Source organism: Rutilus rutilus, assembly GCF_951802725.1.
Source record: "Rutilus rutilus genome assembly, chromosome: 8".
NCBI classification, from domain to species: Eukaryota; Metazoa; Chordata; class Actinopteri; order Cypriniformes; family Leuciscidae; genus Rutilus; species Rutilus rutilus.
In genome coordinates this window covers 15,488,383-15,733,073 of record NC_140222.1, presented here as the reverse complement: position 1 = coordinate 15,733,073, position 244,691 = coordinate 15,488,383, and the positions used below count along the sequence as shown (strand labels likewise).

Below are 244,691 nucleotides of genomic sequence, written 5' to 3'. Positions count from 1 at the left end.
TTGATTCTGACAGATTCAGATTCTCTATTGACCTCAAAGACCAGCCAGCAACACGCCGTGGCATACTATCCACAGTTGCATCACTGTATGATCCACTGGGCTTTATTGCTCCTTTCTTGCTCAGTGGAAAATTAGTGCTACAGGAGATGTGCAGAAAAGGAACAGGCTGGGATGACCCCCTTATTAAAGAATTGCAGCCAAGGTGGGAAAATTGGAAAGCTGATCTTGAGAACTTGGAGAGGATCAACATACCCCGCTGCTATGTGCCTGCAAACTTTGGAAAAGTCATCAAAAGAGAACTTCATCACTTCTCTGATGCCAGCAACAGCGGATATGGCCAGTGTTCCTATTTGAGACTTACCAACGAAGAAGGAAACATCCATTGTGCACTTGTTGCAGGTAAATCTAGAGTTGCTCCCATTAAGGTTCAGACTATTCCCAGACTTGAACTCACAGCTGCTGTCGTCTCAGTTGCCATGAGCAATATGCTTAAACAGGAGCTGGAATATCTAGACATAGAAGAGCACTTCTGGACTGACTCCCAAGTGGTTTTGGGATACATTAACAACGAAGCACGCCGCTTTCACACGTTCGTAGCGAACAGAGTGCAGAAGATACACCTCAGCACTACTTCTCAACAGTGGAGATATGTTCCCACCAATGAAAACCCTGCTGACCATGCGTCAAGAGGTTTAAATGCTGGTGAGATTCTTACATCCAATTGGTTGACAGGGCCAAAATTCTTATGGAACAAGTATATACCTCCTGTTGCGGATATTGACACAGCACTAACAATTGGAGATCCGGAAGTAAGACAGGCTCAGACACTGAGTGCCGAAACAACAGAACTCAAGCATCAGTGCCTCTCAGACCACTTGGCAAAGCTGTCTTCATTTTCTGGAGCTGTGCAAGCTGTGGCTCGCCTCGTCCGCCGAGCCAAAGGAGATAAGTCCAGAAATCACAGTACAGTAGCTGAACGACAAGATGCTGAACGCATCATCATTAAGGACTTGCAGAGAAACACCTATTCAGAGGAGATCAAGTTCTTGAGAAAGGGGGCCCAGCTGTCACCTCGTAGCAAGCTGTATCATCTTGATGCCTTCCTTGATCAAGAAGGAGTACTCAAGGTGGGAGGAAGACTTTGCGATGCGCTCCTACCCAGTTCAGTCAAACACCCAGTTGTCATTCCTAAAGATCACCACATAACAAAGATGATAATCTCTCAATGTCATGAGAATGTCAAGCACCAAGGAAAAGGCCTCACAATAAATGAGATCAGATCACAAGGCTACTGGATTCCAGGAATGAGCAGAGCAGTAGCATCCCATGTGCATCACTGTGTGACATGTCGTAAGCTCAGGAGACCAACAGAAGAACAAAGAATGGCAGACCTCCCCTCAGAACGTACAAATCCATCCCCGCCATTTACATACTGCGGTATGGACTGCTTTGGTCCCTTTGCCACTAGACAGGGTCGGAAGGAACATAAAAGGTACGGCCTCATCTTCACATGTTTCAGCTCCAGAGCTATTCATATAGAAATGCTAAATGACATGTCTACAGATGCCTTCATCAATGGCCTGCGCTGTTTTGTTGCATTACGGGGAGCAGTGCGCCAAATCAAATGCGACCAAGGCACCAACTTTGTAGGAGCAAAGAATGAACTGAGAAATGCTCTAAAGGAAATTGACACTAATCGTCTGACAGTGTTCTTAGCTGAGAAGCAGTGTGACTTTGTCCTAAATGCACCCCATTCAAGTCATGCAGGTGGGGTATGGGAGAGACAAATCAGAACAGTGAGAAATGTTCTTCGCTCAACTCTCTCACAGTCCTCTGACAGACTGGACGATGCATCACTGCGGACATTCTTCTATGAAGCTATGGCGATTGTTAACAGTAGACCACTCTCAGTTGACAACTTAAACGACCCCAAGAGCCTTGCACCTCTCACCCCAAATAACCTGCTCACTATGAAATCCATTCCAGCACTACCACCTCCAGGCAGGTTCGTCAGAGAAGACATTTATGCAAGGAAAAGGTGGCGTCATGTTCAGTACCTTGCAGAGCAGTTTTGGAGTCGTTGGCGTAAGGAGTATCTATCCAACATTGCCACCAGGCAGCGCTGGCACACAGCAAAGAGAAACCTGCAAGTGGGAGATATTGTCATGGAAAAGGCTGAAGATCTGCCCAGAAATGAGTGGCGGCTGGCTAGAGTTACAGAAACTACTACAGATAAAGACGGGCTTGTGAGACGAGTCAAGGTATGCCTTGGTGACCGGAATCTGGGGAAGGATGGTCGTCGACTCCACAAGCTGTCTGTCATTGAACGCCCAGTACAGAAGCTGATCCTGTTGCTAGAGACCATCTAGCTGCTTCTAAAAACAACCACGTGTATCCTTTTTATCATATTACTTAAATGCTGATATACATTCACCATAGTATGGACACTTTGTCCGTTTCTGAGTTAAAGGTAACATTTTTATTTGAAAATCATTCGTAATTTATAGTCCTTGACGTTATACAAATCACTCATGATTTGGTGGGAGTGTAAAGGACCATTAAATCTCCCTATCTCTGAAGTGGGCCGTCTCCTTTATCTCCAGCCATAGAGGGCGGTGTGGTCATGGAATACCTTACTAAAAGGGACTCTTACTAAACCTGAGCCAAATGTTAAACCTGAGCTAAAAAACAAAACAAAAAAATCTTTATTTGTTTGTTTTGGTTTATTAATGTTTTTCGCTGAATGCTTATTGTGACATTGTATTTTTATTGTTGTCTTACAAGAGCGTCAGTTACTTACCTCACATGCTCTTATTTTGAAGTCCGTGAAAGGAAGTTCAGCGGGCGCGCGCGCTGTGTGTATGTTGGCGCACTTTCTATGTGACGCGTCATTCTGATTAAAGCTACCAGGGAAGTGAGATGAGAGTTCTCCAATCACCGAAAAGATAGCTTCAAAAAGGGTTTCTTTCTACTTCGTTCTTAGCTCCTGGCTGATGAAGGGCACAAGGTATTGTTTTAATTTTATGTTGTTTGCTAAATTTTGAGAGACTAAAGTGTTTGTTTCGTTTTCGTTGAAGATGTCAGTGGGTCATTAGCATGTGTAAATCAGTGATATGATATGTAGAGTGTGTGTGTTTGATTGTTACTGTCACAAGCAGATCACAGTGTAATATTGCTTCGTTTCTCTTGATTTGAACGTCTGATAGATTGTTTACAGGAAATTAGGCCTTTATTTGGTCATTTCATATATTTTAGGTTGTTCTCTCTGAATTGAGATCGTCAGCTGTACATAAATAATTTATAGTTAATTCAGTTGTCACTTAGTCCATATAGCACTTTAAAAGGAGATTGTTGTAATTAAAACAATTTATAATTCATATTCAGTTTTATTACAGTACATTAAGGCAAGGTTATTACATTAGCCCCTGCTCACTAAAAACTTGAGTTTTCTCACTATTTAGGCTACCAAAGCCAATTAGATTGTTAATGTGTATTCTCATGTGTTTATGGACATGTATCATTTGCAGTGAGATGTCTAATGTCTGTTTGTTTGTTTGTTTACTTTCATTTAGCTCTTACGGTGTTTTGGAAGGTGTTTTTTTTTGGGAATAAAATTCTTCTTTAACATCAGTTCTTGAGAGTGAATCGCATCTGTTCAGCCGGGAATGCTACACTCAGTGTTTTAAGGTGTTCTTGAACATTCCTGTCCTTGTATTTCTGCTTCAGCCAAATTAATTGTGAGTGTCCTAAACATTTGAAATAATATAAACAATATGATGTTCAAACTTTTGACTGTTTTCTTTAATAACTTCATAACACAATACTTGTACTTTTACTTTCAGTACTTGAGTAGTAAATTTTAAAATAAACTACTTGCAATACTTAAGTACAAAAAATGTTGAATACTTTAGTACTTCTACTTAAGTGTTTTTCTTAAAGAACACTTCAACTTCTACTCAAGTCACTTTTTTGATAGAGCACTTGTACTTTTACTCAAGTCTGGGTCTCTAGTACTTTATACATCTCTGCCAATCACATAACGTTTGGTTATGGCGTGTGTTATGCTATGCGCATGCTCAGCTGCATCTAACTTCCACTGTAAACACATGTATGATGCGAAAACAAAACCATCGAGCGAAATACCGGAGTGAACATGGCTGTGAACGACTTTTGCAGATTATGTGAAGTAAATCTATGCATCCACGGTCCAATCAGTGTCTACGTCACGGCTCTCAGCCTGCCCTCTGTTCGTTGATTGGCCGGCTGTTTTCAGGCCGAAGAAAACGGAAAGCTATTACGCTTTCTCAGACTGAATACAGAAGCGAAATGAAATTGAGCGGAAGTAGGAAGTCTGACGTAGTCAGGCTAGCAAAACTTCACAAGTGAAAAAGAAGAAAAGAAATTAACCACAGATTAACTAAAATAACATGGTCTTGATACCTGCCAATACAATAGTTTATATATTTTAGATGTGCTGGTGAATGTGGAATTTTAACTTCAAAATTAAGTCACAATAAGTCACAAAATAATTTGTGTCTGCCATTTTAACATCCAAATTCTTCCTGAATATTGGGATTTATTTAAATCAATTTGAAGAGAAACATTCCAACATTAAAGGCATTTTGTTAAATTGTTAAACACCATAAATTCACAATCAATTTTTGTGTTTCTGTAACTCAAACATCAATCCTGTTAATTTCGTTTACCTTCTGTGAATCTGTTTTCTTACAGATTACCGAGTTCGCCATACTCCCTGACAATGAAACGTCCACTAATCAGACTGAGACTGCCAATCAGACATCACAGTAACATCATTCATTATTGTGATACTTTCATTGAATGAAAACTTGAACAGAAGATCATGTCATGATACCAAGATCATTATTTAACATTATTATATATACATATATATATATATATATATATATATATATATATTTATTTTTTTACTTGTGTAACATTGCTTCAGGAAAGATAAATGGTAAATTATATAGCAATAAAGTAAGAAACAGAAAAAAATGACCTCCAATAGCACAAAGAGTGATTGAGTTTTTTCAGTATATAAAGGTTTACTAAAGCTGCTGAACTGATTCAGACAGGAACAGTGAGCTGTTTCTGTTTCTTTTCAGTATTGCTGTTTCTATAATCATTCATAACATCAGCAATTACACTGCAAGACCTGCAAGTTTTTTATTCGTCCACTTTATTCATATGACTGTGAATATGAATACTGCATCAAGATGAACATTTTGAACAAATAATGTCGTACTGCAAGACAAATGCTTTTCAGAGAGAAGCTATCAGTCAACATTTGTGAGAAAGATTTGTGACTAAAGGTTCAAATCCAGCAAGGGTTAATCCATGAAATATCACCATTGTGTCCTTGATCAAACTCTCAATTTCAGGAACTGAACCTGTAAAAACTGCACTGAAAGACACGGTGGAGAAAAGCAGCAATAAAATGCCAAATATGTGTTTTTTAATATATTTTTATATGTTCCATAACTGTTACTGACTGTTGCATTTTCAAGCCTTAAACTGGTATTAAGCATCTGAAGTGTTCGATCACATTTCACAGATACGTGAACAATATGCATTTTGTATTATAAAGTACAAATGTTTTGTCTTTATTAAATGTGCAAAAGTGAATTGATTTGTTTTTTAGTTGTTTTTTTTTTTTTGTAAATGTTTTCAGAAAAGTAATTTCAAAGTCATGGCTTAAGTATTATAATAGGCCAAACTTCTCACGAAAACCCCACGACCTCAGTAGCATCAAACTAGGAAAACGTGCTTTTACGTTTAGCCCAAATGAACTGTATTATTTTTTGGAAAATGGAAAAGAAATTGAAAGATATTTGTATGTTCATGTGATAAAGTGCTATTAAAAAAGATCTTATTCACTCGTAATGGCTGAAGTCTTTTTTTATAATCTTTTGTATTTTCAAAAAACCTAATTTTAGGAAGCTGTTATGCAAAACATTTAGGCAGTTCGTTAGTAAAAAACGTTTTAGCTGTATATTTTGGAAAATCTTGCAGTGGATCAAAAATAACATTTTAATAAATATTTTGAAATAAGATTTTTGCTGTATCAATAAGACAATGAAGAATGAGTTTAATAGTAATTTAATAACATTTATAATTGATGTTTTAAAAAAATATATATAAAAAAAAGTTTTATAATGTAAAGCTGTATATGTCAAGAAGTCCTCACTGCAGCATGTAGCGCAATGACGTCATTGATATAAAATACGTTGTTGACGTTTTAACAGGCATGCGCTGTAGTAGGTTTCGATTATATCATGAAAGTTTAAACATGCACGAGCGCAATTACCTATTTCAATATCCACAAATTATATTATTTTATAAAAATCTGTATGACGTCTATGGCATATTCCATAATGGCTATTGTGGATGAATTTAAAGATTAAAGCTTTTACATTATGGACCATAACATGTTTTTCTCTCTATACTGGCAGCTTCAAAGATTTGCAATACTGGATATGCATTTTGTAGCCTATTGACACTGCCCAAATTAGTGCTATTATCATCCATTATAGTATTATTGTAATCCATAAGTTTATGTAACAGGCACAGACAATTTCCTGTTAAAAGCATATTGTTTATTAGAATTCACACAAAATTGTTCGTTTTCACACAAAAAGAAGAGCTGCTGCTGCTGGCTAACAGCAGTCTTTCAAATCGGCTTTGGCCGCGACTCTGGAAGACTTGCAGTTAAGCTTTTCTTTGAGAAAAGAACAAAGAACGGCACTGAAGTCATTCTTAAAAAAGGAAGATGTGTTCGGAGTTTTGCCGACCGGATACGGCAAAAGTTGAATCTATCAACTAGCTCCGCTGGTGGTTGGTTGTAGCGCTATCCTATTGCGTGCAGAGGGAATTTAAAAGACAACCGTTTATCCCGCCCCTCGGATTGAGCCGTGCCAATGGTGTGTTCCCAGACCCAACATCTTGATGTGGGTCTGGCTTGTCAGGCTAGAGATACTTGGGATCATGGCGAAGATTAATCCACAATGGTCCACAAAATTGGGGAACATTGTGGACTCGGTACATCGTATGGGAAAAAAAGAGGAGGGACGAAACTGACAGGTGGTTATGCAGTTCACAATGAGGCATTACAGAGATGAGTTCTGGCATCAAAACAAAGAATTCTTCAATTCGCAGATTACACAGGCGAGAGAAGCAGGTGATCGAGCTTACTTCAGAGGTCCACATGGCTACATCAACGGGAAGAGAATTACCGCTACTTAAATGGCATGGGGAGCCTACATTCGTTCAAGGGCTAAATGGATAGAGGAAGGGGAGGGAAATTCAGCGTACTTCTGTAGATTGGAAAAGAGCAGACAGGAGAAAAATAATATAGCCTACGATCTTTAATTATTGATGGCAGTGAGTCTTCCAATGCTAAAGATATTGCACAAAATATGTTTCTTTCGAATTTATATAAGTCATCAGCCTTTTTTGACAGTATAAGATCACTTGTTCCCCAAATTAATGTGGAGTTAAGGAGATTTGTGATTCAAAAATATCTTTACAAGAATTAGAAGGCTCTGCAATCCTTGTCTTCTGACAAATCCCCTGGCCCTGACGGTTTAACATCCAACTTTTATAATTTTTTCCATTATTCCATAAAGTCTTTTATTTAAGGCGTTGACCGAAGTTAAAGAATACATCACTCAACCCACTTTGCTTATGTTAACAAAACAATATTTATAAATTTGGAACATAATCAGTTCTGTTTGATGCAATCCATGCTGACATTCTGCAAAAGGAAAATTTTAAGTTATGCGCTGCGTAGGTGTGGCACTGTTTCTTTCTGCCACAATAATGACCCAGGCCAGGATAGTTAGCCAAATTCATCCATAGCCATTATTTTATTGGGCACATTCTGCCCTGTATCAAAAGTCTGCATGATCTGTAGAGAAAAACAAATGTCGAGGTTATTGTCAGACAATAAAGTACACTTAGTTTCTTTTGTCTGCTGTGTCTGAACATTACGTCTGTTCATTATTCATTTGATTTTAGAAAAGTCAGCTGGGTTGTTTTAGTTCATTATCATTATTTTGCTTCAGCTTGCTTTGGCAGGTGTCGTGGAAATTTTAAACTGTATATTAAACTAACCATGTTTCTAACATCTAACCTTATTTAACATCTAACATTGGAACAGGATGTACTGTATGAAACCAATGGAAAACTTGTGTCTTTGACCGTGTGCGTATGTATGTAAAAATAACTTAGTTTTGGGAAATGAAACTAGACAGTCTGTTAGAATCTTGTGATTACAGATGAAGTCATCGCAAGATCAGAGTTTGCTTTACCTAGTAACATAGGGGTTTGCATATGAAGAACCAATCAAATAGTGGGGAAATTATGTAATGCAGCCTGACATTTTGTCATACCTCTATACTATAAAAACTGTTGTATATGTGTTTTACGGTGGGATGTCTCAATGGAATTTGTCTGAGATCCTCCGGCCTTGATTCTTCTTGGGAGAGTTCTCTGAGAACTGCTCGAAGACTCTCCCGGCCGTTATTAAAGCATTTAGAGGACATTTGCTGAAAGTCTGTCTGTTAATTTCTGCTGCGCAGCAGGTCAGTTTAGGGAATCAAGTAGGTTAGGTTAGTAGACTCGGCCAGTTGTCGACTGAAGACGCAAGAGCTAGAGTATAAAGGTTATTAAGTGTCGATTTGTAGACGCTCTGTGTCGACAGTAGACGCAACAGTTTTATTTTAGATAGTCAGGTTAAAGGAAAATTCCTTTACACAGGCCAATAACAGAAAGACAGGAAGAGTACCATCCCTTCCTCCACTCAAGCAGTCTCTCTCACTATAAACAAATAACTTTTCAACAGCCTCCTAAGACTGTAACTTAGACAAAATATAATAATAAATTCATTACAATAACCTTTGACCATTCTCCTTTGTTATCCAGACTTTTCTAAAATCTACAAAAGCTCCAGAACCTTTGGACATAGCTGTCTTTACATGTCTTACACAGCTGTCATTCATATTGGCTAATTTGGTTTTATCATCAACTTAACTCACCACAAAACAAGTACGGGCTAAATAAGCAAGCACTGTTGCTGTATTCCTAACATGGGCTAGACCCACAGTCACTACTCAGATCCTAAATACAGACATTGTCTATAATCATAAATACCATATAGGTTTCTATACATTTTCCTTGTCCATAAGGCAACTAACATCATATAAAGGTTTTGTTACTGTCTCCACAACAAATAATTACATTCACCTCATGGTCTCACCTGGCTCTTGAAAGCCCATTCCCATTAGCTCTTAATCTATAATTTTGTTCTCTTCAGGGTGTTGTCCCCTGGCATAGTTGCAGACACTTGTCACAAAGTTTTGCAGTTATCATTGTAAATCATCTGTGGGATTAGTCTCTCTATATCATCTAAACCCTTTTTAAAGTGTTCCATTAAAACACAATCATCCTTCTAGTTACTTTCATATATTTTTTCACTCATATTTTAGTCATTATCTATAATTTAATATCAACCGGTACTTATCCATTCTTTAAAACAACCGGTACTTATTATAGATCTTTCCTTTAAAAGGAATTCCTGAAGTCTTCAATCATTTGACCTTATTTTTTATCTCCTCTTTCTTAGACGAAACCTTTCATTTCATCATATTAACACTGATCTACTTTCTAACCGACATTAACACCAGAATTTTCTTTACCTCTAGTTGATATTTGGATCATTTCGGCTCTTTCTTTGTTTTGAGCAAGTCAAGTTGTTGTTAATCTTTCCAATCAGAATCAAAACTCTTTCTAAACATATTCTTAATTTCTGCAAATCTCTTTAAAGTGAGAGCTTCAGAGCACAGCTGCTTACAGCGTTTGCTCTCTTCTGTCTCACTATTTGTATCAGGACTCTTCATAAAGTATAAAATTTGTACTATATGTCACCAATTTCATTAAAACTGGTTTGAAACAGTATTCCTCTATCAAATGGTTAGTCTGCAGATTCAACTTTATATTATCATTATTGTCCCAGTCCCACTTATCTCTACTGTTTCACAAAAATCAAAAGGTTGTATTACTCTGTTACAACACAGAAGGGGCAGACACACGGATGAGGTAATGAGAGTTTATTGTAAACAACCAGATGAGTGAACGGAGTGCAGACGAAGGTGAGTAGATCTGAATACAGTCCCGGTGATGATGACTTGAATGATTAAGGATGTCTTTCTTGTAGATGGAGAGCGGAGAGGGATTACCGGAACCGGAGGAGACACTGGAGAACACAGGAGACGAAGACCCACGAGGTGAACAGGGAGACTGGGAGAGGAAGCCACGGAACAGGTAAGTGGTGTGAGGAGTCCTGGAGGTAAGCATACAGCGAAGCGTCTAGATGCAAACGATACCGGACAATGAGTGAGAGTGAGAACGGGGTTTAAATGCTGAAGGTGATTGATGAATAGATGACGTGCAGGTGTGTGTGATCAGTATTCAGGAGAGGAGGTGCGCTGTGATTGGGTGAAGGTGGAGTCTGGCGTGATTGTAACATACTCATATCGCAATCCCTAAATTGCACAGACAGCCATTATAGCTGCTTGCTCCTTCAACTCTTGTTATGAAAATTCTCTAGACATCATTATTTTACCACTAAAATATAGAATTGTTCCCCATTCTGCTTAATAAAACTTTTGTTCATTCCTCATCTTTATATCACGTTAATCCCTGTTAATCATACTCAATGCCTTATTTTTTTTATCTGAAACCCACTTTTCATTAGCCTGGCTCCGCCCTCCTGTGTACTTCCGCTCAATTTTATTTCCCTTCAGTTACTACGTCTGGGATTGTGGTGTATTCTTTGGTTTTCTCCGATTATTTTTTGGGCGGTCCAATCAGCGAACAGAGGGAGTGGCAGAGAACGATGACGTTGAGGTTGTGCGCTGGTTTGAGTTGTAGGGTTACGTCACGACCAAACGTTAGCGACTGGTTATGGCAGATCCAGAGTGACTCTGGGCAGATCCAATAGTTTTAAACTTCAGCAGAGTACCCGCCTACAAGGAAGTTAACGCTTGTCAATGGAGAGAGTTGGGTTAGAGTTGGGAGGGGGTTAGAAGGGCCACTGTCTTCAGAAAAGGCAGAGGGGTTATCTAGCCTTTTGACCTCACAGGTGTAAGGACAGTAAAGCCCAGGGGGTAGAAGGACTGGTTTACTGGGGGAGCGGAAAATTACAAGAGAAGAGACTATAGGTATAAAAGGTCTGTTTTCTGTGTGATGGGGTTTTTGCTCCTCTCACTGGGTAGCTGCGGTGATTTTGTGACCAAGCCTCTTTTAAAAGAATAAATATCTTTTAAAATACAATTTGAATCCTGATGTCTCTTATGCCGTGATGCTGTTTGTTTAATTATTATTGTTTTTGCCACAAAACGAGTCTCTCACCGCTGTCCGCCTAGTGACACTTAAAGTTCCCTCCCTGGGAAAATCATGGTATTTGATCAACTTCTTGCATGCATTTTGCCCTTAATTCTTTCTCATTTGACAGAAAACCGGTGTACCAAATTTCGCAAGCTTGCTTTGAGATGACCCCATAGTGGCTGTTTTCTCTATCTATCTCTGTGGATTTCCCAATTCGGCGCACACCTAGTAATCTGTCGGACGTCTCCAACAGATCTGATCTCTTCACCCAAAATCGGACAGGGGTAAATAATTATGGTTTACTCAGAATCTCAATTGATTTTAGTTCACCAAATTAATTTGGTACGGTTCTTTTGAAACCACTTTGCGAGCACTCGGTCCCAGGCTAGAACTTCTTGCACCCGCACCACAGATATAGCCTCAATCTTAGCCACCATGGTTCACTCACTTTTATACCAAAAGAAAAGAAATGTACCTGTCTATTACCAGAGATACTTCTGTTGCCACCCGGGTTCGTTTTCACTTAATTCCAGTGGTTGCTTCCTCCGGACCCTGGCGGAACGGTCCCTCAAAACTGTTCGGGGTAGGGCTGTGACTCTGAGTCCAGGAGGCCAATTCACCGTCCGCTCCCGGGTCCGCAGGGCACATCCAAGGAATCCCACTCTTCTGACACCAAATTGTTGTGGCGAAAATTCTATTAAATCATCATCACTGCGTAAGAGACACTCTGAGTCTAACAGTCTTTTAAAAAGTATGTATTCTTGCAAGAATAGGCCCAGTCAATCACTCAGAAGTTACGCTGTGGAGTGAATGAGACACCGACAGGAAGAGATGGGCAGCCTTTATACCCTTTTCCCAAGGTCTTTCTTCAGCAGGCTTCTTCCCTGCATTCCACAGATAAGAGACTTATTGTTAAATAAGTTTCTATTTATCACTTAGCTGATCACTTAGTTGATTATTGACTTTTGGTGTCAACTAAATGATCAGCTAAGTGATAAATAGAAACTTATATAACAATGGGTTCAAACATATTACAGATTTTGATTTTGGAGACTAATTCATCATCCCCTCCCATGTCTCTTTCCACACCCGTATTGTTTGTTGTCTCTATTTTGCTAATGTAAGAAAAAAAAAAGTCTCTCCTTCACCACCTCACGTCACTTGCGCAGTAATACGTGACAAGATGGAAATGGGACGTAATATTTGACGTTTGGCACGTTCTTTGGCAAAGTATACTTGAATTTGAAATATTCAATATTTACGATATGTGCAAATTTTACATTGTCTTCAAAATTATTGTGATATTATCACTAATATTCGATATATCGCCTAGCCCTAGCTGTATGTGTTTTTATCCCCCTCCAGAGGTAGAGAGAGACTGATGCTGAGATCACACACACTGATGCTGGACAATACACTGATTCATTTGTACCAGGAGAGAGTCGCATCACTCACATTCAACACTGATGAACAATTTGATGATGAAGAACATTGTGAAGAGTTACTGATGATGACAGGAACAGGCAGACGAGCTGGGGAACATGAGAGAATAAGGACAAATACTAAGTTATGTTATGAAACTCTAGATTGGTCCTAAACTCAATCTGTTTGTAATCACATGATTCTCTATGGGCACAGATGATTGGTTCCAACTGTATCTGCTCAAACTTCAAACACTTGGTCAGCATTTGCAGTAGCAGTACAGTGCGCTTTCAGAAGCCCTCCACCTTCCCCAGCTCCACCTGTATAGATCTGCTGCAGGTAACTCATGTATGCTATATACAGCAGCAGCAGCAGCAGCAGCATGTCTTGCTTACAGCACACGACACGTGTGTGTATTGACAGTAACAAGTCCCGTACTTGCTCTGCAGCAGCAGAAATAACTAATTTTCACCAATACTGTATTACATAGTACTAAAACAGAAGCAACTGAAGCCTTAAAAACACATTTGAAACTCACCATCCAGACGCCATCACAAACAGAACAAAACTAATTTGAGAAACATATTCTTCATCGGTTCACTGAAAACCCTACAATAGTGAGCCTTAAAATATCTGATAACACTCCGACTGATCGGAAACATGTCTGAACTGTGATATTCTCAACAGGTTTCAACCTCCGTCACAGTTTCCTTTATCAGAGGAAGTCATAAAAATAAAGCTGTTGCTGATCTTATATTTTCAACTGAATTCTGGCCCTGTATTAGTTGAGTAAAACGTTGCATGAGTGTTGGATTAGATCCATATCTACTGGTGTTTTATTTTATGTTGTGAGCCAATTCTGTTTGACCTCTGACCCTTATTTGACAGCACTTTATTTCAGTGCAAAGATGTTTTGTATGGAGTAGAAGGTTAAAAGGTTCATATAGCAGCAAAAAAGATAGAGAAACGCTTCACAAACTAGTGACACACAGAGACGACACACATCCAGCAGAAGCTGTTTATCCACCCAACAGATAAAACCACATTTCTGTACAGATAAAGCAAAGAGGAAACCCATTGCAGCGTCCAATTAGGTTTGAGTTTGTGTTTGAGATCTCAGGCTTTTGATTGCAGACTTTGTTATCTTGGTGAATCTGAGCAAAATAACTCTTGAAGCATATGTGAGTTTACCTTGGTCTTTTCTTCTGGAGGAATGGAGAAGTGTAGAGGCCTGGATCAATGTTTTCTCAAATTCATGTTAAGTTATGATGGGAAAACTGAACAAAGGAATTCACAAGCTGCCTGTGATGATGACATGTTATTAACATCATACATCTATCAAAAATTTACATTTATAACACAATATTACCTTGGCATTAAATTAGCCAACATAAGTAAAAACTGCTGCTAGTGCATACAGCTGGTGAGGGAGTAATGGAGAATTTGAAATCTTTCTCTCTTCAAGTTTCTTGAAAACAAGTTTCTTTGTTCATGTAAGTGCCATGAAGACAGCTTTCATTCACTCATGGTGTATGCACTACATGTTCAACATTTTAGAAGTTCAACCTGTCAACTTTTGGCTAATGTTTGTAAAAGAGAGAGCTTCACTGCAAAACACATCTATTAAAAGCAACAGATACTAGAGACAAAGTTTGATGACTAACAAGGACCATATCAAATCCAAAGCATCTATTTAAAGCTCAGTGTATAAATAGCACTATTCATATAGGCGATTTTCTGCTTTAAACACTAGAAAGCAATGATATGCCCAAATATGAAGAGAAAAACAAGTCCATCTACAAATGTGTCCAAATGTCTTGGAAGCAGATTTCCTTAGACAAATCCAGATCTCCTATATGGTCTGGTATCCAAGAACCACACACACACACACACACACACACACACACACACATACACGGGAAGTACATTGGATAAAAATATATTTGTGAAGGAACAAGAACAACTCCTCCCTTGTACAAGGTCAGCTTGTTTACACAGAAAAGTTGTTTGCAACTTCCGGTTCACGCAGACTTTAAGGGACAGAACCAAAAACGGTGCGTTTTTGCTCAACCTCAAAAAGTGACAACTTTAACATGCTATATAAAAATATCTGTGGGGTATTTTGAGCTAAAACTTCACATACACACTCAATTAACTAACCATTCAGAAATTCAAAACAGCATCACAGCAAACATGGCACACTCTGCAAAACAGTTGTTTTCAGTAAAGTCAGTGTGATCTACGAAGTGCAATCTGCAGTACCATTAAATAACATCAATTAAAAATCATCAGTATATCTTCCATACTTTTCCATGCGCACGAAAAGGTGTGAAAGTGGAACGGTCACCATGTAACGAAGGACACCTGCTTGTGCACACCAATGGAAATTGTGGGTATGGGTATATATAAATATATAAATATGGGTATATATGGGTATATATGTGCCAACACATATTTTGCGGATGCGTCTAGGATATTTGATGTGCAGGTTCATCTGGAAGATATCAATAGCCTACAGAAATCACCTTTAAAATATTGCTGATTACTTACAAAGCACTAAATGGTTTAGCTCCGCAGTACTTGAGCGAGCTCTTAATGCATTATAGTCCTTCTCAAAATTCTGGCCAGTTACAGTAATAATACCTAGAATATCAAAATCGACTGCTGGCGGTAGATCCTTTTCCTATTTAGCACCAAAACTTTGGAACAGTCTTCCTAACATTGTCCGGGAAGCAGACACACTCTGTCAGTTCAAAGCTAGACTAAAAACACATCTCTTTGACCTAGCATACACCTAGCAGGACTGCGCCTGGACGTGACGACAGCGCAGTCCTGAAGTGTCAACTAGTCTTTCCCCTGTGAAGGCCTCCCTTTACCTCTCTACAGATAAGGCGTTGTCGGGATAATTCCGGTTCACGTGTCTACGAGACAGAACTCGTAATGTGCATGTGCATGTGCATGTGCATGTGCATGTGCGCCATCTGCGTTCTCACTGGTTCGCGTTTTTGAAGTTTGCGCAGAAAGAACTTAAGAGTTTTCTGTTAAAACGGTGTCGTGTTAGCGACAAGTTAATAACTAATGATCGTTGCGACGGAAGTGAATCAATCTAAAACTAACTTTAGCTGGACAATAAATTTATTCTAGAGCTGCTGTAAAGCCAAAACAATCTCTGTAACTTTAATTTCCTATTATCAAACTAAAGCCTAAGCCGCTTTGGAACAATCTACATTGTTAAAAGCACTATATAAATGAAGACTTGACTTGACTTGACAAATGAATAAAAGACTATCTAGTATGGAAGCCCGTCTCATATACTGATAATTTGTCATTAATGTTAATCACTGCAGAGAGTGCCATGTTTGCTGTGATGCATTTACACGACTTTGACCAGCGGATGTCGCTACCGTGGCACTCCCTTCTGCTCCGCTGCTTTGCGCATGCGTAGAAGTGCGAGAAAATAAGTTATTATTAAGAAATCAGAAATCAGAATCAGAAATCAGAAAGAGCTTTATTGCCAAGTATGCTTGCGCATACGAGGAATTTGTCTTGGTGACAGTAGCTTCCAGTACACATACAATATAAAGTGACAAGACAAGTAACATAGGTATAAATAAAAAATAGAAAAAATAAAAATAAAATAAAAATAAAAAGATTATAAATTATAAATATATATAAAGTTATAAGGTGCTATAATGAAATGTCTGAGGGAAGTATTGCACATGTTTGTTCCACAGTAGCGGAACATTTAAGTGTTCATGAGGTAGATGGCCTGGGGAAAGAAACTTTTCCTGTGTCTGGTTGTTTTTGTGCTCGGTGCTCTGTAGCGTCGACCAGACGGTAACAGTTCAAACAGAAAGTGTGCTGGGTGTGACGGGTCCAGAGTGATTTTGCGAGCCCTTTTACTCACTCTGGATGAGTGCAGTACTTTGACTGTGGGAAGGGTAGTGCCAGTGATTCGCTCAGCAGTCCGAACTATCCGCTGTAGTCTACGGAGGTCGGTTTTGGTAGCAGAGGATGGACTGGATGACAGCTGAGTAGAACTGTACGAGCAGCTCCTGTGGCAGGTTGAATTTCCTCAGCTGACGCAGGAAGTACAGTCTCTGTTGGGCTTTCTTCACAATAGAGTCTATGTGAGTGTCCCACTTCAGATCCTGAGAGATGGTGGTGCCCAGGAACCTGAATGACTCTACTGCAGTCACAGTGCTGTCCATGATGGTGAGTGAAGGGAGTGCAGGGGGGTTTCTCCTGAAGTCCACGATCATCTCCACTGTTTTGAGCGTGTTCAGCTCCAGGTTGTTATAACTGCACCAAAGAGCCAGCTGCTCCACCTCCTGTCTGTACGCAGACTCGTCACCGTTCCGGATGAGTCCGATAACAGTAGTGTCGTCCGCAAACTTCAGGAGCTTGACAGAGGGGTCTTTAGAGGTGCAGTCATTTGTGTACAGGGAGAAGAGCAGTGGTGAGAGAACACATCCCTGTGGAGCACCGGTGCTGATGGTGCGGCTGTCGGACGTGATTTTGCCCATTCTGACTAGCTGTTGTCTGTCTGTCAGAAAGCTGGTGATCCATTGACAGATGGAGCTAGGGACAGAGAGCTGGGTCAGTTTGGTCTGGAGCAGTGATGGGACGATGGTGTTGAAGGCAGAACTAAAGTCCACGAACAGAATCCTTGCATAGGTCCCTGGTTTGTCCAGATGTTGTAGGGTGTAATGCAGTCCCATATTGACCACATCATCCACAGACCGGTTTGCTCTGTAGGCAAACTGCAGGGGGTCCAGCAAGGGTCCAGTGATGTCCTTCAGATATGCTAACACCAGTCTTTCGAATGACTTCATGGCCACAGATGTTAAGGCAACAGGTCTGTAGTCATTGAGTCCTGTGATCTTTGGTTTCTTCGGGATTGGGATGATGGTGGAGCGTTTAAAGCAGAAAGGGACTTTGCACTGCTCCAGTGATCTGTTGAAGATCAGTGAGAAGATAGAGGCCAGCTGGTCAGCGCAGGTTTTCAGACAGGCTGGTGAGACACCGTCTGGGCCTGGTGCTTTCCTTCTCTTCTGTTTCCTGAAGATCTGACGCACATTATCCTCACTGATCTGAAGTGCAGGGGGGGAGGGGAGGGGGATGGCTGGAGGTGTTGATGGCTGTGTAGAGAGATGGTCAGGGCGGGTATGGGGTGTCTGATCGGGGGTCTCAAATCTACAGTAAAAGACATTCAGCTCGTTCGCAAGATGCTTATTGCTGTCGATGCTGGGGGATGGTGTCTTGTAGTTGGTAATGTCTTTCAGGCCTTTCCACACTGATGCAGGGTCGTTGGAGGAAAACTGGTTTTCCAGCTTTTTGGCATAGCTCTTCTTAGCCACTTCAATCTCCTTTGTCAATGTGTTCCTGGCCTGATTATACAAGATCCTATCCCCACTCCTGTAGGCATCTTCTTTGACCTGACGAAGCTGTCTGAGTTTTGGTGTGAACCATGGTTTATCATTGTTGAATGATAAGTAAGTCCTGGTAGGGATGCATAAATCCTCACAGAAACTGATGTATGATGTTACAGTCTCTGTGAGCTCGTCCAGATCGCTGGCAGCAGCTTCAAAAACACTCCAGTCAGTGCATTCAAAACAGGCTTGTAAGACCTGCACTGTGTCGTTGGTCCATCTCTTTACAGTCCTTATTACTGGCTTAGCAGTTTTAAGTTTTTGCCTGTAAGTTGGTAGAAGATGAACCAGGCAGTGATCGGAAAGTCCTAGAGCTGCTCTGGCGACGGAGCGATATGCATCCTTTGTTGTGGTGTAGCAATGGTCCAAAATATTATTGTCTCTGGTGGGGCATGTAATGTGCTGTTTGAATTTAGGCAGTTCACGTGTGAGTTTTGCCTGATTAAAGTCTCCGAGAATGATAAGAACAGAGTCCGGGTGTTGTTGTTCTGTTTCTGTGATCAGATCAGCCAGCTGTTGCAGCGCCGTACTCACGTGTGCTTGCGGTGGAATGTAAACACTGATGAGAACGAGCGAGGAAAACTCCCGCGGCGAGTAGAACGGCTTACAGTTAATGAAAAGCACTTCCACATCAGGACAGCACATCTTCCTTAACACAGTTACATCAGTACACCACCTTCTGTTGATGTAAAAGCATGTCCCACCACCGCGCGTTTTCCCCGTTGACTCCATATCGCGATCCGCTCTGAACAGCTGAAAGTCCGGTAGATGTAACGCGCTGTCCGGAATGGCTTCGTTCAGCCAGGTTTCCGTGAAACACAGAGCAGCAGAGTTGGTAAAGTCCTTGTTTTTGCGTGAGAGCAGAAGTAGTTCGTCCATTTTGTTAGGGAGAGAGCGGACATTCGCCAGATGGATGCTAGGCAGCGCCGTTCTGAATCCGCGCTGCCTGAGCTTAACGAGTGTGCCGGCTCGCTTCCCACGCCTGCGCGTCTTATACTGTTTCCACAGTGCAGCGGCACAACCGACGACAATGTTCCGCAAAACGCCAGAAGAATCAAAAACTGGTTGGTGATCAGTTGGTGTGCACTGCCGAATGTTCAGCAGTTCGTCCCTGGTATAACTGATAGCGAATGACAAACATAAAACAGGACAAACTAACAAAAACAGTGTAACAACTGGAGAGCTCAACACCGAGGCAGCCATCCGCGGCGCCATCTTGGAAGCTGGCCGCGCCATCTTGGAAGCTGGCCAAGCGATATGAGATAAGAGAAAGTTTCTCATTTTTATGAGATGTTAAGTCATTATTACGAGAAAGTTTCTCATTATTACGAGGTGTTAAGTCATAATTACAAGAAAGTTTCTCATTATTATGAGATGTTAAGTCATTTTTTTTTTTTTTTACTCAACCGTGGCGGAAACAGGCTTCCATACTACTCACCATAGACAGAAACATTTAATGTTTTTTATGACCATTTTGCTCCGATTATTTTTACTTCATAACGTCCAGCATGTTCAGTTGTGGTATTTGTGATGGTCAGAGATCCAGTTTGATCGTCCAGCTTCAGTCTGTCTCTGAATCTCCCATCAGTGCCGTTATATGTGGAGTAAATTTGTCTCTCTCTATTGACTTTAGCTATGAGAGAGTTTTCAGCTCCAAATTTCCATAGTATATTGTTGTCGTCTTGTATTTCAGTAACATCACTGTTTAGAGTAACAGGATCTCCCTCCATCACTGACACTGAATCACCAAACACACCTGGAAAATAAACAGATTTTACACAGATTAATGCTTCTGATGGAAACTAAATGTAAATTTCTTTTTGACCAATGAACTTATATTACTTTTGCTATAATTCATGATCATTTTAAGAGATAGCTGGGCAGGATTTCCATTTGTCCGTTTACAATCCTCGAAATTAAAATATTTAAAAATAAATATGAAAAAATAAATACAAATATGTCTAAAATATGAAAGTGGCCCAATTGATGATTCACTTTCTGAGCCTCCACTGTTTGAGTTTATTTAAAAAAACAATTTTATCATAGACATTTCCATTATTCTCCATGACTTTTTAATACATTTTCATTCATAAAAATGCCAATTAAAAATTCCCCGACAACCAGAGACCTGAATCCAAAGTATCTCAAGATATATCTCACTTTGATTTGATATGAGATAACATCAAGTGTAAATAGTTTAATCTAAACAGTAGTTTGTCACTTTGTTCGGAAACAGATATGAGGTTTTATAACTTACCAATCAGACTCCACCAGCACAAACAGAACAAAACAAACATGTGACACATTTTCTTCAGCATTTCACTGTCTGATCTAATAAAACTGTCAGATGAAAACACTGCATGAATCACCCCTCAACAGCGTTTGACCCTCCTAGTGCTGCACACGCACGCACACACAGACGCACACACACACACACACACAGGCACACACATATACACACGAACACACAGACGCACACACATAGGCACACACACAGGCACACACACACATAACGCACACACACACATTTACACACACAGGCACACACTCACAGACAGACACACAAAGGCAGGCGCGCACACACACACACACACACACACACACACCCAGGCAGGCAGGCACACACACTGTACACATGTTAGATATGTTAGATATAAATGTTCTTCTGCCTCTTATTAAGAATTATTAAGAGATTAATAATAGAAAACAATCTTTATCTTAATCATTTAACATATCTATATATATATATATAATGTTATATATTGTTATGTACTACTCCGAGACACGAGGGTAGAAGATCCAAATGCAGTTTTATTTAAAGGGTTAAACAGAATCATAATCAAAATCCAGGCAAATGTCATACACAGGCAGGCAATCAAACAAACAGACAAATCCAGAGGGTGAGGCAGAAACAGGAAAACCAGGACACGGGCAGAGATCAAGAACCAGGAATAACAACGACAACAAAGGAAATGCTCAGAAATGCAGTGGAATAACGTACAAGACTTCGCAGGGAATGATGAGGTGAACCAGGCTTATATGGGGTGAACTAAACAATATAATGAGACACAGGTGAATGTGATAATCAGGAATGATGAGTCCGGGCAGTGAATTATGGGAATTGTAGTAGTGAGTGAATAATGATAGTCTGATGTGGAGTGCCCTCAGGTGGCTCTCAAGGGCACTCTAGCTGATGACCGTTACATATATGATGTTCGAAATGTGCAGGTGTCTGACTATATTAATTCCGTAATGGTGAAGAGTTTCTTCCTGTCCTGCTGTTATGAACCTCACAGTCTGACTTTACCTCTAAATACAACTGTTTCCATTTGTAGCAAGTGGCTCAATTGTAATGACTATGCCACCCCGGATTAACGGGGAAAAACAACCCAAATAAAGCACACAAGTACATTCCACCTAGAAAGGCGAGAGGCATGGGCTTCCGTACAAAAGTATTTTATTAAAGCTTAAGAAAGTTGGCCAACAATTATTTAAAACCAAAAATAAACAAGTGTCATTGGTCAAAAAAAAGAAAAAGAAAAAAAGAATTCACAGTAAACCTTACAGGGGCTGAGGCTTCCTATAGGGTGCAGGCTAGTGTGACAGCAGCAGGTCTACAATAGAAACCACGCCACTCCGAATCACACCCACCAAATTCACTGAAAATGACACAAAAGTAGTGACACGGCAATAGGGACACCCTTGGTGAAGCAAAGCCAGTTATGCAGCAGACAACCAGCCCGCTCCAAGAAGCCCTTAGCTCCTAAACGAATTAAAAGAGTCAGATAATTAATAAATTAAACACATTTAAATAAACAAAAGCAAATAAAGAAAACACTTTCAAAGTCAATTTACTAAATTAAACGTAACCAATATGAAAAAAAAAAGTAATTTACAACATACTCAAAATTAACAAAGTATGAATTAATGTGACATTCAGCGCCTAGAGTGCCCGAGTGAGCCACTGGAGGGCGCCCCTTCCTAGTTTATGGTTTCTTTTTATATTGTTATCCTGGACTCATTATGCTTTATGTCATGCACCTGTTTATGTCTTGCACCTGTTTGATGATTATGCTTGTTAGTATCCTTATTTAAACCTGTATGTTTCCTTTGTTCAGTGCTCAGGATTGTACGTGTCACACTGCATTATCTAGCCTTGTTTCTAGTTTCTAAGTTATCCAGTATTTTAGTCTCCGTGTTTCTGACCTCTTGCCTGCCTGTCTTGATTATCCGACTGCCTGTTCCCTGTTTGTACTGCTGCTGATTTGGACTGCTTATCTGGACTCTGATTACTGCCTGTTTCCCCGTTTGTGCTCTTTGGATTATCCTTCAATAAAAGCCTGCATTTGGATCACCTGTCTGTTTCCCGGTGCAGTTCGTGACAATTAAATACTGCAAACACACATTAAAGAAAAAAATAAACAAATGCAGAAACTCACACCAAACACCAAGCTAACTGCAATACACCCGGAGATAATTTCAGTCAGACCCAGTCAGAATCAAATAATAACTACAAAACAAGTCTACGAAAACAAAAATAAAGAAATACAAACAGCAAAAATAGATAAACCTTCAAGCCTGCTTAGGCATGTTTAACACAGACGTAACTGGACGCAAAGGAACAGCAGCATGGCTTAAAGAATGGCTCACTCAGCCCGCCTCAACGTTCAAAAAGGACCTGATGATGCAATGAAGTAATACTTCGATGGCATATACCAAAAATCATTCAACAGCCTTGTTGACCGCAACAGCTGGTGTTCCGACCAGGGGTGCTTCTCAATATCCCTCCTCATCTCCTCTCTCCTCCGTCCTCCATCCTATGACCCGGAAACCGATCGAGCTCAGCCATCTTGAAGGACATCTCAATTCTCTAATTGCACCGCGAGGAGGCGAGGATCGAGGAGTGAGGATCGAGGAGTGAGGAGGCTTCCTAAGGAGTCACAGGCGAGGATACACGGGTGTATCCTTTGCGGAAGAGTTTTATCGACTAAAACGTGACGCGCGTATAAATTGGGCTACGTTAAGCTGCAAAACCACACCGATGGAAGCCCTGAAGGCACACCGTACTGGGAGTAAGCAGCACCCCACACGCACACGGATTCTCAGTAACCCAACGTCACACTCGTACAGAGTACAGTACATGTAGTCCATGGCAATGACGCAAAAGGGCGGGCTTTTGATAATGGCGCACTCCAAGAGGCATGAACAACAAGTTTATATACTCCAATGGGCGATAGCTCATTGGCCACGTATCACATGATAGTGACGTGTTGAGAACGTCACGTGACCTCACTACACATTGAATAAAGTACTGAATCAATCCATCATCAAAACTGATGTTTGAAAAAAGCAACAGGTCAGAGGTCAAATTGGATTCTTACCCATCAAAATGAAATAATACACCAAGGGGCCTGTGCCATGCTGGTAGTTGAACAAACTAAGTTTTGAATCGACAAAACCAAACCAATCCAACCAGGCTTTGTTGCCATGACACTGGTCATCAAATTTCTTTGATCCTGAGTTTAGGAGTGACATCAGTAGCAAACAGCCAATCACATGCTGTGGAACAGTGAAACTGCAATTCACTTTCATGGTGCCTAAAACCCAGGGTTGGCGCAAACTATAGCTCCCATTTTAAACCATTTATCATGCAATGTACTAAAAATAAAAATCAGAGTAAATGAAGATTTAAAAGTAGGCTACCAAACAGTGGGTTGGGTTAACTGTGATTGGACAGGGTGTGTGTCCCTTTACTGGAAATCATCTGGCAACCCATATAGGGAGGATCTCAGTCTCTATTACAGCAGAGATAACTTTTATTAAATGGAAAATGCATTATTAGCCTTTTTTTAAGGCCTGGGAATGAATCTTCTCTTCATTTTGGTCTTGATTTTGCTCTGTTAAGGGTTAACAGTTTAGGACCCAAGGACCAGATGTTTGAAAGAAGACCCGGAGTCAGAATTATAATAAATTGAAGAAAAGTTTTACTGAAGATAGTTTGCAGTTTCATCAGCAGAAGTCAGCTTCAAGACTCACGCAGGAGTTCGTAGGACACCCCACTTACAGTTACAAAGATCACATTAATTATACCCTACACCAAGGTCTAAGCTACGTCCTTGCTTCAGGTTGCAGTTTCTGATTGGCTAAGAAATAGATAAACATAGTAATTTTCCACACATACAGATAGACTGAAGCATATCTCCATTGATTATGCAGCTGACACTCGGACACTGAAGTTAGGCACGTCGTGACTTTCTAGTTCTCAAATTTGGGTTGTTGGGCGCCAGCATGTCTCAAACAACAACTCAGTCAATCTCCACTAATGCCAGTGGTTCCTTTACCTGTAACCAAGAAGACTAACACACACACCGACACACAGCTTTTCCAAGGATGGATTTGGCTAGGCTCTAACTGGAGCGTTGTCTCAAAACATTTCTGTTCGAATGAGAACCAGCGATGCCCATTTCATCTCTCATCTACACTGTTAGACTTTTCTGTAATTTCTACAGTTATTTACTTTAAATCCCCCAGTATTATACTGCTATTTCTCTTTACAGTTAATAACTGTGATTCCAATTACATCATGGGAATTTTCTGTGACGTCTAACACCACATACAGAGACTTACTGTATTTTTTTTAATTTGCTGTAGGCCCTATACTACTGTATTTGACGTAACTGCCTCTCTGGCTGGCACCATTCCACCATGCTTTTTATTTCCTAATTTTTGCCTTACACCGCGTGTCTACAACGCTATAATAGCCAGAGGCTGTCTTTTACCTTTAAATGCAAACCTGTTTATCCCTTGTAAGAACTAGCGCGAGCGCTTGGACTCGTATCGGACTACGTCTGAAATATAACGGCCGCGGCGCATCACTACACTGTCTGGGATTTGTCGTGTCGCGTCAGACAGACATCCAGTAGGTAATGGGGTCTGTCTTTTGTTGGATCGCGTCGTTCGTGTCTGGCCCGGGGAAGAGACGGAATTCACTTCACCGAGAGAGAGATCAGCAAGCAAGGTAAAAAAAAAAAAAAAAAACATTCTGTGTATGTTGACCATCGACTGGCTGTTGACAGGATTGTGCCCAGTTTAACGTATGTTATAACATGTTGACATGTCAACATGACGGTAACGAACTTTACCATGGTAAACTGAGCTAAAGTTTCATTTTACACACCTTGTTAGATTATTGAATTGTCGAGTTAAAATATGCCAACGAGCAACGCGTTTACATTAACAATAAATGTGAATAAACTAATGTGAAATTCTGTTTATAGCCTAATGTTGGCCTACTGATGAGAACCTTTATAGTTTTAGCATTAGTTTGCAAACTATACCTTATAGTTTTTTTTTTTTAATGGAATTTAATATTTACTTCCATTTTTGTGTTTAAAGGCAACTGCAACAAAGCGCCAATTCGCGCCAGTGACTTAGCAAGATTCCAGAGGTAGGCCAGCCCATTTGTGATATATTTTGAGATAAGTTTGCTGAAATTATTAGCATACGCTATGTGAAAATTGCTTTGGAGCCACTGGTGCAGACTAGGTAGCTTACAATATCTTATAAAATCTCTATAAAATTGGCTAACTTTATATCAAATAAGTGACCTTTGTATTATGTCTAACTTTATTACACAGCAAATGAACCAATCAGAAGATGGACCATTGTCTTTGTTCAGTCTCACCAGATTAAATGTATCCAGGTAAGCACTGCAGTAAAACTCTCACTAGGCTAATTCATTCAGACCAAATCTAGCATTCTAAACAACTTAAGTTTATATTTTTGCATTATTTTTATATTTTATTAGCCAGAAGACTCTACCATTGCAGTTCCACCTGACTAGGAAGGTCCTAATATCAGCGCACAGGTGGGTTAACTACTGTAGGAAGGAGAACGATCATCACACAGTGATTTCTTGCATGTATCTTACTGTGTATTTGTCTCAAACAGGTACTCCTTCACTGCAAACAAGCTGAAATGGGCTAAAATCATCGATTTCAGTCGTTCTTTCTATGGTTCTCAGCATTTTTGGAGAGAATTTAGGATTTGTAAGTATTAAAATTTAATCTGGCATAATTTAATTTAGTTCTTTTGTATGCTATTTATTGACAAAAGCTGTTTACAAATATATATTCTTAAGTTTTTGTGAAAATAATAATAAAAATTAACAAAAAAGGAGGTTAAAAATAATGTGACACTAATATTCTCTCTCTCTCTCTCTCTCTCTCTCTCTCTCTCTCTCTCTCTCTCTCTCTCTCATATAGTGTTGGAACCGGGATCTCCTCTGAAGGACTGAGTACATTTGTGTTTGTGGACACGCATGCAGACCAGGGAACACTCTGATGTTGTCAATCAATTTCTGAACAGGAACCAATCTTTGGAGAAGTTCATTTATTCACAAAGGTGGACAAAAACATTGTGTTGGCTTTTTAAAGATTATTTTGATGATGACTTTTACTCCTATGCTGTAGAAAAGATGGAGTAGACAGTCAGACATTGATAATAATAAGAAATGTTTCTTGAGCATCAAAGAGACTTCTTTCAAAAACATTAAGAAACTTAAATACTTATTTTGGCCTCCAGTGTACATGAATCCAACAAATTTTTGGAAATAAGTGAAATTATTTTTAAGGTGGGGTAATGTGTCATGTATTGTAAAAAGAACTGTGTTTTGTCCTGTTTTGGACATTTCCTTTTTGAATGCTTAAAAATTTATTTATATTCTGCAGTTTTGTGAATGTAATGGTTGATATTTCATTATAATACTTGTATAAGCTAAACAACCAATGACTCTACATTCATTTAGTCAAATGCTAATGTTTTGTTTATGGTTTTATGTATGTTTTCAAAAATGTGTGCAGTGAAGGACAGCACATAATGTGTTAATTTAACACGTTTAAACATCTTTGTGCTAACCTCTCTGACATATTTACTTTGTTAAAATCATTAACACAATGAATGAGTTAAAATTAACACAAAAAATGTTGTCTCTAAACTCACCCATTAATGTGTAAAAATTTCACACATCATTTCCAGCATTGGCATGTTTATTTTGTGATATATATAATATGAAATGTTTTAAATAAAAATATTGTATTTTGTGATAACTTTGTCTAATTGGTTTGTATGAAAGTAGTACTTATGTAGGATAAAAATAAAATTAATCATATATCAAAATTATCAAATCTAATTTATATTTAGTACAAATAAAAATAATTACAGTAGTGTACTGATTAGCTTAGTTTTTACAGTAATGCACTGTACTGATTAGCTTCGTTTTTACAGTAATGCACTGTATTACACAAAACTGAAATACGGTTTGGTACTGTAACTCTTAATTACAGTAACTTACTGGCAACAGTGTTGCCAGTAAGTTACTGTAAAAAACCCTTGAAAAGTCTAACAGTGTATGTAGTCGTGCTGTAGCTTGCATGCAAACAGATGTTGTGCCGAATTTCGACCCCCTGCCAAATTATTACCCCCCTTGTTGAAGTCAGTACATGTTGCCTAATCCTAACCCACCCCTAATCCTAACCCCTCCCCTACAACTAATCCTAAACCTACCAGTACTAGGGGGGTAATAATTTGGCGGGGTCGAAATTCGGCACAACACCTGTTGGAGTGGGTGGGGAAGTATCCATTGACTATATATCATATATAGATTCATATAGCCTAAAAGGTCTGATTTATGCACTGTTACAACAGTGTTTTTTTTTTTCTTTTCACAATCACATTTGTTTTAATGTTGTTTTTTTGTGGCAGACTAAAGATTAATAACAGACTGTTGATCTTTGAATAAAAATGTAGGCCTATATGTATATATATGTATAAAATATGTATATGTATATATATGTATAAAATGTATATATAAAATATAATATAGGCTAAGCTAAAAAAAAAACTATAATATAAATCATGTCAACTCGTCTCTCAACTTTCACAGCTTTAAGCGACACCGGATTTAGCCTGACTGACTCCGGTGGCCAACTAACGTTATATAATGACCAAATACAACCAGAAACAAATTTTCAGTCTTGCTTTCAGTCTCAGCACACGAAACAGGCTTTTTTTTTTCTTTTTTTTATTATTATTTCCGTTATGAGAGTTATGGGAAAGTTGCTACATAACGTGCCTCCCATTGTTTTTATTTTTAAGCCTACACTTTCAGTTTCCTTAGTGACGCCAGCGTTAATGCAAATTAACGGAACTATTTAATGGATTAAAATCTACACTTATTTTAAGGAAAACCAGTGAAAATGCTTCTCTTTATTTTTCCCTCATTGCTTTGGTGTTTACGTGACCGTGGTAAGACATTTAGACCTTTCTGTTTCTCTTACGGCTCTCATGATAAAGCGTTAGTGTTGTGTTTTGTTGTTGTTTATGGTGTGGCTGCGTTTACACTTGGCGAACATGCGATCACCGTGATCTGATCACGCATATCGGACCATCAAGCCAATTCACGGCGTTTATATTTGTATACAAACCAATAGAATAAACCTATTTAAATTATTTTGGCATTCATCATGCAAGCGTTCGAAAAGAGGAAGCTTCAAATAGCCTAGTGGAAAAACACTGGCAGTTCCCATATCAACACGGGACTTTGATTTATTTATGTAGCCTGCATTCGAAGACACTTAAACTAGTGATGCAAGAAACGAAGCTTCGCAAAATTGTTCACTTTTTTTAAGCGTTCGCAACGCAAACACACTGGTGAGTGGTGACCCCTGCTGATCAGAACAGTATAGGCTTCTGTAAATGCACCAAGAACTCTAGCCTACTTTAAATTTTCCGATTGAAAGTAAAATCTATCAAATATTAACTAATCATCTTATAAGATTAAATATCAAGTGTCTGTAATATGTGTTCTTTTTTAAATTGTCAGGGCTTGTTTTGATTGTTCCATGGATGGCGCAGCTTGTAGCCTAGGCTAATATATATTACAAAACGAAAGTGCGTCACGAAGCTCAGTGTAAGTAGCAGTCCATTACCTCGTATCCGGTGTTATAATGAAAGAACGTACACAACTAGATATATCATCATATTCAGATCATATTTTTTTGACTATTTCCAAAAAGAAAAATGTTAATGGTTGTTGGAAAAATACAGATTCTGGGAAATATAAAACTAAATATCATACGCAGCTTCTGAAAGGTAAATGGAAAATGGAAGAACCACACCTAAATTACAGTAAGGAGCCACTACTGGATAGTTAGCACTAAAAATAAAATAAATAATAATAATAATAATTATTATTATAATAATTATATATATATATATATATATATATATATATATACATATGTATATATATATGAAGAGTTCAGATACAAAAGCCTCTAAGTGCCACCTGAAATTTACTTCTAGAATGATAATTTTTATCAAGTATGTTTAAGTTCAGTAATTTCACTTAAATGACAATGAAAATGACCTATTAATTGTCATTTAAGTGAAATTACTGAACTTAAATATACAAGCTTGATAAAAATTATTCTAGAAGAAAATTTCAGATGGCACTTAGAGAGGCTTTTGCATCTGAACTCTTCATATATACAGTGAGGAAAATAAGTATTTGAACACCCTGCTATTTTGCAAGTTCTCCCACTTGGAAATCATGGAGGGGTCTGAAATTGTCATCGTAGGTGCATGTCCACTGTGAGAGACATAAATTAAAAAAAAAAAAAAAAAATCCAGAAATCACAATATATGATTTTTTAACAATTTATTTGTATGACACAGCTGCAAATAAGTATTTGACCACCTGTCTATCAGCTAGAATTCTGACCCTCAAAGACCTGTTAGTCTGCCTTTAAAATGTCCACCTCCACTCCATTTATTATCCTAAATTAGATACACCTGTTTGAGGTCGTTAGCTGCATAAAGACACCTGTCCACCCCATACAATCAGTAAGAATCCAACTACTAACATGGCCAAGAACAAAGAACTGTCCAAAGACACTAGAGACAAAATTGTACACCTCCACAAGGCTGGAAAGGGCTACGGGGAAATTGCCAAGTAGCTTGGTGAAAAAAGGTCCACTGTTGGATCAATCATTAGAAAATGGAAGAAGCTAAACATGACTGTCAATCTCCCTCGGACTGGGGCTCCATGCAAGATCTCACCTCGTGGGGTCTCAATGATCCTAAGAAAGGTGAGAAATCAGCCCAGAACTACACGGGAGGAGCTGGTCAATGACCTGAAAAGAGCTGGGACCACCGTTTCCAAGGTACTGTTGGTAATACACTAAGACGTCATGGTTTGAAATCATGCATGACACGGAAGGTTCCCCTGCTTAAACCAGCACATGTCAAGGCCCGTCTTAAGTTTGCCAATGACCATTTGGATGATCCAGAGGAGTCATGGGAGAAAGTCATGTGGTCAGATGAGACCAAAATAGAACTTTTTGCTCATAATTCCACTAAACGTGTTTGGAGGAAGAAGAATGATGAGTACCGTGCCAAGAACACCATCCCTACTGTGAAGCATGGGAGTGGTAGCATCATGCTTTGGGGGTGTTTTTCTGCACATGGGACAGGGCGACTGCACTGTATTAAGGAGAGGATGACCGGGGCCATGTATTGCGAGATTTTGGGGAACAACCTCCTTCCCTCAGTTAGAGCATTGAAGATGGGTCGAGGCTGGGTCTTCCAACATGACAATGACCCGAAGCACACAGCCAGGATAACCAAGGAGTGGCTCTGTAAGCATATCAAGGTTCTGGCGTGGCCTAGCCAGTCTCCAGACCTAAACCCAATAGAGAATCTTTGGAGGGAGCTCAAACTCTGTGTTTCTCAGCGACAGCCCAGAAACCTGACTGATCTAGAGAAGATCTGTGTGGAGGAGTGGGCCAAAATCCCTCCTGCAGTGTGTGCAAACCTGGTGAAAAACTACAGGAAACGTTTGACCTCTGTAATTGCAAACAAAGGCTACTGTACCAAATTAACATTGATTTTCTCAGGTGTTCAAATACTTATTTGCAGCTGTATCATACAAATAAATAGTTAAAAAAAATCATACATTGTGATTTCTGGATTTTTTATTTTTTTTAGATTATTTCTCTCACAGTGGACATGCACCTACGATGACAATTTCAGACCCCTCTAAGTGGGAGAACTTGCAAAATAGCAGGGTGTTCAAATACTTATTTTCCTCACTGTATATATATACATATACTAGGCCTACACCTATTCAAGTCAACTGGTGGCCATTTTGTTTTGTTTAAAATAACTGTTCATTTATTTTCCAGGTGCGTCTGGTGTTGGTACAGAGAGATTGTCAGAGATGGAGGGAGAATCAATCACTCTAAACACTGATGTTGAAACAAACCGACAAGAAGATATTAGGTGGTATTTCACATTGGTGAAATACATTCTCATCGCTGAAATCAATAGAGATCAGAGTAAGATCTGTACAGATGTTCAGTGTAAAGAGAGATTCAGAAACAGACTGAAGCTGGATCATCAGACTGGATCTCTGACCATCAAAGACCCCAGACCCACAGACTCTGGAGTTTATAAACTAAAGCTCAACAGCAGCGGCAGCAGTACAAAGATCTTCATTGTTACTGTTCATAGTGAGTCATTATGTTTAAAAGCAAGTACATCACGTCACATCTTTAATGTTAGTGATGTTTTTGAACACATTCAGAGGTGTTGTTCCCTTTACCTGCATTCTAATTCACATTCAGCACATATATAATAAAAAAAAAAAAAAATGTTGCTGCATATTTGTTGTTTGGCAGCTATTCCTGAAGAACTAAGTTCCTTGGCAAATAAATTGTTATTTGTTATTGCTATAAATTTATCATTCATTTATTAAATTTGTTTTGCTGTGTACTTGTTTTAAAGGGCAGCTATTATGCAAAATTCGCTTTTACATGGTGTTTGAACATAAATGTGTGTTGGCAGTGTGTGTACACAACCACCCTATAATGATAAAAATCCACCCAGTGCTTTTTTAAAAATCCCCTTAAATCATTAGCTCTGTCTCAGAACGAGCTGTTCGCAGATTTAGGGCAATGTGACGTCACTTTGCACAGGCCCCTCCCACAACTGTTGATTGACACTACAGTTTGAGCCTAGACCCGCCCTGAGTGAGCTGGACACAGTCCGCCATTGTTTCGACGCTGGAGCAACTGTAGACAAGAATGTCTTCTAAGCGATTGAGGTGTTTTGTTGTTGGATGTCAGAATGATCATATCAGTCTTCATTTACTCTGGTTGTTACTCGAGGATGGATCTCACCTACTGTTCGTGATCAAGCTTACACTCTCCTGAGCGACAGGCCTAACGTTACTGATCACGGCAGAAATTAAAGTGAGAGTGAGCACTTTTGCACAGTTGTTTTACGGATGTACAGTTTACCTGTTTATTAAGCACCCACTGAAAAGGTGTGTATATATTTATTTACTGTTAGTTGTAATGAGTGTTTTGTGTACTTCGTAGTGTATGTTCCATGCTAATGAGAGAGAGAGAGTTTATGGATAAGACTTAAATGTGCACTTTTTATACTGTGTTTATTCAGCTCTACAGTGATTTTCTGGAGTAAAACTAAAGCTTCTTTTGCAATCTTTTGTGTGATGTACAATAAACTTCATTGAACACTCATCAGTATTGGTCATCATTCGGACGGGGTCTACTACAGCAGGCTTGTAATAGCCTAGTGGATAAAAGCAGGTGACAAATACGTTATAACCGTAATTAAACTAAACTATACCTGTTCTACCTCCATACATACAGTATTCTCTGGCTCTGTGGGAATTATTGTCTGACTCCGGGTCGAAATGAACACTGCAACTGAGAGTTTCTGTTCTGATATTATCAGATGAGATTGTCCTGGCTCTGAGCACGAGCTCGTGAGGCTCCGCCCTCTGTGCCGGCAGCAGCAGTTAATTTGCATTTAAAGGGATACACACTAAAACGGCACGTTTTTCTGAGCACCAAAAAATGACGATTTAATCATGCTGTAAAAAAATACCTGTTGGGTATTTTGAGCTAAAACTTCACATACACACTCCGGGGACATCAGAGACTTAGGGCCCTATTTTAACGATCTGAAACGCAAGTGTCAAAGCGCAAAGCGCAAGTAACTTTGTGGGCGGGTCTCGGCGCTGTTGCTATTTTCCCGGCGGGATAAATGACTCTTGCGCCCGACGCAAATCTAAAAGGGGTTGGTCTGAAGTAGCTTCATTATTCATAGGTGTGGTTTGGGCGTAACGTGAAATAAACCAATCAGAGCGACATCTCACATTACCTTTAAGAGCAGGCGCGCTTTTTCTAAGCGGATTCCTATTATAATGGCGGATTTGCCAGGCGCGCGCCAGGAGCGGTTCACAGCCGAGGAGACCGACGTCCTCGTCACGGCCGTAAAACACAGAGAAGTGACATTGGGGATGGAGAAACAAACACACACAAATTAGCTTCGGTTAAACAGGCGTATGATAATTTGGGCGTATGATTAAATGTGTAAGCTAGATTTATGCCTATTTTATTTTCACATCTTCATGGACACAACAATGATTTCCCTCGTGTATTAATATGAATAAATGAATGAAATCTTTATTTCGAACAATTAAAAAATTAATTAAACCAAAGACAGCAACACATTACATATCCATCAATAAAAATAAAACAAAATCAAGAAAAACAAAACCTTCTTTTTTTTTTTTTTTGCATAATAATCACACTGTTCGAAAAGGGATACGTAGAAGCCCTAGGCTTATCAAGACCTACAAGACCTAATATTTTTCCTAGTAATAATGTATGATTTGCAAAAATGAAAACGGCTGCTTCTGTGTAGATGAGAGCATCAAATTGTAATGCGCGTTGTGCACACGCTACATTGATTATGGCCAAGCATGCGCCCTTAAAATAGCATGAATAACATGCGCAACCGCCACTGACTTTAGACTAGGTTTTTCCTGGTCACTGGCGGAATTGTTTTCTAAACCTGCAAAATAGCATGAGGGAACGTTTGCGCCGGAACACGCCTCCTCTTTGCGCTGAACCGCCCCGGGGAGCGCAAGTGTATTTGCTAGTTAACCGACGTGCGTCTGTGGAAGGAAAAGTCCGCTTTGCACGGGTGCAAAATAGGAATGATACATGCGTCAGTGTACAAAGTCAATTGCGCTGGGTGCAAGATAGGGCCCTTATTCTACATCTTGTGAAAAGGGGTATAATAGGTGCTTTAACAGCTTTAAATCATGGTGTAAATCAAAGATATTGGTAAAATCGATTATCAGTAATAATGACTTTTTAGTGATCACAGATTCAGGTCTGGTTATCTATTGAAGCGATAGGCTTGTTTGAGATAAGCATAATCTGCGCAGAAACGATTACCCGTTAACAACTACACAACTTTCAAGATGAAGCATTCTGCATTTTCACAGTATTTTCCTGTAGTTTAATTTTGTTTGGCTTATATTTATTCGTTCATTTCTTCTCCAGGTTTTTTCAGCGTTGATATAAATGAAGAGTCAGCTTTTGTGATGGAGGGAGATTCAGTCATTCTTCACACTGGTGTTGAAACAAACCAACAAGAAAAGATTAGATGGTATTTTAATGGCATTCGCATCGCTCAAATCACTGGAGATCTGAGTAATATCTGTACAGATGTTCAGTGTAATGAAGATACTGAGAGATTCAGAGACAGACTGAAGCTGGATCATCAGACTGGATCTCTGACCATCACAAAAATAAGAAACACAGACTCTGGAGTTTATCAACTACGGATTATCACCAGCAGCAAAGGGTTTCATTCTTGCTGTATATGGTGAGTTGTTTTAGAGCAACTCTAAGTTTAGTGATATTTTTTTTTCTTCTGACATTTAGAGGTATTTAATATCTATACCTGCATATTAATCCACATACAGATCATTTCTTCACAAACACATTTCCTGTGGAATTTGTAGATTTAAATATACAGTATAGTATAATTAAAAACTTTTTGTTCTATTTGTTAGTTTTGTTCTGATGAAGATAAAAAGTGTGCTTCTGATTTAATAAAAAGTATGTTTATTAGCTCAAAATGTGGATAAATGTTGCTTTTTAGACTAAAAGTAAAGAATGTTCCAGTTTTCTCATGGTATGTAAAAAAAGTGGTTTGTGTTTGGTTTGTGTTTCAGATTTTCTTGTTGTTGAAGTAGATGAGATAAAGAGAAAGTCAGTGAAGAAGGGAGAATCTGTTACTTTTGACACTCGTGTAATAAAAAGCCCAAATGATGTGATGACATGGTATTTTAATGACACTCTCATCGCTGAAATCACTGGAGATCCCAATAAAACCTGTACAGATGAACAGTGTAAAGAGAGATTCAGAGACAAACTGAAACTGGATCATCAGACTGGATCTCTGACCATCACAAACACCAGAAACACAGACTCTGGACTCTATAAACTACAGATCAACAGCAGCAGAATCAGCATCAGAAGGAGCTTCAGTGTTTCTGTAAGCATTAAGAGTTTCGGTGGTAATGTCACTGGTGAGTATAATGTTGTCATTCAGTGCATTTTCCTTTGGAGTTTTAGGGAACCGTTTTAAATATATACTGTAAATAAACCCTGTACATGTTTATTGGTGGCTGTTAGAAAAAGAGATTTGACTCAATATTAAAATATACCTGAGACCATTTCTGTTATCATCTTGTTACATTGAGTTTTGTTTACATTATGAATTTTGCAATTGTTAAGTATTGTTAATAAGAAAAATGCACAATATTCATCAGTTTTCCTGTAAAACACGCTGTTTCTTGACAAAAAGAAATTCACTAGATGGCGCCATTTAATTACCATCACACTGATGACCAAATTAGACGGGTATAAATTATCAGTCAAAAGTTTATTGTTAAAGTTGATTTTTAGTCAAGCTCTGGTAATAATGACTGTGTGTTTATCTGTTCCAGATTCAGGTGTGTCTTCAGGAGCTGTAGCAGGAATATGTGCTGTTGTTGTTCTGCTAATCTTGACTGCAGCTGTTGGTGTGATTAACTATCGCCACAGGAAATCTTCACAAGCAGGACAATATGGCAAGTATTTTATACAGCTGATTTGACAGGATGGAGGTATGAGATTTTGTTGAGCAAATTAACCAAAGTAATCTGAGTTAATCGAGTTTGTTGTTACTGTTGTTTATACAGGCGTCACAAGGCAGAACAATCCTGATAAGGTAAGATGTGCACTGAATCTGTCTGTCTGCAAAAAAACTGATTTTACAACAGATTCTGATTTGTGAGAACTGCAATTCTCACTAGTGCAAGACTACGTTCACACTGTCAGTTCAAATCCGATTTTTTTCCGATTGGAAACTGTCGTGGAAATTCTTAATACGAATAAAACCTACTTAATCTGACTTCTTCACCACGGACAATTTAAACAACTTGCAGTTGTTAAAAATAATAACTATCTCAAGGTAATTCCCTGAATTCCATGAATACCTACAATACAATACAAAACTTCCCTGAAGTAAGGTGACCGCGTCCCATCAAGAAGCTACTATCACTACCTCAATCACACACAAGCTGTTTCTTTTGTTGTCTTTTGAGCAATTCTGTCTGTCTGACATTGCATTGGTAGGCATGTGCCAAAAATAACAGCAGCAACATGGAATGGTTGCAATTCAGATACAGACGCAGTAATCCAGCGCAGCGGCTACATATTGTCAGTGGTAAATACTGTCTATATGTGTATCTGCCGGGCAGGGCAACAGCATCTTCTACGGCAGTGGCAGAATTTACGGCCGAATTTACTTCTACGGCCGTCTCTGCCGGTTTTAGAGCATAGCTGTGTGTAAAATCACATACTAAGTAAGTAGGTACTACATTTGAATTTAAACTTACTTTGCGACTTTTCCGGATGTACTGCATCCGCCATGTTGTCATTGTCATGTGTCCTACCAGCGTCAGTTACGTCCCTTCACCTCAATTCCCAAACCCGTTCCTGTGGCCTCATAGTAAAGTGGGATAGTAAAGGGTCCATCGTAGGCACACTTCAGAATCTCACCGGAAGTAGTAGTTCATCCGGGTACTTTACGCCTACTGTTTTTGGAATACTATGAATTCAGACATACTGCTATGTTGGCGTACTTTTTTTCGCATACTATATAGTAGATAACTATTGGATTGCAGACGCAGTGCATGTCTCCGTTTATATTGTCATTTTCTGCTCGTCCGGCATTGTGCAACAACACAACTTTGTTTCAGCAGCGACTTCCAGCATGTTTTATAAAACAATGTCTGACATTTACGGTTTATGTGGCGTGCGGAAGTGACATAAACCACGCGAAATCTGATCAGAGCGGTCAGACTGAAACGGATTTCCAGAAATGTGGTGTGAATAGGATTTCAGACTGTCAGTCCAAATCTGATTCTTGAGCACATCCAATTAAGATCCAGTAAAGTCAGTGAATTTATTTTTTTTAATCCGTTTTTAGCTACGTTTATATATGTGGTTTGAAAAACTAAAAAATTTCTGGAAATCCATTTCAGTCTGACTGCTCTAATGGATTTTGCGTGGTTAATCACACCATGTAAAATTAAACATCATCGTTGTTTTAGGAAACTTTCTGCCACTGCCTCAGAAGACACAGTAGTGCAGCGCAATGGATACACTTTGTCATGTAAATAAGACAATGTCTCTATTGCAAACCACAGTGTGAACGTTGCCCATGTAGCTCAAAACGGATTCTCAAAAATCATATTTCCTGTGATTTATTTTTTTGCCTTTCACACTTGATAAATATGATTGGATTTCAATCGGTTGTGCACAGAAATCTGATTTGGACTGACAGTCTGAACGAGGCTTTAAGGGATAGTTAACTCAAATATGAAAATAACTCACCCTAACAACCTTAAGTTGTTCCAAACCTGTGTGAATTTCTTCTTTTGAATAAAAGAATATATTAAAGAATCACAAACGAGTTACCAGGAGTGCTGCTTGGGTATTAAGAGGTGTATTCCTCTGGTGCTCTTCAGTTTGGAGATCCAAAAATGTTTCCCAAATAAACAATAGGTCTGAGGCACTCAAAAGGAATATAGGTTTAAAAAGCCCAAATTTGCCCTGAAGAAGGCCACAGAGGCCGAAACATGTTGGCATGTTTTTTAATGGATAGCCAAGTTTAAATAAAAGCTTTTTAAACCTATATTCCTTTTGAGTGCCTCAGAACTATTGTTTATTTGGGAATATATTAAAGAATGTTGGTAACCACACAATTGACTGTAGCCATTGACTTCCACTGTATTTTTTCCTACTATGGAAGTCAGTGGCTGCTGTCTGGTTACCAACATTCTTCAAATATCTTTTGTGTTCAACAGAAGAAAGAAATTCATACAGATTTGGAACAACTTGAGGGTGAGTAAATGATGACAGAATTTTCATATTTGGGTGATCTATCCCTTTAAGTGTTCAGCAACTGCATTCAGAAATCATTGCATAGAAACACCAATAATGTATCTTGACTTAAGAGAGTGCTGCTCTCTTGTGATGTTTTACTTTAGAATAAAGAGCATTCAGCAAACCAATGAAAAAACCCATTTGTTTTAACATTCTGTAAATGTGTGTTTTCTTACAGAGGAATGGTGTGGAAGTCTCAATTCCCTTATCAAAAAAGTTTTCCACTGATCCCTGCTGATCACGGGACTTCAATAGGATTTCCAGTTTGTAATAATGGAGGGGATTATTAGAGCTACTAAAGGAATCCCAACCGGAACAGTGCAGGATTATCTCTATTTATCTCTATAACTCTATTTACCATTAGCAGCAGCATTTGTTCTACAAGATATAATAACGCACTGATCTATTTTGATCAGATTCATAATCATTAATATTGCAAGATGCAAGCGCTTTTCACATCATGTGTGCAAATGCCACAACAAGGCAACTGTCAGTTAAACAACACACAAGTCTTAAATTAAGTCTGTGCTACAGATACTGTAAAAAAAACTGTTAATGTTACATTGTTACCATTTTAGTATTGACATCTTGACAGTGCCAGTATGTCGGAGAAACATACGGAGAGCATCAGCTTTCTTTTCTGCTCTGACAGACGCAAGACCAGCCGAACGCTGTGAGTGTGTGTTAGAAATCAAGAATTGTGAGAGAACATTGCGCTTGGTATGTTTTTTCATCTTCAAACCAAAATGAAGTCTTCTGCAGACAAAGGTTAAATCTCGTCTGGCTAGAGCTCTTCCCATAATGTTTAAGCATTAGGTCAGTAGCCGGAGAATAGACGTATTTTGTGGCTGTTTGAACATATTCGACCACATGAGTATTTACACTACAAAAGCAATCCGGTTGAATATGTTTTTCAACTACCTCTGGAAGTGGTCCAAAGTGGACAAGCTCAACAGTTTTTAGACCCCGTTTACACCTGTGTTTAGCGTTGTCCACTTGTGATCCGATTGAACAACATCTTAATGTATAAATGGGGCCTAAAGTGGTGTTTTCAACAGGAATCCTTGAGAAATGAAACATTTTCCTGTCCTGTTTTGGGTTTTGTTTGTTTGTTTGTTTGGGATGTCAAAGCTTTATGGTTGTGCTTGAAGGTTCAAGTCCAGCAAGGGCTGTTGCATTAGTTTTTCACATTTTATAAATGTGTGTTTATTGATAAAATATGAATATTACTTTAAAACTTTTTTTCAAATGTCCACTTTACTAAATGCCTTCACTGTTGAAATGTGCAAAAATTAATGGTTCTTGTAAGAGCCATTTCTTATTTCTTATATGAAATAAATAATTGTGTGCATTAAGCAGTCAGTAAATAATTAGGAGTAAATCATTTTTATATGTGTAATATAATATTTTGTATTGGCAATGATGTCACTTCCGGCGATGATGGTTTGTTTTTCTTGTGATGCAATATTAGAGCGATAAAGTTTTTTGACCGTGTAACATTTTCCAGTTAATTTTGTTATTAAACTTTACTAAAAAGAAGTTGCTGGACTACGGTGTGTTAATCGAGTTCAAATCACGCTCACCTAAAGATGAAGAAGCAACAAAGATGAAAGTCTAGATGAATTGCTATCAGAGTTCTTCTTTGTATTTAGTTTTAACATGCATGTTTTAAATGGTAATATTCTGCCTTTAAGCATTTGAGATGTTGATCAGTTTTGTTAGGAAGATGGAGACCTGTGGGGCGAAGGTAAAGATTCACAACTTCACTTTATTTGTACTTTTTCTCGAAGCGATGGCGGATTCTGTGGGTGTGGGTCCGGCGGCTCGAATTTTTAGCCGCCCGCGTTTAAAACCAGATATATATAGAACTATGGATGGCAAGATCATTGTTGAGGATGAGTTGCTTAACTTTCTTGCTGTTAAAATGAAGACAATGAATCAAGATGAGATTGTTTTGCTGGCTACAAACACATTTGACTCAGAGTGGATAGAGTCTTCCAAGAAAGTTTTGTTTGATCTCTGCACTACCACGCAGCGCAATGTTGCCCATAAAGGATCGCAGAAGGATATTAACAACATAAAAAGCTGCCTCAAAGTGTTGAATGAGTGTGGTGAGAATATACCCAGATTTGTTTCCCACTATTTGGAAGAGCTACCTCCGGTAACTTTTTCCAACATGGATGTCTCGTGTCTACTCGGGAAAGTGGAGCAACTGGCATCTGAGGTATGCGCCCTGAAGCGGGTAATGCAGCTGCAGGTGAACGTGTCTGAGGATCTGCAGGAAGTTACTAAGGATATTAACCAGCGAGTGGGTGCTTTGGAAGCATCTGACCTGGCTCCTGGGGGTGGCCTGGAGGTGTCCATGGCTTTGGGTGGAGGTGCCGCCGGCCCGGACGACTTGGCGCTCAGACGTGTCTCAACAGATGGACCGGCGTTGCGTGAAGGAATGGGGGCTGTGTCTGGGGATCCTGCTCATGGCCTGGAGGGGTCTACACCCACGGGAATCCCGGCATTGCCGGCAAGCTTAACTACTTTACCTGGCTCGCCTAAGTGGAGCCAGATTGTTAAAAAGGGAGGACAACACGGCCCAGCGCACGCTGGTGCCAAACCCGGGGCGCGTACAGCCATCTCGGGGCCGAAGAAGAAATCAGGCACGTCTGTTGTTGGGACTGGAGCTGCAGGTAACATCAGAACTGTCAAGACCAAGCTGGTGAGTGTGTTTGCTTCTAAGTTCGCACCTGATCTGGATGCGGAAGCTCTCTCCGGTTATCTTGGTGAAAAGCTTGGACGTGTGGTGTCATGCAACCGGATCGGTAATGGCAACGGCAGATATAGCTCTTTTAAAGTTTCTGCTGAGTGTCATGAGGTCAGAGAAATGTACAATCCGGAGCTCTGGCCGGACGGGGCATTTGTCCGCCGATACTATGAGCCGCGCCGGGTGGGTGCTACCGGGGTTAAGGCTGTCTTGACTAAAGCTGTTTTGTCTGCTGAGCTGAGAAGTGGGTCTACTGGTGCTGCGAGCACTTACTAGTTCACTCATATGACTGGTCCTCTTCGTGTTTTGTCCTACAACTGTCGAGGCCTGCGTCTGGGCCAGGGCGCAGGTGACAGGGCTCGCCGTTTGGTTGTTGACAATCTCTTGGAAAATTGTGACATTTTGTGCTTACAAGAGACTTTTCTGGCAAAGCAAGACTTGGCAAAATTAAACATTCTTGATGTCAATTTTCATGGTGCAGGGGAATCAACAACTGATCTTAGTTCGAGAATAATTAGGGGTAGAATACCTGGGGGTGTGGCCATCCTGTGGAACAAGAGACTTGACTTACTTGTTAATGTGCTTAGGCTTGATGTAGACTGGTGTATTGGTGTTCAGCTCAGTTACAGTGGCAGGGAGTTCATCATACTTAATGTTTATACACCATATGAATGTATTCAGAATGAAGCTGAATATCTTAATAGGCTTGCTTTTATTTATTCTTTTATTCAGTGCAGCAATACTTCTTGTATTTATGTAATTGGGGATATGAATGCTGACATTGCAGACAGAAATTCACTGTTTGCTAATCACATGATCCAGTTTTGTCAGGATAACAGTTTAATGCTATCAAGTCAAGAGTTTCTACCCTCAAATACTTATACTTATATAAGTGAGGCTTGGCATACTGCCTCGTGGTTGGATCACTGTATCAGCACAGCTGATGCACACTCATCTATAGTGGGTATGGACATTTTGTATGGGGCAGCCACCTCTGATCACATGCCTGTACTTATATTGATAAATGTTGAGGATATTCCAATGCTCTCTTGTGATAGTTATGATTGTAATACTGATTTTTTGGACTGGTCTACCCTTTCAAGGGAGGATATTGCTGGCTACTATGCTAATACAGATAGACTATTGAGTAAAATCAGTCTTCCTAGTGATGCAATCAGGTGTAGTGATCCTACCTGTAATGACTGGAAGCACAGGGAGGAAATCTCCTCTCTATATGATCATGTTGTGAGAACCCTTTATGAAAGCAGTAGACCCTATTTTAAACGGAAAAACAAAAGGGGTAAAATGAGGCCTGGCTGGAATAAGTATGTGGCCGGATATCATGAGGAAGCTAAGTTAGCGTTTAAATCCTGGGTGTTGGCTGGTAGACCAAGGCAAGGGCCGCTGTTTGAACAAAAGAAAAATGCTAATGCAGCGTATAAATATGCTGTCAGATTTATCTGTAAAAATGAGCAAGCTATGAGGGCAGAATCTATGGCCGAGAAGGTAATGGATAACAACACTACTGAATTTTGGAAGGAGGTAAAGGGTCTTAACAAATGTAGTATACCACCCCCGTGCACTGTAGATGGTATCTCAGGTGTTGAGAATATTGCTGAGATGTGGAGACAGCACTACAGGACCTTGTTTAATTGTGTTCAAAGTGATATTTATATGTCTGACAATGTTAAGTGTGTTGATTTTAAGGCAATTTTTTCAAATGAGGTATCAGGCACTATAAATAAGTTAGCAAATAATAAAGCAAGCGGGTTGGATCACATCACTGCTGAGCACATTAAATATGCCAGCATGAGGTTAGCCCCCCTTCTTGGTATCTGTTTTAATTCCTTTTTAATTCATGGTTTTCTGCCGGATACAATGATATCTGTCTTGCTTGTGCCGGTGATCAAGGATAAGTCTGGTAAGGTTGGTTGCTCTGATAACTACAGACCAATAGCCCTTGCCAGTGTATTGTCTAAAGTTTTTGAAAGCATCCTGTTGAGCAGAATTGTGGACATTATCCCCTCTACTGACAACCAATTTGGTTTTAAACCTAAACATGGCACAGATATGGCCATATATTCCTTAAAGGAAATTGTTAATACGTATAGAGATAAGAACTCCTCAGTTTTAATGAGTTTTATTGATGCCTCAAAAGCTTTTGACCGTGTCAATCACTACAAGTTATTTGACAAAATGAGTAAGAGAGGTGTATCTAAATGTATTGTGAGAATTCTGTCCTACTGGTATGCCAACCAGTCTATGTTTATAAAATGGGGCCACTGTGTTTCTGCCCCTTTTGGGGTCAGGAACGGGGTCAGACAAGGTGGAATCCTCTCCCCTATTCTTTTTAACATGTATGTTGATGAGCTCTCTGTCTGCCTGAATTTGTGTAACACTGGGTGTATGATAGGCAACACTATAGTGAATCATATTATGTATGCAGATGACCTTGTGGTCTTCAGTCCTAGCAGTGCTGGTCTTCAACAGCTTCTTAATGTTTGCTCTGACTATGGAACTGTTCATGATATGAAATTTAATACAGACAAGAGTGCGGTGATGATTTGCAGAACAAAGGAAGATAAATGTCTAATGTTTCCTCCTTTTAAATTGGCAGGTAATATCTTGAGAGTTTTGAGCAAATACAAGTATCTTGGGCATCTCATTACAGACCAGTTGAAGGATGACCTTGACGTTTACAGGCAATGCCGTTCTTTATATGCTCAGGCGAATAGTTTGACTCGCAAGTTTGGTGGGTGCACAGATAGAGTGAAAGTTGCTTTGTTCAGAGCATACTGCACTCCTCTCTACACTGCACACTTGTGGTCTAGTTTCAGCAAAGCTAGCTTGCATAAACTCCAGGTAGCTTACAATGATGCACTGAGAATTCTGCTGAGAAGACCACGCTGGTGTAGTGCCAGTGAGATGTTTGTGGCTGCAGGTGTTAATACACTGCAAGCCACATTGAGAAATGTTATGTACAAATTTATATGTCGGCTAAATAACTCCGAGAATTACATAATTATGGCATTGACCAGCATCAAGTTTAGCACTACACGGTATAAGTCCAAGTTATGGAAGCATTGGTATAGTTGTCTCCTCTGAAGTTTTTATTGTATTGTGTGTACTGTCTTGTTTTTTATTTGGACCTGTGAGTCTGCAATAAAGTAATTATTATTATTATTATTTTAGATTGTAGTTTGTTTTGTCCATCTCTATTTCTTTCAGTTCTGTTCATGAACCATGTTCGGCTGTTATATTTGTTCAAAGTGCTTGTTATATCATGTAATTTGTTTTTTATTCGTTAGCATTCTAAAAAAAATAACACTGTGTGATTTTTTTGCACATTTTCTGCATTATCAGTCCAGTGTCTACCACCACATTCCAGGAAAATGAACAGGAAATAATGGAATAAAAAAGTATGTTTGACCCCAGTTTTAAACATAATCTATTTGTTAGGGTTATGTTCTGTTGGTTCATTTGTGTTTTAGTTTGGTTTTGTTCTGTCCTGTTTCCCCATGTTCACTGCCGTTGTTAGCTATCTTGGTTGCTGATTTGAGTTTCACACCTGTTCGCCGTTTCATTGATTACTAAATGTGTATTTAAGGCTACGTCTACCGGATACATTTGAAAACAGTGTTTTCAGTTCAAAACGCTCTCTGTTCACACTAGCATTTTCCAAAGGTTTCTCATTATGTGGGTAGCTTCCAGCCCATGTGGGAATTAAAGGGAATGAAGAAGCAGATAAACAAGCAAAGCAAGCAGTAGATGACGAAATAGTAGAAACTGAGCTACCACATAAAGAGAAATAAAATCAGTAATAAAAGAGAAAGTGATTAAAAAGTGGTAACCGTATTGGGATAATGAGGCTAAAGGGAGACATTTATATGCAATAAAAAGAAAGTGGCAAAAGGTAGAAAGTGGGGCAAATAGGATGGACGAAAATATAATTACAAGATTAAGGATGGGATAGACAGGTTTGAAAACAACATTACATCTAATCTAAAAATCCAACGGGAATGTGTGAGAAATGTGGACAGAGTGAAACTGTAGAACGTGATTATAAATTGTAAGGATTATGATGAAGAAAAAGTGCTAAGAGAAGAAATATGGAAGAATGAAGGAAAAGTGTTAACATTAAAGAATTAGACTCAGATATAGGAAATAGTACGGTAAAGGTGTTGTTTCAGTTTCTGAATAACACAGGATTAATTAAGAGAATGTATAAGAGAAGTGTATAAGAGAGATAGAGGGTGCTGATGGGATGGTGATAGCCTACTGTGGGTAAAGGAAAAAATATCTGAAGGAAAACAAGGATATAGTGAATTATTTGGAGTTAAATTGGTGGAAACTGGAGGAGCTGAACACTCAGCCAGTGGGTGGGTTTTTTATTTATTATTATTTTAATTATTATACATGCATGTAGTGGGGATGGTTGGAAAGTGTTAAGAGGAATAGGAAAATGTTTCTAGCCAAGCTACCTGATCATGGCAGTAATGCACTGTTTAGTGCAGTTGCCAAGACAGAAGAAGAAGAAGGAGGAGGAGGAGGAGGAAGAAGAAGAAGAAGAAGAAGCGGAAGAAAAACAATAACATTCTGTTTTTCTGTTTGTTTTACACACGTCGAATGTCACATCACTGGCTAAAACGACACAAGCTTTGTCGTGTTGTTAATGTTTTCGACGCTGCTTCTTCAAATCTCTACTAGGCGCACGTTTTCCCTTTCATGTTTAAAAACTAAATGGCATCGAAACATTCGACGGAATCTGGACTTGGCAAAAGTGGGGAATATAATGCTCGGCATTTTTATCACACTGTGTGTTTTGCTCCATGGTAAGTACTTTTTTTATAAGACAGATGTATTATGATTATGAAGGTGCAGACTGAGGAAGGCCTTTAACAGATGATCCACTCACACGCAATGAATCCTGTTTTAAACGGTGAATATATTTATGTAAAGCTTCAAGTGTAGGTCTATATTATTTAATGTTTTGACGCAGTTTGATTTGGGAGAGGGTCAAAAACGGATCAGGCCGAGTCGTTGGCCTACGCTTAAAACTACAATATTTATTTTTTCGCTGCCAGAGGTCGCATTTTCAAAACAATAGGCTTGTTTGAGATGCGCCTTGCCTCGCCTGAAATGTAATGGAGAGTAGGCGGTTGCAGTGAGGGGAGGAGTGAAAAAAGCGCAGGCAAGCCGGACAGTTCTCTCTTCACGCAGTGGATCTGACACCTCCCAGACAGCAACATATTGTCGGCCCAGATCCGGCCCACATCTGGACCGTGTGAAATCCACACGAACCAGATTTGGGCCAGATCTGGGCTGATACTATGTTGCTGTCTGGGCTGTGAGATCAAAGATGGATATCGCGGGATTCACGGGATTCACGCTCGTGTTGCCAATAAACTGGATGGAATTTAAGTTCTGTACGTTGCTTCTATATGAAAATAAATAAAATGAACAAGACACCTAAAGTACTTGTTATTTAATTCCATTCCAAATACATGTTTATCAATATTTTTTTCTTTAATACAGACATATGTTTTTTTTATTTTTTTTTATTTTTTTTTTTATAAAAAATTAAATTGCATAACCCAAAGAGATCGCACTGTCAGATAGTTTGGGAATATTCACACATAGCATAGGCTATACACATAAAACATGATATTAGAGTTTTAAAATCAAACATTTTAAAAGACAACAATACATCACAGTTGTTTAAACCAATGAGCATTAAGCTGTGTCGTCAGCAAGTCGTTTCCCATCATGCTTTTGATCAGCGCAGTCGGTGGAGAGCAACTGCGCTCGACTGCAGAATCCGACACGTGCGCCTTGCGCTCGCGAGAGATTTTTGACATACGTCAGCATGACATCAGAGCAAGGCGGACCGCACTCGGACACATTTCTAACCGGCATGCATCTCGCGGTGATCACCGGTGATCGATTCTGCGCATATTTTGCTCATCTCAAACAAGCCTATTAACAAAGACGAAGCTTGATGACGCTATGAAGGAGAGTGGAACGATGACGAGGCTGAATTCAGCTTCTTATTCGCAGCTTCTTATTGACGCTATAGAGCTGATAAGTCCCGCCCCCTTCGCTAACCCCACTGGACCTCTAGGTTGAAAAATCGTCAATGCAAGTGAATGGGAGAAAATAATTATTTTCTGGTCCCGTTTGAATTGTGCCATGAATGTGAACATATGTTGTCTGTGAATTTTTTATATAATCTTTCGTGTGAAGAATGCTACAATTTAGCGGGTAGAAGTTTGATACGGTTAGACTTTGTGTGAGAGCACTTTGTGGACTACAACTCTTCACTCTCATTTCGACGCGTTTGAAACGTCACCACCACTAGCACACGGCTCTAGCTCACGGATCCCGCTAAACATGACTGTGTCTTTGGTGCACTTCACCGCCTTCTTTCAGGGAGAGGACAAAATCGTTGAGGTTGGCGAAAACCACGGGTAAGTCAACTTTATGGGGTGACGTCACATAGGCGACATGTAGTCTTTCTCGTTATGTCTTTTCCACAAACTGCTAGACTACATGTCGCCTATGTGACGTCACCCTATAACACATTTTCCCTCCACTTGTCAAATCACGGTGCTAATGCTGCGATAATCTATGGAGACAGATCGAGATGCCAGTGTGTTTTGTACCCAAATGTCACCATTCAAACCAAATGGGCTGTTCTTTCTTTCAAACGCGTCGAAAGCAGCGAAGAGTTGTAGTCCACAAAGTGCTCTCACACAAAGTCTAACCGTATCAAATTTCTACCTGCTAAATTGTAGCATTCTTCACACGAAAAATTATATAAATTCACAGACAACATAATTATGTTCACATTCATGGCAAAATTCAAACGGGACCAGAAAATAATTATTTTCTCCCATTCACTTGCATTGACGATTTTTCAACCTAGAGGTCCAGTGGGGTTAGCGGAAGGTGCGGGACTTACCAGCTCTATATGTTCCACCCATAGACAGTATATAAACTGGACACAGCGACCCCATTGGATTCAACGAAGACAAGTGAAGTCAAATAGAAGCTCTTACTTCCTGGGGGTCGAGCGTACTGCGCAGACTCAAACTGAGCTTGACGACGTAGATGTGACGTGATCAACCCGTCTGTCTTCTAGTAGCTGTGCCAAGAGAAATCTAAATCATTCCCTTCCGAAACTTGCAGAGACGGAGAGTGTGAGTAGGAGCTGTCCATGAGCTAGCAGCAGGAGAAACTTTTGCTATGTATTCTGATTAATTATTTTGTCACTTTGCCTCCACGTCCCCCCGATTGCCCGCGAGCTTCTCCTCCTGTCCATACGGTAATTCTCTACTGTGCGACAGAGAGTCGCGTGGTTCGGACGCAATCGTTAGCCTAATTTTACAAAATCTGCTTCTACGGGGCCATAACGTAAGCTACAAGGTAATGGAGCCTTTTATACATTTTCGTGTTTCTTTAGAAATAAATAATGGACAAATGGAGTCTTTAAACGCCTCAAATGTGAAGTTATTCGCTGTCAAAGTGATGCCAAAATGAATGGGAGTCAATGGGATGCTAACAGCAGGTGGGGGTCCGCTAGCCAATGGCGGCACCCGGGGGTACCTTCAAAATAATAGAAAACCCTGCCCCCTGGTTCCACCTTAAATGACGCGAACTTCCGCGTTTGCTGGATACTTATTGACGCTCGACTTAGGGACCGTGTGCTTTTCTCTCTTTTTTGCGTTTTTAAAGGTATTGTGTTAGGCCTACTTTTGTGTCTATTTTCAGATTAAACGAATAATAAAAAAAGTTTAAATGCAAATAACACTGATATATCAGCGAAAATGGACTGTAAAAATATAAAGGCACATAAGGCTACAGTATTCTTTAATTAATGTACATGTCATTAGCTCAATTTAAGGACCATGTGGGTTTTCACTTATTCACACTTTTTAGAGACCCTGTTTGTATTGTTTATATTTTCAGAAAATAATATAATAACATAATTTGAAGGTATTTAAATACATTCAATACATGTATTTTTTTTTATTTTTATTTTTTTATTACAAATTAGAATTTAACAAGGTAAACAGATATTATGCTCCAGCTTGGATCCAGCCTCTTATGAAGATTTCAGATTACCCAGCACCTTTGAATAGATGATGAAACCTACCCCTGCAAGGACTCCAGAATCAAACGTGGATGATTGTACAAAAATTATCATTTTATAATTATAATTAGAAATTGCATTTGCATTTTCTTCCCATTTCGCGGCGCTGTTTCTCGGCCGCCTCAGAGGGTGCGTTAAATTGGACATTGTCCCATTATATTAGAGCTACTCCTCTAACGAAATCCACGTTTTGAGCAGTTTCAACTGTAGAATTTTGCATTTTATATGCAAATAAACGCTATTTTCCATATAGCTGCAGTAAAACCATGTAAAGGAGCATAGAATTGCCTTCTGGCTACAATGTGAATCACAAATGCATTAACCATGAAAATGATTTCCTCACAGCAGGACTCAGTAACTCTGAACTTTACACTTAATCATGCTCTTTTACAAAACATTGATGTGGAAAGATTTTGAGCCAGATCACACCTCATACTCATATTCTCATGGAGGCTCCCTGTTACAAAAACAGAACCACATTTGCATCACAATAGTAAACCTCCTCACCTTTGTTTGGGGCATGATTGCATTTACACATAGCCTCAGCTGAATGCAGCCATATAGATGACACCAGTTGATCTTCACACAAAGTCAAATCTGCATCTGTCTGATTCTGCCTCACACATTTAATGTATACAATCTTAAGTCTTTACATCTAGACTGAATTATAACTGTGAATTTTATCCAGTACACCTCTTCTTTTGTGTTATTGCCTCATTCAATAAAGAGTCTTTCATTCTCTCTACCTACAGTCAACAAGACAAAACTAAATCTACAATTTATTTGCCTTCTGGGAAATCTAAATCTAAATATTTTACACAGCTTCTGAATGGCAGTGCTAAATGAAAACTGAAAAACCCGACCTAAATTACAGTCAGGGGCCACTACTGGATACTAGCGCTAAAAACATAACATTAAATATAGATATTCTTTCCAAATACAGCTATTCAAGTCATCTGGTGAACATTTTATTTTGCTTAAAATAACTGTTCATTTCTTTTCCAGGTGTGTCTGGTGTTGGTACGGAGAAATTGTCTGTGATGGAGGGAGAATCAATCACTCTTCACACTGATGTTGAAACAAACCAACAAGAGGATATTAGGTGGTATTTCACATTGGTGAAAGACATTCTCATCGCTGAAATCAATAGAGATCAGAGTAAGATCTGTACAGATGTTCAGTGTAAAGAGAGATTCAGAGACAGACTGAAGCTGGATCATCAGACTGGATCTCTGACCATCAAAGGCACCAGAACCACAGACTCTGGAGTTTATAAACTAAAGCTCAACAGCGGCAGAAGCAGTACAAAGATCTTCATTGTTACTGTTCATAGTGAGTCGTTATGTTTAACCCTCTGATGCTCTTTATTTATGTCTACACTCGTGTTTTTTGGGGTCTCCAGAGACCCCAGACAATAACATTTAATTTTGTAACAAGATAATAGTTTTTTTTTTTACAAATGTAATTTTATTCTGTTTGTTAATGTTTTTACTCAACATTTGTGCAGTTTTTGGAGAATTTATGATATCTTTTAAATTTCTATAAATAAATAAATAAATATTTATTTAAATAAGCTTTTTACAAAAAAACAGCATTTGATGTAAAATTCACTTTATAAAAGACCCAGATTTCTAACTTTCATTCATGGGGATAACATGGATCATTTTAAATGGTTTAATGTAACATTTTTGGAAAATGCAGTAAAAATAAAAAATAAAAATCACTTTAACCACTAGATGGCCATAGAGCTCCACTATATGCTATTTGCTATTTGACTACCTGAAAGATATCTTTTCACAAGTTGGATTCAGTTGGATTCATATCTAAATATTATAAAATCACAATTATAACAAAAATAAAATATTTTTGTCAAAGTTTAGCATTTTTTTGTACTGAACCCTCACCCCCCCCCCCCCCCCATAATTTTGACAAATTATAGCCCTACAAATGTTCCTGTGTGTGCATGTGTGTGTGTGTGTGTGTGTGTGTGTGCGTGTGTGTGTGAGTGTGCACATTTTCAATGTGTCAGTGTCACCAATTTATTTTTGTGGTGGTACTGCATTTTGGATGATTTTATTTGACAAATGATAAGAGAACAGTTTTTATAGTCTCAAAAATGTATTCCTCTATATGTGTGTGTGTGTGTGTGTGTGTGTGTGTGTACGCGTGTTGTGAGCAAAATAATTTAGCATTGTGGATGTTTTTTGCATTGGTGGAAGTGTGCCACTTTATTTGTGCCATTTCTGTCGATGTGTTCTGCGTTGTTTCTGATTTTGATGATGAATTTTGTCTATTTTGATTGCGGGGTCTCCAGAGACCCCGAAGACCACGAGTGTCACAATTTTTGTCACGCTAACATAAAAACAGATATCATTCCAATTTAATTTTTTTTTTGTAGATCTAGAAAGTGTGAAGAGCCGTAGAAGGTTTCATACCATTTGGACAAAGGGAACATTTTTTTTAATTTGAGCAAAAGTCATTTGGGGTCAAAAAGACCCCGTAAACCACCTGAGGGTTAAAAGAAAGTACATCACGTTGTCACGATCACCTTCACCGTCACTGCTTACATCATCTTCTACGTCGCTGTCACCATCACTGTTTCTGTCACTGTCTTCTGTTAGTCTCTGTCCGCACTACAGTTCCCAGCATCTTCCTTGACCCACACCTGCACCTCCTCTGCCATTACCTGCACCTGTCAGCGATCATCATTATCTCTAGTCATCATCTAAAGAACTGCATTGCTTGCCAAAGAAATGATTTGCTATAAATTCATCATTAATTTATTAAATTTGTGTTGCTGTGTGGTTATTTAAACCACAGTTCAGTATGATTTAAAAATAATAATTTGTTTTAGTCTCAGGAGTTAGTTTTGGTTCATAAAAAGTTGCAATTGTGTTCCAAAGATATTGGTAAAATCGATTATCAGTAATAATGACTTTTTAGCGGTTACAGATTCAGGTCTGTTTATCTTTTGAAACGATAGGCTTGTTTGAGATGAGCAAAAATCTGTTTGATCACCCGTAAACAGCTACACAACTTTCAAGATGAAGCATTCTGCATTTTCACATTACTTTACTGTCATTTAATATTGTATCTGTTCATTTCTTCTCCAGGTTTTTTCAGTGTTGATACAAATGAAGAGTCATCTTTTGTGATGGAGGGAGATTCAGTCATTCTTCACACTGGTGTTGAAACAAACCAACAAGAAAAGATTAGATGGTATTTTAAGGACACTCGCATCGCTCAAATCACTGGAGATCTCAGTAAGATCTGTACAGATGTTCAGTGTAATGAAGGCACTGAGAGATTCAGAGACAGACTGAAGCTGGATCATCAGACTGGATCTCTGACCATCACAAACATCACAAACACAGACTCTGGAGTTTATAAACTACAGATCATCACCAGCAGCAAAATCAGAACAAAGAGCTTCATTCTTGCTGTATATGGTGAGTCATTATGTTTAAGAGCAAGTCTTGTACAGTTAAGCTTAGTGATATTTTTTTCTCTGACATTTAGAGGCATTTTATCTCTATACCTGCATATTAATCCACATACAGATGATTTCTTCACAAACACATTTCTTGTGGAATTTGTACATTTAAATATATAATATAATTTAAAACTTTTTGTTGTATCAGTTTTTTTTTTCTGACGAAGATGACAATGTAGCCTTTGTTTATATTACACCATACTTGGTATTTTTAGTTCATCACCAGGAATCCAAAGTGCAGTGGATTTGATCAAAAGTGTGCTTATTATTAGCTCAACATGTGGATAAATGTTGCTTTTTAGACTATAAAAGTAAAGAATGCTCCACAGTTTTCTCATGATATGTAGCTTCCCCCTAAAAAGGTGGTTTGTGTTTGGTTTGTGTTTCAGATTTTCCTGTTGTTGAAGTAGATGAGATAAAGAGAAAGTCAGTGAAGGAGGGAGAATCTGTTACTTTAGATACACATGTAATAAAAAGCCCAAATGATTTGATGATGTGGTATTTTAATGACACTCTCATCGCTGAAATCACTGGAGATCAGAGTAAGATCTGTACAGATGAACAGTGTGAAGAGAGATTCAGAGACAGACTGAAGCTGGATCATCAGACTGGATCTCTGACCATCACAAACACCAGAAACACAGACTCTGGACTCTATAAACTACGGATCAACAGCAGCAGAATCAGCATCAGAAGGAGCTTCAGTGTTGCTGTCAACATTAAGAGTTTCGGTGGTAATGTCACTGGTGAGTATAATTTAGCCATTCAGTGCATTTTCCTTTGGAGTTTTAGGAAACCGACTGAAATGTTCACTGTAAAACAAGTTAATCAACCCTGTACATGTTTATTGGTGGCTCTTAGAAAAAAGTGAGATTTGACTCAACATTAAAATATAACTGGTAATAATAAGAGACTATTTCTATTATCTTATCGTTACATTGAATTTCGTGTACATTATGCATTTTGTGTGTTTTTAAGTATTGTTAATAAGAAAAATGCATAATATTCGTCAGTTTTCCTGTAAACACGCTGTTTCTTCACCAGATGGCGCCATTTATAAAATTAATTGCCATCACACTGATGACCAAATTAGACGGGTATAATATCAGTCAAAAGCATATTGTTAAAGTTGATTATTTGTAGTCAAGCTCTGGTAATAATGACTGTGTGTTTATCTGTTCCAGATTCAGGTGTGTCTTCAGGAGCTGTAGCAGGAATATGTGCTCTTGTTGTTCTGCTGGTCTGGATTGCTGCTGTATCTGCCGCTGTGATTAACTATCGCCACAGGAAATCTACACAAGCAGGACAAGGTGGCAAGTATTTTGTACAGCTTATTTGACAGGATGGAAGTATGAGATTTATTGAACAAAAAAAATCTTAAAAAATATGTGTATTTTTATTTAAAATAACTAAAGTAATCTGAGTTAATCTCATTTGTTGTTACTGTTGTTTATACAGGCATCACGAGGCAGAACAATCCTGATAAGGTAAGATGTGCACTGAATCTGTCTGCAAAAAAAAAAAAAACTGATTTTACAACCGATTCTGATTTGTGAGAACTGCTGTCAGTTCAAATCTGAGTATATTCCGATTGGAATTGCTTTGGCCCAAAACAACAACCGCAACATGGAATGGTTGCAATTCAGATACAGACGCAGTAGTCCAGCACAGCCGCTACATATTGTCAGTGGTAAATACTGTCTATATGTGTATCTGCCGGGCTGGGCAACAGCATCTTCTACAGCAGTGGCAGAACCGTAGGAGGGGCTGGAATGTGCGGCTTTATTCCATGCTGTCGTCTCCGCGGGTTTTAGAAAATGTGCCCTACCAGCGTCAATTTCATCCCTTCACCTCCATTCACAAATCCTCTCTCCGTGGCCTCGTATTAAACTGGGATAGTAAGGGGTCCACCGTACTTCTGAATCTCGCCGAAGTAGTAGTTCATCCGGGTACTTTGACTACTGTTTTTCGAATACTATGAATTTGGACATTGTTGATAAAACTCTTCTGCAAAGGATACACCTAGTGTATCCTCGCTTATGACTCCTCAGGAAGCTCCTGACTCCTCAGGAAGCTCCTGACTCCTCAGGAAGCTCCTCACTCCTCGATCCTCACTCCTCGATCCTCGCCTCCTCGCAGTGCAATTAGAGAATTGAGATGTCCTTCAAGATGGCTGAGCTCGATCGGTTTCCGGGTCATAGGATGGAGGAGAGAGGAGGTAAGGAGGGATATTGAGAAGCACCCTATTACGTCCGCTAGAGGTAAGACGCAATAAAAAAAAATAAAAAAAAAGGGTATAAAGGCTTCCAGCACGCCGTCAGATCAAAAGAACCGAATGGTGAATACAAAATAAGGTGAATAAAATAAATTATAATATGAATGTATTGTGAATCACAAAAGTAAATAACAATAACTCAGTTAGGGTTCGTTAGAAGGACCCACGGCCCAAACGAAAATGATATAACAATAAAGTAGAATTCATTTGAACAAAAATGAATGGAGAAATAAATCAAGTAAGTTGTATTCTCGTCAGAGTTAAATCTAACAAAATTAAACGGCAACGTAAATAACCTAACACAAAGAAAAGAAAACGAACTACAATAAAGCTTACCTAACTACACTCCTCAAAAACTTAGGATAAATTAGTTCCAAACAAAAGGGGCAGGTCTCTCCTACATTACCACATTCTAAATAAAACACACAACCAAAGGAAACACGAAAATAATATTTTGATCTGGTGGCTGGCAGGAAGTCTGAGCCATTGCGACCGACCCGAGGCCGCAACAGTCCCCTCTGGGTGCTTATCAATATCCCTCCTCATCTCCTGGCTCCTCCATCCTATGACCCGGAAACCGATCCATGATTTCTTCCGCTTGACAGAGGGCACTGATGAGTCATGTCTGTCAAGCGGAGACAAGAGAGTTTTTAAAAGGACCGCCAGGCACCAGCTGATCATCCAATTACCGCTGGCAGGCGGCAGCACTGTTAGCAAATCAGCGATGATCTGAAACTCAAGCATACACAGATATTATAAAGACACAAGGAAAAATAAACATACCGTAACAGACATACTGCTATGTTGGCGTACTGTTTTTTGCATACTATATAGTAGAGAACTATTGGATTTCAGATGCAGCGCATGTCTCTGTATATTGTCATTTTCTGCTCGTCCGACATTTTGCAACAACACAACCTTGTTTCAGCAGCGACTTCCAGCATGTTTTCTAAAACAACGTCTGACGTTTACGTTTTACGTGACGTGCAAAGGTGACACAAACCATGTGAAATCCGATCAGAGCAGTCACACTGAAACGGATTCTCAGAAATGTACTTTGAATAGGATTTCAGACTGTCAGTCCAAATCTGATTTTTGTGCATATCTGATTAAAATCGATCAACAACAACAACAAAAAATCACATGAAATACTATTTAAAAAAATTCGTTTTGAGGTACGTTTATATGTGGTTTGAAATCCTATTCAAATCATATTTCTAGAAATCCGTTTCAGTCTGACTGCTCTAATAGATTTTGCATGGTTTATGTACGAGTTGCAGAAAGAAAAAGAGTGAGGAAAGAGTGAGGTTTAAGGGTAAGAGGAAGAAATCCCAAATTTCTATATGCACTTAAGACATGACCTGAACGAACCATCAACCATTAGTTTAACCCTTTTATCGTTTCTTAGGTTATTAAATCTGTATCGAATACACCAGTTTAGCTTAAGAGTCTGGAGGCAGTACTTGCTTGTCTCTGCTTTTTGGGGATTCCCTTTGTTGCGTGAAAGGGGTTTTCCCGGTCCGTTGGCTGGTGTCCTTGTGCTGGGATGGATGTCTAGGGCGGCCAATCACGTGATGTGTTGGCGGATGGATGAATGTCTTTGTTGAAGCTGGCTTTGCAGAAGAAACGTGGACCGAAATCTTGCCGCAAAACTTAACTTAGAACCGAGACTCACAACGGAAAATAAGAGAACTAAGAAAGAAAGAAAATTGAGACGAGAGTAGTTAGATGGCTCGATTGAAGCTGTTGAACCCATTCTTCTGATCTTGATTTGGGTTCTTTTGTCTCTGCGCGTCTACATGGTTAGTCTGTCTGGTCTCTTCTCCCATCGCGCACTTTTTCAACCTTGTTGAGAATTCTTTTCGAGAGAGCGCGCGCAAACTTTGTTCGGGTCTAAGATTTTAAACTCGCATGTTTGTCCGGCCTCCTGGATCAGTTCTGACCAATTAGACACTGTCTTAATTTAGGAGGTGGCGTTCTTTTCGCTTCTGATCGTAAATCATGCGTTATCTGTGATCTCCTTGCTCTCCAGCACTAGCAGAGCGAACAAGAGGCCACAGTTTAGACATCATTACTATTATAAGAATACGAAACATTTTACACAGATTTCAATCAAGCCATCTTTTGAATTAAGAACATGCGATCATGCTGACAGGAAGCACGACACACTTTCATTCAAACACCTAATAGTTATACCAATTACATGAATTATATGGTATCTAAGCATATTAAACACACATAAGTTGCAGACACAATATAGAGTTGTGTAGTTGCATGATGTTTGATTATAAGTCCATCAATAATTGTTTTGGGATGATTTTATGTATTTTCGTAGTCAAAGTCTCAGTCTCTTTGGTTTGAAGTGATTTCAAAACTCTGGGTCATTCAGAGCTCCTAAGGAGACTAAGGTCTGTTTTGTGTCTGTGTGGAGTCCAGCAGCTTCTCTGCTGTTATCTTGATCGAGCACCGAGCTTTGCCATCTCTGAGCCAATCATTCTTTTCCAAGCTATCTCACATTGACAAGTTCTTCCTTTAGTTTGGCCATAAAGGCCTGGTTTCACAGACAGGGCTTAGACTAAGCCAGGATTAGACCATAGATCAATTAGGACATTTAAGTAATTTTTATAAACATGCTTAGAAAAAAAACATTACCGATGTGCATCTTGAAACTAAAAAGGCACTGATATATTTTTAAGATCAGTCAGTGCAAGTTTATTTCAGTGGAAACAGCTCAGACTTACATTTTAGTCTAGGACTAGTCTTAAGCCCTGTCTGTGAAACCAGGGGAAAAAGTTCTTAGTGTAGCCTGGCTGGAGCCGGGATGGGTGATTTGGGCTCTGGAATGTTGAGTTCTGTGTGGAATTACGTTTGAACAAATCACCTGGAAGATTCATTTGTGTTTGGTTCGCACTCAGTCGTTACACATAAAATGTAAATGTCAGACGTTGTTTTAGGAAACTTTCTGCCACTGCCTCAGAAGACACAGTAGTCCAGCACAGTGGATACACATTTACATGTAAATACGTCAACATCTTTATTGCAAACCAAAGTGTGAATGTTGCACATGTAGCCCAAAACAGATTCGTAAAAATCATATTTCATGTGTTTTTTTTTTTTGTGTTTTTTTGCCTTCACACTAAATATGATCGGATTTCAATCAGATATGCACAAAAATCTGATTTGGACTGACAGTCTGAACTAGGCTTTAAGGGATAGTTAACTCAAATATGAAAATTTCTCACCCTAAAGTTGTTCCAAACCTGTGTGAATTTCTTCTTTTGAACAAAAGAATATATTAAAGAATGTTGGTAACCACACAATTGACTGTAGCCATTGACTTCCACTGTATTTTTTTCCTACTATGGAAGTCAGTGGCTGCTGTCTGGTTACCAACGCTCTTCAAATATCTTTTATGTTCAACAGAAGAAAGAAATTCATACAGGTTTGGAACAACTTGAGGGTGAGTAAATGATGACAGAATTTTCATATTTGTATAAACTATCTAAGTGTTCAGCATGTGTTTCTGCATTCAGAAATCACTTGTCATAGGTAAAAACATTTGTTTTAACCTCCTGTAAATGTGTGTTTTCTTTCAGAGTTATCGTTTGGAAGTCTCAATTCCCTTATCAGAAAGAGATGCCGTTGATCCCTGCTGATAATAGGTTCTTCTCCAGTTTGTAAAGGTAATGAAAATTATTAGAGCTACTAAAGAAATACTGATAGGAACAGTGCATGAGTATCTCTATATCTCTGTTTACCATTAGCAGCAGCATTTTTTCTGCAAGAAATAATAATGCACTGATCTTTTTTTTTTATCAGATTCATAATCATTAATATTGCAAGATGCAAGCGCTCTTCACAGATCATGTGTGCACATGCCACAACAAGGCAATTGTCAGTTAAACAACACATGGGTCCTGACTGTTAATGTTACATCTTTACCATTTAAGTATTGGCATCTTGACAGTGCCAGTATGTTACATTTTGGATGCTGGTGTCCCTACATCTATTTTAACCAGAAAGTCTCCCTTTCTCAACCAGATTGGTCAACTTTAAGGACCTGTTAACACCTGGCTTTAAGATGTGTTTTGGTCGATTGGATCACAAGTAGACGAGGGAGACACATTCCCATTTACATCCCTCTCATTTGTCCACTTTCAGTCACTTCTGTCCTGATTTCTTCAAGGGAGGGTTTTTTTCAGATCGTTTGATCTAATGGACAAATTAAGCTCACGCAATTTAAACATGAACCCGCCTGGAAACGACGGAAAACAACTAGAAAATTTATTTTCTGCTCTGACATTTTATAAATGTGTGTTTAATGATACAACATGATGTTTACTTTACTAAATGCCTTCACTGCCTTCACTGTGGAAATGTGCAAAAATGAATTGTTCATCTTTGTATTTAGTTTTAACATGCATTTTGTAAATTGTAATATTCTGCCTTTAAGCATTTGAGATGTTGATCAGTTTTGTTACTGCCAAGTTCTTGCAAAAGGAAGATGGAGACCTGTGTGGTGTTCAAGGTAAAGATTCACAACTTTTCATTATTTGTCCATTATAGATGTTTGTTCATTATAGATCTCCATTTCTTTCAGTTCTTTTCATGAAGCTTGTTTGGCTGTGTTATATTTGTTCAAAGTGCATGTTATATCATGTAATGGTTGTTTTTGTGTGTGTGTTTTTTTTGCATTCATAATGCATTCTAAAAAATGATCACTGTGTGATTGAAATGATCACATGCACATGCATTTTCTGCATTATCAGTCCAGTCTCTGCCACCACATTCCAGGAACATGAACAGGAAATAATCAAATAAAAAAGTATGTTTGACCCCATCTTTGTCATTTCAAAGATGTTCAGTTATTGTGTTTTTAAATGTTATGCCATCTATATGTATCTTCCTGACAAAAGAAAAATACACCTTTTATGTTTATTGTTTTGAATATAGGTTGATACAGTAATATCCGTTGATGTAGCTATATATTGAAAATGGGTAAAATTCAACAATTTGAACATGGAGCCACATCATATCTATGGGATTGAGCAATATAGGGCCTTTAAAATGAAGTTTATTAAGAATGAGAATATAGAAGGATATTAAGATATCTTTATTACTTCTATAGTTACAGGCACACAAACTTTGGAAAAATACTATTTATGGCACTCAGTAATTTTCAATTGTGTTGATATATAAAAAAAAAGATACATTTCTAGTTTCAACAGTATTTGTTCTTCAGAAAATGTGCCACCATTGAAAACGTGTACTTATTTACTCATAGAGCCACATTAACATCCCTACTGGGACTTAAAATGAACCATGTTCGGCCTGAAAAATTAAGAAACCAAAAGAAAACTTTAAGAGTTATAATCTAAAAGGATATTAAGATATTTTTAATATGAGTTGCAGGCATGCAAACTTTGGGCAAAAAAACAAAAGTATAGCTTTTTCCCATTTTTAAAATGTCACAGTTGGCATACAGTAGCTATAATAAAACAAAGATGGCTTAAGTCAACCGATTTAGCTAAATAGACCTAAAGTAAAATAATGATGCAGTTCTAAAGTCATTTTAACTCCCCTGTAATCTGACTCCAAATCTCAGGTGAAAATTGTCATATTGACCCATTTTACAAAACTGTAATTTATCAGTAAATATACTTCCATCACATGTAGCCTAATATTTTGGCTTTCTTCATTTACGTGTGTCTTCTGTCTTCAGAATATTGTTTTTAACAAAATCAAAAATTTGAGCCGGGAAAGTTTCTGAAATTTGTTAAATTTTTCCACAAAATGACCCAAATGTGTTTGTCTGAGAACCTTTTATACATCTTTTGTACACATATTTAACTGCAGATGCTAAAATGATATGCACTGTGTGGTACAGTACACATATTTTGAGTGTCCCTTATTCTGTCCCTTATTTTCCTATAAAGAACCACAATTGCCCATTATTTTCCTTTCCATAAGTTGGCAACCCTAGTGACTGGTGTCTTGTGTTGTCAGATCGTTGTGGTGTTTCCGGTGTTTGTTCCTGTTCCCGTTTGGCATTCTCTCATGGTCTTCATCTTCACTCTCTGGAACTGGACTCGTCATTCATCCACCATCCACCTTCAGCCCGGTTGCCCGTCGAAGTCCCTGCGTCACTCTCTCACCCCAGTGTGTTGTATTTTGTGAGGAACTGACTCTCTGTTTATTCTCTAATAAACATGATTTTACCTGCTTTTGCCTTCTCTTTCGTTCATGACAATCTCGCCATTCACTGATGTGTCCATGCTGATCTTAGTCACCATTATATGCCGTATTGTTTTGCCATAGGTAAACATTTGTGAGCACAGTTTCTACCATATTTGTAGGATTGTGTGGAATAACAAATTTATTAAATGTTTAATTTAGGTTACTGATTTTAGCATGTGAGGCATAGATGATGATATTTCAAAGAAGATTAAGTCAAGCAACCCAGGTGTCGGACATTAACCTTTTTATCTGTATGGACCTCCTGAACAGTGTCATGGTCCAAGTTAAGCTATGATCATGTGAAGGTATGGGTGATACTGTCAGGCTGATTGGATCATTTGAATAATAGTGTTATGCTGACTCTTGATTGAATCAAATCATCCCTCTGGTTTGTTTTGAGTTGTCTCCACCTCCAAAAGTCCCTCCTCCTTGTAAATGTATAAAAACTATACTCTAGAGAACTCAGTTAGACTTGGTGACTGCAGCTACCGACAGCTCGTGTTCTCAATAAAGAATCCTGCTGAAGAAAGAACCAAGTCTCCTGGTCTTTGATTCTGAGTTTCCAACAGTTTTGATATGAAGAGTGTGCAAAGTAACATATCTTTAGCAACAGTGAAAAAGTGAATTGCACATAACAGGCAATGAAAACTTTCCAATGAAAACACATTAGTGTGGACATGGCCTAAGCCTTCTGTTTTCTCAGTTATTTATTAGTGTTGTTTGCGTTTTAGGAGGTTGTTTTGCTAAACTAATTCCAGTGAACTCCTGTGTGTTCATTGTTTGGATTAAAGGTGCAGTGAGTAATTTTTAGCGGCATCTAGTGGTGAGGTTTGCGAATTGCAAACAGCCAGTCACTCACTGCATATCCCTCCCTTTGCAAACTCGAAGGAGAAGCTACGGTGGCCGACGTAGGATCGGAAGATGTCGTTGTCTGAGTCAGCAGAGAGTAGCAAGTCAAGCAATGAGGTTTATTTATATTATATTTTATATTAAATTATATTTACTTAATTATTCAGTCAAACCACATGTTATTGCATTTGTTATTTTTACTTGTTCATCATTGTGTTAGTCTTTTATTCACTGACTTTACCATAGCTTGTTTCCATGCTAGTTAGTATAAGATAAGAGCTATGGATAAGAGCATCTAGACAAGGGGAAATAGCTAACGTTACAATGTCCGAGGCGTCGTTCAGACAGCATGTTTTTCTCCACGTTTGCAGAGTCAGGGACAACCTGAGTATTCTGCTGTGTCTTTTTATGCTGTATAGTTTTTCATTTGTATGGTTGAGCCAATATAAAATCTATTTTCTTAAATTAATTTGATGTTTGTTTGCAATTATTTTTGAGTTTGTTATTAGAAATAACTGAACTGTGCAAATAGTGAATCATTTATAGAGTGATCATCTTCTAAACAGATGACGACAGCGCTGTGACGTCGAAGTCATTAGTAAACATTGCAAGATAGCTATGGATGAACACCAGTTGTTTGAAACGGCTTTGGCCACTACAATGAACGAGTTAGACTTGGCTTTTTATCTAAAAGAGGAACAGTAGACGGCACTTGAATCCTTCCTTTGCAAGAAGGCCGTTTTTGCTGGTTTACCGATTGGGTACGGTAAGAGTCTAATCTACCAGTTAGCTCCGCTGGTATTTAAGCGTATGGGGCTTGTTGTGATTGGTCGTAGTGTTATCCAATTGAGTGCAGTAATATTTTCAAATGCATGCTTGGTGCCGCCCCTCGAGCTGGCCGATTTTCATTAGTCAATGCCAGACCATTAATCTTTCAGATTTGGGTCTGGATTTCCAGGCTATAGTGTATGGTAGGGATGCGGAAATGAAGCCTCATAAAGCAATTCATAACCACATACTACTCTTACTATTTCTGTCATAGAAAGATAGTAAAACTAGTACGAGTAGTATGCAGTTCTGAACTCAGCATGAGGGTTTCCCCTGACTGTTCCGTTAAAGATTTAAAGCTTTGAGAGTGAAAATAAAGCAGCTAAAAACTTGTGGAAAAACCTCCGTAAGAACCCTTACGAAAATGAACCATGGTTTTGACATAAAAAAAAAAAAAAAAAAAAATTCTTCATATTACTTGTATGACTCGTCAAGGTCTGGTTCAAACTTCGAACATTCCGACGCAAAGTGAATCGCCCACTTGATTAGACAGAAACTTCGCTGCGTCCAAAAACTTAGGCAGTGACTTGTTGCCTCGCTGCCTTATCAGGCAATGACTTTGCAGGCAGCGTCTGCACACAAACTAAGGCAACTCACAAAACTGATTTCGGACAGACTTCTGAGGCAGCATAACGGTTTAATGATCAGAAAAATAAAGCAAGCTTAGGAGAAAACTAAGATAATATTTAATGACTACAATAGTAATATCTTGCTAGAAATCATAATTGAAAAGTTAACGTTGATCAAAAATGTACATTTACACACAAACTGACGACCAGCCACAACTTTCACATTTTTTCTTGCTCAACTGTCACAGAATGGAAAGCACAGGATTGTGGGATAACAAAGGCAGTGAAGGATACATCTATGCTGCCTTCAAAAATCAGTAAAATGAAGGTCTCTCAGACTGGAAGTGAAACTAACATTGGATTCTGACGTGCCTTGAAATGCGTCCTCCGAAGGCAGCCTATATGTTTTTCATCGATTATGACTGTGTCCCAATGTGAAGGCTTTGGAATTAAAATAGCCCCACATCATCACATAGCCTTCACCATACCTAGAGATTGGCATGGACTACTTTCCATAAGATCATCTCTCAATGCAAATCAAACCAGCTATTAGGCTAACTGAAATAAAACCATGCCAATCTCTAGGTATGGTGAAGGCTATGTGATGATGTGGGGCTATTTTAATTCCAAAGGCCAAGGGAACTTTATTAGGATGCATAGTATCCTGGACCCATGAAGTAACTGGCCTTTAAAAATAAAAATCTGCCTGCCTCTATGGGAATTTAACATAGGGGTGTCCAGACTTATGCACCCTGTATTTTAAGGAAGAACATTTATTTATTTACGATACATTATTCATTCACAAAGAAAATTGGTGTCCTTAAAGGTTGGATTTTTCCTATTTTTTTTTTTAATTAAGGCATTAAGTTCAATTTCCAAAAGATGATTTTTTATTCCTCTTTTTAGTCAACTTTAGCATGGGTGTTGTTGTATTACATATTTATTAAATGTTTAATTTAGTTTTTCCACTGCAATAGTATATAAACTGATAAAGTTTATAGACTGATTTATTGAGTCTCCAGCAAGAGTCTCCTTTTCTGCCAGATCTGTTTTCTCTATTGTGTTTTAAATTAGTCAGATCACTTGATTCTCACCTTTCGGAGCCCAGATGTTGAATCGTTAGGTTGATTTACTTTCACCTTTTCTCTTTAATGGCTCTGGGATGGCCCTTGGAATTGGAGCTCCTGGCCAGTATCAGCATGTGAATAGTTATGCTGATTCAATTGGACTCAGAGTAGGGTGTGTTCCTACTTCATTTGCATGCTTTGTTCAGAGTCTCCACCTCTATGTAATCCCTCCCCCTTGGAATGTATATAACTATAATGCATACTGTATTAGAGTTAGATTACGTTGGAAGTACTGCAGCCACGTACAGCGGAGTTCTCAATAAAGAATAACTTCTGTTGAACGTGATCCCCAACTGTCTTCTGGTCTCTGCTTTGAAGAAAGAAAAACTTTACAACAGTGTCTAAACTTATGCATAGCACTGTATGTGTGGAAAATTATGTTAATCTTTTTCTTAGCCAGTGAGAATCATTCAACATGAAGTAATGACGTAGCTTAGACCTTTGAAATGGTATAACTGCTGTGATCTTTGTAACTAAGCGGGGCGGCCTACGAACTCCTGTGTGAGTCTTGAAGCTGACTTCTGCTGATGAAACTGCAAACTATCTTCAATAAAACTTTTCTTCAATTTATTATAATTCTGACTCCTGGTCTTCTCTCAAACATCTGGTCCTTGGGTCCTAAACTGTTAACCCCTAACACTATCTATTCAAAAATAAAGAATAAAGGTGATGACGTTATATTTATGTGGGTCCCGGCACATATGGGTATTATAGGATATGAAAAGGTAGACAAAATCGCTAAGAAAGCACTGCAATAAGAGAGTATAGAAGCAGTCATCAGCCTTTCAAGATCAGAGGGAAAGAGTATAGTGTGGGGAAAATATACTAAAGAACAACAAAGGTGGGACCAAGAATTAAAAGGAATACATTTTTACTCAATTAAAAAAAAAAGAGTCGGCACTGTGGAAAATAAGAGAGGAAACAGGAGAGAAGAGACTATTGTAACCAGAATTAAAATTTGAAATTAAATAGCACTCGTCATATAATGGGTAAATATCCAACTGGGTTTTGTGATCAGTGCCAAATACCTGAGACTGAACATGTGCTTATTAATTGTTCAAAATATGAATTACAGAGGATAGATATGATAAAAGACATGGAAAAAATAGGACTAATAGGAAATGGAGTAAAGAGTATAATGGACTGCAGTAAGGAATGAACAAGGAATGAAATATTTGATTTGTTTTCTGACTAAAACGGGACTAATGACAAGAATATGATGAATGAAGTACAGTGTGTACGGAAAGTATTCATACCCCCGGTAAATATGATCAGAAATGGCTGTAAAAAATAAATCTTTCATTCAAAAAATTTGATCTTTCGTTCAAAAAATTGGCAAAATTCTAACCTTTCATTGAAGTAAAAGAATTCAAATTGGGGGGGGGATCACATTATGAAATAAATGTTTTTCTCCAAAACACGTTGGCCACAATTATTCATACCATTTTAGTAAATACCTTTGCAATCTCCTTTTGCCAAGATAACTGCTCTGAGTCTTCTCCTATAATGCCTGATGAGTTTGGAGAACACCTGACAAGAGATCAGCGATCATTCCTTCATACAGAATCTCTCCAGATCCTTCAGATTCCCAGATCCATGTTGGTGCTTCTTCTCTTCAGTTCACTCCACTCATCAGGTCAGGGGACTGGGACGGTCATGGCAGAAGCTTCATTTTGTGCTCCCTAACACATTTTTGTGTTGATTTTGATGTTTGTTTTGGATCGTTGTCCTGATGGAAGATCCAACCACGGCCCATTATAAGATTTCTAGCAGAGGCCGTCAGGTTTGGATTTTTTTATCCGTTGATATTTGATAGAATCCACGATGCCATGTATCTGAACAAGAAGTCCAGGACCTCCAGCAGAAAAATATGCCCACAACATTAAAGATCCAGTGGTATATTAAATTGTACACATGGGAGTACTTTTTATCCTTGTGTGCACCAAACCCATCTAGCGTGTTTGCTGCCAAAAAGCTCTTTTTTTAGTTTCATCTGACCATATAACCCTGTGGCGTTTGAAGTTCCAGTCGTGTCTGACCACTGAATATGCTGGAGTTTGTTTTTGGATGAGTGAGGAGCATTTTTCTTGAAACCCTCCCAAACAACATGTGGGGATGTAGGGATTGTTTGATTTTTTTTTATAGGCTTTCTGATCCCCAAGACTCAAGTAATCTCTGCAATTCTCCATCTGTGATCCTTGAAGAGTCTTTGGCCACTCAAACCATCCTCCTCACCGTGCATTAAGACAGTATAGACACACGTCCTCTTCCTGGCAGATTCGTAACATCTTTAGTTGATTATAACTTCTTAATTATTGCCCTGATGGTCAAAATGGGTATTTTCAATTCTTTAGCTATTTTCTTACAGCCACTTTCTATTTTGTGACTCTCAACAATCTTTTGCTGCAAATCAGAACTGTATTATTTGGTTTTACTCATTGTGATGGATGATTAAGGGAATTTGGCCTTTGTGTTTCCTCATATTTAAAATCCTGTGAAACAAGAATGTCCATGAATGTCCATGGCTGGACAATTTCATGTTCCTAGTCACCCTGGTGTGCTGAAAAAGGTCAATATTAATGGGAATATACTTCAGAGATGTTTTATTCATAAAACATTCTAGGGGTATGAATAATTGTGGCCAACGTGTTTTGGAGAAAAACATTTATTTCATAATGTTATTTCCCCCCCAATTTGAATTATTTTACTTCAATGAAAGGTTAGATTTGGCCAGTTTTTTTAACCCATTTGTGCCCAAATTTTTCCGAATGGTTTCATACATATAATCCTGTTAATAGTGTCCTATGTGAACATGTTCTGCATTTATTTTCCCCAGGTTTTTTTTTTCTTTCTTGAAAATCATATTTGAATGTGCGGCAACTATAGTTGCCGGTGGGCAAATATGTTGTATGCACCCCTTCAATGTAAAATATGAATAAAAAATAGAACATTTGGCATTTATCTCAAAATAACTGCTTTCAACAGATCAATCTTTATTCATAAACAAATTTATTATGTATAAAAGTCGAAAAACATTTGATGCAGACCCCCAAAAAAACTGCATCTAGCTTATAATCTCTTGAATATGAAAACACAACAAACAACAAATCCATTTGCCTTAACCATTGTGCGCTGTTCAGGTTTTTTTTACCCACATTTCTGACTTTCATTCATGGGGATAACATGGATAATTTGACATGATTAAGTGTTTTTAAAAGATTTTTGCCCATCTTTTGGAAAATGCTGTTCTAAAAGTAACAAATTATCACTTTAACCAGTAGATGGCTGCAGAGCACCACTATTTACTATTTGCTTTTTGACTAACTGAAAGACATCTTTTCACAAGTTTTTCCAGTTGTACTCATATCTACATATAATGAAATCACAATTATAATAATAAAAATAACTTTTTGTCAAAGTTTAGGCACTCTTTGTACTGAAAAAAAAAATCTGTTTTTCAGTAATGTTATATTATGATTAGAATCAAATTAATTTGATCAATGGACAAAATTCATCCTCAAAATCAGAAACAACACAGAACACACAGACAGAAATGAAGTGGCACACTTTAAATTTGTAGAATTATATGAAAAACAGATGTTTGAAATAAATGATAAACTCTAAAATCTCCAACTTTTCTCTTTGTAACATCCTGATCAGGTTTGATTCTAATCATAATGGAACATTATTGAAAAACTGATTTTTTTTTTCAGTACAAAAACTGCCAAACTTTGACAGAAAGTAACTTTTATTGTTATAATTGTGATTTCATTATATGTAGATATTAATCTAACTGGAAAAACTTGTGAAAAGATGTCTTTTAGTTTGAAACTTTTAGTACTTTTAGAGCTCTGCAGCTAAAAGCTAAATGATCTACTGGTTAAAGGGATTTTTTTTTTTTTACTTTTAAAACTGCATTTTCCAAGATTTGGCCAAAAATCTTACACTAAACCATGTCAAATTATCCATGTTATCCCCATGAATGAAAGTTAGAAATGTGGGTATTTTATAAGGCAAATTTTTGGAGAATTTTTCTTTTCTTTTTTTGAACATTTTGTGGAGTAAAAATGTCCAAATGTAGAGTAAAAACATTAATAAACTGAGTAAAATTACATTTTTTTTTAAATATATATATTGTTACAAAATAACATTTTGTTGCCTGGGCTCTCTCAGATCCCAAACAGCCTGACTGTAAACCGCAAACGAACAGCGCACAAGGGTTAAAGTTGTGGAACAGTGCAGAACAAAGTGCAGCCATAACAGGGCATTGTGTATCAAAAAGTTAAATGAAAATAAATAAATACATATAAACAGAATGAAGAAAAATATCTATATAGAGATGTCATTTAAAGGGTTAAGTTATGTTTATGCACTAAACAAGACCAATAAACTTGATTTATTAACCTATTAACACAGTATACCCCATTTTCCCATGATATATGTACTTACAAGGCATTTGCCCACCGGCAACTATAGTTGCCGCTTGGACTTTTGACTAAGTATTCAAAAAACTATAGATCTCTTGTAAGATTTGTTTTGTTTGGCTGATTCTAGAGACCTTCATGATTATGTAGATATATATATGTCAACAAAAAATACTTATTAGTAACATGAAAATGACCTTTCTTTGGGAGGATTTGCCTTCGCCCTGCTTCCTGGAAATAGGGGTAGGAAGTTGACAGGCTCATGTGACAGGGAGGAAGTGAATACCTTTTTTTTTTTCTTGAAATCCTTTATTTGGTTGTTTGCTTGCATTTCATTGAGAAATAAAACATGGACAACATCTAGAAAAATATTTACAAAAGGAAAATGACAACCATGTACTGCGGCAACTATAGTTGCCGGTGGGGTAATGAAAGATCAAATTTTTTGAATGAAAGATTTATTTTTTACAGCCATTTTTGATCATATTTACCGGGGGTATGAATACTTTCCATACCCACTGTATATGGGAAATAACTAGAACCAAAAGATGGCAGTAATGCAACGTCAAGGATGCAAGCTGCCGTTAACAACCAAAGAAGAAGAAGAAGCTCTATTTTGTTGCAGCATTTTGGAGATGTGTGACATTTCACTTCAACAAACACCTACAGATTGGTGACTTCTTGTAGGTGTCATATAACTCATAAAAACCATGTAAGGGGTGTCATCGATTTGTCGTCAAAGTTTTTATCATTGGGTGTTAATATCTGAAGGAGTTTTAGGAGTGACCAGTTATGACTTCGATGTCATGCTACAAGCGGATAATCAGAACTAAAAATATAGATTAATTAATTAAAATACAAATAAATATTGGAGCATTTTCCATATTTCATATTTCACATTCACACAGTAACATCTCTCTTTAGTTTGAGATTTTTTTAAGTAGGATTTAGTATTTTGTAGTAAAGCGGTTTTGTCTAAAGCAAGTCAAACAGGTTCATGTGAGCAGTAATGAAAAAAAAAAACATTTAACCACACATTGACACCTCATACACACTCTCACACCGACATTAACACAAACACATAGCAGTTACAAGCTCATGCATAACCTGTTTTTCCAACAGATCAAACCACATTTCTGTACAGATGTGAATACATGAGACCACAGCAGTCTCCACTCCTCATGGTGATTATTTCGCATTTACATTTTGCACTTAAAAAAAAAGAGTGAGAGAGATTTACACACATGGTCTCTTTAAGACCAAAAAATAAAAAATAAAAAAATAACTTTAAGAGTCGAACGTGAAAATGCTGCAATGTGCCATATGATTTAGATAATTTGTTATCTAAAAAAGTCCTTGTCTTAAAAGAAAAAATCCTGTGAAAAAGTTTTTAGGAGTCCATCTTAAAGTAGCACACTTTAAGAATGATCCTAATGCATGTCCGCTGGTGAAACGTGTAGTGGTTGTCAGTTTGATCATTGTATGGCAATAGGTGCATACTCAACATGGTCTTCCTCTTAAACAATCTGTAAAATAATACATAACAAAAGATTATAATACTAAAAACAAACATCAGAAGTGTGAGCCTTACAGCAGACAGAGAGATCTTAGACAGATTATTTTGTTGTGACATATGTGACTTTCTGACTTCAATGATTCACAAATGTATTGAAGTAAATACAAAGTGGACACTAAAAATCTGATCTGATATGAGATTTTGCTGTAACAAGATCCAATCTGCCAGATATGCAAAAAACAACAACAACAAAAAACCTTGGTCAATGTACATGCAGTTATGGTGTTATAAAAGTAAGTTTGACTGATTTTAAAAAATGCATTTGCTCATGGACTGTCGTGCAAATGCATCTCTCATGTGCATCATTGTTGCATCATTTCCTGAAGGTTTTAGTTTCCTGTTAGACTGTTTAAGATTTAAAATTTAAAGTAAATATATTTTTGTAATATCATGCACTCTTTCAATGTTTCTCAGTTGCTTTAAAAATGTATTTAAAAAATAAATAAAAAAAATCTAAATTCTTACTCAAAGCAGATTTTTTTTAGTGTTTCTGGCATTGAATAATGATCTTGTCACGGTTAACAGCTGGAGTGCCCTTGATAGCCACCAGAGGGCACTCTACCCCGGACTACATTACCCATAACCCACTACCCAGACTAATCAACCATGATTGTCATCAGCTGTTCCTCATAGCCTTGTTAACTCTGTGTAGAAAAGCTGTTTGATTGTTTGGACTGCCTTCCTGTGCTTGACCCTTTGCCCGTGTTTAGATTACGATTCTAGATTGCTCAATAAAAGTTGAATTTAGATCTCAACCTTTGTGTCTCGGAGCAGTACGTAACAGAGCTCATGGCTTTTATACATATCGGTTAAGCTGCTGTTGTGTGTGATGGATCCTTATACAAAAACACAATCACACACATCTAATCTGACTCACTGCTAAATGTATTCATAGACACAGAACATAAATTAGGAATATATTCTCTTACCAATTTATGTGCTTTCCTTTTGTGGAATGTGGGAATAGCATATGTCATCTCTTCTTCACGAGTCTGACCTGTTTGGGCAACAACAACAATAGATGCATTAAAACAACAGAACTAAATCTCATCTGTGAGTTAAAGCATTAATGTATGCAATTAAATATTGAATGCTGCAGTTTTTGAAAACAGCATTAACAAATTTCACATGCACAAAGTTCCTAGCACAGTATGAGTTTATCTTTCAATTTACAGATTATCTATAAATCAAACGCAGACAGGGGGCCCTATTTTAACAATCTGAAATGCAAGTATCAAGCGCGAAACGAAGTAACTTTGTGGGCGGGTCTTGGACACTTGCTATTATACCGGCGGGATAAATGACTCTTGCGCCCGACGCATATCTAAAATGGGTTGGTCTGAAGTAGCTACATTACTCATAGGTGTGGTTTGGGTGTAACGTGAAATAAACCAATCAGAGTGACATCTCACATTCCCTTTAAGAGCAGGCGCGCATATTCCATGGCGGATTGCTATTATAACGGCGGATTTGACAGGCGCACACCAGGAACGGTTCACAGCCGAGGAGACCGACGTTCTCGTCAGGGCCGTAAAACACAATCTATCTATTGTAATAATGTATGATTTGCAAAAATGAAAACTGCAAATCAAAGTGTATGATGCACACGCAACATTGATTATGGCCAAGCATGCGCCCTTAAAATAGCATTTGAATAGCATGCGCAACGCACCACTGACTTTAAACTATTTTTTTTGGTCAGTGGCGGAATTGTTTTCTAAACCCGCAAAATAGCATGAGGGAACGTTTGCGCCGGAACACGCCTCCTCTTTTCGCTGAACCGCCCCCGGGAGCGCAAGTTCATTTGCTAGTCTACCGACGTGCGTCTGTGGAGGGAAAAGTCCGCTGTGCGCGGGTGCAAAATAGGAATGATACATGCGTCGGTGTACAAAGTCAATTGCGCTGGGTGCAAGATAGGGCCCAGGATGTTTAAAGCATCTGCATTCTTCATATGGTGAAATTAAATTATCATTAAACTCAAAGTGAAACAGCGTCATTCATATCAATGTTCATCTGTACACCAGCAGAATGCTGCATCTTTACACATAAGTTGTTTTATTATTGAAATAATGTAGATTTGCATTTCTATGTTCATATTTCGGTAACACTTTAGAATACTGTATCTTACTTACTGCATAACTAACAAGTAATTATTGAAGAACTAATAGGTAATTATTCATTAACTACTTCTTCACTACTGTTAACTACTAAGGAAGATGTGTTAACTAATCAGTATGTAATATATTTTTATGATTGCGTTAAGTAACAGTTAGTTAATCAATAAATAATGATTTCTGTCATAACTCTTGAAGAACTACTACTAATTATCTACTAATTAAGGTTCAAGAAAAATAACTAAGAAGTAACTACTGTCATGGATTTCTTTCCCTAAACCTAACTATCTGGGGCGTCTGCACTCGACACCCTACTGATCTTAATATCTGTGGCGTCTCCACTCGACACCAATACCTTAAACTCTCTCTGGCGTCTGCTCTCGACACCAATACCTTAAACTCTCTGGCTCTTGCGTCTTCAGTCAACAACTGGCCGAGTTTCTAACTAACTTGCTTCCCTAAACTAGCTTCCTGCGCAGGAATAAATCGACAAACAGATCTGCAAATGTCCTTTAAATGCTTTAATCACGGCCAGGAGATCTTCCCGAGCAGTTCTCAGGGAATCTCTCCCAAGAAGCAGGGCCGGAGGATCTCAGACAAATTCCATTGAGAATCCCACCGAAAAACACATATACAACAGTTTTTATAGTATAGAGGTATGACATAAATGTCAGGCTGCATTACATAATATCCCCACTATTTGATTGGTTCTTCATATGCAAACCCCTCTGTTACTAGGTAAAGCAAACTCTGCCCTTGTGATTACTTATCACAAGGTTTTGATGACTTAATTTGTTCTATCACAAGATACTTGTGACACATTCTATGCCTGCTGTTTCCATCCTATCACCACTAGAGGTCACCTGTTCACGATTAAGACTTTTTCACTGCACACACAGTTACAGGTTACTTTGGACTACATTTCCCATACTTCATTGCTTCATTGATTATTTCCACACCTGTAGTCAATATCAGGGACTATAAATTACTGATACATGAGCTCACTGGTTGCTGAGTATTGGTTAACTATTGTGAACTTTACTGAGTGTTCATTTCTGTGTCTGCCTGCCCGTCCGTTTTGTGACCTGTCTGTTTTGGATATCTCCCTGTCTGCTGCCTGCCTCTGATACCTCTGCTTTGTCCTTCGACTCTGAGTGTTTGCTGCCTGTCCTGATCATCTGCCTGGTTTTGTACTACTCTCTGCCTGTTTTGAACGCATCTCGCTGATTAAAAGCTTTGCACATGGATCCGCACGCCTCTTGCCTCTGTCCCATCGTAACAGAATACTCAGCCAAACAAGGATCCAGCGGCTTTTCTGAAGAACACTGGTCAGGTTTGAACCTTGCAAAACAATTACTAGCTCTAAAACAGGGCATGAGACTGTTAGAGGAATATATTCAGGAGTTTTTGGATTTAGCATATTTTTCTGATCTGCCTGATTGTGTTCTTATTGACTTTTTTTGTGACGGCATAAATCAACCCTTAAGATCTCGATTAATCCATGAGGGTCCTCGAACATCGCTCTGTCATTTTTTGGATTATGCTCTATTGTTAACTGGCTCGTCTTTCACTGTGGGGGTCGCAGAGGAATGCACTGGTACTTCCGTGCCTATAATGGCAGCCGCACCAGAGCCCTGTTACATCTCAACAGATCTTACAGAGCCAGTCGTCTGCCCAGTTGAGCCAGAGTCTGTGAGTGTCGTTTCCCTCGAGCCAGAGTTCACAGAGCCTTCTTCACCGCTGGTCCTGCCCAGCTCAGAGCCCTCTTCGCCGCTGGTCCTGCCCAGCTCAGAGCCCTCTTCGCCGCTGGTCCTGCCCAGCTCAGAGCCCTCTTCGCCGCTGGTCCTGCCCAGCTCAGAGCCCTCTTCGCCGCTGGTCCTGCCCAGCTCAGAGCCCTCTTCGCCGCTGGTCCTGCCCAGCTCAGAGCCCTCTTCGCCGCTGGTCCTGCCCAGCTCAGAGCCCTCTTCGCCGCTGGTCCTGCCCAGCTCAGAGCTCTCTTTGCCGCTGGTCCTGCCCAGCTCAGAGCCCTCTTCGCCGCTGGTTCTGTCCAGCCCTGAGCTGCCTTCGCCGCTGGTCTTATCCAGTCTGGACCCATCTTTGCCGCTGACTGCCTTCAACCCTGAGTCAGTCTTCACCTATTTCCCCAAGAACATTTTGGGGAGGGAAACATTTATCCATCGTCCGAAGTTTGCATCCAGCGTGGAGGATCCACCACTGGTGTCAGTACGCACAGCTGGGATTCCCAAACCAACTCATTCTAGCCCTTCTACTCCCGAGGTTATCCCGTCGGCCGTTCTACCCGTAATGGGGCTCGCTTTATGGTGTTTCTGGGCCACGTACACCACCGCTGAATATCCAGAGGTGGTGGCACTCATTTCAGCTCCTGGCGCGGTGATTACGTTTAGGGATGAACTTTGGTCCAGTTTTGAATTGGCCAGGGAGGCCGATTATGAACTCTTGCCTTGTCCTAAACCAGCCATGAAGATCATCTCTGAACCCTTGTTTTCCTGCCCTGAAATTGTCTCAGAGGCCGTTAATGAACTTTCCTCCTGTGTTGACCTGGCTACGGAGGCAATCTTTCAACTACCATCTTGTTCAGAACCAGCCAAGCAGACCAACAATGAATTATGGTACCGTCCTGAACTAGCCAGAAAGGACAATTATGGACTTTGGCCCTGTTCTGACCCAATTGTAGAAGCCAGTCCTGAATATTCATGTGATCATCTTCCTGTCAATGAACTCTCGCCCTGTTCTAAACCGACCGAGGAGACTATTTGTGAACTCTCGCTCAGTCCTGATCCGACCACAGAGATCATAAAGGAACTTTGTCTTTGCCCTGTTAGCCCTGTCATGACCCAAGACACTATGGAAGAATTTCCTGACGGCTCTAGTAGCCTTGTCATGACTAAAGTGGCCACAAATGAATTGCCTGACTATTCCGTGTCTATCCCTGAATTTTCTGAACTGCCTATTTGCCTAGTTTCCATTCATGAACCTGATTTTGAGCTTTATGCTGATTCAGACAGTTCCACAGAGATTCTGATTGAACCCGTTGTATTTCCGGCCTCGACCCGACGGGCTGTGAATACACTGTCTATGTTTTATTTCCCAGTTTTTCTTAGGTTTCAGTCTTTGCCATGGGTTCCTGATCCATCTGGGCCTCCGTGGTGGTCTGCTGACGAGCTCTGGTGGACCAAAGTACCGCCCAAGCCGCCTGCTCTGCCCGAGGGGTCGCCTCCGCAGCCTGCTCCGCCCTGGTCGCCTCCGCCCTGGTCGCCTCCCCAGCCTGCTCCGCCCTGGTCGCCTCCCCAGCCTGCTCCGCCCTGGTCGCCTCCCCAGCCTGCTCCGCCCTGGTCGCCTCCCCAGCCTGCTCCGCCTTGGCCCTCCCCCCCACCCCCGGATCCGCCTCCGCTCCACCTCCCACCTGGATTATATTGTTTTAGGAGCGTCTGGAAGCCGCTCCTAGGAGGGGGGCTCTGTGACACATTCTATGCCTGCTGTTTCCATCCTATCACCACTAGAGGTCACCTGTTCACGATTAAGACTTTTTCACTGCACACACAGTTACAGGTTACTTTGGACTACATTTCCCATACTTCATTGCTTCATTGATTATTTCCACACCTGTAGTCAATATCAGGGACTATAAATTACTGATACATGAGCTCACTGGTTGCTGAGTATTGGTTAACTATTGTGAACTTTACTGAGTGTTCATTTCTGTGTCTGCCTGCCCGTCCGTTTTGTGACCTGTCTGTTTTGGATATCTCCCTGTCTGCTGCCTGCCTCTGATACCTCTGCTTTGTCCTTCGACTCTGAGTGTTTGCTGCCTGTCCTGATCATCTGCCTGGTTTTGTACTACTCTCTGCCTGTTTTGAACGCATCTCGCTGATTAAAAGCTTTGCACATGGATCCGCACGCCTCTTGCCTCTGTCCCATCGTAACAATACTAACAGACTAGTCTAGTTTCATTTCCCAAATGTGTTATTTATACACAGGACAGAATGTTTTAGTACATTGTGTTTCAAAGTGTTATCATGTTAGGCCTGAAAAGAGAAGTAAGGTTAGATGTTAGAGACATGGTTAGTTTAATATACAGTTTACTATTTTATCTATTAAAAATCCACCACACTACTAATGAACAGTCATACAAAACTAACCTCAGATTAGTTTTTATATTTTATATACAGTACTGTGTGTGTCTGTTTTCCTCAGCATAGAATGCCATTGAGTAAATTCATGTTTGAGGCAATGACTGAGGGAAACTGAAAATATAGGGAACTTATTTGTAATTCATAAATAATTATCAAATAATTATGCAGGAATTACTTAGAACCTGGAACAGTATTCTAAAGTGAGAATATAGGGAACTCATTAGTAATTAATAAATAATTATCAAATAATTATCCAGGAATTAGGCTACTTATAACCTGAAACAGTATTCTAAAGTGAACATATAAGGAAATGAATTGGTAATTAACAAATAATTATTAGATAATTCTTCAGGAATTACTTGGAACCTGGAACAGTATTCTAAAGTGAGAATATAGGGAACTCATTAGTAATTAATACAGAATTACCACATACTTCTGACTCAAATCAAACTTACTGTAAAAAACACATTATTAACGGTATTATCTAAACCTTTGTAAAATAGATAAGTTATCATACATTATGATACATTTTGCTAATTAAATAAAAAGTTTGCTTATTTGCAGATCAATATATAGCCTAGTAAATGTCTGCACTTATCTTTCTTATTAGTGCTGAAGAATGATTAAAACTGGCTAGAAAATAAAATAAAAAACATTGATCAGTGCTTTTTACTTTTCAAGTAATTACCTTTGTACATTTACTAAGGTAATTTTGAAAATGAATAGGCCAATAGTTTATTATTTTACTGGAGTAATATTTTATTGGGTTATCTGTACTTTTACTCAAGTACTTGATTTGTGTACTTCATCCACCACTCCACTGCTAAAATAAAACGGTTTATTGTAGTAACCACTGTGTATGACTGTTCATTAGTAGTTACTTCTTAGTTATTTTTCTTGCACATTAATTAATAGATAATTAATAATAGTTCTTCAAGAGTTATGACATAATTCATTAGTTATTGATTAACTAACTGAAACTTAACACAATCATACAATTCTATTACATACTAATTAGTTAACACATCTTCCATAGTAGTTAACAGTAGTGACTTAAGTGTTAATAAATAATTATCTATTTGTTCCTCAATAATTCCTTATTAGTTATGCAGTAAGTAAGATACAGTATTCTAAAGTGTAACCCATATTTCCAGTGTGATTTGTAAAGAGTTCAGTGTCATTATATAGATATAGACATGCATAATGTAATATACAGAAACTGCTAAACAAAATAACTATACATTTAGTTCTATCTATAATATAGGGATATCAAAAACAATTCAAATATGTATTAGTATTTGTTATCATACTTATTTGTTTATTATAATCATTGTTGAATGTTATAATACTTTAGGCATTAGGTAACTCTTGCCTTCTTGATCAGTTTTTCTGCGTCTCCTGCAGATCCCGAAAATCACGACTGTAGAGACAATCATCAGAGATCCAGCAGCAGCAGCAGAGATCAACACTATCAGAGACACTGGAGGATGGACGAAGTGAAGGAGAGTGTGATGAGATGATTAAGATTATCATTAAGTGAATGAGTGCATAAACAGTAATATCATCAGTGCTGTGGTACCTGCACATGTGTAACAGAGTGTGTTGATGTCCAGATGTGTGGTCTGGTTGCTGATGGGATTGTTCAGCACACAGCTGTAGGTGTTTTTATCCTGATATTCCACCTCCAGAGGTAGAGAGAGACTGATGCTGAGATCACACACACTGATGCTGGACAATACACTGATTCCTTTGTACCAGGAGAGAGTCGCATCACACACATTCAACACTGATGAACACACCAATGAACATGATGATGAAGAACATTGTGAAGAGTTACTGATGATGACAGGAACAGGCAGACGAGCTGGAAAATATGACAATAAAGAGAAATATTGAAAAATCGAATAATATAATTTTCAGTTCAGTGTGTTGAATGAGGGTTTATTCGGTGCCTGTTTATGCCTATTTCGAACCTCTCTTTTCTCTCTAAAATATTAGAAATGTTGTTGCCTCCCAGTTACAGGCCTATTTAACAGCACATGACCTCTATGAGCCTTTCCAGTCTGGCTTTCTCCCTTTACACAGAACTGAAACAGTCCTGGTCCCTCAACGCTTCTGATTCTGGCACTCTCCTTCTGTTAAACCTCAGCTCAGCTTTTGAGCTGTTTTTGAGTGTTTGGCTCGAAGTCATGGTGCAAAGGACCCTAAGTTGATTTTACTCCAAACCACCCCTTTAACTTCCACTGTTATGCTGATGACATTCAGATTTATTTTCAGCATTTTTAGCCTCAGTGTTTCCTCCACCTACATTAACAGCTTGCATCAAGGGACTAAATCTGTTGTATCTATTTTCCGGTCAACTGATAGATTTGGATGGAGACTTGATAATTCCCCCTATACCACAGTTTGACATCTAACTGATCTCATTGATTCCACTCTTTCATTTAATGATTGCATTGGTAAAGTGGTAAAAACAGCTTTATGTCTCATATTCGATCTTCCGTAATACTTTGTCACAGCTCAACTAGATTACTGTAACTCACTTCTTTATGGCCTTTCAACTAAAAATATTAAACGATGACAATATGTTCAAAACTGCAGCCCGCTTGATCATTCACACAAGAAAGAAAGAGCACATTACTTCACTTGCCTCCTTCATTGGCTTCCGGTTTCCTTGCGTATAAACTTCCAAGGCACTAATCCTCTCTTACAAAGCTCTCCATAACCTTACTTATCTGACTTCAGCCTTATGTTCCTGTTAGTTTCTAACGCTCTTGAAGTACAGTCAGTGTCAGTGATGGAGGGAGATTTACAGACTGAGAGCTAAGAGTAAAATATCACTCTTCAGCTCTCAGTCTGTAAATTGTACCTTGTTATGGATATGTTATTTGTTTAAATCTCTCTTTGTTTGTATCTCTTGCTTTGCGTATTGTGCTTTGATGTTGATATTTATTTTGTTCTGTTCCTTAACCTGTCTTTGTGAAGCGACCTTGGGTGTCGGAAAGGTGCTATATAATTACAAATTACTATTATTTTATTTTATTTTTTAATTATAATATAAAATAATTAAAAAATCAATATGCTAATAGTTTAAAGGTCAAGGTACTGTTTATAAAATAATAATAGGACAGAACAAATGATCATTGCTCACCATAGACAGAAACACTGAATGTTTTTGATGTCAGTTTCGCTCCATGTATCTCTAGTTGATAAACTCCAGTATGTTCAGTTGTGGTGTTTGTGATGATCAGAGATCCAGTTTGATCGTCCAGCTTCAGTCTGTCTCTGAATCTCCCATCAGGAACATTATATGTGGAGATGCTTTGCTTCTCAACGCTGAGTTTAGCTATAAGAGACTTTTTATCTCTAAATTTCCACTGTATGTCATCGTCTTTATGTATTTTAGTATCAGTTTGTAGAAGGACAGAATCTCCCTCCGTCACTGACACTGACTGTATGTCATTTATCTCTGCACCAAACACACCTGAAGAACGTGAACATGTTTAAAACAGATTAAGACTCTCATTGGTTTACAAAGCCTGAAATCAGCTGTAGTTATTGTCATTTACATATGAACTGAAATACATTCACAACAGCAGTAATGTGAGATATATGAACAGACAGATGTTGTTATAGATGAACCAATAATTTGGTCTCTGTTTTAAAGTTATCTACAGTTGAGCAAAATCATTGCTTAAAATTACATAATGTCCCGAAAACAAATACATGATAACTTCAGCATGAAGCTACAAGTCTAATTATGCTGGATATTTTCTAGAATTATTTTTAAATAAATAAGACGGTTAGATCAATAAATAAAACAGGCTCACTGATTCTCTGATGCTCTCAGGGTTCATGCGCATTTTGACAAATGAATTTCCATGACATTTGTCTGTTTATGAAAACTGCAGAAGTATTAAAAAATTAATCATGGAACCCGATTTCAAAGTTAGTAGATCTCGCCATAATTATTCATCTGGTAAAGATAGCAGCAGATGAAAATAATCTAATCTGAACAGTAGTAGCAGCTTTATTGCTCCGGAAAGGAAAGAAATTAAACCATTAAAATGTTTGTATAACTTACCAGTTAGACTCCAGCAGCAGAAACAGAACAAAACAAGCGTGTGAAACATTTCCTTTTCAGTGCTTGATCTAATAACACTGTTCACCAAAACACTCAGTTTGTGTGAATCCTGTAAAAATACAGAGTTAAAAGCAACTGGCATCTCACAGTACCGGCTGCACTGACGTTCATCTTCCAAGTCAAACTGAAAGTAGCTGTGGTCGGTTTTCAGAGATGTGGTTTGATCTGTTGGGTGGACAAACATCTTGTAGGTGAGAGTGTGTATTCAGAGCAGGTGTGTTAAACATGTAGGTGAAATGTTTCTTCATGTCCTGCAAACAGATTTTTAAGACTCTTAAAAAAAAACATGACGGGAAACTGTTTCTGACACAGAGGGAGAGAAACGATAACTCTCATCTGTTGTAAGTACGGGACTGTGTGAAGTTTCCACTCACTGTGCAAAAAAAAAAAAAAAAAAAAAAAAAAAAAAAACTCATTGGCCTTTAACCCTTTGATTTACTGTTTTTATGCTATAGAAATCGTCTAATGGCTTTAGTAGGTTCCCAAAGCAAATGTATAAAGAAGAAGGGTATATATGAATCAGGATGTTGGTTGTATGATGTTCATTAAATTGATCAAGATCATCCATGAGACACTGTAGTTATATAACAAATAATATAACTGATGAGATCATCTCGATCACCTTCACATGCAATGACGCAATTTTCACACTGAGTCCAAGTTCGAGGCAACGTAAAGTTTCTGAGGAGAATGTAAAGGATTTGAAAACATTTTTTTTTCTTCCATCCCAAATTTTTTCCACCACCATGTCCCTTTATGGGCTTCATTAGATACCAAAGGAGAGAGACGACAAAAACACATTGCTGAAAAGGCTACATGTGTTGCATGTAGGTGTTAAATGTGTTGCATTTAGCAAGTTGTTGCATTGTCTTTATAGTTCACAGACATCATTTCTATTTTTGAGGTGCTGCCATCTGTCTGATGTTTCCTGTTGAGCTGGCAGTGCTGTGATGCTGCTTTAGCTGCTGTTTCTCAGAAACCCACTAGATGATGCTATTTATCAGTTAAAGCTGTGTCATACAACTGAAAAGTCACTGCAGATTCAAATGACGTCCAGCTCCTCCTCTCTGGTTAGGGTGTGGTTAGACATCTAGCTCCACCCATTAGGCCCAAATTAAATTTACTAATACATTTTATTGGAGGATTTCAAAGGTTGTGCTCATGAAAACTTGGTGGTTCTTGCTGATGAGTTTATAAACTGTTTTTTTCTCCAGTGGGAGGTTTGATTAAAGGTTGCTGTCCGTGGTTCTGAAATGCAGATGGAGGACAGGATGCTAATACCAGATTTAGCCGAGGTGGGGCGTATGGAGGGGGCAGATCCACAAAAACTCGGTCTAGTGAGCGGCGGGTTTGTTTCTACTATAAAGATGCAGGATCTGATCGTTGATTGTGAAGAAAAAATATGTCAAGCAAGCCTAAAACTGTAGGTTTTGTGAATTCTGTTTCACTCATTTCTCCCTCGTCTGGTTATAGTAGTGAGGAGGATGATTATGGAAGCAAATAAGAGACAGAACTATTTGAAATTTAACAGCTACTGAATACTTAGTTTTGAAATATTTTATTTTGAAAAACATTTATCTGAATTTATTTGCTCTGAATTCACCCCTTTGAAATTATTTTACATTTGGAAACCATGTAATGAATTTATTTGTTTCGAATTTACCTCTCAAAACCTGAATTTCGATGAATATTTTTCAATGCTCACAAATTCAGATAAAAAAAAAAAAAAAAAATCAACGTACAGAATTTCAGATAAAATAGATTCAAGTTGATCAAATTTGATTGCTCAAATTCAGATCTCAAATTTCAAGTTAATATTTTTCAAAGAAAACATCAGTCTAATTCGACTGCTCAAATTCAGATCAAAAAATTCAAGTTAAATATTCGCATGGTAACATCCGGGCTACCCAGGATAGGAAAAACAGTTGAGCGCCGATCAGAGCACGACGATCATGCGCGCAAGGTATAGGCCTACAGTAGGTGGCGGTAATACTCCTAAGGAGTGAACGGCCATGAAACGGAAAGAAGAAGAAGAGCACGACCACCTGTCTGTCGTGAACTCTATGGTCGTGAATGATCCAAGCAGTCGATCGGCACGGAGGATGTTGTAAAGATGACTTCCAGAAGTTCCAGGGAAAACGAAGGCGCCCCGGTAAGTTTGCCGTTTATGTACAATCGGACTCAGGGCTCGACAGAACATAAGTATGTTGTTGCTAATTATGTTTGGAACACAGCTATGGTTTGTGTGACTCGTCTCTCTATGTAGGTAAGTCAGCCAGCTAGGCAACGGTACTGCTACATGTATTCGTATTGAACCGAAACGGTACGGGCGTCACGGTTCGGTGCATGAATTTACACGGAGAATACACGGTATAAAAATAAATAAAACTCGCGTGCAAATTAATTAATGTAGTGCGAAACTACTGTTAGATACGCGGGTTCTTTAGGGACGCCTAAGCTGTCTTATCTCTGCCTTATCTCTGAAGCTCTGTGGCTATAATGAACAGACTGTGATGTCAAGATTGCAATGCTGGAATTTGTTATGTGTGTGTGTGTGTGTGTGTGTGTGAGAGGGAGAGGGAGGGAGAGAGAGGCAGGGAGAGGCAGGGAGAGGCGCGGGCGCGATCGAACAGTGGAAACATAAAAACATACTGCGTCATTTTGTTCATACAGGACATCATGCAAACTGCATAAGTATGTTTACTTATAATTGTGTACACTCGCGATAAAATACAACATTGTGCTTTTGTCAAAATATAAACTCTTGTCAAACTGTAACCTACAACTGTCACCAAACCAAAATCACTCACTCACTCACTCACTCACTCACTCACTCACTCACTCACTCACTCACTCACACACACACACACACACACACACACACACACACACACACACACACACACACACGTCTGGTTCACTATCTTTGTGGGGACTCTCCATAGACTTAATGGTTTTTATACTGTACAAACTGTATATTCTATCTCCTTACACTAAACCTACCCATCACACACAACTTTCTGCATTTTTACATTTCCCAAAAAAACTCATTCTGTATGATTTATAAGCTTTTGTACCCATGGGGACATCAATTTAGGTCCCCACGGTGACACGAGTCCCCATGAGTCTGTGTGCATTCAGGTTTAAGTCCCCACCGGTGTAGAAAAACATGTCCACACACACACACACACACACACACACACACACACACACACACGCGCACACACATACTGTTTAAAAGCAAAAAATATTTATCCAACCCCATTTAAAAACAGTCTGTTGGTGCCATCTTTTAGACATTCATCATATTGCATTGGTTTTCATTTCTTGTCCTCAAACAGAGCACAAATCTGTTTATTTTTAAGTTACTCATTCTACATTGAAAGAAAATCAAATGTGTTTTTAATGGTAGTATTATTTTATACAGAAATAAATGATTTATGATTAAGATGAGAATAAAGTTAGTGTTAATTAAAATTTTAAGGAAAACAAATATATTGATCAGAAATGTAGCAAATTAATTTTAAATTCATTCAGGTACAATTACCAAACATATCTCAAGGTCTTTTTGTCTTTTTATTAATTTAATGAATAAACTAATTATATAAAACAATTGTCAATGCACTACAAATAAACTGGGTCTATGCCTTTACTTTATTAATAAAACCTATTTAAAAAATACAAGGCTTAAGACATTTATTTTCCTTTGGTGGTACAGCCTGAGACATGCACAATAAAAAAAAAAAATTGCCTTCTGCATTTTTGTTTTGCTTTTTCCTCCATTGTACCGAACTCGTACCGAACCGTGATGTCTGAACCAAACCGTGACTTCTGTGTACCGTTCCACCCCTACAACACGTTATAGCTAGCAAGATAACCTTAGAGCTCAACGGTGGCCGCCCACTTTTTGGCTGAAAGCTACATTAACGTTTATAAAAAGGTTTAAGCCTGGAACCAAGCCAACAGCTCTGAGATGAATCTTGACAATAAAACATTTGATTTGGCGCCGATTTTATTTTTAAACGGCCAAAAAAAAAAAAAGATTTCAATGGTAGAAGCTCACAGACAGACTGGGAGCCATTAATGTAGATGGATACGGTTAAAAGAGTCAACACATACAGTATAACGTAACGTTACAGCGGGGTATTTGTGTGAAATAAATAGTATATTACCTATACTGACCATACCTGTAGGCTGGTCAATGATATCCCACATAAAACGCTTTTCAGAGTAGGATAAAGATACATCACGCCAGACTTGGAGTGAATATATTAGCTTTAGGGAATCGGTTGGATAATGGATAAGTCATGGTAATGAATAAGCTAAAGTTGGGGATTCATCCATTGTGTGTGAGTTTTCAGTGATTTACTACTAGCCTACTAAGTTACTAATACACTCTTATCATAGTTCTAAGATAATAACCATTGCTTTAAACATATTGCTGAATATTGAGCCCTGAGACTGTATTTAAATTATTGGGAGAATGTTAGGGTGCAGCTGATTTTTCGGACTTCCATTTTTTTGTTTCTAAGGAACGGCTGCTTGACCACATTTTGGAACGACTCCGCTCTCGTTTAGATCATATTCTTGGACAATTGCCTCTGGATTTGGACTACTTAGAGTTCATTAGCACACAAGAATTTGTGTTTTTAAATGCCATATCCAGTCATGTAGCTGTTTCACAGCCTATTCTAGATGCCTTGACAGAGCTACATAGCCTTGTAAATGTAGAAAAAGAAAAAAGTAAGCAACACTATAAAACTGTGCAATTTGAGCAAGGACCAGTTGGACGACCGAGAATGGTTCTGTCTTTGGAGTACATTTCCAGCCTTTTGGACCTTAATCTGTCCGTCCCATGCATAGCTGCACTTTTGGGGGTGTCAAGACGAACAGTCCATCGACGCATGGCCGAGTCTGATCTCTCAGTTAGGGCACTGTACAGCACTCTGACAGATGAAGAATTGGACCAGTGTGTGATAGACATAAAATCCAGGCAGCCTCATTCTGGATATCGAATGGTGAAAGGACTTCTTCAAGCTCAAGGACTGCGGGTGCAGTATGAACAGGTCAGAGCTTCCATGCACCGTGTTGATACCATCGGAGTCATATCCCGAATTACCAACTTAGGTTGCATTGTTCGAAGAACCTACTCCGTTCCTAGCCCCCAGTCCTTGATGCACATTGATACAAATCATAAACTAATCCGGTAAGTTTTTAAAGTCCTTTTATTGACAAAGGACAGATTAATTAAAAACAGTAAGATAATATTGTAATGAAATAATTATACTTTTGTATAGGCCTATTCATCATACCATCTTTATTTAATAGTGCTGCTTTCATGCTACTTCTTCATCAAACATGATAACCGTGTTGTTCACACATTCACTTTTGACATACTAAATTACTTTTTGATTGCTTCTAAAAATGACAGTAATAATCTAGGGTTTTAGAAATTGCTGTATTTCATTTTGCAGTTGTTAAAAACATTTTTTAACTTGTTCACAAGTATAAGTTCACAATTCAGATGCTTTTTCAAAAGCTTACCTGTGAAAAAGCAAACAACTAACATTTTCTCTAAGTTATATTTATCTTTTTTGTATGTGTGTTTTCCTACAGCTACAACATTGTCATCTTTGGTGGCATAGATGGCTTTTCACGGAAGGTAAGCACAATATTCAGTGATAAATACACAGTACACGTTTGTCATTCTTATATACATTTGTGTTGTATATAAGTGTACTGCATTGTACTGCAGATTATGTATCTTGGTGCAGCTTCCAACAACCTTGCCACAACATCCCTGGCATTCTTCCAAGAATCTGTGGAGAAGTTTGGTTTCCCTCTTAGGTAAGTATTTTACTTTGGAATGTTTAAGTTTTACAGTCATGCTTGAATGGTTTTAAACCTCTTTGAAATAACCAAATGTACACTTTTGTGTGGTATTTGCCTAAAACACTGTTTCGATATTTGTATGAATTGGATAAAGATCATGCTGTATTTCTGGAGCCATTTATACAGGTTCTCTTACGAGAGGACTCTTGTGTTCTTACGCTACGGGAAAACCTCCTTTTCTCGAGAATACTGAAGCCAAAAATTATCCATAATTTTGCATTTCTTGTCAGTGCATTGCAGCAGCAAGCAGACCTAGGCGAGCTAGCTTGCGCACCCATTGGCTGCTTTGCAGCAAACTGCAGCAGCCTATAGAGAGCCTAAGTCCCTCCCCTCCGCTTCCGGTTCATGGGACCTTATTTCGGAAAAAATATGTATGGTAGTCAATGGCGAGAGACAACTTATCTTTTTATTCCGTCTGAACTGTGCCCTGAATTACACACATGATGTTTGTCAATTTAAAAGATAATTATGAAAGTCAAGAAAGTCGCAGTTTGTCATAAAACAGAAGAGTAACATTTAGTTTTATGTGAAAATCGCTCAATGAACTACAACTCGCGTCTCGCACTATGTACATCACCAACATGGCAAGATCCGTTGCTCGTATGTGTGCAGTCTGGTACAAAACACTCAGGCATGACAGCGTTACGGCACGATTATAACGTAAGACTATAGAAAACATGACAGACGTTAGCTTCAGTAAAGTTAGCTTCATTCATTGAGAGAAAAGGTATGACATCACATGTGCGCCTTTTGGGTTTGTAGTTTTTGTAATTACGTATTTTCACGTCTTATACCTCAACAGTTTTACATCAAACTGCGACTTTCTTGACTTTAAAATGTATCTTTTAAATTGACAAACATCATATGTGTAATTCAGGGCACAATTCAAACAAGATCAAAATATTTGGTGTCTCTCGCCATTGACTACCATACAATATTTTTCCAAAATAAGGTCCCATGGTGGTCGACCGGAAGGGGAGGGACTTAGGCTCTTTATCGACGAGCCGCCAGTGACGTCAGCGCCAGTGAGGGCGATCGCGCCTTAGCACGTCATGTCCTGCTGAAATAGGCGTGGCTTATGGCTATAAATACCGGGCTCGGATAAGCTAGCTTATGCAACACTCGTTCCCTCTTTAAGAGAGAACTGAGGTTACGTTAGTAACAGAGACGATTTCAGTTATTTTTGCATGACTGTATAGATCTGTTTTTGTTAAAGCAAAGTCTATATAGATATAATGGGGTACCCTTTATAACTAAGTTAAAAGCATGCATCATGTTCCACATCAATGTTTTGTTGAGATATCTATAAAAAAATAACTCTTGTAAATGTTACTCTGTTTTAAGGGTACGGGCTGATCAGGGCGTGGAAAATGTAGACATTGCACGCCTCATGTTTACAGTCCGTGGCACTGGAAGGGGCAGCTTCATATCCGGCAAGAGTGTTCACAATCAACGGTCAGTCCAAAACTTCAGATAATGCTAGCTGAAAGATACCACCTCACTGCTGCCATGCAAGAACATTATTATTTGCTACAAATACAGTATATCAGCTTGCAGCAGGACTACTATTTGAGGAGTGTGAGCTGAAAGTCCTATCTCCAGTGGAAGCTGCTGTCAGTTAAAGGGTACTGAATAGCAACCTCCTTAGCATGCAAATTCAACAACCTTAAAAAAGTTAGTTTTTTGCTGGGCAATGGGTCTGGAATTACATCTGTATGTCACTTCTGTTTTGATAGTATGCAGTGACATTATATTCCATTACACATTGTTTCTTCTAAACAAATAAAGTAGATAAAGAAAAACACAACTATGCATTGAACAATCTGATGAATTTTCCCTGTACATTAAGTTTAAAGGTTCCTATTGAACTTCACTGTTTTCCAGAATCGAGAGGCTTTGGAGAGACCTGTGGGTAGCTGTCACAAACATCTACTATGATGTTCTCCACTACCTTGAAGAAGAGGGCTTCCTCAACATCGCCAATGCTACACACCTCCTCTGTTGCCATTATGTGTTCCTGCCACGGCTGCAAGATTCCCTGGACACTTTCCGCAGTGGCTGGGACAATCATCCAATAAGAACAGAAGGCCATATGACCCCTAATCAGCTGTGGGAGCTGGGCCGAATCCATCACCCAATTCAAGGCCCAGAAAATTTGGAGGTATGTACCAAATGTACAACTTGAATACTTTCAATAGTATAAATCCCTACATTTGTGCTTGCAAACATTAGTTATGAAGATATTGCATGTATGTCAATACTCCCTTACCAAAGGCTGGCCTTAAAGGAATACTTCACTGATCAGCATTAAGCTTTGTATCCGTAGTATGCCGGTAGTATTTTCGAACGAAAGTGCATCGGTCCCTCATATCCCACTGCGATGAGAAATCTCTGTTTTGTGTGTGGGAAAAATGCCTCCCTCCGATGATGCGAAAAAAAGAAATGGATATGAGGGAATGACGCACGTTCGTTTGAAAATACTACCGAGATACTACGGATACAAAGCCTAACGCTAATCGGTGAAGTATTCCTTTAAGTTAATAAATATTTAGCAAAGTGGTTTACAAAAGTGTAAGGCAAGGCAAGGCAAGGCAAGGCAAGTTTATTTATATAGCACATTTCATACACAATGGCAATTCAAAGTGCTTTACATAGAAGAAATTAAAATAATAAAAAGAAATAAGAATAATTAAAACAGTTTAGAAAAATACAAAATAAAATACAGTACAAACAGTCGGACGAACATTGGCACAGTGCTCATTCATTAAATGCATAGTTAAACAGATGTGTTTTGAGTCTGGATTTGAATGTGACTACAGTAGGAGCACATCTGATCTCTGATCTGGCTGGCATAATAGCTAAAAGCGGACTCGCCATGCTTAGAGTGAACCCTTGGTATTTCTAGCTGATATGATCCTAATGATCTGAGTGATCTGTTGGGTTTATATTCAGTGAGCATATCTGCAATGTATTGAGGTCCTAGGCCATTGAATGATTTATATACCAGTAATAATACTTTAAAATCAATCCTACATTTAACTGGGAGCCAGTGTAAAGACCTGAGGACTGGTGTGATATGTTCATATTTTCTGGTTCTGCTCAGAATCCTGGCGGCAGCGTTCTGTATGAGCTGCAACTGTCTTATGGTCTTTTTGGGAAGGCCAGTGAGGAGTCCATTACAATAATCCACCCTGCTGGTGATGAAAGCATGAACAAGTTTCTCTAAGTCTTGTCTGGAAACAAAGCATCTAATTCTTGCAATATTTTTCAGATGATAGTATGCTGATTTAGTTATTGCTTTGACATGACTACTGAAACAAAGGTCTGACTCTAGTGTCACACCAATATTCCTGACTTGATGTTTAGTTGTTTGACCCCTAGAGTGAAGGTATGCGTTCACCTTGAGAACTTCATCTTTGTTTCCAAACGCAATGACTTCAGTTTTGTCTTTGTTTAACTGAAGAAAGTTTTGACACATCCAACTGTTGACTTCATCAATGCATTGGCACAGGGAGTCAATGGGGCTGTAATCGTTAGGCGATAGGGCTAAGTAGAGCTGTGTGTCGTCTGCATAGCTGTGGTAAGCAATTTGGTTCTTTCTCATTATTTGGCTCATTGGGAGCATATACAGGTTGAACAGGAGTGGTGCAAGAATTGAGCCTTGAGGGACTCCACATGTCATGGATGTCCACTCAGACTTATGGTCTCCTATACTCACATAATAACCTCTCCCATCTAAGTATGACCTGAACCATTTTAGGACTATCCCAGAAAGCCCCACCCAGTTTTCCAGCCTGTCCAGAAGTATGTTGTGATCGACAGTGTCAAATGCAGCACTGAGGTCGAGTAGTACCAGCACTGATAATTTGCCTGAATCAGTATTTAAGCGAATATCGTTTATTATCTTTATGAGCGCTGTCTCTGTGCTGTGGTGCGGTCGGAAACCAGATTGAAAATTGTCAAAGTATCCATTCGAGCATAAGAATTTGTTCAGCTGATTGAAGACAACTTTTTCAATGATCTTACCTATGAAAGGAAGATTTGAGATCGGTCTATAGTTGCTTAATATGGTCTTATCCAGATTGCTCTTTTTCAGGAGGGGCTTGACAACTGCAGTTTTCAGGGAGTTTGGAAAACTCCCAGAGAGAAGTGAAGCATTTACCACTTCTAGAAGATCTGCTTCTAAACTGTTTAACACACTTTTGAAAAACGATGTGGGAAGTGTGTCAAGAGCGCAGGTTGATGTTTTAAGGTGCTGTACGGTTTCTTCCAAAATTTTCCCATCAATTTCTTTGAAATCAGACATAGTAACTACTTTCTCAGGTGGTTTGATCTGTCTGACCCCAGCGCAAGTCAAGGATGTGCTGATCACCTTTCTGATATTATTGATTTTCTCAGAGAAGAAAGAAGCAAACTCACTGCACTTGTTGTCTGAGAGCATTTCACTGGGAATCTGGTTTGGCGGGTTTGTCAGTCTCTCTACAGTAGCAAAAAGAGTGCGTGTGTTGTTTAAATTGCTGTTTATAATATTTGAGAAGAAAGTCTGTCTAGCTTTGCCTAGTTCCATATTGAAAGCATGAAGGCTGTCTTTGTAGATGTTATAATGGACTACAAGTTTTGTCTTCCGCCACATGCGCTCTGCTTTTCTGCATTGTCTTTTCATATTTTGCACTGCTGTTGAGTTTCTCCAAGGTGCTTTTTGTCTGCCACTCTTCTTCCTGACTTTAACAGGAGCAATATCATCAATTACACCTTTAACTTTTGAGTTAAAAGAATCAAGGAGAAAATCAACAGAGTCAGCAGATATGCTTGGTGTTAAGGATATAGCCTTCATAAATAGTACACTAGTGTTCTCATTTAAGCATCTCTTCTTGACAGACACAGATCTAGCTTCAGTGGCAGGAGAGATCAATATATCAAAGAAAATACAGAAATGATCAGACAGTGCTACATCCTTAATAACAATCGATGAAATGTTTAGACCCTTACTGATAAGTAAATCTAGAGTGTGTCCACGATTGTGTGTGGGTCCATGTACATGCTGAGTCAGATCAAAAGTTTTTAAAACAGTTTTGATTTCTTTTGCCATATTGTTTTCTGCATTATCTATATGGATGTTAAAATCTCCAGTAATGGCAAAACAGTCAAACTCTGAGGTAATTGTTGATAACAGTTCTGTAAAGTCCTCAGCAAAGGCTGGAGAGTATTTTGGAGGCCTGTAAATAATGATGAGTAAAATGCGTGGAGCACCTTTTAACACAATACCCAGATATTCGAAAGACAAGTAATTCCCAAATGATATTTGCTTACATTGATAGATATCTTTAAAAAGAGCAGCTAGACCCCCACCTCTCTTAACAGCTCTGCAGACACTCATAAAAGTAAAGTTAGGAGGGGCTGCTTCATTGAGGACTGTTGCACTGCAGTTGTCTTCTAGCCAGGTTTCATTTAGAAGCATAAAATCCAGGTTGTTTGTGGTTATTAAGTCGTTGACTAGAAGTGATTTATTTTTAAGTGAGCGAATGTTTAAAATAGCTAACTTAACAGACTTACTTTTCCTCACAGCAATATTAGTTTGACGTGTAATAGGCACCAGATTAGTTGGGTTTGCTGTACGGCTATTGAAGGCCTTAGACTTTCTATCATGTAATAGAACAGCAATAGAGAAAGATACAGGCACACTGGGTTCCCGCTTGTTTTGTAAACATTTGAGAAAGTTACTGTTATCAAAACGGGGACCCGACACATATCACTGAGAGCTGGTATCAGTTGTTTTTGGTTCACCTCGAGCAGAAGGAGGAGGGTGTGGGCCCTGGCGTTGTGGCAGAGGCCGAAGAGCTCTCACAGGAGGAGGGGGAGGGCGAGCTGGGCCCGCAGGCTTTGGTGGTAGTGGTGCCTGTCTTTTTTTAGTTGGTATCTGGGGGCTTGCAGCAAAAGAGTGGGATAGTCTGGTTCCAGCATGCACCAGTTCTTCCATTTTCTGTGAGAAGCACAGTAGTGGCGTTGCAGGGGAGAGGGAGAATGTCTGGTGAGAGGGGCTGTTGCTCTGGTGTTATAGGAGGCTGTAATATGCTGTCCTGGCTTCCCTGGCTGTTTTCCAGGAAGTCGTCCTTGGGTGCTGAATCTTCAAGCAGTTCTGATATGGCTGTCTGTGGTGAGCTCTGTGTGCAGGGCTCAGCTGAGATTGTGTCCGTGAGCAGAGGTTGTTGTGGCGGAGTGGTGTTATCATGTCCATTTTGCTGCTGAAGTGAAGTCCCGTGGTCATTCATACTGTGTCCAGGTGTGTGTGTGCCGTTCAGATTGAGTGGATTGGCACAAACCGCAGAAGGATGATTTAGGGAGAAGTAGATATTGTCCTTTAACACCCTTGAACCAAGTTTGTTTGGGTGATGGCCATCCCGATGAAAAAGTTATCTCTGACTACAGAAAAGATTGAAATTGTCAATGAAGTTTACTCCTTTTATATTGCAGGTTTTTTGCAGCCATGTATTTAGCCCAAGCAACCGTGAAAACCTGTTTGTTCCTCTTGCTGGTAGTGGTCCACTGATGAATGTTTGAACTTTCAGTCTTTTAAGTGTTTCAAAAAGTTCATTGAAATCCTTCTTAAGGAATTCTGACTGCTCTTTCTGAATATCATTCTTCCCCACATGTATGATGAGTCGATTTGCAGTCTTATGTTTCATCAGAATGTTCTGAAGTTCCCTGTTTACATCAGAAGTTGTTGCTTGTGGAAGGCAGCACGTAGTTGTATCCCTGCTGCTAATGTTTCTGATTATGGAGTCCCCCACTATCAGAGTCCTGGGCTCGGCTGCGCTCTGAGCTGAGTGCCGCTGTCTGCTCGACCTTGAGCGCCAGTTAGCATCAGTGTTAGCTACTGGCCTATTCAGTCTGTGTTCGATCACATTTGTGGATTCCTCATTTACATTCATTAGTACTTCAAATCTGTTCTCAAGATGTATAGGCGGTGGTAGGAGGCCAGTGTTTGCAATCCTTGTCAGAGCTGTATCTGGGGTAGAGGATGCTACTGCGGTAATATGTGGGGCTCGTGACAATCTGATGTCTCGAGTGCCTTTGGGTTTAGCTCCCTGTTTGTGCCATCGATTAGTAAGTCGATCGGCTTGTTTCTCTACCTGTCGAGGAGTACTAGTTTCATGGGACTCACCGGCTGTATGCTGAGGGTGTCCATGACGAAGCTCTGTTGTGTGCTCCGTCTGGTTTGGCGGTCCCGTAAATAACTTTGTTTCTAGAACTGCAATCCTTTGTAAAAGTCTGTGGCAGTTAGTGCAGCAAGTAGATTCCAGAAGAGGCATTTTCTCTTATCCTTGTAGGCAGTTGTGTTTTCCTTTCCCGGTATGTAAGCTGGTCGGGTAAAAGAATTCTCAGTTTTTGTAGTAATCCAAACTTTGTCGTATGAGCACTGTGCTGATTTGCTGAAGTTAAAATTAGGTGATAAAAGGAAATAAAATAAAGGAAATCAAATATAGAAAAAATAGGAAATAAAATGTAAAAGCGATAGAGCAAAGCGCGGAGCAGTAAGCAAGAGCGTCCGAACAGTAAGACTAAGATGTTCCAATGTTGGTTACAATAAGTGTAGGTTACAATAAGTGCCATAAAGCCATTAGGATAAATAATACTGCAAACAAGTAAGATTTTCTATTTTGCTTTGATAGGGTATGGATATTCCTCACATTGAGTGGGAAAACAGTGGACTTACTGCTGATGGCTACTCAAGTGTCATCGTCCCAGACACAGAAAGCCCACTGACTGATGGACAAATGGCAGCTTTAAGAGAGGTTGTTGACCCAAGAGCTGTATCCCAGTCCTTTGGCTGTGATATCTATGTTGCTGCTGTTCAATTTTGTGAGCATGTTCTATCTGAAAACTGAAAGACACACACATGCCCCCCTTGTTTCTGTTCTGTTTGAAACTTTTTTTCCATAGTGTGTCAGATCAGGGCAAGCTAACTACCAACATTTACAAGACATAAATACATTTTAGGCATTTCTTGTAATTGTTTTAGTTTTATGAACGGGCCTTTATACTGTACAGATGTGAACAACTTAATTAAAATGGCAATAAAACCCCTTTGTAAGACAGCAGCTGCTAATGTGTCCATTTGAGCAAACGCCCCACAAATTAATCATTACATGAGTTGTAGTGACCTACCATATATGACTCTTATTCAATTGACAAGTCATCACTTTGACAGACATCCATTGCCAAATGTGCTATTTACCACTGAAGATCAAAACTGACCCTGCATCACAATATACACATTTTCCTTGAATAACTGGAGGATTACACATGCACTATTTTCATATTTAGGATGTTATGAAGTTAATCAGACTGCAAACTGTTGCAAAGTTGCAGTCAAATAACCCTTAAAAGCACAGATGGGTGTTAAGATGATCAGTGTCATGTCTTTAGAAGTTATTTGGTACCACAGATTGGAAAAGCATGTTTGCAAAAGCAACAAAGGTTATAGTGGATTTGTTCTAGGCATTGAACATTCACTCTGGAGACAGATGCATTTCTGCATAAGATGTTAAGCACAGTTATATAAAACAGGCAGCATATGAGTTAATCTATGAGATTCCATCATTGTAATCTGAAATGATGAATGTCAATCACTGATGAATTATGTAATGAAAACACTGACAGATCTGTCATGAACACAATGATACATTTATTATAAGAACCTCACAGACAAATACTGATGAAGCAATCTGAGAAAAGCAGCGGCAGCAAAATATACTTCATCCAAATATTTCTGTGCTTAACTGGATTTGTAGGTAACTAAAATAACTTAACTTTCTTTAAAACTTTTTTTTTAAAAGGACATTAACTTTGAAGTTGCTACATTGCCATTGCTAGCAGGTTGCATGCCATTTAATATAATTGTCCATCAAAAAACATAATGGACTTTGTATTCGTAATTTGGCATATTAATATGCAAACATTTAACATTAACGTTATTCAGTAACAGTAACATTATTCACCACTGCTTTGTCCCTACACAAGACCAAATCCTGTTTGACAAGTGCCAATACAAGCCAGAATGTCATTTTTAAAGGATGCATAGTCCTTGTAATGTCCTGGGATTCGCAGGGTCTCAAAACAGGTGGAGGCTGTTGGGAAGCTGCCTTTAACCACCTCAATGGATAGGTTATTCCTTGGCATAATCTCCCACCCTGTCCAGAATTTCAACAGGTCAGTCAATTCATCAGGTGATGCTGTGGATTAAACAAAATGGATCAAATGATAGGTTGCTACAAATAATGGTTAATAATTTAGAAAATTTAAATAATGTTTAGTATCCAATAAATGTATCATAGTAGCTCTGTTATGTAACAACTAAAGCAGTTTCTTGAACAGAAATACCATAACACCATATACCCTGGTGAAATGTCAAAAAGGTATGAAAAAATACTATTAATAAAGCTGTGTGTGAAGAGTGTGCGGTTATCTACTCTTCCTGTCCTATATACAGGTGTGCAAAGATGGTCTTAATAACCTTAATAATGAATTGAACAATTTCTATAACTAACTGTTTAAAAAGTAACCTGCCACTTATAAATAAAAACTTTGGGTGACTAACTTATTTTAATAACACGTTGGCAAGATTTCGAACTCTGTACACATACCATTTTCAATGAAGTGGCGAAGATAACCTGATATGCGGCATTTTGTGTCAAGTGAATAATCGTCGTCGTCGTCATCATCTTCTTCATGAGGCCAGGTGATGTGCTGCATGATTATCTACATTGACAATAAAAAAAACATGAATTTAATAATCTTACCACTTTATCATGGATTCTATCTATATAATATACACACAAATAATATCGAATTGTAAAAAGTTACCGCAGGGTTACAATCCACTGCTCTCTCCTGTGGAAAAAGCTGGGCCACTGTGTCAGGTCGTTTGGTCAGCAATGTCCAAATTGGTGTCTCTTTAAGACCACGCCTGAATTGTTTGATTTGTCGTGTGACACGTCCAATTACCTGTTAATGACATTACCGGACAGAAGATGATTTTATTATTATCCCAAAGCAAGTTCTGAGGATGACTTTTGCCAATATGTGACAGTTTCTTTAAATTTTACACACAGCATGGATCAACATCTTCTCAAAAAGCCATCTTCGGTTATTTCCATTAAGGCCAGGGAGATCCCAAGCGTAGGCCAACTCCTGGACACTTGTTTTGTCCTTGTCTGAGAGTTCAGATTCCCCTTCAAGCTTTAAGACAGAGAGGGAAGCAAAAGGCGAGGCAAGTTTATCTATATAGCACTATTTAAATTGTTTTGCATACAACATTAAAAAGCAGTTTAAATTGTAAAAACATTCATTAAGTAGAATGTAAAAAAAAGCTAAAATAGCACAGTCTTCACCACCTCAGCCATTTTTCCATAAAATATTAGAGCCCACTGAAAAAACAAATTGGCCAAGGGGGTGGAGACTTTCTTTCTTGATTGTATATAACAGGGAAGAAATAATGAGGTTCGATTAAAAAACATACAAGCCTGATTGTTTCACGGATGTCTAGGTCTGGACAGTCCTCTGGTGTTACTGTTGCAGTTTCCGGGCTTCCTCCAAACAGGACATGCACAACAGCAGGCTAAGCCCTGACAGGCATGGTCCTCCATGAACAAAGGAGTGCCCCACCATTCTGCCTGCCATGGCGAACATGTCACTTTCCACGAGAAACTGAGAGGCTGAGGGGACTAAATGGCCTGGCTGTCCATCAAAGAGATGTGTAACAGCAGTGTTTGCTACACACATTTGGATATTATGAGCCACTCAATCACTCATAATTATAAGCAATGTGCTAACACTAGCCCCAGAGACTACTACTTCGCGGTGTGGGAGCCAATTGTATAAAAGTTCCTCTACACAGACTTTTTCTGAAGTCAGACTTGGTATCCGGGTATATGAACATGGCTGTGTGCACACAACTCCCGGTGGATTGAGTTTAGTTCATCTTAGGGAATGACCTGGCTGGTGGTCAAGTGTTTTCCCAGCCTATTGTGGTAGAAAACCCTGACGAAGTTAGTGATGCATGTGTGATGAAGCGAGCACAAACTTGTAAGTTTCATGATTTGGTGAACTTGTCAGATTCATTTATGGTGTCACCTGATAAGATAGAATCATGTTCTGATCCAGAAAGAGCGTGTATTCCTTCTAGAAATATCTTTACAGATTGGTCGCAAGCAGCTAGCTAGCTATTAGGATGTATTGGAGAATGTGGAATGGAGAATGATTAGGAAAATGAAAGGTATTAATAACTATAAGCAGATTCCTGTAAGAGAAGAGAAAGGGGAAATGGCCATTAGAAATAAAGAAAATGCAGAGGTCTTAGCTTCAACCTTTGCTAAAATCCATAGCGTTGAAAAGTTGGATAATACGTTTTTAAAAAGAAGGCAAGAAATAAGTAAGAATGTCTGAAAAAAAAATTATAGATAGCAATATGGATGAAGATTTTGATTATTTTGAGTTAAAAATAGCAAGAATAAAGAATGAATAAAGAGTCAAAAGGAGACACCTATTCTGCATTCAACCTAAAGTGGGGATTGAAAGAAGGTATTTGGAAGATACTGTTATGGCTCTGTAGGACACACTAACCTTCATTATTCAGTATTCACCACATAAAAGAGAAAGAAATCAGCTTGTTGAAAAACTCCATAGAGATTTGGAAATCAATGTCATTACAGATCACAATATATTTCAGAATGCACAGAAACATAAGGGTCTATGATATTCTTCTAAAATATTTAAGAGCTACAGATTTGATCAGAAAGATATAGTTTTATTTTTTTTCATTCTTTTTTTTCTTCTCATTTAATTATTCCTTTCGTTCATCGAGGCTTCACACTCCATCCCAATAGGTGGCGGAAATGAACCTCAAGCTGGTTTGCCAACCGCCAAAGTAGAAAAAGCTGAAGCGAAAGAAAAAGCAGAAGCGGGAGCAGAAGAACAATAACGACACGTGTTTGTATGCATTTAAAACTAAGTGGCGGGAACAACTGTGCATGGAAAATATGAATGCAAAATATTGCTTTTGGTCAGTGTTGTTTTTATTCGCACATGGTAAGACATTTTATGTTACACTTACAATCTCGGTTCAAGTCAACCATAAGAATGAATGACAAACGCTACTCTGCTGCTCCGAGAGCATTTCTCTCTCACAAGTGTTGAAACTTGAAATCTTTAAATCACTATAGAAACTGATCAATGTAGACTACATTGAATGTAATTTAAGTGGCTTTGAATAAAAAAAAGCCAAAAAAGCAATATTTTGCGATTAATAGCACCAAATGTTTTAATGGATAATATTCATCTATAATTCTTATAATGGGAAATTTATGAAGCTATGAAAATTGGTTGCATGAATCCACTGATAGGGGTTAATAGTTTAGGACCCAATGACTAGGTCCTGTATGTATAAAACTTCTAAGAAATGCTCTTAAGATTAGTCTTAGCTTTGACTTAAGTGTAAAAAAATTCAGAGTAAAAAGTAGGACTTCTCTAAGAGTATGACACTTGTAGCTAAAAGCAACTTTCAGTAAAGTCTAAGACTGATTCTTAAAGGGTTAACTAAACCCTAAACCATTTTTTTTTAGTTAATGATCTGTAAGAATGGGGTTTTATTAGTGCTGTTCATTGATTCGAGTAACTTTTTTGACATTTGTGTATAAAGTGTTTTAATTCTACAATATATGGTGTAAAAACGTCTGAGTGCTGCCCTCTTCAGGTTGAACGGTGGCTACTGCAGTTGAATTTTCCTATTGGATGTTTGCGGTGGTACATGACCTAAGCAGTGGCAGGTGACGTAAGCAGGTTCCAGCTCACCACGCCCCTGGTACGAGCTCACCACACCCTTGGATGAGCTAGCGTAGATTTATCTGGATTTAGTACAGTGGTCAGGAGGGTACGTAGGTGTAGTGTTGCTGGTTGCAACAGCACTGCTGGACTGCATAGCTTTCCAGCAGACTTGGAAATTAGGCTCCAGTGGTTGCATGCACTTGGCCTGGAAGACCGTGAGTGTGAAACCTGCATTTTACGCGGGATTGCTTCTCCACACAGCTCGCGCTGAAAAGCGATGCAGTGCCAAACGCTGCTCCTCCTGCATGGACTCCACCACCGCAGCGGTGTCTTGATGTGAGTGATCATATTTTAATCACAATTTATGGTTAGGCTAAAGTTAATCCTCTGGGGTCGACAAACGCGCCGGCGCATTTTGATGGGTTTTTTCACATAGCGGCAAAATATGAATATGCCTTTAGAGAGCGTGCGCTATTGACATCAACTCGATAAAACTCATCAGATGCATGTACTTTACGTCATCTTGCGACCCTGTTAGTCACTCTCCATTTTAGAGAGTCTGACAGCAGGTCTCTCAGGTGCACGCGCCCCCCCGTTTCAAATATTGCCAGTGGGTGGAGTCAGGCTCTGACCAGGGGTTTAGTTACCCTTTAACTGCTTACTGAAGTGGGACTTAAGTGCTGTGAACTAAGGACTACAATGATGTCAACCCAAAATGGCCGCTCTCAACCACTGAATAAGCCAATGCAAGGGTGAGGTCACTGCAGCATGACACCAATCATTTAACGTAATTACAATAAAATCACACCACACAATGGAAACACACCTACAGTATGCTGTTGCATGGACATTTGAATAAATCAGACATGTGACACTGAAACCATTTTTCTAAAAAATAAATAAATAAATTCACATATACTCGCATCATCTTCAAAAGACGTAATCAGGGTCTTGAGTTCTCCAATGTCTTTGGCTTGGTACAACCCCAAAAATCCTTTCAGGTACTCATCAAGCCCATGGAAAAAGGTCGCCTTAAGGTCTGTGGACACTATGCGCTGAAATTCTGTGACGCCGGGAGGAAGGGCAGAAGAGTCTTTATACTGCTTTCAAGGTCTTCTGCACAGGCTCTTATCTAAACAAGGAGAGGTTTCTCTGCTAGTCATCTAATCCTGCTGAGTTTATTCTTACAAACTCACAAGTTCTAAATTGGACGACCTCTGACCATAGGGGTCAGAGGTCCCTTTTCAATCTGCCTCCTCCTGACGTTTCACCTGTTACCATGAATAAAGAGAAACACACACACATTAGTTAACAGTTGGCAGACCATGTACTGTCCAGCAAGGGTCATTTCAATGTCTTACTGAACGCACATGAAAATCAATACTGCAAATCAATGAAAATCTAAATTTTCCATTACAATCTATACAGATGATCAGTGTGAAGAGAGATTCAGAGACAGACTGAAGCTGGATCATCAGACTGGATCTCTGACCATCACAAACACCAGAAACACAGACTCTGGAGAATATAAACTACGGATTATCAACATCAGCAGATTCAGCATCAGAAGGAGCTTTACTGTGAATGTCAGCATTAAGAGTTTCAGTGTTAATGTCACTGGTGAGTATCGTTTAGTAAGTAGTCAAGTTTTAGGAAACCGATTGAAATATATACTGTAAATCAACCCTGTACATGTTTATTGGTGGCTGTTAGAAAAGTTGAGATTTGACTCAATATTAAAATATAACTTAGACCATTTCTATTGTCTTCTCGTTACATTGAGTTTTGTTTACATTATGAATTTTGCAATTAAGTATTGTTAATAAGAAAAAATGCATAATATTCATCAGTTTCCCTGTAAACACACAGTTTCATGAAAAAACAAGTAATAAAAACTCAGTGAGTGTTTTAGCGCAGTTTTCTCACCTCATGGGATCACAACACTAAGAGATAGTCAATCTTTTCCTGGATTTTTTTTGTGCGTTCCTGAGATTAGACCTTCCTTAACATAATGCCGAAAACCCGAAGTCTCTAGGTGGTCTGGTTGAGGAGTAGATAGAAGTGCAAGATTGTTGCGCACAGACAGAACAGAATTCATGAGTTAACAATCGCAATTTTGTCCGGTGGAAAATTGCGCTAAAAAATCACCAGATGGAGCCATTTATAAAGTAAATTATCATCACACTGATGACCAAATAAGACGGTATAAATATCATCAGTCAAAAGTATGTTGTTAAAGTATATAGTAAAATAATGACTGTGTGTTTATCTGTTCCAGATTCAGGTGTGTCTTCAGGAGCTGTAGCAGGAATATGTGTTGTTGTTCTGCTGGTCGTGGCTGCAGCTGTTGGTGTGATTTACTTTCGCCACTGGAAATCTACACAAGCAGGGCAATATGGCAAGTATTTTATACAGTTGATTTGACAGGATGGGAGGTATGAGATTTATTGAGCAAATTAACCAAAGTAATCTGAGTTAATCGAGTTTTCTTGTTATTGTTTATACAGGCATCACGAGGCAGAACAATCCTGATGAGGTAAGATGTGCACCCCACCCCGTCTGTCTGAAAAAAACCTGAAATTTACAACAGATTCTGATTTGTGAGAACTGCAATTCTCACTAGTGCAAGGCTACGTTCACACTGTCAGTTCAAATCTGATTATTTTCCGATTGGAATATGATCTTAATTATTGACTGTCCAGTATTGCAATGTTCAGATCTGATTTGTGTGTTCTGTGTCGCTCTTTTGTTTTCCTGAATATATGCATTGCATTGGTAGGCATGCGCCAAAAACAACAACAGCAACATAGAAGGATTGCAATACAGATTGACACGGTAGTCCAGCCGGCTACATATTGTCAGTGGTAAATACTGTCTATATGTGTATCTGCCGGACAGGGCAACAGCATCTTCTACAGCAGTGGCAGAATTGTTTTATTTATTCCGAACAGAATTTATTCTGTGCTGTCATCTCCGTCGGTTTTAGAGCATAGCTGTGTGTAAAATCACATACTAAGTAAGTAGGAACTACATTTGAATTCAAACTTACTTTGCAAACTTTCCGGACGTACTGCATCTACCATGTTGTCTTTGTCATGTGACCTACCAGATTCTTTTATGTCCCTTTACCTCCATTCCCAAAGCCGTTCCTGTGGCCTCATAGTAAAGTGAGGTAAAGGGTCCAGCGTATGTGCACTTCAGAATCTCACCGGAATTAGTAGTTCATCCGGGTACTTTACGCCTACTGTTTTTCGAATACTATGAATTCGGACATACTGCTATGTTGGCGCACTGTTTTTCGCATACTATATAGTAGAGAAGTATTGGATTGCAGACGCAGCGCATGTCTCCGTTTATATTGTCATTTTCTGCTTGTCTGGCATTTTGCAACAACACAACTTTGTTTCTGCTGCGACTTCCAGCATGTTTTCTAAAACAACGTCTGACGTTCACGTTTATGTGGCGTGCGAAAGTGACAAAAACCACGTAACATCTGATCAGAGCAGTCAGACTGAAACGGATTTCCAGAAATGTGGTTTGATTAGGATTTCAGATTGTCAGTCCAAATCTGATTCTTGTGCACATCCGATTAAAATGTGACTTTATCACACCACGTAAAATGTAAACGTCAGACTTGTTTTAGGAAACTTTCTGCTGCTGCCTCACAAGACACAGCACAGTGGATAAACATTGTCATGTTAATACGACAATGTCTCTATTGCAAACCACAGTGTGAACGTTGCCCATGTAGGCCAAAATGGATTTGTAAAAATCCTATTTCATGTGATTTTTTTTTTTTTTTTGCCTTTTCACACTTGATAAATGTGATCGGATTTCAATCGGATATGCAGAAAAATCTGATTTGGACTGACAGTCTGAATGAGGCTTTAAGGGATAGTTAACTCAAATATGAAAATTACTCGCCCTCAAGTTGTTCCAAACCTGTGTGAATTTCTTCTTTTGAACAAAAGAATATATTAAAGAATGTTGGTAATCACACAATTGACTGTAGCCTTTGACTTCCATTGTATTTTTTTCCTACTATGGAAGTCAGTGGCTGCTGTCTGGTTACCAACGCTCTTCAAATATCTTTTGTGTTCAACAGAAGAAAGAAACTCACGCAGGTTTGGAACAACTTGAGGGCGAGTAAATGATGACAGAATTTTTATATTTGGGTAAACTATCTAAGTATCCAGCATGTGTTTCTGCATTCAGAAATCATTGCATAGAAACGCCAATAATTTAATTAAAGGTCCCATGACATGCTACTTTTTGTAGGCTTTAATATAGGCAATAGTGGTCCCTAGTACTGTATCTGAAATCTTTTTCCAAAAATTCATCCTTGGTGCAGAATTATAGCCACTACAAGCCAGTCCCAGAATGAGCTTCCTTTAGACGGGCTGTTTCGGTGTCTGTAGCTTTAAATGTTAATGAGGAGTAGAAAGGCAGGTGGAGGCTGGGTGTGGCCTTGACCATCTTGCAGGAGCAACGGTACCATGCATGTTTACGTTGGATGTATTGCAATGGCACGAAGACACGCAGTCGTTCAAGCATTTCAGTTCGACCCAGAATCGGATCCAGATGGAGAAGCAACGGATGAAGAAGTTGCAACTCAGCGGCACCAGCAGGACGTTTCCGAATGGTTAGTTAAAAATATTATGTCTGTATACGGTACTTTAGTGAATAACAATATTCAATAATACTTAAAATTAGATCTATGAAACGACAAAATGATATTACATAATTTATTTGTTTACATAATTTATATTTCATATATATTAAAAGTAAGTAATATAAAAGTATATATATATAGCATGGGGGGAAAACTGTTTATTGTGCCTAGATGTTCTAGTACAGAGATCTGTAACGTCTGTAATTTATCTTATTACAATTACATCAAGCTCTGCGATCTTGAAATGCGGATATCGCGCGCGCCATATAACCAACAGGAAAACGGTTAGGCTATCCAAATAACAAAGAAGTGTACAACACTCGCTTTACAGTGTGTGTGTCCACATTCTACGTGTAACAAGCTAGGTAACCATAAACAGTAAACAAGCAACACACTTATATATCATTAGTTGACTTGCTTGTCCGAGGTGTGTAGCTGAGCCAAAGAGAGTTGGTACTGATCCAGACTTTAGTTTCAGACGTTCAGCAAGCCCAGCTCTGTATTGACCCAAGTTGAGGGAACAGTCGTCGGTGAAATGTTTGCCACAGACATGCAAAACTTTGGGAAGTTGTGTCGGCGCATTTCCAGAGAAAATGAAATTAATCCACTGGTTCTTCTGGGGCTTGGATGAAGGCTTCGGTGTTCATTTGTACATCCAGTTATTGAGCAATTATTCGCTCGCTCAAAAGCCATGATATCTCTCGTGGACAAACTAAAATCGCGCGCGCGCGTTCCTACTTCCTAGCTCATTTTCTCATGGTCGGGAAATATTCTCTGGGCGGGCAAAGCAGAGAAAGGGGAGGTAACATTTCACCTTATGACGTCATAAGGAGGAGATTCAAGATCAGCCTGATTGAGCCTCCATTTTCTCAAAGGCAGAGAAAGATAGCAAAAGCTCGATTTACACCGATTCAAATTTCTAGAAACTTGGGGACCATATACAGGCTAGGGGAACTCATATTAATGTTAAAAAACCTCAGAAAGTGAAAATTTCATGTCATGGGACCTTTAAGAATAAAGAGCATTCAGCAAACCTCTGAGAAAAAAAAAAAAAAAACATTTGTTTTAACCTTCTGTAAATGTGTGTTTTCTTACAGAGGAATGGTGTGGAAGACTCATTTCCCTTATCAGAAAAGTTTCCCACTGATCCCTGCTGATCATCAATAGGATTTCCAGTTTGTTATAGTGGATTATAAGAGCTACTAAAGGAATCCCAACCGGAACAGTGCAGAATTATCTCTATCTCTATAAATCTATTTACCATTAGCAGCATTATCAGCATTTGTTCTACAAGATATAATAACGCACTGATCTATTTTGATCAGATTCATAATCATTAATATTGCAAGCGCTCTTCAGAGATCATGTGTAAATGCCACAACAAGGCAACTGTCAGTTAAACAACACACAAGTCTTAAATTAAGTCTGTGCTACAGATACTGTAAAAAGACTGTTAATGTTACATTGTTACCATTTTAGTATTGACATCTTGACAGTGCCAGTATGTTGAGTTTTGGATGCTGGTGTCCCTACCTGTTAAAACCAGAAAGTCTCCCTTTTTCAACCAGATTGGTCAACTCTAAGGCCCTGTTTACACCTACTATTAAGATGCATTTTGGTTGATCGGATCACAAGTAGACGAGGGAGACACAAGTTCACGCAATTTACATAAACTCAAAAGCAGGCGATGGGGAAACATACAGAGAGCATCAGCTTTCTTTTCTGCTCTGACAGACGCAAGACCAGCCGAACCCTGTGAGTGTGTGTTAGAAATCAGGAATTGTGAGAGAACATTGCGCTTGGCATGTTTTTTCATCTTCAAACCAAACTTAAGTCTTCTGCAGACAAAGGTTAAATCTCGTCTGGCTAGAGCTCTTCCCATAATGTTTAGGCATTTGGTCATTAGACGGAGAGTAGTTATTCTTTTGTGGCTGTTTGAACATATTCAACCACATGAGCAACACTACTAAAGCAATCCGGTCGAATGTGTTTTCAACTACCTCTGGAAGTGGTCCATAGTAGCCTGGGTTTCCCCATGCTGCCTTGAGCGCAGCGCGATTTTATTCATGCTGCTAGGCTAGCCTGGACACCATGGACCAAATTTTCGCTTCAGTTAGGGAACCAATCACAGAACGGGGAGGGAGCAGCAAGACGATGACGACATCTATGCGACACACCGAAGCAGTTTGTTTATATCTATGGATCTAACATGAGACGTAAAAATATATGCATATTTTTAGGAACACATCTACAAAAATATGCCTGTATTTCAAGTTGATAAAATAATTTAAAATCAACATCAGTTTATTTGTGCCCACGCGCCACGCCCTCCCAGGATATATAACGTTACCTAGGCTACTTTCATTTTTAAAAAATTCTTCATAACCGCGCGCGCGCGTTCTGCTTGCAGTTGTCGAGATGGATGCTGAGGAGTTGAAGAAAAGAATAGCTAGTGGAGATTGTAAAGTTGTCGACAATACGTCATCAAAAATAAAGTCCAGTGTGTGGGAGAAATTTGGAGTTATCTGAAGAAAATATTGTGAAAGGCTTTGCTGCAAACATTTTCGTGTTGGATAGCCACAAATGTGGAACTTCATCCCTGAGGAAGCACGCAGAAACTGTGGTAAGAAAGCAGTTCTATCGAACGGTATTTTTCATATTTAACACTGTTACAGTATGTGTGGTGTGCAGGGCGTGTTTGAACCCAAAATGGTCAGATCTAGGCTAGACGAAATTGCGTGACATATAGTGTTGTAGCCGCGTCTGTTCGACTGGTAAAATGTGATAGCCTAAGGCTAACGTTACTCAGTTTTGTGGTAACGTTAGCCATGTTCTTCATGTACCGGCCTTTTGACAGCTTCGGCTGAAGTTGTCCTTGTGTTAATTGTCGTGTAATAACTTCTGTATGACCTGGCAATAAACATTTTTGTAGGTGTGTCTATAATGTGATAGTCTAAACTGATTTTATTTCGGGTGCGGGTCGGGTGTCGCTACTATTTTAAGCGGGTCGGGTGCAGATTTTAATTAGTGCTGTTGACGGAAAACGGGTTGGGTGCGGTTTTAAGCAGTGCGGGTACAGGCGGGTGCGGATTTACAAAATCGGACCCGTGCAGGACTCTGGTGTACACATAAATCTCTGACCCATCGTCGTCTTCTTCGTTGAATATCTGTCGCTCTACATACGTCATCTGGTATAATTGAAACGATTGGCTATGAGCTACGTACAGGCGCATTTGATAGACATTTGTAGCGCCCAATAAACGGCTCTGGGCATTCGTAAACCACGCCTCAAATACGAGAAAATGCACATGTGGTTCCCAGACCACGTCTCAAAGAGAAAGTGGTCTGACGTTAGCCAGGCTAGGTCCATAGTGGACAAGCTCAACATTTTTTAGACCCCGTTTACACCTGTATTTAGTGTTGTCCACTTGTGATCTGATTGAACAACATTTTAATACCAGGTGTAAACGGGGCCTGGGGTCAGAATCCCTTGTCTCTAATATATCTATATATCCTTTTTAGTTTTTACATTATTCCTATAACAAGTAGGAATATCAAGTAGATATCATTGATATACAATATCAAGTATATTGTAGTATATCAAGTTATATAATCATTACTGTATTCAATAAGTGATTCACATATAGTTTTAATAATATTTTGTTGTCAGCATTTCTACCAGTTTCTTTCTAAGTGCATTATGGTGTCTGTGACTACACTGTAAAAAATTATCGTAATTTTAACGGTAAAAGACTGTAAAAATGCTACAGTGAAAAACTGTTAATTGGTTAACAGAAAGTTTCCGTACTATATACGGTAAATAACTGTGATAGATCTAACGGTACATTTAATGTAATTTTACTGTAACATACCGTTAAATTTACAGTTTTTGAAAGTGAAAAAACAACTCATTGTATCATTTACAGTGAAAAACCGTAAATTGACATTCCCACAATTCCCTGTGACACTTCACATTTGATGTATTTTTGTTGAAATAACTATGTTTGTTTCTTCATAGTTTTCTTCGTTTTTTCTAATCAGTTATGTACATTAGGGGTTTATGTTACATTTAATGTTGTTAAATTAATGTTTATTGCATTTTTTAAATTTCATGTGTTACCATGATGGTGTTTAATGTTTGTGTGAATGACACTGTGCAGCTTCTATATATATTAGAATTAACTCTCTTGTGGAAGAACTGCTTATGTTGAGCTTTGATTGATCATGTGGCTCTCATCACTGCTGTGATTGGTGGTTATCAGTGTAAAAAACAGATATTAATACTTCAATAGGACGGTAAATTAACATTATATCATATTACCGAAATCCAATGTTAAATATACAGTTTTTTTCCGTAAAAACAACGGGAAGAAAGACCATTTTTTTTACAGTATTTTTCCGTTTTTTAACAGGAATTTTCTGGCGCCCCAGCTGCCAGAAAATTACCGTTTTTTTACGGGTTTTTTTTTTACAGTGTATCTTTAGTGCCCTGAACAAGGACCTTGAGAACAGGCTCTTTGTATTGGGAAAACAGCTAATAACTAATAGAAGAGGGCAAGCCTGAAGACTCATCAGATGACTTTGTCTGTTTTCTGCTGACCAAGTTAAGGTTACAGGGGTCAACCTCTACGTGACTTACGTGATCTGGTTCACAGAATTGTACTTCTTTCATGTGTATTTCTGTAAAGAATAAAGTGAACATTGTCTGTACTTCTTTCTGAGGAGGGAAGGTTTTATCAGTATGTTTTGGGTACCCTGTCCTGATAATAATGAGCTCAGGCCCTCTACAACCTTGGAAGAACAGCTATTCCCTTCTGCTTTTGTGTATGCGCTGAATGCTCTGTACAGGTCTCGTGATATGTAGCAGTAAATATAATACTTATTTGATTGAACCTCACGACTCCTGGTCTTCTTTCATCATATTTGGTCCTGGGTCTTACAGCTGTTACCTCCCTAACAACAGGAATCCTTGTGAAATGAAACATTTCCCTGTCCTGTTTTGGGTTTTGTTTTGTTTGTTTGGGGTGTCAAAGCAAAGAAAACACATTAAAGCTTATTGGTTGTGGTTGAAGGTTCAAGTCCAGCAAGGGCTGCTGCATAAGCTTATCACATTTTATAAATGTGTGTTTATTAATAAAACATGTAAGGAATAATTGATGACAGGCCGTTGAATTATTAGAAAAATAATGCACACCCGAGGTGGTAATGCGGTCACGACGCGAAGCAGAGCTCATGGGCATGATCAGTCATCATAAGTATCAAATTACATTCATTATGCAGTTATTAATGCAGTTATTAGAGAGAGATGCTGCAGTAATGAGACAGAAAAGCATGTGCGTCAATATTATTATTTATTTATTAATTAAATTCGTTTTAATTAATTTGTTCATTCTTTTTTTTCATTATTGACAGATGACAGTAGACTATAGCCAAATAAATGAAACACAAAGCCCTTTTAACAAGTAGGCCTATCAATAATTATTTATTTGTTATATTATCTGCATTAAAAATCTGTGCTGCAGGACTATCCATTTATTTAGCCTATATTCAGTTTAATTTTCTATTGATTATAGATAGGACTATATACTTTATTTATTAGAATTAAACTGCATGTTTCTATTGATTGTGAAGCTAGACATTGAAAATTGCAGATCAAGCGCATGGGGCTAAATGCTTTTTCTTGTTATGAATTGTATCCTATTTTCCATTATTACAGTTGACTACGCGAAGTGATATGGAACTGTAATGCGGTCAAGACCTGCCTGGAACTACTTTAGCCGTGCGTTTCCCTGAAAATAATGCACAGCTTAGAACGTTCGTCAACCAATCAGATTCAAGCACGGCCCTGTAGTATAAGAATATTACAATATTCATGTTAATAATAAATAATAATAATATGTTCACTTTACTAAATGCCTTCACTGTTGAAATGTGCAAAAATGAATGGTTCTTGTAAGTGCCATAAGTTACATCTCTTTATATAGATGTGGAATAAATAATTGTGTGCATTAAGCAATCAGTAAATAATTAGGAATAAATCATTCTATATGTGTCCAGTCCATTATCAGTCTAGTCTCTACCACCACATTCCAGGAACATGAAAAGGAAATAATCAAAAAAGTATGTTTGACCCCAGTTTTATACATAATCTGTTTGTTAGGGTTATGTAAAGTTCTAATGGTTCATTTGTGTTTTAGTTTGGTTTTGTTCTGTTCCTATTTCCCCATGTTCCCTGCCGTTGTTAGCTATCTTGGTTGCTGATTTGAGTTTCACACCTGTTCGCCGTTTCATTGATTACTAAATGTGTATTTAAGGCTACGTCTACATTAATCCGGATACATTTGAAAACAGTGTTTTCATTTCAAAACACTCTCTGTTCACACTAGCATTTTCATGCATTTTCCAAAAGTTTCTCATTCACACTGAAGTAATAAACTCTAAAATCACCTGACTGCGAATGCGTGAAACCTCATAAAAGCTCATTGAGGTGATACAGACGGAACATACAGTTCTCATGCTATTCTTCTGATAGTTTGATTTATTTATCAAAATATCTCACCATTCACTGATGTGTCCAGGTCGATCTTAGTCACAATTATATGCCACATTATTTTGCCATAGGACAGCATTTGTGAGTACAGTTTCTGCCATCTTTGCAGGACTGTGATATGAAGAGTGTGCAAAGTAACATATCTTCAAAGTAAATAGCACATAACAGGCACAACACAACAAAAAGCTCATATTCACAGGACAAAAACGCCATGTCAGTGTGGACGGAAGATCTGTTTCCAACGTATTAGTGTGGACAAGGCCTAAGCCTTTATTAATTATTAAATACTGTATTTGTTTGCTACTCTATCGTGAGTTTTCTGCAACCCATTGTGACAGAACAATGGGAAAAGATTTCTAATTGTTCAAATATCTCTTTCTTTCTCACGATCCCATATTAAAGCAACTCTCTCTCTCTATATATATATTTTTTTTTTTTTTTACATTGAAATATCAGTGTACCATGACCACTATGTTGAATGGATTATGTTCCTTTCCAAAAAACTTCTTCATATTACTTGAATGACTCGTCAAGGTTCGAACTTCTAACATTCCGACGCAAAGCGAATCTCCCACTGGATAAGACAGAAACTTCGGCTGCGTCCGAAAACTTAGGTGACTTGCCTCGCTGTAAGGCAACAATGACTTTTAACAATGATTTGCAGGCAGCGTCTGCACAAAAAGGGATCTCACAAAACTGATTTGGAAATACTTCTGAGGCAGCGTAACGGTTTAATGATGTACAGCGAAATAAAGCGAGCTTAGGAGAAAACTAAGAGAATATTTAATGACTAGGCCTGCAATAGTAATTTCTTGCAAAAAATCATAAATGGAAAAGTTAACGTTGATCAAAAATGTACATTCACACACTGACGACCTGCCACAACTTTCACAATTTTTCTTGCTCAACTGTCACAGAATGGAAAGCACAGGATAGCGGGATAATAAAGGCAGTGAAGGATACATCTGTGCTGCCTTCAAAAATCGATCAGATGAAGGAATCTCAGGAGACAGTGAAACTAACATTGGATTCAGACGTGCCATGATGCCTTCCGACCTTGAAATGCGTTCTCCGATGACAGCATGATCAGTTTCCGGACACAGCCTATGTTTTTCGTCAATCATGACTCTCTGTGAAACCTAGGCTATCTCTACTTCGGCTCTTTTAACTAGTAGGCTAAACAACAACCACCAATGGCACCCAAGTTACCACACACTAAACCACTAGAACACCTTAGCATATTTGCTAATTGTATTATTTCTCAAATAACGTTTTTTTTTTTCTACGTAGCCTACTCCTTCAGACTTCGATACTGGTGTTTTGTTAGTCTGCTGTATAGGTGGCAGTTCCCGAGCTGGAGCAGATCTTCACCAGGCAGCCCGTCACAAGTTTGTGTCTGGTGTTTGACTATAATTGTCCAGGTATTTTGCATCTACATCTGTCTCTCACTTAATTTTTTATTTTTTACATTTTGTGGTTCATCTTTGTCTTTTGCCAAAACAGCCAACTGTTTGATACACTAATGAATTGCTGGATGAATTGATTTAAATGACTTCACTAATCTTCCAACTGTTTTTTTTAACAGCAGGATTATTTGCAAGGGCTGAAAAAAATTATTATTTATTAATCATTCTAAATATGTGACCCTGGATCACAAAACCAGTCTTATGTTGCACGGGTATATTTGTGGCAATAGCCAACAAAACATTGTATGGGTCAAAATGATAGATTTTTCTTTTATGCCAAAAATCATTAGGATATCAGGTAAAGATCATGTTCCATGAAGATATTTTGTAAATTTCCCACCTTAAATATATAAAACATTTATTTTTGTGAATGGATGCAGCACAATCGCCAATAGAAATGGACAACTTTAAAGGCGATTTTCTCAATATTTTGATTCCAGATTCCAGATTTTCAATAGTTGTATCTCAACCAAATATTGTCCTATCCTAACAAACCATACATCAATGGAAAGATTATGTATTCAGCTTTCAGATGATGTATACATCTCAATTTAAAAAAAAATTACACATAAAATGGTTTTGTGGTCCAGGGTCACATATGTCCATTGCTCATTTGTTTTACTGTACTGGAATGGTAGTAAGTCTTGAATGCATTGTTATATGATGAGGTTTAACATCTGTGCTGAAAGTGAATCTCAAGAGTCTCAAGACCGGTATGGTTAAGAATCATCAGGAAGTTTTTTTATGATATTATGTCTATCTATTCAAAAATATAGAATAAAGGTGATTACATTATATTTATGTGGGTCCCGGCACATATGAGTATTATAAGGAAATGAAAAGGTAGACTAAATTGCCAAGAAAGCACTGCAAAAAGAGAGTATAGAAGCAGTCATCAGCCTTTCAAGATCAGAAGGAAAGAGTATATAGTGTGGGGGGAAATTACTAAAGAATGGCAACAAAGGTGGGACCAAGAATTAAAAGGAAGACATTTTTACTCAATTAAAAAAAGAGTCGGCACTGTGGAAAACAAGAGAGGAAACATGAAAGAAGAGACTATTGTAACCAGACTAAGAATAGGCCATAATAAATTAAATAGCACTCTTCATATAATGGGGAAACATCCAACTGTGTTTTGTGATCAGTGCCAAATACCTGAGACTGTAGAACATGTGCTTATAGACTAGACGGATTTCAGAAAAATGGCCTTCTATAAGAAGTGAGGAGCATTTATGGGTACAAGTCGGGAACCGGCCTAATTTACATATTTCAAGGGTGCTGAGTCCAAAAAAACTGGTTCCCAAGTGAAATTTTGAGTTTTTGACCTTCTAATTTGCATATCAAAATGGCCGCCAAATTGCCTATCTTGCTCAGTCGTTGGACCATTTTCCCCTATTTTTTTTTGTAAGTAGGCAATCAAGATGAGGAAATTAAGTTTCTAGATCGATAGTCAAGGGTCAGAGCAAAGATATAATGGAGGCTCACTGCCTTTTTTATGTATATATATGCAAAATACCAACTTTTAAGGTGAAATTAAGCATTATTTGTGTCATTTTTTAAGGCCGACATACATATTCAATCAATATCACTCTTAAATGTTCCCAGTGTATATATGATATGTGATGTATTACATATTACATAATAACTAAGAAAAACACCATTGCAAGTTGTCTGATATTAAATTTTTTTATGCAAATTAAGCATTTGTTCTCTAAATTCTAAGACGGGAAAAACCCAGGTGAATAGGGAAAAATATTCAAAAAGAGACCACCATGAAACTTCCCAAGTTGAATATTTAGATCAGGACATAGCATGGTCAGTCCCATCTCTGAGGACCCTTTGCCTGAGGTGAATGTAACAGCAAAGAGGATCATAACAGTTTCACACGCTTTGGTAAAAAATTTTTTGACAAACAATGTCAATATTCCTTAGTTATTGATTGAACTTCTTACCCTATTTATCCAAAATGATACTTTTTCAACCATAGTGGGTCAAAATTTAGGGCCATATGATTTCCGCGATCACGGAATCGCGGACGGAATTGCGGAGGCGGAATCTAGTTTTAACATGGAATTTCGCAGAATTGTACATATTTGTAATGGAGTACAGGTACTCACTAACGTTTATAGGCTCGGCTGCTCTCAGACGCTTCCATGTCTCTGAATGGCAACTGCAGCAGCCTACTAGTGAGCCCTGCGTGACGCCACGCCCAATGAGGGTGATTTGCGCCCTCCATGCGCCTCAGCCCACCAGAATGGGTGTGGCTAGCGTGTATAAAAGAGGCTGAAAGGCTGAAATTCTGGTTTTCATAGACTGAAGCGAATAAGCTCATGGCGCGACACGGCAGGTTACGCAATACTCGTTCCCTCTTCTAGAGAGAACTGAGGCCACGTTAGGTAACCGAGTACGTTCTCTTACGAGAGGTTCTCTCGTATTGCGTAAGTTGCTTACGCTACGGGAACCCCTTGTCAATGCCGTGCGCGCCGAGCATCCACTGCATGAGTCCCAGTGGAGCCCGGGGAACACAACATGCGGGAACAGGCGGCCAGCAACGCGGGCCAGCACGTCATAAGCACTTCATAGGAATACAGAGCGGCTCTGCCGGTCTATGTATAAGCATGGAGAATGTGGCCAGCAGCGCGGGCCGGCACAGTACATAAGCACATCATAGGGAGAATATAGAGCGGCTTCACCTGGTCTATGTATAGAGAGTATAACCCCTAGCGCAGCTGAGTGGAGAATAGGCGGCCAGCAACACAGGCCAGCACCAGTGCACAAGCGCGTGATGGGGAAAATACAGAGTGGCTCCACCGGTCTGTATATAGAGAATCTCATTCCTTAGTGCAGCTCACCAGAAAAGCTAGTAGTACACGAAAGTAGTCTGCACATGAACGACTGGGCAGAACATACATATCACTTAAACTGATATCAGTTTAGCCTGCAAGGCGGGAACTTCCAGGTTATAAAATCTCACGAATGTAGAGGGGGAGGCCCAGCCTGCCAACATACAAATGTTGTGAATAGAAATCCCGCTGGACCAAGCCCACGATGAGGCTATGCCTCTAGTGGAATGGGCTCTGATGCCCAAAGGGCACTTCAGGTGTTTGGACGCATAAGCTGCTGCAATAGCGTCCACTATCCATCTGGACAGGCTCTGTTTCGAGGTGGCGAGACCCCTGGTGCACCCACCAAACGAAACAAAGAGCTGGAGCTGCTCAGATTGCCTAAAGGCGGCGGAGCGTGTGATGTAAACTCTCAGCGCCCTGACGGGGCATAAGAGGTTATCACTGTCCTCACTATCGGATGCTGGCAGTGCTGACAGGGAGATGATCTGCGCCCTAAAGGGAGTGCCAATCGCTTTGGGGACGTACCCGTGTCTCGGTTTGAGGATGACTTTGGAGTCATTTGGTCCGAATTCGAGACATGCGGAGGTAACAGACAGTGCATGTAGATCCCCCACGCGTTGTACTGACGACAGACCTGTCAGAAAACGGTTTTGAGCGAAAGGTATTTCAGATCCACAGATTCTAGCGGTTCAAAGGGAAACGCTTTCAGGGCCTCTAGGACCAGAGAAAGATCCCAAATAGGAACTGAGGGGGACCGCGGGGGGTTCACCATCCTGGCTCCTCTAAGGAAGCGAATGATAAGCTCGCTCCTTCCTATTGCGCGAACGCTGCAATAGCCGCCACATACACTTTGAGCGTGGAGGGGGACCCGCACTTGTTCAACAGCTCTTGTAGGAAGGAGAGCACCCATGAAACCCCACGTGTGTGTGGATCCAGGCTCTTAGTAGCGCACCATTTGGAGAACACTGACCATTTAGACGCATAGAGCCTTCACGTGGAAGGAGCTCTAGACTGCGTGATCGTGTTTACGACCCCTTCTGGCAAATCAACGGGTATCCGTTAATTATCCAGGCATGCATGCTTGATAGAGAAGATCTTTCCTCACTGGGATCGGCCATGGGGCTGAGTGCGACAGCCTAACTAGCTCTGGGTACCCGATTTGGTTCTCCCATCACGGGGCTATGAGGAGCACTGAGTGGCGCGTTTCCCTGATCCTCTTGATTACCTGTGGTAACAGCGAGATCGGAGGGAAAGCATACAGCGGGCGGCTGGGCCAGGTTTGGGCCAGCACGTCCTCGCTCTTTGAGAAAAACGTCGGGCAGTGAGCGTTGTCTTTTGACTCAAAAAGGTTGACTTCCGCCCTGCCAAACAGGTGCCACAGTAGCTGGACTGTCTGGGGGTGCAGGAACCATTCTCCCGGGGGAATGTTGTCTCTGGACAGTCTGTCTGGACCGACATTCAGGTGGCCTGGCACGTGCACGGCTCCCAGATTCCTGGATCTGACACCACCCTGTCGGTTCACGTAGGACACCATGGACATGTTGTCTGAGCAGACTAGCACATGGTGGTCCCGTATATGTGGGAGGAAGCGCTTGAGCGCGTTCTCGATCACTATTATCTCCAAACAGTTTATGTGGAGGCATTTCTCCTGGTCTGACCACAGACCAAAGACCGGTTTGCCCTCGAAAAGAGCACCCCAACCTAAGTTGGATGCTTCCGTCGAGATAACTTTTTGGTGCGAGACGGCTCCCATTGTCACTCCCCGCTGCAGTCGAATGCCGCCGGACGCCCAGGCTCGGTGAGGCACTCGAGCGTTCAACCAGCGTTGTAGTGGGCGCATACGCAGTAGACCCAGCTGAAGCACTGCTGCAGCTGATGCCATACAACCCAGCATCCTCTGAAATGTTTTTAGAGGTGCGGCGCTGCCCAACTGGAAAGACGCGGCCAGGCGTCGGATAGTGTCGACAGCCGGGCCGTCATTGCCACAGAGTCCAGTTCCAAACCCAGAAAAGAGGTTGACTGACTGGGCAGTAATGAGCTTTTGGTCCAGTTGACCGTGAGACCCAGGCTTTCCAGGTGGCTGAGAAGCACTGTTCTGTGAGAGATCAGTTCTCTCTCTGACTGTGCTAGAATCAGCCAATCGTCCAAATAGTTCAAAATCCGCATGCCCTGACCTCTCAGGGGAGCGAAAGCCGTGTCCATGCACTTCGTGAATGTACAGGGTGCTAAAGACAGGCCGAACGGCAGAACGGTGTACTGATATACCTGACCGTTGAAGGCGAATCTCAAGAATGGCCTGTGACAGGGTATTATCTGAATCTGAAAGTAAGCGTCTTTCAGATCGAGGGGAAATAAACCAGTCCCTCGGGCGAATCTGCGCGAGGATCTGTCTGGTTGTGAGCATTTTGAACGGTCTTTTCATAAGAGCTTTGTTCAAATATCTCAGATCTAAAATCGTTCTGAGAGCTCCGTCCTTCTTGGGCACGAGGAAGTAACCGCTGTAAAAGCCTGACTCACTCAGAGAAGGGTGTACCGGTTCTATGGCCCCTTTGCACAGAAGTTTCGCTATTCCTGCACAAAGTAGGTGTGCTACTTCCCCATTCACTCTCGTCTCGGTTCGTGTTCGAAAGCGCGGGGGACGGCGAGCGAACTGCAATGAATAGCCCTCTCTTACTGTGCTCAGCACCCATTCTGACGCACCTGGAATAGCTTCCCACACATTCGCATGTACGGCTAGGGGCAGAATGGCCTCCGGGCTCCGATTGCCGCATTCTGCGGGCTCGAGAACCTGATTTGGAGGCGCGGGCGCAGTGTGTGCACTCTCGGTGCTTGAATACGGCGGCTCGCAGACAGCGATGGTTGGCTGTTTTACGCACGATGTCCCGGAGGAAGTTACAAGGTGTTTTTTTTCCCTATTCACCTGGGTTTTTCCCCGTCTTAGAATTTAGAGGACAAATGCTTAATTGCATAAAAAAAAAAAATCTCAGACAACTTGCAATGGTGTTTTTCATAGTTATTATGTAATATGGAATACATCACATATCATATATACACTGGGAACATTTAAGAGTGATATTGATTGAATATGTATGTCGGCCTTAAAAAATGACACAAATAATGCTTAATTTCACCTTAAAAGTTGGTATTTTGCATATATATATACATAAAAAAGGCAATGAGCCTCCATTATATCTTTGCTCTGACCCTTGACTATCGATCTAGAAACTTAATTTCCTCATCTTGATTGCCTACTTACAAAAAAAAATAGGGGAAAATGGTCCAACGACTGAGCAAGATAGGCAATTTGGCGGCCATTTTGATATGCAAATTAGAAGGTCAAAAACTCACAATTTCGCTTGGGAACCAGTTTTTTTGGATTCAGCACCCTTGAAATATGTAAAGTAGGCCGGTTCCCGACTTGTACCCATAAATGCTCCTCACTTTCACTTTTTGGGTACATCCCATCTAGACTATTATTAATTGTTCAAAATATGAATTACAGAGGATAGATATGGAAAAATAGGACTAATAGGAAATGGAGTAAAGAGTATAACGGACTGCAGTAGGAATGAACAAGGAATGAAATATTTGATTTGCTTTCTGACAAAAACGGGACTAATGACAAGAATATGATGAATGAAGTATATGGGAAATAACTAGAACCAAAAGATGGCAGTAATGCAACGTCAAGGATGCAAGCTGCCGTTAACAACCAAAGAAGAAGAAGAAGCTCTATTTTGTTGCAGCATTTTGGAGATGTGTGACATTTCACTTCAACAAACACCTCTACAGATTGGTGACTTCTTGTAGGTGGCATACTTTATGCATACCTCATAAAAAATATGTAAGGGGTGTCATCGATTTGTCATCAAAGTTTTTATCATTGGGTGTTAGTATCTGTTGGAAGGAGTTTTAGGAGTGACCAGTTATGACTTCAGTGTCATGCTACAAGCGGATAATCAGAACTAAAGATAAATTAATTAAAATACAAATAAATATTGGAGTATTTTCCATATTTCACATTCACACAGTAACATCTCTTTTTGGTTTGAGAATTTTTTTATGTTGGATTTAGTATTTTGTAGTAAAGCTGTTTTGTCTAAAGCAAGTCAAACAGTTTCATGTGAGCAAGAATGGAAAAAAAACTTTAACCACACGCTATTGACACCTCATACACACTCTCACACGACATTAACACAAACACATAGCAGTTACAAGCTCACGCATAACCTGTTTTTCCAACAGATCAAACCACATTTCTGTACAGATGTGAATAAATGAGACCACAGCAGTCTCCACTCCTCATGGTGATTTTTTTGCATCTACATTTTGCACACAAAAAAAAAAAGAGAGAGAGATTTACACACATGGTCTCTTTAAGACCCCCCCCAAAAAAGAGTCAAACGTGAAAATGCTGCAATGTGCCATATGATTTAGATAATTTGTTATCTAAAAAAGTCTTAAAAGAAGAATTCCTTTGAAAAAGTTTTTAGGAGTCCATCTTAAAGTAGCACACTTTAAGAATGATCCTAATGCATGTCCGCTTTGATTTCCTGGTGAAACGTGTAGTGGTTGTCAGTTTGATCATCATCTTATGGCAATAGGTGCATACTCAACGTGGTCTTCCTCTTTAACGTTCTGTAAAATAATACATAACAAGAGATGATAATACTAAAAACAAACATCAGACGTGTGATCCTTACAGCAGACAGAGAGACATCTTAGACAGATTCTTTTGTTGTGACATAGTATGTGACTTTCTGACTTTCACAAATATAGGAAGTAAATCCAAATTGGACACTAAAAATCTGATCTGATCTGAGATTTTGCTGTAACAAGATCCAATCTGCCAGATATGCAAAAAAAAAAAAAAAAAAAAAAAAAAAAACTTGGTCAATGTAAATGCAGTTATGGTGTTATAAAGTAGGTTTGACTGATTTTAAAAATGCATTTTCTCATGGACTGTCGTGCAAATGCATCTGTCATGTGCATCATCGTTGCATCATTGCCTGAAGGTTTCAGTTTCCTGTTAGACTGTTTAAGATTAATATATATATATATATATTTTTGTAATATCATGCACTCTTTCAATGCTTCTCAGTTGCTTTAAAAATGTATTTACAAAATTAATTTTAAAAATCAAAATTTTTACTCAAAGCAGATTTTTTGAGTGTTTCTGGCATTGAATAATGATCTTGTCACAGTTAACAGCTGGACTGCCCTTGATAGCCACCAGAGGGCACTCTACCCCGGACTACATTACCCATAACCCACTACCCAGACTAATCAACCATGATTGTCATCAGCTGTTCCTCATAGCCTTGTTAACTCTGTGTACATAAGCTGTGTGTTTGTTTGGACTTCCTTCCTGTGCTTGACCCTTTGCCCATGTTTAGATTACGATTCTGGATTACTCAATAAAAGTTGCATTTGAGTTTCAGCTTAACCTTTGTGTCTCGGAGCAGTGCGTAACAGATCTCATGGCTTTTATACATATCGGTTAAGCTGCTTTTGTGTGTGATGGATCCTTATACAAAAACACAGTCACACACATCTAATCTTACTCACTGCTAAATGTATTCATAGACACAGAATAGAAATTAGGAATATATTCTCTTACCAATTTATGTGCTTTCCTTTTGTGGAATGTGGGAACAGCATATGTCATCTCTTCTTCACGAGTCCGAACTGTTTTAGCAACAACAACAATAGATGCATTAAAACAACAAAACTCAATCTCATCTGTGACTTCTTTGTGAGTTAAAGCATTAATGTATGCGGTTAAATTTTGAATGCTGCAGTTTTTGAAAACAGCATTAACAAATTTCACATGCACAAAGTTCCTAGCACAGTATGTGTTTATCTTTAAATTTACAGATAATCTATAAATCAAATGCAGACATGATGTTTAAAGCATCTGCATTCTTCGTATGGTGAAATTAAATCATCATAAAAACTCAAAGTGAAACAGCGTCATTCATATCGATGTTCATTTGTAGACCAGCAGAATGCAGCATCTTTACACACAAGTTGTTTTATCAATGTAGATTTGCATTTCTATGTTAATATTTCCAGTGTGATTTGTAAAGAGCTGTGTTCAGTGTCATAGATATAGACATGCGTAATGTAATATACAGAAACTGCTAAACAAAATCACTACACATTTTGTTCTATCTATATAGGGATATATATATATATATATATATATATATATATATATATATATATATATATATCAAAAACAATTAAAGTAGGTATTAGTATTTGTTATAATACTTATTTGTTTATATAATAATTATGATCATAAAATGTATTGTTATATGTCATAATACTTCTTAAAAGCAGTAGATAACTCTTGCCTTGATCAGTTTTTCTGCGTCTCCTGCAGAAGCCGAAGATCACGACTGTAGAGACAATCATCAGAGGTCCAGCAGCGGCAGCAGAGATCAACACTATCAGAGACACTGGAGGATGGACGAAGTGAAGGAGAGTGTGATGAGATGATTAAGATAGTCATTAAGTGAATGATTGCTTAAACAGTAAAATCATCAGTGCTGTGGTACCTGCACATGTGTGACAGAGTGTGTTGATGTCCAGATGTGTGGTCTGGTTGCTGATGGGATTGTTCAGCACACAGCTGTAGGTGTTTTTATCCTGATATTCCACCTCCAGAGGTAGAGAGAGACTGATGCTGAGATCACACACACTGATGCTGGACAATACACTGATTCCTTTGTACCAGGAGAGAGTCACACCACTCACATTCAACACTGATGAACACACCAGTGAACAATTTAATGAAGAACATTGTGAAGAGTTACTGATGATGACAGGAACAGGCAGACGAGCTGGAAAATATGACAATAAAGAGAAATATTGAAAAATCGAATAATATTATTTTCAGTTCAGTGTGTTGAATGAGGGTTTATTCGGTGCCTTTTTATGCCTATTTCGAACCTCTCTTTTCTCTCTAAAATATTAGAAAAAGTTGTTGCCTCCCAGTTACAGGCCTATTTAACAACACATAACCTCTATGAGCCTTTCCAGTCTGGCTTTCGCCCTTTACACAGAACTGAAACAGCCCAGGTTAATGTTCTTTTTTTTTTTGAATAAAAATGATGGAGGTAAGGCTTCAGGTTAATGTTCTTAATGATCTCCTCGAAGCTTCTGATTCTGGCACTCTCCTTCTGTTAAACCTCAGCTCAGCTTTTGACACTGTTAGATTGGAATTACTGACACAGCCTTTGACTCCTATCTGACAGTGAGGCAAAACAAATTTATATACCAGAAGCACAAGCCATCCAACAAATCCATCAGTTCTGGTGTCCCTCAAGGTTCTGTATTGGGCCCTCTTCTTTTCACTATTTATATGTTTTCAATTGGATAAATTCGCAAACGCTATGGGTTTAACTTCCACTGTTATGTTGATGACATTCAGATTTATTTTTAGCACACCTTCCGCCTCAGTGTTTCCTCCACCTACATTAACAGCTTGCATCAAGGGACTAATTCTGTTGTATCTAAATTATCCGGTCAACTGATATATTTGGATGGAGACTTGATAATTCCCCCATACCACAGTTTGACATCTTGCTGATCTCATTGATTCCACTCTTTCATTTAATGATCGCATTGGTAAAGTGGTAAAGACAGCTTTTTTACACCTACGTAACACCTCTCATATTCGATCTTCTCTTAGACAGCAGGATGCTGAAACCATAATACATGTCTCTGTCACATCTCAACTAGATTACTGTAACTCACTTCTTTATGGCCTTTCAACTAAAAATATTAAACGATGACAATATGTTCAAAACTGCAGCCCGCTTGATCACTCAACACAAGAAAGAATGAGCACATTACTTCAATTGCCTTCACTGACTTCCGGTTTCCTTGCGTATTAACTTCACTTATAAAGCTCTCCATAACCTTACTTATCTGACTTCAGCCTTATGTTCCTGTTAGTTTCTTACGCTCTTGAAATACAGTCAGTGTCAGTGATGGAGGGAGATTTACAGACTGAGAGCTAAGATTAATATTCAGAGAAAAAAAAAACATTTTTTTCTCCAAATATCACTCTTCAGCTCTCAGTCTGTAAATTGTACCTTGCTATGGATATGTTATTTGTATGAATCCCTTTTTGTTTGTATCTCTTGGTTTGCGTATTGTGCTTTGATGTTGGTATTTATTTTGTTCTGTTCCATAACCTTTGTAAAGCGACCTTGGGGGTTGGTAAGGCGCTATATAATTACAAATGATTATTATTATTAATAAACTATCAAATAATTTAAAAAATCAATATGCAAATAGTTTAAAGGTCAAGGTACTGTTTATAAAATAATAATAGGACAGAATAAATGCTCTTTACTCACCATAGACAGAAACATTGAATCTTATTGTTGTCAGTTTCGCTCCATTTATATTTAGTTCATAAACTCCAGTATGTTCAGTTGTGATGTTTGTGATGGTCAGAGATCCAGTTTGATGATTCACCTTCAGTCTGTCTCTGAATCTCCCATCAGGAACATCACGTGTGGGGAAGATTTGGTTCTCAACGCTAATTTTAGCTATAAGAGACTTTTTATCTCTAAATTGCCACTGTATTTCATCGTCTTTATGTATTTCAGTATCAGTGTGTAGAAGGACAGAATCTCCCTCCGTCACTGACACTGACTGTATGTCATTTATCTCAGCACCAAACACACCTGAAGAACGTGAACATGTTTTAATCAGATTAAGAGTCTCGTTGGTTTACAAAGCCTGAAATCAGCTGTAGTTTTTGTCATTTACATATGAACTGAAATACATTCACAACAGCAGTAATGTGAGATATATGAACAGACAGATGTTGTTATAGATGAACCAATAATTTGGTCTCTGTTTTAAAGTGATCCACAGTTGAGCAAAATCATTGCTTAAAATTACATAATGTACTGAAAACAAATACATGATAACTTCAGCATGAAGCTACAAGTTTAATTATGCTGGATATTTTCAATATTTTCATTTTTTCAATTTTCAGTAGATAAAACAGGCTCACTGATTCTCTGATGCTCTCAGGGTTCATGCGCATTTTGACAAATGAATTTCCATGACATTTGTCTGTTTATGAAAACTGCAGAAGTATTCAAAAAATTAATTATGGAACCTGATTTCAAAGTTAGTAGATCTCACCATAATTATTCATCTGGTAAAGATAGCAGCAGATAAAAATAATCTAATCTGAACAGTAGTAGCAACTTTATTGCTTCGAAATGGAAAGAAATTAAACCATTAAAATGTTTTTATAACTTACCAGTTAGACTCCAGCAGCAGAAACAGAACAAAACAAGCATGTGAAACATTTTCTTTTCAGTGCTTGATCTAATAACACTGTTCACCAAAACACTCAGTCTATTTGAATCCTGTAAAAATACATAATTAATATAGTTAAAAGCAACTGGCATCTCACAGTACCGGCTGCACTGATGTTCATCTTCCAAGTCAAACTGAAAGTAGCTGTGGTCGGTTTTCAGAGATGTGGTTTGATCTGTTGGGTGGACAAACATCTTGTAGGTGAGAGTGTGTATTCAGAGCAGGTGTGTTAAACATGTAGGTGAAAAGTTTCTTCATGTCCTGCAAACAGCCTTTTAAGACTCTTAAAAAAAACATGACGAGAAACTGTTTCTGACACAGTGGGAGAGAAACGATAACTCTCATCTGTTGTAAGTAAGGGACTGTGTGAAGTTTCCACTCACTGTGCAAAAAAAACATAACAAAAAAAAAAAAAAACAGTGGCCTTTAACCCTTTGATTTACTGTTTTTATACTATAGAAATCATCTAATGGCTTTAGTAGGTTCCCAAAGCAAATGTATAAAGAAGAAGGGTATATATGAATCAGGATGTTGGTTGTATGATGTTCATTAAATTGATCAAGATCATCCATGAGACACTGTAGTTATATAACAAATAATATAACTGATGAGATCATCTCGATTACCTTCACATGCAATGACACAATTTTCACACTGAGTCCAAGTTCGAGGCAACGTAAAGTTTCTTGGGAGAATGTAAAGGATTTGAAAACATTTTTTTTCTTCCATCCCACATTTTTTCCACCACCATGTCCCTTTATGGGCTTCATTAGATACCAAAGGCATGAGACGCCAAGAACACATTGTTTAAAAGGCTACATGTGTTGCATTTAGGTGTTAAATGTGTTGCATTTAGCAAGTTGTTGCATCGTCTTTATAGTTCACAGACATCATTTCTATTTTTGAGGTGCTGCCATCTGTCTGATGTTTCCTGTTGAGCTGGCAGTGCTGTGATGCTGCTTTAGCTGCTGTTTCTCAGAAACCCACTAGATGATGCTATTTATCAGTTAAAGCTGTGTCATACAACTGAAAAGTCACTGCAGAGTCAAATGACATCCAGCTCCTCCTCTCTGGTTAGGGTGTGGTTAGATATTCTAGCTCCACCCATTAGGCCCAAATTAAATTTACTAATTAATTTTATTGGAGGATTTCAAAGGTTGTGCTCATGAAAACTTGGTGGTTCTTGCTGATGAGTTTATAAACAGTTTTTTCTCCAGTGGGAGGTTTGATTACAAGTTTGCTGTCCGTGGTTCTGAAATGCAGATGAAGAGAGGATGGGATGCTAATACCAGATTTAGCCGGGGTGGGGCGTATGGAGGGGGCAGATCCACAAAAATTCGCTCTAGTGAGCGGCGGGTTTGTTTCTACTGTATAGATGCAGGATCTGATCGCTGACTGCGAAGCCTGGAAAAAGAAAAATATGTCAAGCAAGCCTAAAACTGTAGGTTTTGTGAATTCTGTTTCACCCATTTCTCCCTCGTCTGGTTATAAACTAGGGGTGGCACGGTACATGAAAAAACATCCGAACCGTTCGGTTCGCTTGTCTCGGTTCGGTGCGCGTGTGCGTCGCGCGGTTTGCACGGTTCGACGCATGCGCAATGTAGCCTCGTGCCCGTGCTAATACAATGCTAAATCATAAATCAGACATATGTAGAATTACATTACAATGTCCAGCAATCGATTTATATAGTACACTGAGTTTACCTAGACATTTAATGAGATCTACTCCACTATATGTTGTTTTTTTCATGTGAATAAATAGGCTACATAGATCGACTGTTCCACGTAGCCTAATGGTCCAGTGGCAGAACTTGCCAAGCGTATCAAAGGTTCTGAGTTCTAATCTGCGCTCGTATATATTTTTTTCTTTATCAAAACCGATTATGTTTATCAGCGGTTGTATATCAAGCAGGAACCGATTTGTATGAATTTTGTTTTATTATTTAATCGGAACGAGTAGCCTTGAGTCTCCTCAATGGATTGAAGCGCGCGTCCGAGTGATGAATGTGCGGCCGCTGCGGTGTGTGCGCGAGCCACGAGAACACTGTATCAGCACCACTGATCGCAACTGCAACGAGCACTTTGATCACTTGATTAAAAAAACACATTTCAGCGCTAAATTGCTTCTTATTTAACAAACGAATGAAACAAATACTTTGCTAGTTAACTGGAAATGTTTTATTTATTTGTATTGGTACACCCGTGCTGCAAGATAATATCAACCCTGGCAAAAAATGGTGGGGACATGTCCCGCCTATGATGACGAGACACGAGGATAAATTGACAAATAACGGTCCAACACAGCCCACGTAGCTCTACAGATGATGGACCTCCAGGGCCACTGAAAGTTTCCTCAGGGTGACTGCTCACTCATATTACTTCAGAATGGGAAATGAGAAGCTGCGATTTGCAAACACACCCCATTTATGAAATAAATAAATAAATAATTAGATAATTCAGCTATATATCATATGCTGAAGTAAATTTTTGGAGTGTTAAAGATTAAAAGAAAAAACAACAACATGAACCGTACAGAACCGAAAACCGTGACCCTAAAACCGTGATACGAACCGAACCGTGGGTTTTGTGAACCGTGCCACCCCTATTATAAACCATATTACGTGGATGTGTAGCATCCAGTAGTGAGGAGGACGATGATACACACATCTGGATATTATGAGACACAGTAGCAGCTCAATCACTCATTGTAAGCGATGTGCTAACGCTGGCCCCAAGACTACTACTGCTTCACGGTGTGAGTGCCGATTGTATAAAAGTTCCTCTACACAGACTTTTTCTGAAGTCAGACTTGGTATCCGGGTGCGTGAACGTGGCTGTGTGCACACAACTCCCGGCGAATTGAGTTTAGTTCATCTTAGGGAATGACCTGGCTGGTGGTCAAGTGTTTTCCCAGCCTATTGTGGTAGAAATCCCAGAGGAAGTTATGATATCCCTCACAAATGTAAGGTTGATTTTCCTGCATGTGTGATAAAGCGAGCACAAAACTTGTAAGTTTAAAGGTGCATTAAGCAAGATTCTGAGTTTTTGCAGAACTATGCCACCTCTGGCAAGTGAAACTGCAGCCAGAGATGTGCACGCTCACGGACCACACGCACACGCACGCTTGCACGAGCACGAGCTGTTCATAACCAAAGGAGCATCAGCCGCAAATCTTTTGTTTACAATCATAATGTCTTCAGAGGTAATAAAGTTATAAATCTGCAAGTCATTTTAAATATGTGACAGGAAAGGCAATTGAGTAAATTACACACTTATGTGTGAGGGAAAAACGGGGGTAGGCCTAGTAGAAAACTTCGTTTTTTTATTTCCATCTATCTCCATGTTGAACTGTGTTATGTGTTTACTGTATCTACTTATGATTGTATTATTATGGAAACACGTTCATGAACAATATAAGTTGTTACTTTGTAAAAGCTCAAAGCACAGTCGGTCAAAAAAGTACTGTACACTCAATTGTCTCAAGGTAGGCTAATAAACAATTAAATGGCACTATGACGTTACCATAAAAGCCAAACAGGCTAATCCGCCGAAGATTTGCGGGGGTTTAGCCTGTTTTATTGATCAGCTAAGTAGCATATACCAATAGCAGTACATCCTAATTAAGCAGTAATTTGCTCAAAATTTGTGTCTAATTATCTAACTTATATATCAGCATTTTATATCACACTCAAGATATTTGAACTGTTTTAATCGAATAGCAAATCATTAAACTACATGTAGTGCAGATTTATTTAGTAGATATTTTGAAAAAAGCCAACTGAGCATCCCGTTTGAGCCCTAGAGCAGACCGGAGATCTCTCCATTTATTGAAAGCCTTCCCTATGTTTACTCTCGTCTTATTCCGACGCCTGTCTGAGTCCAATTTTGCCCTTTTGGTTGCACTAGAGACAAGTTTTCTTTTTTTTTATCTTACGTGGAGTTTGCGTTGGTGTTTGAAATGAACTACAAGCAGGTCTCTTACAATCCATCTTCTACGGAGAATGCCGGCGAATACACAAACCTGCCAGACATAGCTATGTGAGCGTGCCGTGAACGCGCATGACGTCACGCCCAGTCTAAAATTCCGGCCCGAATCCCTCTTATTTATTTTACTTTACAGGATTATAGAGACAATCTCAGTGATCAGAGAAGGGCTCATTCAGCCCATCAGGCAATTGTTTAAGCATGTATGGGTTAGAAAACGGGTATTTTTAACATGAAAAGTTGCGCAATGCACCTTTAATGATTTGGTGAACTTGTCAGATTCATTTATGGTGTAACCTGATAAGAAAGAATCATGTTCTGATCCAGAAGAGCATGTATTCCTTCTAGAAATACCTTTACAGATTGGTCGCAAGCAGCTAGCTAGCTATAAGGATGTATTGGAGAATGTGGTATGGAGAAAGATTAGACAAATGAAAGGTATTAATAACTATAAGCAGAAGTCTTAGCTTCAACCTTTGCTAAAATCCATAGCGTTGGAAACTTGGATGATACGTTTTTAAAAAGAAGGCAATAAATAATGTCTGAAAAAACCTGAAAAAACAAGGAGTAGATATCAATATGGATGAAGATTTTGATTATTTTGAGTTAAAAATGGGAAGAATAAAGAATGAATAAAGAGTCGAAAGGGAGACACCTATTCAGCATTCAACCTAAAGTGGGGATTGAAAGAAGGATGTTTGGAAGAGAAGATACTGTTATGGCTCTGTATAGGACACACTAACCTTTATTATTCACTGCATATTGTAGGAAAGTGTGAGACAGACTGCTGCAATTACTGTAGAATTAGAAACAGAACATGTGATTTTACACTGAGAGGCAAAGCTATAAAAGAGGAAGAAATCAGCTTGTTGAAAAACTCCAAAGAGATTTGGAAATCAATGTCATTACAGATCACGATATATTTCAGAATGCACAGAAACATTTAAGGGTCTATGATATTCTTCTAAAATATTCAAGAGTTACAGATTTGATCAGAAGGATATAGTTTTATTTTTTTCATTCTTTTTTTTCTTCTCATTTAATTATTCCTTTCGTTTATCGAGGCTTCACACTCCATCCCAATAGGTGGCGGAAAAGAACCTCAAGCTGGTTTGCCAACCGCCAAAGAAGAAGAAGCTGAAGCTGAAGCGAAGAAAAAGCAGAAGCGAGAGCAGAAGAACAATAACGACACGTGTTTGCCCATGCATGCATTCATTCATTTCCGATTAACTGGCGAGAACAACTATGCATGGAAAACATGAACGCAAAATATTGCTTTTGCTCAGTGTTGTGTTTACTCGCACATGGTAAGACATTTTATGTTACAATCTTTGTTCAAGTCAACCATAAAAATGAATGACAAACCGCTACTCCGCTCTGCTGCTCCAAGAGCATTGCTCTCTCACAAACTTAAATCTTTTAAATCACTATATAAACTGATCAATGTACATTGAATGTAATTTTAGTGGCTTTGAATAAAAGTAACTTCTGCCAACTGAATAATGCAAATGAACATCAAACGTTTTGTTATAACTAGTCACCCCTATGTTTTAATACTAACAACAACAACAACAAAAAAGCAATATTTTGCGATTAATAGCACCAAATGTTTTAATGGATAATATTAATCTATAATTCTTATAATGGGAAATGGTCTTTATGAAGCTATGAAAATTGGTTGCATGAATCCACTGCTAGGGGTTAACAGTTTAGGACCCAAGGACAAGGACCTGTATGTGTAAAATTTCTAAGAAATGCTCTTAAGAATAGTCTTAAGCTTTGACTTAAGTGTCAACAAATTTGTAAAAAGCCAATAATTAAAAAGTAGGACTTCTCTAAGAGTATGACACTTTTATAAATAAGCTAAAAGTATCCAGTCAGTATCTGGTGTGACCACCATTTGCCTCAAGCAGTGCAACACATTTCATAGCATCGCATAGATTGATCAGGTTGTTGATTGTGGCCTGTGGAATGTTGGTCCACTCCTCTTCAATGGCTGTGCAAAGTTGATAAACGGGGGCAGAAACATAAGTGTTACGTTTATAATTTTTTTTAAGTGTAGTTATCAGTATCCCAGAAACAATCAGATGTGTTGGACCTTCTAGACGTACGTGACTGTGATAGTGATGACTCAGATAGGGAGTACCAGGGTGAAACGGCCCATTTGCCAGGTAGACTATTGAATGTCGATGCAGAGGTGAACTATCTGGAGGATTAGGCAGATGTTCATGAGAACCAATTGGTGTGCCCCACACATGACCACAAACAACCCTTTCTACAACGTACGGCTCTTTAGTGAACTGAATGAGTGCACACATATCTCCCTGAAACTGGCCTACGACAGGGCCCAAGTGTAGTCATGGTCTAGCCCATAGGAGTCTAGCCGAACAAGCAGAAGTTCCTCCAGGGAACTTCCTTTTCAACCTTTTCACGTCACTAAACCTTCATGAAATAACAAAACAAGGTTATGGATGTCTTGGAAAGTGTTGTGTAAATAGGTCTAATTGAAGAATTTGTATGAATTCTGACTATGGCCTTTCCCACCGGTCACTTTTGTGACCGAGTTTAAAACCTAATATTTCACTAACTTAACCAACATAAAATCAAAGAGGGCATAACGTTTGTGTGTTAGGGAGGTCTAAGGAGTAAAATGCATGTACTCAAATTGCAAGAAAAAATGTGGGATTAAACGGGTTAATATCATGTTCATTAAGATCTTCCATGAAACTCATGTTTGTCTGATGAATGAATGTGTAAATCACTGATGTTCTTCTGATGTTTGTTTGATGTTACATTATGAATCCAGATATATTTCTCTACTCACAATGAAAAAAAAAAAAAATAATTTCACAGCCCTTTCGTGTTGTGTAATTTTGTTTGGTTTATAATTTATAATGAACTGTTAATTTCTTCTTCAGGTGTGTCTAGTGTTGATAAAGTGTCAGTGTCAGCGATGGAGGGAGATTCAGTCACTCTAAACACTGGTGTTCAAACAAACCAACAAGAAGACATCAAATGGTATTTTTATGACACTCGCATCGCTCAAATCACTGGAGATCTCAGTAAAATCTGTACAGATGTTCAGTGTAATGAAGGCACTGAGAGATTCATAGACAGACTGAAGCTGGATCATCAGACTGGATCTCTGACCATCACAAACATCACAAACACACACTCTGGAGTTTATTTTCTAGAGATTATCAACAGTGGCAATACCAGTGAAAACATCTTCAATATTTCTGCTCGTGGTGAGTCATTTAATGAATGTTTAAAAGCAGGTTATGTGTTTAAATCACATCGTGTTAATCATAACAGTGACATTCAGAGTTGCTTTTTCTCTTTACCTGCATTATTATGCATCTATTATTTAATAATTATTGGGTTTTAGTTCTCCAGGAAATATGTTTTTAAAAGCACATTAGCACAACATTTATTGGTAAAATTTAGCTTTTTAGACTGAAAGTTGAGAAAACATGATGTCATTTTTCATGTCTTTTTTTGTATTATAATCAATATTTCAGTTATATTGTTGTAGAGTTTTCTCATCAAATAGATTCTCCAACATCTGTTGGTTTGTGTTTCAGATCTGTCTTCGGCTGAACAAGATGAAATGAAGAGAAAGTCAGTGAAGGAGGGAGAATCTGTCACTTTAGATCCTGGTGTAACAAAAAACACAAATAATGTGATGTGGTATTTTAGTGACACTCTCGTCGCTGAAATCACTGGAGATCAGAGTAAGATCTGTACAGATGTTCAGTGTAAAGAGAGATTCAGAGACAGACTGAAGCTGGATCATCAGACTGGATCTCTGACCATCAAAGACACCAGAACCACAGACTCTGGAGTTTATCAACTGAAGATCACCAGCATCAGCAGCAGCTTCAGCATCTTTCGTCGTCGCCGCCGCCGTCGCAGCATCAGCATCACCAGTGTCAAGGATTTCAGTGTGTCTGTTATTGGTGAGTATAATTGCACTTTCCTTTGAGGAATTTTAAAATGTAGTTATAAAATGCAGTATTTTTAAATCTAGTTTAAATTTCTGTTTTTCTTTACCATTGCCAGTTTCAGGTGTGTCTTCAGGAGCTGTAGCAGGAATAGTTGTTGGTGTTCTGCTGGTCGTGGCTGCAGCTGTAACGGCTGCTGTGATTTACTATCGCCACAAGTATCTGGGTGTAAGTATTACATACAGCTGATTTAACAAATATATGTGATTTGTTGTGCAAAGTGAATATGTAAAAGAGCAGTGGGATGAGTAAATTTTAATTTGAAGCAATTATAATTACATATAATTTATATTGTCTTATAATTTATTAATTATAATCAGTTTTCAGTTTTATTTTTTGTCTTTCTGAATAGTCTGCAATATTTAAATTACAATAGAACAAAACAGAAAATATTTTGTGTTTGTGAAACATCAATCCTGTTCATTTCTTTTACCTTCTGTGAATGTGTTTTCTTACAGGAGCCTGGTCTCTAGAAGACTCATCTCCTAATCAGACTAAGGGGCTGGGCAACATGGACAAAAAAATCTGAATGGCGATATACAATATAATATATATCTCTATTTTCTTCAATTTTGATTTTATTTTCATATTTATTTAACATTTATTTCATATATTGTCCTTCAAACAATGTGCAATTTTATGGGTATGTAAACAATTTTAGTAAATTAATCTGAAAGCTTGTCCACTCCTGACAGTAAAATTAAGACATTAAGATGAATTTATTACATTTACAGATTACAAATACACCTTTGAATTGTAAGTTATGCACTGAAGAAAACACAAACGCATTAATCAGCACACCGAATCTGTTAGCACACACATGTACAGAGCACCAGACAAGCTTTCTGCATTATAGTTACAGTAGCATTATAGTTTTTTTTTTTTACCCATTAATTTAAAGTTTTGTGTCATGTTAATTACAAATTGTATTATGCACTTTCCCCACAGCAGCTTACTCTGTCCCCTCCAGTTTTGTGTTTGAAATGTACTCGCAACATCGAACTACTGTATATTGATATAAACGCTAATTGTGTTTTGGCAGCAAGACCAAATTATTCTTTTTTGAAACCACCATCATGCCTTCCTTGTCATACTCCAATGACTTGAGCATATTTTACTGGACTGCACTTTTTAATGTATTTTTTTTTTTTTTATGCAATTTACAATCTTTATGTATTGAAGTATTTTTGTATATTGTGAAGTATTTTTCCTGTCACAACATGGCGCTCTGTGATGTAGCGTACACTTTCTATTTCATGAAATACCAGAGAGTATTGTAGGTTTGTCTGGTTAACATGGTCAGTTTATTATTTTATAGTTGATATTTCACCATTGACATGTTTTGTAAAGGCGTAACAATGAGAAGTAGATGTGCGTTTTAAAATATAGGCGTTTTTTTTTTTTTTTTTACAAAAATGTTTCTATATAGCCAAGAGAAAGATGCTTTTGCAGTCAGTTTATTTACAAACTCCACAAGCAAGGGCTAGAAGGATATATATTGTGTCTTGTTTGTATCTGTGAAGCTTAATATATTAATATTTAAATTCATCCAGATCTTAACAGTATATAGCCTTCATTTTTTTAGAATAATAAAATCCACACTGTGATTTGCGAACAAGTAATGTAGCCTAATATACCTATTACTAACACCATAAAATAACATTTACTCGGAATTGTAGGCCTACAATTGGAAGCCAAAGGTTCTAAGAAAGACCTTTACCTTTAAAGAATAAGAGGTTAAAAAATAACAACAACTTTAATGGAGTCAGATTAATTATATTAGCAGAATATTTTTGTCCATTTCATTTTCTAAAGGAATGTATTTGTATGTCTGTGTGATAAATGCCATTAAAAACATCTGTTTGACTAACAGCTGAAATCTGAATTTGTCATGTTTTTTTTTTTAAAGTTTGTATTCGGAAATAACTGAAAGTTACACTGAGTTATTAGAGTGATCGTTGTGTGTCTCTGTACATTCTAGAATGTGATTTTTACTCTGATGGATTTAAATGTTCAACTTTAACTTTTTTTGTTCTTAAAACTGTCAATTCCTGGTTTTGACACTAGAGGACATTCCAGTGGTGTATAATGCACTGCTTTTAGTACATACACTTTAGGCCGGTTTTACAGACAAGCAGTCCCAGATTAAAATGCGTTATCTAACTTAAATCAGTACCATTGTTTTGTCTCAAGATGAACAGTAGTAATGTTTTTTTTATTTTTTTTTATGTTTATAAAAGCTATTTAAATGTATCCGGGCATAATCCGGGCTTAATCAAAACCCTCACTGTGAAATCGCGTATAAATGTATGTATAAATTAAATATTAGGCAATTTATAACAAATGTTTGATGCTGTACTAAAACAGCCAGTATTGAACATTATTAATAACCCTAATATGAGCTGTGATGTTGAAAACACTGATGATTTGTCTTTTTGAATATGGTTCATAGTGGTCAAATGCTGTTATAGTTTCATTTCTGTGTGTGTTTCTTTCGGCACGTTGGAGCGGAAGACGTGATACAAAGACAATTTGTACGAAAAACACATTCTGTGTGATTGTCAACTGCACAGGCTCAGTCTGTTTAATAAGTGTAGTGTTATAAACTGACTCATTTTATTTACTTTATTTGTTTAAAAGTGAATATGTATCATCCGCTCCTGGGTCATTCCTATGCTCCCCATATTTATAAACATAGGACAACGTGTCCTATGTTCCCAGGGTTAGGGTTAGGTTAACATAGGGTTAACCCTGGGAACATAGATATACTCCCACACCTCCCTGTGTGATGTCATATACACCCAAATATCAATGATATTAGAGTTCTGGGACCAGTTGCATAAATTGTGACTTTTGCCCCTATGCTGTGAATTGTGACTTTTGTAGACAAGTTTGCTGATGGCACCAATGCGGTATTTATATTATATTTACACTGCAAGATTTCAGTTCTGTCACTGTTTGAATGGGAGAATCTTTAATTAGTAGGCTATATCTTAGTAAAGCTGAAGTAAAACTGCTAACATCTTATGTGCAGAAATGGAAAAAACACCTTCAGCCACATGCTAGTCACACAGACATAAAACTTACACCTTTAAACACAAACTCACAAACATCCAGCCACACACACTCTCATGCAGACACTGTTTGTCTAGGTCAAACCACATTTCACAAAATGAAGTTCACTTTGAAGTGTACAGAACGAAGTTCACTTTGACTTGTTCTGATGAATATTTTACATTTTTGGTTTGCAGATATACATGGTCTCTAGTTTTCAGACCCCACTTGTTAATATTCTCTCATTAGTTACGTTCATTTAAAAGTAATACTTTTGAAGCAAGCAGTTTAAATTTAAAGTTAACTCTTGTATATGACAAACATATTTTATTTTAACTTTATGCAAATACAAACATTGATCAATGCACATACATAGAGCTCATCAAATAAACAGAAGCTCAAATCTGCATGCTTGATGCACAAGAACCAGTGAGGTTTGTTATGGCATTTAAACGTTTTTTCTTGAAAATGAACCCGAAGATGAACGATAGTCTTGTTGGTTTGGAATGACATGCGTGTGAGTAAATGATTGTAGGCTCAACTATACCCAGAATCAAACATAATACTTCAATGTGTCAAATGTTTTATATAATTTTGTATTGCCTGGCAAATTCATTTGACGTTTTTAGGAGATTAATCAAACTCAAAATAAAAGTCTTAGAACAAGAACAATAGACTTTGACACGCAAATTGAGAATTTGACACGCAAAATTATTCAAATATTGAGGAATATGCAACGCTATCTCACGACCAATTCGTACGAATTCGTACGAATGATAAAAAGATGTAGCCTGGTTAAAACCAGACCCTTCTCAGTTGAAACTGAGTATAGGGTCTGGGGAAGCTATGTAGACAAATCATTTCCAAAGGGGCGTCACCAACCGACGTAGCTCAAATTCTTCTGGGCGCAATTGGATAGTCATAAAACCAATCAGATCGATGAAGGAGATGACGTATGCTCCGAGTGTTGTTCTTTGCTCCGGTTTTAAAGGAATAGTTCACTTTGAAATACAATTTTGGTATGTTTTAGCTTACCTCAAGGGCATCCAAGATGTAGGTGTCTTTTTTTTTTTGTCTGTCAGTCATATAATGCAGGTCTATGGTCACGGTCTCAAAGAGCATGCACAGAGTCCAAATTAAAACAATTCCCCGTCGTCCAAATTAATTCCCCATCGTAAGTACACATTGATGGCCTAAGACACGAAACGCGCGGTTTGTGTGAGAAAACGAACAGTATTTATATCGTTTTTAGCTTTTATTCACAGCCATGTCCAAGTGATCTGAGGGCGCGCGCAGTCTGCGTACACGCCACACAGCAGGATGCGCGCGCGCCCTCTATCCCTTTAACGAAAACGGTAAGTTTAAATCGCTCAAAACAGACGCGATAACTGATTCGTTTATATACTGTCTATGATTCGAACGAGTGATGTTCCACGGCGGCATCCATCTTTGTAATGAAATCTCCTTCAGCGTCGCTGCGCTGTCGTCATCATGTAAATCCCTCCCCAAACGTTTCTGATTGGTGCCGCGATTTCGGCGGCACAGAAATGAGTTTGAATGGGCTCTTCTCCAGACTATCCTGGAGAGAGAATTAAAATTCGCCGGAAGTAGTCTGGGTTTTCCCAGGCTAAAAAAGATGGCTAATTCGTACGAATTCGTACGACCTCACTCGTACGAATTTGTACGATTTGTCTAAACCCACATGATGGGTAGGTTTAGGGGCGGGGTCAGGGGTAGGTAATTTGTATGAATTCATACGAATTGGCCAATTCGTAAAATATGTACGATTTTGCAAAAATCTTACTAATTCGTACGAGTAAGGTCGTATGAATTCGTACGAATTAGCCACTTTGTAAAATTTGTACGTTTTCCCGTGAGATCGGGTTGGAATATTACACTGTTAGGGTGCTTAAAATACATTGGAGTAGTAAAATGTACCCTTAACGTGTGCTTTTATGGCACTGCTATGAACCCTTTAGGGTTTATTTCTGCAAATGAGCAGAAATATGTGCATCATTGTGACTTTCATTTCCTGAAGACATTAGTTTCCTGTTAGATGGTTTAATTTAGTGAGTTTCTGCTAAAATAAACACTGTTCACTGCTCAAAACAAACACAATGTTCATATAATAGACTATATAATAGACTTAAATAGTCAACTGAAGGTAACAATAATTTTGTGTTAGGACTACATGAATCATTACAGATTTTACACCCTGCGCAACACTGTTTAGTAACCTTGCTTTACATCTTACCGGTTTGTGTCGATTTCCGTTGTAGAACATTGTCTCTGCATACGTTATTTCTTCATCACGAGTCTGAACTGTTTAAAGAATAATAAAACAACAAAACTCAATCACAAATCAATCTGTTTTTTCACTGCATATTCTATTAATAAGGCTCAAATGTAAGCATTTTGCAATGCAATTATTAAATGACATAAAATTAATTAATGCCATACTTGATAAGTTTTTACATTTCCTGCAGATCCAGAAGATCCCAACGACTACAGCAACAATCAACAGAGATCCAGCAGAGATCAGCACTTTTAGAGGCGAGTCTTGATGTGAAGGAGAGTGTGGGTCTGGTTCTGTAATGATAATGCTAGAAGTGAATGGGCCAGTCTGATCTACAACAAAAAACAGAGATCAGGTCAGTAAATAAACCACAGATGTACCTGCACATGTGTGACAGAGTGTGTTGATGTCCAGATGTGTGGTCTGGTTGCTGATGGGATTGTTCAGCACACAGCTGTAGGTGTTTTTATCCTGATATTCCACCTCCAGAGGTAGAGAGAGACTGATGCTGAGATCACACACACTGATGCTGGACAATACACTGATTCCTTTGTACCAGGAGAGAGTCACATCACACACATTCAACACTGAACACACCAGTGAACAATTTGATGATGATGAAGATAATGAAGATGAAGAACATTTAGAAGAGTTACTGCTGATGACAGGAACAGGCAGACGAGCTGAGAAAGATGAGAGAATAAACAAAAATATGGATAAATCCAATCAACTTATTGGTTCAGTGTGTTGAGTGTTTAGTGTGATGATAGTGTGTTTTTGTATATGTGAACAATTGGACAAATGATCTCTACTCACCATAGACAGAAACATTGAATCTTATTGATGATTGTTTTGCTCCATTTATCAGTAGTTGATAAACTCCAGTATGTTCAGTTGTGATGTTTGTGATGATCAGAGATCCAGTCTTATTGTCCAGCTTCAGTCTGTCTCTGAATCTCCCATCAAGAACATTAAATATACAGCATAGTTTCTTTCTTAGGATTTTAGCTATCAAAGAGTTGTTGGCTCCAAAATTCAACTCTATGTCGTGGTTTTGTGGCATTTCAGAAACATTATTGTGTAGAATGACAGAATGTCCCTCCATCACTGACACTGAATGTATTTCATTTGTTTCGGCCCAAAACACACCTGGAGAACATGAACAGGAACAGATTAAAGCTCCTGATGGTTTACAAAGCCTGAAATCAGATGTAAATGTAATTGTTTAAATATGAACTGAAGAACATTCAGAACAGCAGCAAAGACACAAAAGCAAAGTGAAAGGTGAGATTTATGAAAAAACAGATATAAACCAAAAATTTGATCTTTAATATATTTTAAACTTATCTAATCAAAAAATGCCTGGGATTTGAAAGTGGTTAAACGTTGATAAAGCTGATTGTCTGAGATTTTAACATTCACGTCGTAGATAATACAAATAACGTGTTAGAGATGCGTTTACAGACTTACTAAACTCATGTGGTAAAACAAAACGTCACTGGACCCACTCATCATTTTAATCATTAGATTCAATTATATTGCAAGGAACCAATCCTACCGATATAGATATTCAACCGCAAAGTGATGATGTCACTGTTCACTACCTTGTAATGTGCGTACTGCTGAAATTTGCCATATTGCGCAGTTATCAACAAGAACAATTCTCCCAAACACTAGACAGATTCACTAATAGCCTACCTGATCTGTCTCAGCTTCTCAGTGTCCCCAAACACACAAATGAACAAGAGGAAATGACAAGCATTTGCACCATTTTCTCTAGTACATTAGAAACTGTTGCACCCATCCGATTAAAAAAGGTCAGAGAGAAAAGTACTGCACCATGGTACAACAGTATTACTCACGCTATCAAGAGGAAAAACTCATAATCTAGAGCGCAAATGGAAACAAACTCATCTAGATCTCTTTAGAATCGCGTGGAAAGACAGTACTTCCCGTTATAAAAAGGCTTTAAAAGCAGCCAGGGCCGAGACTATAGATCATAAATACTCTTAGAACTATTACACAATTACACTATTCAGGTACAGGCATTCAGGGGGTTTAGTTCGTATCTATTAGACTGTTACTATTTTGTTTATTTAAATGGAGAACAATCCAAGTATTCATCAGTGAATTATGGAGTGCCACAAGGATCTGTGTTAGGCCCTCTGCTATTTTCAAAATACATGATGCCTCTTGGTAATAAAGAAAACATTGAATAGTTTCCACTATTAAACAGATGATTCTCAGTTATATATTTCATCACGTCCAGATTAAATATCTGACAGAGTGTGTTAAAGATATAAAATATTGGATGACCTGTACTTTTCTTAATTAAATTCAGATAAGACTAAGGAATTATTTATTCGACCAAAAACATGTACACAGAACCTACTAGAATACAATTTGCATTTGGAAGGATGTCCTATAACTCTATCCTCTACAGTTAAAGACCTGAGGGTGTTATATTAGACAGCAACTTGTCTTTTGAAAATTATCATATGCTACAAACACAGCCTTCTTCCACCTCAGAATAATGTCTAAGCTCCGGAACATGCAATCTGTTTCTGATGAAGAGAAGTTAGTTCATGCATTCATGACCTCTAGACTAGATTACTGTAATGCGTTACTAGCTGGTTGTCCTGCATCCTCAATAAAATAAAAAAGATACAATTTGTCCAAAAGCTCAAGAAAATATGATCTGACCTATGACCTATAAGGCCCTAAACAGTTTAGCTCCTGTGTCTGATCTTCTATCGCCTTACAATCCATCACGCTCTTTAAGATCACAAAACTCTGGGCTTCTGATAGTACCAAGAATATCTTTAAATCCACTAAAGGAGGGAGAGTGTTTTCTCATTTGGCTCCTAAACTCTGGAAAAGCCTTCCTGATAATGTTTGGGACTCAGACTCACTCTCCCAGTTTAAATCTAGATTAAAGACGCATCTCTTTAGCCAAGCATTCATAACCCTATGCAGTTATATCAGATCAAATACACATGATTATCCTTTCTTAATGTTATAAACAGCAGCTACGCTAATTATTTGCTTTTCTCTCTCCACATGTTGGATGTCCAACATGCACCGCTGCCAAATTTTCTATAGTGTGTATTATCACACATTTTTCTGTAAAGCTGCTTTGAAACTATATGTATGACGAAAAATGCAATATAAATAAATGTGAATTAAACTGAGTTCAATGAAGGTTTTGTATTTTTGGGCAAGATAAATTTCCAGTCACAAAAGAAGGCATGGAAATTTCTATTTAAAATTCCAATGAAAACAGAGACCGGTATTCAAAGTAAGTAAATCAAATTATTTTGATTCATCTATGAGAGCCGGAAATAATGTAATATGAGCTGCAGAATACTTTGTTGCTCGGAAATAGAAAGAAAATTACACCGTAAAAAAATATTTTATAACTTACCCATCAGACTCCAGCAGCACAAACACAACAAAACAAACTTGTGAAGCATTTTTTTTAATGATTCAGTCTGCTGAAATCTCCCACCCTGTTGTCTGGTGTGTGAGTCCTCCCCCGACAGAGTTTGACGCTCTCAGTTCACATGCTCTGAACGTGTTATGAATAAATATATATATATATATGGGTAGTAACCCATAATAATAATAAAAAAAGTGATTATATAATTACATGTCATTCTCACAATGGCAGTAAATTATTCATAACTCACTGAATCCCTCTAAAATATATATATATTTATCTTTTCAATTTTCCATTCTATAAAAGCCTATACTGCTTATATTCAGAAGGTCTTCCAGGTTTGTGGAATTGCACACACAGACCAGCCAATATTCATGTGACTATCACTGAAAACTGAGACCCGAAGGATTTGATCACTGGATTCACGGAAATAATTTCACTTTTAACAAGTCTTCTCAGCAGTGCAACACATATCTAATATCTAATCACCTGACAAACACATTAATTATTATTTGAATTATCAATCAGTGTGTCATTTAATCAAGTATTTCTGTCTTTGGAAAGCTTTTGTCTTTCAAACACAATTCATGTAATTTCATAATGACATGCAATGCAGGGATCCCCAACTTTTGTCAGCTGAACCTCTTTGACCTAATATACTTGAACTGTAAGTTAATAAGTTAGGTCAATAATACAATTATGTCAATAATATTAATAATAATAATAACAATAAATTGTAAAATAACATTCACGGTTCTCTGATGTCAATTAATGGTCACATGACAAGCAGGTAAACAAATAAAAAATATATTTTAATGAGTCTTTTCTTTTGATTGCTTTTGTTTTCAAATTGTTTATTGTAATTTTACATTTGTATTATTGAATAACCTAATAGCTTTTAATTGTACTCACAAACTAATAAAGAATGGCATAGATTTTCTTTCTCTTTGTATTTTTTTATTTATATAGTTCAAGATTATCTTGTTAAAAAAATTGGATAAATGAGTTAGGTCAAAAGTTATTAAAAGTAATCAAGTTAGACTAAATTATCTTATGTGTAGTGTAATGGATTTTGCTACTAACTACAATTGTTGTCATGTTATTAATTGTAAATAAGTAACTACCTAGCACGATATATAAACATTTAACATTTACTTTTTTAAAGCTATAGTTGTCTGACTGTATTAAATATGTCAAAATAGAAACATATTGTGTTCAATAAAAATATAACTTAATAACTTTAGTGATTTAAAAATGGTTGTATATATAGGCCTATTCAGTTTATTCCATTGTTGTGAATGGAAAAAAACAAAGTGCAAGGTTAAAAGTTTCTGCATCACACATTACAGACTGTAGTTCAGCATGAGTCAGACTGAAACCTGCTGTGGTCGGGTCTCTTCAGAAACGGTTTGATCTGTTAGGTGGACAAACATCTTGTGTGTGAGCAAACACGTATCAAAAAGTTTGTGTGTGAAGGGCCTCATTTCCATGGCACGTTAAGCTAAAAAATAGAGTATTTTAGCTGAGTTTCTGGATGCAGTGATATTTCTGAACCACTAAATTAAATTTCAGACATCACAGAACTTATAAGCGTAATCAAAAGTTGTGATATGAAGAGCAAAAGTAAGCACAGAAAAAAGAGAATAAATGTGACCAATCTTTACTTAGCTGAACATTACTTTGTAGAGTAAAATAAATTGAGTGTTATGAGTGGAATGAACCTTAGAAACCTTCACCATCTGAATGACTTCACAATGCACAAGAACAGCAGCAACTGTTCAGAGCAGTTAGAGGAAATGACATCAAACATCCACTTCATGTAAACCACATGACCTTTTAGACGGTTAAATTATCAAACATGCACAGTTTGTGACTCACTGATTCAGGGGTTGAAATTAGACAGAAGCGAAGCAGATTTCAGCTTTATTCGGCTCTGTTCAAGTCTCATCGACTGCACTTGATCTGTGTGAGTATCAGCATCCTCATGTCCAGCAGATTGCATCAAACATTTACAAATATTTATTTAATGGTGTTTAGTATGATGTACAAATGCCATTTCCACTTTTGTTTTAAATAAAAACATTTATATTACAGTGTAGGTCTTTATAGAAGAAAATGTATTTCCACATCTTATATTTGACATTATCCGGGACAAACATAAAAATAAAACCCATTTAACCACACAAACCTGGATCTATTGCCATTTCATTAAACAAATTGTTCATACCGCTGCATAGAGCGCCATCTTGGGTCAAAATAAGACCTCACTTTAGGAAGAATAACAACTCTACCTTTGTCCAATAGAGGGCCCTATAATAAGATCTCTACAGCAGATAATGACCCAATAATAAACCCTTGTAAATCAAAGGCACTCTGACATTTTATATTTGAGTGTCTTATGCTCTATGATTCCTGAGATGTCTGAATCATATTGATTCACACTGCATTGCTAACCCGGTTGAGTAGGGTATTCCTGCAGTTTCAGGACAGCGTTTCTAGGACACTATTGTTTTTGTGTGTGTGTATTAGCAATTTATACTGTTTTATATAACTTACTATCGAACTCTGTATATGTATTATTACTTTTCAGAAATTATTTAGTTGTTTAATTTTTAAAATGTAATTGCTATATTGTCCTAACCAACCCCTAACCTTAAACATACCCCGTTGGTAATCCACTTGAAAATGTGACCTATATTCTGGTTTTAAATTTCGTTTTCTTGGAAAGAGAAACGTTTTTTATATCTCCTGACCACTAGGTGGCACTGCGGCAAAACTGTGCAGGTGGCCTCAGGTCATGGTTGTCATAATAACACAAACCAAGGATCAAGCATCTGATCTGAAATGGCAGACTTCCCTACTATACAGTAGGTGAAAAACACAAGAGAAGTACTGTATGTTTGAATTCACAATACTTTTTAAAAGAGTAGGTAAAAAGATGACCTACTTCTTCCAGTGAGATTCTGAAGTGTGCACATGATGGACATGCTACTATCCCATGAGGCCAGAGGAGAGGATTTGTGAATGGCAGTGAAGCAACATTACTGATGCTGGTAGTCAGATCACATGATAACAACAACATGACAAATGCAGTACGTCCAGATTACATTCATAATACACACATTCATACTAAACAGAACGTTTTTAGCAGTCGTGAAGTAATGACTAGTAATAACAAGTATATGATAAGTATATGTTTTCTGTGAATATCAGGCCAAAATATCAGTAAACCAGATTATCAGCCTGTCTATAATGAAATTATCACTACAGATTCAGGTGTGTTTAGCTTGTAGGTGAAAAGTTTTTTCCTGTCCTACAACTTTTTAAGACTCTTAACATTTTTTTTTTTTTTTTAAACATGACAAGAAACTGTTTCTGACAGAGGGAGAGAAATGATAACTCTCATCTGTAAGTGACTGTGTGACTGTGTGAAAACTCGCTCTAGTGAGCGGAGGGCTTGTTTCTACTGTATAGATGCAGGATCTGATCACTGACTGCGAAGCCTGGAAAAAGAAAAATATGTCAAGCAAGCCTAAAACTGTAGGTTTTGTGAATTCTGTTTCACCCATTTCTCCCTCGTCTGGTTATAAACCATATTACGTGGATGTGTAGCATCAAGTAGTGAGGAGGACGATGATACACACATCTGGATATTATGAGACACAGTAGCAGCTCAATCACTCATTATAAGCAATGTGCTAAAGCTGGCCCCAGAGACTACTACTACTTCGCAGCGTAAATATACTTTGTATAAAAGTTCCTCTACACAGACTTTTTCTGAAGTCAGACTTGGTATCCGGGTATGTGAACATGACTGTGTGCACACAACTCCCGGCGGATTGAGTTTAGTTCATCTCAGGGAATGACCTGGCTTGTGGTCAAGTGTTTTCCCGGCCTATTGTGGTAGAAAACCCAGAGGAAGTTATTTATGTCCCTCTCAAATGTAAGGATGCTTTTCCTGCATGTGTGATAAAGCGAACACAAACTTGTAAGTTTAATGATTTGGTGAACTTGTCAGATTCATTTATGGTGTCACCTGATAAGAAAGAATCATGTTCTGATCCAGAAGAGTGTGTATTCCTTCTAGAAATACCTTTACAGATTGGTCGCAAGCAGCTAGCTAGCTATTAGGATGTATTGGAGAATGTGGTATGGAGAATGATTAGGTAAATGAAAGGTATTAATAACTATAAGCAGATTCCTGTAAGAGAAGAGAAAGGGAAAATGGCCATTAGAAATAAAGAAAATGCAGAAGTCTTAGCTTCAACCTTTGCTAAAATCCATAGCGTTGAAAACTTGGATACGTTTTTAAAAAGAAGGCAAGAAATAAGAATGTCCGTATAAAAAAACAAGGAGTAGATAGCAATGTGGATGAAGAGTATGCTTCTTTTGAGTTAAAAAGAGCAAGAATAAAGAATGAATAAAGAGACACACTAACCTTCATTATTCACTGCATATTGTAGGAAAGTGTGAGACAGACTGCTGCAATTACTGTGGAATAACAGAACATGTGATTTTACACTGAGAGGCAAAGCTATAAAAGAGGAAGAAATCAACTTGTTGAAAAACTCCAGATATTTGGAAATCATTGTCATTAAAGTTCACAATATATTTCAGAATGCACAGAAACATTTAAGGGTCTATGAAATTCTTCTAAAATATTTAAGAGATAAAGATTTGATCAGAAGGATATAGTTTTATTTTTCTTCTTTTTTTCCTTCTTTTTCTTCTCATTTAATTATTCCTTTCGTTCATTGAGGCTTCACACTCCATCCCAATAGGTGGCGGAAATGCACCTCAAGCTGGTTTGCCAACGGCCAAAGAAGAAGAAGCTGAAGCGAAAGAAAAAGCAGAAGAATAACGATTCATTCATTTTCAGTCTAACTGGCGGGAACAACTGTGCACGTAAAACATGAATGCAAAATATTGCATTTGCTCAGGGTTGTTTTTACTCGCACATGGTAAGACATTTTATGTTACAATCTCTGTTCTAGTCAACCATAAAAATGAATGACGAAAGTTATACAGACAGTAAGTTATTTAGCCTACATAATGATTTAATTTCTATAGGCTATATTTTTAAAAATAGAGTCGGCTCTTCAGATATGCGAGCCAGCTTCCGACGTTCACCTACAAGAGCCGGCTCTTATGGCTCATTTCCACTGAGCAGTACAGTACGGTACGGTACAGTACGGTACAGTTCGGGTCTGTTAACCATGATCTGGCTAGCGTTTCCACTGCCAACAGTACCCTTACTTGATAGGCGTGGTATTTCGATCGACGTCATTTTCGCGCGAAGAAGAACATAGTAAACTACAATGGATGACATATATACAGCAGATCTTGTTCTTGCTCCTCGACATGTTTGTCACAAGAAGACAAGCGCCGACATTAGGCTTTTCTCAATATTAAGTACGCAAAGTTTGTACTTGCCATGTGCGACTCCTACATGCAAATGGTACAGCGCGTTCTTAAAAGCGTCACTCAGCTCGCTCTGCTACTCCGGTTATCTCTGTTACTCTGTATGTACATTTTAAGCAACAATAAAACGAAATATGTTATAAAACACTACTCTGCCTCTTTTCGTTTTCATTTCAATAAATTAAACATTATAGGGACACAAATGTGGTTCATGCGCACTGCATATTGATTATTCACTGCACGTAAACGTTATTCTATTTATAACAAAACGAAATTTAAAACACAACCCTAACGTTACCTCTTTTCGTTTAAATAATAAAAAAAATTACACATATTACTGGCAATATATGCATTTGTACAAATGTTGCAATAAACATCAGTGATAATCTTGTAATAAGAAAATGACAAGAAACCACATTTCTTTGTGTAAAATTTCAGTTTTATCAATAATAGCCAATATAAAAGTTTAAGTAAAAGGTACAAGAAGCTATACAATAAGAAATAAAGCAAACAATTCAGTCAAATGTCCAAATGCTGCGCTCTAGTCTAACATTAGGGGAGCGCGGGGCACAACCTAACGCGGGGCTAGTTGTAACACGCTTCCCAGCTGGCACCGGACGTCAGTTCAACATCATTTTGACGTTGGACTCCAACGTTGGACAGACGTTTGATTTTAGTTGGATATGAAAATCGGGTTGACGTCAAAACCCAACGTCAGTCTAAAGTCAATATCCAACATCTGTCCAACGTTGGAAGTTGACGTCATTCTGACGTTTGGTTATGACGTCAACCCGATTTTCATATCCAACTAAAATGCAACGTCTTTCCTACGTTGGATATTGACGTCATTCTGACGTTTGGTTATGACGTCAACCCGATTTTCATATCCAACTAAAATGCAACGTCTTTCCTACGTTGGATATTGACGTCATTCTGACGTTTGGTTATGACGTCAACCCGATTTTCATATCCAACTAAAATGCAACGTCTTTCCTACGTTGGATATTGACGTCATTCTGACGTTTGGTTATGACGTCAACCCGATTTTCATATCCAACTAAAATGCAACGTCTATCCTATGTTGGATATTGACGTCATTCTGACGTTTGGTTATGACGTCAACTCGATTTTCATATCCAACTAAAATGCAACGTCTTTCCTACGTTGGATATTGACGTCATTCTGACTTTTGGTTATGACGTCAACCCAATTTTCATATCCAACTAAAATGCAACGTCTTTCCTACGTTGGATATTGACGTCATTCTGACTTTTGGTTATGACGTCAACCCGATTTTCATTTTCAACCAAAATGCAACGTCTGTCCAACGTTTGATTTAGACGTCAATCTAACGTTGGGTTATGATGTCAAGCCGATTATCATTTTCAACCAAAATGCAACGTCTATCCAACGTTTGATGTAGACGTCAATCTAACGTTGGGTTATGATGTCAAGCCGATTATCATTTTCAACCAAAATGCAATGTCTGTCCAACATTGAAAGTAAACGTCAGTCTGACGTTGGATTATAACGTCAACTCAATGTTGGGTAAACCTCCCATGTTGGATGTTGCATTTTGGTTGAAAATGGAAATCAGTTTGACGTCAGAACCCAATGTTAAGCTAGACATCCAAACTCACATGTTGGGCCAGATATCATTCAAAACACAACATCAGCTGTCAAATTCCAACTTAAAGAAATATATGGTTATTTTGTTGGCATGACATCGAACTTTTAGCAAAGCCAGGTTTTCGTTGTAAAATAAAAATCAACATACAAAGAAACTTCGATGTAACAACAAGATCGAACAGAGGTCAAGATTTTTAAGGTCAAGACAACCCAAAAGTATTTATCTTAAGACAAGAGCAAACAGAAAAGTAACTTAAAAATCGTAGTGAAACTGGAATCCACAAATGTTGTTTATTAGATAATGACAAAGAAATTAAATGGATTATAAAATAACCTTTTATTTTATTTTATTTTATTTACATTATTTTAACAGGATTTCAACAATAACCATTTATATTTAACATTATCCTTATTCTAAAATCGTACAATTATTTTTCCTGCCTCCTCCGCCCACCTTGTCTGGGGCATATTTTAAACATAAGGCGACAACCGCTCCAATGTTTGCCTCCATCTCCTTTGAAGTCCTCTGGACACTCTCTGTAAGAAATATTAGAAAAATAAAATGTATGGGGAATATAGGATATGATGCACTACAGTAAGCATTAAAACAATAAATATTGCAAACAGTCTTAAAGCTAGGGTGGGAAATTTCACAGAGGCTAGCAATAGCAAGCTAGCTTTGAAAGCATACGATCCCACCCTCCCTTCAGAGTGTCTCCAAAGCCATGCCTCCTCTGCAAAGAGCCAGGAGGAGAGACAGAGTTGGTGGAGGAATAAACGCTTTTAGATTACCTCATGTCTTATTCACTGGTGAGACATAACAATAATAATGAATGTGAATAATGAAAATGAATTTGGCATCTATTCTCACTTTCTCTGCACAATGAACACGCTGATGACATGTTTGTTTTTGCAAACAAGTTGCGTAGAGGTATGCAAATGTATATATTGACAAACGGTAGGACATCCTATATATATATATATATATATATCTACCAAGATAGGAACACACTTTCAACCAGTTTCTGGAAAAAAATTCTACCCTAGCTTTAAGGGCCATACACATGTAACATTCTTGCATTCATGCTGTAACTCATCAAAAGAGAGAAATTTTAACTTTTGATGCTGTTCACAGAAAGATGTGAATGCACAGGTGCAAAGCCTAAGTGTTTTTGCAGAGTGTCTTAAGCTGAATGAACATCAGAAGGAAAGTAAAAACAGCAGTTAGAGTAGGGGTGGGGGATCTTACAAAAATTTCATATCACGATCTTATAAGAAACAATCACGATCCATGATCATAATAATCATAATCAATGATCATAATTCTTGATTCTGTAATTATAGGCTATTACCAAATTTTTCACATATAAAAGAAATTGCTTTAAAAAAATGTGAATAAAGAGTGTAATTAAAGGACAAGTTCTGTTTTCAGATCGTTTCTGATGAAATAGAACGACTAAGATTGAAATTTGGACACATGCTGCTGGCCCAAGAATTTTCGGTTTCTGTGGTAGCCCCCCCCACCCACACACAATGGCTGCATAGGTGCACAGAACAATCCTTCCTAAAACGCATTAAACTTTAATTTACAAAGACGTGAAACTCACCGAGTGGTCAGGGGTGTTCACTGATATGCTCACACAAAAATCGCTACAAAAGATGCTTTCCAACAGGTGTTTTACCATTCGTTGTAAAGCTGTGGACCTATTTTTCCAAACGCCTCATACCCGTACATTCTTCCGTTGAGAGCTTGACTAATAGACACTCCAGCCCAGTGGAGTAATACCGTACCTCACAGCACATCCAAAACAAGTCAATGGAGTTGGACAAAAACTACTATAAAACCTGTTGGAAAGCATCTTTTGCAGCGATTTTTGTGTGAGCATATCAGTGAACACCCCTGACCACTCGGTGAGTTTCACATCTTTGTAAACGAAGGTTTAATGCATTTTAGGAAGGATTGTTCCAGTGCACCTATGCAGCCATTGTGGAGGTGGGGGTGTGCTACCACAGACACCGAAAATTCTCGGGCCAGCAGTATGTGTCCAAATTTCAATCCTAACCGTTCTATTTCATCAGAAACGATCTGAAAACAGGGCTTTAAGTGTAAAATACCGAACTTGTCCTTTAACTGGGCACTCAAGTAAGTTTGTGCGCACTAGGAATCATATTTTTTCAAATAAAGACATGGTGACACTCATTTTATATTTAGCACACAGTGTAAATGACATGAATATGACAGAGGGAAACTGAATATAGCCCCAGCATAGTTTGAAATCAAGGGTTTAAAGTTTGTCGATCATGAGTCCCCAGTGAAGCTGAACTAATTCACACGGACTGACCGTCTATGCACACTTCAGAATATTTGACAGCTGGATTCGACTAAGTCTGCAAGGATTGTGAAATTAAATGTTTTTTAAATATTCAAAGATTTGTTTAAATGATATAAATGCGTATATTTGCTGAATCTCATGGTAAATGAGAAAGTATTAATAGTGTTTGCATTTCTGTTACAAATAATATAAAAGCATACACTATAATACTTTTTCGTATACAGTTTACTTTTTGTTCTATCCAACAACAGGTTCTATCCAGTAACGTTTATTTGTTTATTTAAAAGGATCCCCATTAGCTGACGCCGAGACGACAGCTAGTCTTCCTGGGGTCCAAGTATTAGACAAAACTGTTAAACAGAGACCATAAACTAATGAAGACGAAGAATAGGAGCGCTGTGTGCTCAGGGTTGCCCGTAAAAATAAATGTCAGCTTCACTGGGGACACATTATCGTCAAAATAAAAGTCCTGCTGTTATGAGGACAAGTTTGCGATCTCTAAGACTCGCTTGAAAAGTAGAACGTGGACGACTTCAAGATCGATCACGATATAAAATTGTCAGATTGCCCACCCCTACATTAGAGTTCTGAAAAATTAAACATATCAAACGGAAAGGTACTATGAGGTTACTGTTTTTGTTTTTTTTTACCTGTGATAACATTGTAAAGATGGAGCTTGGTGAAGGCAAGCTTCCCCTTCCCACACTTCATATTGAAACTGGCCATTACCTCATTTGTCATCATCCTGTGGATACAAAAGAAAGAGGATTTAAATGTCCAAATAATTAATTATATACAACACATTATGAAGCGGTTGTTATAGTTTAGTAGGTTTGTCATATCTTGATGTCACACTGGTTTTATAACATGTTAAAATTGACACTTTCGGGGGTGAGCAAAAACACAACGTTTTAGAGTGGGTCCTAAAAGGTTGAAAAAGTTAGAGAACAGACGCTACACTTAAAACCTGAAATTGTCTGCTCAATGCAGCGTTAGTGAGGAGCTGACTGACGAGATGATGGCGGTAGATCTAGGTTTGAAAACGAAATGTAAAAGTGCCTATTTAAGCAAGTTTTTCATTGTACTGTATTGTTTTGTTTTACATTAAGATCAATAATGAACCCACCATTCAAGCAATTGCTGCCAATTTGAAAGCAAAAGTAAAATGCACAAATCATATTTTTCCCTTATTTTATAACTGAGGATGACATGGGCCCTTAAGTGGGTCTAAGTTTTTAACACTAACCCATTCAAATGATTTGACATTTCTACACACACACACACACACACACACACACACACACACAACTACTACTATATACTTACTTGCTTCTGGGATTGGGTACGGGGAATGTTTCCCATGTGTTGGTTGACTTTGCGTAGATTGCTGATCAACAGGTGAACCTGATCTTCGACTTTGTTTTGTTTGGAGAGATGGTCCTCCCTGAGAAGGTGGTCTGGTCTGCTTTTCTGAGATGAGCTCCTGAATTTGCCGGGGGGCTACAAGAATCAGAGAGTAAATTTACAGCTTAAGACAAATGATTAACTAATTGTAATATGTCATTTTGGTTTTGACATCCACACTATGGATTTTACTATGCCATATTACTTAACAATTAGTTAATGGACACATAATGATATCTTTGCAAATCATTAGCTTTGACCTGTGGTAATGAACACATTAATTGACACTATTAGTTAATCAAATATATTATTATGGAATGAATATATTATGCCAGTTTTAATTAATTACTATTATATTAATTCATCTATTAATCATTATTTTAGACTATTAGTTGCTGATGCACTAATAATTGTGTCATACATTAACTCATGATTATCTGTGCATTAGTTAAGAATGAATTAATGCCTCTTAGTGCACCCGTATTGTAAAGTGTTACCAGAACTTGTAAAAAAATAAATTATTAAACATGTTAAGGAAATAAAATAAGATTATCACGTTCGCACCACATGACATTTTTAACCCTTTAAAGCCTGACACATTAAAAAAATGGCAGAAAATTATATATTTTGGGAAATTAGATGTTTATTAAGCCTTGAATCAAAAAAAAAAAAAAAAAATTTGCCAACTCATTTTGTTTATGATATATTTTTTGTATCACATTTGATACATCAGGCTTTTTGGGAACGTTTTGCTTACAACCGTGTAGAGTTTAGATACAAAAAATCTATTATGCCTTTAACAGTTTGAAAACATAGCAGTTTCTGTCTTTGTTCAGGCAAAGATGCACCTTACACTTCTCACAGTACACATGTGATAAGTGATTGTTGGTGCAATGCTTGCATCTTTGCATCAACAAAGTGCAAAGATGCACTTTGGCGGCCTATAGCTTTAGGCGGCCTATAGCTTTTTTATTTATTTATTTGATTTATTCCCATTCGGAAATATTTTTTTTTATTACTAAGCAACCACTGAATGGAACAACACAAATTATATATCATTTTAAAGCTTAGGATCTCAGCTTTTTAATGCATCTAATTACATTTATTAACTCCTAACGAGTGCTGAGTAATCCCTCTAAAACCGAGTGTACCGCCAGCAGGCGCCACCTAGCTGCGAAAATATTCATTACCATATTTTTCAAAAATCTTGCCTTGATTAACACAAAGTTGATGTCATTTGAAAGCTTAGAGTCTGAACTTTACAGTGAATGTATCCACTTTGAAAAACTCTTAAGTATTGCTGAGTTATTTGCTGATAAATAGAATTTCTTTTTTTTCATAATCTATAAAATAATGTACTGCAATGTGTCAAAAACATCATACAGCTCATGAAACATTCTCAGATCATTGAAAATGGCACTTCATTTTTTACAGCATATTATTACAATTAAAATGAGCCCAAAATTAACATAATCTATTGCTTTTATGACAAGATATTCTTCATGGAGAAAAAAATGCCCATGAAGGGGTGTCAAAGACTGTACAAAAAGGCCATCTCTTTTCCAAATGCTGTTTTGATTCCTTTATCCAAAAATTATTATTTTATTGTAGGGGGACTTCACTAAAAAAGAATTTTCCTCCTACCTTATTTCCTTCCTGAGTTATTCCATGACAAATAAGAAAGATATGCAAAATCATAATAAAAATTATATATATATATTGTCTTTTATCCGCCGTTTCTTGGTAGGACAATGTCCAAATGTAATGTAATTTATATTTTCAAAAAATTTCAAAAGAGTTCTTTCAAACGATATCTACCTTTTCTGATATGTTAAAGGGTCGTAAAAAAAAAAGTCACACTTAGCTTCCTCCCGCCCGAAAATGGGCGACATATCCCAGATATAGCACCGACTATTTGATGTGCATTTTACATCTGGAAGACGTATTTTTAAGAGTGTTTGCTCATCTGCAATACGTCTATAGCCCAGAGGGTTAATATGGCATTTCAGTCATTAATTGGCATTAATTGAATCATCCCAATATTGTTTGTGTTTGCATTGTGGTAGCCATAAAGTAGATAACATTACTACAATTTGACATTACCATTAATACCTGCAGTATCAAATTTGATACACACCCAGATAGCAGGCAGACATCGATTCAACGTTGATTCTTAGTTGTAAAGGTTAGTGTCAATCATCAATCAAATTTCAACGTTGGATCAATCTTTACTATTTATTACGTTGAAAATAAAACATTGATTCAATGTTGAAATGCGGTTGAATGGCGTGTCTAACGTTGATTCAACGTTAATTCGATGAGCAAAGTGATGTTGTTTCAATGTCAGGAGAGACGTCGTTTCCATGTTGGTTCAATGTCAGTTTGCTATCTGGGCAATTTCCAACACGATTTACTTGTAATTTAACGATTAAATTATTAAGTAATTATGCATTATTTCAATTCAGAAAGTGTTAAATTAATTATATCAGGCGCAATCCAATATTATTTTTTATCTTAACAACTTGAAATTAGCCTTTATTTTACTGCCGAAAGCGTCTGGCTTGATCCAATCGCAGCCGCCATTTTGAAAAGCTAAAAAATCACCCCTCTACTGCCTGCAGTACAGTGAAATTCCACAAGATGGCAGAATACACGTATCAAAATAGATACAACAGGTTTTCAAAGAAAGTATTGCTCTCACTGATTCAATATATGTCTTAGAAACTCGTGTATCAAATATGATACGTGCGGCTTTAAAGGGTTAAGGACCAATTCATCTATATGAATAAACACTCAGTATTTATATGTACACAACAGTCTTAATGTTAGAACAATTGTAATAGATATTATTATTTTTTATTTTAAAATTGGCATGTCGAAAATCTTTTGACCCGTTAAATTGACCCACTAGTGACTAGCACATTTTACACAATAAAGTGATCTAGAATCCACGGCAAAGGACACGTATGGCCACTATTATGCGTGTCATGTGGAGGGCTCCGTAAAATTGATATAAATGAATGCATTTATTTCACGTGCTAGTCACGTTTCCCCGACTCCCCCAACAACAGCGGCCTAACCGGACAGCCGGCGCACGTGCACGTGCAGTTCAGTCAGAAAAAATGTGCGCTGAGGCGACATTCATCACTACTTGTACTATATAGTTATTATATTTAAGTCACTTTTAACTACATTATTAAAGGTACTCTGGTAGTTAAATAGTAGGCTAGGTGGAAAATCGTGCCAGTTCACAAAAATCCATTGCTGCCCAACAGAAAGAAAAAAAAACGAGAAAAAAATCAACAAAAAACTAATAAACACCAATATCTATTTATATTTTCCTTACCTGTGTTCACTCATCGTCCACAGAAGGTGTGTCAGGATGTTGAAATGTGTGCACTATGCAGTGCCCACTGCCCAGCCCGCGCAGTACAACAGCTGGAGAGGAAACGTGAGGTTTGATGCCTAACTGTGATTGGTTAGGAATTAATTTCAAATTGATGCCTATAACTGTGATTGGTTAGGAATTAATTTCAAATTGATGCCTAACTGTGATTGGTTAGGAATTCATTTCAAATTTCTTGGGTTGCCTGCATTTTTTTTTTACACAGGTCACTAGGCTAAATTGATTTTATTATTATTGTTGTTCATATTATCATCATTATTGTATACTAATAATAATTACTGCGTTTGTCTGACAGCTGCACTGTTATGAAGCATATACAATTCTAACATCAATGTGCTGATAAAACAGCTATTGTCAGGTGGTTGACGTATGCTATACAGATGTTGATTACTGTTATGCTGTCACTATTCATTAGTCGCTGACAAACTGCTGTATTGTGACTTAGGAGATTTTGATCATTACCCAAAGGCACATAAAGAGGTAGTTCACATTTCACCCACACAATGTTTTTGCTGTTCCATAATGTAGATCATCCCAATTTGAACCATAAAGTATTTTCTCTTGTGAGAACACCTTACTGGGAATGTGCTGCTCCAAAATGAATATACACCTGGAAACAACATAATTTTGAGCAGCAACCCAGCTGATATATTTATATTAAAAAAATGCAAAACAACCAAGGTGGTTTAGGATTCATTAAATAATTGTAGAAATAAGTATAAACCATTAATAAAACCCAAATGTGTGTTGTTGTGCGCACAACAGTCTTTTAGTTGCTTGCTTGCAGGTAGTTGATTCGTTTTAGATCAGCACACTCCTGGTGAAGTCGAGCTTGTTCTTCTGACAGGGAACACACTGGGTCAACTTGATCTATTACACTTGCATGGACCAGAAAATCTATGGATAATCTGAACTATCACCTTAAATAAAATAAAGAGCCATGCTTACAGGAAGTTTGACGTTTACTAGGTCACAAAGACTTCAGTCTGTATTATACATAAGTATGAGATTTATCTTACCCAACACCACAACTGAAATCATATCAAATATGTCTAATGTTGCCTGTATCCTATTTTAGATGTATATACATTAGCATGCTGACGTTTTTGTTTTGGTTAGTAACCATGATGTGCAGTCAACAAAACAACAACATCTAATAATGGAATGTTGTTTGTCTAGATGTTAACATTGTGACATAGCTGGGTTTAGACCACCATACCTCACGACAATTTAGAAGTGAGATTGTGACCCAACAACACATTCATTCACATTTAGTGTTTGACATAAATATGACGTTAGCTTGAGACGTTGGCACTGTGTTGTATTTTACAACACAACTTAAAACCAAGAAAATATCTAGGTGTATGTAGCAGATGTTGATGTTGGAAAGATGTTGAATATATGTTACTTTACAACACAACTTAAAAAGCCCAAAAATATCAGTGTCTAATGATGTCAGAATTTCATGTTGTGTGGATGTTAACATTGTTGTTTAGGTGACGTTGGGTTTTGGTCACCATACCTCATGACGAAATTTCAGTGTTTGACGTGAATATGACGTTGGCTTGACGTTTGATTTTGGTAAGTTAATGTCACAAGTAAATTGTAAAATGTCACATCTAATAATGTTAGAATTTGATGCTGTGTGGATGTTACCATAATGACATCAAGAAGGCGTTGCGGTTTGGTCAACATACCTCACGACTAAATGTCAGTATTTGATGTCAATATGATGTTAAGGAGACCTTGGGTTTTGGTCATCATATACCTCATGACTAACTGTCAGTTTTTGACGTCAGTAGGACGTTATCTTGAGGATTTTGGATATCTGTTGGATTTTGATTAGTTAATATCACAACCTAAAACCAACAAAACTTCAACGTCTAATGATGTTCGAATTTGACCTTGTGTGGACGTTACCATTACAACGTTAAGGAGACGTTGGGTTTTGGTTACCATGCTAGAGGTCTTCACGGGTGCACTTTGATTCGAAAACTCGAGTTTGGGTCTAAAACTTAAACGAGTGCCTTGGACACAGGTCGGGTTCGGTATTAGTGGCCTCGGGTCTCTGGCATCTAAATGTGCTTTTTCAATATGGACCTGAGAAGACCCGAATCCTTTTAAACTGTCAGGCATTTAACAAAACTTTATTAGCTATTTAAAACAATTCTATTACAGCGTTATTAAGTTCTGAATCTGCACTTCTACATGCAATGGACTCTACGTAAGGTTGCTTGCGCATTTAGACGTTGCTCCACTTTTTTGCCTACCGTTCCAACGATCATCATAAGGTCAGGTATAAGATACAATTAAGTTATAGGATGTACTGAAGTTACAGTGATGAATAATTGACATTTCAGCACTTTGCACGTACTTGTGCGTTCATGTCAAGTGCAATTTTGAGAAATGTGTATAGAAAAGGAACAAATGTTTGTAACCTTGAACACAGAAATCCATTGTAACTATGAGATCCATCAGGCAAAGGCACTCGCTTCATTACACTGCGTGTTCATGTAGGGATTCAAATAAATATATGAATAATGGAGCAGCGGCCAAATAAGTCAGCAAGACACTGGGATTCTTCTTGACAGACTTTGCTGTGTACACGTCAGTGCCATTTATGTTTGGGTCCAGTCAGGTTAGGAAAGAAATGCTGTCGGGTTGGGTCGGACTCGGATCTGACTCGGGTTGTGTTTTTCTTTAAATAATAATAATAATAATAATAATTCGTTACATTTTTATAGTGCTTTTTCTGAGACCTCAAAGCGCTTTACATAGAAGGGGGGAATCTCCTCAACCACCACCAATGTGCAGCATCCACTTGGATGATGCGACGGCAGCCATATTGCGCCAGAACGCCCACCACACACCAGCTTACTGGTGGAGAGGAGACAGTGATGAAGCCAATCAGTATTGGCCAAACGTTTGGCTTCATCAGTGATGAAGCCAAACGTGGCCAGGATGCTGGCCAAATAATAAATAAAATTATCAGTATTGGCCAATCAGTATTGAAGCCAATCAGTATTGGCCAAACGTTTGGCTTCATCAGTGATGAAGCCAAACGTGGCCAGGATGCTGGCCAAATAATAAATAAAATTATTTATGCACGTCAGGTTCGGGTAAGAAGTGATTTGGGTCGGGTACAGATTTTAGGATCCAAGAAGACCTCTACACCAAACCTCACAACTAAATTCCAGTGTTTTTTACGTCAATCTGACGTTGTCTTGGAACAATTGGCTTGACGTTGAATTTTGGTTAGAAAATCCCCCAACCTAAAATCAACAAAATATCAACGTCTATTGATGTTAGAATTTGACGTTGTGCGGACGTCAACATTATGACGTCAATGTGACGTTGGGGTTTGGTCACCATACCTCATGACTGAATGTCAGTGTTTGACGCAAATATGACGTTGTCAGGAGACGTTGGCTTGACGTTGTATTTTGGTTAGTTCATACCACAAACTAAAACCAACAAAATATCAACGTCTAATGATGTTAAAATTTGATGTTGTGTGGACGTTGCCATTACGACGTTAAGATGACGTTGGGGTTTGGTCACCATACCTCACGACTCAATGTCAGTGTTTGATGGAAATATGACGTTGTCAGGAGACGTTGGCTTGACGTTGTATTTTGGTTAGTTCATACCACAAACTAAAACCAACAAAATATCAACGTCTAATGATGTTAGAATTTAATGTTGTGTGGACGTTGCCATTACGACGTTAAGATGACGTTGGGGTTTGGTCACCATACCTCACGACTAAATGTCAGTGTTTGACGGAAATATGACGTTGTCAGGAGACGTTGGCTTGACGTTGAATTTTGGTTAGTTAATACCACAACCTAAAACCAACAAAATATTAACGTCTAATGATGTTAAAATTTGATGTTGTGTGGACATTAACATTATGATGTCAAGATGACGTTGGGGTTTGGTCACCATACCTCATGACTGAATGTCAGTGTTTGACGGAAATATGACATTGTCAGGAGACGTTGGCTTGACGTTGTATTTTGGTTAGTTAATACCACAACCTAAAACCAACAAAATATCAACGTCTAATGATGTTAGAATGTGATGTTGTCTGGACGTTGCCATTACGACGTTAAGATGACGTTGGGGTTTGGTCACCATACCTCACGACTCAATGTCAGTGTTTGACGGAAATATGACGTTGTCAGGAGATGTTGGCTTGACGTAGTATTTTGGTTAGTTAATACCACAACCTAAAACCAACAAAATATCAACGTCTAATGATGTTAGAATGTGATGTTGTCTGGACGTTGCCATTACGACGTTAAGATGACGTTGGGGTTTGGTCACCATACCTCATGACTGAATGTCAGTGTTTGACGGAAATCTGACGTTGTCAGGAGACGTTGGCTTGACGTTGTATTTTGGTTAGTTAATACCACAACCTAAAACCAACAAAATATCAACGTCTAATGATGTTAGAATGTGATGTTGTCTGGACGTTGCCATTACGACGTTAAGATGACGTTGGGGTTTGGTCACCATACCTCACGACTCAATGTCAGTGTTTGACGGAAATATGACGTTGTCAGGAGATGTTGGCTTGACGTAGTATTTTGGTTAGTTAATACCACAACCTAAAACCAACAAAATATCAACGTCTAATGATGTTAGAATGTGATGTTGTCTGGACGTTGCCATTACGACGTTAAGATGACGTTGGGGTTTGGTCACCATACCTCATGACTGAATGTCAGTGTTTGACGGAAATCTGACGTTGTCAGGAGACGTTGGCTTGACGTTGTATTTTGGTAAGTTAATACCACAACCTAAAACCAACAAAATATCAACGTCTAATGATGTTAGAATGTGATGTTGTCTGGACGTTGCCATTACGACGTTAAGATGACGTTGGGGTTTGGTCACCATACCTCACGACTCAATGTCAGTGTTTGACGGAAATATGACGTTGTCAGGAGATGTTGGCTTGACGTAGTATTTTGGTTAGTTAATACCACAACCTAAAACCAACAAAATATCAACGTCTAATGATGTTAGAATTTGATGTTGTCTGGACGTTGCCATTACGACGTTAAGATGACGTTGGGGTTTGGTCACCATACCTCACGACTCAATGTCAGTGTTTGATGGAAATATGACGTTGTCAGGAGACGTTGGCTTGACGTAGAATTTTGGTTAGTTAATACCACAACCTAAAACCAACAAAATATCAACGTCTAATGATGTTAGAATGTGATGTTGTGTGGACGTTGCCATTACGACGTTAAGATGACGTTGGGGTTTGGTCACCATACCTCAGACTGAATGTCAGTGTTTGACGAAAATATGACGTTGTCAGGAGACGTTGGCTTGACGTAGTATTTTGGTTAGTTAATACCACAACCTAAAACCAACAAAATATCAACGTCTAATGATGTTAGAATTTGATGTTGTCTGGACGTTGCCATTACGACGTTAAGATGACGTTGGGGTTTGGTCACCATACCTCACGACTGAATGTCAGTGTTTGATGCAAATCTGACGTTGTCAGGAGACGTTGGCTTGACGTTGTATTTTGGTTAGTTAATACCACAACCTAAAACCAACAAAATATCAACGTCTAATGATGTTAGAATTTGATGTTGTCTGGACGTTGCCATTACGGCGTTAAGATGACGTTGGGGTTTGGTCACCATACCTCAGACTGAATGTCAGTGTTTGACGGAAATATGATGTTGTCAGGAGACGTTGGCTTTACGTTGTATTTTGGTTAGTTAATACTACAACCTAAAACCAACAAAATATCAACGTCTAATGGTGTTAGAATTTGATGTTGTGTGGACGTTGCCATTACGACGTTAAGATGACGTTGGGGTTTGGTCACCATACCTCAGACTAAATGTCAGTGTTTGACGCAAATCTGACGTTGTCAGGAGACGTTGGCTTGGACGTTGTATTTTGGTTAGTTAATACCACAACCTAAAACCAACAAAATATCAACGTCTAATGATGTTAGAATTTGATGTTGTCTGGACGTTGCCATTACGACGTTAAGATGACGTTGGGGTTAGGTCACCATACCTCAGACTAAATGTCAGTGTTTGACGCAAATCTGACGTTGTCAGGAGACGTTGGCTTGACGTTGTATTTTGGTTAGTTAATACTACAACCTAAAACCAACAAAATATCAACGTCTAATGGTGTTAGAATTTGATGTTGTGTGGACGTTGCCATTACGACGTTAAGATGACGTTGGGGTTTGGTCACCATACCTCAGACTAAATGTCAGTGTTTGACGCAAATCTGACGTTGTCAGGAGACGTTGGCTTGACGTTGTATTTTGGTTAGTTAATACCACAACCTAAAACCAACAAAATATCAACGTCTAATGATGTTAGAATTTGATGTTGTCTGGACGTTGCCATTACGACGTTAAGATGACGTTGGGGTTTGGTCACCATACCTCACGACTAAATGTCAGTGTTTGACGCAAATCTGACGTTGTCAGGAGACGTTGGCTTGACGTTGTATTTTGGTTAGTTAATACTACAACCTAAAACCAACAAAATATCAACGTCTAATGGTGTTAGAATTTGATGTTGTGTGGACGTTGCCATTACGACGTTAAGATGACGTTGGGGTTTGGTCACCATACCTCACGACTAAATGTCAGTGTTTGACGCAAATGTGACGTTGTCAGGAGACGTTGGCTTGACGTTGTATTTTGGTTAGTAAATACCACAACCTAAAACCAACACAACTTCTACGTCTAATGATGTTAGAATTTGACGTTGTGTGGACGTTACCATTGTGACGTCATAGAGACGTTGGATTTTGGTAACTTTACAACACAACCTAAAAACAACAAAATATCAACTTCAGCTGACGTCGGTATTGGACGTCAGCTTAACGTTGACATTAGACGTTGAGGTGATGTTGGATTCTATTCATCCGACGTCGCAACCAAAATTCAACCGAATATCAACGTCATATGATGTTGTGTGCCAGCTGGGTTGTTTTAAATACTTCCTCACATGATTGGATGACGAAACTTTGTGTATTTACTAGTTGCCATATCAACACTATATAGAAAAAAATCTTCTTTTTTGGAAGATATCCATAGACATTTATTAAACCATAGCTAACGTAAATTTCTTACTTAAGTTAATTTTTCATCTCTATTTTTTGTGTTTATTTAAAATAAGACAAATCTGATATTATTTTAATCTCCAAGATGTTATTTAACAGTTGAGATAGTTATTTAATGCTTCACTAACTAGCAGAAGACACTAGCCGGGTTTAAATCCCAGTTGTGCAGGCGGGGGCATGTTGTAACACTGCGTTACAATGTGCCACTATTAGAAATATGCTATTATATTCTATACTTTTATTAATTTTATTGGGAAAACGTGAGAAAAAGGTGAATAAAGACAGAGTCAATGTTCAGAAATGACTAATTATTTATTTGTTTTGAACTATGTTGTATAGCTGTGTTTTCATGTGTTCGTAGTCAAAACTCAAAAATTTGTTTATATTTAATTATTAAAAATTGCCATTAATTTATATGAAAAAGTTTTTTAATTGTATTTTATTTAGAAAATATTTTAGTTTGTTTTGTATATATTTTTTATTAGATCAGATAACATTTTAAGCTGTCATATGTTATGTTACAATGTACCCCACCTATGGGGCATGTTGTCACATTTCACTTCCATTCTTTCGGGGTATATCAAGAAGAAAGTATTTACTGTATTAATAAAACAAAACCACATAATTGTACTAGACATGTGGGAAATTAATGTGGGAAAAAATAAATACTCTGAACCATAAGTAGATTTACACAAACTGAGAAAGTCAAAAAGCGTTAGGTTGTGCCCCGCTCTCCTACAACAGTAAAGTTAAATAGCCTATAATATGAAACTAAACTTAGCCCTCAGCCAAAACGATTGACAGGGAACGAATTATATATTCACGAGACCAAAGATCGCCCGTTAGGTCTACACAAGACGAATTATATCTCATGTTTAACCTGTGCAGTTGCACTACCGTCGGAGTCATCGGCGAACGTTAGAAGAACTAGCCGAGGAAAGGCTCATCCAGCCGGGAAACATGAGCGCCGAGCGCCCGCTGATCGCCCGCTGATCGCATGGATCTCACAACCGGGGAAAAACAAATCATCAGATTTGAGCTTTAAACAACTACATTCTCGCCTGAAAAACTCTTAAAATTACATTTCGTGACATAGTAACAGTAGCTAGTATTATATTAAACTGTATATAAAAAAATGGCGCTTCTTATGTTGTCATTCCCCTCGTAGCACGCGCAAGTGACGATTATCTGTCAACCAATCAACGTCCTGCAGTGAGTCTAGCTCCACCTTTTAGTACCGTACCACTGTGCTAGGTACCCCAACGGAAGGGTACCCAAAAAGTGGTACAGTACGGTTCGGCTTTTTGGTACCATTCTCAACTTTTGGCAGTGGAAACGCAAATAAAAGGGTACCGACCCGTACCGTACCGCTCGGTGGAAACGCGCCATTAGATCCGGCTCATTCGCAAATGACCCATCACTAGCGAGAACTCTCTCTGAACTGCACGCGCAACACACGTCTACAATAATCATATTAATTTGAAACAGCAACCCAGAATATTTGTCACAAGCATTGATTAAAACAATGATGACAATAATCACATAAAAAAAAAACTAAAAAAAAACGACATAAATTCTGGACCTTTGGCAGTGAGGGGGGGTTCGTTCGAATCACCCGAACCCCCTCTGCCTACGGGCTTGAGATGTGAAGGGGGAGGAGAATTTAAACTTGCATCACGTTTAGTCGATAAAACTCTTCCGCATAGGATAGTGTATCTGTGTATCCTCGCTCATAACTCCTCGGGAAGCTCCTCACTCCTCGACTCCTCGCGGTGCAATTAGAGAATTGAGATGTCCTTCAAGATGGCTGAGCTCGATCGGTTTCCGGGTCATAGGATGGCGGACAGAGGAGAGAGGAAACGAGGAGGGATATTGAGAAGCACCCTTTGTATCCTCGCTCATGACTCCTCAGGAAGCCTCCTCACTCCTCGATCCTCGACTCCTCGCCTCCTCGCGGTGCAATAGGCCTATTACCGACCTAAAACTTTTGACCAGTAGTATATATATATATATATATATATATACAGTATATATATATTAAAAGATTATTAAAGTATTTCTGATTCTGATTCTTTAGCAAGTCTACTGTTGTGTATTTTCACAACAGAGTTTTGACTTATTTTCTGTGTGTTTTTATACTTTTCTAGTATCACTCATTTAAATGGGAAGCTTTTTATATCTTGTATGTTATACCTGGCTTTGTACCTGTCATTGTATTCATCGTTTTTATTGTTAATAAACAAACCACATCCATCCCCCGCACTTTTGAAAAGTTGCTATGCCCCTGAGCTGCAGAAGATTGTATCCATGGCTACGCGATTTATCCCACGTGCTCACTGCTGCTCCTAGAGCATTGTTCTCTTAGTAAAAGATTGCTCTCTTGTTGAAACTTGAAATCTTTTAAATCACTATAGAAATTGATCAATATAGCCTACATTGAATGTAATTTTATCATTTTAAAGCAATATTTTCTGATTATAGCACCAAATGTTTTAATGGATAATATTCATCTATAATTTTGGGAAATGGTCTCTATGAATCTATGAAAATTGGTTGTTTGAATCCACAAATATATGTTTAGGGAAAGCCGTTAATATCTAGCCTGGCAAGCCAGACCTACATCAAGATGTTTAGTCTGGCAACTCACCATAGACACGGCTTAATCCGATGGGCGGGATAAACGGCTGTCTATCAAATTCCCTCTGCACGCAATAGGACAGCGCTTCAACCAACCAGAGCGTTTTCCCAACAGCGGAGCTAACGTTAGTTGATAGATTCAACTTTTGCCATATCTGGCCGGCAAAACGACGAACACATCTTCCTTTTTTTAAGAATGACTTAAGTGCCGTTCTTTGCTCTTTTCTCAAAGAAAAGCTTAACTCCAAGTCCTCCAGAGTCGCGGACAAAGCCGATTCGAAAGATGTTCGCCAGCAGCCGTCATTCTTTGTTTTCAAGTCGCAGCCAGGTAACCGTCCGTCGCAACTCTGTCGTCATTATTTTAAGCCAGGTGTGGCGAATTATACGGTCACTCTGAAGTATTCGGTAACCCTGAGGACCCAAGCAATCCGATTGGTTCAAAGCACGTTTTATGGGTAATCGCTTTAGTGCCTGGTTATAAATCATACAAAATTATTTTATTATAGAAGACGTTTGTACTACGTTTTAACGAGTCATTAATGTATTTAATGTATTTTAAATGATACGTTTCATATACTAGTATTTAACCGAAGCTATAGATTGTGAAATTAAACATTTCTCGTTGTTCGTGTGTTTTTTAGTTAGCTTAGATAATAGCATAGCATACAGCTAACGTTATCCGATGATCGTGCTATGAGCTTAAACTGCACTGATACTGCCTTACCGTATTCACAGCCATTCGTAATGCAATTATAATTATGTAATTATTTTTTATCCTCAATAATCAGCGCAATATGTTACAAGTACACTTTTATTTATTAAAAGAGCCATAAAATAATATTTATTTGTGTATATTACTATTTTTGCTATTACATTTAAATAAATTACAGAATGCTAGCTATGTTTTGTGGGCATAAATATTAATTGGTTGTCTAGCCTTGACTAAAGAACACTATAATGCAATTATGGAATCACAATCTTAATGTAATTAATCAAACACCTTAATTCATATAATAATCTTTATTTTAAAGAAATAACATGTTAAAGTATGTTTTGTGACGAAATTATTTGTTTTAAAGAAATAGGGCATAATATGTTTTTTTTTTATTACAAGCATGTAATTTGTGTACTAATGCATATGATTTATGTCATAATAATTCTTAATACAGAACATCATACAACACAATAACATTTAATGTAATTAAATTAGAGAATCAAAACTTATATAAAAATTGTATTAAATTACACAATACAATACATAATGAATTCTGAAACTGAATTATGAGATGTAATATATTACATTTTTATTAACACAAAACTACAAGCAAAATGCACATCGTTTTAGGACATTTATAGAGCTTTTTAAAATACACAACAATACAAAGCAGCTTTAAACAAACATACTCTAGCATGTCTTTACTTTCCTAAACACTTTTGTGATAGTCCTCTGGCTATAGATTGTGAAGATTTAAAAACCATTAATGTTGAGTTAGCTGTGTTAAAATATTTAATGAACTGTAAGGTTAAAGTTTTTTGAGAGCTAATGAGACAAATAGATGCAGTATATTTTGCTGTATGAAAAGTCAAATCTTTAGTTTGAAGTAAATTCATGTTGTCTAGGCAAGTCACCTTTATTTATATAGCGCTTTTTACAATACAGATTGTATCAAAGCAGCTTCACATTGATAAAATGAAAATAATACAACAAAGTTTGTTTCTAGAAGAAAATTGCATCATTGTCCACCCAAATTAGACAGATCAATAATATTGTTGAATATTAAATGTCCCCAAATAAGCAAGCCAAAGCCAAGGCAACAGTGGCAAGGAACCAAAACTCCATCAGTGACAGAATGGAGAAAAAAACCTTGGGAGAACCCAGGCTCAGTCGCTCAGTTCTCCTCTGGCCAACCAGCGAACAGTGTATGATTATGATCCAGGCAACATTACAGGTCAGAGGTCAGATTGGTTGTGTCGATGAGGTCGGCACTTCAGGGATGCGTCATGGTTGGGTCCACGTGCAGGTCCACCATCTAGTCTGGATACGGCCGGAGTCCACCTCACTTCAGAAACGGAGAGACTGGTTGACAATTCAGCACTGTGTTGTCGTCGCGTCCAGGCGTAGGTCCTTCATCTGATCTGGATACGGCCTGGATCCGGCGGACTGCGGTAAACCTCGGTATAAGCAGAGAGACTAATATTAACCTAGACGCCATTCTTCTTATGATGGAACGAGAACATCAGGATTTATGGGAAGTGTTCCCGGTTCCGGCTGACCTAATCTATGCAGCCTAATATGGAATTATAGAAGTCTATAATGTGTTATGTGTATGCTAGGTCAAAGAGATGTGTCTTTAGTCTAGCTTTGAACTGACTGAGTGTGTCTGCTTCCCGGACAATGGTAGGAAGACTGTTCCAGAGTTTTGGTGCTAAATAGGAGAAGGATCTACCGCCAGCAGTCGATTTTGATATTCTAGGAATTATCAACTGGCCGGAAATTTTGAGATCGCAATAGACGTGAAGGACTATAATGCGTTAAGAGTTTGCTCAAGTACTGGGGAGCTAAACCATTTAGTGCTTTGTAAGTAATCAGCAATATTTTAAAATTTGTGCAGTGCAGTGTTGACAGAACCGGGCTAATATGGTCATACTTCCTGGTTCTGGTAAGAACTCGAGCTGCTGCGTTTTGGACCAGCTGTAGTTTGAAGGAACTCTGCAAAAACACACAAACAACACGTCACGTGCAACTGAACACTTGCAGTCTTTAGTGCTGTGGAACACCACTCACTGTTTTTGCTTTGATATGCAAGCCCAAAGGTGCAACGCAGCAGAACGTAGTTAGCTCGTTGAACCTGGTGTCATGGCTGGACTGGCTTGAGGGAACTCTGCAAAAACACACAAACATGCTGCAACACGTCATGTGCAACTGCACACTTGCAAAGTCTTTCTTTAGTGCTATGGAACATCACTCACTGTTTTTACTTTGATATGCAAGCCCAAAGGTGCAACGCAGCAGAACGTAGTTAGCTCGTTGAACCTGGGATGTTGTGACATTAAAAGGCTATTTTAATGACACACTCCACAAGATAAGATAAATCAGCCCAAAAGTGACTGAAACCTTCCGTTCGTCTCAGTATTATAAGGCTGATCTGTACAACAAAAGATTAAAAAAAAAATTACTTAATGAGTTAGTTCACCAAAACATATAAAAATCAGCCATCAGTTTCTCATCAATGCTTACCTCAGGAATCAGTTCACACATTACAAGGTCGATATGTTCAAGCTTTTTGTCCTTCTTTTGCTCAAACACAATGTTGTCGATGTGTCCTAGAAGTTCCTCAACATGTGCTGACAAGGCTGGATGAAAGCTCTTAGGTTTTGCCATGTTCCCAGTCTTCATTTGCCACCATTTGTTCCACGTGGGTTTCAGTGAGCCTTTCACAATTCCTTGAAACAACTCCTGAAAAAAATATTTAGTATAGCAAACAATATCTAGCCATTTTAAATTTTGTAAAGTCTTATATGTACCTGAATTTCAGTATCACTGACAAGAGAACAAATTCCTTTTTTTTCCACCTCCTCGACTGTCCTATATTTTCAAAATCATCGATCTACTTGATTTATTAAACTTTTAAGTTGATTTGTATGAATGAGGACACACATTTTACACATACCTTTTATACGTCATATGCTAAACAGCATATGCTGCCATTGATGCTGCGTGATATCTTCTCAGATGCCACAGATCGTCTCCCTGTATCACCTCGTTTTTCATAGAGGTCCATTTGTCCCTCACCTCCATTTCTGCCATCTAATGCAATAAACACAGTTGTTAAAGTAATGTAGATAAAAATAAAATAAAATAAATAAATAAAAGCATTTATTTAACTTACTGTACAAACCAAAACCCCACAGTTGTTAGAGTCAGCCAGCCTCCACTGTTCTGGGTACTCAACAGTCCATTTTCCCAAGTCCCAAGTATTTCGGAAGGCATTGCTTTTGTGCAAAAGAAAAAAATAATTAATAAATGTACATTGGTAAATAAAGATAACAATTTTGACATTTATAAAGCACATAATACCATAGTATAGTCAGGTCCATCGCAGAAATTGACTTGTAGTTGCCAGTGGGGTCGTAAACTCGAATACGATTCAGCAAACCATCCAAGACCTTTACAACATAAACAGAAACCGCTTTAACCAAAGTAACAACTGTTGAGTAAAAATGTATTTTTTTAAAAACACACATACCCACAAAATGAAGTGGTTTCCCTTTTCGGGGCTCTGTCCACCAACAATTCTTGGAATAAGGACTGTGTCATTCTCATCAAGGTCCTTTAAAATATTTTTAAGTAAGGAAGTAAATGTGTCCCCTGCCCTTGAAATTTATTTAATAGATTTTCATTTACCTTCAGACAAGACATGTGACTGTCATCCACATGTTTCTTGATAGTGAAGGATCGCCACCAGAGCACGAACGTGTGCACCTGTAAAGCAGTTCCACCATGTGCTTTACAGAGCTGTGCAATCCTTGTGTCAAGAATCTAAAAGAAATAGTAGATTTCAATGAAATGTTGTTGAATAATATAAGAAGTACAAATAGGAGGTTCGTGTACAAACGCCCATACAAATAAGCTGCCATTGGACGCATATGGAGGTCTTGCCTGAGTCCCAAAATTTCTCCAATCATGCATTCATGTCTATGTCTCATTACCCTCTAACAGAATCCACGGTTTCGAGAATATCCGAGAAACTTTATTTTTCAACCCAAAAAAACTATAAGGTCTATATCTGTAATACCCTTACAGATATTTTGGGTCGAAAAATAAAGTTTCTTGGATATTCTTGAAATCTTGGATTCTGTTAGAGGGTGCTGAGACATAGACATGAATGCATGATTGGAGGCTCTAGAGCCTTCCAGAGCTGAGATATGGAGATCCCACAAAGCATTTATTCCATTGGGGCAAATAGAGACTTGCATACAGCGAAATTTTGGGATGAAATTTGGCCCTTTTTTGCAGCTTTTTGTTTGGACGTTTTCTGGAAACCGGGACTAATTAGAGCTATTACCAATATGTCTCAAAAATGTTATCAAATTAAAATTCTAACGTCGTCATTCAGCCATGGGAAACTTTTCTTCTGTGGACACAGTGTCTCGAAATCTTCAACTGTGGCCTGGCATCTCGGAAACTGAATGAGTGGCCGCTTTCTGTCGGTTTCCTCACTCAAAATTCTCGTATACATTTCCTAGAAAAAAAAAAAGCTTTGTAATTGTCTTACATATATAATATTATATATTAGATAACAGACTTCCATTTATTTGACATCTTACCTCTTCTAGCTCCAAGATGTGAAAGCGATCCACTGAAAACTGATTTTTTTTTTCAATTTCTGTAAACACTTTTGGATCAGTCACAAATCTTTGTCAAAGTTACTTATTCGACTTTTTTAAAAGCAAATCAAATGAAGCATACCTGTGCGTGATGCATCAACTCCTGCCATGTCTGTCTTCAGGCAGTAAGAATCATGGTCATCATGAATATTCACTGAAAAAAGTTGTATATGTAATATTTTAAATTTGCCATAAACATTTACTTCAAAAAGTGGCCCATCTACTGTAATGTACTGCCTTTCTCACCATTCAGGTTAATGTCACGCCGCAGGAATGGTTTGAGTTGGGACACATTGGTTTTCTGGCGGAGAATGTTGCCTGATTTGTCTGCAAGTGTAGCAACCCCTTTTTCGGTAATGTCTTCGACCACAAAAGGGCCTGTCCAGTTCCCCTCTAAACGTCCACCTTTGCGTCCCTCTTTTCTTTTGTTTGCTTTGAGTACCTCCTCTCCTTCGTGGATGTGAAATGATTTCACATTTTTTCTTTTCGGGGACTCGTACTCCGCCTTTTGCTTCCCCTGTGCTTTTTCAATGTGACCCCGCACCTTATGAAAATAATGTATAATAAACAGATTTAATAGAATACCTTAAATAATGTGAATTATTGCTTAATTATAGTTCATACTACAGACAATTACCTTTGCCTGTACTGCTGTCACCTCTACTATCCTTGTGGGCATTACAATATTCGGATCCTCTCCTACAAAACAATCTGTCTCAGATACTACCTTTGTGTTTAGAAGCTCTGGCGTGATTGGGTGCCGGTGAAACATCAAAAAGAATGGTGTATACTTTGTAGAGCCCTAAAAAAAGTGTTTCAACAAATTACATTTACATAATCAATTGCATATAATCATTTCTTTTTTAAGCAGTTCCAATCACCTGCTTTGAGGTGTTGATGGCATGCACCATATCCTCCAGTTTTTCGTCCCAGTCATTCTGCATGTCATTGCAGTACTTTGACAATGACCTCTTTATAGTCTAATTTGTCCTCTCATCCTGTCCATTTGACTGAGGTGGTAAGCTGACGTGACACACTGCTTCACACCCAATTCCTTAAATATGTCCGCATTTAGCTGTTATCAAAAAGGTATCAAAGACATGGTAGATTCTTATAACATATAACCCAAACATTTTATAATAAAATCTTCTTAACTAAATAATAATAACTTGGTTCACAAACTCCCTCCCCTGGTCTGTGATTATTCTTTCAACCAGTCCATATGCATTAAATGCTTGTAAGACCCCTGTAGCCACCTCAACTGCGGTCTTACACTTCAGGGATTTGGCGAAAACCCATTTGGTGAAGAGGTCAGTCATTGTGAGGACATAAATGTTCCCCTGAGGACTGGTTGGAAATGGTCCCATCAAATCCATTCCTATTACATTCCAGGCTTTAGTGACCTTGATAGGGTGCAACACTGGAGCCACTGTTTTAATAGTATCATTACGCTGACACTGTGGACATTGGGCATCTAAAAAAAAAATGTTAGGTGTTTGTAGGATTTTGAGGACACGACTTAACACCATTAAGTATTTAATAGAATATGATCTTGTGGCCTCAATATAATATGTCGTGGCCTCTACATAACGTACCAATGAGTTAATTATTTACACTTGAGGGGCTGTATGAAACCATCTCGTGGGTCAAGAATTTGAGTCTACAATTATCTTACCCACTTCTTGACGTCCGGAAAGATGCCTTGCCAGTAGTATGCGCTTGCAATCTTATTAAATGTCCTTGTTATCCCCTGATGCCCACCTGTAGCTGGGCTGTCATGGCAGTCCCGAAGGACTCGTTCCTTCTGTTGCTCATCCATGACAACTAGACGGTTTGATCCGTCTGCAGTCTTGTAATAAAGATGTCCACCTGTATTAGAGACATAAAGAGGTAATGTGAGGGAACGCAACACACAGTAAATCACGTTATTTATTGAAGAAAATATTACGTAAAATTAGTTGTTTTATCATAAGCAAACGTAGCGGATACTGTAAATTACATAATACATAACACATTAAAAGGCAATTATATTTTTTCTACTTCCCCTGCACAATGAACTTCTTAGCAGAACGCCTGACAATTCTCACCAGTACTTCTCGGGTAAGACGAGTTGTGTCTTGTCTCTACCACAGGAACTTTTGGTGACTCGGTACAGAAGTTGACTCTTTATCTTTAACTCGTCTCCCTGCCGCTGTAACAGAGCAATGGTAGCATCAGAACTTTTTTTTTCATCACTTTAAGGGCTTTTAAGACAAACTCATTAAGAAGTTTTCTCTCATTTACAACTCTTCTCAATTATAACTCATTTACAAGCAAAGTAATACATTACAAGTAACATGCATTACATAATCAGATCACTTTTTGATGTTATGAGTAAATAAATGCAATAAAATCACATACATTATGTAAGCACGTTACATTCTAATAATACAAATACATTTATTTACATGAATGTCACTGCAGATTAAGTATTTTCAAAAACACTATTCACAGTATAAGTATGAATTGTAGCTGAAATATTGATGCATGAGGTCCACTACAGTGGACAGATAATTGATCAGATTTTTCTCCCAATCTAAAATCAAAACTTGGAAATTTTAACTGTGATATGACTCATTAGATATTGTTTGATGCTGCAAAATCTTTTTTACCTAGAAGAGTCTCCTAGGAAAGAAGGAATGGTTGAATATTCCGGAGCAACTTGGCATTTCTGACTGACCATTGACCATCTTGGTTTGGAGGGGAAAAAAATCGAAACACAACGGCTTGCCACTTGGTTGCAATGTATAGGATGATGCACCCGGGTCCAATAAATAGGCTGATGTGCAACTATGCCATCAAAACCCGTGCAAATTTAAGCAAATGTTTTTTTAATAGCTGTCCACTGTAGTGACCACTATGCATGAAAGGGTTAATCCATATAAAACAGCGCTTAATCTTGCAAAGTATGTTTTGGTGCTACTGCTATCATTACGTTAGTAATTCATTAAGTTAACTATAAAGTGTCGCTATGTTGTAGATTGTTTTCATAGTTATGTGTGAACTTGTGTGTATGTGTGGTTGCATTAGTTGCAGTCTATAATTTCAGTTTTATTGATCAATAATAGCCATTATAAAAGCAGCCTAAAAGGTATAAGAAGCTATACAAGTCAAGAAATAAATGAAGTAAAACGATTCAGTCAAACATAAGTCAGCAGGCTACAACGTTAAAGATAAATAGCCTAAATAATTTAACGTTATATAAAATTATGAAACTAAAACTTTGCCCTCAGCCAAAACGATTTGCCAGGGAACAAATTATAGATTAATGATATCAAAGATCGTACACGATCGATACACAAGACCAGCGGCAGACTTCAGCATCTCATCAGCCGAGTATGGTTGTTCCAAGCGGGATACATGAGCGCTGAGCACCCGGTGATCCCTTCGATCTCACATCTCCGAAAACGTCAGATCAAATTTTTAAATAGGCGCTATCTGTATAAACAAACAACATATTTGAGATTGAAACAACTACATTATCGACTGAAAAACTCTTAAAACTACATTTCGTGACACATTAACAGTAGTATTTTTAAATTTCGCGGTCTTTCTCCTGCTATTGACGCAACTTGAGATTTTAAATATTAGCTATAGAATATACACAATTTACATATACAATATACAATTTAATTTAATCTTACCTTGCATATAGCAGCGGGATTTAGCATTCTACATAAAGCTACCACATAATAACACTAAAACAGCTCACGTTAGCTACAAGTTATCGCGAGAACAGATTTAGATCAGGCATACTACTGGCATACTAATTGGGTCCTCAGGGTTACCGAATACTTCAGAGTGACCGTATAATTCGCCACACCGGCCCGCCTACTCTATACACGACGTGATTGGCCTGACCCAATTTAGGGTTTTGCAGCTCCAAAGTCTATGGAGAGTTGCTAGACTGCCCTGGCTGCAAAATACATTTTGCTGCCGCTAGTGTGCGTCTAGATTTCTAGGCTAGTTAATATCAGGATGTGAGTTAGTTTAGATGATGTTCATTAAGATCGTCCGTGAGTCTCATGTATGTTTGTCTGATGAGTGAATGTGTAAATCAGTGATGTTCTTCTGATGTTTCTTTGCATGTTACATTATGAATCCAGACATATTTCTCTATTCACAATCTTTATGATCTTGAAAAAAAACAAAAAAAACAACTTTTAACAGCCCTTTTTTGTGTGCTGTGTAGTTTTGTTTGGTTTATAATGAACTGTTCATTTCTTCTTCAGGTGCGTCTGGTGTTGGTTCAGATGAAGTGTCAGTGTCAGTGATGGAGGGAGATTCAGTCACTTTAAACACTGGTGTTCAAACAAACCAACAAGACGACATTAAATGGTATTTTAAGGACACTCGTGTAGCTCAAATCACTGGAGATCTCAGTTTCATCTGTACAGATGTTCAGTGTAATGAAGGCACTGAGAGATTCAGAGACAGACTGAAGCTGGATCATCAGACTGGATCTCTGACTATCACAAACATCACAAACACACACTCTGGAGTTTATATTCTTGAGATCATCAACAGTGGCAAGACCAGTGAAAACATCTTCAATTTTTCTGTTCGTGGTGAGTCATTTAATGAATGTTTAAAAGCATTTAATTTAACAAAAAAGGTTATATGTGTTTAAATCACATCGTGTTTATTATAAGAGTGACATTCAGAGTTGCTTTTTCTCTTTACCTGCATTATTAAACAGAACAGAATGATTTAAAATTAATATCTTTTAGTTGGTGATCCATTAGTTTTATCAGTTAGTTTTATTCTGGTGAAGAAGACAATTTCTCATAATTTAATCCCTGATCATCTTTTCTTATGATCTATTTAAATGCATCAATTTCAGAATTATTGGGTTTTAGTTCTCCAGGAAGTATGTTTTTTATAAGCACATTAGCACAACATTTATTGGTCAAATTTTGCTTTTTAGACTGAAATTTGAGAAAACATATGATGTCATTTTTCATGTCTTTTTTGTATTATAATCAATATTTCAGTTATATTGTTGAAGAGTTTTCTCAGCAAATAGATCCTCCAACATCTGTTGGTTTGTGTTTCAGGTGTTTCTGCTGCTGAACGAGATGAAATGAAGTCAGTGAAGGAGGGAGAATCTGTTACTTTTGATACTCGTGTAATAAAAAACCCAAATGCTTTGATGACGTGGTATTTTAATGACACTCTCATCGCTGAAATCACTAGAGATCAGAGTAAGATCTGTACAGATGTTCAGTGTAAAGAGAGATTCAGAGACAGACTGAAGCTGGATCATCAGACTGGATCTCTGACCATCATGAACACCAGAAACACAGACTCTGGACTCTATAAACTACAGATCAACAGCAGCAGAATCAGCATCAGAAGGAGCTTCAGTGTTTCTGTCAGCATTAAGAGTTTCGGTGTTAATGTCACTGGTGAGTATCATGTAGTCATTCAGTGCATTTTCCTTTGGAGTTTAGGAAACCGATTGAAATATATACTATAAATCAACCCTGTACATGTTCACTGGTGGCTGTTAGAAAAGGTGAGATTTGACTCAATATAACTGAGACCATTTCTATTGTCTTCTCGTTACAATGAGTTTTGTTTACATTATGAATTTTGCAATTGTTAAGTATTGTTACTAAGAAAAATGCAAAATATTTGTCAGTTTTCTTGTAAACACACAGTTTCATGAAAAAATCACCAGATGGCGCCATTTATAAAATAAATTACCATTACACTGATGACCAAACTAGACGGGTATAAATATCAGTCAAAAGTATGTTGTTAAAGTTGATTATTAGTCAAGCTCTGGTAATAATGACTGTGTGTTTATATCTGTTCCAGATTCAGGTGTGTCTTCAGGAGCTGTAGCAGGAATATGTGCTGTTGTTCTGCTGGTCGTGGCTGCAGCTGCTGCTGTGATTTACTATCGCCACTGGAAATCTACACAAGCAGGACAAGATGGCAAGTATTTTATACAGCTGATTTGACAGGATGGGTGGTATGAGATTTACTGAGCAAAAAAATCTTTAAAAATGTGTGTTTTTATTCAAATTAACCAAAGTAATCTGAGTTAATCTCGTTTTCTTGTTATTGTTTATACAGGCGTCACGAGGCAGAACAATCCTGATATGGTAAGATATGCACTGAATCTGTCAAAAAAACAACAAAAAAAACTGAATTTACAACAGATTCTGATTTGTGAGATCTGCAATTCTCACAAGTTCACACTGTTAGTTCAAATCTGATTATTTTCTGATTGGAATATGATCTTAATTATTGACTGTCCAGTATTGCAACTGTTCAGATCCGATTTGTGTGTCCTGTGGCGCTCTTTTTTTTTTTCCGGAATATATGCAGTGGTTTCTGTAGCAATGATATTGCATTGGTAGGCATGTGCCAAAAACAACCGTGACATGGAATGGTTGTAATACAGATACAGACGCAGTTGTCCAGCGCAGTGGCTACATGATGTCAGTGGTAAATACTATCTATATGTGTATCTGTCGCGCTGGGCTACAGCACCTTCTACGGCAGTGGCGGAATTTTTGTATTTATTCTCAACAGTTTTTATTCCGTGCTGTCGTCTCCGTCGGTTTTAGAGCATAGCTGTGTGTAAAATCACATACTATGTAAGTAGGAACTACATTTGAATTTAAACTTATTTTGCGACCATTCCGGACAGACTGCATCCGCCATGTTGTCATTTGTCATGTGACCTACCAGTGTCTTTTTTGTCCCTTCACCCCAATTCCCAAACCCGTTCCTGTGGCCTCATAGTAAAGTGGGATAGTAAAGGATCCATCGTATGCACACTTCAGAATCTCACCGGAAGTAGTAGTTCATCCGGGTACTTTACGCCTACTGTTTTTCGAATACTATGAATTCAGACATACTGCTATGTTGGCGTACTGTTTTTCGCATACCATATAGTAGAGCAGTATTTGATTGCAGACAGAGTGCATGTCTCCGTTTATATTGTCATTTTCTGCTCGTCCGGCATTTTGCAACAACACAACTTTGTTTCTGCAGCGACTTCCAGCATGTTTTCTAAAACAACGTCTGACGTTCACGTTTTACGTGGCGTGCGAAAGTGACAAAAACCACGTAACATCTGATCAGAGCTGTCGGACTGAAATGGATTTCCAGAGATGTGGTTTGAATAGGATTTCAGACTGTCAGTCCAAATCTAATTCTTGTGCACATCCGATTAAAATCCTGTAAAGTCACAGTTTAAAAAAAAAAATCTGTTTTGAGCTACGTTTATATGGGTATGAAATACAAAAAAAACCACATTTCTGGAAATCCGATTCCGCGTGGTTTATGTGACTTTATCACACCACGTAAAATGTAAAAATCAGACGTTGTTTTAGGAAACTTTCTGCCACTTCCTCAGAAGACACAGTAGTGCAGCGCAGTGGATACACATTGTCATGTCATGTAAATACGACAATGTCTCTATTGCAAACCACAGTGTGAACGTTGCCCATGTAGCCCAAAATGGATTTGTAAAAATCCTATTTCATGTGTTCCCATTTTTTTTGCCTTTCACACTTGATAAATATGATCTGATTTCAATCGGATGTGCACAAAAATCTGATTTGGACTGACAGTCTGAACGAGGCTTTAAGGGATAGTTAACCCACATATGAAAATTACTCTCCCTCAAGTTGTTCCAAACCTGTGTGAATTTCTTCTTTTGAACAAAAGAATATATTAAAGAATGTTGGTAACCACAGGACTGTAGCCATTGACTTCCATTGTATTTTTTTCCTACTATGGAAGTCCAGACGGATCTCATGAAATGGCGTATTTATGACACGCCAATTCGTATTTCCATTTTTGGCGTGCTATCAACACGCATAATCGCTTTTCAGCGTGTTTATCAACGCCGTTGACTTAACGTTACATTACTGTATATATGACCTACCCCAACTCCGTCCCTAAACCTACCCGTCACTGGGGTTAATACCATTTATGAGTCTTCCCCTACCATCCTAGGGAAAAAAAATATCGCTCCCCAGATGTAGATATACATTTTGCTCCGTTTCGCTCGGACATTTAACGGCGTACACATACATGCGAAATCACTCTGACATTTAACGGCGTAGACATACACGCGGAAGATGACGGTTTGTTTCGGCGTGAACATACACGCGGATAGCTCAAAATGCGTATAGATAACACGCCACTTGACTTGAAAGTGGCGTGTATGTTTACGCAAAGTCATGATGTCATGTTGCGAAGTCAGTGGCTGCTGTCTGGTTACCAACATTCTTCAAATATCTTTTGTGTTCAACAGAAGAAAGAAATTCATGCAGGTTTGGAACAACTTGAGGGTGAGTAAATGATGACAGAATTTTCATATTTGGGTGAACTATCCCTTTAAGTGTTCAGCAAGTGTTTCTGCATTCAGAAATCATTGCATAGAAACATTAATAATTTATATTGACTTAAGAGAGTTCTGCTCGTGATGTTTTACTTCAGAATAAAGAGCATTCAGCAAATCAATGAGAAAAAAAAAATGTTTTAACCTTCTGTAAATGTGTGTTTTCTTACAGAGGAATGGTGTGGAAGTCTCAATTCCCTTATCAAAAAAGTTTTCCGCTGATCACGGGACATCAATAGGATTTCCAGTTTGTAATAATGGAGAGGATTATTAGAGCTACTAAAGGAATCCCAACCGGAACAGTGCAGGATTATCTCTATTTATCTCTATTTATCGCTATAACTCTATTTACCAGTAGCAGCAGCATTTGTTCTACAAGATATAATAACGCACTGATCTCTATTTTGATTGCATTTGCATAATCATTAATATTGCAAGATGCAAGCGCTTTTCACAGATCATGTGTGTAAATGCCACAACAAGGCAACTGTCAGTTAAACAACACACAGGTCTTAAATTAAGTCTGTGCTACAGATACTGTAAAAAGACTTAATGCTACATCTTTGCCATTTTAGTATTGGCATCTTGACAGTGCCAGCATGGTGAGTTTTGGATGCTGGTGTCCCTACCTGTTTTAACCAGAAAGTCTCCCTTTCTCAACCAGATTGGTCAACTATAAGGCCCTGTTTACACCTAGTATTAAGACGCAAACATAAACGCAAAAGAAGGCGACGGAGAAACATATGGAGAGCATCAGCTTTCTTTTCAGCTCTGACAGACGCAAGACCAGCCGAACGCTGTGAGTGTGTGTTAGAAATCAGGAATGGTGAGAGAACATTGTGCTTGGTATGCTTTTTCATCTTCAAACCAAACTTAAGTCTTCTGCAGACAAAGTTTAAATCTCGTCTGGCTAGAGCACTTCCCATAATGTTTAAGCATTAGGTCAGTAGCCAGAGAGTAGTTGGTCTTTTGTGGCTGTTTGAACACATTCGACCACATGAGCATTTACACTACAAAAGCAATCCGGTTGAATATGTTTTTCAACTACCTCTGGAAGTGATCGAAAGTGGACAAGCTCAACAGTTTTTAGACCCTGTTTACACCTGTATTTACCGTTGTCCACTTGTGATCCGATTGAACAACAATCTTAATGTGTAAACGGGGCCTAAAGTGGTGTTTTCAACAGGAATCCTTGAGAAATGAAACATTTTCCTGTCCTGTTTTGGGTTTTGTTTGTTTGGGATGTCAAAGCTTTATGGTTGTGTTTGAAGGTTCAAGCCCAGCTGCGAGCTGTTGCATAAGCTTTCCACATTTTATAAATGTGTGTTTATTGATAAAATATGAAATATTACTTTAAAACTTTTTTTCAGATGTTCACTTTACTAAATGCCTTCACTGTTGAAATGTGCAAAAATGAATGGTTCTTGTAAGAGCCATTTAACATTTCTTTATACAGATATTAAATAAATAATTGTGTGCATTAAGCAATCAATGTGTAATATAATATTTCGTATTGACGATGATGTCATTTCTGGTGACAATGGGTAATTTTTCTTGTGATGCAATATTGGAGCGACAGTTTTTTGACCGTGTAACATTTTCCAGTTAATTTTATTAAACTTTACTAAAAAGAAGTTGCTGGACTACGGTGTGTTATTCGAGTTTGTAAGAAATGAATTCCTCCAAACGATTAGCGCCTTTTTATCTCCGTCCTTTATTTGGTGTAATGAATGAATAAAACAAAAAGAAAAGAAAAGACCAGCCTGGGAAGCTCAGAAAATAGCTTAGCTTCCCATTGTTCTAGACAAAGAATATATACTGAAAATGTATAGGGAGTATCACCATCTCAACCAATGAGAACATACATGACATCATAAGTATCATATATACTGTTGTATAAGATATCTATAAATGGTCAATATCCGGTCAGATCTCCTTCCTTGCCTTGCGGTCCAAAAGGCTTTGGTCATACACAATACATAGAAAAGAATAGAACCCTTTCTCCCCCCTTCTACAATGGGGTGCTTCTTAATATGAAACAGATGTTTAACTTACATAAATGTTTGAATTACATAAATGCAAAGGAATGTGCAGGCAGGACATGTTTTCTCCTAGAGAGAGCTGAGATAAGAAAATTATATTTCTAACAGAGTTCAAATCACGCTCACCTGATGAAGCAACAAAGATGAAAATCTAGACGGATTGCTATCAGAGTTCTTCTTTGTATTTAGTTTTAACATGCATGTTTTAAATTGTAATATTCTGCCTTTAAGCATTTGAGATGTTGATCAGTTTTGTTACTGCCAAGTTCTTGCAAAAGGAAGATGGAGACCTGTGGGGCGTTCAAGGTAAAGATTCACAACTTCACTTTATTTGTCCATTATAGATCATAGTTTGTTTTGTCCATCTCTATTTCTTTCAGTTCTGTTCATGAAGCTTGTTCGGCTGTGTTGTATTTGTTCAAAGTGCTTGTTATATCATACTTGCAGTGTTGTGCCTGAACGCGTTCATTGAACGATAGTTCATGAACTCGTTCATATTTTGGGCGAACGTGAACTGAACGTACTCTATTACTGCCTGATGAACGTTACTGTGAACTCGTTCATTCTGGTGTCTGTGAACGGCACGCTCTCTCAGTTTAACTTCGTTCAAAAGGGTGCAAGATTTCTATAGAAATGTATTTGTCCCGTTCGGAACCTCCGTTGTCCCGTTTATTGACGCTGATCTAACCACTGATGTATGACTGAATCTGATACAACAGCAACACGGCACTTGATCACGACACCGGTCATCATCCAATCACAGTTCACACTCACGCGCATCAGACCATACGAATAACAAACTCTAAATTGAGAATTAATGATTATTTTGGGACAAATCATTGTTTGATTTGCGCACAGAATCCTCCGCAGTCTGGTCGCTTCGATCCGGACTCGCGCTAACGGCAAATCCCTTTCACTGTCCGACTGGGTTTTGATTTCGGCAAATCAGTTTTAACCAATTCAAACAACGTGATTATTGTGAGTCCAACATACACCCAGCCACGCAAGAAAGCATTAAATCGTCCTGAGGGAATAATATACTGATGTGATTTGCTGCCCAAGAAACATTTCTGATTATTATTAATGTAAAAAATAAAAATAAAATCTGGATTCTTTGATGAATAAAAGGCTCAAAGTAAATTTATCAGAAATAAAAAAAACGTAACCTTATAAATGTACTTGCTGAATAAAAGTAGGCTATTCATTTCTTTAATTTCTTTAAAAGTAGTGTATAATTACACAAGCGTTCTATTTCAGATAAATGCTATTATTTTGAACTATGGTTTGTGTGTAATATGACTTTAATCAAAACAAATGTGTTGTCTGAAAACCTTTTAAACACATACGAACCTGAAATGACATATAGGCCTACTGTGTTATGTTGGCCTAGCCTATAGCCTACAAATATTTTGAGTGTCCCTCATTTTCCTGTAAAGAACCATGCACGATTGTCCCGCATTTGTTTAGTTGGCAACCCTACCCTCAATGCTATGTAAACCCTGGTTGGATAAGAATTTTAAAATTGGAATGAAGATGAAATCTGACGCATAGTTTCAGTGTTAAAACTGATAACATAATTGCTGTCTGTGGTTTTATATGGGCTGTGGCAATAATTTTGAAAAATAATAGCTCGCAGCAACTTATGGAAAAAAGAACTGAACTAGTTCATTTTTTGGAACTGTGAACTTTATTTCAAAATTTTGAAGTTTGAACTATGAACTGAACTAGTTCATTTTAAAATTTGTGAACTGAACTTTGAACTAGTTCATGTAGAAAGTGAACTTTCCCAACACTGCATACTTGTAGTGTTTTTTTTATACGTTAGCATTCTAAAGAATTATCACTGTGATGGAATAATCACATGCACCTGAATTATCCAGTCTCTGCCACCACATTCCAGGAAAAATGAACTGGAAATAATAAAATAAAAAAGTATGTTTGACCCCAGTTTTAAACATAATCTGTTTGTTAGGGTTATGTTTAGTTCTGTTGGTTCATTTGTGTTTTAGGTTGGTTTTGTTCTGTTCCTGTTTCCCCATGTTCCCTGCCATTGTTAGCTATCTTGGTTGCTGATTTGAGTTTCACACCTGTTCTGCGTTTAATTGATTACTAAATGTGTATTGAAGGCTACGTCTACATTAATCCGGATACATTTGAAAACAGTGTTTTCATTTCAAAACACTCTCTGTTCACACTAGCATTTTCATGCATTTTCCAAAAGTTTCTCATTATGTGGGTTCCAGCCCATGTGGGAATTAAAGGGAATGAAGAAGCAGAGCAAGCAGTAGATGACGAAATGTTAGAAGTTGAGCTACCACATAGTATAAGAGAAATAAAATCAGTAATAAAAGAGAAAGTGATTAAAAAGTGGGAACAGTATTGGGATAATGAGATTAAAGGGAGACATTTATATGCAATACAAAAGAAAGTAGCAAAAGGTAGAAAGACTGGGGGGAAAAGGAGGGACGAAAATATAATTACAAGATTAAAGATGGGACAGACAGGTTTGAATACAACATTACATCTAATCTAAAAATCCAACGGGAATGTGTGAGAAATGTGGACAGAGTGAAACTGTAGAACGTGATTATAAATTGTAAGGATTATGATGAAGAAAAAGAAGTGCTAAGAGAAGAAATATGGAAGAATGAAGGAAAAGAGTTAACATTAAAGAATATATTAGACTCAGATATAGGAAATAGTACGGTAAAGGTGTTTCAGTTTCTGAATAACACAGGATTAATTAAGAGAATGTAGGAGAAGTGTATAAGAGAGAGAGGGTGCGGATGAGATGGTGATGTAGCCCACTGTGGGTAAAGGAAAAAATATCTGAAGGAAAACAAGGATATAGTGAATTATTTGGAGTTAAATGGGTGGAAACTGGAGGAGCTGAACACTCCTCCACACTCCTCCACCCAGTGGGTGGTTTTTTTTTTTTTTTTTTTTTTATAGGAGGAGGAGGAGGAGGAAGCGGAAGAAAAACAATAACATTCTGTTTTTCTGTTTGTTTTTCACACGTTTCGGAGCTTCAGCATCGAACGTCATCACTGGCGAAACCGACACAGGCTTTGTCGTGTTGTCAATGTTTTTGACGCTGCTTCTTCAAATCTCTACTAGGCGCAAATTACTTTCGCTTTCACGTTTAATGGCATCGACATAAACATTCGACAGAATCTGGACTTCGGCAAATGTTGGGAAAATGATGCTCGTCATTTTTCTCACACTGTGTGTTTTGCTCCTGCATGGTAAGTCATTGTCTATAAGACATATATTATTAGATATGATTATGAGGATAGGCAACATAAACAATTGAAAAAATCGGCGCAAAATAAGCTATACTACACACAATCTGTTTTAGTGCATAGGGGAGCGCGGGGAACAACCTAACGCGGGGCTAGTTGTAACACGCTTGTTTTAAATACTTCCGCACATGCTTGGATGACGAAACTTTGTGTATTTACTAGTTGCCATATCAACACTATATATAAAAAAAAAAAAAAAATCCGCCCAAATTATTATTATTTTTTTTTTTTTGAAGATATCCATAGACATTTATTAAACCATAGCAAAAGTAAATTTCTTACTTAAGTTAATTTTTCATCTCTATTTTTTGTGTTTATTTAAAATAAGACAAATCTGATATTATTTTAATCTCCAAGATGTTATTTAACAGTTGAGATAGTTTTAATGCACAGGCGGGGCATGTTGTAACACTGCGTTACAATGTGCCCCTATTAGAAATATGCTATTATATTCTATACTTTTATTATTAATTTTATTGAGAAAACGTGAGAAAAAGGTGAATAAAGACTGAGAGTCAATGTTCAGAAATGACTAATTATTTATTTGTTTTGAACTATGTTGTATAGCTGTGTTTTCATGTGTTCGTAGTCAAAACTCAAAAATGAGTTTATATTTAATTATAAAAAATTGCCATTATTTTATATGAAAAAGTTTTTTAATTGTATTTTATTTAGAAAACATTTTAGTTTGTCTTGTATATATATATATATTTATTAGATCAGATAACATTTTAAGCTGTCATATGTTATGTTACAATGTACCCCACCTATGGGGCATGTTGTCACATTTCACTTCCATTCTTTCGGGGTATATCAAGGAAAAAGTATATACTGTATTAATAAAACAAAACCACATTATTGTAGGCAGGCAAGGCAAGGCAAGTTTATTTATATAGCACATTTCATACACAATGGCAATTCAAAGTGCTTTACATAGAAGAAATTAAAATAATGAAAAGAAATAAGAATAATTAAAACAGTTTAGAAAAATAAAATAAAATACAGTACTTTTAAAAAATAAAAAAAAGAATATTTATTATAGATCTTTCTTTCAAAGGATTCCCTTAAGACTTAAATCTTTCAACCTTCTTTTAACCTTCAATCTTCTTACGACTTCCATCTATCAACTTTCCTTTAACTTTCTTTTCTCCCTCATTTACTCACACGTTGTTTTCACTTTCTTTAGCACTTTAGCACTGCGTTCACATTCTTTCTCAGACGAAAACTTTAATATCGTCATTTAAATACTGTTCTACTTTCAAACCCACATTAATACACGTCACTTTCACATTATCACTTTCACATTATCACCTTCTGAGTGGGCATTTACAGTTTCGGGCTAAATGCCCTGCTGACATAGGAGAAATTAAAATAATTAAAAGAAATAAGAATAATTAAAACAGTTTAGAAAAATAGAGTAAAATACAGTACAGTACAAACAGTCGGACGAACAGCGGCACAGTGCTCATTCAGTAAATGCATAGCTAAACAGAAGTGTTTTGAGTCTGGATTTGAATGTGACCACTGTAGGAGCACATCTGATCTCTTCTGGAAGCTGGTTCCAGCTGTGGCTGGCATAATAGCTAAAAGCGGACTCGCCATGCTTAGAGTGACCATTGGTATTTCTAGCTGATATGATCCTAATGATCTGAGTGATCTGTTGGGTTTATATTCAGTGAGCATATCTGCAATGTATTGAGGTCCTAGGCCATTGAATGATTTATATACCAGTAATAATACTTTAAAATCAATCCTAAATCTAACTGGGAGCCAGTGTAAAGACCTGAGGACTGGTGTGATATGTTCATATTTTCTGGTTCTGCTCAGAATCCTAGCGGCAGCGTTCTGTATGAGCTGCAACTGTCTTATGGTCTTTTTGGGAAGGCCAGTGAGGAGTCCATTACAATAATCCACCCTGCTGGTGATGAAAGCATGCACAAGTTTCTCTAAGTCTTGTCTGGAAACAAAGCATCTAATTCTTGCAATATTTTTCAGATGATAGTATGCTGATTTAGTTATTGCTTTGTACTGTACACATTGTACTAGACATGTGGGAAATTAATGTGGGAAAGAATAAATACTCTGAACCATAAGTATATTTACACAAACTGAGAAAGTCAAAAAGCGTTACTACCCACTCTCCCCTATCTTTTTCTAAGCCAGGAACCCAGAGATAGGCACAGGGCCCCTATTAGACTATAGGGCTATCACATAAAAGTTAGTTAAACCAGGTCAACATTAATAATATGATGATGATATTATTATTATTATTGACACATTCATATATATATCAGATCACGGTGATTGCCTGATAATGAGTGACAGGTGTTTGCTTGTGAGAAGACGTACACGAATAGGCTACCGAGAAGGACGAGAGTTTTTTTAATTAATCTGACGTCACGTTTGTATAGACAAGAGGTAAATTAATTTGTTTCTTCTTCTAAGCTGTTCCAGACGTAGGTGCTACTTTTAGAGCTAGAATGCTTCGTGAATTACTCTTAGTAAAACACATTAGGAGTCTAAAGTTATGAGTTTCTCTTAAATTGGCCAGTTAGCCTCTTATACGATTCTTTGTGAATGCGGCCCCAGGTAAAAATTTTTGATATGCTTATTTGAACAGTATGAGAACAGTATTTGAATGTTATTCTCTGGTTGTAAGTGGCTTTGGATAAAAATGTCTGCTAAATAATTAAATGTAAATGTAAACATGTAGGCCTAGATAAAAGGAAACACATTAGGCTACAGGGGGTCAGGAGACCTAGAGAGTTGAAATAAAAGCTATTTTTGTGAAACTATAAGAATTGAAATTATGATATGATTAGCAGAGGCAACATAACTTTTTTTTAAATATAGTTTTATTTATTTTTATTTTTTATTTATTATTAGTGGTGCTTGCCATAGGCAAATATTATGATTATTTTACCCTGTTGTGGCAAAAAATTCATTAAACAATCATCAACTGCGTAAGAGACACTCTGAAATTCAAATGATCATGAAAAAGTATTTTATTCTTGCAAAAAGGCCCAGTTGCCACACAGAAGTCACCAGTACAGTCTGTGAAACAAGTGCGACGACGAGAGGGAGGGCAGAGGAGTCTTTATACTGCTTTCAAGGTCTTCTGCTTACAGGCCCTTATCTAAACAAGGGAAGGTTTCTCTGCTAGTGATCTAATCCTTAGTGATCAGTTTATTCTTACAAACTCACAAGTTCTAAATTGGACGGCCTCTGACCCTTTTTGTGAACTATTGTAGTACTTATTCATGGATTTCATCAGGTCCCTGATACATCCAGTGTATCCTATCTACAGGACCAGTCTGCGGCTAGTCTTGGCAAATTCAGAAACAAATTCATTCATGTCCAGACCTTTTTCGTGTGCCAAAATGACCAAATCTCTCTTCCTTAGGTGGAAAAACAAGTTCTTTGTGAATTCAAGATTTATTGTACTAAAATTTAAATGCAAAAGAAAAGGTATGAGTCTGCTGTTTTTGTCAATTTTAAGTTTTAATTTAAAGGAATACTTCAGGATTTAGCATTAAGCTTTGTATTAGTAGAAAACCTGTAGTATTTTCGAATTACCATGCTTTCCACCCTCATGTCCCCCTGAGACAAGATATTTATGTATTTTTTTGTCTGGAAAAAATCCTCCGATGACGCAAAAATCGTCATTTTGCGTCATCGGAGGATTTTCTGTCCAGAGGCTAAAGACTACAGCCAGTAGAAGGCGTTGTTCCGCATGTTTTCAACCCGCCCATAGAGGGTGGGATCTCACTCACAGAATGTACACATAGTGTCAGCTTTGGAAGCTAAGCTAGCAGGCTCTTGTTCTGTGGAGAAAACTGAGTAGTAGGAGAAAGCTGAATAGTAGGGGTTACCATCCTCCTTTTCCCGGACTTGTCCGGCGGGCGAGATCGTTCAAAATGTCCGGGATTCAGCTTTTGCTTTCTGCGGTCGCCATTCATTGTTTACATGCACACCTTTTGTTTCAATCTAGCTGAATTCATTCCGATTGGTGAGTCTGAATGTAGTGTTTACATGAACGCTAAACAAGTGATCGGTTGATGTGCGTTTTACCATTGCTAAGAAAATTCCCGCTCCTCCGTGAGAGATGCGAGTCTGCGAGACCGGCGCGTCTGAGTAATGACGCCACCGGCCATGCGCCGTTCTCCCGCGGCCGTCAGCCTCGTCCTGCTCGCCACAGTAAACATAATGAATGGCGACTGTAGAACGCAAAAGCCGAATCCCGGACATTTTGGGCTATCTCGAAATCACGGGCAAACTCGTCACGGAGACTCACTAAGTTAGTAGCCTAACCTTAGGCTTGTTTGAGATGAGCAAAATCTGCGCAGAACCGATCACCGGTGATCAGCGCGAGATGCATGCCGGTTAGAAATGTGTCCGAGTGCGGTCCGCCTTGCTCTGATGTCATGCTGACGTATGTCAAAAATCTCTCGCGAGCGCAAGGCGCACGTGTCGGATTCTGCAGTCGAGCGCAGTTGCTCTCCACCGACTGCGCTGATCAAAAGCATGATGGGAAACGACTTGCTGACGACACAGCTTAATGTTCATTGGTTTAAACAACCGTGATGTATTGTTCTCTTTTAAAATGTTTGATTTTAAAACTCTGATATCATGTTTTATGTGTATATGTTATGTGTGAATATTCCCAAACTATCTGACAGTGCGATCTCTTTGGGTTATGCAATTTAATTTTTATAAAAAAATAAAATAAATAAAAACACATGTGTCTGTATTAAAGAAAAAATTATTGATAAACATGTATTTGGAATGGAATTAACAAAGAAGTACTTTGGGTGTCTTGTTCAATTTATTTATTTTCATATAAAAGCAACAGAACTTGAATTACATCCAGTTTATTAGCAACACTGTGCACGAGCGTGAATCCCGCGATATCCATCTTTGATCTCGCAGGTGTCAGATCCACTACGAGAAGAGAGATCTGTCCGGCTTGCTTGCGCTTTTTTTACTCCTCCTCTCACTGCAGCCGCCTACTCTCGCATACATTTCAGGCGAGGCAAGGCGCATCTCAAACAAGCCTCTTCTTGTTGTTTTCAACTGCGCTAGGGCCTCCTAGGGCAGCGAAGCAAGTGCATTCTGGGAGTTGTTGTCTTTCATCCACATAAGCCAAAAATACATTTTCTGGCTTTTCTCAGGCTAGAAAGCTCCGAATTCAAAAATGTCTTCACATTTCTTCTACATAAATGACCTATTTTAAATACACATTCATCTTTCCAGAGGTGAAGTATCCCTTTAAAATGTTTGCGAATCAGATTTTAATATAAATACATGGTTAAATATTTACCACTTGCTTGAGCAACTAAATATATAAATCTATATAGAAGTAATGCATTGAATAATACGTTGATTAAATTGGGTTTAAACGTGAATACCTCTATTAAAGAGTGTATATGTGTACAAAGAGAATCGCAATGCTGACAAAACTTTTTTTTAAATAAAAATTGCTGATAACTTCTGGATTAAAAAAAAAAAAAAAAAATAGTGAGTATGTGTTTCTGGTACAGCCGCGGATCAGTTAACCTACAACTGCAAACGCAGCATATGTGAAAGCACTATAGCGCGTGCTGCTCCTGTACCGCATACGCACTGCACACGACTTTCTCGTCTTACACATCACACACTCCACTGTTATGGTGGCCATTTCAGTAGATTTACTCACTAACATTGTTGTGGAAACACATTAAGCATCGAAACTAACAAATGGTAGTATTGTGCTGCAGCGCACATTCTATCAGCTGCAGTTCTGGCGCCTCAGTCCCAATACTGTAAAACTCGACGTACATTCACATCGCATGTTAATGCAGCGGTAGAGTTACACTCACAGTACACTGCACTTATTCGCAATCACAAAAGTTCATTATTTGCTCGTGCTTTAAAGCTCTGCCAGGTAAACATTTCATTGGCGTTCTGTTCTCACCTGATGCACTTTTTCTGAGCGCGTACGCCGAAGCGCGCGCGCACTGTCAAACAGCGACAAACTGGATTTTTGTTGGGTCAGACCCATCTGCTAGCGATCCACTTTTAAATTTTAATGTATCATCAGATGGACAGATCATTTCTCAGGGGAGGCAGGGCTTATCCTAGGGGAGGCACTGCCTCCCCCAGCCTCCCCCTAGACACGCCCCTGTTATGAGGGTGCAGACTATGAGAAGGTCTTTAACAGATGACCCTCACACGTTATTAATCCTGTTTTAAATAAAGCTTAAAGCTTCAAGTAGTTCTATATTATTTAATGTTTTGACGCAGTTGAGAGTCAAAAACGAACGGTTCAAGCAGAGTAGGCCTAAGCTACAATATAAATTTTTTTCGCTGCCAGAGGTCGCATTTTCAAAACAATAACAAAGGCGAAGCTTGATGACGCTATGAAGGAGAGTGGAACGATGGGAGATGTATTTTCACCATCCAGAGATGTTTAGAATTCACGAATCATATAAATTATATATCAGCTAATAAATTTGTTTTTGTATTACCTGTACGTTCGATCACCGTATGATCAACACTTAGTTTGGAAAAGTCTTTTTGCATTATTTTGATTATTTTTATGTATGAAAAATATTCAATAGCTTCGTAATACACTGTAATATTGCCAAATTCAATTCACACATCACTGGTGTCCTGTTAGTTATACTACAACACTTATTTTGGAAAAATATCTTTTTGCATTATTTTTATGATTTTTATTTATGGGAAATATTCGGTAGCTTCAATGTAATTCACTTTATTGCTGCCAAATTCAGTTCACACATCACTACTATCCTGTTAGTTATACTACAACACTTATTTTGTAAAAATGTATTTTTGTGCAAATTGTATAACCATCAGGACAGCAGTGGTGTGTGAACTGAATTTGGCAACAATGCAGTGAATTACAGTGAAGTTATTAAATATTTTATGTAATAAAAATCCTAAAAATTATACAAACATATTTTTTTTTTCAAAATAAGTGTTGTAGTATAACCAGCAGGACAGCAGTGATGTGTGAACTGAATTTTGCAACAATACAATGAATTGAATATTTTTCATTACATTAGCCGTTTTGCACAAAATTGTGCCTCTTATACTGAAAATGTTTACAGTGTGGGAATGTTTGAATTTTGTAAGTGAAATTACATTCTTGGCAAATACCACATCTGTAGTTACCAAAGGGCACCTTGTTTAGAAAATGTGAAGGAGGAGTAACATCAGGTCAGACCAGAATATTACAAAGGTTGGGTGGTCTCTTGTATACTACACGTGGTGGCTTTTCAAAACATTTCTTGAGATTGGGGTCACTATCCCTATATGCCAATGTTGAAGTAAAACGCCTTCTATGTCCCTTGTCAACGGAGAATATTGAATATAACAATTTACTCGATGTTCAAAGGTCTTTTTACAAGACACTCACATTGAGACATGTTCGAAAAGCGATTCTCAGCTGACTAAATCCATTCCTCCTTATATGCTCTTGCTCTAAACCGGTATAATAAAATAGACGCTTGATGTTGAAAATCATCCTCTTTACTACAAATACGAACTAAACGTATGCGACTAAATTTAGAAATAGGTAAAGAACGTTTTAATGATTCATGATGGTAAGATGTACCATGCAACAATGTAATGCGATCAGTAGGTTTTCGATACAAGCTTGTCTCAAGACCAGATACAGACTTGATAACGAACACATCTAAAAGGTTAATTTTCTCTTGATGGAATTCAATGGTGAATTTCATTGCACGGCAGTTATTATTAACCAGTTTGTGAAAATCGAACAACTCAGACACAGTACCATTCCATAGCAAAAACACATCGTCAATGTAACGTTTCCATAACACACAATGTGTTTTAAGAAAGGGTTACAATCTGGGTGATACACAAATCGTTGTTCAAACATACCGCAAAACAGGGATGCAAAGCTAGGGGCCATTTTCGAACCCATACTGACGCCAGAAATCTTTAAATGAAAATCCAATCCAAATAAAAAAGTTATATGACAATTTGGTCAGTTCTAATTTTCCAGTGCTGGGAATTCTCTCAGACCTTTGATCAAGAAAAAGTTCAAGGGCTTCAAGCCCACCTTGAAATGGAACATTAGTATAGAAAATGCAACCCTGTGTTACATGCTGGGGTGGCGCCGCCATCTTGGCAGGATACACTATCCGTTGCCATGGCATGGTTACTTCAACAGTGAGACCGAGAGAAACAGCAACAGAGCTGCGATACGGCGCAGTTTCTTGGGAATAAATGGAGAAAGAGGAAGCAAAAGGAAAGGGGCTTTATCGGGAGAGACTAAATAACAACAACACCAGGCAGCGTTATTTAGAGAAACTGCTTGTCAATAAACTGACAGCTAGCACAGCATAATTGCAAAAGCAACACATTTCAGCGCTAGAACACCTTTTATTTAACACAAACGAACGAAATGAATGCTCTGCTAGTCAACTAGAGTTGTTTAATTTGTTATAGATATATCTGTACCGGGAAATGTTTCAAAAAGACACTTTTTTCAATGACGTACGACTCACATTGACCAAATGTACAATCTGTCCGCTTACACGGCAAGTGCAAATACACGTATCCGATTCATATCAGATTTATTTTCACATATAAATGACACCTGAACCTCAACTATGACTGAGCTCTCGCAGTTTACAGGTTTGAGGGTTTGTAAGTTGCACCCAGCCCCAGCTGAATTGTTCATAAGCTTCTAATGACTTGAAGCTTCTGAACTCTTGCGTTTTGTTGGCACTGATACCACAAACCAGGTAATTGACTAAGTCAGGGTGTGTGAAAGGTGGTAGTGCTCCTGGGTTTTTCGTCCATTCTGTAGCTGCAGGTCATATGGGTCCATGTTGTTGATGTCAAGCAGATTCTCTAAATAACACTGTCTGGTGTTGTTATTTAGTCTCTCCCGACAGAGCCCCTTTCCTTTCGCTTCCTCCTCCTCCATTTATTCCCAAGAAACTGAAACCAAATCGCAAAATGCAAACAAATATCAAGCTGCTCTCTCTCTCTGTCGCTATTTCCGTCGGTCTCACTGTTGAAGTAACCATGGCAACGGATACTGTTTCCTGCCATCAAGATGGTGGGGCCTTCCCGAAATGCAATGCAAAGTGAAACGCGTGACGTCACATTCACATTCTCTATAGAGCGATTCAACTTTATATATTTTTTGGATTTTTGGAAGCGTATATAGAACAGGTGTAAAAGAATAAATATAACTTCAGCTTTTGTCAGTAGACCCAACTCTAAAAGATGGTTTAATGAGTCATGAACCGATGCTTTGAATCAGGAGACAGGATTACCTTTCAATTTATCGTAGAACATTGTATTAGAGAGTTGTCTTCAAATCTCAGATTCATAATCCCCTCAATCTAATATTACTAGTGCTCCGCCCTTATTAGCACTTTGAATCACTAAAAGTCCGATCTGTTTAAGTGATTCTAATTCAGCACGTTGTGACTCCGTCAGGTTATGTGCCAATTTGTATTGTCTTTTACATAACACATTGTGCTCATAGAAAACACTTTATGGGCCCTATTTTAACGATCTGAAACGCAAGTGTCAAGCGCAAAGCGCAACTAACTTTGTGGGCGGGTCTCGGCGCTGTTGCTATTTTCCCGGCGGGATAAATGACTCTTGCGCAGGCGCAAATCTAAAATGGGTTGGTCTGAAGTAGCTTCATTATTCATAGGTGTGGTTTGGGCGTAACGTGAAATAAACCAATCAGAGCGTCATCTCACATTCCCTTTAAGAGCAGACGCACTTTTTCCATAGCGGATTGCTATTGTAACGGCGGATTTGCCAGGCGCGCGCCAGGAGCAGTTCACAGTCGAGGAGAGCAACGCTCTCGTCACGGCCGTAAAAGAGAGAAGTTACATTGAAATGGAGAAACCCACCCAAATTAACTTCGGTTAAACAGGCGTATATGATAATTTGGGTAAATGTGTAAGCTAGGTGTATGCTTTTATAATAAATTGTCTATCTATCTATCTATCTATCTATCTATCTATCTATCTATCTATCTATCTATCTATCTATCTATCTATCTATCTATCTATCTATCTATCTATCTATCTATCTATCGTAATAATGTATGATTTGCAAAAATGAAAACTGCTGCTTCTTTGTAGATGGGAGAATCAAAGTGTATGCGCGTGGTGCACATGCTACATTGATTATGGCCAAGCATGCGCCCTTAAAATACCATATGAATAACATGCGCAACGTGCCTCTGACTTTAAACAATTTTTTCCTGGTTAGTGGCGCAATTGTTTTCTAAACCTGCAAAATAGCATGAAGGAACGTTTGCGCCGGAACACGCCTCCTCTTTGCGCTGAACCGCCCCCGGGAGCGCAAATGTATTTCCTAACTTATCTGCGTGCTTCTGTGGAGGGAAAAGTCCGCTTTGCGCGGGTGCAAAATAGGAATGATACATGCGTCGGTGTACAAAGTCACTTGCGCTGGGTGCAAGATAGGGCCCTATATTTGTTTGTTATACTACATGTAAACATAGACTAGTTAGCTTTATTCTTTAAAACACATGATTGCTTTACTGTAGGCCTAAGTGTTGTATGAAACACTTAGGTTGAAGGTTGTAGATGCTGTGCATTGTAGGCCATGTATCTTGTGTAAACTGGAATAATTGTAGTACTGGAATTGCATAGCAATTTCAAGTTGCATGTGTGACTGTTGAATTTGTTTGTCTCCTTAGTGGGAAACTCTGCTATTTTCCATATAGCTGCAGTAAAACCACGTACAGGAGCATAGAATTGCCATGTGGCTACAATGTTAATCAAATTTGCATTAACCATGAAAATGATTTCCTCACAACAGGACTCAGTAACTCTGAACTTTAACTTAATCATGCTCTTTAACAAAAACATTGATGTGGAAAGATTTTGAGCCAGATCACACCTCATACTCATATTCTCATAGAGGCTCACTGTTACAAAAACAGAACCAAATCTGCATCACAATAGTAAACCTCCTCACCTTTGTTTGGGGCATGATTGCATTTACACATAGCCTCAGCTAAATGCAGCCATATACAGTAGATGACACCAGTTGATCTTCACACAAAGTCAAATCTGCATCTGTCTGATTCTGCCTCACAAATTTAATGCATACAATGTTATTTAAGTCTTTACATCTAGACTGAATTATAACTGTGAATTTTATCCAGTAACTTTTTATTTTGTTTTGTTCTTTGGATTCACTTAATCATTAAAGTTATCATTTGTCTCACTAAGTTAAAGGTGCTCTAGTGATGTCACACGTTTCTTTAGGCCCCAAATACTTGAAATCATTTAAGTTGTGGGCCCTGAATCTATAATCTATGGAAGTTTAACGTTTTGAATGAAATTATGGAAATAAATAACTTTTCCATGATATTCTAATTTTTTGGAAAGGGTCTGTATGTGTGGGACAAAAAGGATAAAATGTATCTATATAAATTCAGTTCAAGTTTATTGTCATATGCATATTAGTACAGAGTACCACAGCAATGAAATACAATGTGCCTTAGCACTCTCTCAGCACCAGTCAATAAATAAGTTAAAATTAAATTAAAACATCCGCTCAAACCTCAACCCTCCTTCCTCTTGTACTATCGTTCTGTAGTCTTACAACCTGTGGGTAAAAACTGTTCCTAAAACGTGATGTGCGCATTGGGATGCTCTGCAAACATCTCCCTGATGGAAGTTGGGAGAAGAGATTATGTGCCGGATGACTAACATCCTGTTTAATACAGTGCCTTCTTAGTGCTGCGTTTCCAATAAATGTTTTGGAGCGATTCTAGTGGAACCCCAATAATTTTAGATGCAGTTTTAACCACCTTCGTCAGAAGATTCAATTCACGTGAAGTAGCCCTGCCAAACCAGACTGTAATATTACCTGTCAATATACTCTCAATTGTACAGCGGTAACATTTTTGTAAAATGTTAAGTGACATACCATATTTCTTGAGACACCTCAAGAAATAAAGCCTCTGATGTGCCTTCTTAACGGCACAGGTGATATGGAAAGACCATAAAAGGGAGTCTGAAATATGGATGCCTAAAAACTTAAAGGTATTTACAATTTCAACTGCAGGGTTGTTAATGTAGACAGGTGTATGTGTGGGTTTATTTCTTCTAAAATCTATGATGACCTCCTTAGTTTTCCCCACATTAAGGGACAGATTATTTCTTCGGCACCACATGATCAAATGACTCACCTCATCCCTATAGGCAGTTTCATTATTGCTGTCAATGAGTCCTACCACAGTAGTATTGTCTGCAAATTTCACAATACTATTTGTGGGATGTTTTGCAATGCAGTCATAGGTATACAGACTATATAATAGAGGACTAAGACAGCAACCTTGAGGTGCTCCGGTATTTAACACTATAGAGGCTGAGTATGTAGTGCCTACTCTAACTGTCTGGGGACGGCCTGTTAGAAAATCCTGTATCCACCTGCAGATGGAATTACAGGCCCAGGTCTAACAGCTTAGATATTAAAATAGAAGGTCTGATGGTATTGAAGGCACTGCTATAATCAACAAACAGCATCCTGACATGCGTATCCCTACCCTCTAGATGTTGAAGTGCAGTATGTAAAACCAAAGATACAGCATCGTCCACAGCTCTATTTGATCTGTATGCAAATTGTAGTGGATCAGTGAAGAATGCTGTTGTTAATATACACTCACCTAAAGGATTATTAGGAACACCTGTTCAATTTCTCATTAATGCAATTATCTAATCAACCAATCACATGGCAGTTGCTTCAATGCATTTAGGGATGTGGTCCTGGTCAAGACAATCTCCTGAACTCGAAACTGAATGTCAGAATGGGAAAGAAAGGTGATTTAAGCAATTTTGAGCGTGGCATGGTTGTTGGTGCCAGACGGGCCGGTCTGAGTATTTCACAATCTGCTCAGTTACTGGGATTTTCACGCACAACCATTTCTAGGGTTTACAAAGAATGGTGTGAAAAGGAAAAAACATCCAGTATACGGCAGTCCTGTGGGCGAAAATGCCTTGTTGATGCTAGAGGTCAGAGGAGAATGGGCCGACTGATTCAAGCTGATAGAAGAGCAACTTTGACTGAAATAACCACTCGTTACAACCGAGGTATAAAGCAAAGCATTTGTGAAGCCCCAACACGCACAACCTTGAGGCGGATGGGCTACAACAGCAGAAGACCCCACCGGGTACCACTCATCTCCACTACAAATAGGAAAAAGAGGCTACAATTTGCACGAGCTCACCAAAATTGGACAGTTGAAGACTGGAAAAATGTTGCCTGGTCTGATGAGTCTCGATTTCTGTTGAGACATTCAGATGGTAGAGTCAGAATTTGGCGTAAGCAGAATGAGAACATGAATCCATCATGCTTTGTTACCACTGTGCAGGCTGGTGGTGGTGGTGTAATGGTGTGGAGGATGTTTTCTTGGCACACTTTAGGCCCCTTAGTGCCAATTGGGCATCGTTTAAATGCCACGGCCTACCTGAGCATTGTTTCTGACCATATCCTTTATGACCACCATGTACCCATCCTCTGATGGCTACTTCCAGCAGGATAATGCACCATGTCACAAAGCTCGAATCATTTCAAATTGGTTTCTTGAACATGACAATGAGTTCACTGTACTAAAATGGCCCCCACAGTCACCAGATCTCAACCCAATAGAGCATCTTTGGGATGTGGTGGAACGGGAGTTTCGTGCCCTGGATGTGCATCCCACAAATCTCCATCAACTGCAAGATGCTATCCTATCAATATGGGCCAACATTTCTAAAGAATGCTTTCAGCACCTTGTTGAATCAATGCCACGTAGAATTAAGGCAGTTCTTAAGGCGAAAGGGGGTCAAACACAGAATGAGTATGGTGTTCCTAATAATCCTTTAGGTGAGTATATGTGTGTGTGTGTGTATATATATATATATATATATATATATATATATATATATATATATATATATGTATATGTATATGTGTGTGTGTGGTACATCAGATGGAGACATTGACATTTCTATCAGTGTTTCAACAAAAGTAATTTAGAATTAACATCACATTGTAGCATTAATTCAACAATATTACGAAAGATTCTTTTTGTTCATTTCAATATTGATTCAACAGCAGTGATGTAGAATCAACATCATAATGTAGGCCTACGTTGATTCAATGACAAAACCTCTTTTTTAACATTGTTTCAATGTTAACTGAGGGTGCAAAAGTGATTTAGAACCAGCGTCACTTTGTAATGTTAATTAAATTATGCAATTATAATTGAATTAACGTTGACTTACACTGATTTAATATTGTTTCAATAGTTCCTTATTGTAATTATTCAGGTCTGTGTTCCTCTGTCATGTCCCATGTTCATCTGTTCCCCATTATGTTGATTAGTCTCCCCAAGTGTGTATCTTGTATAGCTTGTTTGTCCTTGTATTTAAGCCCTGTGTTTGAGTTCAGTCTTTGTGAGTTCTTGTTTCACTGTTGAGTGCTGTTCCCGGTTGTCCTGTCCCGAGTCATGTTCCCGGAATCTATGTTTGTAAAGTCGAGAGTCTATTTAATAAATTACACTGCATTTGGATCCCGCTTTCTCCTTGTCTCTGCCACAGCATCACACTTATCTAGTGCTATCTGGATGGACTTTGTCTTGGACCAGACAACTCTTTTGTGTTATTGCCTCATTCAGTAAAGAGTCTCTAATTTTCTCTACCTACAGTCAACAAGACAAAACTAATCTACAATTTATTTGCCTTCTGGGACATCTAAATATTTTACACAGCTTCTGAAAGGCAGTGCTAATTGAAAAACTGAAAAACCCGACCTAAATTACAGTCAGGCCACTTCTGGATACTAGCACTAAAAAAATATTAAATATATATTCTTTCCAAATACAGCTATTGAAGTCATCTGGTGAACATTTTATTTTGCTTAAAATAACTGTTCATTTATTTTCAGGTGTGTCTGGTGTTGGTACAGAGAGATTGTCAGTGATGGAGGAAGAATCAATCACTCTAAACAATGATGTTGAAACAAACCAACAAGAAGATATTAGGTGGTATTTCACATTGGTGATTGACATTGTCATCGCTGAAATCACTGGAGATCAGAGTAAGATCTGTACAGATGTTCAGTGTACAGAGAGATTCAGAGACAGACTGAAGCTGGATCATCAGACTGGATCTCTGATCATCACAAACACCAGAAACACAGACTCTGGGGTTTATAAACTAAAGCTCAACAGCAGCAGAAGCAGTACAAAGATCTTCATCGTTACTGTTCATAGTGAGTCATTATGTTTTTAAAAGCAAGTACATCACGTCACATCTTTAATGTTAGTTATGTTTTTGAACACATTCAGATGTGTTTTTCTCTTTACCTGCATTCTAATTCACATTCAGTACTAAGATAATAAAAAAAAAATGTTGCTGCATATTTGTTGCTGGGCAGCTATTATGCTAAACATTCCTAAGAACTGCACTGCTTGCCAAAGAAATAGTTATTTGCAATAAATTCATCATTAATTTATTACATTTGTGTTGCCGTGTGCTTTAAACCACTTCCTAACAGGCGTGTTGCTTTAAATTAGTTAAGTATGATTTAAAAATAATAATTTGTTTTACCCTCAGGAGTTAGTTTTGGTTCATAAAAAGTAGCAATTGTGTTCCAAAGATATTGGTAAAATCGATTATTATCAGTAATAATGACTTTTGGTAACACTTTAAGGGGTCCTTGTGTTACATGTACTTACCTGTCACGGTATCAAATGAGGAGAAGGATTTGCAGGTTAACAGTGTTTAATAAAAACATAAACTCACAGCCGTACACAAAATGATAATCCAAACAGGTGACACAGAGAAGGCAACAGAACAACCAGTGACATCAAACAATGAACCAGCAAAAGACACACACAAAGACACAGCTTATATATGCAGGTTAATGGGAAACAGCTGGTGACAAATGATCAATGATTAACAGACAGGAGTATGGGAAATGCAGTTCATGATACATATGACAGTGAGGGGAAGAGACATCTGGTGGCAACTCAGGGAACAACACTAATACAATACAATAACACAAAACAGTCTCACACTGTGACACTTACCGTAGTAATAACAGTAAATTATGCATAATTAAATGCAACTAACCCTCATCCAAATCCTAATCCTACCCTAACCCTATAGTAAGTAAATGTAGTTGCTTAATATTACTCAGTACTTAAATATATAATTACACTGTAACAATGACACCTTAAAATAAAGTGTAACCTGACTTTTTAGCGGTTACAGATTAAGGTCTGTTTATCTATTGAAATGATAGGCTTGTTTGAGATGAGCGTAATCTGCTCGATCACCCGAAAACAGCTACACAACTTTCAAGATGAAGCATTTTCACATTACTTTCCTGTTGTTTAATATTGTTGGCTAATATTTATGTTCATTTCTTCTCCAGGTTTTTTCAGCGTTGATGCAGATGAAGAGTCAGCTTTTGTGATGGAGGGAGATTCAGTCATTCTTCACACTGATGCTGAAACAAAACAACAAGAAAAGATTAGATGGTATTTTAATGGCATTCGCATCGCTCAAATCATTGGAGATCTCAGTAATACCTGTACAGATGTTCAGTGTGAAGATGGTGATGAGAGATTCAGAGACAGACTGAAGCTGGATCATCAGACTGGATCTCTGACCATCACAAACATCACAAACACAGACTCTGGAGAATATCAACTACGGATCATCATCAGCAGCAACATCAGTACAAAGAGCTTCATTCTTGCTGTATATGGTGAGTCATTATGTTTAAGAGCAAGTCATGTTCAGTTAAGTTCAGTAATATTTTTTTCTCTGACATTTAAAGGTATTTTATATCTATACCTGCTTATTAATTCACATACAGATAATTTCTACACAAACACATTTCCTGTAGAATTTGTAGATTTAAATATACAGTATAGCATAATTAAAAACTTTTGTTCTATCAGTTAGTTTTGTTCTGATGAAGATAAAAAGTGCTTCTGATTTAATAAAAAGACGTGTTTCCCCCTAAAAAAGGTGGTTTGTGTTTGGTTTGTGTTTCAGATTTTCCTGTTGTTGAAGTAGATGAGATAAAGAGAAAGTCAGTGAAGGAGGGAGAGTCTGTTACTTTAGATACTCGTGTAATAAAAAGCCCAAATGATTTGATGATGTGGCATTTTAATGACACTCTCATTGCTGAAATCACTAGAGATCCCAATAAATCCTGTACAGATGATCAGTGTGAAGAGAGATTCAGAGACAGACTGAAGCTGGATCATCAGACTGGATCTCTGACCATCACAAACATCACAAACACTCACTCTGGACTCTATAAACTACAGATCAACAGCAGCAGAATCAGCATCAGAAGGAGCTTCAGTGTTTCTGTCAGCATTAAGAGTTTCGGTGTTAATGTCACTGGTGAGTATAATGTAGCCATTCAGTGCATTTTCCTTTGGAGTTTTAGGAAACCGATTGAAATATACTGTACACTGTAAATCAACCCTGTACATGTTCACTGTTAGAAAAAGTGAGATTTGACTTAATATTAAAATATAACTGGTAATAATAAGAGACTATATCTATTATCCATTACATTGAGTTTCATTTACATTATGAATTTTGCCATTTTTAAGTATTGTTAATAAGAAAAATGCATAATATTCGTCAGTTTTCCTGTAAACACACTTGTAGCAACACTGGGTAGTACATTAAAATGAGCTCAAATGATCTACAGGGAATTGTAATAAATAATCATGAATATGATTAATATATTGCATATTACAGTTACATTAAATTATCGAAGTTGAAAATAGATCGATTGTAGGCTATATATGAATAATCAATTACAACGAATTATAATTCTTCATTCATATATCAATAGTCTTTATTTCAGATCGATTTATGTGAGATAACCCTAAATGGAAATTAACATAATTATCAAACAGTTGTTTGTCCAGCAAAAACGGCCGTAAGATTAACTTATCAACTTCTCGATAAAGTTATCACTTCTTATAATTTCAGGAAGAATAGTTTCTGGCCATTGAAACAACTCTCCTGTCCTTATATAATTTAGGTTACTGAAATCGTAACAAGATAAAGCATGCAGCTTAAGATCGAAACATATCATTGACCATTGGTTATATGAGCACTTAAAACAGAGACAATCAGGAATATATGGAATTTAATAGTTGAACTAATGACTACATAACTACGATTCACACAGAGTAAATATGCGCATAACAAAACAAACAGTAAAACAATATAAGACAAACGGATAACAGATGAGAGAGAGAGAGAGAGAGAGGAAAGAACGAGAGAAAGTGAAACTAAAAGTCAGGATGAGAGAGAGAGAGAGAGAGAGAGACCACCGAGATGATCGAAGCATGGCAAAATTCACAGACCAGGTAACCTTGAGAGAGACAACAAGAAATCAGATCACCTTAGTGGTGCAGGCAATCTTAAACACATTAAAAGCTCGAGGGCTTATACTTGCATATAGTCTTTTGTGTTGCTGAGGCAAGAAGACGCGTGGGTCTTTGGAGCAGTGCGTTCTTTCGTGTCTTCCGGTGCGAGCAGACTCGCACGAAGTTTTAAAGGTTCACAGAACGTGGAGTTACCAAATAAGTGATTCAGAGTTCATCTCCCTTGTGGAGGGAGAGGCGAATATGAAAAGAAAAACTTAGTAAAGAAAAGAAAAGAAAACGGAGATGAGAGAGTGTGTCCTGAAGGAAGAGGATCGTGGTCGCGAGAATTTCAAAAGAGTCTTTTTCTGTGAGTTGAAGTTGCCGGCTACGTTCGCTTCGCTGAACGTAGGGAGAGTTCCGAAGACGAGAATAAAGAAAAGACTTGAAGAAAAAGAAAAGAGAAACGGAGAACGCTCCCTAAACGGGAGCCACGTGTCTTCTCACTGACGAAGTGCGTTCGTCAAAGTTCTCGTAAAAGTGCTCTCGTGTCAGTCTCTTATGGAGACGATGGGTTCACGCCTACTTCGCGTACGTGAACCAATCACCTTCAGAGATTTCAGAGCGGGAAGAAGTTCCTTTGTCTCCCTTGCATGGTTTATGATGATATGAAATTTCGTCATTTCTACTCCAGCAAGATGGTACACATAGAATAATACATTTTACTGTAAACTCCTGTATACGGTTGGTTTAGTCAGAACGAGACAGTTAAACAGATACCAAGAATGAATTATAAAACAGCTAAGGATATAAAGTTACAATCACATGCACGAATAGAAGCATTTAAAAGTTCGTTTCTTCAAATAAACGTCATAAACGACGTTAATATAAACTGGGGAACACACAGGAGTATATGAAATATGACATGCTTATATTCTAAGTTTAATGTTCGAAGTTTGTGTATGTGTGTGCGTTTAATGTGTCTGTCGGAATGTCTCTTGCAGAGGAACTGGATGAGCTGCAGCTTGAGAGTCATATAGTTTATGACCTGCCAATGAGATCGGGTTATGGGATGCGATTCCACTGGGAGAAACATTCTTCAAAAATACATTTCAGAGCCAAACACTCGAAGATCATAACTATATGATCAAAACAACACTAATCAAACATGCATACAGGAAGGTCAGGTACAAGTCTGAGTTACATACATGAAAAGGATATTCCTATCCTAAGTTATACACAAAGGATGTTTGTGTGTGTGTGTGTGTGTGTGTGTGTGTGTGTGTGTGTGTGTGAGCCTTCCTGCTCAGCTCAGCTACCGTTCGGACGCTCTTGCTTACTGCTCCGCGCTTTGCTCTATCGCTTTTATATTTTATCTTCTATATTTTTATATTTTAGCTCCTTTTATCACCTAATTTTAACTTCAGCAAATCAGCACAGTGCTCAAACGACAAAGTTTGGATTACCACAAAAACGCAGAATTCTTCTACCCGACCAGCTTACATTCCGGGGAAAGGAAAACACAACTGCCTACAAGGTTAAGAGAGAAAATGCCTCTTCTGGAATCTACTTGCTGCACTAACTGCCACAGACTTTTACAAAGGATTGCAGTTCTTGAAACAAAGTTATTTACGGGACCACCAAACCAGACGGAACACACAACAGAGCTTCGTCATGGACACCCTCAGCATATAGCCGGTGAGTCCCATGAAACTAGTGCTCCTCGACAGTTAGAGAAACAAGCCGATCGACTTACAAATCGATGGCACAATCAAGGGAGCGAGACCCAAAGGCACTCGAGACATCAGATTGTCACGAGCCCCACATATTGCCGCAGTAGCATCCTCTACCCCAGATACAGCTCTGACAAGGATTGCAAACACTGGTCTCCTACCAACACCTATACATCTTGAGAACAGATTTGAAGTACTAATGAATGTAAATGAGGAATCCCCAAACGTGATGAATGTGATCGAACACAGACTGTATCAGCCAGTAGCTAACACTGATGCTAACTGGCGCTCAAGGTTGAGCAGGCAGCGGCACTCAGCTCAGAGCGCTGCCGAGCCCAGGACTCTGATAGTGGGGGACTCCATAATCAGAAACATTAGCAGCAGGGATACAACTACATGCTGCCTTCCACAAGCAACAACTTCTGATATAAACAGGGAACTTCAAAACATTCTGATGAAACATAAGACTGCAAATCGACTCATCATTCATGTGGGGAAGAATGATATTCATAAAGAGCAGTCAGAACTCCTTAAGAAGGATTTCAATGAACTTTTTGAAACACTTAAAAGTTCAAACATTCATCAGTGGACCACTCCCAGCAAGAGGAACAAACAGGTTTTCACGGCTGCTTGGGATTAATACATGGCTGCAAAAAACCTGCAATATAAAAGGAGTAAACTTCATTGACAACTTCAATCTTTTCTGGAGTCAGAGACAACTATTTCATCGTGATGGTCATCACCCAAACAAACTTGGTTCAAGAGTGTTAAAGGACAATATCGACTTCTCCCTCAATCATCCTTCTGCAGTGTGTGTCAATCTGAACGACACACACACACCTGGAAACAGTATGAATGAACACGGGACTTCACTTCAGCAGCAAAATGGACATGCGGTTGACATATCACACAAGGACAATGATAACACCACTGAACCACAACAACCTCTGCTCACGGACACAATCTCAGCTGAGCCCTGCCCACAGAGCTCACCACAGACAGACATATTAGAACTGCTCCAAGATTCAGCACCCAAGGACGACTTCCTGGAAAACAGCCAGGGAAGCCAGGACATATCCCAGCCCCCGATAACACCTGAGCAACAGCCCCTTTCACCAGATACTTTCTCCCTCTCGCCAGCAACTCCACTCCTGTGCTTCTCACAGAAAATGGAAGAACTGGTGCATGCTGGAACCAGACTATCCCACTCTTTTGCTGCAAGCCCCCAGATAGGCCTACCAACCAAAAAACGTCAGGCACCTCAAACACCGAAGCCTGCGCGCCGAGCTCGCCCGCCCCCTCCTCCTGTGAGAGCTCTTCGGCCTCTTCGGCCAAAACGCCAGGGCCCACACCCTCCTCCATCTGCTCGAGGTGAACCAAAAACAACTGATACCAGCTCTCAGTGATGTGTTTTGTCTTGTGTTTTGTGTTATCTTTCTCTATTGCTGTTCTATTACAAGATAGAAAGTCTAAGGCCTTCAATAGCCGTACAGCAAACCCAACTAATCTGGTGCCTATTACATGTCAAACTAAGATTGCTGTGGGGACAAAAAGTAAGACTGTTAAGTTAGCACTTTTAAATATTCGCTCACTTAAAAATAAATCACTTCTAGTCAACGACTTAACCACAAACAACCTGGACTTTATGTTTCTAAATGAAACCTGGCTAGAAGACAGCTGCAGTGCAACAATCCTCAATGAAACAGCCCCTCCTAACTTTACTTTTATGAGTGTCTGCAGAGCTGTTAAGAGAGGTGGGGGTCTAGCTGCTCTTTTTAAAGATATCTATCAATGTAAGCAAATATCATTTGGGAATTACCCGTCTTTCGGATATCTGGGTACTGTGTTAAAAGGTGCTCCTCGCATTTTACTTATCATTATTTACAGGCCTCCAAAATATTCTCCAGCCTTTGCTGAGGACTTTACAGAACTGTTATCAACAATTACCTCAGAGTTTGACTGTTTTGCCATTGCTGGAGATTTTAACATTCACATAGATAATGCAGAAAACAATATGGCAAAAGAAATCAAAACTGTTTTAAAAACGTTTGATCTGACTCAGCATGTACATGGACCCACACACAATCATGGACACACTCTAGATTTACTTATCAGTAAGGGTCTAAACATTTCATCGATTGTTATTAAGGATGTAGCACTGTCTGATCATTTCTGTATTTTCTTTGATATATTGATCTCTCCTGCCACTGAAGCTAGATCTGTGTCTGTCAAGAAGAGATGCTTAAATGAGAACACTAGTGTACTATTTATGAAGGCTATATCCTTAACACCAAGCATATCTGCTGACTCTGTTGATTTTCTCCTTGATTCTTTTAACTCAAAAGTTAAAAATATAATTGATGATATTGCTCCTGTTAAAGTCAGGAAGAAGAGTGGCAGACAAAAAGCACCTTGGAGAAACTCAACAGCAGTGCAAAATATGAAAAGACAATGCAGAAAAGCAGAGCGCATGTGGCGGAAGACAAAACTTGTATTCCATTATAACATCTACAAAGACAGCCTGCATGCTTTCAATATGGAACTAGGCAAAGCTAGACAGACTTTCTTCTCAAATATTATAAACAGCAATTTAAACAACACACGCACTCTTTTTGCTACTGTAGAGAGACTGACAAACCCCCCAAGCCAGATTCCCAGTGAAATGCTCTCAGACAACAAGTGCAGTGAGTTTGCTTCTTTCTTCTCTGAGAAAATCAATAATATCAGAAAGGTGATCAGCACATCCTTGAGTTGCTCTGGGGTCAGACAGATCAGACCACCTGAGAAAGTAGTTACTATGTCTGACTTCAAAGAAATTGATGGCAAAATTTTGGAAGAAACCGTACAACACCTTAAAACATCAACATGCGCCCTTGACACACTTCCCACATCTTTTTTCAAAAGTGTGCTAAACAGTTTAGAAGCAGATCTTCTAGAAGTGGTAAATGCCTCACTTCTCTCTGGGAGTTTTCCAAATTGTATAAGTGTACATACAAAACAAAATAGAAAAAATAAATAAATAAACAGCGTGAAAGTAGAATACAATTTTGTAGCAAGAAGTACAATAAGAGTTTATATAAATAAAATGAAAGAAAATAAGTGTTTATACAGATACTGATTGTAAGAAGTCTATGAAGGGTTGCCAAATATTATAAAAACCTGAGAGATTGTCCTTCAACAGATATCTAATTCTTTCTAAATGTAAAGTATTGGACAGATCTCGAAGCCACATTTTGTCAGTAGGTATCGCTGGTCCTTTCCATGACATCAGAAGTAACTTTTTTGCAGTAATAAGAGATTAGGAAATGAACCGTTGCTGGGCTGGAGTCAATTTTCTAAATAACTCTGATGTGCCAAGAATAATCAACAATGGTTCAGGTGACAGTGTAGTCTTAAAAATTCTTGACAGTACATTAAATACATCAGACCAATAACTGGCGACCTTCGGGCAAGAAAAAAAAGCATGAAAAAGTGTTGCATTGAGGGACTGACATTTATCACAATTCGATAAAGCGTTCGGAAAAATGTTGTGGATCTTTACTTTTGAAAAGTGAAGCCTATGTATAATTTTGAACTGTATAAGACGATGTCTCGTATTATTGGAGCAGGAGTGTATGTATTGCAGAGATTCTTCCCAGATGTCATCAGGAATATGGGTACCCATGTCCTTCTCCCAACTATCTTTATATTTATTGGACGAGGGAGAAGACATTGTTTGTAATTTGTTATATATATTAGAGATAAATTTATCTTTATATGGGGGTATAGTGAAACATTCATCTAGCATAGATTGTGGTTGTGTCTCGAAACCTGGCATGAATTTTCGGATGTAATCTCTAACCTGTAGGTATCTAAAGAAATTATTGTTATGTAGTTTGAACTTTGTTTGTAGTTGTACAAAGGAAGCAAATTTACCCTCAGTATACAGGTCACGGATACAACATAAACCTAATTTCCTCCAATTAGAAAACGTCAAATCTAAATTAGAAGGGGCAAAGGATGGATTTTTAGCAATTGGTAAAGAAAGAGGTAACGTTTTGTGGGTAAAGTGTGATTTAATTTGTTTCCATATACGAAATAAATTATGTATGATCGGATTTTGAACGTCCTTTGTTTTGTCAAGTGGCAATGGTGAAAGTACTAGGGCTGCAGGTAAATATGGATCACAGTCTTCCATTTCAATAGCTAACCAAGTGGGGAGTGTGTTAGAAGTGATGCTGAAGGAGTTAATATTTTTAAAAGCACACGCCCAATAATACATCATAAAATTTGGGAGGGATAGACCTCCGTTCGTTTTAGATTTGGTTAAATGTTTTTTGTTAATTCTTGGAGTTTTATAATCCCATAGAAAGGGTTGAATAATTGAATCAATTTTCTTGAAAAAGGATTTTGTTAAGAAAACAGGGATATTTTGAAACAAGTATAGTATTTGTGGTAAAAAGATCATCTTGATGGCATTTATCCTCCCAAGTAGTGATATTGGCAAGGTTTTCCAAAACTGAATTTTATTTTTAAGTTTTTCCAATAAAGGTGGAAAATTAGATTGCATGAGTGAGGAAAGTTTCTTTGTAACCTCTATACCCAAATATGTGAATTTATCAGTGGTAACCTTGAAGGGGAACCTTGCCAACGTTGTTTGAGGAATATCATGAACTGGCATTAGTAAACTCTTTGTCCAATTTATCCGATATCCTGAAAATTTCCCAAACATTTCGATTTTTTCAAGAATGGAAGGTATGGAGAGGAGAGGTTTGGTCACGTATAACAAAATATCGTCTGCATATAGCGAAATTTTATTTGTTGTGGTCTTTGTCTGATAACCATATATTTGGGGGTCTAAACGGATACTTTGTGCAAGTGGTTCAATAGCAAGAGCGAAAATTAGTGCTGACAGGGGGCATCCTTGCCGTGTTCCTCTGAACAGATGAAATGAGGAAGATAAATTGCGATTTGTATGAATTTGTGCTTTAGGATTTGTATATAAAAGTCTTATCCATTTAATGAACCTCTCACCTAAATTAAGTCGTTTAAGTACTTCGAACAGATATTCCCACTCTATCTGATCAAACGCCTTCTCAGCGTCAAGAGTCAATATGGTTAGATCGTTGTGGATTTTCCTGTCAGTGTATAAGATATCAAACAGACGTCGTAAATTAGACGTTGAGGATCTATTTGATATAAAGCCAGTTTGATCGTTGTGAACTATTGTATTCATTAAAGGAGTTAGTCTATTGGCCAGGATTTTTGCATATATTTTATAATCTATGTTTAATAGAGAAATTGGACGATATGAGCCAACATTTAGCTCATCTTTACCTTTTTTATGAATAACAGTGATTGTAGCCTGAGTTAATGTTGGTGGCAGGGTGCTGTCTAGTTGGGCCTGGTTGTACATTCTATGGAGAAATGGTGTAAGAATGTTACTAAATTTTTTATAAAGTTCGACCGGCATACCATCAGGGCCAGGTGATTTTCCGCTTTTAAGGGAGGCTATTGCCTTTTGTATTTCTGTGGCTTGAATATCTGTGTTAAGCATTTCCGAGTCTTCAGGTGAGATTCTTGTTAAGTTACATTCGTCTAGAAATTTATTCATAGTATTGGGATCACTATTACATTTTGAAGTGTACAAGTCAGAGTAAAACTGTAAGAAACGCATATTTATCTCATTTGGCTTAAGTAGTATATGTCCCCTGTCATCTCTAATCTTGTGAATAGCTCGATCGGCTTCTATTTTTTTAAGTTGACGAGCTAATAATTTGTGAGGTTTCTCTCCAAATTCAAAATGTTTTTGTTTAATGAATAAAAAAGCTGATGAAATTTTCCTGGAGAGAAGCTGATTGAGTTGATATTTCAGATTAGTTATTTCTCTATGCAAGTCGGGAGTGGGGTTTAAAGCATTCTGTCGGTCTAATTTTTGTATCTGTTCTTCGAGATGTTTACATTGAGTTACTTCATTTTTCTTTTTGGCAGCTTCATATGAGATTACACAGCCTCTCAAATAGGCTTTGAAAGCCTCCCATAAAGTGCATGATGTGACTTCTGGGGTATCATTCATTTCAAAATATAGTTTTATTTGAGCTTCAATGAATTTACAAAACTCCTTATTTGTCAGTAAGTAAGGGTTTAATCTCCAAGATCTACTGGGTGGGTTCATACCTTCCAAATATAAATTAAATGTTAATGGGCTGTGGTCTGAAATTAATATGGTATGGTATTTCACATTAGTTGTGAATGGAACTAGTCGAGCGTCAATTAGAAAGTAATCAATTCTACTATAAGAGTTATGAACTGCCGAAAAAAAGGAATAATCTCTGCCAGATGGGTTGGTAAAACGCCATAAATCTATTAAGTTCATACTTTTAAGGAATGAATTTATAAGAACACTTGAATTATTTTTGGGTATTTTACGAGATGCTGATCGATCAAGAAATGGGTCTAAAGGTGTGTTAAAATCTCCTCCTATTATTAACATAGTCTGCGATAGATTGGGAAGTAAACTGAAGACTTTCTTAAAAAATGCAGGGTTATCCATATTAGGAGCATATACATTGACGAGGGTTAGAGATGTGTTGTATATCTCTCCCGAGACAATGATATAACGACCATCTTTATCTGCTATAGTGGAATTATGAATAAAGGGTATGCCTTTCTTTATTATAATGGCTGCGCCTCTTGCTTTTGTGGAGAAGGACGTGTGATATATCTCTTTTACCCATTTAGCTTTCAGTCTATTATGACAATTGTTTTTTAAATGTGTCTCTTGCAAAAAGGTTATGTCTGAGTGTAATGATTTTAAGTGATTCAAAACCTTACCCCTCTTCACCGGGTTGTTTGCGCCACGTATATTCCAGCTTGTAAATGTCAGTCCCTTTTTAACATTCAATGCGTTCGTCATATGTAATAAGAAGGAAAGTTGGCATATGAGTGAGATGGGAAATCAAGTATCTATATGAATTATATTGAATGAAACTTGCTTCTATTGCTGCACAAGAATTGTAATTCCGCATATTCGTGAGCATAAACACAGTGAACAACAAATAAGTAAACAACATAAACTTAAATACCTTAGGCTAACCTAACGTAGCCGCAGGAGAACCGTTAGCGGGAAAAGCTAAATAAAATAAAATAATAATAAAAAAAAACTTCCCTGTATGAGTAACCTAACTTACTAAGACTGTTACTCCTTTTGGGGAAAGTCCCTCAAGCCAAAATATAAAGTCATGGCCATTTGTGACACAGGACAAAATATTTGTAGGTTCAATTTAAGAATAAGGAAATGAAAAAATAAGTAAAACCTGTATAGTAATCATACATTGTGAACAGTTTGTAAACTTGAGAATAAATTCTTATACATCTTAATGGATACCTCCAGAACGACGCTTAAGAAACGGTGGAGAAGCACTTCATAAAAGAAATAAGGATATTAACTTGAATAAACATTCGTAGCATATTGACAGTAAAAGTCTGATATAAAAGTCTCTCTCCACTTGCATTTCTTGTCATGTTATCTTACCACATTTTGTAAGGATCTCTGTCGAAGTAGGATATCTGACGTATTATCAGTCTTTTAACTTCTTCCAGTTGATCCCGATGGTGTTGCTGTGAGACGCGCAGCATACTCCTCGGCCTTCTGCGGGTCTGTAAAGGATGACTGGGAGCCGTTATGGGTCACTATGAATCTCGCTGGGTAAAGCAAGCCATATCTGACGCCGGGTTGATTGCGCAATAGTTGCCTGGCTCTGTTGAATTGCGCCCTTCGCTTTGCGACTGATGGAGGGTAGTCGGGGAAGATGCTTATGGGTTTACCTTGATATTGAAGGTTTCTCATAGCGGCAGCTTTGCGGAGGATGTCTTCCAGGACGTGATAGTAATGGAGACGTATTACGAATGGGCGCGGTGGGTCAGAGTGGCTCGGACGTTGGCGAAGGGTCCTGTGGGCTCTGTCAATAAGCGGGGCTTCGTCCAACGAGAGTACATCTTTCAACAAGTTGGCAATAAAATCCCTCGGTTTCGTCGCTTCCGAGCCCTCTCGTACACCTGTAATTCTGATATTGTTTCTACGGGATCTTCCTTCTAAATCTTCATTCTTTTGTTTAAGACTGACAACTTCGGCATTGAGATTAGCCACCTGTTGCTCAAGTTGGCTAATGCTATCAGAGTGTGCAGTGGCGGCCTCTTCTATGTCAGTGACTTTAGCTTGTAGCGTCTGGGATTTTGCTTCAAGATTAGTAATGGACACTTGGACGATGTTGTTAGTCGTAACAATCTCCGCTCTCAAATCGTTATACACACGCTCAATGCGTCTTTCCAAATTCTCACAGATGTCATCTTTTATCTTAGTCATTTCACTTCTGAGTGCTGTGATGGCAGCTAGTAGAGCTCGATTAGGAGGATCCTCCTCATCACCGCTGGACTCATTGGGCTGCGTGCCAGGCGAGGTCGGTGGTTGGTTGAGGCCTAGTTGAGTCGATTTCGGTTTCTTGGGTTTTTGTTTGCTCATGTTGAGATATCCAGTCGAACTTGAAGTCTTATTGTTTTAAAAGTAAATGCGCTCTGAAAGCATAGAATTTACATAGTTGTTGGCCCTTGAAAGTATTTTTAGCGGATTTGGCTAAGGGAGCTCTTAAAGACGCGTCTTACTCCGTCATCGCTCAGTGGCGCCCCATCTGAACAAATTCTTAAGCTCGAATGGATACTTTGACAATTTTCAATCTGGTTTCCGACCGCACCACAGCACAGAGACAGCACTCATAAAGATAATAAACGATATTCGCTTAAATACTGATTCAGGAAAATGATCAGTGCTGGTACTACTCGACCTCAGTGCTGCATTTGACACTGTCGATCATAACATACTTCTGGACAGGCTGGAAAACTGGGTGGGGCTTTCTGGGATAGTCCTAAAATGGTTCAGGTCATACTTAGATGGGAGAGGTTATTATGTTAGTATAGGAGACCATAAGTCTGAGTGGACATTCATGACATGCGGAGTACCTCAAGGCTCAATTCTTGCGCCACTCCTGTTCAACCTCTATATGCTCCCAATGAGCCAAATAATGAGAAATAACCAAATTGCTTACCACAGCTATGCAGACGACACACAGCTGTACTTAGCCCTATCGCCTAATGATTACAGCCCCATTGACTCCTTGTGCCGATGCATTGACGAAGTCAACAGTTGAATGTGTCAAAACTTTCTTCAATTAAACAAAGACAAAACGGAAGTTATTGCGTTTGGAAACAAAGATGAAGTTCTCAAGGTGAACGCATACCTTCACTCTAGGGGTCAAACAACTAAACATCAAGTCAGGAATCTTGGTGTGACACTAGAGTCAGACCTTAGTTTCAGTAGTCATGTCAAAGCAATAACTAAATCAGCATACTATCATCTGAAAAATATTGCAAGAATTAGATGCTTTGTTTCCAGACAAGACTTAGAGAAACTTGTGCATGCTTTCATCACCAGCAGGGTGGATTATTGTAATGGACTCCTCACTGGCCTTCCCAAAAAGACCATAAGACAGTTGCAGCTCATACAGAACGCTGCCGCTAGGATTCTGAGCAGAACCAGAAAATATGAACATATCACACCAGTCCTCAGGTCTTTACACTGGCTCCCAGTTAGATTTAGGATTGATTTTAAAGTATTATTACTGGTATATAAATCATTCAATGGCCTAGGACCTCAATACATTGCAGATATGCTCACTGAATATAAACCCAACAGATCACTCAGATCATTAGGATCATATCAGCTAGAAATACCAATGGTCACTCTAAGCTTGGCGAGTCTGCTTTTAGCTATTATGCCAGCCACAGCTGGAACCAGCTTCCAGAAGAGATCAGATGTGCTCCTACAGTGGTCACATTCAAATCCAGACTCAAAACACTTCTGTTTAGCTGTGCATTTACTGAATGAGCACTGTGCCGCTGTTCGTCCGACTGTTTGTATTGTACTGTATTTTATTTTATTTTTCTAAACTGTTTTAATTATTCTTATTTCTTTTAATTATTTTAATTTCTCCTATGTCAGCAGGGCATTTAGCCCGTAACTGTAAATGCCCACTCAGAAGGTGTAAAAGAAAGTGATAATGTGAAAGTGACGTGTATTAATGTGGGTTTGAAAGTAGAACAGTATTTAAATGATGATATTAAAGTTTTCGTCTGAGAAAGAATGTGAACGCAGTGCTAAAGAAAGTGAAAAGAACGTGTGAGTAAATGAGGGAGAAAAGAAAGTTAAAGGAAAGTTGATAGATGGAAGTTGTAAGAAGACTGAAGGTTAAAAGAAGGAAAGATTTAAGTCTTAAGGGAATCCTTTGAAGGAAAGATCTATAATAATATTCTTTTTTTATTTTTAAAAGTACTGTATTTTATTTTATTTTTCTGAACTGTTTTAATTATTCTTATTAGGGCCCGAGCACCGATGGTGAGAGGACCCTATTGTTTTTGCTCCGTTTATTATTATTCTTCTTCTTCTCCAAAGTGAATCGCTTTTTAGAGGGTCTAAACATGCTCGAAAACTCATGAAACTTTGCACACGCTTCAGAAGTGGTGAAAATTTACGTGTGATATGGTTTTCAAAATTGGGTGGGGCAAATTCGGTAATTTATTGCCCCCACATTTTGCCCCGGCTCTACGTTTCACGTCCAGGTATGAAATTTGGTACATACATGTAATGACCCAATACCTACAAAAAAGTCTCTTGGAGCATAGCCCTAAACACAACAGGAAGTGAGCTATTTTGAACTTCCTCCTGGATTTTGGGCATTTTTCAAAATTTCCTGATGTTGTACTTTAACGAACTCCTCCTACAGATTTGATCTGATCCTCTTCAAATTTGGTGAGTGTAATCTTAAGGCCTTTGCGACGTTAAATTGCGAAGATCTAGAGTTTTCGTCGAAGGGTGTGCCCTCGGCGGCCTGACAAATGTTCACCCAATTTCGGCCTTTTGGTGATATATGCATGATCAGATAAGTTCAATATTAATGTTGCTTGCAGTTCCGATGTTGCTAGGCAACCACAGACAGCCTGCAGTAACTCAGGCATACAATTTCCAATCTGCCCCAAACTTCACATGTTTGATAAGAGTCCTGTCCTGTACACATGACCATGCTCATTATGGTTATAGCAATAGCGCCACCTGCTGGTAGCAGGAAGTGTGGCAAATACAAAATGTGCTTGAAAAATCATGAAACTTTGCACACGCTTCAGAAGTGGTGAAAATTTACGTGTGACGTGGTTTTCAAAATTGGGTGGGGCAAAATGGCTTAATAATTGCCCCTACATTTTGCCCCGGCTCTACGTTTCACGTACAGGTATGAAATTTGGTACATACATGTAATGACCCAATACCTACAAAAAAGTATCTTGGAGCATAGCCCTAAACAAAACAGGAAGTCAGCTATTTTGAACTTCCTCTCAGATTTTGGGCAGTTATTCTTTAAGCGTTAAGCGTTAATTCGATAAGCGTTCTGTCCTGAACACATGACCATGCTCATATTCAGTTATAGTCATAGCGCCACCTGCTGGCAACAGAAAGTGACATGTTTAACACTGTTATGGACTCCTAATAACATATAAAAAAGTGCCAGCAAGTGCTAAACATGCTAACAACATACTAGAAGCATGCTAAAACATGCTAGCAAACTCTTAGCTAAGTGCTAAAGCATGCTATTATTGCAATTAAATAGGAATTTGCTGTAACTCAGGCATGGAATGTCCAATCTGCGACAAACTTCACACTTTTAATAAACGTTCTGTCCTGAACACATGACCATGCTCATATTCAGTTACAGTCATAGTGCCACCTGCCGGCAACAGGAAGTGACATGTTAAACACTGTTGTGGACATATAAAAACATATGAAAAAAGTGCCAACAAGTGCTAAACATGCTAACAACATACTAGAAACATGCTAAAACATGCTAGCAAACACTTAGCTAAGTGCTAAAGCATGCTATTGCTGCAATTAAATAGGAATTTGCTGTAACACAGGCATGGAATGTCCAATCTGCCCCAAACTTCACACGTTTGATAAGAGTCATGGCCTGAACACATCTACATGAGAATATTCAGTTATAGTAATAGCGCCACCTGCTGTCAACAGGAAGTGACATGTTTAACACTGTTGTGGTCTCCTAATAACATATAAAAAAGAGCCAGTAAGTGTTAAACAGGTTAGCAACATACTAGAAACATGCTAGCAAACACTTAGCTAAGTGCTAAAGCATGCTATTACTGCAATTAAATAGGAACTTGCTGTAACTCAGGCATGGAATGTCCTATCTGCCCCAAACTTCACACGTTTGATAAGAATCATGGCCTGAACACATGTCTATGCTCAAATTCAGTTATAGTAATAGCGCCACCTACTGGCAACAGGAAGTGACATGTTTAACACGTTGATGTTGTTCTAGCAACATGTTATAAATCCCATTGAGTTCTAAACATGCTAGAAACATATTAAAACATGCTAGCAATACTTAGCTAAGTGCGAAAGCATGCTAATTCAATGAAACAGGACTTTGTTGTTACTCAAGAAGGCAATGTACAATCTACCCCAAACTTCACACGTTTGATAAGAGTTATCTCTTGAACACATGTCCATGGTCATATTTAGTTATAGTCATAGCGCCACCTGCTGTCAACAGGAAGTGACATGTTTAACACTGTTATGGACTCCTAATAACATATAAAAAAAGTGCCAGCAAGTGTTAAACATGCTAACAACATACTAGAAACATGCTAGCAAACTCTTAGCTAAGTGCTAAAGCATGCTATTATTGCAATTAAATAGGAATTTGTGTCCAATGTCCAATCTGACCCAAACTTCACACTTTTGATAAGAGTCATGGCCTGAACACATCTACATGAGAATGTTCAGTTATAGTAATAGCGCCACCTACTGGCAACAGGAAGTGACATGTTTAACACGTTGATGCCGTTCTAGCAACATGTTAAAAATGCCATTGAGTTCTAAACATGTTAGAAACATGTTAAAACATGCTAACAATGCTTAGCTAAGTGCTAAAGAATGCTAATTCAATGAAACATGACTTTGTTGTTACTCAAGAAGGCAATGTCCAATTTGCACCAAACTTCACATGTTTGATAAGAGTTCTGTCCTGAACACACATCCATGCTCATATTCAATTATAGTCATAACGGCACCTAATGGCAACAGAAACTGACATGGTTAACACAGTAATGCAGTACTAACCACATAATTATTGTGTACTAAGCATGCTAGAAACATACTAAACATGCTAGCAACACTTAGCTGAGTCATGAAGCATAATATTATCACCATTATACAAAACATTTTGTAACTGACTTTGACATACTCTTACTATATATACCTCCTTAAATGTACATTGCCCAACCATGCTCTGTCTTCCTAAAGCCACCGAGTGTTGATGGCACGGGTGCGAGGGCCCTTTCATCGCTGCTTGCAGCTTTAATTTCTTTTTATTATTTTAATTTCTTCTATGTAAAGCACTTTGAATTGCCATTGTGTATTAAATGTGCTATATAAATAAACTTGCCATGCCTTGCCTTGCCTTGCCGTGTGTGTCTGTGTGTGTGTGTGTGTGTGTGTGTGTGTGTGTGTGTGTGTGTGTGTGTGTGTGTGTGTGTGTGTGTGTGTGTGTGTGTGTGTGTGTGTGTGTGTGTGTGTGTGTGTGTGTGTAAAGTCACATAGAAAGTTTCGTTATCTTTCTGGCTGAGAGAAAGGGGGTTTGGAATTCCTTGAGGCTCATGCACGTGTCTCTGGGGACTCTCCTAAGGTGCCATAAATGTCGAGAGAGAGCATTTGTTGCAGACTAGCTGGAGACGACGTGTGACTTGTATATGGGAATTCAGAGGCCAAAGCTTGGATTTTAAGAATGAATGTGCCTTTGTGTTCAGATTCAAGAGCCATGATTCATTCATTCAGAACCAAATGAAATTAATGATCTGCTCATCCACAACACACTGTTTCTTAAAAAAAAAAAAAAAAAATCACCAGATGGCTCCATTTATAAAATGAATTACCATCACACTGATGACCAAATTAGACGAGTATAAATAGGCTTGTTTGAGATGAGCAAAATCTGCGCAGAATCGATCGGCGGTGATCAGCGCGAGATGCATGCCGGTTAGAAATGTGTCCGAGTGCGGTCCGCCTTGCTCTGATGTCATGCTGACGTATGTCAAAAATCTCTCGCGAGCGCAAGGCGCACATGTCGGATTCTGCAGTCGAGCGCAGTTGCTCTCCACCGACTGCGCTGATCAAAAGCACGATGGGAAACGACTTGCTGACGACACAGCTTAATGTTCATTGGTTTAAACAACCGTGATGTATTGTTCTCTTTTAAAATGTTTGATTTTAAAACTCTGATATCATGTTTTATGTGTATACGTTATGTGTGAATATTCCCAAACTATCTAACAGTGCGATCTCTATGGGTTATGCAATGTAATTTTTATAAAAAAGAAAAGAAAAGAAAAAGAAAAAAACAACACATGTCTGTATTAAAGAAAAAAAGATTGATAAACATGTATTTGGAATGGAATTAAATAAGTAGGCTATTGGGTGTCTTGTTCATTATATTTATTTTCATATAAAAGCAACATAACTTAAATTCCATCCAGTTTATTAGCAACACTGTGCACGAGCGTGAATCCGGTGAATCCCGCGATATCCATCTTTGATCTCACAGGTGTCAGATCCACTACGAGAAGAGAGAACTGTCCGTCTTGCCTGCGCTTTTTTCACTCCTCCCCTCACTGCAGCCGCCTACTCTCGCGTACATTTCAGGCGAGGCAAGGCGCATCTCAAACAAGCCTATTATCAGTCAAAAGCATATTGTTAAAGTTGATTTGTAGTCAAGCTCTGGTAATAATGACTGTGTGTGTTTATCTGTTCCAGATTCAGGTGTGTCTTCAGGAGCTGTAGCAGGAATATGTGCTGTTGTTCTGCTGGTCGTGGCTGCAGCTGCTGCTGTGATTTACTATCGCCACTGGAAATCTACACAAGCAGGACAAGATGGCAAGTATTTTATACAGCTGATTTGACAGGATGGAAGTATGAGATTTATTGAACCAAAAAAAATCTTTAAAAATATGTGTATTTTTATTCAAATTAACTAAAGTAATTTGAGTTAATCTCGTTTGTTGTTGTTGTTTATACAGACGTCACGAGGCAGAACAATCCTGATGAGGTAAGATGTGCACTGAATCTGTCTGCAAAAAACAAAAAAACAAAAAAAAAAACAGATTTTACAACCGATACTGATTTGTGAGAACTGCAATTCTCACAAGTGTTCACACTGTCAGTTCAAATCCGATTATTTTCCGATTGGAATATGATTTAAATTATTGACTGTCCAGTATTGTAACTGGTCAGATCCAATTTGAGTGTCCTGTGGCGCGGTTTTTTTTTTTTTTTTTTTTTTTTTTTGGGAATAACTGCACTGGTTTCTATGGCAATGACATTGCATTGGTAGGCATGCAGCAAAAACAACAACTGCAACATGGAATGGTTGCAATTCAGATACAGACGCAGTAGTCCAGCGCAGCCGCTACATATTGTCAGTGGTAGCCTAAATACTGTCTATATGTGTATCTGCCGGGCTGGGCAACAGCATCTTCTAAGGCAGTGGCAGAACCCTAGGAGGGGCTGGAATGTGCGGCTTTATTCCATGCCCGTCGTCTCCGCGGGTTTTAGAAAATGTGCCCTACTAGCGTCAATTACGTCCCTTCACCTCCATTCACAAATCCTCTCTCCGTGGCCTCATAGTAAAGTGGGATAGTAAAGGGTCCAGTTAAATAAATAATAATATGAATTTATTGTGAATCACAAAAGTAAATAACAATAACGAATTGGGATTCGTTAGAAGGACTCACGGCCCAAACGAAAATGATATAACAATAAAGTAGAATTCATTTTAACAAAAATGAATAGAGAAATAAATCAATAAAGTTGTATTATCGTCAGAGAGACCCAAGGCCTAAAATAACAAACAAAGCCCAATCTAACGAAATTAAACAACAACGTAAATAACCTAACACAAAGAAAAGAAAAAGAACTACAATAAAGCTAACTACTCTCCTCAAAAACATAGGATAAATTAGTTCCAAACAAAAGGGGCAGGTCTCTCCTACATTACCACATTCGAAATAAAAAAAAAGCGCAAGCAAAGGAAACACGAAAATAATATTTTGATCTGGCAGCTGGCAGGAAGTCTGAGCCATTGCGACCGACCCGAAGCCGCAACAGTCCCCTCTGGGTGCTTCTCAATATCCCTCCTCATCTCCTGGCTCCTGAATATGGAAAAATGTAAAATTTTAACTATTCAGGACCATGACATGATTAATATGTATAATATCCCAATTAAAAATGAAGTCAGATACTTGGGTATTATAATTTCTAAAGATAAAAAGGTTAGAGAAACATCCAACATAGAAAATATCATTCAGAAAAATAGAACTATTCTTAACAGTTGGCTTCAAAGAGACTTATCTGTTTTTGGACGCATTTTACTTACTAAAACGCATAGCTTGTCAAGACTTACCTTCCCAGCCTACTCATTGGATATACCCGACAAATTAATTTAGAAGATCAATCAAGATAATTTCAATTTTATATGGAAAAATAAATATCATTATGTAAATAAAAGCGATACAGTGAAACCTGCCAAAGAAGGGGGGTTAAATGCCATTGACTTTGACCCAATGAATGGTACCATCAAATTAAAATGGTTACAAAATTTTATTATAAAATGTGATCATTTTTGGTTTGATTTCCTCTTCAAAATCTTCAAAATGTTTGGTGGCATACATTTCTTGTTAAGATATGACTTCAACATTTCCAAACTACCGATTAAGCTTTCAACTTTCCATCAACAGGTTCTCCAATACTGGAAACTCATATACAAACATAACTTTACTCCTCACCCGGTCCCAATATGGAATAACATAAGTATATTAATTAAGGGAAAATCTTTTTTCTACAGTGAATGGATGGAAAAGGGTGTCTGGTCGATTTTTCATTTATTAGATAAATGTGGTAACTTCTTAACATATGATGTTTTCACCCGGAAATACAGTTTGATGTGCACTGAGAGGCAATTTAAAACTGTAATTCAGGCAATCCCACAAGCTCTGATCACTTTAGTAAAAGGCATGTTAACATACTCTGTGGTTATTCCTCGAGAGCCCACGTTAATCATAGATGCATATAATTTCTTAGATAAAAATAAATGTAATAATACATTTTTTAGAAATGTTCTCACTTCGATCTGCTACCCTTCACCATTCAAGAGAAAACATACTGTATCTTCCAGAAATTTACCAGCAATTGTTTAGTGAAGATAAGAACCAGTTACCTTTCTTTTCCTATTTCACCGAAGGTAAAAGAAGTTCACTTCAAAGTGATGAATGAGATTTATCCATGTAACAACTTCTTGCATCAAAGATTTAATATGGATGTGAATGTTTGTACTTTCTGTAATTCTGACATTGAAACCGCAGAACATCTCTTCTTCTCTTTTAATGTAACCCAGACCTTCTGGGATGCTTTCCAGTACTGGATCATGTACGATACACAAAATATCCCAATTTTAACATATGAATATGTTAAATTTGGTCTTCAAATGGAGAACAGAACAACTGAGTTTGGAGTGAATAATTTCTTAAAACATCCCCTGTCTTTAATGCCTTTCTAAATGATATAATTCTGTATAAACAATCCCTGGAATGTTGTAAAAAAAAAAAAAAAAAAAAAGCCCAAAATTTTCATGAATACTTATGCAAACTCATTCCTTAGTGTCTACTGCTGAGTCTCTTGGTCTCTTTTCCCTTTATTTATTTATTTATTTATTTTTATTTTTGTTTTGTTGTTTTGTTTTTGGAAAATGTATCTATGTTTGGTACTCCATGTTCAATTCATGTTATAAGATTGACTGAATATGATTACAATGTGCCTTGTTGTATGTTTGATGAATCTTTAATAAAAAAATAAAATAAAAAAATAAAAAAAAGTTTTTAAAAGGACCGCCAGGCGCCAGCTGATCATTCAATTACCGCTGTCAGGCGGCAGCACTGTTAGCAAATCAGCAATGATCTGAAACTCAAGCATACACAGATATTAGGCTATAAAGACACAAGGAAAAATAAACATAATGCCTGGTTCAGATTACACGATTTTAGCCCGATTTTGGCACGATCCGTTTGACGTAGGGTGTCGTGGGGATTCGTAAACGACAACGGTGTCGGGACGCAAGATTCGATCGTTTCATCTCGTATAGTGTGTCATATGGCGCGTACTCCGTGCCTAAATCAAACATCCGAACGACCGACCGACCGACCGACCGATTGAATGTCTATCCGAACGTCTTGAACTTTCAAACGGGTGACCCACGTGACGACCTGACGTGACGTCGGCGTCTTGAAATTTGCAGCTTTTTAACCATACAAGTATACAAGCTGATGTGTAAAGACTATAAATGGACATGATAGGCAATAAATATTGTACCCCAAAAACAACTTTCCTGAATCCTGTGCTTGTGGGGCTATGTGTTTTACTTTCAAAAAGCAGAAATACTGCCTATATAGGCTACAGACATTCGATAGTCTTGACCAGTATAATCATTTTAACTAGTTTTTATTGTTCATTTTATTGCCCATGCAATGTACAATGTTCCCACAGTCCATAAAAAACACTCAAAATAAATGTAGTCTATTATTTATTTTTTTTACTTTTTGATCCAGAAGGTTTTCATATTAGATTTATATATTTGGACTGAATGATCTAATGAATGCTCTGTAGTGTTTATGACATTGAGCTGTGTGTATGATCTGAAAGCATTGTTTGATTTTGAGCACAGATAAAATTCTTTATTTTGACAAGCGTCAGATGTTCTCTGAATGTAGTTTGAAGATTTGGTTTTGTGTTTAAGGTTTTGAGAAAGTGGGTGATGGTTCCAAGAAATGTATTTTAGCAATTCAGGAAAACTGTATAGATTAAACATGCATTATTTTTGTATACATAATACCAAACAAATAAAGTAATAAAAAGTAAATCTAATCAAGCATGATTTTTTGTTTCAAGAACTTAGAGATCTCAACACTTACTCAATCTTAATAAAATTACTAAATTATCATAATCTTTAACAAATAAACATCATAAATGTTCAAGTGGAAAGGTTTATTAAAAACATATGTATAATAGTTCTAATATTACATTTAGACAAGATCAGCTGAATATACTTTACTTTGTAGGCACTAAATAGGCCTACAGATGTTATACCTAAAACAATACTTAACCATTTCCTGCACTTCCCTGAATAAGCCTATTCTAGTGCTGTAGGCTATTCTAAGTGATGAACTGAACAAGTTACCACCTGTAGGCTATATCATGACTTTCTGTGTATTTCTTCTGGAATGTTTCTATATACAGTATATATATATATATATATATATATATATATATATATAAATATATAAATGCATAAAAAAATACTAAATGCATTAAAATGCAAGCATGCAATGCAATGCCTATTTTTTTTCCCAAGTAGTGCAATTCAACAGGCTTTTTATTTCAAAAACTTTGTTTCAGCAGTGACTTCCAGCATGTTTTCTAAAACAACGTCTGACATGTTTACGCTTTATGTGGTGTGCGAAAGTGACATAAACCACGCGAAATCCGATCAGAGCAGTCAGACTGAAACAGATTTTCAGAAATGTAATTTGGATAGGATTTCAAATCCGTGTATCATTCGTTCAGTCGTTTTTTTATTTAATATTGAAAGTAGAAAAATGAGAAAACACTTCCTTTTTCGATTTTCATTTTTTCCAAAACAACGAAAAACAAGAATTCAGCTTGAGTTTTCGTTTTTCGTTCTGATGTAGAAAAATGTATAAACAGCTGGAATATTCGAATTTTACACGTGGGTGGGAATGAAACGCCCCTTTCATTTGATTTGTCAGCCGAAGATCAAACTGTCCCGTCATCAGTTCTTCCTCAGTTCTGCACTGCAGAATAAGAGTCCTCGCGTTGTGATTCTTAACGCGTTTATTGCAACTACATTTCATCTTTTTTTTTTCATCAAATAACCAGACTAACATGGCTCGACACAACCCGTACTGGGAAAAACACTAGACAGGGCTTTCTTCTGTGTAGACCAGGAGTTCTCAAGTGCCAGGGGTTTGCTATTTCCGAATTGTAAAGTCACGTTTTTTTTTATCATGAACCACACTGTGTTTTATTCTTAAGTGACTATATAATGCATTTTACTTCAAATAATCTAAATGTTGACTTTGAAAAGTAGGTGCGTCAGAAGGCTATTCACTCTATTTTGGTTCATTTTTGGTGTGCGCCAGAAAGATGTTCAAGGAGACTGAGACGCGCTAAAGCAGCGCATCATATTGTTTTCTTTATTTTCCAAAGGCATGACATTTTGTAGTCATTTTGAATGTACACAAATAAAAATATAAATGTTACTGTTTCGAATGACAGAGTATTAAACGACAGAATATTATTATTTCCCCTGCTGAGCAACAAATCCAAGTGATGGCGCCGGCGCATCGCTCGCTCACACAGCATCTCTAGGCTATTATCAGTTCACTTCTGGCATGGCTAACATCGCAGCCTGTTCATTATTAAAATAAAACACAGTCAACCAAACATATAAAAAGTTATTCTGCTTAATTGAATTGGTCTGTTGTACAATATAAAGGCTGTGCCGCACAGTAGGCTACTTGCTGTTATTCCAAACTCATTTCCCTTGCTGTGAAGATGCTGATTTAGCCTACGTGAATTGGGACTCGACTTAAGTATAAAGCCTTCTTTACATTACTAGTTAGCATCCAAATGTTACATTGCAAATATGGAAACTTTGGACCGAATGAGAGATGCGCGAAACCAACGTCGGTAGTTTCAGTTTCGATTCAAATAAATTCGTTTAGGCTTGGCGTTTAAAATTGGCTAAATGTTGTTTATAATAAAGGACAAAATAGGCTATTTTTATAAGCTATTAGACTATATTTTTATTATACGTGGCTACTTATTTTTCATTCTTGTTGTTTTCTGAATAGGCCTACCATTCATTTAAGGATTTGACGTAGGCTACAGTAAGGGAAAGTCAAATACGCATAGACATAGCCTATATGTTATTAATAGTGTTTATAATGTTAATGTTGCATTTTATTTACAGATCTTTTACACTATTTCTGAATAGGCTAATAATAAAATGCGTTTGTTTCCCTCTCAACATGACCCGGTGCGCTGCGATACAAGCGCACATCTTTGAGATATAAATTAATACATTTTAATAAAACACAAGGCCTACATCATAAAACTCAGAAGAGTGTGTATTTTAATATTTCTGTTGTTCTCTGTTCTCCGGTTGTTAGATACTCAGTCTGAATGTCATGCGTTTACGTTAATATAGAAATATTATATTGTCAATGCATTATTCTTTTCTTTTTGTATTAGTGTTAAAAATATTACATTTACAACTAATTATATTGATTTATATCTTCATTTATTATTTAAAAAAAAAAATTACTGGGCGAGGGCGACCATGTAGGCTAACAGCCGTCATTTAGGCATAGGCCTACCCAGCTGATGCAAAGCGTAGGTGAATTTATATCTACACAGAAGAAAGCCCTGTCTAGTGTTTTTCCCAGTACGGCTTGTGTCGAGCCATGTTAGTCTGGTTATTTGATGGGAAAAAAAGATGAAATGTAGTTGCAAAAAACGTGTTAGGAATCACAACGCGAGGACTTTTATTCTGCAGTGCAGAACTGAGGAAGAACTGATGACGGGACAGTTTGATCTTCGGCTGACAAATCAAAGGAAAGGGGCGTTTCATTCCCGCCCACGTGTAAAATTCGAATATTCCAGCTGTTTATACATTTTTCTACCTCAGAACGAAAAACGAAAAATCAAGCTGAATTCTTGTTTTTCGTTTTTTTGGAAAAAATGAAAATCGAAAAAGGAAGTGTTTTCTCGTTTTTCTACTTTCAATATTAAATAAAAAAACGACTGAACGAATGATACACGGATTATTTCAGACTGTCAGTCCAAATCTGATTTTTGTGCACATCCGATTAAAATCCGATAAACAACACACACACAAAAATCACATGAAATCCCATTCAAATTGTATTGAATCTAGGGCTGGGGTAAACGATTATTAATTAAACGATTAGTCGGGCGATTATTTTATCGATTAGTCGACTAATCTAACGACTAATTGGAATTATTTATCCTGTCTGTTATTCGCATATCTCTGTCGAGCCGTTACTCCGATGGATTTCAAACTCGACAGCTGTCTGGGCACGAGTAAGTGCAGTGCCAAGTTTGACGTTGTTTGGATGAGAAATGCAAAAGATATGTTAAATATATTGGTAAAAGAAGCACTTAGAAGGTTGTGGTTTAAAAATAAACATTCTGACATAAACACACTGTCAGCTACAATGTTTACTTCTGAATAATATAGTATAAATGTGATAAATCCTTTTTTTTTTTTTCATGCAATTCCATTGAATCAATATAAAAGTTATTTTTCACATTGAAACTGTTGAAAATACACAACAAAGTAAGTTGATCCACATATGACAGCCTCTGAACTCGGTCAATACTAATCTGGACTAAACATAGGCTACATTCAATCAGCCATCGCTAGAAATACCTTCTGAACGACGGCGACCTTCTTTTTTGACGGCGATCAGCTGTAAAATGGCTTAGGTCCTGCTCGGTTTTCGTTGACTTTGAGTACAAGAATTGAAAGTTTTTTAAAAGATCCCCTGGGGTTAACGTGTCAGCATTCGACAGAAGTTTGACGCTGTCGTGTGAGAACAAGCATCAGTCGGCATTTCTCTTCCTCCCGCGTGCCTCATCTTCTTAATCTCCTCACGTAAATGATTAGATTTCGATGGCTTACGTTTCTTCCCTACGGCAGAATCCACCACAGGTTCATCAATGTATTATTTTTTTTGTTTGTTTGTTGATCAAAAAGTGCAAAGTAGATAAGAAAAACTAGGATGCCGGGTGTCAGAGCGCCACCGTTACTGTTTACAATGCGTGGAATGGTGCGCTGTGATTGGTTGAGCGGATTTGTGGCATTCTGCAGAGAAAGGAGACTGGCGTTTGTCGCGGTTTGGAAAGAAAGGGAGAAAACATGGCAGAATAACACGGCGGGCGGTGTGTGTGTGGCGAGCATAGACAGTAAAAGAAATGGACACAGCGACCCCATTGGAACTCAATTGAGACAAGTGAAGCCCATTTTTAGCGATTTCTTAGCACTTCCTTTCCTGACGCGCAGACTCAAACCGTGCAAAGCGACCACGTGAGCATCCCGTCTGTCTTCTAGTAGCTGTGCCAAGAGAAATCGGAATCATTCCCTTCCGAATCTTGCAGAGACGGAGAGTGTGAGTAGGAGCTGTCCATGAGCTAGGAGCAGGAGCAACTTTTGCTAGGTATTCTGATTAATTATATTGTCATTTTGCCTCCACGTCCCCCCGATTGCCCGCGAGCTTCTCCTCCTGTCCATACGGTAATCTCTCTTCTGTGCGACAGAGAGTCGCGTGGTTATGACGCAATCGTTAGCCTATTTTTACAAAAACTGCTTCTACGGGGCCATAACATAAGCTACAAGGTAATGGAGCCTTATACATTGTCGTGTTTCTTTAGAAATAAATAATGGACAAATGGAGTCTTCAACGCCTCAGATGTAAAGTTATTCGCTGTCAAAGTGACGCCAAAATGAATGGGAGTCAATGGGATGCTAACTGCAGGTGAAGTTCTGCTACAAGATGGCGGCACGCGGCCGACTTCAACTTCCGGTCGAATTCCTTCCCCCCTGGTGGCGAGCTGTACCTCCGGGAATGGTGCAAAAAAATAAATAGATAATAAATAAAGAAGCGTCGACGCAAAAAATATGACGTCGACGCCATCGACGCACCGCTACAGCTCTAATTGAATCCCATTCAAATCATATTTCTGGAAATCCGTTTCAGTCTGACTGCTCTAATAGATTTCGCGTGGTTTATGTGACTTTCTCACAATACATAAAATGTAAACATCAGACGCTATTTTTGGAAACTTTCTGCTGCTGCCTCAGAAGACACAGTAGTCCAGCACAATGGATACATTGTCATGTAAATACGTCAACATCTCTATTGCAAACCACAGTGTGAACGTTGCCCATGTAGCCCGAAATGGATTTGTAGAAATCATATTTCATGTGATTTTTTGTTGTTGTTGTTTTGCCTTTCACACTTATTAAATATGATCAGAGTTCAATCTCATATGGACAAAAATCTGATTTGGACTGACAGTCTGAACGAGGCTTTAAGGGATAGTTAACCCAAATATTAAAATTACTCACACTCAAGTTGTTCCAAACCTGTGTGAATTTCTTCTTTTGAGCAAAAGAATATATTAGAGAATGTTGGTAATCACACAATTGACTGTAGCCATTGACTTCCACTGTATTTTTTTCCTACTATGGAAGTCAGTGGCTGCTGTCTGGTTACCAACGCTCTTCAAATATCTTTTGTGTTCAACAGAAGAAAGAAATTCATACCGGGTTGGAACAACTTGAGGGTGAGTAAATGATGACAGAATTTTCATATTTGAGTAAACTATCTAAGTGTTCAGCATGTATTTCTGCATTCAGAAATCACTCATCAGAGGTAAAAACATTTGTTTTAACCTTCTGTAAATGTGTGTTGTTGTTTTTTCAGAGTTATCGTTTGGAAGTCTCAATTCCCTAATCAGAAAGAGATGCCATTGATCCCTGCTGATAATAGGTTCTCCAGTTTGTAACGGTAGCAATCCGGTCAAATGTGTTTTCAAATACCTTTTGGAAGTGGTTGGAAGTGGACAAGTTCAGAACGTTTTACACCTGTATTTAATGTTGTCCACTTGTGATCCGAATGAACAACACATCTTAATAGCAGGTGTAAACGGGGCCTTTTAAACAGGAATCCTTGAGAAATGAAACACTCATGCTTTGGGTTTTGCTCATTGGAATTGGGGAACTTGTAATGGTTGTATATTGCAAATGACTAGACACGCCCACTGGCGTTGAGCCGCAGTTGATATTGAGTACACCTGTGCGGTGCAATCATGAGTCTGTGTCTAGTGGCGTGATAAAAACCCTGTCGGTTGATTGTTATTCTTCTCTGTGCGGTGTGAAGTAACCGGCTACCCATTTCTAGTTGCTTTGCCTCTCTGGTGAGTTGTTTTCCGTATGTTCCCTTCTCAATCGCAGATCATGGTCTAAATATAGTCTATGTTTGCCATCAGGAATGCGTGGGCGTGAAGTGACGAGCGCAGGGAATATAAAGGTTACTATCTTAAATTCCCCTACGAGGTAAGAAGTGTTATAATTGGTGCCTTATTTTGGGAGGGGGGAAATTAATCAATGTATTTACTATTAGTGTTTTTATTGCAGGTGCGGCCCAAGAGCGCTAGCTGCTGTTTTTTTTATATAGATTTATTTTGTCACTGTTTCATGGTCCTAGTACAACTGACGGCAGCGGATATTGCGGTTTTGAACCGCTGACGATCGAGCTCTTTAACGAGCTGCTCGTAAGAAAGGTGTTGAAATACTGACGTAGCCTATGTTCGATGGGCTATTAAGTTATAGTAAACTGATATGCTGGCAGGGACGGATTGACAATCTGTGCGTTCTGGAAAAGTCCAGAACGGCCGTCCAACCGAGGGCCGTCGGCAAAAAAAAAAAAAAAAAAAAGTCTAATAAAGCAATATGAACAGCCAACAGCAGGGGCACTATATATGATCACGTATATGCTACCTGTAAAAAACAACAACTAAGGAAGAAGAGTCGGCCTATAGCTACTGACAGAAAGTTAGTTTTATAAGGCTGCACTTTTAAATTAGCTTACATTATATTTGAATAGCAGTGGCTCTCCAACGTGGTGCCTGTGAGTTGCCCGCTAAACACATTCTATAAATAGCCCCAACTTGCCGTCGGGGTTCCAGACTTCGAATAAATTGTATAATTTTGCGACCTTTTCAACTAAACTTTTCAATTTGAACTTTTGCCTCTACAAAATTACCCAACTCTCTTTGATTATACGCTGTCATTTGTGTTGCGTAGCCTATGAGAAACATCAAATGGCAAACGCTCAAAAAGCGGAACAAAACTTGTTTGATCTGAGCAGCGCAGAGCATTATCAGCTCGGCCCAAAAAACAGCGATCGCGGACAAAGCAGCTGTGGGCTGATCTCGATCACGCCAACATTAGGCTATTTACACAGAGCTGCGCGATCCACTGAGAAGCATTTAAATTCAGCGCAGAATTCTCTATCTCTATTATAAACCCACAAATGACTATGTGATTTAAGCTTGTAAAAAGCCAGATGAAACAGCGCTGATATTCTCAACATATTGACGCAAAAAAAACTGCCGAAACATTGTTCCGAGAACAAACCAGTTAGAAGACATTTCACACCAAAACTTATGAATTAACTTTAGTAAAACAAACTTTTTTGGCAGAAATGTGCCTGTATTCATATTAAAAATGCTGTTATATTAATATATTCATGTATTAAATGTAGCCTAATGCAGTAATGTTTTGTTTAGAAGTTATGGCAGTTTTTTTTTAATTATTATTTTTTTTAATTATATTCATACTAAATGTTTGGGCTACTGTTTTTGATAACGCATACAATAGGTTTATAGAAAATCAACAAAAAAAATCAATAAATACTTTCATAATTTTTCAGGAATTTTTTTTATTTATTTTTTACGCTTGTGAGTTGTAAGTCTGAACCAGAATATCAAGATATTTTATTATTTCCCATATGATGGTGAAAAGTAAAAAAGCTTCACCATGTTATGTATAATAAATATTGGAGTATAACAAGTAAAAATTCCCTCTAGATTATTTTATCCCTTGAGGTAGCCCTCGCACACAAAAAGGTTGGACCCTGGTATAGTAACTATATGTTTTATAATTACAAGTTTGTGTAATTTGGGGTTACTGTAGCCAGTGACATTTCATTATTTGTATTTTATGGAATTGTACATTTTATGTTTTTATTTGAAGGCTGAGGCTTCATTAATAAACACAACCCCAATTATCATCATTTGTTTTGAGATGTTACTTGCTGTGAATACCTTGTCTGATAGGTTTACAGTATTGTGGCATATAGTATCAGGACATCCTGGCTAGTGTCTGTCGCACACGGCGAATGGCCGGACGATGGGCCTATTTGGGAGAAAGTCCAGGGCTGTTTTTTAGCCCCAGTCCTTCCCTGTATGCTGGTAGCTGGTCCATTTAAAGCAGTGCAAACAATATTAACAGTAGTCTTAATTGAGTAGTGAAATATGATGTTACTGTGACTGAGTGGTGTTATTTTATTTAAATTTTTTTGGTAAATCCATTTGCCAGTTATATCCGCTGGTGGCTAGGACTGTGATATTGAGGCTTAACAGAAGGGGGAGTGTATTTGTTTTCTTGTTGATATTCTCTTTATTTGGTGTGACACTTGTTTTATGTTTGGTTGATTCACTGATTTGCTGTGTTTTTCCCTTCTGTTAAAGTGGTCAAATTGGGGTCTCTTGTTTCTGTCTGTATTAATTGGTAAGCTGTATTTGAGACCTATTTTGATGTTTTTAAGTGAATGATTTTTTTCCCCTGTAATAAACAAATTTGGTATATTTTTGGAAAGTCACGTCTCTGTCTTCAGTGCAATCCGAACCAGCAGGGTCCTTCCTTTTGTTGTAATTCTTCTTGGTTTAATTCTCTTTTTGGGTTATTTGTATTTTATACTTTCCTGGGTAGAGAAGGAGCCTAGGTGGCGTAGTCGGGTATTTTTATTTTTAACCAAAGGTTACACATGCATTTTGTAAATTGTAATATTCTGCCTTTAAGCATTTGAGATGTTGATCAGTTTTGTTACTGCCAAGTTCTGGAGACCTGTGGGGTGTTCAAGGTAAAGATTCACAACTTCACTTTATTTGTCCATTATAGATTATAGTTTGTTTTGTCCATCTCTATTTCTTTCAGTTCTGCTCATGAAGCATGTTTGGCTGTTATATTTGTTCAAAGTGCTTGTTACATCATGTAATTTTTTTTTTGTGTGTGTTTTTTTTTTTTGTATGTGTTAGCATTCTAAAAAATGGTCACTGTGTGATGGAAATGATCGCATACACCTGCATTATCTGCATTCTCAGTCCAGTCTCTACCACCAAATTCCAGGAACATGAACAGGAAATAATGGAAAAAAAAAGTAAGTTTGACCCCAGTTTTAAACATAATCTGTTATGTTTAGGTCTGTTGGTTCATTTGTGTTTTAGTTTGGTTTTGTTCTGTTCCTGTTTCCCCATGTTCCCTGCCATTGTTATTTACCTTGGCTTGGTTGTTAATTTGGTTCGCTGTTTCATTGATTACTAAATGTGTGTTTAAGGATATGTCTACATTAATCCGGATATACACTTTAAAACAGCATTTTCATTTTAAAACGCTCTCCGTCCACACTAGCCTTTTCATATATTTTCCAAAAGTTTCTCATTCACACTGAAGTAATAAACTCTAAAATCACCTGACTGCGCATGCGTGAAACCTCATAAAAGCTCACTGAGATGATATAGACGGAACATACAGTTCTCATGCTATTCTTCTGATAGATTAATTTTATTTTGCAAAATATCTCACCATTCACTGATGTGTCCATGTTGATCTTAGTCACCATTATTTTGCCATAGGTAAGCATTTGTGAGCACAGTTTCTACCATATTTGCAGGACTGTGATATGAAGAGTGTGCAAAGTAACATATCTTTAGCAACAGTGAGAAAGTGAATTGCACATAAAAGGCACAACACCGGTATAAACAAAGGTTCAGTATGTGTCACATGACTAAACATGGGTCATTGTTTTAAAATAACTTTGGTTTTTACAGTCCAGGCAATGTGATAATGACACTTTCAAATTGATCCCCTTGGGAATGCTTTTTCAAAAAGCTTAGTATTAACAGTAATCACAGGACAAAAACACCATCTCAGTGTGGACGGAAGGCCAAAACGGAGAGAAAAAGATCTGTTTCCAACGGAAACGTATTAGTGTGGACATGACCTAAGCCTCAGTTCTTTGTTCAGTGTTGTTTGCGTTTTAGGAGGTTGTTTTGCTAAACTAATTCCAGTGAACTCCTGTGTGTTCATTGTTTGGATTAATTATTAAATACTGTATTTGTTTGCTACTAGTTTTCTGCAACCCATTGTGACAGAACAATGGGAAAAGACTTCTAATTGTTCAATTTTCTCTTTCTTTCTCAGGTTTATCCTGCTTGATGTGGTTTATGAGATCTGTTACCGGAGTAACGTATTCAAAAAGCTGTACATAAAAAAACAAAACAAAAAAACTGTAAAGTTGAGCCTATATAACATCTATTTTCTTAAATTAACTTGATGTTTGTTTGCAATTATTTTTGAGTTTATCAGAAATAACTTTAAGTCAAATCGACTGTTATTTAAAAAGTTTTTTTATGTCATGTATGATGTATTTATAGTGGATGAGGGTGAAGACTAACCAAGAGAAGGTGAATTCCTGGTTAGGACACTAGATGGCACTCTAGTAAAGAATACAGAATTGTATATCTTTTACACCTTGAAGGTGACCCCATATTAAAGCAACTCTATCTCTAAAACTGGGAGTATGCGAGCTAAACAGATGACGACAGCGCTGTGACATCAAAGTCATTAGTAAACATTGCAAGATGGCTATGGATGAACACCAGTTGTTTGAAACGGCTTTGGCCGCTACAATGAACGAGTTAGACTTGGCCTTCTATCTAAAAGAGGAACAGAAGACGGTGCTCAAATCCTTCCTTTGCAAGAAGGCCGTTTTTGCTGTTTTGCCGACCGGATACGGCAAGAGTCTAATCTACCAGTTAGCTCCACTGGTAGCTAGCATATGGGGCTTGTTGTGATTGGTCGTAGTGTTATCCAATTGAGTGCAGTGAGATTTTCAAATGCATGCTTGGTGCCGCCCCTTGAGCTGGGCGATTTCATTAGTCGATGCCAGACCCTTAATCTTTCAGATTTGGGTCTGGATTTCCAGGCTATAGTGTAAGGTAGGGATGGGGAATTGAAGCCTCATAAAGCAATTCATAACCACATACTACTCTTACTATTTCTGTCATAGAAAGATAGTAAAAGTAGTACGAGTAGCATGCAGTTCTGAACTCAGCATGATGGTTTCCCCTGACTGTTCCGGTAAAATATTTAAAGCTTTGAGAGTGAAAATAAAGCAGCTAAAAACTTGTGGAAAAACCTCCGTCAGAACCCTTACGAAAATTAACCATGGTTTTGTAAGAATGGAAATGGGAAGGTTTAAATAAAGTTAGATGGTACGCGAGATATCGCGAGCGTAAGAAACACGCGAAAGAGGGAGGAGTTGTAAAAGAGGAAGAGGAGAGATGATATGGACGGAGAAAGGGACGATGTAATCGGGTGGAACGATGTAGAGTCATAGTTAAGAGAAATGTTGAATTAAACACTGAGTTCTGAGCACAGAAGTCTTGGTCTGACTCCTCTATCAAGTGACTACGACAGATACAGAAAATAGCCAAGAACCCACGCATAATACTCGGTAAGCACGGATTCATCGAGACTCGCAAATCCGAGTATTACACTGGTGGCAGCGCTGGTTGGCTATTTTTATCTTTCTGTTTTCAGTATGGACATTTTCTACTTGACTCTGCACGACGTAAAATAGCCACATTAACCTGCAGGCACGTTAATATTGCCCATAATATTTTACGTGTTATATTTTTCCAAGTTCAGATCTTTTTTTTTTTTTTTTTCTCCTCTCGCCGTTGCTCGCACACACACATTGTCTGATGGTGAGCATGATATTGTGGAGCAGCCGCAACCACATAACGTGATGGCTGGTACAAATTCACATGTGCCTTTCAGAATTGATCTTCCTGCTCCCTTTTCGGGTGATAACGCTGAACCATTCAGCTCCTGGATTCAGAGATTTGAAGTTGCTCTTAATGTCTCTGCCACACCACCAGATAAAGCTAAACTTCTCCCTGCTAAGCTCTCAGGACCTGCGTTTGCATATTGGCAGTCTCTTTCCCCTGCTGTTAAAGCGGACTATGATCTGACTAAGGCCAGTTTAGGTGCTGTTTTTGGACGTGCCACATTTTTGGCCACATTCCAAACATATTTGAATGCTCGTCCCCGCAAGCCTCAGGAGCCTCTCGAAGTTTATGCAGCTGAGCTCACCAGTTTAGTGATGGAAGCTTTCCCTCAGTATGATGTCACGGCTCGAAATTGTGAAATTTTTCGTAGATTTATTACTGGCTTAGATCCTGCACTTCAATTGAAAATACATGAGCATGGAGCAGTGACCTTGGACAATGCTTTAAAAATAGCCAGTCAATGTGAACGTGCACAGTTGGCCATCAGCATAGCCAATCCAACGGCTATCATGCCAGTGACTGTGCATCAGCAGCCTTTATCTGCCACAGCGATGCCAACGCCCATCACAGATCTGTCCTCAGCCATCGCTGACATCCGGATGGACCTGCATACTTTACGCCAGTCTCACGAGCGTCGGACTGACGACCGCCTGGATGTACTCTCACAACAGATCGCCAACCTTCAGCACAAGATGACAGAAACTACACATGCCTGCGCAGCTGTTGACTACAACATAACACCACGGACTCGCCAGCCTGAGTGGGATGACCATCACCATCATCGTCAGGACTGCCGCTGCCCGTCACAGCACCTACAGAGAGAGCGACGACAACAACCTTATGATGACTACAGTTCCTCGCACCGCCGCCGTTCTTCTCACGATCACTCTACATCTGATGAAGACCCCCGTCATCAGAGCCGTCGCAGCTATTCTCCCCCTCCCCTGTGTTGTGAGTCACACACCCCATATCATTCACATCCCGATCAACATAGCCCCCATAGACACAATTATACACACCCTAGACCAGGCCGCTCCCCCTCAAGAGAACCCCGATCCCATTTGGTCTATGATGACAGACCACACGCCACTCGCTCACCCTCACCAAACTCACATTACAGGCATTCTACTTATCGCACCCATCGCTCACCATCACCAGCTCCGTGTTACAAACAGTCACCGCACTCTCATACATCCCCTACCCGCCATGTACATTTCTCTCCAGTCAAAAGAGATACTGCCCCTCCTTCGCCACATCAGGGAAATGAGTAGAAGCTGTCATTGGGGACCAAATGTCAGCTCCAGCACACTCGATGGTCCACTCTGATAATATGCACTATACATCCACCCCACCTACACCATTCATTCAAGTTAAGCTGGCTGGCACCGAAATCTACGCTCTAGTCCAGGGCTCTAGAGAGCGACCAATTTGTAAGGGTGCGACTAAAATTTTTCCTAGGTCGCACCGGTGCACCTAACGTCCTCGCATCCACTGCCTCTCCACGAACTAAGTGTTTGTTCTCCTTTGACGGAACTCACACTCTTCTCTCACGCTTAATGAGTGATGACGGAGGACAGAATTAAACATTCAAACGTAGCCTGATTACACTTAAGGTCTGTGATATTAGTCTGATTTTATTTTAGATTTCGGCTTCCAAAGATTATAAAAAATAATATATTGAGGTAAAACCATTCAAAACTATAGCCGCATTCTATCTAGTGCAACTTCCCTTCGCAGCATTACACTGTCATTTCTCCCTAAAACTCAAACCTAACGACAGAATCAGCATGATCGGTGATTGTTGTAAAATGCAGTCTAGCTACTGTTGCTAACTTGCGAGACGCGTTAAATAATTAAAAGAGCTATTAAAAGCACAAAATCTGCGCAAGAGATGTTGTTCGCAAGGCGGCACGCGCTCCGAAACCGAAACCAAGACAAGCAAATTATAGCCTACTTTGGGTTTAATGTGCGTGTCTAAACGATCAAATGTACACAAAAGTATGTCAAAATGACCGGCTTGGAGATTCACTAAAAACAGTTTGTCTTAAATGGACGTAGTTATGGAAATAGTTGGGAGAATATGGTGCATCAGATCAATAGCAGATCTGCACTCGGTCTTAAAGGGGCCGCAGTCTAATAAACATGCGGACAATTGCGCCATTACTGCGAATCAAACAACAAGAGAAAAATCACTACAAAGCTCTTGAAAGAATAACTTCAGCTTTATTAAGCATTAATCTATTTATGAAAAATTATGCAGTGTTATTTTACATTGTTTACTTTATTAGATTTCTTTTTAGACTAATATATATATATATATATATATATATATATATATATATATATATATATATATATATATATATATATATATATATATATATATATAAACAAAAAGAACCGATAAGAATACAGTTAAAGTACCGGATCGATAAGCAGTATCGGTAAGAGTAGGAATACCGTTAAAACCCTTTACTCCCCGGTCAATGCTCCGACAACAGCCCAGACATGAAGCTACTTCAGCCACCATTCTCCCCAGTCCCTGGTAAGATGCCAAGCCCTGGTCCTTCGTCGGAGATGGCATCCGACTCAGAGACGGAGGTAGAGCCTATACCGCGCCTGAGCTAGAGACTCAAAATAGTTAGTTTGGCAGCTCAGTGAAGCACTTTAAAATTATTTATTTTTTATTTTTTTTATTTACCTACACCTACACCTTATTCTTGTTTAAAATCATTTACATAATATGAATGTATATAGAGCGTGATAAAAAGGTGACCTTGAAATTGTGGCGTTAAAGGTGACGCGAGCCGAGAAAAATTTTCAGTGCACCCAAATTTTGTGCTGGTGCACCTAAATAAAAAAGTTAGGTGCACCAGTGCAACCAAGGCAAAAAGTTAGTCTGGAGCCCTGTAGTCGATACCGGTTCGGGTTTATCCCTCATTACCGACGACTGTCGTAGATCGATCCCAGCCTTGGCATCTCAACCTATTAATAAGTCATTCGTGTTGGCCTCCTCAGTCACAGGACAACCATTAGACATACTGGGCTCTGTAACAGCCCTTCTGCATATTGGGGATGCCACAGTTTCTCACATTTTTCACATAACACGAACAGCAACCCATCCAGTGCTTATCGGATGGGATTTCATGGTCAAACACGCAGTTACGGTCGATATACCACACAAACAGCTACGATTGTATGACACTACGGTATTTCTCTCACCGCCACAGTCATTCATTCCAGTACAGGGCACAGCGATCACTATCGCACAGGTAACTGTGCCGCCAATGTCAGAAATGACGGTCTCAGTTTCAATTAAAGACGTGCTGTCGCAAACCCCTTCACAGACTCATATGTGGGTATTGTAGAGCCTCAGCCTCCCAGGCTGTGTCTTTAGGCATCGCGCGCACTCTAACGTCGATTCAAAACGGTAGAGGCATCGTTAGAGTCGTTAATCCGACCAGCCAACCGGTTATTTTAGAGGCGGGATGCCCCGTGGGCCAGTTTTTCTCCATAACGGGAAAAACACAGGATGAATACGTACTAGTTTCATCTGTATCTACCTCCACTGACAAAACACGCACTGTTCAGGACACGCTTTTAGCAGACACCTGCTTAGATGCAGACCAGCAGTCGTTACTTAAGGAGTTGCTGACAGAATTTGCAGACATTTTTAGTTCACATCCACACGATTACGGACGGACCGATTTAGTCACACACACCATTAACACAGGAGACGCGGCACCAATCAAACTACGCCCATATCGCACATCACCAGTGACGCAGAATATTCTACAAGAAGAGGTGTCTAGGCTTTTGGAGCGTGACATCATTGAGGAGTCACAGAGCCCATGGTCAGCCCCGGTTGTACTCGTTCGAAAGAAAGACGGTACATACCGGTTCTGTGTGGACTACAGACGACTTAATGCAGTCACAATCAAGGACTCACACCCTCTTCCTCGGGTCGACGACACTCTAGATAGGCTGTCTGGGGCACAAATGTTTAGCACGATTGATTTGACTGCGGGTTATTGGCAAATACCCCTTAACCCGGCAGACAAAGAAAAAACTGCGTTCTCAACGGGAGCAGGGCTTTATCAATTCCGTATGATGCCCATGGGTATATCAAACGCGCCGCCTAGCTTCCAGCGCTTAATGGAGTTGGTGCTCCATGGTCTTCATTGGAGCATTTGCTTGATCTATTTAGACGACATAATCGTTTACAGTGCAGACTTCGCACAACATTTGAAACATTTGCGCGACGTCTTTGGACGCTTCCGTTCAGCTGGACTTAAACTCAAGCCGTCTAAATGCCATCTGGCATGCTCCTCGGTTACATTTTTGGGCCATCGTGTCTCCAGCGCCGGAGTTGAGCCTGACACATCAAACATTGAGAAAGTTAAAACGTGGCCAATTCCAACATCCGCCACGCAGGTCAGGGCTTTCTTAGGCTTATGTTCGTATTACCGCAGGTTTATAAAAAACTTCGCTCATACAGCAGAGCCCTTACACCGGTTAACACACAAGGGTGTTGCGTTCACTTGGTCACTTCAGGCGGATGAATCATTTCGTGTCTTAAAGGAAGCATTGACATCGCCGCCTATTATGGCATTTCCGAACCTTTCGATACCCTTCCTTCTTTACACAGACGCGTCCCTGTATTCAGTCGGCTCTGTCCTCTCACAGCAGGTGGATGGCAAGGAGCATGTTATTCCATACGCCAGCCATGTGCTGTCTGTGTCGGAAAGGAAATGGTCCACTTTCGATCGAGAACTATTCGCCATTGTGTGGTCAGTGCGCCATTTCCGCCACTACCTTGCATGCCACCCATTTACTATCATCACGGACCACAAGCCATTGCTCGGACTAAAAAAGCTCCCTTTGGACCACGATCCAACGGGTAGACGTGCACGTTGGGCAGTCGAATTAGACCTTTATGATTGGTGTGTGCGCCACCGCGAAGGTGCCAAACACTTGAATGCAGACGCTATGTCTCGACGGCCACAGGGTGAGGTTGTTCAACAAGATAATGGCAATGAACGGGAGCCACACAGACCACATTGTTCGATCCTCAGTCAAACCCTGCGTCGACACCTCTGCAAACACCAAAAATGGATGTTAATTCTCTCGTAGGCACTCCCGTTCCAAATTATGTCACAGCGAACCTAATTCAAATTCAAAGTGACTGGAAAGTAGCAGAACAACAACGGTCTGACCCTGATTTGGCCGCTGTCCTCTCATGGGTAGAAACGGGTCATAAGCCCCCTTTGTGGAGGCTCCGGAACGCATCACCGTACGTTTGGAAATTGTGGTCACAATTTAGTCGGTTAACTATACATGACAATGTCTTGTGTAGACTGTCGCGCGAATTTCCTGCAGACGATGTCCTCCAAATTGTCATTCCGACGTCCTTGGTTCCAGACATACTTACCCATGTGCACGGCGATCCTTCAGTTGGCCACTACGGACATGCTAAAACCTTGAATAGGGCTAGGCGGCTCTTTTATTGGCCCTACATGTCTGCAGACATATCTAAACATTGTTCTCGATGCGCGGCCTGTCAGTCCCGACGTTCGCCTGTGCCCCGACCACAAGCTCCACTCATTTCCATTTCTCCAGACCGACCATTCGAAATTGTCGCCGTGGACATAACCGAGCTGCCTTTGTCGACTAAAGGCAACCGTTACGTTTTAGTGATGATGGACCTGTACACTAAATTTGTAAATCTGTATCCTTTGAAGGATCAGACAGCTATCTCTGTGGCAGGTTGCATTTTTGATCATTATATACCGCAACATGGGGTTCCGGATGCCTTGCACTCCGACCAAGGCAGACAAATCGAATCTGACCTCATTCAAAATCTCTGTAAGTTATTGGGCATTAAAAAGCTTCGCACATCTCCCTACCACGCCCAATGTGACGGCGCTGTGGAGCGCTTCAATCGCACCTTAAAAGATGAGCTTGCCAAATATCTCTTTGAGTCTGGTAGGGAATGAGACGAACACCTCCCACATGTCGCATTAGCTTACAACACCATCAATCATTCCAGTACCGGGTTCACGCCATTCTTTTTAGCGCATGGACGCGAGGCCCGCGTTCCCTTAGACGTGCTATTTCAGGACAGCACCTCTGTCACTTCAGCCACATCGGGCACGCCCGCAGCGTTTGCTAATTCACTACGACACAGATTATCCTCTGCTTATCGGTCAGCAACTGCCTACCGGGACAAAGTGCAAGGGCAACAACGACATTACTATGATCGTCATGTGAAGTACACTCCATACAAGGCGGGCGACTTGGTACTCATTGATGACCCAGCCAACAAGCATAATAAACTACGGCCTCGCTGGGTGGGTCCTTATGAGGTTTTACATTCAATAGCACCTCTTGGTAGTCTTACCCCCGTGGATTTTGCTATTCGTGATACTTCCAAACCACACGCCAAGACCAAAGTCATTTACTATAACCGCATGAAGCCATACATCACTGAGCACTCACAAACACCCACACCCCTCTCACTTCAGTTAACCGCCAAACCAAACACTCTGAACACATTATCAGGTCTCCTTCCACCTCATGTTACGCCAATAGCCCCAGGACCTCCCGCTGGACCCCCCAGGCCACGTTTGCCGCCAGCACACCAACCTTTGCCGCAGTACGGCCCCTTACCTGATGTTTCAAAGGACAATGCTAGAGACATTTGCCCCGCACCTTCCTTGGTACAGCCCCCCCAAATGCCACCTTCGATGGTAGTGGGAGTACCTGCTGGTTCCCCAGTGTCCCCTGTCACACAGTCCTCCACTCCACACGAACGTCCAAGGTTGCGTCGAATGCCGGCTTACTTGAAAGACTTTCAGTTGTACTAAATAGTGTACTTTGAGGTTCTGATGTGACTTGGTTCTATCTTTATACAGTAGGCATAGTGTAATGAGTATTTTGTTTACTTTATTTTTATTTTATTTTATTTTATTTTGATACCACTGTAAGTTGGTTAACAGTATGATGAGTTCATTGTTCTCATGGCCTTACAGTAGTGCAAAAAATATATATAATGTGTACGTTTCATGACATGCACTGTTATCACATGTTCTCTTATGGGGTTTTGTGTCGACATACATAGAAATGAGGACATTTCTTATAGGAAGGGGAGTATTATGTAAGAATGGAAATGGGAAGGTTTAAATAAAGTTAGATGGTACGCGAGATATCGCGAGCGTAAGAAACACGCGAAAGAGGGAGGAGTTGTAAAAGAGGAAGAGGAGAGATGATATGGATGGAGAAAGGGACGATGTAATCGGGTGGAACGATGTAGAGTCATTGTTAAGAGAAATGTTGAAATAAACACTGAGTTCTGAGCACAGAAGTCTTGGTCTGACTCCTCTATCAAGTGACTACGACAGATACAGAAAATAGCCAAGAACCCACGCATAATACTCGGTAAGCACGGATTCATCGAGACTCGCAAATCCGAGTATTACAGTTTTGACAACAAATAAAACAAAAAACATGATTATAATAGCCATGGTAACCACAAATGGTAACCTGTTGTATGTATTCTTCATATTACTTGTATGACTCGTCAAGGTCTGGTTCAAACTTCTACGCAAAGTGAATCGCCCACTTGATTAGACTTCAGCTGCGTCCGAAAACTTAGCCTCGCTGCCTTATCAGGCAATGACTTTGCAGGCAACGTCTGCACACAAAGGCACCTCACAAAACTGATTTCGGAAAGACTTCTGAGGCAGCGTAACGGTTTAATGATCAGAAAAATAAAGCGAGCTTTGGAGAAAACTAAGATAATATTTAATGACTACAATAGTAATTTCTTGCTAGAAATCATAATTGAAAAGTTAACGTTGATCAAAAATTTACATTTACACACAAACTGACGACCAGCCACAACTTTCACATTTTTTCTTGCTCAACTGTCACAGAATGGAAAGCACAGGATTGTGGGATATGAGAGGCAGTGAAGGATACATCTATGCTGCCTTCAAAAATCAGTCAAATGAAGGTCTCTCAGACTGAAAGTGAAACTAACATTGGATTCTGACGTGCCTTGAAATGCGTCCTCCTAAGGCAGCATTTATCAGTTCTCAGACGCAGCCTATATGTTTTTCGTCGATCATGACTCTGTGTCTGTGAAACCTATCTCAAGGTCGGCTCTTCTGACCAGTAAACAACCACCAGTGACACCCAAGTAACCACACACTAAACCACTAACACCTTAGCATATTTGCACACCTTGTATACAACCATTTCAGTCAGGACCACTTTGAGAATTAAATGTATTGACAATCTTTGGATTTGGGCTTGAGAAACATCCTTGAGACACAAATCCCCCAAGCATTTTAATAACCAAATGTTTCTTAGCATATGTTTACAGAAGAAGATACAATGATTACGTACATAGAGGTTCTACACAGAATCCACTGCTCTATTATGAAGATGCTAGGAGGTGAAGGGGTGGAGGTGGGTGTAAATGTCTGTGCAACAGACTGCGGATAATTTGTTGAACGAGCTTAAATACTATAGTTGATTGGAGTAGGTGGAGTAACAAATCAGCTGAGCGTCAGCTGATATTGTTTAGCGATCAGTGGTCTACCTGAACTACGCTTGAATTCCATTTGATCGCTCAAGCTCTATTTTGCATCACGAGTGTGCTCATTGCAGGTCAAGGCAGGAGAAATGCCTTTGAGCCTATGACGGAAGCAGCTGCTTGTAAATCACTGGATTAGTTTGAGGGTACAAATAGGTAGTCA

General features: G+C 38.4%; 7 protein-coding genes and 2 long non-coding RNA genes across 39 annotated transcripts; 6 read left to right on the top strand and 3 right to left on the bottom strand.

The window, feature by feature from the left end:
- Window positions 1–25,216: 25,216 nt before the first annotated feature.
- On the top strand, window positions 25,217–26,228 carry LOC311295231. Its single transcript, XR_014628255.1, has 5 exons — window positions 25,217–25,281; window positions 25,659–25,710; window positions 25,901–25,965; window positions 26,071–26,130; window positions 26,214–26,228. It is a non-coding gene; the product is annotated as an uncharacterized lncRNA (long non-coding RNA).
- Window positions 26,229–28,319: 2,091 nt separating this feature from the next.
- On the top strand, window positions 28,320–36,284 carry LOC311295225 (uncharacterized protein). The gene is made up of 5 exons (XM_084416489.1): window positions 28,320–28,568; window positions 31,508–31,834; window positions 34,706–35,030; window positions 35,383–35,739; window positions 36,160–36,284. Coding segments are annotated over exons 1-4 (702 nt in total). The 5' UTR covers window positions 28,320–28,519; the 3' UTR covers window positions 35,384–35,739; window positions 36,160–36,284.
- Window positions 36,285–45,882: 9,598 nt separating this feature from the next.
- On the top strand, window positions 45,883–181,069 carry LOC311295207 (pregnancy-specific glycoprotein 22-like). 18 transcript variants are annotated; one of them, XR_014628242.1, is made up of 10 exons: window positions 45,900–46,231; window positions 50,557–50,883; window positions 52,665–53,000; window positions 53,434–53,790; window positions 54,229–54,354; window positions 54,503–54,531; window positions 58,916–59,002; window positions 59,808–59,847; window positions 60,089–60,144; window positions 61,326–61,541. XR_014628242.1 is itself a non-coding variant. In XM_084416447.1 (8 exons), exons 1-7 carry the CDS (start codon window positions 46,072–46,074, stop codon window positions 58,973–58,975), a joined length of 1,395 nt encoding a protein of 464 aa, XP_084272573.1. In that variant the 5' UTR covers window positions 45,900–46,071; the 3' UTR covers window positions 58,976–59,002; window positions 59,361–61,541. The 18 variants fall into 18 exon arrangements, 7 of the variants coding, with proteins under 7 accessions (XP_084272573.1, XP_084272578.1, XP_084272577.1 ...); XR_014628243.1 differs by having other exon boundaries at window positions 59,361–59,847; XR_014628245.1 differs by having other exon boundaries at window positions 59,139–59,847.
- On the top strand, window positions 99,209–108,444 carry LOC311295227 (uncharacterized protein). Its single transcript, XM_084416491.1, has 5 exons — window positions 99,209–99,294; window positions 101,484–101,675; window positions 102,334–102,453; window positions 102,563–102,591; window positions 105,825–108,444. The coding sequence occupies exons 1-5, from the start codon at window positions 99,276–99,278 to the stop codon at window positions 105,882–105,884; spliced, it is 420 nt and encodes a 139-aa protein (XP_084272617.1). The 5' UTR covers window positions 99,209–99,275; the 3' UTR covers window positions 105,885–108,444.
- On the bottom strand, window positions 118,649–125,051 carry LOC311295218 (CD48 antigen-like). Its single transcript, XM_084416479.1, has 6 exons — window positions 124,885–125,051; window positions 123,962–124,294; window positions 122,153–122,437; window positions 121,949–122,053; window positions 121,210–121,277; window positions 118,649–120,227 (listed from the first exon to the last, which is right to left on the bottom strand). The coding sequence occupies exons 1-6, from the start codon at window positions 125,033–125,035 to the stop codon at window positions 120,177–120,179; spliced, it is 993 nt and encodes a 330-aa protein (XP_084272605.1). The 5' UTR covers window positions 125,036–125,051; the 3' UTR covers window positions 118,649–120,176.
- LOC311295222 (uncharacterized protein) lies at window positions 130,052–134,814 on the top strand. Its single transcript, XM_084416485.1, has 5 exons — window positions 130,052–130,234; window positions 131,846–132,175; window positions 132,512–132,886; window positions 132,990–133,099; window positions 133,390–134,814. Exons 1-5 carry the CDS (start codon window positions 130,177–130,179, stop codon window positions 133,402–133,404), a joined length of 888 nt encoding a protein of 295 aa, XP_084272611.1. The 5' UTR covers window positions 130,052–130,176; the 3' UTR covers window positions 133,405–134,814.
- On the bottom strand, window positions 149,223–156,030 carry LOC311295229. The gene is made up of 4 exons (XR_014628253.1): window positions 155,854–156,030; window positions 152,430–152,603; window positions 151,754–151,848; window positions 149,223–149,307 (listed from the first exon to the last, which is right to left on the bottom strand). It is a non-coding gene; the product is annotated as an uncharacterized lncRNA (long non-coding RNA).
- LOC311295209 (uncharacterized protein) lies at window positions 166,944–174,925 on the bottom strand. 11 transcript variants are annotated; one of them, XM_084416459.1, is made up of 20 exons: window positions 174,750–174,925; window positions 174,393–174,543; window positions 173,154–173,257; window positions 172,742–172,935; window positions 172,340–172,540; window positions 171,948–172,141; window positions 171,704–171,868; window positions 171,313–171,610; window positions 171,149–171,220; window positions 171,007–171,065; window positions 170,784–170,921; window positions 170,084–170,218; window positions 169,926–170,009; window positions 169,757–169,845; window positions 169,569–169,671; window positions 169,350–169,486; window positions 169,204–169,264; window positions 168,917–169,135; window positions 168,649–168,824; window positions 166,944–168,560 (listed from the first exon to the last, which is right to left on the bottom strand). In XM_084416459.1, exons 6-16 carry the CDS (start codon window positions 172,008–172,010, stop codon window positions 169,367–169,369), a joined length of 1,326 nt encoding a protein of 441 aa, XP_084272585.1. In that variant the 5' UTR covers window positions 172,011–172,141; window positions 172,340–172,540; window positions 172,742–172,935; window positions 173,154–173,257; window positions 174,393–174,543; window positions 174,750–174,925; the 3' UTR covers window positions 166,944–168,560; window positions 168,649–168,824; window positions 168,917–169,135; window positions 169,204–169,264; window positions 169,350–169,366. The 11 variants fall into 11 exon arrangements, with proteins under 11 accessions (XP_084272585.1, XP_084272581.1, XP_084272584.1 ...); XM_084416455.1 differs by having other exon boundaries at window positions 166,944–167,850; window positions 168,327–168,388; window positions 168,464–168,560; window positions 168,917–169,486; window positions 174,750–174,924; XM_084416456.1 differs by lacking the exon at window positions 169,204–169,264 and having other exon boundaries at window positions 166,947–167,850; window positions 168,464–168,560; window positions 174,750–174,924.
- Window positions 181,070–181,633: 564 nt separating the features above from the next.
- Window positions 181,634–234,644, top strand: LOC311295205 (cell adhesion molecule CEACAM3-like). Of its 4 annotated transcripts, XM_084416443.1 has the most exons (9): window positions 184,208–184,760; window positions 199,788–200,114; window positions 201,282–201,617; window positions 201,911–202,267; window positions 204,255–204,437; window positions 219,892–220,011; window positions 220,155–220,183; window positions 229,716–233,234; window positions 234,278–234,644. In XM_084416443.1, the coding sequence occupies exons 1-5, from the start codon at window positions 184,715–184,717 to the stop codon at window positions 204,395–204,397; spliced, it is 1,209 nt and encodes a 402-aa protein (XP_084272569.1). In that variant the 5' UTR covers window positions 184,208–184,714; the 3' UTR covers window positions 204,398–204,437; window positions 219,892–220,011; window positions 220,155–220,183; window positions 229,716–233,234; window positions 234,278–234,644. The 4 variants fall into 4 exon arrangements, with proteins under 4 accessions (XP_084272568.1, XP_084272569.1, XP_084272566.1 ...); XM_084416442.1 differs by lacking the exons at window positions 184,208–184,760; window positions 204,255–204,437 and adding an exon at window positions 181,634–181,821; XM_084416440.1 differs by lacking the exons at window positions 204,255–204,437; window positions 229,716–233,234; window positions 234,278–234,644 and adding an exon at window positions 221,871–223,740.
- The last annotated feature ends 10,047 nt before the right edge of the window (window positions 234,645–244,691 follow it).

Coding starts and splice junctions, on each gene's coding strand:
- LOC311295222 (XM_084416485.1), top strand. CDS start 130,177: ATGGAAAACATGAACGCAAAATATTGCTTTTGCTCAGTGTTGTGTTTA. Junction 132,176..132,511: donor CTTCAATATTTCTGCTCGTG/GTGAGTCATTTA, acceptor TTTGTGTTTCAG/ATCTGTCTTCGGCTGAACAA. Junction 132,887..132,989: donor TTTCAGTGTGTCTGTTATTG/GTGAGTATAATT, acceptor TACCATTGCCAG/TTTCAGGTGTGTCTTCAGGA.
- LOC311295205 (XM_084416440.1), top strand. CDS start 184,715: ATGATGCTCGTCATTTTTCTCACACTGTGTGTTTTGCTCCTGCATG. Junction 200,115..201,281: donor CTTCATCGTTACTGTTCATA/GTGAGTCATTAT, acceptor TTTCTTCTCCAG/GTTTTTTCAGCGTTGATGCA. Junction 202,268..219,891: donor TTTCGGTGTTAATGTCACTG/GTGAGTATAATG, acceptor TATCTGTTCCAG/ATTCAGGTGTGTCTTCAGGA.
- LOC311295227 (XM_084416491.1), top strand. Junction 102,454..102,562: donor TACACAAGCAGGGCAATATG/GCAAGTATTTTA, acceptor TTGTTTATACAG/GCATCACGAGGCAGAACAAT. Junction 102,592..105,824: donor GGCAGAACAATCCTGATGAG/GTAAGATGTGCA, acceptor GTTTTCTTACAG/AGGAATGGTGTGGAAGACTC.
- LOC311295218 (XM_084416479.1), bottom strand. CDS start 125,035: ATGCCAGTTGCTTTTAACTATATTAATTATGTATTTTTACAGGATTCA. Junction 121,278..121,948: donor ACGCAGAAAAACTGATCAAG/GCAAGAGTTATC, acceptor TTGCTAAAACAG/TTCGGACTCGTGAAGAAGAG. Junction 120,228..121,209: donor AAAGGAAAGCACATAAATTG/GTAAGAGAATAT, acceptor ATTATTTTACAG/AACGTTAAAGAGGAAGACCA.
- LOC311295209 (XM_084416458.1), bottom strand. CDS start 172,010: ATGCAGAATGACTGGGACGAAAAACTGGAGGATATGGTGCATGCCATC. Junction 171,066..171,148: donor AGTTGATGCATCACGCACAG/GTATGCTTCATT, acceptor AAGTGTTTACAG/AAATTGAAAAAAAAAATCAG. Junction 170,010..170,083: donor GTCACATGTCTTGTCTGAAG/GTAAATGAAAAT, acceptor AATATTTTAAAG/GACCTTGATGAGAATGACAC.
- LOC311295225 (XM_084416489.1), top strand. CDS start 28,520: ATGCTTCTCTTTATTTTTCCCTCATTGCTTTGGTGTTTACGTGACCGT. Junction 28,569..31,507: donor TTGGTGTTTACGTGACCGTG/GTAAGACATTTA, acceptor TTTATTTTCCAG/GTGCGTCTGGTGTTGGTACA. Junction 31,835..34,705: donor CTTCATTGTTACTGTTCATA/GTGAGTCATTAT, acceptor TTTCTTCTCCAG/GTTTTTTCAGCGTTGATATA.
- LOC311295207 (XM_084416446.1), top strand. CDS start 46,072: ATGTTTTCGACGCTGCTTCTTCAAATCTCTACTAGGCGCACGTTTTCC. Junction 46,232..50,556: donor ACTGTGTGTTTTGCTCCATG/GTAAGTACTTTT, acceptor TTTCTTTTCCAG/GTGTGTCTGGTGTTGGTACG. Junction 177,219..179,645: donor GGCAGAACAATCCTGATATG/GTAAGATATGCA, acceptor GTTTTCTTACAG/AGGAATGGTGTGGAAGTCTC.